The following is a 288,358-nucleotide window of genomic DNA, read 5'->3' on the forward strand; positions in this document are numbered from 1 at the left end:
TATTGGTTAGGATTTTTGGGTGGTAATAATTGGTAGCTCATGGTTATAATTTGGTACTAATTGGTTGCTCATGGGTTATGATTTGGTACTAATTGGTTGCTATTGGTTATGATTTTTGGTACTAGTTGGTAGCTCCTAGTTATGATTTTGTACTAATTGGTAGCTCATGGTTATGATTTGGTACTAATTGGTAGCTCATGGTTATGATTTGGTACTAATGGGTAGCTCATGGTTATGATTTGGTAGCTCTTGGTTATGATTTGGTACTAATGGGTAGCTCATGGTTATGATTTGGTAGCTCTTGGTTATGATTGTTACTAATTTTGGTAGTTTACAGTTGTCTTCTTGCATTGATGACCTGCTAGTTTTTGGTACTAATTGGTAGTAGTATGATGGCTTTGGTAGTGTCTGTTAGGTTCTGGTACTGATTAGAAGTATGATGGCTTTGGTACTGTGTGTTAGTTCTTGGTACTAATTGGTAGTATGATGTCTTTGGTATTGTCTACTAGTTTTTGGTACTAATTGGTGATGGCCTTGCTAATGTCTTCTAGTTTTTGGTAGTAACTGGTAGTATAATGTCCTTGGTACTGTCTGCTACTATTTGGTACTAATTGGTAGTATGATGGCCTTGGTAATGTCTACTACATTTTGGTACTAATTGGTAGCATGATGCCTTTGTACTGTCTGCTAGCTTTTGGATTCTAATTTGGGACTGTTTGTATTGTTGCTGGTTGATAACAGGCTGAGTATGATGTGTTGGAGGCAACATGGAAGGAAGCACAAGGCCATGTCCTATTTGTGAAGCAAATGATTGCTGAGGTGTAGCATGGGAAGAGATTTATGTTATATCCTAGGCCACAGGTTGTTGATTGGGGGAGATAATCCATGTGTTTGGAATGTGTGTTGCATGTGGTGAGCTCTTGGAGTCTGTAGGAGTTGTATGAACCTTTATGCTTGAGTGCCGACATCAGTATCACCCCCTTTGCTTTAGTTCTTTGCTACTAAGCAAGGATCATTGTTCCAAACCTGGTTGTAACATGGTGATCCCAGAGGTGGCAAAGTCTTGGGTCGGTGGGCATCGTGGTGTGAAGAGTAAGTATGTGCATGTTCTGCAAATCATATGCTTACCTCCACTGAATGTGAGGTTGTTTGTAAGTATGTGCTATCTTTCTCTGTTTTTGCAGAGGAAGAGGATGATGCAGCGGCTGGGCTCCGTGGGAAAAATGGGCAGGTAGTCAAGGATGGACCAGATGCCACAAAATTTGTTGCAAGTCATGCATGGGAGGATGGTGAGGATACTGCAGAGATAAGGGATGTTCTTTTGGATTTAAAGCATGGTGGTGTGGAAGGGAAAGGGACTGAAAAGGGATAGCATTGTGATACCATCCAGGACAGTGAAGAAAATAATGACTGTGAGGACAAAGATGCTAAAAGGAATAAAGACAATGTTGGAGGCAAAGTGCCTCACATAGTGGAGCTGGATGGTGCAGAGGAAGAGGCCACTATGGGGGAGGAGGACAAAAAGGTGGTTGAGGGGGAGACGAAGAGGGGGGTGGAAGCCAGGGATGACAAATGTGCAGAGGATGCCAATAAAGGGGATGACAGGGAGGCCGAGAAGGGGGAAGAGGTAGAAAAGGAAAAGGTAGGAAATGCGATGAAGGGGGATGGGCCCGAGGATATCAAGAAGGAAGTGGCAGTGTAGGATGAAAAAGTGGACAGTACTGACGGGAGTGTGGATCTTGAAGCTGAAGATGCTATGCAAAAGATGTCAGGTGATTCCACTGATTTGGTGACCTTGTCAGAGATTTTTAGTTTGCAAAGAAAGAAGCGCAACCGCGCCCGTGACCAGTTTTCTCATGCATGCAAGCTGTATCCCTTCTCATATGCTTTTGTATTTTTCACAATGTGCTTTTCATTCTACCAATACAATCAACTTTTGGCCTTTGTCTTTCATCAATTGTGTTCCAATGTAACTGTCCACTATGGTACAATACAGTTTTCGAATGTTACTGCTCAGTATGGTACAATGCACTTTTCCAATGTTACACTTCTACAGTGCAATACAATACCCTATTTGGTACTATATAGTACAATGCAGTTTTCCAATGTTACACTTCTACTGTGCAATATCGTACCACAATATGATACTGTATAGTACCCAATTTGTTACTGCATAGTACCCATTTGATACTTTGGTACTGTATAGTATCAACTTTGGTACCATACAATATCAAATTTTGTACAGTGAAGTATCAAATTTTGTACTTCTTGTGTCATAGTGGTGCTGTGTTTTTTATATAATGTTTGCATTGTATATTTGCCCATACTCATTTGGACGGTTGGTATAGTAGTAAGATCTTGGTGGCAAGATGAGACAAAACCAAACACAACACCTGGGGTTCATTTGGCTGCTAAACCTCGCCGGTTGATTGTGCTTGAACTTAATGAGGTCTTATTGACAAGATTCACAGAGCTGCCGGAAGGCCTTTGGGTTTTGGTGAATGAGCACCAACCACGGATCGTCTATCCCAATAGCTCGCTGGTTTGTTGTGTAAGGCCAGATACTGACGAGTTCATGCAAAATCTTAAGAAGAAAGCCAAGATAATTGTGTGGTCCTGCTGTAGAAGGCCAAAAATGATAAATATGTTGAACGCTTGCTTCCCACAGCATGTGAGGCGGAAGTATTTTGCAGGTAACAATGCCTTGAGTGTTTTAGATGTTAAGCTACTCAGACTTATAAGCAACTTTATGGCATGGCAGATATACTATCATAAGAATATTGTGAGACTTGGTGGCAGAGTATGGCGGAGGTGTCACACGTGCCCGACGTTGGGGCCAACAAGCCTGTTTTTTTGAAGAACCTATGGACAGTGCGGGCAAGGCACCCCCAATTTGATGCTAGCAACACAATATTGGTGGATGACTGCAAATACAAGTCGCTGAAAAATGACTATGAGAATTGTCTTGCCATTAGATCATATGAACCTCTTGTGGTTGAAAAAGATTACCCTTTTTACCTGATGGACCATATTTTGGCCTGGTTGCAAGGATGGATACACAATCGGTACCCAACCGCATACACTCACAAAAACCCAATTTTTGACACACAAGATGATGTCTCTCCATACGTTGTTGAAAAACAGATGGAGGGGTACTCTTACAGATTAGATCCCTCTGACCTAGGAGATTCCTAAAGTGTTGTACTTGGTGCACTTGTGTATCATGTCACATAAAATGTAATGGATATTCCTGAACTTCGTTACTTGAACCAAATTTGTATCGTGTCATGCACATATATAATGGAGACCCACTTTTTTTGTACAGTGTCTTGGAGCTTGAACTGTACTGTCTTTTTTTCTGTGTTGTCTAGTAGTTTCTATTCTAAAAGCATCTTTTTTAAGATCCCTGACATTGGTGTTAATACAATGGTATCAGTAAGTACCAGTACTGTGTGTATCTAGTGTTACACAGTACCTGATTTGGTACTCACAATACCAACTTTTGGTACTTCCAAAGTACCAAATTGTCTATTTGGTGCTTGAACTATACTGTCTTTTACTAGGTGTTGTCTAGTAGTTTCTAGTTTAAAAGCATTTTTTTAAAGATCCCTGACAATGGTGTTAATACAATGGTATCAGTAAGTACCAATACTGTGTATCTAGGTGTTACACAGTACCGGCTTTTGGTACTTCCAAAGTACCAAATTTTCTATTTGGTGTTATTTTCTCTCTGTTATTGGTACTCTTAAAGTTGTGTTACAATACCCAGTTTGGTAGTCTACGGTACCTAGTTTGGTAGTCTATAGTACCAACATTGTATGCCAAGGTTTCTTCATTATCATTAATAAAGATATTCCTTTCAGTATATCATTTTCTCTCTCATACATTTCAGTTATATACTTGTCATTCTCACATATGGCACAAAGATCCCTTCACTCCCCTATTTTTCACATTGTATTAGAGAGAAGGGAAAGTTTTAAGAGATAGTGAGTAATTGGAGACCCTGTTGTGCATACTTGTATTTGGTAGCCTAGGGCTGCAGCTTGGATCCATGGTCTTGTGATTATGCAAAGTTGGCTAAAATACCAAATTTTGGTACTTCTTTTCATTATTTTGGTACTGGTTAGCACCCTTTTGGTACTGGTTAGTATTATTTTAGTTCTGGTTAGGGGCAAGTCTTAAGAGACAATCAGTAATTGGAGACCCTGTTGTGCATACTTGTATTTTGGAAGTGAAGGATAGAAAGAACAACAGTAAACCATGAGGACAAAAAGATATATTCGGACCAAGAGGAAAAGCATGGACTTGCCCACTTAGGGGTTTTGGCATTGTGTAACTTCAAGTATCATGGATGCACAATCATCACTATCATCGTCATCATATGGCATGCTATTTTATATGTTCTCATATACTTTAGCAAATAACTTGAACTAATTAGGGACTCCAAAAATAGGCTCCATTAGGAAACGTATGGCCCTTACAAGATGTGAGTAGATCATGACTACAGATGTCTGATCCAGTAAGCTATATGTATGAACTTTTCCTTCGACTTGGCCATAGTAGAAACCTTCAACAACCTTCCCGCCTCTAACAATCTTGTTATGCCACATATCCTTTTGTGATCTCACCATCTGGTACAACTCCTTTGGGCATTTGATAAGGTAGAAGTACTCTTTAGTCTCGGTTGCTTTGACTGCAAAGTTATTCCCAATGGACAGCATTTAACATAACATTTAAAGCTTCCTTCATACAATGGTAGGTTAGAAACTTGGCTCATCGGCACAAAATCTGAATATCTGTCATCCTCCTCATCATCCTCTTCATCATACCTTCGTGTATTACATCCTCCGGTAGTGGTTTGATGGAAACATATTTCCATTCTTCTATGTGTAGTCTATTTTTGCATCTTCTCCATAGCCCACTCATACATGGATTACATAAGCATGAAAGGGTTCGAAAGCGCACATCGCATGGGTTGTCCTTTGAATACCCATCAGCACAATGAAATGAGCATGAGAGCACAATGTGCTCACAGTCCCATTGGAGATCGTGTTGCACATCATCCACGCCAATAAGCCAGAACACTCTCTATGTAGTACACCTGTGAGACTGATCTCTTGGTTGAAATGTTGCGTTAGAAAATTTCACCACATCAGCCGCACACTTCATACGCCAGCCATATGGTTTCAATTTCTCATGTGTCAAGGTTCTCTTGATGACTGCCCCTACCCCGTCAAGCTCTCCTTTTCCATGCGTGGATGTTGAGAAGTTATGCATCATGTGCAAGCCTGTCTTCTGATAATACCTGGACACAAAATAGTAAGTTCTACGTGCTTTGACTTGTGAAGCCGCACCATCTGACCACACCCAATGGTGCTCCAAACAATGCCCTCGCTGTTTCAGCCACCTGTCATGAAGGAAGAGACAATGTTTTACAAACAATGTATCATGCTGCTTGTCATCGGATATGTAAAAGTGAAGCATATTTTGAACACCACCTGTTGCATTTCTTACATAAGTGATGTGTACAAGTATTGTCACTTGGGTAGACCACCAATGCATTGATTGAATCTCATTCTGAATTTTGAAAGAATAATTCTCCGCAAAGTCAATAACTGATACAATGACATTGCTAGGAGTTGTTGTGCTTGCCAACGAAATACAAAGTTGTGCTTGATGAAGCCTGTGAGGTGGGCTGAAAACAGGCTAAGAAAAGCAACAGCACTTTTCGTTCGTCGCACAATCAAGTCCTTTCTCTTCTTCTCACTCCCACCTGCATCAAGTTGTCTTATTCCAACATCCATGAAGACCTTCACAGACACCTCCCTGCTATCATCTGCTATCTCACCTGGACAAAATGTCAACTTCCCTACACCACGTTCGGAGCAGTCCCCCATCCAGCATTTCTTGGCATGGTATTCACTATCTCTTGGCCTTGGTCGTATGATGGATTCCCACATACTAGTGATGTGCTGACATACTACCTGGTTTGAAAACACTCTCCTATATCATCACTTCTACAGCACACGGAGCAATTGTAAAGGTGACCTTTCCCATGATGCCCAAAATTGTTTTGCCGCATCTGATTAAAAGCCTCTTCTTGATAGAGTATCTACACATGGGATACACGACAGCAGGTATATTTCTCTTTCAACTTCAGAACAAAGTATGGCTTTAAGAGACACGACCATTGTAGGGTGAGTCCTCTTCAATCTTTGGTATAGCTCTACTTGTGGAACCAATACAATAAGAGTTAGAAAATTCCAACTTCATGCACATGGTAAAATGCCACTAATGTGCAGTAGTACCAAAATTGGTTGTATACAGTACCAAAGAATGTATTGTAGAACAAAAATTGGTTTTAAACATTACCAAAGATAGTAATGAACCAAAATTAGAGGTACACAATACCAAAGCTTGTACTGCAGTACCAAAATAGGTTGTAAATAGTACCAAAGATAGTATTGTAGAACCAACATTGGATGTAAAGAGTACCAAAGATTGTACTGTAGAACCAAAATTGGTTGTAAAGAGTACCAAAGATAGTAATGTACCAAAATTGGATGTACACACTTGCAAAGATTGTACCGGAGAACCAAAATTGGATGTAAAAAGTGCCAAAGATTGTACCGTAGAACTAAAATTGAATGTAAATAGTACCAAATATAGTATTGTAGAACCAAAATTGGATGTAAACAGTACCAATTTTAGTAATGTAGAACCAAAATTGGATGTAAACAGTACCAAATATTGTACTGTAGAACCAAAATTCGTCGTAAAAAGTACCAAAGATAGTACTATAGAACCTAAATTGGTTGTAAGCGGTACCAAAAATTGTACTATCTGTCTACTTTTGACTCATTTTAGAATTTTTTGCAGAAGAGTATTCATATGGAAACTTTGCAAATGCCTTGTTGATAAACAAGAATATACAAGGAATGGTTTTGGTACTGCACAAAGACTTTGGTACTACACAAGTAGGCTTTGGTAAAATAGAGTGAGGCTTTGGTACTATAGATTGAGGCTTTTGTGCCTATACGGACGGAAAAGATACTATACAGAGGCTTTGGTACTATACAGGTAAGCTTTGGAATCATTAGTATGCAGTAGACTACCAAATTTGGTACTGCACAGGGGCTTTGGTCCTTTACAGGATAGCTTTGGAACTACATAGTAGTGCATTGGTACTATATATAAACTTTGTAAGGTATTGTATACCACCACTACCATATAGCAAACTACCAAATTTGGTATTGCACAAGGGCTTTGGTTTTATAAAGGATAGTTATGGAACTACCCAGGAATGCACTGGTTTTGTATACAACCTTTGTAAGGTATTGTATACCACCACTGCCATATAGAAGACCACTAAATTTGGTACTGCCTTGACCAAATCAGCCTTAATAGTCACCAAATAAATTACAATTGCTAAGATTTGCTGGTACCAGAGAGTCATCGAGTAGATGCACATGATGTTTGACAACACTTTTCCTTCCAATTCTCTTCTTACATATGTCCTTCTTGTTTGGTGAAACTCCGATTTCTGATGTCCAAAAGGAATATGCCAAATCTCTTGTTTCATTAGCGATAATGGTTCCTTGTGGAAATCGTCTCTCACAACCACTCAATGGAAACACTTCATCCTCATCTTTATTCTCCAGCCTTGAAGTTGCAGCAGCTATATTCCTTCGATGGAAACCCAGGACACTAGCAATTTTGGATTGGTTTACTGAGGCTACACTTGTAGTATTGTTCAAGATCATCGTTAGAGAGGTTCTCTTAACAAAAAGCTCACTTGTTGAGTGCGGGACCTTAATTTGAGCCAAAGTGTTGCGCACACCCGATGGAACGGTGTCTTTGACATTGTTGAAATTTGATTTTTGCAGCTCAGAAAATGTTTAGTGGTCCAATCGTTGCTGAAATATTTCCTTTTGCTCATTCCTTGACAGCCCGAGTGTTTGCTTGCACCAACATCATGTGACCGCTGCACAAATGTTCTTCCTTGACCTAGCTTTCGGTAATCCATGTGCAAAAGAAGAATGTCGTTCTTTCCTTCTCTGTTTGTGTTTATTTACAGCCTAATAATCACAAAGAACAGCTTTATTAGTGACACATGTCTCAATGGAATTGACAATGGGATGGTTTTGTATCTGTTTATCCATGCGTGATTCCTCCTCATCCAGCTCGTCAAAAGAGAGTAGCTATGAGTCACCCAAGCGGTAAACTCTTGTAGTATTGTCCATTGGCAAGGAGCACACAAAAAGAGAGAGAGAGAGAGAGAGAGAGAGAGAGAGAGAGAGAGAGAGAGAGAGAGAGAGAGAGAGAGAGAGAGAGATGTAGCAGTGGTCACTAAACATCAATTAAAACCAGGGTTTTGTGTGCATCTTTCTGGTGTAGAGAGTGTGAGAGAGAGAGAAAGAGATGCAGTGCGGCTGGTCAACCAGGGCTCATCTTGCTGGTGAGAGAGAGAGAGAGAGAGAGAGAGAGAGAGAGAGAGAGAGAGAGAGAGAGAGAGAGAGAGAGAGAGAGAGAGAGAGAGAGAGAGAGAGAGAGAGAGATTAAGAGAGATAATGAGAGAGCAGCCCAAGTTCGCTGGCTATGGAGCACGGAAGGTGCACAAGAGCAACACAACCGTGTGGAGAGAGAGAGAGAGAGAGAGAGAGAGAGAGAGAGAGAGAGAGAGAGAGAGAGAGAGAGAGAGAGAGAGAGAGAGAGAGAGAGAGAGAGAGAGAAGTGGTGTTGTGAAAGCCAATAACCATAATGTGGGTCCAGCCCTCTCCCCCCACCTCCTCTCTTGGAGTGGCCCCAAATAGTGAAATGTCTAAAAACAAAGAAATATATCCATTTCCAATTAAAAGGTCCAATTTATACACAAATGAACCACCAAGCCCATGTTGTGTCAAGGACAGTCCTTTTTGTACAACCATTACATGCTTTCAGCCAACAAAGGAAAGTAGACAGCTCAAGCAATTCAAGAACAAGAAAAGGCCAAAGCCATGCTACAGATTTTATAGCAAAAAGAACGACAAAATTGATCTCCACTACAACAAAATCACCGATGGAACAATAGAAAGAGCACTTGTGAAGACGTGAGTGCATGCTAATGCTATATGGTAGTCTACATACCTCAAAACTATCTAGCTCCATGATAGAATCGACCAAAATAGAGATAAGAGTAGCTAACTCAGGAATAATGGTCATTTTGGGACAAGCCACTTTCTCAAGCAATATCAAAAAGAACCATTGTCCACATCATGGCAGATACGAATCTCAATCAAGAAATTATCTTAGGAGTTTCATGGATGTGCACTTACACATTAATATCACTAATCAGAACTTATAAATGTGTTTACAAGATCTTTTTACAATAGTGTGGCATGGGGCGAGCATCCATTTAGATATCTCAGTTATCCCTCTCGATTATGCTTCATGGCACTTTGATGAATGGCTATTTCATGTCAGGGTTAGAATTGTACAAGACATTTTGATTCCTTATATTAAAAAGTTTTACTTGATTGGATTCATCCAGAAAGATTTTTTTTTCCTTGCAAGTCTATATAGCTCTACCATGATTGCATGAGATTATATGGCTACTGCTCTTGATTTAGGGATACCAGACTTTCTTTAACAGGTTATGCAATTTTAGGGTAGGAGAGAAACCATGTTGAATCTTATAGTGATAATTGATACACTTTACACTAATTGTATGTTGATGAATGTAGATGCTTCAATAGAGTGCTTTGATGGTTATTGAAATATGCTTGTTTAGGATATATAAGCTATTTTTTGCAACTACTGTGAAAACCACTTTCTCTACTTCTCAAATTTCTATCAAGTCTTCAAAGCTGAAGACCCATTCTAAATGATAGTTCACTAGATATAGTGGGAGGCAACTCTCTTTGTTTAAGATTTTCTACATTGGTCGGGTTCTAGACTCTCAAGGTATATTTTAAACATTTTAGAACCTAAAGGCAGTGTAAGATACATTATGGATTCAAATTCCCTTCGACACTTCTATGTGCATGTATCATGAGATCAGAAGTTCCAATCAGTTACACATATATGGAGGATTCCATCAAAGTTGTGGACTTTTCCAACAAGTAAGTTCCACAACCAAAAAGTTGCTTTGTGACTTTCTTTAGATACAAGTAGAATTTAGTAGCACTTGGATGGTGAATAAATTGCAAGATTGGTGGATTGAGAGGTTCACATAAAATTTTAACTTCTCATGCTTCTTTTAAGTCTAAGATATTTCACAAGAGAGTGATGTATAGAATGCTCCCCATAGTAGCAGAGAAAATGGTGTGAAAAATTTCAGGATAGCTTAGGTGGTCGATGCAAGATAGTTAAAACACATAAACACATATTATTTTGGTATTTCCAAATAGCCACATTATGGTGGAGAGAAGGTCAGATGTGGTGCTCAGAAATTTGGGGGTTGACGCTACCAGGTTGAAAGTTACTTTTGGGCTATTGCATTCTTAGGATGATGTCGTGTAGCTTTGTTTAGAATTACAAGTGAATTGATTCTTGTGGTTTATATGGACCATGCAAATTGTCTCACCAAGTATCTCCACATTAACGTGCACATTGTTAGGTTTTATTGGAGTGGTTGTGGTTGTTTTAGCCTAATAGGGTTTTTGTGTATCTCAATCTTGAAATCCATTGACTTGCACATTGAGTGAAAAGGTATGTACATATGAGTGTGAGGAATAATTTTGGCACACTTTTTGCCCAATTAATAATAACTTTAAGTAATTCTCTTTCCTTTTAATCTAATAATAATAAAAAATCTCCAAATTTCTATCAAAATCAAGTTATGGAATTACAGTTTGGGAATGGTATGGAACATCGATTGCAATCCATGACAACCACCTCATTTTGCAAAAGTAAGTGGCACAAAATGCGGGTGGTGAAAGCGCCAATGAAAATCTGTAATCACTGAAAACATTGTTGTAGAACATGGATAGTGATCAATGACCCCCAACTTACCCAAACAGAGATGTTTTGGTCCATCTAGCTTGTACATACCTTGGGGAACGTGCCTTGCAAATTTGGTGTAAAATGAACATTGGAACCACCAATAAATAAGTAATATTGGGATTTCAATCAGCAAATGGTCATCTCAATGACCTACAGATGGAAAATTTGACCCAAGTCCAAAATAAAAAATGAACCAATAGCTTAGGCAACATGCTTGGAAGCTACCCCAGAAGTTTTGTCCAACAGACCATGGATCAGGATCCATAACTCCCAAATGCAGATTGTCAAAAATTGGTTACAAAGTGATTGTAAGAGTTAATCATGGGGCACGTTGAGAAAACTTTAGCAGTTGGTCACATAATTGTCTTCATTTATCAAGTTCAACATCGATAGAGTGTAGCAATAATTGTGTTTTTGGTCAAAGTGCAAAGGTCAAGAGAAGTTGTGAATCTGTGTTAACTCAAGGCATGCAAAAAACTTCCTAGAAAGTGGACTAAAATTTCCAGGGAGAACTAAAGGGCTGGAATGGATTCCAATTGGGATAGAAATCAATAGAAAACTAGGAATTGGGCACTTCTTCAACTCCAAATCATCAAATAGGGAAAATGACAACAGATTGATCACAATGATTGATCAAAGTTGTAACCAAAACTAAATATGGCAAAGTCGAACCAAATTGGACTATAATATGGAAAATAGGGTAAAATTGAGTAAAACTTGTCAAAACTTCAATATATCTTCACCAATGTGTTAGGATATGCTATAGGAAAAGGCACCCCAAGTTTCACCCCAAAAGCTTATCAAACTTTGGATCGCGATCCATGACCCCCTATGAGATTTCCAAACAAAAGCCATGTCATCAAGTCCCAAATGCCTAAAATAGCCTCACCACTAAGTCACAAGTCATTTGTTTCAAAAACCTTGCCAAAATGCCAAAATGCCAAAATTCTCCATGTCTGAGAAAATTTCCAAAAAAATGGCATAAAATTCCAACCAGTGATCCAAATTCAAAAATAAGTGAACCATAGCATTCCCAATACATGCTTTATAAGATGGTATCATTAGAATTCCAATATGCGTTCCAACATGGATTGCCATCTATGACCCGCTTAGCCATATCAAACTTGTAATCACATGACCTGGTAAAGTTTGGTCAATTTTGGACCAATGTTGATCAAGTTATGCTCATTTTCCATTTTATACTCAAGCTTTTGTTTTTTTCAACTTTCTTGAAAATTTTTTGGCATCCTTAAGAACTAATTGAATTCTTTTTTGATGCCATAATTCCACACTAAAGACAAAGAAGAAGTGAGAGGCACAAAGGTCAAGATGACCATATTTCCTAAGAAACTGTGGACTTTGCATCTACAACAAAGAAGTAATTTAGGGATCTAGATGCTCACAAATGGATACCTTTTTTGGACTGCCGCCGTGGGGCACAAAATTCCAAAGATCCCATGAGCTAATGAGCTCTATCCAGTATAATGGTGAGACTACATTGGCAAATAAAGATGGATCAACTGTGAAGGTAAGGTTCATCATGGATCTTATCAATAAATCCCTCCACCTTCCTCTCGGAAATCACAATTTGTTGCTACAAGCAAAGTCCATTGACATTGACAAAGCATTCATCAATTAGGAGGGACACACGTTCACTTATAAAGCCCTGATGTATTCAAAGACAGAGATGCCATTGTTGCTAATTTCTTAGCACCTCCAAGTACGGAAGTCTCCAATATACACAAAGCCCAACCTACACATTGTGGTTGTCATGACAATAGGGCATTCTGAGCAAAGGGTATCTTGTTGTGATTTTTGTAGCTACATACTAAAAAATGTACTCGAAACAAAACTCAAGAGTAGTGAAAGAAACAAGACATACATGAATATAGGATCATTGCTAACTAGGATAGCTTACCAAGCCCTCAGAATGATTGACCAGCTGCCCTGGGATGTTGACTCTCAAACCCACCTACTACACAAGTCAAAGCATGCAGACCGACCTATAGGAGGCCCCTTATTTACACCAGACACTAGAAAGAGAAGGTGACAAAGCTTTTAAAAGAAGACATCAGAAAGTAAAGAAACAAAAACTTATATTATTAGAACTCAGTGGCAAAATAAAGCCCAAAAAGAGAGACACCCCATCTGAGTTCCATTCCACAAACGAAGAAGATGAAAGGAAGACATCACTATTACCCTAGTGCGAGTCAAGTGCACACCAAAAGAGCACATCCGCGTGATGAAAAACCAAAGGTCAATGGAAGAGGCCTAGAGGCTCAAGGAGGAACAAAGGAAAATTTTAGTAGAAGAAAGAAGTAGAGGGAGCTCATGCGGATGATGAAGAGGAGAATTATCTGAATAATCCCTTCGAGCAAAGTAAAGCTGAAAGGATAGAAAAAATTAAGTTGTACAAAAGGAGAACAACGTCTAACAAGGTGAAGCTTGCTGACACTATGCAACAACATATCCAGAATGTTCTAAAGTGGAAGTCTAAACAAAGAGCATAGGAGGAGTCCAAAAAACAAAAAATGGATGCTGTGGAATATCCTAAAGCCTCTACAAAGAGAAAAGACAAAAATGACAAAGAACCACTAAGGGATGTGGATGGAGAACTCATAGAGATCCATACAGAGACCACCACCCCTCTCTCCCAAGTCTAGCACCCCTCCTCATGCTGGAGAGACAAAAGATGAAACTACAAATCTAGATCCAACTTAAGAGCAGCAACCTCTGGAACAGTAAGGTAATGAAGACAAAGGGAAGAGGGAATCCAAAGAGAAAGAAATCACTCAAGAGAAACTTTCTCTAGAACCACAAGAGACTTAGAAGCCAAAAGAAGAACAAAATCACTTGAAAGCATTTAAGAGAATGGAGCATGCTCCACCCAATTAACGAAAGTAAGGGAAGCTACCAAAAGACAAAGATCTGAAAGCTAGAATAGAGGGACACTCTCTTCGTGCTCAAGAGCTATAATAAAAGATGGTGCAAGGCTCTTTCAAGAGTTTGACCTAACTGCACACTTAGAGTACATCAAATTGCAGTTCCACTATCAAAAAAGCCATCACTAGCATACAAGACTTGGATATGAGAGATTCCAAGGCAAAATCACGGATAAAAGGCAAGTCAAAGGCTCCAACAACAAGTGGAAGAGCTACAAGATAGCCATATCAAGCTCAAACAAGACTTGAGGGAAGAAAAGAAGGAAACATTGAACCTCTACATGATCATGCAAGAACACATTGACGCAAATAGCCAAATACAGGTAGACATGCAAACCCTTGAAGAAAAGTTGGAAACAGAACATCAAAAGAATGTGAAGCTCAGGGAATCTTACGGTGTGTTCAGGAGCTTACTAACACAACTTCTAGAAATGCAAAACATGTATACAACAACTTCAACATCATCATCTTGGCACTACTAGAAAAATCGAAAAGAGTTTCACAAGAGAAGTATGATACAGAAGTCTTGACTACAGAACATAGGGATATCTAGGCCTAGAAAGATTAGGAGATCATGCAGCTCAAAGAACATCTGGAGAAGCATCAGGTAGAGTCAGCTACTCAAAAAGTAGAGTATGATTTGCAGCTACAAAAGAAAAATATGGTAATAAGTGCCACACAATCCCAAGTAGTTGTGTTTGCTACTGCCAAACACATCTACTAAGGGAGGGTTTCATGATTTTGAAGCCACATAAAAGACACCGGATGCCAAAGAGGAAATAAAAAAGGAGATCCTCAAAGTAAAAGAACCTTCTCACTGGGAATACATGGAGTACAAGATGAAGGTATTGGAATCAATGGCTCTCTTAATTGTTAGAGCTAGATATGGCTCACTCTACTCAACTTGGTCTCACCTATATATTTGTATCTTCTCCTCAATATGAATCAGTCTTTGGGAGATACACGGTTTGTATGTTGTCTCATCTCTCTCTTTCTCTCTACACCTCAACATGGTATCAGAGTGATAACGATCACGCGACGATTTAATTCATGGCGACAAAACAGAGTATGTGTATGCGATTCACTTGTAAGATTCAAAATTGCTATAAATCTTACTTTTTACGATTGATTCTTGTTACTTATGGTTGTTTTGTGTTAAGAAGATTATGACTAGTGTTTTGTGTGGCGTTTATTGCTAATCTATATAATGAATCATTGATTATGTTTTCTAGTTTATTTGTCTTTTGATACTGTAAGGTTTCCAGTTTCTGAAACCTGAAAAATTGTACAAAGCTTGTAAAATTAGATTGAAAACCACTGTTGAATGCTTCAATCATGGTTGATATTGGTATTTTTGGAATCATAAGTAGAGCTTTACTATGGTTAGTAATTTTCAGAATCAGAATCCGATAAAAATTGGAGAAGTTACGGGCCCTGAATGGTTTCACTAAGAGTTCCATTAGTTAATAAAAACTGGATGGTTTCAGTAATTATTATTAACAAAGACTTTCTTATCCTAAGGTTCTATTTTCATCATTAGAAATCAGTAAAATCAACCAAAATCGATTCTGGAAGCTGTGGGGGGCAGTATGGAGCTGAGGGGAACCTGCCAGAGACTGAAAAAGTAGCAGTTGGTGCTACCTTGAAGCTGGGGGCCTGTTTGAGGTGTTTAAACCTCCCAGGAACAGCCCGGGGCCCAGAAAAACTATAAAAAGACCCCCTTTCCTTCATAAAAATTTAGACTCGAAGCCTTGACACACTCTCTCTCATCTAGAGAGACCGCTACGCACAAATCACTAGAGATTAAGCTCTAGCTGGTTAAATTAAACGGTAATTAGCCTAATTCTTTTTAATTAGCAAAGCTAGGTTAACCTATTTTCTTAATAAATTAAATATTAATCTTATGTATACTAAAAAATCCTCTCTTAATTAAATATTCTTTGCTGATTGTTGTAATTAAACTTAGGGATATTAAGCTAATTAATTATTATATCATATTAGGGCTAAAATTATCCATATTAATCATAAATGAATGGGAATTATATTAATTAAGTTTAGATTATGTTGAGATAATTATCAAAGCTCATTGGACCGTCATTAAGCTAGGAAAATTATCTTATAATTTTCTGAGTAATTTTCATAATTATTTTAGCAGAAGTACTCTGTTTTTAGGATAAATTAAATAGAGAAATTAGCAAATTGATTCAAAATGCTTTGAGATATTGATCAGAGGTTAATTACATGTTAGGTAATGTGTGATAGTTATGTTAATCTTAGATAATTAATTTACCTAATTATTTTAGCAGAATCACTCTATTTTTAGAACAAATTAAAAGAGGGAAATTAGCAAATTGATTCTAAATTCTTTGAGTTATTTATCAGAGGTTAATTATAGATTAGGGAACCTGTGATAATTTTTTAGCCTCAGATAATTAATTCACCTAATTATTTTAACAGAATTATTTTGTTTTTAGGAAAAATTAAAAGGGGGAAACTAGCAAATTGATTCAAAATGCTTTGAGCTATTTATTAGAGGTTAATTACATGTTAGGAAACCGGTGATAATTATGTTAACCTCAGATAATTAATTTACAGAATTATTATAATAGAATTTCTCTATTTTTAAAAACAAATTAAAAGAGGGAAATTAGCAAATTGATTCTAAATGCTTTGAGTTATTTATCAAAAGTTAATTACATCTTAGGAAATTTGTGATGATTATGTTAACCTCAGATAATTACTTTACCTAATTATCTTAGCAAAACTACACTGTTTTTAGGACAATTTAAAAGAGGAAAATTTATAAATTGATTCTAAATGGTTTGAGTTATTTATCAAAGGTTAAACATCTTAGGACACCTATGATAATTATGTTATCCTTAGATAATTATTTTACCTAATTATCTAGTTAAAATTACTTTATTTTTAGAAAAAAATAAAAAGGGAAAAATAGTAATTAATCCAAAAACCTTTGATATAATTATTAGAGGTAAAACATACCTTGAAGAATCCATGTTAAATACCCCAACCTCAAAAAAATAGTTTAAATATTTATCTTCATTAAAAGTAACCGATTTTGCATATAAAATAGAGAAAAGAAATTACTAAATGAAATTATCTAATTATTAAATAAATACTTGAGGTCCAAAATCACTATTTAAGGGTGGGAAAATTACCTCAGCATAAATGGTTGGTATAACAAATTACTATCAACAAAAGTTTACCTAAATTTGACCATAAGTATAGGAGGGAAAGGTTATAAATCAAATTTATGAAAATTCCTAGAGATAGAACATATCCAATTACAATTTAGAGTGAGTAATCTATTACCTGATAGAAATATATAATTTACTAAGGTTAAAAATGGAATATAGACTAAGGATAAACCTAGTTAAAGGGCTTCTCTAATTAAATGGTAATTATGGGAAATTACCTATAGTATAAAGAAGTTACAAGAAGAATATCTCATCCAATTAACTATCAAGGATACCTACTTACTCCAAAAATCCTTATTTTTGGGTTTTTAAAAAAAAAGAAAAGAGATTATTCAATTCTAATCGATTAAGTCTTTTTATAAGGCTGCCGACATGGCTGCAAAGAGAACCAGGGGAAATTCTCTTACCGAGGAAGAGGATGTTAGCAACAAAAGAAATAAAGCCACTAATGACCATGAGGTTAGGCATAGACATATGCCGACGGAGGAAAGCTCCCGCCCAACAGCACATGGATGAGCAGTCCCATGTGGATTTCTATTTTGTTTACTTAAAATATTTTAAACTTCATTTTTAAAGTTAGAATTGCATACGTAAGGTTAGGAAGGATAAACCGGCTGTAAATGGAAGGGAACTTCCATGAAACCAACGAGCAATGATTGTAAATAGGAAAGAAATGATTGGGTTATGACTGATTGACAAAAAATGTTTGACCATCCTTAAGACAGCTTGTTGTCTCAAGACACCTGTGATTCCTTGGAAATATTTTATTCCAGGTAATGAGGAATGATGGCAATTCCGCCATGGATGAGTCGATTTCCTCAACGCGCGCGGAGTCTTTACCCCGTGCTTGTTTGTGTTTGTGGATATTACTTAAGAATTCAAGTTTGTCCTAGAGGAACCGCCTGGTTGTATGGGCAACCGGTTGGCGTATGGGCGCCCGGACGTTGGGTGATGGATTTTTCCACCCCGGTTTTTATAAATAAGGAATGGGTGCCGTTTTTTCACCTCTCTTTAGGTGGTCTTGAGACAACCCAGTACTGGTCAAATATACTTCAGAATGACAGTACCTTGTCTTAAGTCTAAAGATGTTTGTTTACTGAAAGAATTTCTTCAATATTGTTTTCAAAAGTTCTCTTAATGAAATTCAGTTGTGAAAGTTAAAAGTCCAATTTATGATCTGGAAATCCTAGCTGTCATCCATGCTCTAAAACTCTAGAGAAACTATCTTCTAGGAGGGAAGTGCCAGTTAATCACCGATCATCAGAGTTTAAAATGGATTTTTTCACAAGAAACACTGAACTTCTACAGGTTATTAATGAACGGGACCTAGAAGAGAAAGAGAAAGATAGAATCAAGGATTATTCACTGAGGATGGGCTTCTCTATGATAAGTATCACATTGGTGAGAGCAAAGTCACTCTCCTTGGTCATGTAATTTCAGCAAAAGGAATCGAGGTTGACCTGAGCAAGATTCAGGCTCTCGTATCTTTATCATCACCCACCACCGCCAAGCAACTGGTTTCTTTCCTTCATAAGGTAGGATACTTAAGAAGGTTCATTCACCTACTGTCTCAAGTGGTCCTTCCCCTATAGCAACTCACCCAGAGGGATGTCTTCTCATGGAGTGAAGAGAACGAGTAGCAATTTACTGAGGTGAAGAAAATCCTAGCTAAGCTTCCCACTATTTCACCTCCTAAGTGGGACGAGCCATTTTATGTGAACCCTAGTGTGGAAATGTTGAGATGTCGAGCTCTACATCTTGAGCTGGCATCCACTACGGGTCTTGGCCGCTTACGGCATTTACTCACTGGCGCGTTAGGTGACCGACACAGAGGATCTCAGCCAGTAATTCTACAGCTGGACTACACGTATAGTGACAGCCTAGTACGCTTCTAGCATGTTCACACTTAGTGACCGCATGTACATATGTGCTACTTTTCAGCTTTAGCACTTAGTCATTTTGTACTCTCTTTTCTAAGAAGAAGAAGAAGATTTCCATCTCTGTGCGCTTTGTGCTTGTCTTGTGTATCTCTCTTGCATCCTCTTTCTTTACATGGTATCAGATCTTGGTGCAGGCAAGAGAGGCTAAAAGAGCAAGAGCATCACAATCCCTTCGTTCGCAATCCATGACCAGATACATACTTGTGCTTGAGAGGAGAGATAAAAAAATCATCCTTGTCCACATAGCTTTGGACATGGAGCCTCAAATTCCCAATGAAGGGAGTGACTAAAACTTGCTGCCCCTTGAAAGCACCATCGGCAGGTAGGACATCTCTCATCTCATAGGCTTGGATGCCTAGCTTGGTGGCCAACTATGTGGATATGAAATTGTGAGTAGAACTAGGGTCCAAGAGAGAAAAAGCATCATGTTCTCTTACCTTTCCCCAAGCATGGTATAGAGGAGATCCTTTGTGATGAGCATCTTCTTCTTGAATTTCGACCAAGGTAGCCCTAGGAGGCTCATTACATGTATTCTTGTGGGGGCAATCATGATGGGCATTCCCTTGCTACCTTCACTTGAAACATCGGTTATCTTTTCGATAACGCTCTAGCTCTTCAAGAGAGAGGTTTTGGCTTTATAAACTTCCTTCTCCTTAGCTTTGTTGTTGTTGGCGCTGCCTTTGGAAAATCTTTTGGAAATTGTCCTTCCCCTTAGGCTTGTTACGGTCCTTGTTTTCCGTGGGCTTAAGATTTCTCTTAGCCCCTTGTTTGAAATTGATTCGTGAAGCCACCAGCTAGCATACTCTGTCATATCCTCAGTTAAACCCGCACAAAATTGTTGTTGTTGCTCTCCAAAATCCATCTTTTTGAAGACAGTGTCTTTGAGATGTAAATCCCAAAACTTGTCTACATATTTGTAAATAGATTCGTAGGGAGAGAGCTTCAAGCTTTGCCATGTGGTGAGTACTTTGTCTTTGGCATCCGTAGCCAAAAACTGCTTCATAATGAAAGCTCTTAAAGCTTTCCATGCTTGTGGAGCTTCACCGTTTGCTCATAGGCTAGACCACCATTTCTTGGCAGACTTTTGAAAATGCATAGCTACATGGAGTAGCTTAGAGGACTCCGTGAAGCCCTCATCTCCAAACGCCGCATCAAATTGTTGGATGAAGGCCAAGACTTTTTTCGTAGCACCAAAGGTGCCATTGTAGGTAAGGAAAGAGATGTTCTTTCCTCCCTCTTTCTTTGAACTTTTTGATCTTGGACGACCTCTTCCATGCGGCATAGGATTTCCTATGGCCTCTTATTTTAGGTGGTTCAAGAGCTGCACCATCACTTTCCTCAAAAGAGAAAGAGCATGAGGAGGATGGAGAAGAAGGTTACCTCTTTCTTGCCATTTTCTTCCCTTGTTCCTCCTTGTCTGCACCATCACTTTTTTCAAAAGAGGAAGAGGATGAAGAATATGGAGAAGAGGATGACCTCTTTCTCACCTTTTCCTCCTCTTGTTTTCTCTCGTCCCTCTTTGAATTATGGTGTAGAGAAGTGTGCGATGGTCTTCTCCGTTTAGGGGGTGTTGGAGACCGCTTTTCCTGCCATCTTCATAGAGCCGTCTTGGTCGAGGTGGCAGGAGACTCACTTATTTCTCATTCTTTTGGTGGGGGCTCTCCCGTTGAAACTTGAGTTCTCCTTTGGGAAGGAGATGCTTCATTGAGTAGTAGATTTTTGAACCCTTTGTACAGATCCTCTTCTCCTTCCCTTATCGAAGAGAGTCCTCTTTTTGAAGTCTCACTAGGAGGCTTCCTAGGTGCTCTTTCTTCTTGGTGGGGAGTTTGGAGAATACCATGGGTTCACAATTGTTATAGCATTTCACCTTGAAGGGATGGGTTGCCAGGGCTTGTTGTAGCCTAGAAACAAGATAGTTTACAAGCATAGGTGCATCATTAGTTTCTCTTTCATTAGCAAAATAAAAGCTATCAACATTCATTTCAATCTCTTTTCCTTTGTCAGCCATACTAGAAAATTTTAGGTGTAAACTTTCACTTGTACTTTAGCACTTCAAGACCTAGTTGTTACTCCTCTTTACCTTCAAAGATAAGCACTCAAGCATCTATAACCATGGCTCGAATATTATTAATTTCAAGGAATAGAAGAGAGGGGTTAACAAAGCCAAGAGATCACTAGTTCTTGTCAAGCTTCTAATAGCTCAATAATGGTTAAGCCATATTCAAGCCGTAGGACTCCATTATTAGACCATAGCTCTCAATGATGTCCTCGTTGATTGCATAAAGCAGGCATGCTTCAAAGATGAGAAATCCCTATTCTACTTACTCTTTTGCAATTAATAACGCCAACCATTTGTAGCAAGCTTGAGGACCTCTCTTCTTGAGAAAGAAAAGAAAAACCAATAGCTCTGAGACCAATGTCACATTTTATACACTAGTAACTTGTGTATAGTGGAAAATGACAACATAGTGAGCATTTTATTAAGAACAAGTTCATAATGAGCATGGACAGAGTACTTAATTTGGCATTGACAATACTTGAAAAGAGAGATAAAAAGAATAATTGACAACAGTTGAGGACCAAATTTACATAGAGCTGGTCCCCCTCCATAAAGGTTGTGTATTATAGCTTCTCCCCTCAAAGGAGACTTTTGTACAATTCAACTCTTGTGTTCCTTAACAAAACTCATTTGTGCAATGAAGATGGAAGCTTCATGCACCAAATTATGCTTGAAAATCACAAGCTGAAAGCATGCAATGGTGGTACAAAAAAAATGACCTTTTTTTTATACCTAGTTGGTACTTCTACAAAAGCAAGAGGTTGTTTTGGAGGGAACCATTTTTGGCCTCTAAAATAAAATAGTGTAGGAGGGAAGCTAGTAAAAATGAAAAATCAATTGACCACTCCGTTTGAAGAGACATCGTGGATGGGGCCAATGATGGATTAGAGTTACAGCATGTTTGAACTCGTGTGACGTGGCATGTGTGTCTCGACTGTGCAACGTTGTCACAAAGCTCTCAGGCATCACCTTCAGAATTCCCTGTGCAGCTAGCGTGGTCTCCCACTGTGCACGTGCACCACAATGAGGACGCCCGCGAGGAAGTCTGCTGTGCTACCAAGGGTTCACCCGACAAAGGCAAGAAGCCCACGACAATGGATGCAACCTCCCCTCTCAAAGGCACAAAGTCTCCCCAAAGCATAAACACACCGAACACAAGGGATAGCAAGGGGAGCATTTTTGTGGAGAAATCAAAAAAGTTTGCAGCACCTTTTGCTGAGGACAAGAATTGGTCTTCAACTAAAAGAAGAGGTTGGTGTTTTTAAGATGTCATGTACTGTTACAGGATTTGATTTTGTTTCATGAGAGGTAGCTATGTCAAAGGTTGTAAGGTCATTGCATGCAAGTTTATGTACTGTTTCTTGCTCAAGAGCCTTGCATTATGCATTCCTGAAAGCATATGTGCCTTGAACCGAACACAATTTCAGGAGAAATTTCAACAATTGCATGAGTGTATTGTTTCATCTATGCATTGCATGTAAGTCAATGTTTTGTTTCTTGATTAGGAGCTTTGCATTTCTATCCATTTTTTGCATTGCATGCATTCATGATTCAAGCATACGTGCCTTCATCCAAACACAAACTTAGAAGATTTTTCAACAATTGTGAATGTATTGTTTCATCTATGCATCTATGCAGAAGGGTCTTCTTGTATCCCTATAATCATACCCTGTAGGACAAGAGGGTTTACTAAGAAAATGAGGAAGTTTAGAGTTCAAAATATGGTACTGTACAATGATAACTCTGTACAGCCTCAAATTTGGTCAGTACCAAATTGTGCATTGGCAAGGTCATCTATGTGACCAAAGGGTTGTTTAGGGTGTAGGGTTTAGTTTGAAATTACTGAAATGTTGCCAATAGAAGGTCATTTAGGAAGCATGCTTAGGTATTTGGATTGGTAGATGGAGGGCATGTCTAATATTTGAGCTTTGTGTTTCCACATTGCAAACAAAAACAAAATGGAAGAATACTCTATTTTGACCAAGTTTTGTTATATTGCCGAGAAGCTTCACGAAGAGTATGGTCTCAGCATGGAGGGGGTATTTGCAAAGGATCTTAGGGATGAACTCCTCCCTCACGACGAGTTGATGATGGTGTTCAAGAAAAGCTACCATAAGAATGCAAAGATCTACTTGAATCATGTGCACCAAAGACTCCTTGAAGATTGCAGGTTCCTCTTCCACAAGGTATATCAAGCCCCTCCATCTTGTAAGGAAATCATTGTGGAGGTTTCATGCTGCTATGCTTTTGAGAGAGGCCGTACTGAACATGCGTGCCAGCCACCCGAAAGGGTTGGAGCAAAAGGTCGAAACTTGGCAAAGGGCAAACAGTGCCTCCCACGGTGGTTTAGGGTCATCTATTAAGAAGCCCTGCCTTACGCAAAGTGGTAGTAACCTCTGTACAGAGGTAGACCTCCCACAGCTTCATGTAGAGTCACTTGATTATGTTACAAAATTGGAAAGTATTGTTGAGAGACTGCCTTAGAAAAGTGCAGTTGGATCAGATAGGCTGAAAGAGTTGAAAGAATCTCTACAACAGAACAACGAAACATTGTTGAGAGCCGACGGTTCCAATGTTGTTGGTAGTAATTGGTAGCTCATGGTTATTGTTGGAATTAGGGTTGCAGAGAAACACACACAGCTTGGAGAAGACGAAGGAAGCTCAAGGCACACAATAGAGAGTGTGTTACTTAGTGTGCAATGGAAAGATAGGTAGCCCTAGAGTGATGGGCGTATATACAATGCACGGGGGAAAAAACCTCCTAAAGAGGGAAAAAATGCCGCGGCGGTCCTAGTGTGTTCACACACATCACTACCACATGTATATGGTAACAAATCCCCCCTGGAGTGATGCGGTGAACGAGAGCTGGCACATGAGTAAAGGGAAGTGGCATGCCCTGAGGACAGGATCAGTCCACAAAGGGGAGCAAGCCCAAAGCTTTGCGGAAAGCTTCAGGCTTCTCACGAGACAATGCCTTTGTGAAAAGATCTGCAAGGTTGTCCTGTGTTGGCACATAAGCCAAGCTGATCTCTCCTGCTGAGAGCCTCTCCCTGACATAGTGGTACTGCACCTCAATGTGCTTTGTGCGAGCATGAAAAACTGGGTTCCTCGCAACTGCCAATGCGCTTTGACTGTCAGTGTAGATAGTGTTGGCAGTGTCCTGTCCAACACCCAAGTCAGCCATAAGGCGTCTGAGCCATACACACTCAACGGTAGTTGTGAAGACTGCCCTGTACTCAGCCTCACAACTCGAAGTGGCCACAGTAGGTTGCTTCTTGCTCAACCATGATATACATGACCTGCCAAGCATGAAACAAAAACCACTTGTGGACACTCGCGTGTCAAAACAACCAGCCCAATCTGAGTCCGAAAAAGCATGTAAGTCTGGCGGCAATGATCCCCCCTTGGGATAAAACAAGCCAAGATGTAAAGTGCCACTAAGGTAGCGGAAAATCCTCTTGACATCCTGCCAATGCTTAGACCCTGGGCTATGCATAAATCTGCTGACCTGCGAGACTGCAAACTGAATATCTGGCCTCGTGTTGCATACATAAATGAGGCAGCCAACAGCAGTTTGGTAAAGAGTGACATCAGGAAGATTGCCAGCATCATGTAGACTCAACTTCAAACCTGTTTCCATGGGAGTGGCAATAGGTTTGCAATCCTCAAGTCCAAACTTACATAGCAATGTCTCTATGTAACTTTTCTGACACAAGGCAATACCACCATCACACTGCTTAAACTGTATACCCAAGTAATGATGCAACAGCCCCAAATCTTTCATCTTGAAAGTAGCATTCAAATCAGCCTTAAATTCAGCAATATGTCTCTCATTTGGTCCAGTGATCAACAAATCATCAACATAAAGAACCACAATGAGAAATACATCATCCTCACGCTTTACATACAATGTGCTTTCTGTTGGACTGTTACGAAAGCCTCGTTTAACCAAATGAGTGTCAGCTTTCTCATACCAAGCACGAGGAGATTGCTTCAACCCATACAAAGCCTTCTTACATTTGCACACTTTGTCCTCTTGTCCTTTTATGACAAAACCGCGAGGCTGCGTTACATAAAATTCCTCAAATATGTCACCATTCAAGAAAGCAGTAACAATGTCTGATTGATGTACATCCCAACCAAAATGAGCTGCCAATGCACATAGAAATCGCACAGTAGTCATACGACAAGTGGGAGCAAAAGTCTCTTCATAATCTATGCCTTTTTGTTGTGCATAACCCTTTGCAACAAGTCGAGCCTTATGGCGATCGATCTCACCATCCGGCTTGCGTTTCAACTTGTAAACCCACTTCGTACCAATGGCCTTTTTGCCAGGAGGCAAATCACATAAAGTCCATGTGTCATTCTCTATAAGTGCATCATATTCTGATTTCATGGCAGCAATCCAATTTTCTGAATTATGTGCTTCATCAAAAGACAGAGGCTCCTCAACATCATGTAAACTAGACACAGCCAAAGCATAACAATCTGATGCATAAGATGCATGGCGAGAGCCTGAACGAGTACGACTAGATAAAGGTGCATCCAATTTACTGTCACGCAAAGTGTGCACCAGCCATTTTGGCATACCTCTAGCCTGCTCATTTTCAGCCCTTTCCTCATCAAGTACATCATGTACATCTGCATCAGTAATAGGCTGTTCTAAAACATTTTCAGAAACCCCCATAGGCTGTACATTTGCCTCATTGGAACTTACATTCGTATTTCCACCACTGAAAAGAGGCAACAAAGTGTCATAAATGTCCTGTGAGCTTACATTACTGTCTCTAGTACATGACAGCAAGGGCTGAACAGAGTCTTCCACAAACACTACATCCCGTGAAACCAGAATACGTTTTGTTTGCGGATGATACAACCTGTAACCTTTGCTTTCAGCACTATAACCAACAAAAATACATTTGACAGCCTTATCATCCAATTTTCTGCGCTGCACTTGTGGCACCAAAGCATATGCCAAACAGCCAAAAACACGCATGTGCTCAATAGAAGGTTTTCTATCATGCCATGCTTCATATGGAGTAATAGACTGCAAAGCTTTCGTAGGACACCTGTTAAGTACATAAGTGGCACACATGATGGCCTCAAGCCAAAAAGAATGCGGCAAAGCTTGACTTTTGACCATACATCGTGCCATTTCCGTTAGTGACCTGTTTTTCCTCTCAGCAACACCATTTTGCTGAGGTGTATAAGGCACTGTACATTGGTGTTTTATCCCACGACTAGCCAGAAATGCATTAAATTCAAGAGACATATACTCCCCCCCTCGATTGGAACGGAGGGTGCCCATAGTACATTTTGAGACATTTTCAGCCATAGCCAAAAATTGTTTGAAGCACATAAAAACTTCGGACTTCGCTTTAAGTGGAAATACCCATGCATGCCTGGAGTAATCATCAATGAAAGTCACGAAGTACAGGTAATTGCCCAAGGACGGAGTTTGCATGGGCCCACAAACATCACTATGCACAAGCTGCAACCTGCATGTGGCCCTAACTGAACCATCCTTTGGAAACTTAGAACGCTGCATTTTACCCAGAATACAGCCTTCACAAACATGTTTGACAGGTGCTTCAAGAGGCGGCAAAGAAGCAACCATATCAGATTTCTACAAACGCAGCAAACTGGCAAAATTCAGATGACCAAAACGTGCATGCCAAAGTTTTGCATCTGAAATAGCCCTTGAATCTGCAACAGCATTTGCAAAATTTTGTCCACACTTGTCATACAAAGTGAGCTTATACAGCCCACGGCACAAAAGCCCAGATGCAACAATTTCATCACCAAAACTGAGATCATGAACTGTACATCTGTCATCCACAAATTTGACTACAAGTCCAAGTCTAGCAAGTGCGGATACAGACAAGAGATTCTTCTTGATCCCAGGTACATAAAGTGCATCAAAAAGTGTGAAGGAACTGCCATTAGCAGCAGTGAGCACAATATTTCCAACTCCCTGAACTGGATAAGAGGCGTTGTTGGCACAAGTGACTGAATTCCCATGAGGGACAGACTCGAGAGAGGTAAACAATTCACGATGTGAGGTAATGTGCTTTGTAGCACCACTGTCGAAATACCACACATGTGAATCTGCAGCAACTGACAAGCATGCATCATGGACAGCAGGATTGTAAGTGCACTCTGCGCTAAAAGCCCATTCTACATCAACATCAGCATCACAATCTCCTTTCACAGAAGACTCAACAATGGCTGCATTTGTAGTGGAACCAGCATTTGCAGTGGAACCACCCTCTTTCTTCTTAGCCTCTTTGGCCTTCAACTTAGGACACGACTTGATCAAGTGATCATTGGCTTTACAATAATGGCAACGCATCTTCTTTTTGCCCTTATCACCAGAATTGCCAGACGAAGTGCTGCCAGCAGAAGCATTAGGAACATAATTTTTTCCACTCGCAGCAGAACCATAAGAAGTGGCTGCATTACTGTTACCACCCTTTCTTTGAGAAGCAATAAAAGCCTGTTCAACTGCACGCTGCCTAGTCCTGTTTTTTCTAGAAAGTGACTCTTGCAACAGCAATGTGCATAATGCATCAAACTTGACAACTTCAGGATTTCCTTGGGTCATCAGTCTCCAAGTACTAGCAAAAGTCTGGTAGGAATCTGGTAAGGCATCAAGAACAGTCTGCACAAGGGAACTATCCGAAATGACTTCACCTGCAGAAATGAGTTGCTCATTGATATCCTTGACACTAGCAAGGAAAGTGTCCATATCATCTTCCTCATGCATAATCTTCGACTCTAGCTCTTTACGCAGCAAAGCAATTTTAGCCTCATTGCGGCTTGCATAAAGACCTGCTAGAATATCCCAAGCCTGTTTTGCAGATTTTGCTGAACGGATGTGAGGAATAATGGTGCGCTTCACAGACAATGCAATCAATGCATGAGCCTGCGCATCCTTAACATCCCAACGAGCTTGTTTTGCCGTAGGCAAAACAACTCTAACAGCTGCAATCCTTGCAGCAAGACCTGCAACATCCTCAATTTTGCCTACATCTTCAGAACCAGGACGTACATCAATGCCTTGCACAATGTTCCAGACACCTTTTGACACAAGAACATGTTGCATCATATAAGCCCACATAGGGTAGTTGTCCCCATCCAACCTGTCCTTAGCAGCAAACATCTTGAACACATCTGTGTTGTTGTTGTCAGCCATGGTAAATGCTGCACCTGATGTGAAAACTGCCCGAAAATAGGAGAAATGGAGCGGGAACAACTTGTGCTATATAGCACAAACCGTAGAAGACTATAAGGCACCTGTTATGCAAAAAACGGCACTGCCAAAAAATCTGCACAAAATGACAAAATAGCCTGTGCAGTACTGCCCGTAGTGGAAACGGAGGCCGAAATGAGCCCAAATCAAAATTATGAGCAGAGCAAGCTCTTCGAGCTTTCCCAAAATATTTGTCGACCTGCGAACGCTCGCCAAAGCTCAATGAAATCGGAGAAAGTGAGCAGGCGTGTGCTGGAGCAGCTGGCGACAAAGCCCGGGAGGACGTGACCTGCTCTGATACCAATTGTTGGAATTAGGGTTGTAGAGAAACACACACAGCTTGGAGAAGACGAAGGAAGCTCAAGGCACACAATAGAAAGTGTGTTACTTAGTGTGAAATGGAAAGATAGGTAGCCCTAGAGTGATGGGCGTATATACAATGCACGGGGGAAAAAACCTCCTAAAGAGGGAAAAAATGCCCCGGCGGTCCTAGTGTGTTCACACACATCACTACCACATGTATATGGTAACAGTTATGATTTGGTACTAATTGGTAGCTCTTGGTTATGATTTGGTACTAATTTTGGTAGTTTACGGTTGTCTTCTTGCATTGATGACCTGCTAGTTTTTGGTACTAATTGGTAGTATGATGGCTTTGGTACTGCTCGCTAGATTCTCGTACTGATTAGTAGTATGATGGCTTTGGTATTTTCTACTAGTTTTTGGTACTAATTGGTGATGGCCTTGGTACTGTCACTGGTAGTATAATGGCCTTGGTATGGTTTGGTACTAATTGGTAGTATGATGGCCTTGGTACTCTCTGCTACACTTTGGTACTAATTGGTAGCATGATGCCTTTGGTACTGTCTGCTAGCTTTTGGGTTCTAATTTGGGACGGATTGTATTGCTGCTAGCTGACAATAGGTTGAGAATGATGTGCTGGAGGCAACATGGAAGTAACCACAAGGCCATGTCCTATTTGTGAAGTAGATGATTGCTCATCTTCAGCGCAGGAAGAGATATATGTTATATCCTAGGCCCTAGGTTGTTGATTCGGAGGAGATGATCCATGTGTTTGGAATGTGTGTTGCATGTGGTGATCTCTTGGAGTGACCGGAGTTGTAGGAACCTTTATGCTTGAGTACGGACATCAGTATCACCCCCTTTGCTTTAGTGCTTTGCTACTAAGCAGGGATCATTGTGCCAAATCTGGTTGTAGCATGGTGATCCCCAAGGTGGCAAAGTCTTGAGTCGGTGGGCATTGTGGTGTGAAGAGTAAGTATGTGTGTGTTCTGAAAATCATATGCTTACATGCATTGAATGTGAGGTTGTTTGTAAGTATGTAATTTCTTTCTCTGCTTTTGTAGAGAAAGAGGATGCTGCAATGGCTGGGCCCAATGGGAAAATGGACACGCAGTCAAGGATGGACAAAATGCCAAAAAATCTTCTGCAAATCATGCATGGGATGAGGATGAGGATACTGCACAGATAAGGGATGTTCTGCGGGATTTAAATCATGGTGGTGTGGAAGGGAAAGGGAGTGAGAAGGGACAGCATTGTGATACCATGTAAGACAACAAAGAAAACAGTCACTGTGAGGACAAAGATTCTAAAAGGAATAAAGACAATGTTGGAGGTAAAGTGCCTCACATAGTGGAGCTAGATGGATTAGATGCTGCTGCCAAGGGGCTTGAGGATTGAGTCACTGGGAAGGATGAGAAGAGGCAAAGGTAAGGTGCACGGTAAGAGGCCACTATGGGGGAGGAGGACCAGAAGGGGGTTGAGGGGGTGGCCAAGAGGGGAGTGGAAGCCAGGGATGAAAAATGCGCAAAGGATGCCAAGAAAGGGAATGATGGGGAGGCAAGCAAGGGGGGAGAGGTAGAAAAGGAAAAGGTAGGCAATTTGATAAAGGGGGATGGGCCTCAGGATGCCAAGAAGGAAGTGGTAGTGGAGGATGCAAAAGTGGACAGTACTGACGGGAGTGCGGATCCTGAAGCTGAAGATGCTGCGTAAAAGATGTCAAGTGATTCCACTGATTCGGTGACCCTGTCGGAGCTTTTTAGTCTGCAAAGAAAGAAGCGCAACCGGGCCCATGACTAGTTTTCTCTTGCATGCAAGATGTAGCCATTCTCATATGCTTATGTATTTTTCACAATGTGCATTTCATTCTACCAATACAATCAACTTTTGGCCTTTGTCTTTCATCAATTGTGTTCCAATGTAACTATTCACTATCGTACAATATAGTTTTCCAATGTTACACTGCAGTTCGGTACAATGCAATTTTCCAATGTTACACTTCTACTGTGAAATATTGTACCACAATATGATACTATATAGTACAATGCAGTTTTCCAATGTTACACTTCTACTATGCAATATTGTACCACAATATGATACTGTATAGTACCCAATTTGGTACTTTATACTACCAAATATGGTACTGTATAGTATCAACTTTGGTACAATAGAGTATCAAATTCTGTAAAGTAGAGTATCAAATTTTGTACTTCTTGTTTCATAATGGTGCTTTGTTTTTTATATAATGTTTGCATTGTATATTTGCCACCACTCATTTGGACTGTTCGTATTGTAGTAAGATCTTTGTGACAAGATGAGACACAACCAAACACAACACTTGTGGTTGATCTGGCTGCTAAACCTGGCCGGATGATTGTGCTTGATCTTAATGGGGTCTTATTGACAAGGCAAGCTACACAGAGCTTCCAGAAGGCCTTTGGGTTTTGGCGGATGAGCTCCAACCACGAATCGCTCGTCCATGTGAGGCGCTCACTGGTTTGTTGTGTAAGGCTAGATGCTCACGAGTTCATAAGATCTCTTAAGAAGAAAGCCATAATAATTGTGTGGTCGTGCTGTAGAAGGCAAAAACTGATAGATATATTGAACGCTTGCTTCCGCCAGCATGTGAGGCAAAAGGATTTTGTAGGTAACAATGCCTTGAGTGCTTTAGATGTTAAGCTACTCAGAATTCTAACCGCCTTTATGGCATGGCAGGGATACTATCACACGAAGACTGTGAGACCTAGTGGCAGAGTATGGCGGAGGTGTCGCATGTGCCCAACAAGACTCTTTTTCTGAAGAACCTACAGATAGTATGGACAAGGCACCCCCATTTTGATGCTAGCAACACAATACTGGTGGATGACTGCAGATACAAGTCGCTGAAAAACAACTATGAGAATTGTCTTGCCATTAGATCATATGAACCTCAGGTGGTTGACAAAGATTACCCTTTTTACCTGCTAGACAATATTTTTCCCTAGTTCCAAGGATGGATACACGATCGGTACCCAACAACATACATTCGCAAAACCCAATTTTGGACACAGAAGATGATGTCTCTGCATACGTTGCTGATTACTTCATACACATGGAGGGATACTCTGACAAATTAGATCCCCCTGACCTAGGAGATTCCTAAAGTGTTGTGCTTGGTGAACTTGTGTATCATGTCACATAAAATGTAATGGAGATTCCTGAACTTCGGTACTTGAACCAAATTTGTATTGTGTCGTGCACATATATATATAATGGAAACCCACTATTTTTGTACACTGTCTTGGAGCTTGAACTGTACTGTCTTATTTTTGGTGTTGTCTAGTAGTTTCTAGTCTAAAAGCATCTTTTTTAAGATCCCTTCCATTTGTGTTAATACAATGGTATCAGTAAGTACCAGTACTGTGTGTATCTGGGTGTTATACAGTACCTAATTTGGTACTCACAGTACCAACTTTTGGTACTTCCAAAGTACCAAATTGTATGTTTGGTACTTGAACTGTACTGTCCTTTTTTTGGTGTTGTCTAGTAGTTTCTAGTCTAAAAGCATTTTTTTTAAAGATCCATGACATTGGTGTTAATACAATGGTATCAGTAAGTACCAGTATTGTGTGTATCTGGGTGTTACACAGTACCCGATTTGGTACTCATAGTACCAACTTTTGGTACTTCCAAAGTACCAAATTGTTTGTTTGGTACTTGAACTGTACTGTCTTTTTTTTCGTGTTGTCTAGTAGTTTGTAGTCTAAAAGCATCGTTTTTAAGATCCGTGACATTGGTGTTAATATGATGGTATCAGTAAGTACCAGTGTTGTGTGTATCTGGGTGTTACATAGTACCTGCTTTGATACTCACAGTACCAACTTTTGATACTTCGAAAGTACCAAATTTTTTGTTTGGTACTTGAATTGGATTGTCTTTTTTTTGGTGTTGTCTAGTAGTTTCTAGTCTAAAAGCATTTTTTTAAAGATCCATGACATTGGTGTTAATACAATGGTATTAGTAAGTACCAGTATTGTGTGTATGTGGGTGTTACAGAGTACCTGCTTTGGTACTCACAGTATCAACTTTTGGTACTTTCAAAGTACCAAATTGTTTGTTTGGTACTTTAACTGTATTGTCTTTTTTTTCGTGTTGTCTAGTAGTTTCTAGTCTAAAAGCATCTTTTTTAAGATCTGTGACATTGGTGTTAATATGATGGTATCAGTAAGTACCAGTACTGTGTGTATCTGGGTGTTACATAGTACATGCTTTGATACTCACAGTACCAACTTTTGATACTTCCAAAGTACCAAATTGTTTGTTTGGTACTTGAATTGTATTGTCTTTTTTTTGGTGTTGTCTAGTAGTTTCTAGTCTAAAAGCAACTTTTTAAAGATCCCTGACAGTGGTGTTAATACAATGGTATCTGTAAGTACCAGCACTATGTATTTGGGTGTTACACAGTACTTGCTTTGGTACTGGTACTCACAGTACCAACTTTTGGTACTTCCAAACTACCAAATTTTTTGTTTGGTACTATTTGCTCTCTGATATTGGTACTGTTAAGATTGTGTTACAGTACCCATTTTGGTAGTCTACAGTAACCACTTTGGTAGTATGTAGTACCAACATTATATGCCAAAGTTTCTTCATCATTAATTGAGATATTCCTTTCAGTATATCATTTTCTCTCTCATACATTTCATTTATATACTTGTCATTCTCACATGTGGCACAAAGATCCCTTCACCCCCCTATTTTTCACATGGTATCAGAGTGAAGGGAAAGTTATAAGAGACAGTGAGTAATTGGAGACCCTATTGTGCATACTTGTATTTGGTAGCCTAGAGTTGCAGCTTGGATCCATGGTCTTGTGATTATGGAAAGCTGGATACAACTCCAATGTTTTGTACTTCCTGACATCACTTTGGTACTGTTTAGGACCCTTTTGGTATTGGCTATAGTACCAAAGTTTGGTACTTCCTGGTTAGGGTCAATTTGGTGCATATCCAGGCAGTTATTTAATATCAATCTCAAGTACTAAATAGAGAAAGTGAAGGATGGAAAGAACAACAGTAAACCATGAGGACAACAAGATATATCCAGGCAATTATTTTACATCAATCTCAAGTACTAAACAAAGGAGGTGAAGGATAGAAAGAACAACAGTAAACCATGAGGAAAAAAAGATATTCAAGTACTGAACAGAGGAAGCGAAGGATAGAAAGAACACCAGTAAACCATGAGGACAAAATGAAATATTCTGACCAAGAGGAAAAGCATGGGCTTCCCACTTAGGGGTTTTGGCATTGTGTAGCTTCCAGTATCATGGATGCACCATCATCACTAACATCATCATCATATGGCATGCTATTGTATATTTTCTCATATATTTCAGCAGATAACTTGAACTGACTAGAGACTCCAACAATAGGCTCCATTGGGAAACGTATGGCCCTTACAATATGTGAATAGATCATGACTACAGGTGTCTGATCCAGTAAGCTATATGTATCAAATTTTCCTTCGACTTGCCATAGTAGAAACCTTCAACAACCTTTCCGTCTCTAACAATTTTTTTATGCCACATATCCTTTTGTGATTTCACCATCTGGTATAACTCCTTCGTGCATTTGATAAGGTAGAACTCCTCTTTAGTCTTGGCTGCTTTGACTGCAAAGTTATCCCCAATGGACAAGATTTCACATAACAGTTCAGGGATTCCTTCATACAATGGGAGGTTAGAAACTTGGTTCATCAGCACAAAATTTGAATATCTGTCATCCTCCTCATTATCCTCTTCATCGTACCTTCCTGTATTTACAGACTCCGGCAGTGGTTTGATGGAAACATATCTCCATTCTTCTATGTGTAGTCTATTTTTGCATCTTCTCCATAGCCCACTCATACATGGATCACAGAAGCATGAAAGGGTTCAAACCGCATAGCACACAGGTTGTCCTTTGAATACCCATTAGAACGATGAAATGAGCGGGAGCCCACAATGCGCTCATAGTCCCATTGGAGATTGCATTGCACATCATCCACGCGAATAAGCCAGAAGACTCTCTATGTAGTACACCTCTGAGACTGATCTCTTGGCTGAAATGTTGCGTTCAAAATGTTCACCACATCAACCGGTGCAGAATTCATAGGCCAGTCATTTGGTTTCAATTCCTCATGTGTCAAGATTCTCTTGATGACTCCCCCTGCCCCATCATTCTCTCCTTTTCCATGCTCGGATGCTGAGAAGTTATGCATCATGTGCAAGCGTGTCATCTGACAGTGCTTGGCCACAAAATAGTAAGGTCTACGTGCTTTGAATTGTGAAGCCGCACCATCTGACCACACCCAATGGTGCTGCAAACAATGTCCTTGTTGTTTCAGCCACCTATCATGTAGCAAGAGATAATGTTGTACAAACAATGCATCATGCTGCTTGTCATCGGATATGTGAAAGTGCCTGGTTTGCAAAACACCTCCTATATCATCACTTCTACAGCACACGGAGCAAGTGCAAAGGTGACCTTTCCCATGATGCCGAAACTTGTTTTGCCACATCTGATTAAAAGCCTCTTTGAAATAGAGTATCTTTGCACATGGGATACACAGCAGCAGGTATACTGCTCTTTCAACTTCCGAACAAAGTACGGCTTTAATGTCTCAAAGCATCTAAGAGACACGACCACTGTAGGGTGAGTCCTCTTGAATCTTTGGTATAGCTCTACCTGTGGAACCAATACAATAAGAGCTAGAAAATTCTAACTTCATGCAAATGGTAAAATGCCACTAATGTTCAAATATAGTACCAAAATTGGTTGTATACAATACCAAAGAATGTATTGTGGAACCAAAATTGGATGTAAGCAGTACCGAAGATTGTACTATAGAACCAAAATTGGTTTTAATCATTGCCAAAGATAGTAATGTACCAAAATTGGATGTACACACTACCAAAGCTTGTATTGTAGTACCAAAATAGGTTGTAAATAGTACCAAAGATAGTATTGTAGAACCAAAATTGGATGGAAAGAGTACCAAAGATTGTATTGTAGAGCCAAAATTGGTTGTAAACACTATTAAAGATAGTAATGTACCAAAATTGGATGTACACACTACCAAAGATTGTACTGTAGAACCAAAATTGGTTGTAAACAGTATCAAAGATAGTAATGTACCAAAATTGGATGTACACACTACCAAAGATTGTATTGTAGAACCAAAATTGGATGTAAAAAGTACCAAACATTGTATTGTAGAACCAAAATTGAATGTAAACAGTACCAAAGATAGTATTGTAGAACCAAAATTGGATGTAAACAGTACCAAATATTGTATATAGAACCAAAATTGGTTGTAACTTAGTACAAAAGATAGTACTGTAGAACCCAAATTGGTTGTAAGCAGTACCCATACGTAAGCAATACCAAAGATAGTACTGTAGAACCCAAATTGGTTGTAAGCACTACCTGTCTACTTTTGACTCATTTTAGAATTTTTTGCAGAAGACTACCCATATGGAAACTTTGCAAATGCTTTGGTTATAAACAAGAATGTTTTGTTACTATACAGGGAATAGTTTTGGTAGTGCACAAAGACATTGGTACTACACAAGTAGGCTTTGGTAAAATAGAGTGAGGTTTTGGTACTGCACAGATAGGCTTTGGAATCAGTAGTATGCAGCAGACTACCAAATTTGGTATTGCATAGGGGCTTTGGTATGTTCTTTACAGGATAGCTTTGGAACTATATAGGAGTGCATTGGTACTGTAAATAACCTTTGTAAGGTACTGTATACCACCACTACCATATAGAAGACTACAAAATTTGGTACTGCACAAGGGCTTTGGTTCTATAAAGGATAGCTTTGGAACCACCCAGGAATGCACTGGTTCTGTATACAACCTTTGTAAGGTACTATATACCACCACTGCCATACAGCAGACCACAAAATTTGATACTGTCTTCACCAAATCAGCCTTAAGAATCACCAAATAAACGACAATTTCTAGGATTTGTTGGTACCTGAGAGTCATCGAGTAGATGCATAGGATGTTTGATAACACTTTTCCTTCCAATTCTCTTCTTACATATGTCCTTGTTGTTAGGTGAAACTCTGGTTTCTGATGTCCAAAAGGCATACAACAAATCTCTTGTTTCAGTAGTGATAATGGTTCCTTGTGGTAATTGTCTCTCACAAGCACTCAATGGCAACACTTCATCCTCATCTTTATTCTCCAGCTATACAAAAATGAACCACCAAGCCCATGTTGTGTCAAGGAAATTTCTTTTTGTACCACCATTGCATGCTTTCAACCCACACCTAGTGTCCCAAGCCTCAGCCCCAAGACCTCACACACCTTCAAAAATGGTGAGAGCTAGCAAGGAATGAGGATAGATTGAGAAGGAGAAAAGGTATCTTACGAGAAAGAAGTATTTATCCTCCCATAATCACTCTTAATAGATTAGTATATCTTAGTAATTAGCATGGTATAGGAGATGAGCATGCATTGAGCTTGGCTCTTGGTTGGATTTGCATCACAAAGACAACAGTTGTGGGTGTAGGCCCCCCTTCTCACAAGCTTGGAGTAGATGATGAGCTTTCCATTAAAGCTTGAGAAGGAGATAGTCTTCTTTACTTCACACATGAGTTTGTGTGAGTGTATATGCCATAATACCTTGCTAAATAAGCCCCCTCTCACTCTTGGTCAACCCCTCTTGCTATTTCCTCCTCCTGGCCCCGCATTGGCTCATTCCAAGCTTAGCCAATAAGAAATTAGAGGTCAAATGGAGAGCCTTGTGACAAGTGTCCCTCTTTCCCCTTTAGTGAGAGTTTTAGGTATTTAAATACTCTCATTGGACCTCTTAGTCTTCTAGTCAATAGGAATCAGGCAAGCCATTGGGCTGCTGAATGCTCATTGGACCCCTTGGTAGACTGTACAAGAGTTTTTAGCGAGCTTAATTTCTATTGTTTCTTTTATCAAGCATTTTCAAATTGATTAGACTAAATTTACTCTAGCCTAATTCTCATTGGTCCACCTCTATGGCCATCCAATAGGATTTACTGGCCTAGGAGCTTGACATGTGTCCAATATTCCCTTTATGTAAAGGGGAAGCCTTGAAGTGTGTATGTGTGTGTGTGTTTCTCTCTCATCCCCTACAAAATGGGCTCGCCTCCTCATTCATAGGGATGTGGGAAGACTTTTTTGTCTTTCCCATGACCATCCAATTCCCCTATGCTTTGGCCATTGGATAAAAGGTTTAATTTTTGGAACCTTAGCCTATGGAAGTCTTAATGGAGCTAAACCTTAGGTCTTTTAAGCCCCATTGAAGCCCATTGGTCTTTTGAAGGCTATCCCCCTTTGGATCCTTATTTTCCCTCCTTTGGATCCTTGACAGACAGCGTTCAGCAGCCTTACCAATATTCTAGCTTTTACTCTCCTGGTACGTCCCCATATTAAATGATCAATTTAACATAAGAAAATCCTTTGGCAGTATTGGATATTAGCTTTATGACAGATTCTTTTGAGAGAAGAAATCAATTAAAGAACTGCATGTGTCTAAGCCAGCGCCCAACGAAGGGAATGTTACAAATGACTCCCTCCCACAATATGCTCCATAGCTTTTCAATTGGACTCATCACGTGCATCGTCATCATCATCCTAGTCTGCTCATCATCATCCTTGGTTGTTCCTGCTGTCATCTAATTCTTCTTGGACCTTGTTCTCTTCTTTGCCTTCGCCTTAATGCTCCCACTCTTGACATCTAATTCCCCCTGCGCCGCTTCAACAATCTCGGGACTTTCTTCTCCACCATCGTCGACTAAGCTGTTAATGTTCATGATTTTCATACCTGCATAAATGATCGATCTACCTGTTCCGCCAATTGGATTTACGGCTGCTCCCCTGCCATTTTCTCTCTTTCATCGGTCACTTGTGTTGAAGTAGCGCTCATGCAAGACATTGACCCCTTCTTCTTCTTCCCCTTTGTCCTTTTCACAATCTCCCACCCATCCTTCATTGGCTGATTATAAGTTGGTGTAGCTTTCTTCAAATATGGCTCCACATTGCTCTTCTCGTCTGACACCAAAGTGATAATTTGAGCCTCTGCAGCTTCTTCTGCCTCTAGCTTCTCCACACAACACTCCTCCATTATCTCACAGCACTTAGACTCAGCCAATTGTTGCAGTGCATGATATTGGATTGCTTGAGATTGAATTATCCAAGAGGGCCAAAGTGCCGTGGGGCTCATCATGCTGAGCAGTCATTGGCTTCTGCATTTTCTTCTTCTGCCTCGCTTTTCATCACAACACACTCCTCTTCAACACACTGAGACTCAGCCAAATTGTTGCTCTTCTGGGATTCCAATATTCTCAATGCTGACCTCGTCATCGTCACCATTTCTTGCAACCCCTGTGCATGATGTGTTGTTGGAGGTTGAATCCAAGGGCGCTGCAATGCCCTGGAACTCATATCATGCTGAATGTTAGAGCCACTATTTTCACTATACATTCCCATGTTAATTTGAGTCATTACCACTTTAGCCGGCAAAAGCACCGGTGATGATGACTCTAAATTACAGTTCGACGCATTCCCTGCCTCTTTGACCTCAAGCTCACCATGATCTTCTGGACCTTTAGCTGCATCTGTTCTCTTCTTACCCTTCTTCTTATTAATGCTGCCACTCTTGGCATCATCATCTCTCTAGTTTTGGCTGCTCAAATATTTATGAGTCATGCTCCTGAGAGCGCTTTGGAAGCAGAGGTAAGCCACCAAAACCGCCACAGTAAAGAAGCTGCAAAGAATCCGGACTTCAGAAGCACAGCCATGATTGCGAAATTTTAAAAAGCACAGGGGCGCTGATGAAAGCTAAAAGCAGCGCTGCATGGCATCCGACCTTGGCAGGCCTTTGACTCGTAAAAAGTATGAGGCACGCACCCGCGTACTGGACATTGGCCGCCCCGTCGGCGTAGTGGCAAGGCTTGTGGCCGGATCGCCCCGGGAGGTGGGCTCGAAACCTGGTGCCATGCCGCGAGGGAGGGTCTGGGGCGAGCGGGAGCGGCCGCTTTGTTTTTGGACTTTGCAATATTTGAATCAATCTGGCGTGCGTGCACCACACTCCACGGTGAAAAATTTTCACCGTCTTCTAGTAGATAGATGCACATTCACAAAGATCGTTTCTTGCGTTGATACAACTAGAGTGCTACGTTAGCTACATTCGCATTGAATTGAGATCGAACAAAATATTGAAAACTAAGAGAGAGAGAGAGAGAGAGAGAGAGAGAGAGAGAGAGAGAGATTTTTCATGAAAGCGTGTTAGATTTTTCTACCTGAGAGTGTTCAGGATACCGATCGTCCTGGTTCACAGGTGTACCTCCGCATAAATTGGATACTGAATCGTACTGCTTCAGAGGGGTACCTCGCCAAAAACCACAAGGAGTGTTAGAGTTTTGTCAAGCTCGATGTTGATGATCACACAAGATGTGAATGCATTAATTGTTTGTTGTTCCATTTTTATGTTTAAAAAAAAAGAAAACGTGCAAGTCTCCTTGTATGGGGGAGTTTGCAGAGTCCTCCCCAATTTGTATAATATGAGGGAACTTGCCATTCCCACGGCAACGTACAATTTTCAGTGTGTTCATTGACTGCGTTCTCAGTGTCAAAGATCAAAAAATGATAATGCTTACTCACTGCGCGATTGAATGTCTATCGCCAATGCGCTTCCTTATATCAATGATGTTGAGTATCTCCTGTACTTAACCCGCTGCAAGAGACGACATCCCAAGGAGGATACCCTTCAAAAAAAAATTGTGCTATTGTGAGGACACCACAATTGTAAGATTCCCTTTAATAGGGGTTGTTGCAAAAAATTGTTGTGCTTGGTAATGCCTTGGTCGATATCTATGCCAAATGTGGTGCGGGATGTTGTCTTTTGGAACGCTATGATTGTAGGATATGTCTGACAAGGGCCGTGTTAGGAGCTTTGTGCTGTTTTCTACAAGTGCTTGAGGAGCTTACTCTTCGGAACGGCGTTAACTGATTGTGGGGGCATAAAGAAAGAGCCTCTCTCCAGATGCAGTCCACATACGCATGCATCTTGATGTACGCAAGATGCCGATATGGGCTTGAAAATTCACTTTAATAGGGGCTGTTGCAAAAAATTGCCGTGCTTGGCAATGCCTTGGTCGATATGTATGCCAAATGTGGTGCAGGATGTTGTCTCTTGGAACGCAATGATTGTTGGATATGCCCAACTTCATTGTGACAGTGTAACTCTGGAAGCAGATGCAAATGGAAGACTTTTCTTCAAATACATTCACCTACGCTTGCACCTTGAAGGCCAGTGGCCTTATTCAAGCTGTTGACATGCGTGAGAGAAATAACGAGAAGATACCTGGTTTGGCGCTGTCGAGTAAAGGATGTCATGCTTGGCAACGTACTTGATTGCATTTGGAGAGATGCCCTATCTTCTCATACGTTGAAAATAACCCAAAGCTTCCTAGCCCAGCCGGCTCCTGTTGGGCTGATCTTGCAATCAACGTCCTGCATAGTGCCACATGCCTTCAAAATGCAAGCATAGGTGATTGCATCTGGAGAGATGCCATCTCTTTGCATCAGCTGAAAATAGCCAAGAACTTGCTGGCCCTCTCCTTCTTGGGTGTATCCCGCAATCAGTGCGTTCTAAGGAATGACATTCCGAAAAGGAAGCTCGTCAAGCACTTTTCTGAGCCAACTTGGCATACATGTCAACCAAGCAATAGCCCTTGACTAAAAATATCATTGCGGATTCCTTTGCCCATATCAACAACTTGCATAATGCCACATGTCTTTAAGATGCAAGTGTACATAGTTGATTGCATCTGGAGAGGTGCCATCTCTTTGCGTTTGCTGAAAGCATCCTAGAGCTTGCAAGACCTGTCCTCAAGCAAGTTATATTCTTTTTGAAGTACACCACATTTGGCATACATGTCGACCAGGTGACTCAGGCAATGTCAACCATGAAAGCATAGGTGATTGCATCTGGAGAGATCCCCTCTCTTATCATACGTTGAAAATAGCCCAAAGCTTCCTGGCCCTTGTTGGGCAAATCCTGCACAATGAACGTCTCGCATAGTGCCACATGCCTTCACAATGCAAGCATAGGTGATTGCATCTAGAGAGATGCCATCTCTTTGCATCAGGTGAAAACAGCCCAGAGTTGTCCTTTTTGACACTACAAGAGGTTGTGTGCTCTTGTGACGCTGTTAGCGACGGAAATACACTGGGTTTTTATAACCCCCGGCGTCGCTAAAACCGTCGCTAATAGCGTCGCTACGAGAGCGTCGCTATTTGCGTCGCTATGACCGTCGCTATAAGCGTCGCTATATAGAGACGCTCGTAGCGACGCTCATAGCGACGGCTATAGCGACATTTACACAGAAGTCTATAGCGACGCTTCATAGCAACGCTACAGAGCCATAAATAGCGACGTTTATAGCGACGCCCGAGAGAATTTTTTTTGGTGACAGGGCATTGAATGCCCTACCACCCATCAACCATATTGTACTTGATTCACTTTTTAAAAAAAGTGCAAGGGTAGATAATAGACCCAAAATAGTCACCCACAAGACGCATTGTTTGCAAAATTGACAAGCGTAAAATTGACAATTGTACACATCATAGGCAAAATGAATTGATTGGCAAATGTAATAATGACAATTGTACAACATCATAGGCATAAAGAATTGATTGGCAAAATGAACTGCGGTGACAAATGTAATAATATACATGGTTCAAAAAGACGTATAAAATCCGTCTCATGATACATAAGCTATGAGAAACCCTAAACTAATGCTATCTAGCTACGGCTAAACTGACGTCGTCTAGTCAGACGTCTCATCGCGTCCAAGCGGCGTATCTGTCGGATTCTGCAAAAAAAGACAATAAGACAGCTTTCAGTAAGTATAAACATATAACGACATTTATAAAACAATACAAAAAATAGAAAAGAGTAAACCCTAATACTAACCATGCCGTCGCGAGAACTGAGAATTTCCATCAGGGCGTTTAAGCCCTTCCTACCTGCGTACTCGCGCTCGTACGGTGTGGGATCACGTCCTATCATCGACCATTGTCAAAACATACAAAGAATTCATTATGTTAGAATTAAAAAACTCATAAACCCTAAACTATCGAACATAAAGAGCAATGCAAAAACACTTACAAAATCGGCCTCAAATGATGCCCATCCACCGCTCCCCAAGTGGTGCGAGCTCCCTGCCTCTACTCGCGCTCTAGCTGCATCCTTTTGTTGCTTCCACTTGTCGGGATTCTCGCGCGCTGCTTTCTTCGCATTCTTCCAATCTTCTTTGGCCAGCCAATGTGGCCTGTTCCACCCATGCTTGATTGCTTTTTGCACTTCGGAACGCTTGTGTTTGCAGTATTCGCGCATTCGAATCTTCATCAGGTCTTCATTGAAGCGCTGATCCCGTGTTGGAACAGGAAACTCATCATGAAGCGCTAGTGTACGTAAGTGATTGCATCTGGAGAGATACCATCTCTTTGCATCTGCTGAAAATAGCCTGGAGCTTCCTGGCCCTGTCTTGTTGGGCATATCTCGCAATCAATACACTCCAAGAGAAGTTTTCTTTCCGAGGCAGTCCAGATTTGCCATACATGTCGACCAATCGAGCAAGTTAGTGTCAAGCACGAAAGCGTAGGTGATTGCATCTCAAGAGATGTCCTCTCTTCTCAGATGTTGCAAACAACCCAAAGCTTCCTGCCCTATAAGGCCCTATCGGCCCTTGTTGGGCAAATCCTGCACAATCAGTGTCTTGCATAGTGCCACATGCCTTCAAAATGCAAGCATAGGTGATTGCATCTGGAGAGATGCCATCTCTTTGCATTAGGTGAAAACAGCCCACAGTTGTCCTTATTGAGCATATCCCGCAATCAGTATGTCCGAAGGAACAACATTCCGTACATGAAGCTCGTCAAGCACTTTTCTGATTCATCTTAAGTATCATGGCATACATGTCCACCAAGCAACAACCTTTGACTAAAAATATCATATAGAAAATCATAAACAAAGAGAGTGCCCACCCACTATATCTAATTCTGTCATTCCAAATTGTTTTGGAGCTTCCAAGACTTGACAAAAGTATGAGAAGTAGAAAGAGTGGTTTTCATAATAGTTGCAGAAAATAGTTTATATATCTTAAACAAGTAGTCACAAAGGTTTTTAGCAAAAAGAATGATGAGATATAATTTTTTTAGGGCAGATGATGAGGGGTCGACTAGGAGGGTGCCCGTCTGGTCCATCCACTAACATTCTCCCCTTCCTAGTCTTTCCACGCCCTTGTGCAAGCTTTGTCCGGGTCTTCATCTTTGTCTTTGGTAGTAGTAGCTGGTCTTCAATTTGACTTGTTGGAGTCTTTAGTAGTTAAAAGTTCTTTTCTCTAGTGTCCATATGAGTCGATTTAACTTCTTTACTCTCACTGTTATCTATCCTTGGATAGCCAAATCCTTGAAAGAATTATTCATTAAAGTGCTTTGATAGGCGATATGGTAGGTGGGCCGATCCTTTGTCATGGGGCCGAAGATGGTGGAATCCATATTGAAGAAACCTGTCATGAACACCTCCTCGAATGTTTGTAGATATTGTGAGGGTAGAAACATGACTCGAGCATACAACTCCATGATGATCTTGAGGTTTGGTACCTCTGTTTCCATATTCTAGCATAATCCTTCTGTACCGTCAAGAAACACCTTCCATGGAATAATATTTGTTATCTATGTCTTCAAATGTTGTGATGCATGTGACAAGCATTTTTGCAATTTTGACCATCATTTGACAAGTGACCGGGGCATAATGCATTTGTGTAACCATCACCAGTAACGTGTGGACCATGTACTGTTCTGATGGTGGGAAATTGCATGCCGACCTTGATATTACAATGTAATTTAGTACCGACGGCCTTTTGCTCTACTAGTTGTAGTAGATCTCCTAGGATTGCCTTGTAATAATTGGACAGAATGTAGGGTTGATCTTGAGATGATGTGGTGCATTTTTGTAGTTGGTCTCATTCTATGGCCGCTTGTCAAACCATGTCTTTTCCATAGGGGCTGATTCTCTAAAATTGAAATTACTTGGTCGACCACTATCATAGGTACATCTTTAAAATACCCCTTTTTCTTTTAGCTGAAGAGTGTGCAATAATTTCTTCTTCCACATGATCACCTCTTGTTTCATGTGCGGTAATGGAATCATGTCATGGCCAAAATTCCGTAAGATTCATCTGGTTTGATCATTGAGATATCCATTGATTCCAATACCTTTAGCTCTTACTCCATGTATTCCCAGTGAGAAGGATCTTTTACTTTGGATATCTACTTTTTTATTTCCTCTCTAGCATCCCGTGTCTTTTATGTGGCTTCAAAATCATGGAGCCCTCCCTTAGTAGATGTGCTTGGCAGTAGCGAAGCACTCCTTTAGTAGATGTGCTTGGCACTAGCGAACACAACTACTTGGGCTTGGATGGCAATTATTGCCATATTTTTCTTTGTTGATGCAAATCATACTCTAATTTTTAAGAAGCTGACTCTGCTTGAGCCTTCTCTAGTTGTTCTTTGAGCTGCATGATCTCCTAATCTTTCTCGGCCTGGATATCCCTATGTCTTGTAGTCAAGACTTGTGTATCATACTTCTCTTGTGAAACTCTTCTTTGAATGCTTTAGATTCTTCTAGTACTACAAAGATGATGATGTTGAAGTTGGGGTATGCATGTCTTGCATTGCTATAAGTTGTGTTAGTGTGCTTGTGAATACACTGTAAGATTCCCTGAGCTTCACATTCTTTTGATGTTCTGCTTCCAACCTTTCTTCAAGGGTCTGCATGTCTACCTCCATTCGTCTATTTGCTTCAATGTGTTCTTGCACGATCAAGTAGAGGTTTTTTGTTTCCTTCTTTTATTCCCTCAAGTATTCTTTGAGCTTTATATGGATATCTTGCAGCTCTTCCACTTGTAGTTGGAGCCTTTGACTTGCCTTTTATCCGTGCTTCTGCCTTGGCATCTCTCACAACCAATTCTGGTAGGCTAGTGATGGCTTTTTTGACAGTGTAACTACAACTTGATGTGCTCTAAGTGTGCATTGAGGTCAAACTCTTGAAAGAGTCTTGCACCATATTTTATTATAGCTCTTGAGCGTGAAGAGATTGTCCCTCTCTCAAATGTAATCCTTTGTTGAGAGGTTCTAGCTTTTAGCTCTTTTTCTTTTGGTAGCTTCCTTTTCCCATCGTGCTTTTGCTAATTGGGTGGAGCATGCTCCGTGCTCTCAAATTCTTTCAAGTTCTTTCTAGCTTTAAGCTCTTTGTTTTTTGATAGCTTCCTTTTCCCATCTTGTGTCATAATAATCAATATCTAAATATCCTACATGATTTTCTCATGTTAAACTGATCATTTAATATGGGGAAGTGCTAGGGGAGAAAAATCTAGAATATTGGTTAAGTTAGCAGACCGGCCACAGTAGAGATCCAAAGGAGGAAAAATAGGGATCCAAAGGGAGGGCCATCTGCAAAAGAGCTATATGCAACAATGGGCCTTAAAGACCCTAAGGTTCAGGCCATTAAGACTTCGAAAATGCTAAGGTTCCAAATTTCAAAGGTTGTGTCCAAAGGTCAACTTTAGGGGAAATTGGATGCTTTGTGTGTGTCCCAAAAGTCTTTGTCAAGCCCTTCATAGGAGGGGGCGAGCCCAAGAAGTAGGGGATGAGAGAGAAGCTCACACACACACACACACACACACAAGCTCCTTTTGTACACAAGGGGAAAGAGGGACACATGTCAGCTCCCTAGACGAGATGCCCACAAGGTGTACTCAAATCCTATTGGATAGCCTTGGAGGTGGACCAATGAGAATTAGGCTAGAGTAAATCTAGTTTAAATAATTAAAAAACACTTAATAAAAGAAACAATAAGAATTAAGCTCTCTAGATGACTATTTGACAGTCTCCCAAGGGGACCAATGAGCATTCAGCAGCCCAATGGCTTGCCTGATTCCTATTGGCCAGGAGGCAAAGGGGCCCAATGAGAGTCTAGTTGAATTATGAAATTACCTAAAGCTCTCACAAAAGGGTAAAGGGGGACACACGCAAGAAGGCTATCACTTATTCTGCTTAATTGTCATTGGCTGAGCCTGGGGAGGTCCAATAGGATGCTAGCATGAGTAATTAGCAAGGCGGGTCGACCAAGAGAGAGAGGGGGCTGATTTTTGCAAGGCATTATTGAAACACACAAACTCACACAATCAATGTGTGGAGCAAGTCTAAGAATCTATCTCTCCTTCTCAAGCTTTAATGGAAAGCTTATCTCCTACTCCAAGCTTGTGAGAAGGGAGCCCTACACCAACAACTCTTGGCTTTGTGATGCAAATCCAACCAAGAGCCAAGATTCAATGCATGCTCATCTCCTCTACCATGCTAATTACTAAGCTAAGCTATGCTAATATGAGTGATTATGTGAGGAGATGTACATCTTTCTCGTAAGAATACTCCTTCCTCTCAATCTACTCTAATACCCCGCTAGCTCTCACCATCTTCGAAGATGTGTGAGGTCTTGGGTTTGAGACCGTGAGGGAATTGTTGTTGTGTTTGATAAGTGTTTTGCTTAGTGCATGAATTTTCCATCCTCATTGCACTAGCTTGTCTTGAAGGAACACAAATAATTGTATTGTACAATGTCTCTCTTGATGGGAGAAACCATAATACAAAGCCTTTTGGAGGGTGACCGGCTCCATGTAAATCTGGTCCTCAATTGTTGTCAATAGCTTAATTTCTCTCTCTTTTGAAGTATTGTTCATGCTATCTAACTAGGTGTTATGCTTTTTTTTTCTCTCTCCACCCAAGCACTCTTGTTATTCTCATTAGGAAGCTATTATAATGAAATGCTCACTATGTTCATGCTATTTTCCACTACACACAAGTTACTAGCCCATTAAATGTTACATTGGTATCAGAGCACAAGGTTTATCTTTTCTTGCTCAAGAAGGGAGGTCCTCAAGCTAGCTATAAATGGTTGGTATTACTAATTGCATGTGAGTAAGTAGAATAGGAATTTTTCAGCCTTGCAGTGCGCTTGCCTTCGTGCAGTCAACGGGGCATCACCGTCTAGAAATATGGTCTTAATAGTGGAGTCCTACGAGGCTTGCCTACGCCTTAACCACTATTGAGCTACTAGAAGCTTGACAGGAGCCGGTGCTATTTTGGTGTTGAACGACCCTCTCTTCTTTTCCTTGCAATCAATGGTATTCGAGCCACGGGTACAGTTCTAAAGGGGTAAAGAGGAGTAGCAACTAGGGATTGAAGTGCCAAAGTACACCTAAAAGTTTTTAGAATGGCTGACAATAGTAAAGAGAGTGAAATTAATGTTGATAACTTTGATTTTCCTAATGAGCAAGCTCCTAATGATGCCCTGATGCTTGTTAACTATCTTGTTTCTAGGCTTCAACAAGCCATGGGCAATCCATCTCTCCAAAGTGAAGTGCAGCGGCAGCTTCGTGCTCATGGGATTATCCAAGCTCACCACCATGACGAGAGAACACCTAGGAAGCCTCCTTGTGAGACTTCCAAAAGAGGCCTCTCTCCGATTCGGGAAGAAGAAGAGAATCCATACGAAGGGCTCAACAATTGACTTCTTGATGATGCATATCCTTCCCAAAGGAGAACTCAAGAGACTCCACCGAAGGAACAAGAAAGAAGTAAGTCTCCCGCCACCTCGACGGAGATGGCTCCACAAAGACGACGGGCTAAACGCTCTCCATCACCTCCAAAATGGAGAAGACCATCGCACACATCTCCACACCATGATTCAAAGAGGGATGACAAAAATCAAGAGAAGAAAAAGGCGAGAAAGAGGACACCCTCTTCTCCATCTTCTTCATCCTCTTCCTCTTATGAAAGTGATGGTGAAGACAACGAAGATCAAGACAAGAAAAAGGCGAGAAATAGGTCACCCTCTTCTCCATCTTCCTCAAATTCTTCACCTTCTGAAGAAAGTGATGGTGAAACCTTTGAACCATCAAAAAGAAGAGGCCATAGGAAATCCTATGCCACGTGAAAGAGGTCATCCAAGCTCAAGAAGTTCAAAGAGGGAGGGAAGAGCATCTGTTTCTTACCTATGATGGCACCTTTGGTGCTACGGACAAAGTCTTGGCCTTTATCCAACAGTTTGATGCAGTGTTCGGAGATGAGGGCTTCACGGAGTCCTCTAAGCTATGCCATGTAGCTATGCACTTTTAAAATTCCTCCAGGCAATGGTGGTCTAGCCTACGGGCCAATGGTGAAGCTCCACGAACATGGAAAGCTTTAAGAGCTTCCATTATGAAGCAGTTTTTGGCCACCGATTCCAAAGACAAATTACTCACTGAATGGTGAAGCTTAAAGCTCTCTCCCTATGAATCCATTCACAAATATGTAGACAAGTTTTAGGACCTAAAACTCAAAGCCACTGTCTTCAAAACGTTGGATTTTGGAGAGAAAAAGCAACAATTTTGTGCGCGCTTAACCAAAGAAATGGTGGAGTATGTCAACTCCCAAAGGCCACACACCATATCGGCAGTAATACACCATACTATGGTGGACTCTCGAATCAATTTCCAAACAGGGGCTTAGAAAACAAGGGTTCCAATGAGCCTTTAAGGGGAAGTACAATGTCCAAAAGTCTCCTAATGCCAATTCCAATAAAGCTAAAGAGAAGGGAGTTTACAAAGGCAAAAATAAACTCTCTCCTGAAGATCTTGAGCGTTATCCCAAAGATAACCAAAGATAACCGGTGTTTCAAGTGAGGCAAACAAGGGCATGTGTACCACGCTTGTCCCCAAAAGAACACCTGCCATGATCCTCCTAGAGCTACCTTGGTTGAAATCCAAGAGGAGGAAATTCACCACAAAGGATCTCCTTTATGCCATGCTTGGGAAAAGCTAAGAGAACATGATGCTTTTATTATCTTTGACCCTGGTTCTACTCACAATTTTATATCTATAGAGTTGGCCACCAAGCTAGGCATACAAGCCTATGAGATGGGAGATGTCCTACCCGCATACGGTGCTTTCAAGGGGCAAGAAGCTTCAGTCACTCCCTTAACCAGGAAATTGAGGATCCATGTCCAAAGCTATGTGGACAAAGAGGACTTCTTTATCTCTCCTCTCAAGCATGAGGATGTAATCCTAGGGGCACCATGGTTTGATCGCATGGTTGCCAATGTTAAATTCCCTGAAAAACCTCCTTTAAGTTCACGGAAAAAGATATGTATATAGATGCTAAGGAAATGTGTAACACGATACCCATTGTACATGCACAAGCTTTCAACAAGTTAATAAAGAGCTCTATTTCCGTGTACATGATTTTTGTTAAAGATTCTCAAAATGAACCTAATGCTTTAGCAAAAGAAAATAAAAGCAACCAAAAGGAATTAGAGTTATCCAATTTTCTCAAGGGGTCTCAAGATGTCTTTATTGACGACATCCCTTGTGAGCTACCTCCTAAACTAGGTAATGATGACCATGCAATTGAACTTCTTCCAGGAAGTTCACCGCCTAACAAATCTCCTTATAGAGTTTCTCAAGCTCAAAAAGAGGAGATTATGCGGCAAGTGCATGAGTTAGTTGAGAAGGGCATGGTTAGGCCTAGCTCATCTCCATTTTTCTGACCTGTGCTATTAGTGCAAAAGAAAGACGGCACATCGTATGTGTGTCAACTATCTAGAGCAATGAATAGGATCACTATCAAGAATAGGTTTTCCGTTCCACGGGTAGAAGACCTATTTGATAAGCTACAAGGATCGACCTACTTCAGTAGGATTGACCTAAAAAGTGGCTACCATCAAATAAGGATAGTTGATCAAGACATTGTAAAGACCGTATTTTGCACTATGTTTGGTCTTTACGAATACATTGTCATGCCTTTTGGCTTGACCAATGCACCAGCCACATTCAACCACTTAATGGAGAAGCTGTTCAGGCCTCATCGAACCTTCACTGGAGTGTTCTTTGATGATATTATCATCTACTCTAATTCATTAGATGAACACAAGAAGCACCTCCAGGCAATATTTCATTAGATGACCACAAGCAGCACCTCCAGGAAAATAAACTTTATGTAAATCAAAAGAAAAGTGAATTATCATCTACTCTAATTCATTAGATGAACACAAGCAGCACCTCCAGGCAATATTTCAAGTTTTAAGAGAGAATAAACTTTATGTAAATCAAAAGAAAAGTGAATTTTTCTTGCAAGAGATTCAGTATTTAGGTCACATTATCTCTCAAAATGGATCCATCAAAGTTAGAGGTAATAAAAGGATGGCCTAAACCAAGGAATCTTCATGAACTAAGAAGCTTTATAGGTATGTGTGCATACTATAGACGCATCATAGAAAAGTTCTCACAAATTACGGGACCAATACATGACCTACCAAAGAAAAGTGTTAGGTATACATGGTCTGCTAAGAAGAAAAATGCTTTTGAAAAGCTTAAAGAAAAGCTTATCTCTCAACCTGTGATGCTTGTGGTGCTTTCCTTGGAGCTGTTTTGCTCCAAGAAGGGCACTCCATAGGCTATGAAAGTCGAAGGCTCGACCCTGTTGAGCAAGGAACTCTTCACAGTTCTACATGCCTTAGACTCATGGAAGCACTATTTATTGGGGACTCCTTTCATTCTACGACGGATTAACCTGTGCTTACACTACTGGATCTCTCAAAGCCATTTGAGGTCCAATGTGATGCTTGTGGTGCTTGCCTTGGAGCTGTTTTTCTCCAAGAAGGCCACTCCATAGGCTATGAAAGTCGAAGGCTCGACCCTGTTGAGCAAGGAACTCTTCGCAGTTCTACATGCCTTAGACTCATGGAAGCACTATTTATTGGGTACTCCTTTCACTTTGCGAACGGATCACCAAAGTCTTAAGTATTTCATGACGCAGGCCAAGCTCTCCGACAAACAAATGAGGTGGGAAAATTTCCTTTCGCAATTTCATTTTCATATTGCTCACATTGCTGGCAAGCATAACCAAGTAGCAGATGCACTCTCAAGACGGCCGAGAGTGAATGCGGTTCCCATAGCAACTCACAATGATCTATCTTCAATGATAGATGAGTATGCTATTGATCCCGATTTTCAAGATGTGATTTTAGCCCTTCCATTAGGGAAGAAAGAGGAACCATTCACTTTACAAGATGATTATCTTCTCTACGGAAATAGACTATGTGTTACCAACTCACTCCGTGATAAAGTAATGTATGAATCTCATGCTCCTTCTTATGCGGGGCATAGAGGGATTCAGTCTACCCTAAAGGGAATTGAAACATATTTCTATTGGCTTACCATGAAAGCAAACATACAAGAGTATGTTTCTAAATGTGTGGTATGATAAAAGACCAAATTTGATAGGGGGAAGCAACCTGGATTGCTTTAACTCTTGCCAATCCCTAATTCACCATGGGAGAGCATATCCAGGGATTTTATCTTTGGATTGCCTAAGTCTATCCATGGGAATACGGGAATATGGACGATAGTAGACAGGTTTAGTAAACAAGCTCATTTTATACCTGTCAAAAAGACTATCAAAGCCCATCAAATGGCAACCCTCTTCATTTCACAAATTTTCAAGTACCATGGCTTTCCAATGTCCATAGTGTCGAATAGAGATCCTAGAATGACCAGTAGTTTCTGGAAGGGTCTCTTTCAGGGACAAGGCTAAACTTCTCTTCGGCCTATCATCCACAAACGGATGGCCAAAGTGAAATAGCTAACCTAACAATTCATGATCTACTAAAAGCCTATGTAATGGAAGTAGATCAAAGATCCCAATGGGAGAAGTACTTACCCTTAGTGGAGTATGCTTATAGTAACAATATACATACTTCCACGGGAAAAGCACCTTTCCAAGTAATTGAGGGAAGATAAAAAAGTCCCTTGCTACGTAAGGTACATGGAAAGATCTTCGTTGCAGATGAGTATAGCCAAGACCTACAAGAATCTTTTCAAAAGATTAAGGATGCTATCTCTATCTCACAACAAATGCAAAAGGCTGCTGCTGACAAGCACAGAAGAGCCCAAGCCTTGAAAGAAAATGATCGGGTCTTATTAAAGTTTCTCAAGGCTTGACTAAGGCACACGACGGGCAAGAATCCTATGGGACACCAAAATTACTATGCTAAACTAGCAAAAAAGTACTATAGTCCCTTCCAGATTCTTAGGCCAATCAACGAGATGGCCTATCAACTCAAGTTTCCCAATCATTGGCTCATACACAATGCTTTCCGTGAGAGCCTACTAAAGCCTCACAAAGGAGAGCCACCTCAAGAACCAACTATTGAAGACCCACCAGAGATCGAGGACCAAGAAGAGGTGCTGCAGCCTGCGTCCATTCTTTGACATGAAGACAAGCCTTACTAAGAGGCTGTAAGACTATCCGACGATATCTTATTAAGTTTAAAAATTATCCTTTTGAAGATGCTAGATGGATGCAAGGCATACAATTAAAGGACAACCTAAACCTTGTCAATGCTTACAATGCTTCCCAAGAGTAAGCAAATTCACAAATGTTAAAAATGAACAAATTTTTTTTCTTATAAGACTCTCTTTTTCTTTATTGTGCACAAAAATGAAGTAGTATGCATGCTTAGATCCAGTTTGCGGAGACGTCTCCCGAACACCAAGTAGAGCTTGTCACTCTACTATGGAAGATTGATAGGACTAATTTGCAGACATGCTTGTGGCAGCCTCAGGCTCTCAAGTGCCAAATGGACTAGTCATCCATTGTGGAACGATGTCGTAGGGTAACATAGGGATCCTCTACCCGCTAAGAAAAGGACTCATAGGGATCCTCCACTCGCTAAGAAAAGGACTCATGAATATGCTTTATCTTCTCTACACCATAGTCAAGGATGACTATGATTTCAAGAGAGAGGTAATGTCATAATAATCCGTATCTCATTCTCCTAAATGATTTTCTCATGTTAAACCGATCATTTAACACTAGAATTGTAACAAGACACTTTTATGTCCTCGGCCACTTTTGTGTCCTGTTAAGTGACCATTTTGCTTGAATTATTTGAAGAGTATGAAAATGCATTTCTAGGTGCTATATATCCACAAAGTTGCCTTATAAGCTGAAAAAAACTTAGCATTTTTTTTGGAGTATCAATCTCACCATTAACCTTACTCTTGCACAACATTTTTGAACCTAAACTGTGTGAAAAAACGGGTCCTGTTTTTGGCTTTTTTTCAATTTTTGGCAAGAATACCACTCTAAACTTCATGTTTGTGAGGTTTAGATGGCTAGAGGTTAGGCCTTCATAGTTCTCAACATGTTTTGATGCTTGTAGGGAGAGCTAAATGTTCAAATTGAAAGTTATGACCAATTTACAAGAATTGCATAATCCTGTTTTTTGGCCAAAATTAGCACTTTTATGATTTTTTTGGTGGCTTTCTTGATATCCAAATTCAATTTTGATTGTGTAAGTGTAATGTATAACGTAAAGCTAATCTTCCTTGAGTTTTGGGGGACCTAATATGCTATATAGCATAGTATATGATGATGGTTGAGTTTTTTGATTGCTGAAGAATACGATACATTTTAGAGTAGCAAGTATAACTTTCTCAATATTGCTAGTTTCTTAGGCCAATTGTGTGTCTTTTGTAGGTAGTAACCATATCTAATCATAGAATACAAACTTGGCTAGATATTGAGTAGTTTATATGGGTTTCTAGAGGTCATAATGCTACACCCAGTTTTTTCATGTTTGCTGTATTTAGCACTTTATCATTGCCCCCAAAGTTCCAATTGTAAGAGATCCATTATCCTTTTGACATACTCCATGGCTCCTTTTGAATCCAAAGGACCAAAGGGAACTAATAAAGAATGTATATAGTATCTGTATTGAGCGTGACTATAGAAACTTTGATGATAGGTCTGCAGAATGGCAAAAATGCAACTTTTTTGTACCTATTTTTTTGCCCCAAAAAAAATTAGTGAGGTAAAAGCAACCATATGTTTTGGTCACCAACCCACTGAAGTTAACGGGGAATTTTATCTCATGTCCTACAAAAATCCCCACTCTTATTTATATGCAATCAACCATAAGAAATTGCTGTTTTGGGTAAAATGCACTGGTCCATCAACTTTGGAGGCTTGTACTGACCAACGGACAAGAAAAATTACAAGTTTCTCATTTTTTCCATATGTAGTAGTTATTGAACTATAAGCTCATGAAAGGATTTTTCAAAATGAGTGGATCTACTATGGTTTTGGATTTTTTTCCCAAAACCCTGAAAGGACACTTTTATGCCCTGTTAGGTTACCATTCTAGTGTTAATATGGGGAAGTGCTAGGGGAGAAAAAGCAAGAATATTGGTTAAGTTAGCAGACCTGCCACAATAGGGATCCAAAGGAGGGAAACTAGGGATCCAAAGGGAGGGCCATCTGCAAAAGAGCTATATGCAACACTGGGCTAAAAAGACCCTAAGGTTCAGCCCATTAAGACTTCCAAAATGCGAAGGTTCCAAAATTCAAAGGTTGTGTCAAAAGGTCAACTTTAGGGAAAATTGGATGCCTTGTGTGTGTCCAAAAAGTCTTTGTCAAGCCCTACATAGGAGGGGGTGAGCCCAAGAATTAGGGGATGAGAGAGAAACTCACACACACACACACAAGCTCCTTTTGTACACAAGGGGAAAGAGGGACACATGTCAGCTCCCTAGCCCAGATGCCCACAAGGTGTACTCAAATCCTATTGGATGGCCTTGAAGGTGGACCAATGAGAATTAGGCTAGATTAAATATAGTTTAGTTAATCTAAAAACACTTAATAAAAGAACCAATAAGAATTAAGCTCTCTAGAAGACTATTGGACAGTCTCCCAAGGGGACCAATGAGCATTCAGCAGCCCAATGGCTTGCCTGATTCCTATTGGCCATGAGGCAAAGGGATCCAATTAGAGTCTAGTTGAATTATTAAATTACCTAAAGCTCTCACAAAAGGGGAAAGGGGGACACATGCCAGAAGGCTATCACTTATGCTGCTTAATTGTCATTGGTTGAGCCTGGGGAGGTCCAATAGGATGCTAGCACGAGTAATTAGCAAGGGGTGTCGACCAAGAGAGAAAGGGGGATTATTTTTGCAAGGCATTATTGACACATAGACTCACACAATCAATGTGTGGAGCAAGAAGACTCTATCTCTCCTTCTCAATCTTTAATGGAAAGCTTATCTCCTACTCCAATCTTGTGAGATGGGAGGCCTACACCAACAACTCTTGGTTTTGTGATTGAAATCCAACCACGAGCCAAGCTTCAATGCATGCTGATCTCCTCTACCATGCTAATTACTAAGCTAATCTATGCTAATATGAGTGATTATGTGAAGAGATGTACATCTTTCTTGTAAGAATACTCCTTCTTCCTCTCAATCTACTCTCATACCCCGCTATCTCTCACCATCTTTGAAGGTGGGTGAGGTCTTGGGTCTGAGACCATGAGGGAATTGATGCTGTGTTTGATAAATGTTTTGCTTAGTGCATGAATTTCCCATCTTCATTGCACTAGCTAGTCTTGAAGGAGCACAAAGAATTGTATTGTACAATGTCTCTCTTGATGGGAGAAACCATAATATAAAGCCTTTTGGAGGGGGGGCCGACTCCATGTAAATCCGATCCTCAATTGTTGTCAATAGCTTAATTTCTCTCTCTTTTGAAGTATTGTTCATGCTATTGAAGGCGGTCCGGGGCGGGCAACAAGAAGAGCGGCCTCTAAACACCCTTCGAGGCTCCCGTGCTGCTCAATTGGGGCTGGGGCAAGCACAATCAGAGACAACAACAACCCACAGCCAGAAAGAAAACAAGAAAAGGGGCACCACCTGGTTGTAGATGCGAACTAGGACGCACGTGATATCTCCTAGTACTCAAACGCACAAAGAGAGGGGAATGCAAGATAGCCACACACACCAATTTGAAGGCATTCCGGGGCGGGCAACAAGAAGAGCGGCCTCTAAACACCCTTCGAGGATCCCGTGCTGCTCAATTGGGGCTGGGGCAAGCACAATCAGAGACAACAACAACCCATAGCCAGAAACCAAACAAGAAAAGGGGCACCACCTAGTTGTAGATGCGAACTAGGACGCACGTGATATCTCCTTGTACTCAAACGCACAAAGAGAGGGGAATGCATGATAGCCACACACACCAAACACAAACATTCACCACGCCAGAGAGAGGTAAAGAGCACAAATCAACTTGAGCAACTCAGTCTTACCCTTAAAGACTAGATACACACAAAGCTTGATGAGAAATAGAGAGACAACACAAAACTTGACCTTGTTCCCAATACACAAATTGTCTTAGGGTCACGGGAGCCCTCTCACCGAGCACCCTCTTACAATTCACCTTTTAGGCAAACAATTCAACAAGCCCTCAAACCACCAAGCATGAAATGGCACAACAAACTTCAAGGACAATATACCTTTAACCACCTGATGAGCCAACTTATCAAGTCAATTTGGAGAGAAGAGTCGTAGTTGCAGCATACAATTGCACCCAAAACTATGAATCTTATTTATGGACAAGAGTAGGCTACAAGTGTGATTGCAGAGTATAATATCACTCCACTCCTCTAGATGGCATAACTAACTTCAAGCTTCTCCATGCACCTATGTGTAGTGATGGAATAGAGCACTCACAATGCACACACTCTACACAACTAGGCTTGAAGAGTGGTGTGTTATGTGTTGAGAATGGTGTGGTGTAGTGTGATCATGTGATGATTTACAAGGGAGAGAAGGGCTCTATTTATAGGTTTTAGAAGCCCCGATTTGGATTAGGCCTAATCAAGTTTATTTGAAGGAATAAAAGATTATGCATATTTTTATTTTTTTTAATGAGGGTGGGTCTCTCTTGTCCTTTGAGTCACATGGATGTGGACTCAAGGGAAGAGAATTATTGAGGATGAAAGGAGAGAGGATTGAGTCAATAATTTGGGAGTGCCTACTCTAGTAGAGGGTGCATTTTACAATAAGGTTAGTGGTTAGTAGTTAGTAATTATCACTACAAAATATTTACAAAATCATTCACCAAATGGTAGGATATATGATGAGAAAAGTTAGAGAAGGGATAAGCTTGTAAAGCAAGGTTGAAGCTTGGAGAAGTTGACATTCACCTCTTTACAGCACCGGTAGAAGAAGCGGTCAGCATGGCGAAGTAGCGCGTGTCGATGAAGCTATGTTATCTTCAAAACTTGGAAAATTCATGATAAAAGCCTTCATTTGCAGCGATTATCCTTGGATTTTTGCTGATTTTTTGAAGTTCTTTACAAAGCTGAAGAGAGTATGGTAATATGGACATATATGTAGAGAGAAAGGGGGACACATAGGGTGTAGAAATGGAGGATGAAGGCTATGGAGGTATGAGAGATGTGGCAATGGTGAAGAGGGTGAATTAGGACATGGGAGTTGCAGGTTTGGGAGTGGGAAGGAGAGGGAGGAGTGTGTGTGAAAGAGGAAAATGATAAAGTGGAAGAGGGAGTGTGGCTGCATAGCATGGGCAAACTGGGGGTATCATAGCTCACAGCTCGTAGCTCAAAAAAATATGAAAAAATTTGAGGTGAAATTTTAGCTCACGAGCTACAACTTTTGTTTGTATCACCTTTTCAAATTCGGGGAGCATGTGATCTTTAAAAATTCAGCAAAACCGACTGTTTTTTCCATTGCACAAGGTCCTTGTGAGGTCCTTCTTTGCATGATTCTTTTGAATACCTCCAAGAGTGAGCTCCCCATGGTGCATGCATGCATGCCACATACCCTTGACCTTATTTGGTAGGTCTATAATTGAAGATATTGTTGAGATCATGATATAAGTGAATAGTACAACTAAGAAAATCAAATATTGAGGGGTCTAAAAAAATATGTACATGTTAAATATAAATAATATAGGTGAAAAAAATATAAAGGGGTCAAAATAAATCTCTCTCATTATAAATCTACCATAAAAAGATGAATATTTTTTGTGGTCTAATTTATGAGAGTAATAGAGAATAGATGTAGGAAGGAAAAAATCACAATAGTGAAAAAATATACACATAAGTAGAACTAGTTTTTTTGGATTTTTTTTGGGATGGAGTTACACCAAAAATAAGAGAAGCTTGCATGAAATTATTTTTATATGGAATAAAGAGTATGCAAAATGGTAAGAAAAAATATGGTAATGGTGAGTCAATGTACATAGCATAAATAACACATGCCTAAGTATAAATATTTAAATAAATACCAAAATAATTATGAAAAATCCTTATATTTAGGCCCTATATACAATGAAATATTTACACACAAATAGGTCATAATTTACTTATATTTTTTATATTTTTTATATTTTTTATTTTTTGTCTCAACTAGCCTAGTGACTAGCTAATTGAGGATTTTTAAGAAGATATGGGAAAAGTCCCCTAACTCACACACGCCTATGTACAGTGAAATGGTAGGGATAACCAAAATGTTTGAGTGATTTGATAGGGTGAGGTAGCTTACTATGGAAATTATGGAAAGCCGAAAAATGGGTATCACTATTTTCCACTATGCACAAGTTACTAGCCCATTAGACGTTACATCTTGCATTTGTTGATTGGGTGGAGCATGCTCCGTGCTCTTAAATGCTTTTGTTCTTATTTTTTCTTCTAAGGCTCTTGTGGCTCTAGAGAAAGTTTCTCTTGAGTGATTTCTTTCTCTTTGGATTCCCCTTGTCTTCATTACCTTGTTGTTCTAGGCTACATTTTGTCCATCTTTCTCAATTCGGCATTTGGTATGATTAAATCCAACAAAGAGACCAAGATCAACAAGTCTAGCAACTGAAAGAAGATTGCGGAGAAGATCTGGTACATGTAATACTCCTCGCAAAATTTGAGTAGAAGAAGATAAGGTACTAGGATATAAATCTCCAATACCCTTTACTTGCCAAGTTGTATCATCAGCAAGATAAACAACACGTTGAAGTGGTAGTGGATAGTAGTTATGGAGCCACTTAGACTGATATGTCATATTTCTTGTAGCACTAGAATCGACAATAAAAAATGATCCATCACACACATGAAGTATTTTGTCTAGAGCAACTGAACATAGGACGCAGCTTGTTTCTGGTACAATATTGTTTTGATGTTGAGTAGCATATACTATATTACAATCTGTGTATAGTTGACGCTTGTAACACATATGAGAGGGATGATCAAATTGTCCACAATATTCACAAGAAGAGGACGAATCTCTAGATAAACGTGGTTGTATAGTGACAATATTGTGTTCTTCATCATATTGATGTGCCCAATAGTCATCTTCAGTATGGCCATCTATGTTGCAGTAGGAACATTGCTTATTAGGGAATTTTAGGCGAGAGAAAATATTACCGCAACGGCCACCTCAACGATTTCCTCGTTGAAATGGACGCCTTCGAGCATAAAAAGCACGTTCCATTTGTTGTGACTCATTCTCCTCTTGTGAAATCATAGTTGTATCATGACCAGCATTACGTCATTCTTGATGTTGAGAGTATTCAATTAAAGATATGCAGGCTTGATCGAATCAAGACCATCTTTATTAGAAAGAATGGTAACAATGTTATCATAAGAAGAGTCCTCCATCGTGTCAACAAGAAGTGTAATGAGTTGTTTTTGTGGACTAGGATCAACGGTAGCAGCAAGTTGATTAATAATGGATTTGAAAGACTCAATATGTCTCGTCATGGCGATACCAACTTCATATTGTAACTTGTTAACACTAGGTTGGTAATGGGACACTTTTATGTCCTGTTAGGTGATCATTTTCCTTGAATTATGTCAAGAGTTTCAAAATGGATTTTGAGGTGCTATCTATCTAGAAAGTTGTTTCATGAGCTAAAAAAAAGTCAACATTTTTTTGGAATATCAATTCCATCTTTAACCTTGTCCTTGCACAACATTTCACAACCTAAACTGTGTGAAAAAACGGGCCTTGTTTTTGGCTTTTTTCAACTTTTTGCAACCATACCACTCTAGAATTCATGTTTGTGAGGTCTATAATGCTAGAGAACTATCTTTAGTAGTCCTCAACATGTCCTGATTCTTCTAGGGAGAAAAAAATGTTAAAGTTCTAAGCTATGACCAAATTACAAAAATTGTCAAATCCTGTTTTTTAGCCAATTTTAGCTCTTCTATGATTTTTTTGGTGGCTTTCATGATATCCAAATGCAGTTTTGATTTTCTATGTCGCATATTGTAACATAAAGCTAATATTCCTTGAGTTTTGGGGCACCGAATACCCTATTTTTCATAGTACACAACGATGGTTGATTTTTTCAATTATAGAAGAAAACAAAACATTCTAGTATATCAAGTATAGCTTTTTCAATATTGTTAGTTTCTTGTGACAACTATATGCATTTTGTAGGTAGTAATCATATCTGGTCATAGGATCAAATTTGGCTAGATATTGAATAGTTTCTATGGGATTCTACAACTCATAATGTTGAACCCAGTTTTTTCATGTTTGCTGTATTTAGCACTTCATCTTTGTCTCCAAGATTCCCCTTGGTAAGAGATTTATTATTATTTTGACATGCTCCATGGCTCCTTATGTACCTAAAGGACAATAGGGAACTAAGAAAACATGCATATAATATTTGTATTGAGCGTGGCTATAGAAACTTTGATGATAGGTTTGCAGAATGGTAAAAATTCAACTTTTTTGTACCTAATTCTTTTGGCAAAACAAAAAATAGTGAGTGAGAAGCAATCATATGTTATGATCACCAACCCATTGAAGATAACTAGGGAATTTATCTCAATTCCTACAAAAATCCCTAATATTATTTTTATGCAACAAAACGTAAGAAATGACTGTTTTGATAAAAATGTAATGGTCCATCAACTTTGGAGGCTTGGTGTGACCAAAAGATGACAAATTTTACAAGTTTCTTATTTTTTCCATGCGTAGTAGGCTTTGAACTATAACCTCATGAAAGGATTTTACAAAATGAGTGGATCTACTATGGTTTTGGAGGTTTTTTTCAAAACCTTGAAAGGACACTTTTATGTCCTGTTAGGTTACCAACCTAGTGTTAAGCAAACCTCTCAAATACAGTATTTTTGTAACAGATTTCTTCTGAAAGTTTGCATCATAAGGTACTTCCATACATCGTGGAAAGTAGGCAGTCCATACACATCAAGCAAAAGGGAATCAGTAAGAGCAAAAAGAATATAACGACGAGATGCTTTATCATGTCATTTCCAATCCGTATACTTAACATGCCAATCTTCAAATACAGGTCCTTTAGTGATAAGCACGTTGTCATGATCCGTATCAATAGGTTGAGGCGAATATACATGATTTGCAAGGACAATATCAAAGAGTTCATCGCCTTCAAGAATTAACAACATCTTTGCTTTCCAACCTAGAAATCCTTGGCCTTGGAAAGGAGGAACTGAACTCTGTCCAGGAGGAAAACCGTTGACCGTGAGAATAGTCATAGCCATATCTGGTTGTGAGAAGACCTATAAGATAAGATCGCACAATCTGCACACGATATATGGTGAAGGTTGCAATTGAGGACGAGAGAAATATCTTGCCATGTTCTGTCAATGAAAAACGCAAGAAGGATGCTCAATAAACGTAAAATTATGTGAGCTACATCACCCAAAAAATGAGAGAAAAGGAGATGTTAATATAAAAAGAGTCCTCAAAATAGATTAACGTGAGGCGTGACGTGCGACTCAAGATTGACGGTCGCAATATGAATAGCAGAAAGCTAAACCTACTCAAAAAGGTTGACGCCAAAATTAGAAAAATGATCGCGAACGCTTCATGAAGACGCACGAGGACAAAACATGCGGCAAGCTTGATTGTAGTAAAAACAACATAACTTTCTGTTGCAAACTCCGATTGATGCAAACCTAGAAATCAAATCGAAGATCTTGAGGAGACGAACAAGTTTTGGATATCACTTACTTTGTTTCTCCAAATTTTAAGCAGAAGACCCCCAAAAATTGAGACGAAGTTCAGGGTGTCATGTAAGGTCCCCATACACGCCGACACCAAAAACGGGATGGGACCATTTACAGGTCTCTAGGCCTACTAAAGTCAGAGTCCTTAAATAGGAAAAATTATAGGGAATTCACCTTTACCATTGACAATGAATTTGGTTTATAGCCCTAGAAAGAGACCTAGTCTTGTCTCGCAATGGAAACGGGACCACACAAAAAAATTATTTTGGCCCTATAACTTCATCATTCAGATTATAGTTTCCTTAACCAACACTTTTTCCCCCTAACATATGTGAGGGCACAGCTGTTGGTGGATTCCTCGTCCAAGTGAAGAAGTTTCTAAACCTTTTAGTGCGCGGGAATGGATAGTTACCTGACTAATCAGGTCCACCCATCCATGATTGACAACCTTAGTCAATCCCCACTTAGCACCCCGCACTCACACATGATTTATGTGTTGTTTAATTATTACCACATTCGTTTCACAATTAAAACAATGATTCTTTTAACTTTCACAACTAAATTTCATTAAGAGAACCTTTGAAAACAGTATTGAATACATTCTTTCAGCAAACAAACATCTTTAGACTTAAGACAAGGTACTGTCATTCTAAAGTATATCTGGCCAGTATTGGCTTGTCTCAAGCCCACCTAAACAGGGGTGAAAAAACGGCACCCATTCCTTCTTTATAAAAATCAGGGTGGAAAAAGCCATCACCCAATGTCCGGGCACCCATACGCCAACCGGTTGCCCATACAACCGGCGGTTCCTCTAGGATAAACTTGAAATCTTAAATAATATCCGCAAACATAAACAAGCACAGGGTAAAGACTCCGCACGCACTGAGGAAACTGACTAATCCATGGCAGAATCGCCATCATTACTCATTACCTGGAGTAAAATATTTCCAAGAATCAAAGGTGTCCTGAGACAAGCTGTCTTAAGGATGGTCAAACATTTCTTTCCTAGGTCAATCAATCAACCCAATCATTTCTTTCCTATTTACAATCATTGCTCGTTGGTTATGTAGAAGTTACCTTCCGTTTACAACCGGTTTATCCTTCCTAACCTTACGTATGCAATGCTAACTTTAAAAATGAAGTTTAAAAGATTTTAAGTGAACAAAATAGAAATCCACCTGGGAATACTCGTCCATGTGCTATGGACGGGAGCTTTCCTCCGTCAGCCTATGGCTATGCCCAGCCTCATGGTCATTAGTGGCTTTATTTCTTTTGTTGCTAACATCCTCTTCCTCGGTAAGAGGATTTCCCCTGGTTCTCTTTGGAGCCATGTCGGCAGCCTTATAAAAAGACTTAATCGATTAGAAGTTTAATTGAATAATCTCTTTTCTCTTCTTTTTTACCCAAAAATAAGTATTTTTGGAGTAAGTAGGTATCCTTGATAGTTAATTGGATGAGATATTCCTCCTATAACTTCTTTATACTATAAGTAATTTCCCATAATTACCATTTAATTAGGGAAGCCCTTTAACTAGGTTTATCCTTAGTCTATATTCCATTTTTAACCTTAGTAAATTATAAATTTCTATTGGCTAATGGATTACTCACTCTAAATTGTAATTGGATATGTTCTATCTTTAGGAATGTTCATATATTTGATTTATAACCTTTCCCTCCAATACTTATGGTCTAATTTAAACAAAATTTTGATGATAGTAATTTGTTATACCAACCATTTATGTTGAGGTAAGTTTCCCACCCTTAAATAGTGATTTTGGACCTCAGGTATTTCTTTGGTAACTAGATAAATTTATTTACTAATTTCATTTCTTTATTTTATATGCAAAATCGGTTACTTTTAATGAAGATAAATATTTAAACTATTTATCTGAGGTTGGGGTATTTATCATCACAGATTCTTCAAGGTGTGTTCTACCTCTGATAATTATATCAAAGGTTTTTGGATTAATTTCCTATTTTTCCCCTTTTATTTTTCCATAAAAATAATGTAATTTTAATTAGATCATTAGATAAGCTAATTATTTGAGGATAAAATAATTATCATGGGTTTTGTAAGGTGTGGTTAACCTCTGATAAATAACTCAAAGCATATAGAATCAATTTACTAATTTTTCCCTTTTAAATTGTCCTAAAAACAATTTAATTCTTCTAAGATAATTAGGTAAAGTAATTATTTGAGGTTAACATAATCATCAAAGATTTCCTAGGATGTAATCAAACTCTAATAAATAACTCAAATCATTTAGAATCAATTTGCTAATTTCCCCCTTTTAATTTGTCCTAAAAAAGAGAAATTCTACTAAAATAATTAGGTAAATTAATTATCTGAGGTTGATATAATTTTCACGGGTTCCCTAACATGTAAGTAACCTCTGATAAATAGCTCAAAGCATCTTGAATCAATTTGCTAACTTCCCCCTTTTAAGTCGTCCTAAAAACAGAGTAATTATGTTAAAATAATTAGGTTAGCTAATTATCTGAGGTTAACATAATTATCACGGGTTCCTAACATGTAAATAGTCTCTTATAAATAGCTCAAAGTATTTAGAATCAATTTTCTAATTTTCCCCTTTTAATTTTTTCCTAAAAACAACGTAATTATGCTAAACTAATTATGAAAATTACTCAAAAAAACTATAAGATTATCTTTCTAGCTTAATGACAGTCCAATGGAACTCTGATAACTATCTCAACATAATCTAAACTTAATTAATATAACTCCCATTAATTTATGGTTAATATGGACAATTTGAGCCCTAATATGATATAATAATTAATTAGCTTAGTATCCTTAAGTTTAATTACAACAATCACTAGAGAATATTTAATTAAAAGAGGATTTTTGAGCATACATATGATTAATCTTTAATTTATTAAGAAAATAGGTTAACCTAGCTTTGCTAATTAAGAAGGATTAGGCTAATTATCATTTAGTTTAACCAACTAGAGCTTAATCTCTAGTGATTTTTGTATAGCGGTCTCTCTAGATGAGAGAGAGTGTTTCAATACTTCGAGTCTAAATTTTTATGAAGGAAAGGGGATCTTTTTATAGTTTTTATGGGCCCCGGGCTGTTCTTGGCAGGTTTTGACACCTCAAGCAGGCCCCCAGCTTCAAGGTAGCGCCAACTGCTGCTATTTCAGTCTCTAGTAGGGGCCCCCCAGCTCCACACTGTCCCACAGCTTCCAAAACCGATTTTGGTTGATTTTACCGATTTCTAATGATGAAAATTGGAATATCAGTTAGTTCCAGAACCTTAGGATAAGAAAGTCTTTGTTAATAATAATTAATGAGACCATCCAATTTTTATTAACTAATTGAGCTCCTACTGAAACCTTTCAGTACCCGTAACTTCTCCAGTTTTTATCGGATTCTGATTCTGAAAATTACTAACCATAGTAAATATCTGCTTATGATTCCAAAAATACCAATATCAGCCATGATTGAAGCATTCAACAGTGGTTTTCAATTTAATTTTACAAGCTTTGTACAATTTTTAAGGTTTCAAAAACTGGAAACCTTACAATCACCCAACTTAAGGAATTGAGATGTTCTCATCTCAACCGAAATTGGGAAAATCTTTGCGAAGTGATACTTCATCCTCCCAGGTGGCGTCTTCAGTGGGGTAGTCCTTCCATTTTACTAAATGTTCTCTAATAACTCTGTTTCGTAGACTCCTTTCCCTAGTGTCGAGAATACAATATGGTTGGAGTTCAAGAATTCCCTGCTTCCACATCACAATTTGTTCGTCATCTAGAGTGTGATTGGGATTTGGGATGTAGGGTTTTAGAAGACTGATATGGAATACATTATGGACCTTGAGGTGCTCAGGTAGTTTTAGTTTGTTATCTTGATCATTGATTACTTTAATCATTTCATAAGGTCCACAATATCTGGGGCCTAGTTTTTTGTATTTTTCCAAGGATAAAGTGCTTCTCTTTGGCCGTACCCTAAGGAATACTTTATCCCCTTGTTTGAAAAACCGATCAGATCGTTTTTTATCAGCATATTGTTTTTGGCGGTCCTTGGCTGCCTGGATTTCTTGTCTTATGGCTTTGGTTTCGGCATCCATCTCCTCCAACATTTGCTTTGAAGCTTCTACTCTTGTAGTAGGGTCAGAAAAGTTTACGGGTGATATACATTCATGCCCATAAAGAGCATTAAATGGAGACATCTCAACGCTTTTATGAAAGGATGAGTTATAGGCGAATTCCAGCAGAGGAAGAAATTGGATCCATTTCTGGGGTTCTCTACTACAGTAGGCTCTAAGGATGTCTTCAATAACTTGATTCACTCTTTCTGTCTGAGGGTGATAGGATGTACTGAAACATAGTTGGGTACCTAAGGATTCAAATAAAGATTTCCAAAATTTGGAAGTGAATTTTGCATCTTTGTCACTGACTATTCTCTTAGGGAGTTCGTGTAATCTGAAGATCTCTTTGATAAAGAGACGGCTTATCTCTGATGCAGTGTAAGTTGTTTTTACAGGTATCAAATGGGATACTTTAGTCATCATATCCACTACCACCATAATGGAGTCGTAACCCCCTTGAACAGTGGGAAGGCCTGTTACAAAGTCCATGCTAATGAGTTCCCACTTCATTTGAGGAATGTCCAAAGGTTGAAGTTTCCCTGGCATCATTACTCATTCAGCCTTAATCCACTGACAGGAAAGACATTGTCTAATGTAGTGAAGTATATCTCCTTTCATTCTTGCTAGAAGTAGCTCTTCCTTATGGCATTAAGGGTCTTTGCATACCCAGGATGCCAGATGAACCACAACTGTTGTGTTTGGTTGTGTCTCATCTTGTCACAAAGATCTTACTACAATACGAACAGTCCAAATGAGTGGTGGTAAATATACAATGCAAACATTATATAAAAAACAAAGCACCATTATGAAACAAGAAGTACAAAATTTGATACTCTACTTTACAGAATTTGATATTGTATTGTACCAAAGTTGATACTATACAATACCATATTTGGTAGTATAAAGTACCAAATTGGGTACTATATAGTATCATATTGTGGTACAATATTGCATAGTAGAAGTGTAACATTGGAAAATTGCATTGTACTATACAGTATCATATTGTGGTACAATATTGCACGGCAGAAGTGTAACATTGGAAAATTGCATTGTACCAAGCTGCAGTGTAACATTGGAAAACTGCATTGTACCATAATGAGCAGTAACATGGAAAACTGTATTGTACGATAGTGAACAGTTACATTGGAACACAATTGATGAAAGACAAAGGCCAAAAGTTGATTGTATTGGTAGAATGAAATGCACATTGTGAAAAATACATAAGCATATGAGAAGGGCTACATCTTGCATGCACGAGAAAACTAGTCATGGGCCCAGTTGCGCTTCTTTCTTTGCAGACTAAAAAGCTCCGACAAGGTCACCGAATCAATGGAATCACTTGACATCTTTTGCATAGCATATTCGGCTTCAGGATCCGCACTCCCGTTAGTACTGTCCACTTTTGCATCCTCCACTGCCACTTCCTTCTTGGCATTGTGAGGCCCACCCCCCTTCATCAAATTGCCTACCTTTTCCTTTTCTAACTCTTCCCCCTTCCTCGCGTCCCCATCATTCCCTTTCTTGGCATCCTTTTCACATTTGTCATCCCTGGCTTCCACTCCCCTCTTGGCCTCCCCCTCAACCCCCTTCTGGTCCTCCTCCCCCATAGTGGCCTCTTACCGTGCACCTTCCCTTTGCCTGTTCTCATCCTTACCAGTGACTCAATCCTCAAGCCCCTTGGCAGCAACATCTAATCCATCTAGCTCCACTATGTGAGGCACTTTACCTCCAACATTGTCTTTATTCCTTTTAGAATCTTTGTCCTCACAGTCACTGTTTTCTTCGTTTTCTTTCATGGTATCACAATGTTGTCCCTTCTCAATCCATTTCCCTTCCACACTACCATGATCTAAATCCCGGAGAACATCCCTTATCTGTGCAGTATCCTCATCCTCATCCCATGCATGAGTTTGCAGAAGATTTTTTGGCATCTGGTCCATCCTTGACTACCTGTCCATTTCCCCATTGGGCCCAGCCATTGCAGCATCCTCTTTCTCTGCAAAAACAGAGAAAGAAATTACATACTTACAAACAACCTCACATTCAGTGCATGTAAGCATATGATTTTCAGAACACACACATACTTACTCTTCACACCACGATGCCCACCGACTCAAGACTTTGCCACCTTGGGGATCACCATGCTACAATCAGGTTTGGCACAATGATCCCTGCTTAGTAGCAAAGCACTAAAGCAAAGGGGGTGATACTGATGTCCGTACTCAAGCATAAAGGTTCCTACAACTCCGGCATCTCCAAGTGATCACCACATGCAACACACATTCCAAACACATGGATCATCTCCTCCGAATCAACAACCTAGGGCCTAGGATATAACATAAATCTCTTCCCGCGCAAAACATCAGCAATCATCTGCTTCACAAATAGGACATGGCCTTGTGCTTCCTTCCATGTTGCCTCCAGCACATCATTCTCAACCTATTGTCAGCCAGCAGCAATACAAACAATCCCAAATTAGAACCCAAAAGCTAGTAGACAGTACCAAAGGCATCATGCTACCAATTAGTAACAAAGTGTAGTAGAGAGTACCAAGGCCATCATACTACCAATTAGTACCAAACAGTACCAAGGCCATTATACTACCAGTTACTACCAAAAACTAGTAGATAGTACCAAGGCCATCACCAATTAGTACCAAAAACTAGTAGAAAATACCAAAGCCGTCATACTACCAATTAGTACCAAGAAGTAGCACACAGTACCAAAGCCATCATACTACTAATCAGTACAAGAATCTAGTGAGCAGTACCAAAGCCATCATACTACCAATTAGTACCAAAAAGTAGCAGGTCATCAATGCAAGAAGATAACCGTAAACTACCAAAATTAGTACCAAATCATAACCAAGAGCTACCAATTAGTACCAAATCATAACCATGAGATACCAATTAGTACCAAATCATAACAATGAGCTATGTATTAGTACCAAATCATAACCATGAGCTACCAATTAGTACCAACAACATTGGAACTCTTGGCTCTCAACAATGTTTCGTTGTTCTGCTATAGAGATGCTTTCAACTCTTTCAGCCTGTCTGATCCAGCTGCACTTTTCTAAGGCAGTCTCTCAACAATACTTTCCAATTTTGTAACATAATCAAGCGACTCTACGTGAAGTTGTGGGAGGTCTACCTCTGTACAGAGGTTACTACCACTTTGCGTAAGGCGGGGCTTCTTAATAGATGACCCTAAACCACCGTGGGAGGCACCGTTTGCCCTTTGCCAAGTTTCGACCTTTTGCTCCAACCCTTTCGGGCGGCTGGCACACATGTTCACTACGGCCTCTCTCAAAAGCATAGCAGCATGCAAACTCCACAATGATTTTCCCACAAGATGGAGGGGCTTGATATACCTTGTGGAAGAGGAACCTACAATCTTCAAGGAGTCTTTGGTGCACATGATTCAAGTAGATCTTTGCATTCTTATGGTAGCTTGTCTTGAACACCATCATCCACTCGTCGTGAGGGAGGTGTTCATCCCTAAGATCGTTTGCAAGCACCCCCTCCATGCTGAGACCATACTCTTCGTGAAGCTTCTCGGCAATATAGCAAAACTTGGTCAAAATAGAGTATTCTTCCATTTTGTTTTTGCTTGCAATGTGGAAACACAAAGCTCAAATATTAGACATGCCCTCCCTCTACCAATCCAAATACCTAAGCATGCTTCCTAAATGACCTTCTATTGGCAACATTTCAGTAATGTCAAACTAAACCCTACACTACCCTAAACAACCCTTTGGTCACATAGATGACCTTGCCAATGCACAATTTGGTACTGACCAAATTTGAGGTTGTACCGAGTTATCATTGTACAGTACCATATTTTGAACTCTAAACTTCCTCATTTTCTTAGTAAACCCTCTCGTCCTACAGGGTATGATTATAGGGATACAAGAAGACCCTTCTGCATAGATGCATAGATGAAACAATACATTCACAATTGTTGAAAAATCTCCTAAGATTGTGTTTGGATGAAGGCACGTATGCTTGAATCATGAATGCATGCAATGCAAAAAAAGGATAGAAATGCAAAGCTCCTGAGCAAGAAACAAAACATTGAATTACATGCAATGCATAGATGAAACAATACACTCGTGCAATTGTTGAAATTTCTCCTGAAATTGTGTTCGGTTCAAGGCACATATGCTTTCATGAATGCATAATGCAAGGCTCTTGAGCAAGAAACAGTACATAAACTTGCATGCAATGACCTTACAACCTTTGACATAGCTACCTCTCATGAAACAAAATCAAATCCTGTAACAGTACATGACAGCGTAAAAACACCAACCTCTTGTTTTAGTTGAAGACCAATTCTTGTGCTCAGCAAAAGGTGCTGCAAACTTTTTTGATTTCTCCACAAAAATGCTCCCCTTGCTAGCCCTTGTGTTCGGTGTGTTGATGCTTCGGGGAGACTTTGTGCCTTTGAGAGGGGATGCTGCATCCATTGTCGTGGGCTTCTTGCCTTTGTCGGGTGAACCCTTGGCAGCACAGCAGACTTCCTCGCGGGCGTCCTCATTGTGGCGCGAGTGCACAGTAGGAGACCAGGCTAGCTCCACAGGGAATTTTGAAGGTGATGCCAGAGAGCTTTGTGACAACGTTGCACAGTAGAGACACACATGCCACGTCACACGAGTTCAAACGTGCTGTAACTCTAATCCATCATTGGCCCCATCCACGACGTCTCTTCGAACGGAGTGGTCAATTGATTTTTCATTTTTACTAGCTTACCTCCTACACCATTTAATTTTAGAGGCCAAAAATGGTTCCCTCCAAAACAACCTCTTGCTTTTGTAGAAGTACCAACTAGGTACAAAAAAAAGGTCATTCTTTTGGTACCACCATTGCATGCTTTCAGCCTGTGATTTTCAAGCATAATTTGGTGCATGAAGCTTCCATCTTCATTGCACCAATGATTTTTGTTAAGGAACACAAGAGTTGAATTGTACAAAAGTCTCCTTTGAGGGGAGAAGCTATAATACACAGCCTTTATGGAGGGGGACCCACTCTATGTTAATTTGGTCCTCAACTGTTGTTAATTATTCTATTTATCTCTCTTTTCAAGTACTATCAATGCAAAATTAGCTAGGTGTAAGTTGCTATGTTCATTTCTCAATTAAGTACTCTCTCCATGCTCATTAGGAACTTGTTCTTAATAAAATGCTCACTATGTTGTTAATTTCCACTATACACAAGTTACTAGTGTATTAAATGTGACATTGGTATCAGAGCTATTGGTTTCTCTTTTCTTGCTCAAGAAGAGAGGTCCTAAACCTTGCTACAAATGGTTGGCGTTATTAATTGCAAAAGGGTAAGTAGAATAGGGATTTCTCATCTTTGAAGCATGCCTGCTTTATGCAATCAACGAGGACACCATTGAGATCTATGGTCTAATAATGGAGTCCTACGGGGCTTGAATATGGCTTAACCATTATTGAGCTATTAGAAGCTTGACAAGAACTAGTGCTCTCTTGGCTTTGTTAACCCCTCTCTTCTATTCCTTGAAACTAATAATATTCGAGCCATGGTTATAGATGCTTGAGTGCTTATCTTTAAAGGTAAAGAGGAGTAACAACTAGGTCTTGAAGTGCTAAAGTACAAGTAAAAGTTTACACCTACAATTTGCTAGTATGGCTGACAAAGGAAAAGAGATTGAAATGAATGTTGATAGCTTTTATTTTGCTAATGAAAGAAAAACTAATGATGCACCTATGCTTGTAGACTATCTTGTTTCTAGGCTACAACAAGCCCTGGCAACCCATCCCTCCAAGGTGAAGTGCTACAACAATTGTGAACCCATGGTATTCTCCAAACTCCCCACCAAGAAGAAAGAGTACCTAGGAAGCCTCCTAGTGAGACTTCAAAAAGAGGACTCTCTTCAATAAGGGAAGGAGAAGAGGATCTGTACGAAGGGTTCAAAAATCTACTACTCAATGAAGCATCTCCTTCCCAAAGGAGAACTCAAGTTTCAACAGGAGAGCCCCCACCAAAAGAATGAGAAATAAGTGAGTCTCCTGCCACCTCGACCGAGACAGCTCTATGAAGATGGCACGAAAAGCGCTCTCCAACACCCCCTAAACGGAGAAGACCATCGCACACTTCTCTACACCATAATTCAAAGAGGGACGAGAGAAAACAAGAGGAGGAAAAGGTGAGAAAGAGGTCACCCTCTTCTCCATATTCTTCATCCTCTTCCTCTTTTGAAGAAAGTGATGGTGTAGACAAGGAGGAACAAGGGAAGAAAAAGGCAAGAAAGAGGTAACCTTCTTCTCCATCCTCCTCATACTCTTTCTCTTTTGAAGAAAGTGATGGTGCAGCTCTTGAACCACCTAAAAGAAGACGCCATAGGAAATCCTATGCCGCATGGAAGAGGTTGTCCAAGATCCAAAAGTTCAAAGAAAGAGGGAGGAAAGAACATCTCTTTCCTTACCTACAATGGTTCCTTTGGTGCTACGAAAAAAGTCTTGGCCTTCATCCAACAATTCGATGCGGCATTTGGAGATGAGGGATTCACGGAGTCCTCTAAGCTACTCCATGTAGCTATGCATTTTCAAAAGTCTGCCAAGAAATGGTGTTCTAGCCTATGAGCAAACGGTGAAGGTCCACAAACATGGAAAGCTTTAAGAGCTTCCATTATGAAGCAGTTTTTGGCTACGGATGCCAAAGACAAAGTACTCACCACATGGCGAAGCTTGAAGCTCTCTCCCTACGAATCTATTCACAAATATGTAGACAAGTTTTGGGATTTACATTTCAAAGCCACTATCTTCAGAAAGATGGATTTTGGAGAGCAACAACAACAATTTTGTGCGGGTTTAACTGAGGATATGATGGAGTATGTTAACTCCGAAATGCAACGCACCATATTTGGGGTCATACACCATACCATGGTGGCTTCATGAATCAATTTCCAACAAGGGGCTAAGAGAAATCTTAAGCCCACGGAAAACAAGGACTGTAACAACCCTAAGGGGAAGGACAATTTCCAAAATATTTTCGAAAGGCAGCGCCAGCAACAACAAAGCTAAGGAGAAGGGAGTTTATAAAGCCAAAACCTCTCTCTTGAAGAGCTAGAGCGTTATCAAAAAGATAACCGTTGTTTCAAGTGAAGGTAGCAAGGGAATGCCCATCGTGATTGCCCCCACAAGAATACATGTAATGAGCCTCCTAGAGCTACCTTGGTCGAAATTCAAGAAGAGGATGCTCATCACAAAGGATCTCCTCTATGCCATGCTTGGGGAAAGTTAAGAGAACATGATGCTTATTTTCTCTTGGACCCTAGTTCTACTCACAATTTCATATCCACATAGTTCGCCACCAAGCTAGACATCCAAGCCTATGAGATGAGAGATGTCCTACCTTTTGATGGTGCTTTCAAGGGGCAGCAAGTTTTAGTCACTCCCTTCATTGGGAATTTGAGGCTCCATGTCCAAAGCTATGTGGACAAGGATGATTTTTTTATCTCTCCTCTCAAGCACAAGTATGTAATCCTAGGAGCACCATGGCCGGCTTGATCGCATGGCTGCCAATGTTGAATTCGCTGAAAGGCAAATCTACTTTAGGGAAAAATATATGTACATAGATGCTAAGGAGTTGGGTAATACCATACCTCTTGTATATAAGCAAGCTTTCAATAAGTAAATAAAGAGCTCTATTCCGTGTACATGATTATTTTTAAAGATCCTCAAAATGAATCTAATGCTTTAGCAAAAGAAAATATAAATAATCAAAAGGAATTAGAGTTATCCAATTTTCGAAAGGGGTTTCAAGATGTTTTTATTGAAGATATCCCTTGTGAACTACCTCCAAAACGAGGCAATGAAAACCATGCAATTGAACTTCTTCCAGGAAGTCGCCACCTAATAAACCTCCTTATAGAGTTTCCCAAGCTCAACAAGAGGAGATTATGAGACAAGTGCACTAGCAAGTTGAGAAGGGCATGGTTAGGCCTAGCTCATCTCCAATTTGTTCACCAGTATTATTATTGCAAAAGCAAGATGGCACATATCGTATGTGTGTCGACTATAGAGCACTAAATAGGATGACTATCAAAAATAGGTTTCCCATTCCACGGGTAGAAGACCTATTTGATAAGCTACAAGGGTCGACCTACATCAGTAGGATTGACCTAAAAAGTGGCTACCATCAAATAAGGATGGTTCATCAAGACATTGTAAAGACCGCATTTCGCACTACGTTTGGTCTTCACGAGTACATTGTCATGCCTTTTGGCTTGACAAATGCTCGAATCACGTTTAACTTGTTGGAGCTATATATGGATCACTCTACTAAACTTGGTCTCACCTATATATTTGTATCTTGTCCTCAATATGAATCAGCCTTTGGGAGCGTATATGGTGTGTCTCTTGTCTCGTCTTTCTCTCTACATCTCAACATGGTATCAGAGCGGTAACGATCACGTGCCGATTCAATTCATGGTGACAACAGTATGTGTATGCGATTCGCATGTAAGATTCAAAATTGTTACAAATTTTACTTTTGAGCGTTGATTCTTGTTAACTGTGGTTGTTTTGTGTTAAGAATAATATGATTAGTGTTTTATGTGGCATTTATTTCTAATCAATCTAATCGTTGATTACGTTTTCTTGTTAATGACACCCTAAACTTCATCTCAATTTTTCTTGCCGTTCTGCTCAAAATTTGGAGAAACGAGAAAAGCGCAATGACTCTTTTCATCCAAAACTTGTTCGTCTCCTCGAGCTCTTCAATTTGAGTTCTAGGTTTGCGTCAATCGGAGTTCGCAGCAGAAAGTTATGCTGTTTTTGCTGCAATTGAGCTTGACGCAGCTTTCTTCGTCCTACTTCTTCGTGAAGCGTCCGCGATCGTTTTTCTTATTTTGGTGTTAACTTTTTCGAGAAGATTTAGCTTTTTGCTATTCGTATTGTGGCCGTCAATCTTGCGTCTCACGCCACTCTATTTTGAGGACTCGTTTATTATTAACGTCTCCTTTACCCTGCCTTTTTTGGGTGACGTCTCTCACATCTTTGGACGTTCCTTGAGCATCCTTCTTACATTTATCATTGACAGAATGCAGTACTCATATCTCTCTCATTCTCAATTGCGGCCTTCACCATATATGATGTGCAGATTCTACGATCTTATCTTATACGTCCTCTCGTAACAAGATATGGCTATGAATATTCTCGTCAATGGCTTTCCTTCTGGCCAGCGTTCTGTTCCTCATTTCCAAGGTCAAGGATTTCCAGGCTGGAAAGCAAAGAAGTTGTTAATGCTTGAAGGCGATGAACTCTCCGATGTTGTTCTTGGAAATCGTGTTTGTCCTTCTCAGCCTGTTGATACGGATAATGATAACGTGCTTATCGCTGAAGGACCTATATTTGAAGATTGGAATGTTGCCTATACGGATTGGCAACGACGTGATAAAGCAGCTCGTCGATATATTCTTTCTGCTCTTACCGATTCTCTTTTGCTTGATATGTATGAACTGCCTACTTCCCACGACGTATGGAAGTACCTTATTGCAAACTTTCAGAAGAAATCTATTACAGAAATACTTTATTTGAGAGGGTTTCTTAACAAGTTACAATATGAAGTTGGTACTGCCATGACGGGACATATTGAATCTTTCAAATCTATTATTAATCAACTTGCTGTTGCCGGTGATCCTGTTCCACAAAAGCAACTGATTACACTTCTCCTTGATACGGTGAAGGACTCTTCTTATGATAACATTGTTACTATTCTCTCTAATAAAGATGGTCTTGATTTCGACCAAGCTTGCATGTCTTTAATTGAATACTCTCAAGGTCAAGAACGTCGGAATGCTGGTCATGATATAGTTATGATTTCACAAGAGGAGACTAAGTCACAACAGATGGAACGTGTTTTTTATGCTCGAAAGCGTCCATTTCAACGAGGAAACCGCAGAGATGGCCGTCGCGGTAATATTTTCTCTCGTCTCAAATTTCCTAATAAGCAATTTTCTTATTGCAACAGAAATGACCATATTGAAGATGATTGTTGGGCACGTCAGTATGATGAAGAACACAATATTACCACAAAACAACCACATTTATCTAGAGACACTTCTTCTTCTTCTTGTGAATATTGTGGACTATTTGATCATCCCACTCATATGTGTTATAAGCACCGATTCGACACAGATCGGAATAGAGCATATGCTACTGAACATCAAAACAATATTGTACCAGAAACAAGCTGCGTCCTATGTTTAGTTGCTCCAGACAGAATACTTCATGTACGTGATGGATCACTTTTTATAGTCGATTCTGGTGCTACAGAAAATATGACATATCAGTCTAAGTGGCTCCATAACTATCATCCACTGCCAGTTCAACGTGTTGTTTATCTTGCTGATGATACTACTTGTCAAGTAAAGGGTATTGGAGACTTATATCTTGGTACCTTATCTTCTTCCACTCGAATTTTGCGAGGAGTATTACATGTACCAGATCTTCAACATAATCTTCTTTCAGTTGCTAGACTTGTTGATCTTGGTCTGTTTGTTGGATTTGATCATACCAAATGCCGAATTGAGAAAGATGGACAGACTATAGTCACTGCTCCTCGAAACGGTAATTTGTTTGAACTCTCTCTCAACGATGCTATAGAAAATATTGTCACTGCTCCAGGTGATCATGATTGCAAAGTATTGCATCACCATTTTGTTCATGCTGATTTCTCAAAACTCCTTGATCTTCAACGTCGTGATCTTGTTCATGGCATGGATCTTAAAGCCCATCCCCATATGGGAATTTGTGAATTTTGTGCTCTTGGGAAACTCAATCGTAAATCCTTTCCTCTTTCAAATACAACTCATTCTCATGACATATTGGATCTTGTCATACTGATATATGTGGACCTCTACCTTCTTCGAGATCACAATATCGCTACTTCATTACTTCATTGATAATTTCTCAAGGTATACGACTGTATTTCTACTTAGACAAAAATCTGAAGCCTTATCTATTTTCAAACAATTCCACAAGGCTGCGGAACTTCAACTGTTCGTTGCCTTAAGAAGCTTCGTAGTGACAATGGAGGCGAATATGTTTCTTGAGAGTTTGTGAGTTACTGTGCTGACAGTGGAATTCATCATGAACACACTATTCCATATTCGCCTCAACAGAATGGTGTTGCTGAACGAAAGAATCGCACTATTCTCAATGTTGTAAGATGTATGCTGATTCATTCTGGCTTATCTCGTGTTTGCGGGGCTGAAGCTACTTTGACAGCAGCATTTATTCAGAATCATCTTCCTACTACTGCACCCTCTGGTAAGATACCCATCATAGCATGGATAAGTGACATTCCTTCTGTATCTCATTTTCGAACCTTTGGATGTATTGCTTATATTCATGTTCCCAAAGAAACACAAACAAAGCTTGATGCTCCTGGTCTTAAAGTTATTTTTATTGGATATTATGACACTTCCAAAGGCTACAAATTCTATGACCCTTCCTCCAAGAAAGTAATTGTGAATCGTGATTCTACTTTTAACGAACAGCTTATGGGAGGCTCATGGTCCATGGATGATTCTGATGATACTAAATCATTGCTTCAGGCTTTTCCATTTCTTTCAGAAGATGAAACTCTTCCTATAGAGCAACTTTCCTCTTCACAACCATCCATTCCAAATGTTGCCAATGATGATATTGATATTTTTGTTGATCTGCCTATTGATTTTGAACATGGCTCATGTCATGTTTATGATGACGATATTGCTGATAATGTTTTTTCTACTTCTGAAGATCCCGTTACTTATGATGAAGCTATCTCTTCACCACAAAAGGATCAATGGCAAGAGGGTATGGAAGCAGAGTACGATTCTCTTATCTCTAAAGGTACATGGATACTAACTGAATTACCTCCTGGTCGTACAGCTATTAAATATAAGTGGGTGTATAAGACAAAAGTAAAAGCAGATGGATCTTTTGACAAGTTCAAGGCGCGTTTAGTTGCAAAAGGTTACTCCCAAGTAGCTGGTGTTGATTATCAAGAGACTTTTTCACCAGTTGTTCGCATTACAAGTGTTCGAGTTTTATTGGCATTTGCTGTTCAATTTGATTTAGAAGCTCATCAAATGGATGTGCGAACTGCTTTTCTTAATGGTGACTTGGAAGAGGAAATTTATATGGAACAACCAGAAGGGTTTGTTATTCCAGGTAAACAAGACCTTGTTGCTCAACTCCATAAGGCACTATATGGTCTCAAACAAGCTTCGCGAGCCTAGTATACAAAATTTGATCTTTTTCTCACCTGTAAAGGATTCATCTCTTGCTCATCAGACCCCAACTTATACATAAAATGCCAAGGTAGCAATTTTGTGATTCTTGCTCTTTATGTGGATGATACCATCCTTGTTTCCAATGATTTGGGATTTCTTCAGCAAGTGAAAAAGTTATTGTCTTTTGCATTCGATATGGTGGATCTTGGAGAGATTCACTCTTGTCTTAGCATTCAAATCCAACAGAACCGTACAAAAGGTATTTTATACCTTTGACAGTCAAAGTTTATTGCAAATACTATTCAAAAATTTGGTATGGAATCTGCACATTCACCAAACACACCTTGTCTTGCGAGCTCTACAAAGAATACTTCTGACAATGGCGGTCAACTTGTAACAAATCAACCTTATGCTAACTTGATTGGATTTCTTCAGTTTGTTGGCATGAACACTCGTCCTGATATTTTGTTTGCTGCTAATTATCTTGGACAACATCTTGCATGTCCTTCTCTTAAGCATTGGTCTGCTGCAAAGCGTGTATTGAAATACTTGAAAGGCACTACAGATTTTGGTTTAGTCTATCGACGACAAGTCACATCGGATTCTATGCAATCTCTTTCTCTTTTGGGTTACACAGATGCAGACTGGGAAAGCTCACATTTATCTATGCGATCTACTAGTGTAAATTTCTTCTTTATAAATGGTTGTCTTGTTTCTTGGACCAGCAAGAAACAATATTGTGTTGCAGTTTCTACGACTGAGTCAGAATATGTTGTGGCATCACTTGCAGCTCGTGAGTTGATTTGGCTTCGACAAATGCTGGTTGATATTGGTCACTCTCCTCTTTCTAGCACACCCTTGTGGTGTGACAACCAAAGTGCTATTAGTCTTGCAAAAGACTATGTTCAACAGAATAAGTCAAAGCACATTGCTATCCATTATCATTATGTCAGGCATGAAGTACGCAAAGGAACCATTATGGTTGAACACTGTCCAAGTGACCAGATGATTGCAGACATTGTGACCAAAGGCCTCAATGAGTCACATTTCATCCTCTTGTGCTCGGAGCTTGGAGTTGCTTCGGCCTCACTCTTTCTAGATTAGCTTCTTTGCTATTGTAATAGCTTTGTACATATGACATTGTAATCTTTTAGGTACCATGCACTATGCACACTCCACATTTGCACCTTGTGATATCTAAGTCACTTGAATATTTGTACATAGATGCACAATTCACTTTCACATCATCACCGCTGGTTCATATTTCACATTGTATAGGGGCTTGGGTTTTTCCCTTGAACTCCCCAAGGGTTTGTTCATCCAAAGCTAGAGACCTTTGTTTGAGTGGGGGTGTTGGAGCTGTATATGGATCACTCTACTGAACTTGGTCTCACCTATATATTTGTATCTTGTCCTCAATATGAATCAATCTTTGGGAGCGTACATGGTGTGTCTCTTGTCTCGTCTCACTCTCTCTTTCTCTCTACATCTCAACATAACTTCTTGATGGAGAAGCTATTCACGCCTCACCAAACCTTTACTAGAGTGTTCTTTGATGATATAATCATCTACTCTAATTCAGTAGACAAACACAAGCAACACCTCCAGGTAATATTTCAAGTTTTACGAGAGAATAAACTTGATATTAATCGAAAGAAAAATGAGTTTTTCCTACAAGAGATTTAATATTTAGGTCACATTATCTCTCAAGATGGAATCCAAATGGATCCATCAAAGCTAGAGGTAATAAAATGATGGCCTAATCCAAGGAATCTACATGAACTAAGAAGCTTTATAGGTATGTGTGCATACTATAGATGCTTCATAGAAAATTTCTCACAAATCACGGGACCATTACATGACCTAACAAAGAAAAAAATTAGGTATATATGGTCTACCAAGGAGAACAATGCTTTCAAAAATATTATCTCTCAAACTGTTCTCACACTATCGCATCTCTTGAAGCCATTTGAGGTCTAATGCGATGCATGTGGTGATTGCCTTGGAGCTGTTTTCCTCCAAGAAGAGCATTCCATAGCCTATGAAAGTCAAAGTATGGACCTTGTTGAGAAATCTCTAGGCATATATGAGAAGTAACCCTTAGCAGTTCTACATGCTCTAGATTCCTGGAAGCACTATTTGTTGGGGACTCCTTTCATTCTACGGATGGATCACCAAAGCCTTAAGTACTTCATGATGTAGATCGAGCTCTCCAGCAAACAAATGAGGAGGGAAATTTCCTTTCACAATTTCATTTTCATATTTCTCATATTGCTGGCAAGCATAATTAAGAAGCCGATGCACTTCCAAGACGACCGAGAGTGAATGCGGTTTCCATAGCAACTCACAATGATCTATCTTGTATGATAGATGAGTATGCTATTGATACCGATTTCAGAGATGTGATTTCAGCCCTTGCACTAGGGAAGAAGGAAGAACCATTTACCCCACAAGATGGTTATCTTCTCTATGGAAATAGAATATGTGTTACTAACTCACTACGTGAGAAATTAATGTATGAATTGCATGCCCTTCCTTATGTGGGGCATAGAGGGATTCAGTCTACCCTAAAAGAGATAGAAACATATTTCTATTGGCATGCCATGAAAGCAAACATATAAGAGTATGTTTCAAAATGTGTGGTATGCCAAAAGATAAAGTTTGATAAGGAAGCAACCTTGATTGCTTCAACCTTTGCCAATCCCTAATTTACCATGGGAGAGCATATCCATGGATTTTATCTTTGGATTTCCCAAGTCTATCCATGGGAATATAGGAATGCGGATGATAGTAGACAGGTTTAGCAAACAAGCACATTTCATACCTATGAAAATGACTATCAAAGCTCATCAAATGGCAACCCTCTTTATATCACAAATCTTCAAGTACCACGGCTTACCAATGTCCATAGTGTTTGATAGAGATCCTAGAATGACAAGTAATTTCTGGAAGGGTCTCTTTGAGAATTTAGGTACAAGGCTCAACTTCTCTTCAGCCTATCATCCCCAAAGGGATGGCCAAAGTGAAATAGCTAACCTAGACATTCTTGATCTACTTAAAGCTTATGTCAAAGAAGTAGATCAAAAGTCCCAATGGAAGAAGTACTTACCCTTGGTGGAGTATGCTTACAATAACATTGTACATAATTCCACAGGAAAAGCACCTTTTGAGGTGATAGAGGGAAGATAAAAAAGTCCCTTTCTACTCAAGGTACCTGGGAAGATCTTCATTGTAGATGAATATAGCCGAGAACTGCAAGAATGTTTCCAAAAGATAAAGATGCTAAGTTAGCAAAAAGGTACTATGGTCCCTTCCAGATTCTTAGACCAATCAATGAGATGGCTCATCGACTCAAGTTTCCCAGCCATTGGCTCATACAAAATGCTTTCCATGTGAGCCTACTAAATCCTTACAAAGGAGAGCCACCTCAAGAACCAATTATTGAAGACCCACGAGAGGTCGAGGACCAAGAAGAGGTGTTGCAGCCCGAGTCCATTTTGTGATATGAAGAAAAGGTATTACACGGTGTGATAATACTATCCGACCATATCTTATCAAGTTTAAAAATTTTCATTTTGAAGATGCTAGATGGATGCAAGGCATACAATTAAAGGATAACGTAAACCTTGTCAATGCTTACAGTGATTCCCTAGAGTAAGAAAATGTAAATATGTATCAATGAACAAAGTTTTTGTCTTATAAGACTTTCTTTTTACTTATTGTGCACAAATTTTAATAAGTATGCATACTTAGGATCATGTTTGTGGAGATGATGTCTCCCGAACACCAAGTAGAACTTGCCACTCTACTATGGAAGATAGATACGGACTAATGTACAGACATGCTTGTGGAAACTAAGGCTCTCAAGCACCAACTGGACTAGTCATCCATTCTAGGATGATGTCATAGGGTAAAATAGGGGTCCTCTACCCGCTAGCAAACAGACTAATGACTAGGCTTTATCTTCTCTACCTAATAGTTGAGGACGACTATCATTTCAAGATATAGGTAATGTCATAAAAACTAATATTTAATACTCCCAAATGATTTTCTCATGTTATCTCTGTCAAGGATCCAAAGGAGGGAAAATCGGGATCCAAAGGGGGATAGCTTGCAAAAGAGCAATGTGCTTCAATGGGGCTTAAAAGACCCAAGGTTAAGCTCCAGTAAGACTTTCATAGGCTAAGCTTCCAAAAATTAAACCTTTTATCAAATGGCCAAAGCATAAGGGAATTGGATGGTCATGGAGAAGACTAAAAAGTCTTCCCACATCCCTATGAAGGAGGGGGAAATCCCATTTTGCAGGGGATGAGAGAGAAACACACACACACACACTCTCCAAGGCTTCCCTTTACACAAAGGGAACAATGAACACATGTCAAGCTCCCAGGCCAGTTGCCCCCAACCTCCCCTAAAATCCTATTGGATGGCCATAGAGGTGGATCAATGAGAATTAGGCTAGAGTAAATTAGTCTAATCAATTTAAAAATTCTTGATAAAAGAACCAATAGAAATTAAGCTCCTTAGAAGACTATTGGATAGTCTACCAAGGGGTCCAATGAGCATTCATCAACCCCATGGCTTGCCTGATTCCTATTGGCCATAAGACTAAGAGCTCCAATGAGAGTTTAATTGAACTATTTAAATACCTAAAAATGTCACTAAAGGGGAAAGAGGGACATGTCTCCATTTGACCTCTAGTTTCCTATTGGCTAACCTTGGCATGAGCCAATGAGGAGCCAGGAGGAGGAAATAGCAAGAGGGGTCGACCAAGAGTGAGAGATGGCTGATTTTGCAAGGTATTATGGCACACACACTCACACAAACTCATGTGCGAAGTAACAAAGACTATCTCCTTCTCAAGCTTTAATGGAATGCTCATCATATACTCCAAGATTGTGAGAATAGTGACTCTAACATTCAACATGATGAGTTCAAGGGCATTGCAGCACCCTTGGATTCAACCTCCAACAATACATCATGCACAGGGGCTGCAAGAAATGATGATGAGGATAAGGTCGGAATTGAGAATATTGGAGTTCCCAAAGAGAAACAATTAGTTGATTCTCAATGTGTTGAAGAGGAGTGTGTTGTGATGAAAAGCGAGGCAGAAGAAGAAGTTACAGAAGCTTAGATTAGTTTGGTATCAGACAAGAGCAGTGTGGAACCAATTAAGGAAGCTACAGATAGTACTCATTAGCAACCAATGACTGCTCAACATGATGAACCCCATGACTCTTTGGACCTCTTCCATAATTCAATCTCAAGGAACCAAATATCATGCATTGTAGTGGATATCGAAGACGAGGTAGGATTTGAGATTGGGATCATTGAAGAGTAAAAATTGGATGAGTCTAAGTGCTGTGAGATAATGGAGGAGTGTTGTGTGGAGAAGCTAGAGGCAGAAGAAGCTGCAGAGGCTCAGAGTATCACTTTGGTGTCAGACAAGAAGAGAAATATGGAGCCATATTTGAGGGAAGTTATACTGACTTATGATTAGCTGATGAAGGATGGGTGGGAGACTGTGAAAAGGACAAAGGGGAAGAAGAAGAAGAGGTCAATTTCCATGAGCGGTAGTTCAACACAAGTGACCAATAAAATAGAGAAAATGGCAGGGGGAGAAACTGTAAATCCAATTGGTGGAGCACGTAGATCAGTTTTTTATGCATGTATGAATATCATGAACATTAACGGCTTAGTCTTCGATGGTGGAGAATAATATCCCAAGATCGTTGAAGTGGCACAAGAGGAATTAGATGTCAAGAGTGGGAGCATTAAAAAAAAAGAAAAGAAGAGAACAAGGTCCAAGACGAATTAGATGATAGCAGAAACATCCAGGGATGATGATGAGCAGACTAGGATGATGATGAAGATGTAGGGGAAGAGTACAATTGAAAAGCTAAGGAGCATATTGAGGGAGAGAGTCATCTGCAACATTCCCTTTGTTGGGTGCTAGCTTAGATGCATGCAGTTCTTTCATTGATGTCTTCTCTCAAAGAAGCTCATTATATAGCCAACTCTCACTAACTGATTTTAATCTTATAAGATTGACCACAATACCACTCACTGCTTGGCTCTCTCCAATTCCACATTTAGCCGATGTTTTTGCCCTACAATAACTAGGGCTCCTCAATCTATTTTCCAATGCCTCTCGCTATTGGGGTTCAATCGGACTAAACTAGAGCACACCGCACCACCAAGAGTTTAGGAAATACGGACCTCAAATTTGACGTATCCCACATAGCAAACACTAAGGTAGAGGATAAGAGTAGAGGATTACTCTAGCTTGCAATATAGTGTTGCTTTACTTCTAAGCTTAAGTAAGAGGCATGCATGCCATGCAATCGTAGATCTGAAACATTTTATATTTTGTATTTCCAGCAATAGGGTCCCCCAGTCTTAGAAAAAAGAAATCCTTAGGGTCCCTCAATCTCAGAAAAAGAAAAATCCTTTCATGACAGTGCATACATAAGTGACGGGTGAGTTTGTGAAATGAAACGATCCATGAAGAGGCAAAGTGAACACACTTTTCATGTCCTTATTAAGAGGTACTTGAGTGCACATTGATACATTTGTGTTTTTCTAATGCTTTATTTTTCCTTCAACGTTTTCTTCTCTTTGGGTGGATGGATGAATAGGTGGCCCGGTTTTAACCGGTTGAAAGTTGCTTTTGGAGGCTTAAAATTTAGGGGGTATGAAACTGGTGTTATGGGCAAGAATTGTTTGAATTAAATAATCGTGTGGAGGATACAAAATCTTGAAAATCATGTGGAGGATTCAAAAACACATGTAGAGCCCACGTCAGAATGAATGTTCAGTCGAATGTTTTCATGACTGTGATTCTTTGTATCTCTGTGCCTTTCTCCTTCTGTGCCTTTCTCACTCTACAGCCCCCTGTACACGCTGCTTATCCTTTGCTATGGAAAGAAACATAAGAAAGAGCCCAAGGAATGCAGCCTGACAGGTCTCCCCCACAAAGACCCGACATTCTCCCATGAAGGTATGTCACCTCTCTCTGTCTCTCTCTCTGTGTTGTGTACAACGGACCTCTATGTGTAGCAGAGTACTGAGGTGTGGATACATTGAGTAATGAATATGGATTTATTCCTTTCAAAGACAGAAGTTACAGCCTCCTCCCAAAATCAGCCGCTTTATTCACCCCAAAGATGTGGAGGTTCCATTAAAGGCATTCTGCACGATAAAGGAGGATTTTCACAGGGAATATGGGTTAAGTCTTGAGGGGAAAGATGTTAGGAAGTTGACAGATGCAGATGTGCCCATATCTGACTGGATGAAAGTTTTCACATGTCTTCCAGTGAAGGAGAAAAAAGTGCCAATAAAAACAGCAAGGCCGGATCACTACCAGGCACTCTACCAACTCTCCAAGTAGGTGTACCAATCCAAACCACCAAACTATCTGCTGGGAGTCAAGTTTGCACGCGGATATGTTTATTTCGTATGCACAGGTCCGGTAAAGTGGGCTGAGTTTGCATCTGAGGTGGTGAATAATGTGACCAATGAAGGTCACTAGATAGGAAAAGAGAACAATGGAAGTTAGAGACTTCCCAAGTATCCACAGGAACCCAAAGTGGTTCTGCCATCTTCTTAGTAAATACCCCATTCGGAAGTACACCAGTCGGAAGTGGGCTTTTTGCGACTACTCAGTCTGCGTTTAGTGTTGAGGTATCCACTTCCTTGCAAGAACTTCTTGTTGAGGTTAGAAAATCTCATGACAATGTATCAGCCGAGTGTTAAAAGGCTAAGGATTCAGGGGTCAAATCTGTTGCTGATGTGCACCATTGCGAGGGTGCCCTTGACACCATCCGAATGCACTTCCCTGACAATGCCAATGTACCAACAAGCTTGCTTGACAGCCTCCAAGAAAAATTTGACCAAGCAAAAGCCACCCTAGAGCAGGCATAGGTATGCTTTTAACTCCATCTGATTGTAGTATAATACCTGCAAAGTACCATACGGTATGATTTTTCATACCGATAGGATTATATCATATTCGGTAAGGGTAGATGACAATACCGGTAGGATGTTATCATACTGGTAGGATTATACCCTACTAGTATGATTACATCCTACCAGTATGATTATATCCTATCGGTATGATAACATCCTACCGGTATGGTTACATCCGATCGGTATGGTTAGATCCAACCGGTATGATAAAATCCAATCGGTTTGCTGTTATGCTTCTGGTATAATGTTATCCTACCGATATGATGTTACCGGATGTTATCCTACCGGTATGATGTTACTGGATGTTATCCTACCGGTATGATGTTATACTATCCCGTATAATAACATTATACCAGTATGATAACATCATTATACCGATTTTCAAGCATTCATACCGATTTTATACCTTTTTGACATTGTCTGATAACAGAGGTCTCTTGCCTACAGGAAGAATTATCCAAATGCTTGGAGTGTGAGGAAACCTTTGGTCTCTATGTCACGTTTGTGACAGACATGATTAGTCAACCAATGCTACCTGAAATCATAGTCTTGCCTGCACGAGTTTCAGCTCCTGGACATAGTGTTGTTCTCATTGATGTGTGCAATGCTTGTGGTGTAAAAATTCATGATCACAATCGCTCAAGCCGTGTTGTTCTATTGCCTTGTTCACATGCATACCATGCATTCTGCTATGCTCACTTGGCTGAGAAAGGAAAGTGCATGCTTAAGGATTGCCCCGGAGTTATGTCTGTAGAAGACCAATCCCTTCTAAAGAAGAAGCCAGTTGAACCATGCCCAAAAACAGGTGAGAAAATTGTTTCAATGGGTAATCAGGTGGTTGATTTTTGTCTTCTCTGATGTTTTTTCAGGTGGTTGATTTTTGTCTCCTTTGATGTTTTTTCAGATTCAAGTTGCTTCAGAACTATTGTTGGTAAAGACACAGGGAACGATCCAGTGACGCCTGCATACAAGACACCTGTTTCGGAAACAACAGAAGAAGAACAAAACTTTGAGGTAAAGGAGAAGAGTACGACTGGTGCTGAAGGGAAAACCCAGAATGAGGAAGAGGATGTGTTGCTAGACACTGGCATGCGGGTGACAAGATCAAAGACCCCGAGAAAACGAGGCCAACGTGGCAAGAGTAAGTTTTTTCATTGATTATGGCTCTAATAAGTGATCTTTTGCTGCACAGCTTTCTAAAGCTGATGGTCGTGTAGATGTCATGCTGGAGGGAAGTCCCGAGGAGACCCTTGCTCAGCATATAAGAAAGGCAAAAAGAAAAAAAATCGAGAAGACTTGAGATGAGAAGCCTGAAATGGAGCAAAAAAGCAAGGAAGAGGAAGAGACCCAGGGGCAGCCATAAGAGGAGATGGACATAGAAGACACTAAGGAGATGTACAATACCGGCACAAGTTCTGACCCTAAACCTAGAGCCTGCAAAAGATTATAGTTTGCCCCCCCTATGTTTCTTTTTATGTAACCACTTCTGAAATTAATATAACTTTCTTTCCCATTCGACGTCTCTTTCATCTTGTGCCTAATTCTTGAACATTGTGTATTTTTATTGTATGATTTCAATCTATGGATATGTCCTAATTACATATTTAAATTTGGGTCTTGTGTAATTTTGCATCTGCAGATATGTTTTCAGTTGAAGAATGGCACCTTGCAGATAGATTCAGGGCTGACAGGCAGAATGGTAGGGCTAACATTCGTGCAATATGGAATTACGTGTTGTCTCCTACAGTGCTCGTATTTCCTCTATGGTTTAGACTAATTAAAAGAATCCCACTGATATGGCCAAGGCCACCACCTCCGTTGAGCGTCCAGTGTAGGGTTCTCATTTTGGACCTTAATGGATTACTGCTCAAGAAATTTGATGGAAAATATGGTGAAGAATTGCCCTACTGGCCAGAAATGCGGTATGTTGTTGAAGGGGATACACAATTTGGGTAAGGCCAATGTAGAAGTGTTTCTGAGTTTTTGTTTCAGATGGTTCGAAGTGTGGCTATGGAGCTGCTGCGAGTTTGAGAATCTCAAACGCACGCTAGCGACAGTGTTCCCTGACCACCACAAAAGATTCAATAGAGTGGTAAGTCATGCGCACTGCACAAGGGCCCCTTTTAAATTGGGCGCGACAGATAATCCAGTGTTCCGCAAGAATCTTGAAATTTTTCTTGACCTACCACCTGACAAAATTATCTTTGATGATTCTGGATATAAGCTAATGTTTAATCCATTGGGGTCATTTCTTGTTTTTCCCAAGCTAGAAAAGCAGTCTAAAGAAGTGCGCGCCTTTTTTCTGTCAACCACTGTCATAAACTGGCTGGCACACTGGCTGTACTCTAAGGACAGAATTGAGTATACAAAGAGGACTGTAACTTGTGCAGACGGAAACCTATGTGTGTTGTTTTTATTGGAAATGGCAGATTGACTTTTTCAAGAAGAAAGGAATAGATTTTTTTAATAAAAAGAAAGCTTATGATAAAGTCTGTGAAGTGGGCGACTTTTGTCGATGTATTTTTTTGTCGATTGATGTAAATGGAGAATTACTCAGCCTTCTTGTCAATCAATGTAACAAAATTCATGTATAATACATTTACAAGAAAGCTGCATGGAAATACGTTGTATTCTATATTTCAAGTATCTTGCAAATAAAAGGAGAGAGAGAGAGAGAGAGAGAGAGAGAGAGATTCTGATACCGGTATGATACTGGGCAGTGACTGGTATGATACTGAGAAGTGTGTGTGTGTGTGTGTGTGTGTGTGTGTGTGTGAGAGAGAGAGAGAGAGAGAGAGAGAGAGAGAGAGAGAGAGAGAGTCGGATACTGATAAGTGACTTGAATGATACTGGTATGATTCTTTGAAGTGACTGGTATGATACCAGTATGATACTGAGAAGTGACCGGTATGATATTGAGAAGTGACACACACACACACACACACACACACACACAAAGTCTTATACTAAGAAGTGATTGGTATGATACCGGTATGATACTGTGAAGTGACTAATATGATACTGGTATGATACTGACAAGTGACCTGTATGATATTGAGAAGTGACAGAGAGAGAGAGAGAGAGAGAGAGAGAGAGAGAGGGAGAGGGACTGGTATGATACCGGTATGATACTGAGGAGTGACCGGTATGATACTGAGAAGTGACACACACACACACACACACAGATAGAGAGAGAGAGAGAGAGAGAGAGAGAGAGAGAGGGACTGGTATGATACCGGTATGATACTCAGGAGTTACTGGTATGATACCGATATGATACTCAGAAGTGACAAAGACAAAGACAGAGATGTGGCAACAAGAAAACACTTCAATGGTTGTAGCCATGGCCCTATCTAGGTGGGGTGTTGTGTAAGTTGTCTATGTTTCATAGAGAGAGAGAGAGAGAGAGGGACTTGTATGATACTGGTAGCATACTGAGGAGTGAGTGGTATGATACCGGTATGATACTGAGAAGTGACTGGTATGATACTGAGAAATGACACAGAGAGAGAGAGAGGGACTTGTATAATACCGGTATCATACTGAGAAGTGGCTGGTATGATACCGGTATGATACTCATAAGTGACTGGTATGATACTGAGAAGTGAGAGAGAGAGAGAGAGGGAATGTATGATATTGGTATGATACTGGGAAATGACTGGTATGATACCGGTATCATACCGGTATGCTAGTGGGAATTGACTGGTATTATACCGGTATGATACTGAGAAGTGACTGGTATGATACCGAAATGATACTAAGAAGTGACAAAGAGAGAGAGAGAGAGAGAGAGAGAGAGAGAGAGAGAGAGAGAGAGAGAGAGAGAGAGAGAGAGAGAGAGAGAAAGAGAGAGAGAGAGAGAGGGAGAGGGAGAGGGAGACAGTTCAGTTTACAGTTAAAGGTAGATATACACAAAATTATGCATTATGCATTTCTTAAGATGGTTATAGCTCAAAAGGCATACTCTTGTAGATAGACTCACTGACATCAAGTGATATTGTATATAGTTTGAGTTGCTAAGATGGGGTATCATGGGGATTTTGATTGCCCGAACAAGATGTGAATATATGAACACCTCTGGCTTTTTGTCCAAAAGCTCGTAGGTTTGCTCATTTATCATACGATAGTAAAACCCTTTGATAGCATAGGATCCTCGCCCAATGATATTGCCCCAGTCATCTTCAGCGTCTGAATGAAACTCCTAAATAGCTGCAGTGCATTTCACTATATAGAAATCCACTTTTTCTTCATTGTCATTTGGTGCGGGAACAACAAAATTATCACCAACAATAAGAGCTTGTCCTTCATACACTGCATCCTCATTTATTTCTTCGTCATCGTCTTCCCCTTCTTCCGTAGGCTCCAAAATAAGGTATGTCCAGAAAGGAACGTGTCACTTGCTCACACATCTCATCCACTTTTCCTATTTACATGTACTACAAAAACAAGATAGTGAACGTGTTCTCAAAGCAGTTGTATCATGCTCTGAACATGCAGAAACAGGTGCATTGAGCGGGTATTTTTTACAGCCTTCACATCCCAATTTTTTCCCCTTTCGACATCTCCCAATTCAATCACCCAAAAAACCCTGCTTACATAGTGGGCCTGGGATGCATAGGTGGCTGTAGCACCATCTGACAAGGTCCGTCTCAATAATGCCACAACATCTGTAGCACAATCTATCTTTGGGCAGTTTGGCTGTAATTGGTATTGAGTTAAAGACCTTTTTATCACTGCTCCCACACCGTCGTGTTCTCCCTTACCATGGCCGGATCCAAAAACGTTCCAAGACATTTTCCATCTCGTAAAAACATTGTATCTGCAATTTATTCAATGGATAGAAGAAGATTAACATACTCTTGGCACGATAAAATTACCAAAAAAAACACATATTATAATATTACTGATGTTAGACAAGCATTTTATTACAACTTTAATGCCAATATTATATATTAAAACCACCTTCAGATAATGTTTGTTAGAACATGGTATACCTGGCAAGGAAATAGAATGGTCTTCTTGCTTTGAATTGTGAAGTTGCTCCATCAGACCATACCCAATGACGCCTTATGTTTAGACCAAATTGCTTTCACGATTCCGCATGTTTCAGAAAAGAGTGTTGAACAAAATGTGTGCCATGTTACTTGTCATATGAAATGAAGAAGTGAATTGTCTTGTGGATGTCACCTGCATAATATAAAAATAAAAAATTATTGAAGGTTTAATAAAAAATAAAAAATATTGATCTAGGGTGATGTCGTAACCTGCAATTCGAAAATATGTTATGTGCACAAAAATAGTTACTTGATTTGAATACCAGTGCATGGACTGAATCTCATTTTGTTCTTTAAAACTATAGTTTTCAGCAAAGTCAACAACTGACATAACAACATCTTTTGGAAAGCTTTGTATACATTTATTATATTGTTATGCTTGCCATCTATACACAAAATTATGCATTATGTATTTCTTAAGATGGTGTTTGAACATGACTGAGAGATCCTGGCATGATATTTCCTTGTGCGACAAGACTTTCCTTTTCGTCTTCAAACCATCACGCGCAGTTCCTACTTCTAGGTCCTCAAAAATCTTCACCACAATCTTTTTAGCAATAAATGCAGCCTCTGCAGCACAAAAGTCTAACTTATCCGGGCCACACCTTTTACATTGACCACTCAAGAAGGCAAGGGCATGGAAGGTGGACGTATCTGATTTTTGGACACAGTATAGAGTCCAATAAGGCTGTTACACTCTTGATAGGGTTTTCCGGTGCCTTGCATCCACCATTGTCTTTGCATATGTTGCATTGACATTGGCAAGCTTTTCCATGCATACTGAATACAGAACTTCGCATGTCATTTATGGCATCCTTTAGGAAGGACATTTGAACATGTGAAATGCAGCAGCAAGTATATCGGTCTCTCAATTTCCGCACAAAATATGGCTTCATGTACTCAAACGCCCGCTGCCTTATTACAATTCCAGGGTATTGTTCTTTGAAGTTGAGAAAGAGCTCCACCTACAATGAAAGACATATATGGTTAAAGAACATTGAAGAAAACTGCAGGTTTTTATTAACTTTTGAGAAAAACTGCTACATTACTATAAACCAGTATTTTTATTTCAAACCACTATGTTTTTTCACTTAATTGGTTAGACAAACCAGTATAAATGAACACATGTCCTTAGTACGTACCAGTGGTATATAAGTGTCAACCAGTTCAAATGTTCTTACTTTTGATGTAAACCAGTCTTTTCATTTAAAACCGGTATGTTATTTACCTAACCAGTACATGTGAGCACTTAACCACGATGCATACCAGTGAGAAATAAGTGTTAAAAAAAATGAACACATGCCCTTGGTACGTACCAGTGGTATATAAGTGTCAACCAGTTCAAATGTTCTTACTGCTGATGTAAGCCGGTCTTTTCATTTAAAACCGGTACGTTATTTACCTAACCAATATATGTGAGCACTTAACCATGATGTACACTAGTGAAAAATAAGGGTTAAAAAAATGAACACATGTCCTTGGTACGTACCAGTGGTATATAAGTGTCAACCAGTTCAAATGTTCTGACTGCTGATGTAAACCAGTCTTTTCATTTAAAACCGGTATGTTATTGATGTAACCAGTACATGTGAGCACTTAACCATGATCTATACCAGTGAAAAATAAGGGTTAAAAAAATGAACACATGTCCTTGGTACGTACTAGTGGTATATAAGTGTCAACAAGTTCAAATGTTCTGACTGCTGATGTAAACCAATCTTTTCATTTAAAACCGGTATGTTATTTACCTAACCATTACATGTGAGCACTTAACCATGATGTATACCAGTGAGAAATAAGTGTTAAAAAAAATGAACACATGTCCTTGGTACATACCAGTGGTATATAAGTGTCAACGAGTTCAAATGTTCTTACTGCTGATGTAAACGAGTCTTTTCATTTAAAACCGCTACGTTATTTTACCTAACCAGTACATGTGAGCTCTTAACCACGATGTATACCAGTGAGAAATAAGTGTTAAAAAAAATAAACACATGTCCTTGGTACGTACCAGTGGCATATAAGTGTCAACGAGCTCAAATGTTCTGACTGCTGATGTAAACCAGTCTTTTCATTTAAAACGGGTATGTTATTTACCTAACTAGTACATGTGAGCACTTAATCAAGATGTATACCAGTGAGAAATAAGTGTTAATTTTTTTTTACTGGAAATGTAAACCAGTATTTTCCTTTCAAACAGATATGTTTTTTACCTATCTAACATGACAAATAGTACATGTGAACACTTGACGAGTACATGTGAACACTTAACCACGATGTATACCAGTGAGAAATAAGTGTTAAAATATTTTTACTAGTTATGTAAACCATTTTTTTACCTAACCAGTTTTTACATATCATACGCACGTGAAAGTATGCGTCTACAAATGTATGTTTTAGCAAACATACGCGTATGATAAAAACTATGTTTCCATTTATATTCTCCTTCACATCCACTATTTATCTACTCTTAGTCTAGGACCAAATACATATTACCCTTATTTCCATTTATAACTTCCTTCATATCCGATTTCATATATGCTCTTATCAACCCAATTATAGTGAATATAGGTCATGAATGCAAATATTAGAAAACAAAAATGGATATAGTGAAGCAAGTTATTACCTGAGATTGTTCAAGAAGATGCACAGGATGTTTGACATATGAATTTCTTCCAATACGCTTTCTGCACACATCCTTCATATTGGGTGAAACACGAGTGTTAGACATCCAAAATAGAGAAGATCAACTCTTTCTCATCAGGTGTTATGAAACCACGATCCATGGGCTCTCGAGCACACAAAGAGATTGGAAAATTGCCATCACTTGCTGCCCTCAACCGATTCTTTGCAGCTATGAAGTTCCTCTTGTGCAAATTTAGCAACTTAGATGCAACTGAAACATTCACTTTTGAGGTAGATGTACACTCAACATTCATAAGCATTGTGGTGATGAACCTTTTAAGAAAGAGCTCCTGTCCGCTCTTGGGTAATTTGATTGCATCTATTGTGTTGCGTGTGCCTTCAACAAAGGTTTTTTGTGCCCTGTGCATTTCAAGGTCTCCAAGAGAAGGATGATTGACAAACTTGCACAAAATATCTGAGGGTGATGCAACATCGAGGGCCTTTGTATGCCGACTGAAGAGCATAACAAGGTCATTGCAAAGTCTTTGACGCTTTGCATCATCAGCACCATTTTGATCATTATCTTCCTCACGTGCTACCTGCTCAAGCTTGTTCTTAGCCCGTTGCTCCCTCTTTCTCCTAGCATGATATTCCTTGACCGCATCAACAGCATACCTAGCACAAAGTTCACAGTGAGGCTGAGAGCAGTCACATACAATGTGAGATTCTTGCTCCATGCTAGAGAGGGAGAGATTGAGCGAGGTGATAGGCCTACAGAGAGCAAGAGCAGTATATGACAACAATAGATGTGTGATAGGCCTGTGATCCTACACAGAGAGTTAGAGAAAGACAGGAAAACGATAGAGCGGGAAGACAAAGAGCTGGTTGACGTGCATCGTTAAGAGCTACAGAGCCGTCTTCTATATTTGAAAAAGAGACATGGAAATAGAAATGGTGTAAAGAGCTCGCTGACATGCATAGTTAAGAGGTACAGAGTCGTCTTCTATATTTAACAAAAAGCTGTGGAAATTCTATATTTAATTAAAAAGCTGTTCAAAAGAATATATCAAATTGAACTAATAGAGATGGTTTTATGTACCGGTTATAAAACCTCTGTCCGGGACAAGGTTTTTGGTCCACCTATTCATGCATCCACCCCTTTATAGTGTACTTGCACTTTGTAGGTAGTAAAGTCTTTTTTCTGAAGCCATTAGAAATACCTTAGACTTCTAGGAGAATCACATGTGCTACAAAATCAAGGTAATTCCAATGGAACTATAAGCAAGTGGTACACGTGTTAGAGTTTTGCGTGATCCTCTATCATTTCGATTGATATCTTCACTCTTTAGGCAAGCTACTAGTGAGCGGTCCGAGGCGGGCAGCAAGAAGAGCAACCTCTAGACACCCTTCAAGGCTCTCGTGCTGCTCAATGGGGCTAGGGCACAACACAACACAAACCAAAACAACAAACCCCCAGCCAAATCCCAACTACACAAGGGGCACCACCTAGTTTAAGAGCGAACTAGGACGCAAAAGAGGAGAATCGTTAGAGCAACCCACAAACAAGCAAGGAATTTACACTAACCCTAACACCAATGGAACACTCTCACACACTAAAACACGAGAGAGAGAGAGAGAGAGAGAGAGAGAGAGAGAGAGAGAGATGGTGCTCGGGCTGCTTTGAAGTGTATCGTTAATGATCAAGCAAACATAAACATATATATGTAAGAAAGAGAGAGAAGGGGGAAGGGGGTGCTTGTTGCACTAATGCCTTCTTACAAATCTGTCATGACCAATCAAAGTGAGATTAGTATTTGTTCAACATAGCCTGAGTAAATTACACCACAACATATCACAAGAACAAAGCCACCCCAATCACTGTCTTAAGGCCAGGGGAGTCCTCTCCACCCTGTCGCCCTCTTACAGCATGTGGGATTTATGGCTAAATTGATAACAATACCAGGAGACAAGCTATCAAGAACTTAAATAAAACACCAAGACACTTACACATCATTATTGTCCATGAATTCACGTTGGAAGGGAGACAAGGTATCCATGCTTAGTCCAAATTCACCCTCCTTGATTCAGCAAATGTTGGGCTTACACTAGTAGGAGAAATGATAGATTTCCTACTCTCAATTTAATGATCCCTCTCTCTTACAATGGCATAGAGTTCCCTTGCTAATCACCCCTAATACAACACATACATATGCCTAATGCCAATGAGATTCCACTCAAGAGCTCCTTCTCAAGAGGTTGAGCTTGGCTTCTCAAGCTATAGCATAGTGCTCTTTCTTCTCCCCCCTTTTGTGCTAGCTACACCCTCCTTTTATAGCAATTTTGAAGGCTAGGGATACTCCTCTAACCATGATTGGGCTAGATTTTCAGCAATTTATCTAATTTCTTTTGCTTGGAATTATCAAGAAGTTGGTGGGGAAAGAGAGAGGAGAGAAATGGAGGTGATAGGACTTTTCATAGTGGGTTAGTGTTAGTAGAGTTAGTATTAATTTACAAATGGAATTGGATATTTACAATGGGAGTATCCATGTAGGATACAAATAAGGAAGAAAAAATCTTAAGAGGTAAAAAAAGGTGGATTTCTTACAAGGTTGATGCTCCAAGTGTCTTGAGTAGGGCCAATTTTGACGCTTGTTGACGGTCCACTAGCTTTGACGGTACATTTTTTCTCCACTCTTGACCTTCCTTGAGAGACAAGGTAATTGAAGCTGAGTAATCAACCACCATGATGCTGTCTTTTAAGAGAAGAGGTTGAATTTTGTGGTTTTTTTGATAGATATGGGTAATTTGGAGGAGGAAAAATGAGACTAGGTGGTCAATTTTGGAATGGAATTGTGTGTGGGAGGTATGAGTTCACCATGGTTTCTCTTATTCTTCAAGGTTGAGGAGAAGGTGAGTAGGGTGCAGAGAGGAGTGGTGAGAGAGGTGGGGATGATGAGTGGAGAAGTGTGTGTGAAAGAGGAAAATGATAAAGTGGAAGAGAGAGTGTGGCTGCATAGCATGGGAAAACTGGGGTCCACTAATAAAATCATAGCTCACAGCTTATAGCTCAGAAAAATATGAAAAAATTTGAGGCAAAAGTTCATCCCACGAGCTACAACTTTTGTTTGTATCACCTTTTCAAATTCGGAGAGCAAGTGAACTTTAAAAATTCAGCAAAACCGACTTTTTTTTTCCACTGCACAAATATATGTGCATGTCAAATATAAATAATGTATGTACATGTCAAATATAAATAATATAGGTGGAAAAAATATAAAGGGGTCAAAATAAATCTCTCTCATCATAAGTCTACCATAAAAAAATGAATATTTTTTATGGTCTAATTTATGAGAGTAATAGAGAATAGATGTAGGAAGGAAAAAAATCACAATAGCGAAAAAATATACACATAAATAGAACTAGTTTTTTTGGTTTTTTGTTGGGATGGAGTTACACCAAAAATAAGAGAAGCTTGCATGAGATTAGTTTTATATGGAATAAAGAGTATGCAAAATGGTAAGAAAAAAATATGGTAATGGTGAGTCAATGTACATAGCATAAATAACACACCCTACATAGAAATATTTAAATAAATACCAAAATAATTATGAAAAATCTTTTTATTTAGGCCCTATATACAATGCAATATTTACACACAAATGGGCCATAATATACTTATATTTTTTATTTTTTTATTTTTTTGGCTCAACTAGCCCAATGACTAGCTAATTGAGGGTTTTTTAAGAAGATATGGGAAAAGTCCCGTGACTCACGCAGGCCTATGTACAGTGAAATGGTAGGGATAGCCACAGTGTTTGGGTGATTTTGGTAGGGTGAGGTAACTCACTGTGGCAATTACAAAGAGCCGAAAAACGGCTATCATTAGCCCTCCCCCTGGATGATGGTATATTCATGTACCATCATAGAGTATCTTTTCCAAAGAGAGTGCTTCAGAGTCCTTGACGAGATCTTTATTGTTTGGCCCCTCAGAATTTTGGCTAGAGTTACACTCATGCTTCATGTAACAATACTTACATGAGACAGTGGCCTTTTGACAGATCTTTGGTAGATCCTTTGGTAGAAGGCGACTCAAATAGGGCTTCAAGCGATACCCGTTTACTTTCCTAGAGTGCTCTTTACCATTCAAGTCCATAAGCTGATAGTAACTTGAATTAAAAGCCTTCTTGACTATGTATGGCCCTTGCCATCTAGTTTCAAACTTGGCATCAAAACGATTATCGAGTCGATTGTCATACCTTAGCACCAGATCTCCTTCATTGATGCCTTTGTCCTTTAGTTTCTTGTCAAGCTTCTCCTTCGCCTGCGTAGCTTTCCTCTTGTAGCACTCGTACGCTGCTTCTCTTTTCCACTCAAGCTAAGCTAAGGTAAGAAGTCGATCCATCCATGCTTCTTGATCATCTTGTGCTGCTTTGCCATGAAGTCGCATTGTTGGAATGTTGAGCTCAATTGGTTGTAAAGCCTCTTGACCATAGACTAAGTGAAATGGTGTAAACTCCGTGGCTTCCCTATATGTGGTTCGATACGCCCACAAGGCACCATCCAAGAAGTCACCCCACAACTTTGTCTTGTTTCTCACCATCTTTCTAATGATGCCTGCAATGACACCATTAGCTTTTTCTACCAAACCATTTGATTGGGGATAGTAGGGTGTACTATAACGATGTAGAATGTGAAGTTCTTCACAGACTTCTGTGAGCAAGCCCTTTCTAAACCTTGGACCATTATCAGAAACAATCTCCAAAGGTGTGCCAAATCTACAACAAATGTGAGTGTAGACAAACCTGCTCACTGTTTTCCCATTTACCCTTGCCACACTTTGAGCCTCTACCCACCTAGTCATGTAGTCCACAGCCACTAGAATGTAGAGTCTACCATTTTTTGTCCTAGGCAAAGGACCCATAGCATCAATGCCCCACTTTTCAAAGGGTCCATTCGCAAGCACTATTTGCCTCGGGCCATGCACCAACCTTCTATTTCCATTTATCTGACAATTGTGACAGCTTTTACACCAATGTTGAACATCCACATGCAAACTTGGCCAAACATACCCCGCAAGCAAAATCTCCTTCACAGTTAATTCTTGGGCAAAATGACCACCACATGCTTCTTCATGCAAAACTTTTAGAATGGCTGAAATTTCCTCAATAGTTGGTACTATTCTGCACACTTGATCCTTCCCTCTTTGATAGAGGGAGCCTTCTAGGAAGAGATAGAAACTTGCCTTCTTCATGAGTCTCCTCTTCTGAGCCTTCATGAAGTCTTGTGGAAACTCACCCTCCAAAATGTAGCCAATAATGGGAGCCAATGACTCCAATCCCTGGTATCTCGGTTGCTTGACAGCTACTGCCACCATGATGACCTGCACTTCTCTCTCAACACATGTAACTGCTTGTTGTGCAAGTAAATCGGCATCTTCATTTTGTTTCCTCGGAATATGATATAGTTGCACTTCTTCAAACTGATTAAACATCCTACGAATGGCATGAACTTTTGTCCTTAAGCTTTCATTCTTGCATGCCCAAATGCCTAAAATCTGTTTAACAATGACAAGTGCATCTCCCTTTACCATGAGACGTTTTATCCCTTGGCCAATGCACATCTTCAAACCATAAAGTAGTGTGTCGTATTCTGCTACATTGTTGCTAGTTGAACCTGGTAGATTGACCTTCTCTTTCATGACCACCTCTCCACTTGGGTTGAGCAACACTAGCCCTCCCCCTGCTTTCCCTGTGGCTCGTCGAAAAGCTCCATCAAAGAACAAGGTAAAAGCATTGGGAATACTTTTTGGTGGTGGCAATGGTAGGGTCTTTACTTGAGGCACCTTAATTTCCTTCTCATGTACCCTATAAATGAGAATCCTTGCCAATTGTGCACACACACTATCTTCTACCTTGAAAGAGTATTGGAACTCTTGCAACTCCATAATCCACTTTGAGATCCTAGTACTAAGATTCATTTGAGATGACATCCAAGGGAACAAATTTTCTGTAGTGAGAATTACAAAAGGTTTTGGTAGCAGGTAGGATCTAAAATTTCTCATCGCAAACATGAGAGAAAGCATCATAAGTTCTGCTTCTGTGTAGTCTCTCTCCAAAGCATTCATGACCCTACTAGCAAAGTAGATGGGTCGCATCCTTGTACTGTGGGGATCTTGTTGTAGCAACACAGCACCAATTGTTTCCCTTCCAACACTAGAGCTAACAAAGAATGTGTACTCCTAACAAGGAGGCATGAGTGTTGGTAGCTCTGACAAAATGACTTTAATGTTACAAAAATACTCTTCAAGCTCATCAAACCATGCAAATTCTACTTGTTGTGTCAACTTTTGCAAAGGATGAAGCAACTCCGAGGCTAAGTGAATGAAGCGTGACATATACTTCACCTTCTGAATGAAAGAGATGACCTCCTTAAGACTCTTTGGTGATGGGAGCTCAATAAGAGCCTTTGCCTTTGAAGGATCCAGCTCAATGCCTTTATAGGAAACCTTGTGACCGAGCAAGATCACTTCATCCTCACCTATGTGGCACTTGTCGGGGTTGAGTTGACCTCCCATGTCGTAGAGCTTCTTTAAACCTTCTTCTACCCTTTGTAGATGCAATGATTTTGAGCTATAAATACAGAAATCATCAATGAACACCCTAATTGACTTTCCAAAGAATGCTTGAAACACCATGTTCATGAAACGTTGGAATGTTGCAGGAGCATTTGTCAGACCAAATGGCATGACTCTAAAAGCATAACAACCCCAAGGAGTGATAAAGGTTGTTTTCAATTGATCTTCCAATGCGATACCTATTTGAAAGTAGCCTGAGTAGCCATCACATAGTGTACTTCTCATGACCAGCTACCTCATTTAGTATCTCATCCTGAAATGGGAGGGGAAAGTGATCTCTTTTTGTTGCCTCATTGAGTGGACGGTAATCCACACACACCCTCCACTTTCCGTTTTTCTTAGGAGTGACAACAACAGGAGAGACCCACTCTGAATTCTCCACTGGATAAATGAAACCTGCTGCTAGAAGCTTTCTTACCTCCTTGAGTAAAGCCTGCTCCTTGATGACTCCTAGACTTCATAGCTTCTGAGCCTTAGGTGTGGCCTCTGGCTTCAACTAAATTTTGTGTTGAACAGCATCTACTCCACGCACATCGGTGTAGTCTTTAGCAAAAAGCCTAGGAAATTTCCTTAGCACACATTTGAACTCCTCTCTTTTATCCTTTGTAAGTGTTGTAGATAGCATACCTTCTAGCATTCTTTCATCTTCCACTTTTTGGTTCTCTTGGGAACCTACCTCCTCCAAACCTTGACAAGAGGTCTCTTGGTTGGTTGGCTTAAACCTTACCCCCATGACTTCGATGGAAGACTCCTCTTCAGTAATTCTGCCGCTACTTTCTTCTTCTGAAGTGTTATCGGTCCAACCTTCTTCCGTCTCACTTTGAGATGATTCTTCATGGAGCTCCTCTTGGCGTTGCTCCTTCATGTCAAAGACAACCTCCTTATGATTGTCGTTCCTGCAAATTAGCTTTCCACTCTCCCAATCCTGCAAAGCTCGCATTTTTATTAGCCATGGTCTCCCTAGGATAAATGGGTAACCATTTCCTTTGGTAGACATGACATAGAGATCCACTGCCTTCTTAATGCCAAAGGCCTCCACAAAAACATTTTTACAAATGCCTACGCACCTAGCCTTGCTATTGTTTGCCATCTTGACCTTAATTTCAGGTGTCTCATGGATGTGCATGCCTAGTTTTTGCATGAGTCCCTCTGTCATGATGCAAATTTGTGCACCCCCATCCACTAGACCTTTCCTAACCAATCTCCCTTTTCTGTAACAATCTAGCACAGGTGTAATGTCCTCATTCATTTCAGCTTGTGCAATTTTTACAACATGCACACTCTCTTTTACCTTTCTCCTAGTGCTAACTGCCCTTGTTAAATCCCTCCTAACTTGTGGACATAATGCAAGAAATTGAGGCCATGAGATATCAGGACCCTTACCTCTCATGTCTTCCAACAGGTTGTATGGAGCCATTCCATGTCCAAGAGGAAAGTCTTGGAGGTTGATACGACGTTGAGTCCTCTTGGCTTCCTTGGTCTCCTTTGCCTTCTTTTCTCGTCCATGGTCACTTTGTGATGTAACTCCTTCTTTCTCCTTACATTTCCCTCGGCCACGCTTAATGCCATTTGCTTCCATGTCAACCTCTCTTGAATTTGTCACCTCTACCACATGCACGTTTGGGTCTGGCAAAGGTGGAACTCCTTCTACTCCTTGTGGAGGTGGTCTTGCTCCATTTGTCCTTTGTATAAGCCGTGGTTGCTGACTAGTTCCTTCACATGCATTCATCACTGGGTAATTCAAGTTAGGTCTCCCTGGCTCCCCACGGGGCCAAGGACAATTATACATCCCATGTCCAGACTCACCGCAATTCCAACATTGCAAGACTCTCCTAGGTCATGGATCTCGCTCTTCAGACTTCTTTGCTTGTCCCTTTGGACCTACAGCTTGTGCAAGGTGAATTGACAGGCTGCTTAAAGATTTGTTTAACTTCTCAATTACTTCCGCCGTTACCTCAGGAAGCTCCCTCGATGTTGATGCTTGTGACTTACCTTTGGGTCTAAGACCTTCTATTGGAACCTCTCCCCTTAAGCACTTGAGTTTCCTATATTTCTCAACAGCCCTAGTTTCAGCTGCATCAAAGGTAGCAGGTGCACCCGCCTCAACTTTTACCTTAAGGTCAGGAAAGAGTCCGGCTATGAACCTCTCCTTCTTTAGAAATTCTGCACCATCACCAGGGTTAGCAACATTTCGTATCCATAGAGCCCAAAGACGTAGAAACTCTTGCTTGTACAAGTAGTAGTCATCTAAGTCTTTTTGCTTATGAGAAACAATGTCTTGCCATAATTTTTGAGTGTTTTGGGGATCAAAGAAGTATTTCTTGAAACGATTCAAAACCTCTGTGTAATTCCTCTTAACTTCCTCAGGCAAAGAGTCAAGCCAAGTGCTAGCATCTTTCCTTAGGACCACCTCAAACATTTCTACACGTTCTTGATCTGTTATTATCCTCTTGATATGGCAAGACATCTTGAAATTCGCTAAAAATAATTCTGCATCCTCTCCAGGCTCTCCAAAGAAAAGAGGATACCCAGACATTTGGCGTTGGCTTTCCATTGAATTGATTTCAAAGTGACACCCGTTTTTGTTTTTCTTTCTTAAAAAGATTTACACAATAATGTTTTCTAGCTTGCAATCTATTCTACAACAAAATAAAGATATTCACATCAAACGACCTATGATAATCAATAAGAGGTAGGATGACAGGGTTTGGTGATGCGAGAATTTCTCCTACTCTTTGGGCACCAAACATGAACACCATACGTTGTTGAAAATGGACTTTCCTACTAATTGCAATGTTTATTCTAATGTGTGGAGTGAAATGGAAGGGGAAAACCTCTATTCTTGGGCCATTATCCATGGTCTAAGCATGACCTAATTCTTAAAACAAAACAAAAATATAGACGTCCAAACTAAGGTCGTACCTAATGAGAGGTAAAATAAAAGGATTTACTGAAGCGTTTATCTCGGCCAACCTAAGAGGACCTAAAATTCTACGAATGACATGTTGAAATTGCAACTTAGTACTAACAATTATGTGTACCTTTTGCCTTGCAATGGGAATGAAGGGATCATACAAATTTTCGTGATTCATGCAAACTACTTGACTATGCTAAAGGTTGATTCTACCCAAAAATACACAAGCCGATCCTCCGTGGGGGCACCAATTTGAGGCGGTCCGGGGCGGGCAGCAAGAAGAGCAACCTCTAGACACCCTTCAAGGCTCCCGTGCTGCTCAATGGGACTGGGGCACAACACAACACAAACCAAAACAACAAACCCCCAGCCAAATCCCAACTACACAAGGGGCACCACCTAGTTTAAGAGCGAACTAGGACGCAAAAGAGGAGAATCGTTAGAGCAACCCACAAATAAGCAAGGAATTTAAACTAACCCTAACACCAATGGAACACTCTCACACACTAAAACACGAGAGAGAGAGAGAGAGAGAGAGAGAGAGAGAGAGAGAGAGAGAGAGAGAGAGAGAGAGAGATGGTGCTCGGGCTGCTTTGAAGTGTATCGTTAATGATCAAGCAAACATAAATATATATATGTAAGAAAGAGAGAGAAGGGGGAAGGGGGTGCTTGTTGCACTAATGCCTTCTTACAAATCTGTCATGACCAATCAAAGTGAGATTAGTATTTGTTCAACATAGCCTGAGTACATTACACCACAACACATCAGAAGAAAAAAGCCACCCCAATCACTGTCTTAAGGCCAGGGGAGTCCTCTCCACCCTGTCGCCCTCTTATAGCATGTGGGATTTATGGCTAAATTGATAACAATACCCGGAGACAAGCTATCAAGAACTTAAATAAAACACCAAGACACTTACACATCATTATTGTCCATGACTTCACGTTGGAAGGGAGACAAGGTATCCATGCTTAGTCCAAATTCACCCTCCTTGATTCAGCAAATGTCGGGCTTACACTAGTAGGAGAAATGATAGATTTCCTACTCTCAATTTAATGATCCCTCTCTCTTACAATGGCATAGAGTTCCCTTGCTAATCACCCCTAATACAACACATACATATACCTAATGCCAATGAGATTCCACTCAAGAGCTCCTTCTCAAGAGGTTGAGCTTGGCTTCTCAAGCTATAGCATAGTGCTCTTTCTTCTCCCCCCTTTTGTGCTAGCTACACTCTCGTTTTATAGCAATTTTGAAGGCTGGGGTTACTCCTCTAACCATGGTTGGGTTAGATTTTCAGCAATTTATCTAATTTCTTTTGCTTGGAATTATCAGGAAGTTGGTGGGGAAAGAGAGAGGAGAGAAATGGAGGTGATAGGACTTTTCATAGTGGGTTAGTGTTAGTAGAGTTAGTATTAATTTACAAATGGAATTGGATATTTACAATGGGAGTATCCATGTAGGATACAAATAAGGAAGAAAAACTCTTAAGAGGTAAGAAAAGGTTGATTTCTTACAAGGTTGATGCTCCAAGTGTCTTGAGTAGGGCCAATTTTGACGCTTGTTGACGGTCCACTAGCTTTGACGGTACATTTTTTCTCCACTCTTGACCTTCCTTGAGAGACAAGGTAATTGAAGCTGAGTAATCAATCACCATGATGCTGTCTTTTAAGAAAAGAGGTTGAATTTTGTGGTTTTTTTGATAGATATGGGTAATTTGGAGGAGGAAAAATGAGACTAGGTGGTCAATTTTGGAATGGAATTGTGTGTGGGAGGTATAAGTTCACCATGGTTTCTCTTATTCTTCAAGGTTGAGGAGAAGGTTAGTAGGGTGCAGAGAGGAGTGGTGAGAGAGGTGGGGATGATGAGTGGAGAAGTGTGTTTGAAAGAGGAAAATGATAAAGTGGAAGAGAGAGTGTGGCTGCATAGCATGGGAAAACTAGGGTCCACTAATAAAATCATAGCTCACAGCTCGTAGCTGAAAAAAATATGAAAAAAGTTGAGACAAAAGTTCAGCCCACGAGCTACAAATTTTGTTTGTATCACCCTTTCAAATTCGGAGAGCAAGTGAACTTTAAAAATTCAGCAAAACCGACTGTTTTTCTCCACTACACAAAGTCCTTGTGGGGTCCTTCTTTGGATGATTCTTTTGAATACCTCCAAGAGTGGGCCCTCCATAGTGCATGTATGCATGCCACCTACCCTTGACCTTATTTGGTAGGTCTATAATTGAAGATATTGTTGAGATCATGATATAAGTGAATAGTACAACTAAGAAAATCAAATATTGAGGGGTCTAAAAATATATGTACATGTCAAATATAAATAATATAGGTGGAAAAAATATAAAGGGGTCAAAATAAATCTCTATCATCATAAGTCTACCATAAAAAAATGAATATTTTTGATGGTCTAATTTATGAGAGTAATAGAGAATAGATGTAGGAAGGAAAAAAATCACAATAGTGAAAAAATATACACATAAATAGAACTAGTTTTTTTGGTTTTTTGTTGGGATGGAGTTACACCAAAAATAAGAGAAGCTTGCATGAGATTATTTTTATATGGAATAAAGAGTATGCAAAATGGTAAGAAAAAAATATGGTAATGGTGAGTCAATGTACATAGCATAAATAACACACCCTACGTAGAAATATTTAAATAAATACCAAAATAATTATGAAAAATCTTTTTATTTAGGCCCTATATACAATGCAATATTTACACACAAATGGGTCATAATATACTTATATTTTTATTTTTTTATTTTTTTTGCTCAACTAGCCCAATGACTAGCTAATTGAGGGTTTTTTAAGAAGATATGGGAAAAGTCCCGTGACTCACGCACGCCTATGTACAGTGAAATGGTAGGGATAGCCACAATGTTTGGGTGATTTTGGTAGGGTGAGGTAACTCACTGTGGCAATTACAAAGAGCCGAAAAACGGCTATCACTAGTCTTAAGGTAAAATAGGGAGAAGAGGAGAAGTTAATAAAATTAACAAAAACTAACAATGTGCTTGACAAGCAACATGGGAGTTGAACATAAGGATTAATTTTTTTTGATGGAGTTTTTAAAAATGCGTACATAAGGGAAGTTTTATCTAAAATAGTGAAAAATTTAACACATAATAGATACTCTTATTATGTAAGGAGGGTTTTAGGTCTCTATCTCAATAGCCATTCAGAACCACATGTGCCATGTGTTTTTTAATTGGCAAGCTAAGTGAATGCATGATAAATCTCCTCCCCTTAAAAAACTGGCCCCACCCTTGTCACATCATTTGCTCCAGGTGAGAGCAATGGGAAACACCATTAACTTTGTGTGCAATAACATTTTCTCTCTAAAACACTCATGATAAAAAAATTGAATTCAAAGGGTATTGAGCTGCACTCCCTCTCTTTCTTCCCTCCCCAACATAATCCTTTTCTCCTATCTTTGAGTACTCTTCACTTATTTTCTCCCTATCCAACTTCACCTGCTTGTAGCAGTCACCATTATACATTCTCTCTCTATTTTGTTTGATTAGCTAACACGAATGTCATTCAATCCCCTACCACTGCAAGACATTACTAATAAGCCAAAACGATATCGATTAAATGTTGACTTGGAGTAGGAGTATGCTACTGTGAGATTTGGCACATCTAATACCAATGTTGCAGATCAGCTACGGAACATTGAGTACAAGGTAGTCAACATATGGATTGATGACCATATTTGCCATGGCGGTCCAATGACCAATGAATCACCTAATTTATTGCTACCTCAATAAAGTCTCATTTGGAACTAAGGGCAACGGTGGAAAAGCTACCAAGTCAAAGGGTGGTAAGGGTACGGGTGTCGAAGTTGCAGTCAACTCTGAGAAAGGTTTACCCACTATACACAAAGTTTGTAAAGCAATAAGACAATGGTTGCAAGGTATCTTTAATTGTGACCAAAGTGTACCCCCTATCCGATACATAGGAGACTCAAATTGGGATCCTATTCTACCGATTCCATTGATTAATGTGCATGTGTGCACCCTTCATGCTCGTCTAAAAATTCTTGAAAAGTTACTAACTCTCTATATTAATTATGCTTGGAATATGGAGCCTACAAAGAGAAGGGAAGAGTGTATAAGAGAACTTGAGGCTACATGGTGGTGTAGTTGAGCTATCAAAAAGACAAGAAGGCATCTTTAAGTACAGAGGATCACCCTAATAAAATATGTATGGGTGGAAGTACAACAAGGCATTTACTTTCACACTATTCTGATTCCCAAAGTCCCAATGCATTTCAGTTGTGGAAAAAGGTGTGCGACATTACCACCTACATAGGTAACAAAGCAACCCTAGGAACAAAGCGTGCTCATATCTGGCAGTTTGTTGCTGTTTTTTTTTTTGGATGCTAGAAAAGGCAAAGCTAACCTATGATGAGATATCCACCTTAAAGATTGTAATCAATAGTTTCACATCACAAATGGTGGATGTCTGGGGGGAAACACACCTAACACATTACATGGTGGGTTGAAAACTTGGTCTCTACAATCAAAATGCGTTTGTGTTTGAACTAAAGTTTTTATTCCCAGCACATTCTTTTTATGCATAGTGCATTTTTTCTTGACACCTGTGATTCATTGGGCATCTAGAGTAGCCAAGGAGTGGATCACTTGCACTATCAAGAAAAAGCTATGTATTTCAAGAATACACTACATGGAGGTGGAAGGTAAACGAGAAATGCCCTACCCAGGATGTTCAATTGGTTCTACAAAGTTTTCGCCGGGAGAGAGAGGAAGAAGACTAGAGAGCAAAGAAGTTTGAAATGCAGCTTAGAAAAAAGTGGTTAGCGTAAGGCGATCATAATAATATCATGCTTCGAGGCCCCAAAATATCAATTTCAATGATGATTGGAGACAAGGCGGCAAAATGGAAAGCGTTGGAAAATCGATTTCTAACACTGACCATTGCTATTGTAAACATGCATTGTAATGCCAAGTGATTTTTTGATGTCCCTATTAGTGGTCTTGCGGGTCTAGTTTTGTCTATTTTGGAGTTCTTTTAAATTTTTGTTAGTTTTATTGAGTTTTTAATTTTATTTAAAAATTAAAGTACTATATCAGTCAAAAATCACAACTTCAAGTTCATTTCTTGTTTTCACATTTTAGAAGATTCTCTCGAGACCAAACAAGCATGCACTCATATCTTTCACCGCATGAACGATTCACAAGAGCAAACAAGTACGCACATCAATGTCACCACCACCGCTCACACCATTGAAAATCCACAACAAGCACCTCATGCTAAATCTACAGCTTCAAATTCACATCCTCAATCACATGTGGATAACGCGACATGAAAACCCGCTCCAAAAGCCCAACAACCTCCCCAACCCACTCTACCCTCTTCATTTGTCTCCCAAAAACTCCAACGTGTATCTTCATCCTTATCAACACTAGATACCGACTTGGTAAATCAACATCTTCATCCTCTTGCTTCTCCACAAAAATTTAATTGTCTCCATGGATTTGTACACCTTATTCATCTACTTTTGAAACCTTGGTATTTGCAACTTGATTGCACTCTACTACCTTTTCATACAACTCTTCACAAGAACAGGCTTTAAATCTTCAATCCACCCCGAAAACCCAACACCCGCTTTTGCAAAGTGGTTCACTTTGACAGGGACTTATCCTCATTCACAAGCTCGTCCACCCTCAGCATAGGCACATCACAAACCACAATCATCCAAGAAGCATAACCAACCGCATGCTTAACCTCCACAAGCTCTCCACTTCAAACAACTGACAGCGCCTTCGATTGAACCGTAGGACACCCCACTACTATTGCAACATGCACATAATCTGTAGGCTTTCACTTCACCTTTCTTCTGTTCACCCTTGTTAGATACACCATATCAACATAGCTATCTTCATCGTACTCAACCTTGTCTTTGATCTTCAGATGCAATCACTCTAGCAACTTTGACAACTTCAAATACTAACTGCCTACTATCCCCATAGAATTCTCCAACTATCTCCAACAAGCTTCAAATTGATTCAAAAAAATAGAAAAGTATTGACTTACATATTAGCGTACTGCTTTTAGCTTTGCAACAACCTCCACCAGAGAAACCACTTTTCAAAACCGCTTTAAAAACCCACTTTGCAGCTCTGGCCATGATCCTTGATCTGCACACTTTAATCCCGAATAAAATCTTTGCTTGTCCATGCATCAACAGCGGCACCGTCTGCAAATTCTCCACATTTGTCAACATATGCATCGATAGCATCCATAACTCAAAATCCACCAGCCAATCTTCAGGGTCTTCAACACATCTAATATGGAGCAAAAACTTAATTTCATCATCTCTTCCGGCTTCAAGCTCAACCCCCAACCATTTTATGACCACGCGTCAACCGTTCGTTGGCTTTCAAACATCACTTCAAATTTCTAGTAGGAGCATCAATTAGCTCCTCCGCGGGGGAACTAGAAGATGGAGAGGGGAAAATGGGAACACACCAAAAACACACACAATTGTCTCACTTTAGCCCACGGTATACACATCGTCCCAATCCACCAGAGTACTTTTCAAAACTTGACACTATCCACCACAAGAAAACAACCTCTTGCACACAACCATATGCACACATGCATTATAACGCACCAAAAAAACCCAATCATCTCGAGCTTCTCAATTCATAGTCTTCCACACACACACAGACTCTCTCTCTATCTCTGATTGCACAACAAGGGGGGCGGGGCGGGGGGGGGGGGCACCTTTTGACACACGCCCGAAAACGTACACACAAAAGCAGAGAAGAGGAGGGGGAAGTGGGAATCTACACAAAAGAGAGTGATGATGGCTTCCTCCACAAACAAATCAACCATGTATAGCTCTAGGCTTTCTCGGCACAATTTCAATGACCTCGAATACCTAAACTACATCCCTCACACCCGCATGGAAAAATGGAAAAAGGCCCTTACATATTTGCAAAAAGCTCCTCTTATAGGAGTGGCAAAAGCAGGGATTTTATTCACGTCTTCAAATGAAGTGCAAAGTGGTAAAAACTCATTTTACTAACACTCCATGAGAGTGTTAATAACATCAAATTCACAAGCACCTACTAGAACCGGCCTTTCCTGTTAGCCCATCGATCTTTTAAGTTAGCCCGACGGGCTCAGCTATATCCTCCTCTTGCCCCCCATTTTTGGAGGTGGCTATATAAACAATGTCTCATACTTGCCTCCATCTGTTTTGGCACACTTGCTGGCTTATCTGAGGTATTGGTTTTTATTCAGGTAGCTTTGATTTCTATGTTTTTAACAAAATGATTCGTTACAACTGACCTTCCCTTGGGTGTCTATCCGCCTGGAAACAGGTTTAGGTAGGGAGCATCCTTGCGGAGGGTATAAGTGGTGCTAGTTCTTGAGGATCATTTCTATGGTTGGAATGCATTAGGAAGAGGATGGGGTGTAGGAGGGCCTCTTTATTTTCCATGAGCTTATGGAGGTGATTAACATTTTGACGAATAGGTATATGCCATGTGTGCAAGAATGGTGGGTGTGTAAGAGTGGTCAAAGAATGCACTTTTTCCCCCAAAAAGAGGTGGACAATTTTAAGATTTTTGGCCTTCCATAACTCACACATATGATATCTTATTTGAGCGGAGATCATAGATCTGTAATCTACGCATCGAGCTCTTTCCATAGATATGCTACATGAAATGGTTTTACCCGCTAGATTTTAAATTCCATTTTGGGGGGAAACTTTGAATTCAAATAAACTAGCCGTTTTTCCGGTTTGAATTCAGAAATTGTCATGTGATTACTTTCTTAATACAAAAGGTTTGACTTCCATAAACTGCCAAATAAAGAGGCCCTCCTAGACCCCATTCTCTTCCTAATGGGAGTGCTCCTTATCACTACACCTACGTATTGTTTGCTACATATAGTTACCTCCCTTGGGTGTCTATCCGCCTGGAAAAAGGTTTGGGTAAGGAGCATCCTTGTGGAGGGTATAGGTGGTGCAAGTGCTTGGAGCTCATTTCTATGGCTGGAATGGAGTGCTCCCTATCAGTAAACCTACATTTTGTTTGTTACGTATCGTTACCTCCCTTGGGTGTCTATCCGCCTGGAAACAGGTTTGGGTAGGGAGCATCCTTGCTGAGGGTATAGGTGGTGCAAGTGCTTGGGTCTCATTTATATGGTTTTAATAGAGTGCTCCTTATCACTACACATACATATTGTTTGCTACGTATAGTTACCTCCCTTGGGTGTCTATCCGCCTTGAAACAGGTTTGGGTAGGGAGCATCCTTGCAGAGGGATGCTTCGGTGACGCCAAAAACTAAGTTGATAAATTGATCTTGAAATTTGTTGATCAAACTACATGCACTATAGTCAGTGATGGATGGTCAAATGTCCAACGCAGACCGCTGATTAATGAAATGATATTCAGTCCTCGAGGGGAGTGCTTTATTAAATCGGTTGATAGCTTGGGTGAGATAAAGTCAGGGAGCTATATAGATGATATAATCACATGAAAAATTCATCAAGTTGGTGTCCAAAATGTAGTACAGGTGATAATGGACAATGCCAAAAATTATAGAGCAGCGGGTTGTCTCTTGGAGGAGCGCTTTCCTAGCTTGTACACGTTTGGTTGCAATGCACATAGCTTGAATCTTGCGTTGCAAGATTAGTATAAGAGAGAGGACCCTGATTGGTTCAAAATCATTATAGATAATGAAAGGAAGGTGGTGAAGTTTATCTTGAAGAGACAATGGGTGCTCAACATGTACCGGCAACGTATGTCTACAATATTGAAGCTTCCATGTGAAACTAGATTTTACACTAACTTCTACACTGTGTAGAGTCTTTTGAAAAAAAAAAAAATGTTGTTTTGGAGACATTTGTTTGTGTAAGCTTCTATAAGAGGGAGGAAAAACAGCAAGTACGAGTAAAAACAAAGATTCGATGTGTGAAAGTGCTTATTGACAATAGACACTTTTGGTTTGATGTTGGAGACGCATACTTGGTGATGAGGCATGTAATTATATCTTTGCGTCAGTTTGATCTTAAGAAACCCAATATAGGGAAGGTGTACATTGGCTAGTATAATGTTCAAGAGAGCTTTAACTCTCCTTCAGAGCCAAATGTTTTTTTGATCAAGCCCTAGAGAGCACCTTTTAATAAGGATAAAAGAGATATCTTAAATAAGTATGTACATGCTCGATGGGTTAGTGCACATTTCCCACTACATAGTGTTGCTTTTCTGCTTGATCCAGAGTACCGGAACATGGATTGTGATCATTTAGATGAGGAGGTGATTGAAGACTTCTATGATGTGGTAATTTCTATAGTTGTCCAAATGATCAAGCCCAAGTAGTCACTGACCTGACAAAGTACAGGGTAAAGGATGGCCTTTTCAATTTGGAGTTTGTGCAAAATCTTGCATCAGAACAACCGGCACGGAAAAGGTGTCTTATGAATGGTTCTTTGACACCAACATTGCGTGGATTGGCCATTAGGGTTCTTGCACAATGTGCTATCAATTCAAGTTATGAGAGAAACTGGAGTACGTACAACTATGTACACCCGACTATTTGTAATCAGCTTCTCAATGACCGGGCCGAGAAATTGGTTTACCTATATTGCAATCACAGGCTACTTAGGAATATTCAATCAAAAATGTATGAAGAAGATAGACCACGATGGACTGTGGATATACTTAGGAATATTCAATCAAAAATGTATGAAGAAGATAGACCATGGTGGACTGTGGATATGAATGATGATGACCAGGAGCAAGGGGAAGATGTGACAGTCAATGAACATGAGTTGTGTGAGCTTGGTGGATGTTCTTTGCTTGAATTGAATGTGAACCTTGAGGTCGATGATTTTCCTCGTACTCGACAACAAAGGGCATTGCAAAGAAACATGTAAACACAGATAGCATTGTAGGTTAACACTTCGTTGAGGTGTAGAACAATTGAATGTAATGGAAACCCTTTTTTGTGGCTTGTGGCCTATGGACCAAGTGACATATCACAACTTTTATTTTATTTCCATTTAAGACAATAGTCTTAGCATTGTCATTTATGAAATTAAAAAGTATCATAAATTTTTATTGCAATTCCAATGGAAAACTTTACACACTTTGAATTTATAACATTACTTTATGCACCAACGAATACTATCAACCCTTCATGGATCAATTTACCAACATTCAAAAAGTCATAGTAAGTTTTACAAGGCTCCAATGTTCATTACAAGGGAGATATATACAAGGGTCATAAGAGTCACTGCACCCTACTCCAGGCTAAGATGTTTACAATTTACAAGGATAAACTATCCAACATAGAATCTCTCTCCCTTGCAGTTGCTTCCAATAAGCGTTAATAATGTTTCTCTATTTTGAATATGGAATACATAAGCTCGTCAATCAAAGCCTTGAAAATGTGGCACTCTTTTATATTTACCCTGTTTTGCATGAGACATGGAAAATGATACATGTGGCCACAAGCTATTTTATGGTGTCCACTCCATCTATGGAAAAAGTGTCCAAAAACCGGGCAAGGGCCAACTACATCCTCAGTGTGACCTGGAGGTGGCCGCAATGTGTTAAGATGCTCGATCATTGTCATGATCGATTGTTAATGAACCCGTTGTCAAGAAGTGCATAGTGCGACTAGGAAAGCATCGAGCCTCTGACTGTGAGGATTCGTAGAAAAAATCAAGCAAGGGGTAGACGATTTGGAGCCAAAAATACACTAAAAAAGAACAAAACTCCAGCCATGAAAGCTCCACTTTGAAAAAGAACCAATACTAACTCAAAAATCTTGTGTGTGTGAAGATTAGGTGTAGCCTCGCTCCTAATTGCACAGATGCAGTGCTCATTCGACCTATCAAAAACCCTAAAATGGCGCTTTGATTCTTTGTCATGACCATTATATGGAAGCTTCATTACTTCATTGGAGAAGCCCAAGTAGTTACTTGAGGAGGGGAAACCCTAATTGGAGGCCTCACAGCCTCAACCATGTAGTGGAAGCAGCACGAAACTGTACTAGCACCCTATAAAGGAATGGCTGTATCTCCTTGCTCATATGAACAAATGAGCTCACTCTTGGCTCTAAAACTTCCCACACAACTTGAGCAACGATAGAACCATTGTTGATGTGGAATTATGAGCTATTTTTAGGCTATTTTTAACCCAAAAATACCCCTTTTTGTTCGTAAAAAGTCCAAACGAGCTGAGAAAAATCCCTAAATTTTTGGAGAAATCCCATTGGGCTCAAATTTCATGTTCAACTTCATTTTCACACTTGGTAAGCACTTTGGACACCTCTTTTACGTTAGCACACGAAACCTGCTATTTTTGGCCAACACCTCCCGCATTGAACTTTCTAGGTAAAACGAGCGTGCCACTTCGATACACTTGAAATTTGTACATTACTAAAGAAAATTAGAAATTAATTAATGTGGTAAAACATGCGACGGTGCCACGTCCCCAGCCTCACCTTCCCGACAAAGTATGTATATGCCTGCAACTATGGCAACCGTTTTCCCATATATGACACTATGTACATCATAGCATTTGGCCCCACATAACAAAAGCATTGAGAGTGAGGTAGATATTTGAATCTCACCTTATGGACGTGCCATGGTACGACATCCACCCCCTCTAAACTTGCACATCCTTCGGCATGTGCCACACATATCTTTTGCAGGTTCAGTCTTCATTTAAGTTAACATACATATCAATTTCGTCATCACTTGCAACAAAATCTAACGCATCATCCTCTCGTTCTTCATCCATATCCATAAAATTTTCATTAGAGCATTCATTCTGACTTTCCTATGAATCCAAGGGATCTGTATCACCTCTCCTTTTGAATAACTTGTTCTTTTCCATGCAATGGGAATCTTCATTTTTGTCCCATCTAATTCATTCAAGGTATAAGCTGCATTCCCATGTACATGTTGAACCACATAAGGACCAAACCATGTCTTTGAAAGCTTTATTATTGTTGAATGCTAGTTCTCAAGACTGTTGTCATACACCAACACCCAATCACCTTCCTCAATAGCTCTAGGTCTGCGCCTATGCCTCTTATCAAATCTGTCTTTATTCTTTAACCTTGCATCTTTCAATCATGCTACTGCAATCTTAATATCTTGGGGCCTTTTTTCAATTGTTGTATGTGCAAAGCAAGAAGGTCTTCCCTACTCATTCCTGCTTCCCAAGGCAATATATTCCATGTGGGAATTACATCCTTAACTGGCATAATAGGTTTCTGACCATACATCAACTCAAAAGACATATAACCACTAATTGAGCTATGAGTTGGTTGGTTAAATCTTACCGTGCAAGCACTATGTAGCTCATTTGCCATAAGCTCAATGGCATTGTAACCAGATCTACTATCCACTTATAGTGCACCGCTAATGGGTAAGTAGGGTGCAATCCAACACGATGACGTACATTTGAATACATTTGACAGGTTTCACAAGACTCCACCAAGTGAGATACATATTTATACATACCTTTCCACCATAACCTCTCTTTCATTTTAGTAAAGGTGGCCCATACGCCTCTATGTCCAGCATAAAGACTCTCGTGAATTTTTTTCATAAGTTCATTTTGAGCATCCTGATCATTCATAACTCTCAATGGCATTCCATTTCTTTGTTTCATCCGCTTCCATAAGTACCCATCTTTCAAAAATTATCCATAGGCCTTTCTCCGTATTCTTTTGAACTCTTGATTAGTCCACCCTTCTTGCCTAGTCAAAGTTCTTAGATAGCGTCCAATGAGCAACCGGCCACCTTGATATAGGCCCTGTGTATATGACTCAAGTGCATTTGATAGGCAAACATGATCGCCCTTGGCATGAGAGATACTATAGAACTCTGTGCCTACATCATCTCCCTCGACGACCATGTCTTCTTTTATTTTCATACCTTGCTCTTGAAAGAATATCCATAATTGGATTATCTTTCCTTGCAATATTCTTAGATTCTAGATTCAAGGACTTTATGTAGGCAATCCATCTCAACATAGCAATGTCGGGAGTTGAGCAGCGTGTGATCATTGCAAGAAGGGGTAGACAATCAGTCTCCACTATTACATTTTCTCCTATCAAATACTCTTTGTCACATTTCAAAGTTGTGACTACTCTCCATAACTCTCTTTTTACCTATGGATAGTTACGTTGACGAGCACTAAGGACATTTTCTCCAAAACTCACCACATATCTCTTGACATCATCATCATCTTGCCCAATCGCCCATCCGATTCCTGTGGGGTTAGTATCCACTGTCACAATTACATATCTTCCACATTCATGGTTTTCTTTTCTCAAAATTGGAGACATAAGCAACAACTTTCTTAACTGAGTCAACTTCAGTCAACAGAAGATGCTAAAGACCGAAGACATACAAATGCACATCGAGGATGAATGCAAAGAAACAGTAAAGATTAGAATTACACATTTTTCACGTTTTCCCAAAATGGTCACGTATTGTAAATTCCCAAATTATTTCAAGCCATTGTAATATTTTAATGTGTTACGGGCTCAATGGGAGTTCCAAGCTATAAAGAATAGGTCACTTATTATGACTAGGTTGCAGATTCAGTAAGTGGTGAGCCCTAAAGGCCTTGGGCGGCCAGACATTGCATATTTGTAACCTAGGTATATAAGGCAGTGTGTAAAAGAAATTAGGGTTCTCAAGTCATTTTTTGAGAGCACTCTTTGGTGAGAGCTCTTGAGGTGTGTGGCTATAGAGTCCTTGAGCTTCTCCTTGCTCATGAGATTTCATTAACAATAATCAATGATTCATTCTCTCTCACTATGCCTCTCTCTTACTTCTTATGATTGCCTATGATGCTTACATTAACTAGATCTTAACTAACTAGTGGCTAATCTTGTGTGATTGCCCTCTTTTGCTTGTGTGTGCATGTAGGTTTGATTGGAGTGTGGTGTTCGATAGATCTATGTATGTGTGATTGCGATTAGTGTGTTGCATGATAGGACTAGTGTTATGTGTGCCTTACAATCGTAATGTGTGTGATTGGGTTGATTAGAGGTGAAGAGAAGTGCATATGGAGATTTACCTTCATTGCGGCTTAGCTCCTCCATAGGCCAAGAAGCTCACCTCGTAGAGTTAAACATTTGTATTGCCACGATTAGCTCACTAACCGTGTGAGTGTTTCCATGCCCTAGTCGGGTAGCTCATCCCTCCGTATTGACAATTTTGTTGGTCATTGGAGCTTATGCAACGATGGGACCCCCAACATTTGGCACCGTTTATGGGGACGATGGCCTACGCTAGTGTAATTGTGGCATAACCGAATGCGTTCCCTCACTAATTTCACTTGTGTGTTTATGTTTTTGTGGATTTTGAATGTGTGAGCATGAAGTATTGTGTTCATAATTCCCTAATGTGTGACCGTATCTTCCCCATTGTGTGTTTACACATTGTAATTTGACACTAACCCTTTGCTAATTTGACTAATTTTTTGCTAACTTGCTAATGTGTAATGAAGGGTTGGAGCATTCCAACATTCAATTGATCTTCAAGCAAAGGTAATCAAGGTGGTATTCTCAACCTCCCTAAGATCTAAGGATGTGTAGAATTTTGTAGAAATCCTACCATGATGCAATGTAAAGCTATCTTGGATTGAAAATTTTGCGATTATTCATTTTCACGCCGTTGGAGAGAGGGAATGGGGGACGCACCCAACACACTAATACGGCTCCCTCCTATAACCCACGGCACACACAGCACCCCAATCCACTTGGCGAGCACCTTCGACTCGCACTTCTCACCAAACTGCGTGTGCACACGCGCTCACATAGACGCACACAAACTCACACGCCGATCACACAACCCGCACCCACATAATGACGACAATCGCCGTCTCTCGTAAACCACAAACACACACACACACACTCTCTCTCTCTCTGCAGATACTATGTCGGACGGCACACTACCGCACACACTCTCAACAGAGCAGAGAAGAAAGGGGGAAAGGGAAAAGCACGACGCAATTGCTCATATGGGAAGACTCCTTCTTCATTCGCATAAAAATGTTTATACAAGACCATCGTCCCTCATCAACGTTCATCAAAACAGAAAGGGACGAGCCCCGCTCAAGTCCGATACCAAGATTTCATGGCTTCTTGCTCCTCGCAACCTCCTCTTCTCCTTCAAACGAACGAGCACCGAAAAAACCTAAAAAAAACTTCCCTCCACTTCTCCTCCTTTTTCTTTTTTTCCTATGCCTCTTTCTTTTCTAAAAGGGGCAACAAGGGCGCCGTCGTTGCTCCCTTTCTTCCTTTGGCTAAAAGATTTGATCTTTTTTTTAAACTCTTTAAGATCAAGCCTTCAAATTTTCCAAAGAGGATTTCACATCAGCAACAGCTGTGAACTCACTTGAGCTTCTTCTATTTCCTTGCCCTCTTTAACTTTAACTTTGCAGCCCCACTCCCCTTATTTTTTAACCTTTATAACCAATAACCAAGGGTCTTTTTAAATCCTCATTCCCCACATTGCCGGTGGTTTGTACATTGATTCTCGAGCTGCAAAAAGATACCGCAGGTCACGGACTCAGAGTCCGAACTTGCAAACCTACACCACACTTTAACCTTGCCGAGGCCACAAATAGGGGCGGCAAAGACAAAGAAAATCACCTGTGCTACCTTGCCGACAATCATCATCAATTTCCCACCTAGCCCAAATCGATCACCACAACTCCGATTGTCGAGTCATTTGGACCTGCTCAGAAAGCCCATCGAGCAGCACACCCTGGCATACAAAAACCACCACTTTGGGCATATAAGGCCATCACCCTGTTTGGCGTCTGACAGCACACCCTTGGCCAAAAACACCACCATATGCATACATTTCCCGATCCACCTAACCAGAGTGGCACATGACAACTGCATTATCACCTGGGCCTGCATCTGCTCGACCACATAGCCCCGCTTGTGCCCATTTCTACCATCGACAACATTTGGTTGTACCATCATTGCCCACCCCCTCCTTGGGCATTTATGCTCAACCAAAAGCATACTCATTGCACACCAAAGTGGCATAACCGCACCAACACTGAGAAAACCACCAAACTAACCACAAAAAGAATACCACAACCTATATGTACACTATATACATAGCTCTTGCTGCTGCTGGCCTTCCTTTAGACGGGTTGCCGTACCCTCTGCTTTTCCTACTATCATTGACCAGGGTCAAACACGTGGTACTGGTCTTGTCCATCCACAAGTAGCAATTCCATGTAGTGTTGCACCTTAACACAAACAAAATAGTGCACCCAAAGTGCACACAACATAGCCTCACTACTCCACGCAGCCACTGGCATCCAAGCACTTAAAAGAGCACTATCGTGCTCACCACTTTGCCCAACGGCCACACCAACAGACACACCAGCATTGATGGACAAACCAACATCAACGGACAAACCAACATCAACGGACAAACCTGACCGTCCCACCCAACCATGTAAAGTGGAGGACTCCTCCACAGACTCCTGCAGCTGGCAGCATGCCCACTGCACTGTTGTACTCACAAGCATGGTCTTCACGACCCAATGCGTTGGCAAGCATATCCACCATTGGCACTAGCATATTGCAAACAGGCACCTTCAAACAAGCAAAATTCACCATTGGCCTTACATCAACAAGCTGCATACTTTGCATCATTGGCACCATCCTCGGCGGGCCCGAACAACACCCTGCTGCCTCGACAAGCGCACAATCTATCGGCTTTAACAAGCCAAGCTCCATTTTCCTCTTCACTTTGTCTCTCTTGACCCTGGTAACCTGGACTGCCTCACCGTAGCACTTAGGTTCTTCATCATCAACCTTTTCTCCAACCACCGGATGCAGACACGCAAGAAACGTTTCCAACTTGAAGCAGTCGCCGTTAACCACATGGGTAACCGCCACCAACTGCCTCCAGCAAGCTTCAAACTCAGCCACAAAAACCTCAAAATTGGCACTTATATCTTGCCCGTAGGCCTTTAATCTGCACTTCCACTTCATTCACCGACACGACCTTGCAAAATTGCAGCAGAAACCGCTCTTTAAAACTTGTCCTAATCTGTTTGTCTGCTGCCTACAAACCATTAAACCAAGCCTTAGCTTTTCCTCGCAGCACCAAGGGCACCGTACGCACCTTGTCATCATCACTTGTCATCTGCAATGATAGCAGGAACATCTCAAAATCCGCCAGCGAGTCGTCCGCATCCTCGCTTCCACTGAAGATGGGGCCACTGCTTTGCCACATCCTTGCTTCCAATCACATCACCGAGGAGCTATTAGTACGCTCCTCCGTGGGGGCACCAGAAGATGGAGATGAGGAATGGGCGACACACCAAACGCGCTAACACGACTGCCTCCTATAGCCCAGGGCACACACATCACCCCAATCCACTTGGCAAGCACCTTCGAATCGCACTTCTAACCAAACCGCGCGCACACACACGCTCACATAGACGCACGCAAACTCACACGGCCATCACACAACCCGCACCCACATAATGACGACAATCGCTATCTCTCGTAAACCACAAACACTCTCGCTCTCTCTCTCTCTCTCTCTTTGTAGATGCTATGTCGGAGGGCACACTACCGCACACACTCTCAACAGAGCAGAGAAGAAAGGGGGGAAGGGAAAAGCACGATGCAATTGCTCATATGGGGGGACTTCTTCATTCGCATAAAAATGTTTATACAAGACCATCGTCGCTCATCAACGTTCATCAAAACAGAAAGGGACGAGCCCCGCTCAAGTCCGACACCAAGCTTTCATGGCTTCTTGCTCCTCGCGAGCTCCTCTTCGCCTTCAAACGAGCGAGCACCGAAAAAACATAAAAAAAACTTCCCTCCACTCCTCCTCCTTTTTCTTTTTTTCCTATGCCTCTTTCTTTTCTAAAAGCCCTCGTTGCCCCCTTTCTTCCTTTGGCTAAAAGATTTGATCTTTTTTTAAACTCTTTAAGATCAAACCTTCAAATTTTCCAAAGAGGATTTCACATCAGCGACAGCTGTGAACTCACTTGAGCTTCTTCTATTTCCTTGCCCTCTTTAACTTTAACTTTGGAGCCCCACTCCCCTTATTTTTTAACCTTTATAACCAATAACCAAAGGGTCTTTTTAAATCCTCATTCCCCACATTGCCGGTGCTTTGTGCATTGATTCTCAAGCTACAAAAAGATACCGCAGGTCACGGACCCGGAGTCCGAACTGGCCAACCTACACCACACTTTAACCTTGTGGAGGCCGCAAACAGGGGCGGCAAAGACGAAGAAAATCACCTGTGCTTCCTTGCCGACAATCATCGTCAATTTCCCAACTAACGCAAATCGATCACCACAACTCCGATTGTCGAGCTGTTTGGACCTTCTCGGAAAGCCCATCGAGCAGCACACCCTGGCATAGAAAACCACCAATTTGGGCATATAAGGCCATCACCCTGTTTGGCGTCTGACAGCACACCCTTGGCCAAAAAAACCATCATATGCATACATTTCCCGATCCACCTAACCAGAGTGGCACATGACAACTGCATTATCACCTGGGCCTGCATCTGCTCGACCACATAGCCCCGCTTGTGCCCATTTCTACCATCGACAACATTTGGTTGTACCATCATTGCCCACCCCCTCCTTGGGCATTTATGCTCAACCAAAAGCATACTCATTGCACACCAAAGTGGCATAACCGCACCAACACTGAGAAAACCACCAAACTAACCACAAAAAGAATACCACAACCTATATGTACACTATATACATAGCTCTTGCTGTTGTTGGCCTTCCTTTAGGCGGGTTGCCGTACCCTCTGCTTTTCCTACTATCATTGACCAAGGTCAAACACGTGGTACTGGTCTTGTCCATCCACAAGTAGCAATTCCATGTAGTGTTGCACCCCAACACAAACACAATAGTGCACCCAAAGTGCACACAACATAGCCTCACTACTCCACGCAGCTACTGGCATCCAAGCACTTAAAAGAGCACTATCGTGCTCACCACTTTGCCCAACGGCCACACCAACAGACACACCAGCATTGATGGACAAACCAACATCAACAGACAAACCTGACCGTCCCACCCAACCATGTAAAGTGGAGGACTCCTCCACAGACTCCTGCAACTGGCGGCATGCCCACTGCACTGTTGTACTCACAAGCATGGTCTTCACGACCCAATGCGTTGGCAAGCATATCCACCATTGGCACTAGAATATTGCAAACAGGCACCTCCAAACAAGCAAAATTCACCATTGGCCTTACGTCAACAAGCTGCATACTTTGCATCATTGGCACCATCCTCGGCGGGCCCGAACAACACCCTGCTGCCTCGACAAGCGCACAATCCATCGGCTTTAACAAGCCAAGCTCCATTTTCCTCTTCACTTTGTCGCTCTTGACCCTAGTAACCTGGACTGCCTCACCGTAGCACTTAGGCTCTTCATCATCAACCTTTTCTCCAACCACCGGATGTAGACACGAAAGAAACTTTTCCAACTTGAAACAGTCGCCGTTAACCACATGGGTAACCGCCACCAACTGCCTCCAGCAAGCTTCAAACTCAGCCACAAAAACCTCAAAATTGGCACTTATATCTTGCCCGTAGGCCTTTAATCTGCACTTCCACTTCATTCACCGACACGACCTTGCAAAATTGCAGTAGAAACCGCTCTTTAAAACTTGTCCTAATTTGTTTGTCTGTTGCCTACAAACCATTAAACCAAGCCTTAGCTTTTCCTCGCAGCACCAAGGGCACCGTACGCACCTTGTCATCATCACCTGTCATCTGCAATGATAGCAGGAACATCTCAAAATCCGCCAGCCAGTCGTCCGCATCCTCGCTTCCACTGAAGATCGGGCCACTGCTTTGCCACATCCTTGCTTCCAATCACATCACCGAGGAGCTATTAGTACGCTCCTCCGTGGGGGCACCAGAAGATGGAGATGAGGAATGGGCGACACACCAAACGGGCTAACATGACTGCCTCCTATAGCCCAGGGCACACACATCACCCCAATCCACTTGGCGAGCACCTTCGACTCGCACTTCTCACCAAACCGCGCGCACACACACGCTCACATAGACGCACACAAACTCACATGGCCATCACACAACCCGCACCCACATAATGACGACAATCGCTATCTCTCGTAAACCACAAACACTCTCTCTCTCTCTCTCTCTCTCTCTCTCTCTCTCTCTCTTTGCAGATGCTATGTCGGAGGGCACACTACCGCACACACTCTCAACAGAGCAGAGAAGAAAGGGGGGAAGGGAAAAGCACGATGCAATTGCTCATATGGGGGGACTTCTTCTTCATTCGCATAAAAATGTTTATACAAGACCATCGTCGCTCATCAACGTTCATCAAAACAGAAAGGGACGAGCCCCGCTCAAGTCCGACACCAAGCTTTCATGGCTTCTTGCTCCTCGCGAGCTCCTCTTCGCCTTCAAACGAGCGAGCATCGAAAAAACATAAAAAAAACTTCCCTCCACTCCTCCTTTTTCTTTTTTTCCTATGCCTCTTTCTTTTCTAAAAGGGGCAACGAGGGCGCCCTCGTTGCTCCCTTTCTTCCTTTGGCTAAAAGATTTGATCTTTTCTTAAACTCTTTAAGATCAAACCTTTAAATTTTCCAAAGAGGATTTCACATCAGCGACAGCTGTGAACTCACTTGAGCTTCTTCTATTTCCTTTATTTCCTTGCCCTCTTTAACTTTAACTTTGGAGCCCCACTCCCCTTATTTTTTAACCTTTATAACCAATAACCAAGGGTTCTTTTTCAATCCTCATTCCCCACATTGCCGGTGCTTTGTGCACTGATTCTCGAGCTGCAAAAAGATACCACAGGTCACGAACCCGGAGTCTGAACTTGCCAACCTACACCACATTTTAACCTTGCTGAGGCCGCAAACAGGGGCGGCAAAGTCGAAGAAAATCACCTGTGCTACCTTGCTGACAATCATCGTCAATTTCCCACCTAGCGCAAATCGATCACCACAACTCTGATTGTCGAGCTGTTTGGACCTTCTAGGAAAGCCCATCGAGCACCACACCCTGGCATAGAAAACCACCACTTTGGGCATATAAGGCCATCACCCTGTTTGGCGTCTAACAGCACACCTTTGGCCAGAAAAACCATCATATGCATACATTTCCCGATCCACTTAACCACAGTGGCACATCACAGCTGCATTATCACCTAAGCTTGCATCTGCTCGACCACATAGCCCCGCTTGATCGTTGACAACATTTGGTTGTACCACCGTCCTAATGCCGAAAATTTTAAGAATTGGTGGCGCATGAATTTGATAAGTTTTAATTGCTAATTGTTGAATGTGGATTTCTAATTGGGTACCTAATTGAGTTAATACATGCTTGGATGGTGTGTGTGCACTAAAATCAAGTGTGTGTGCATTCTAATTGAGTGTGTGTATGCTAATTTTAGGTGTGTGTGCACTATTTTGCGTATGTTTGAGCACTTAGAAATCAATGTGTACGTTATGAATTTTGAACTGTGATGATTGATGTGTGTTGTGCTTATGTTCAATTGATGATTTGTGAAGTCATGTTGCGAATCAGACAAGTTTAACCCTTTTGTTTGCGCACCTAAAGATTGGTAAAAACTGCCAATTTTTTAGTGTGTGTGTGTGCCTAAAAAAGTTTTAATTTGCATGGTTAATTCAATGTTTTGATTGCATAAATGATGTGTGTAATGATGAAATGTTGCGTTTTTGTGTTCAAAACAGGGATTTACACAATCTGATTGCGTCAATTTTTTACATGTTTTTGTCGGTAATTTTGCCAGTTTATTTGCCTAGTCTTGATTTTATTGATAAAATTGTTGGCAATTGAATTGATGTGATTTGTGAAATTTTATTTGACTGCACCATTTCCCAATGTGTGGAGAATCTGTAGAATTTTTTTGGGTATTTTTTGGATAAGTTTTGTAAATTTTTACTAATTTTTGCATTATTTTTTGAATAATTTCATAAAAAATTGATTTTGCGATCTCTGTGAGCTTTGTTATGTGTGCGTATTTACGGCATCATTTTGTTCGCATTGTTGTCCTCCGTGGTCAAGTTTTGAGCGTTTTGCTATTTCCGGGGGCGAGGTTGATATTTATGTCGTAAACCGTGTTTTCGGTAAAATCTACTATTTTCGGTGTGCTTTTATGTATCAAAAGTGGTCGGTTGTGAATGACAATGATTTTCTAAGATTTTTGGAATTTTCGAGGAGTTTTTTGGACTTTTCTAACAAATTTTGGGATTTTCTTGCAAATTTTAGCGTTTTCGGCTAATTTCGGACTAAAATTGGTTTTTTCGAGCATTAAATGTTTTTAAAAAAATTAAAAAAGTTTCTTCAACGAGCACCGTCCAGTTGATCTCGAGCGTGCCTTGCGACGCATGAAATTCTCTGCCAGGTAGATCTTTACGGTCTCTTGGGATAGTTTCTGTCACCATAAGAAAAAATAAAAAATAAAAATCTTCTTTTTCTTTTTCCGCTCTGTGTGAACCCTCTCGCCCACAGTGCCATCCACTCTCTCTCTCTCTCTCTCTCTTATTCTCTCTTGATGGGTTACAATGTATTTTAACCGACCGAATTCATAAAATCCCGGTTAGATTTTGAGCTAGCCTTGAAGAAAACCGGAAAATTTTCACAAGTTTAGTGTAATTACCGGCAAAAGCTTCAAATTTTGACAAAAAACCGGGAGAATTTTGAGTTTGCCCTTACTTTGGCCCGTGAATAACATTAAACACACACACACACACACACACACACACACACTCTCATTCTCCCCATCTCTCTCTAACTCACTCTCCCCGTCTCTCTCTAACTTTCTCTCTCTCCTCCCTCTAATTTTCTCACTCTCTCTCTCTATTCTCTCTCTCACCCTGCCCCATGCGTGAACCCCTCCCCTTATCTCTCTCTCTCTCTCTCTCTCTCTCTCTCTCTCTCTCACTTTCTACCTCTTGCTCCGGACTAAGCGATGTCAAGAGGTATGACCGCCAAGCAATCTCTCTCTCTCTCCTCTCACTTTCTCTCTCCTCGTTTATGTTACAAGCCAAGCCCAAGCCTGCAGCCGCCTCGTCACCAGCGCCTCGTCACCGACCGGAATTCGCGCCTCCCTGTGTTTGTCGCTTTGCCCGTCTCGCACGGCACGCCATTGGCACTTCACTGCTCCGCACCCGCTTGCGCGCCAGGCTCTGCCTTCCCGCCATCCACGTTCACCTGCCCGTAAGGCGACAAGTAAGTAGGGGCTGCATAACATAACATGACATAAAATCAAATTAAAAAATTAAACATTAAAAAATTAAATAAAAGATCCAAAAATAATAAGAATAATAAAATTCAATAAAAATCCAATAAATCAGAAATTCAAATTGAAAATTCAAAAAATCCAAAAATTAAACAAAAACTCATAAAAAAGAATTTTAAAAAAAGGAAAAAAAGAGAATAAAAAATCACCAAAAATTTTATAAAAAAGAAAAAGAAAAAGAAAAAGAAAAAAATCAATTAAAGGGATAAAAATTTACCAAAAATATTTTAAAAAACATTAAAAACTCACAAATAAATAAAAAATTCACAGAAAAAGAGAAAAACATAAAAAAATTCACAAAGAAAATCATAAAAAAGTAAAAGTTCCACAAAAAGATTAACAATTCATAAATGGATTGGAAAAAATCCCAATAACACAGAAAATTCTATTAAAAAATCACAAAAAACCACAAAACAAGTAAAAATATAAAAAAATCAATTAAAATTTCTAAAATTCACAAAAAAAATAGAAAATTTAGAAGAAATTCCCTAAAAATCAAAACATTGCCAAAAAATAATTAAAATACCAAAAAAATAGAAAATTCAAAATTTCATAGATAATTAGGAAAAATCAAAAGGAACTCATCGGAAGTGCAGAAAAAAGACAAAAAAGCCAGAACGAGCCAGAAATAGTTAGAGAAGGCCAGAACGAGGCCAAAATGCAGAAAACACACGGATCCCCGAAAGAAGTCACACACTGAGTAAACCGCACAAAAGCAAACAAGTCAAAAAGGCAAAGCCGAAAAGAGTATTGCACATTGAGCAACCATCACACATCGAGGAGACTGTGCAAAAGAGAATCAGATCAACTGGAAGAAGCGAGAAATCGACCAAGTTGAAGCAGTTGAACGATAGTCAAATTTCAGAAATTTTGCATGCTAGAAATTGGCTTGTGCGAGTAATTGCGCTGCAAATTGACTTCCAATTGGACGAACAGACACAGATCATGGTGGATTGCAGATTAATCTGTTAAAGGCCCAGTTTTTCATTGTTTCAAAAGGTTGCAATTACTTTTGACACAATCGAGCTAGAGTTAATCAACTCTTGTGAGATTGAAGAGCGGTCAACTGCAAAAGCGCTTTGACTAAAGCAATTTTATCAAGCCGAGTAGGAGAAATCTGCTAATCAATACCAGAATCTGCCAATTGACAGTTTTTGTGGATTGAGCCAACATGGACTCAAATCGAGCCGAGAATTCAAGTACAGCAGAGCAAGCTAGTAGTAGCGGCAACACATGCGCAACTGCACAAGACCAGATTCTACAGATTTATGGCTAGAATGGATTGAAAGTCTTGTACACAGATTCAGAAGGCCATACATATCTAATGAGCAGTAAAAGCAACACAGAAGCCAATATCTTATTGATCAGAGTAACTCAGATGTTCACAAACTTCAGTGGAGCCAGGTATTGCAAGCTCAAAGATGAGGTACAGATAGAAGTGCAAAAAGTCAACCCAAGTGTTTATCCAAAAATTTGCACTAGCCAGCAAAACATCCATTTGGTGGATATGCAATCACGATCATTGTACATGGATTACAGTGGTCAAATCTATAATCGAGAATCACAATTGCAAGATCCAATAGATCAACCAATTGAAGCAAATCTAATTGGGAAACCAAACCAAACACGGTACAAAGGTCAAGGCGAAGCATTCTACAGCTTGATGCTTAGTGTTTCAAAAAGAAGATGCCAACAACTTAGTAAACATAGAAATAGAAGCTCCTCAGGTAGAGCTTGACATGATAGAGCTAGTTGAAATACCACTAGTCACAGCGTATTGCTCAGATTGTGGACAAAAAGGTGGACATTTTTATGAAGATTGTCCAAGAAATCCTAACAACAGAGACATATCAACTGCCAAGCAAGGTACTGAGCAAATTGGAAGTGTGAATCTCTATGTAAGGTCATCTAACTTGTCACTTTTAATGCAATCAAATGATTGTGCATTACCATTAGAAGCACCAGTGAAAGCATTGCAAGTTCAAAATGAGCATAAAGATGCACAGGCACCTAAAAAGCTTAAAATTGATCCTTTGAACAACAAATTCTTGCATGAATTTAGTTAAGGTGTGGAGATATCACCAAAGGTTGAAAAGACTATTAAATTTGCAAATGATTTTGCATCCAGTGCCACAAGTGTGCAATCATTCACGAGTCTAAGGGACACATCAAATAGAATGATGTTAGCTTTGTATGGTACACATAATTCATATGCACACTATGTAGACCAAGCAGGAAAACTGTACAAAAAGGATCAACCAGTGTTTGAACGGCCCACATACCTGCTCATAGAAGTACGTCCAGTGATAGATCAGAAAGGATGGTTCATTTCATAGGAAAGAATCTATTATAGCCAAACCTCTCTAGAGTTGAAGGATATTACCCAAGTGAACCCAAAAATTTATTCAGAGCCAAACTCTCCTCCATTGGAAACCAAGCTTCGATGTTGTCACCAAATGAACATATACTTTGACCAAAACAATCGTAGATATAGATGAGAGTCTAGCATCTATGATGCCTTGGGTCCTGAAACCACAGAAGCTCATATCATAGGAGACCCATGGGATAGACAATATCAGGGCAAAGATAATGATATATACATCTTGACTTGAGGAATAATTTGTCATGTTTCATGGAGATACATAGGAAACTATGCAGAAGGATTACGGATTCCAAATGTCAACAGTGCTACCCAAAGTATACCTCCACAATCCCAAAAGGTGAGACTAAATCAGAACCAACCAATTTTGAACTCTTACAATGAAGCAAGCTATAGTGATCACCCTAGGAAGAGGGGAGCTATAATCCATCAAGCTCATCTCATGTACCAGGAAATGTTACGCCAGTTAGAAGCCCTAGAGCTTCTAACCAATAGACCTATTCAAAGAAGAAACCTTTGAAAGATCATATGGTTGTTGGAAGTTCCCAATTGACCCATATTCCATCAGAATCTATAGATAAAAGCCTATATGAAGATCATCAGGGACAAAAGTTTCAGCTGATCTCCACAAGTCAAAGCCAAAAGCCAACAAATCCCATAGTGTTCAAACAGTTACATGTGATCAAGCTCACATATGCATATTAAGATGCACATGGTAACAAATATCAGCAAGATTAAAACCTTGTACAAACCCCTATGGATGGTCGGACTGAAGTCAAAGACTATCTGAAAATGATGCAAAGCCTCAAGCTACCACAACAGGTGATAGAAAATTCAAAGTCAACGGGAGCTAAAGTTAAGAAAGCTACACCAAGGTCACCATCGAAATCTCCTTCGAAGAGACAGATTCTGCCAAAAAGTACAATGGATCTTCTAAGATCAAGGTTTACTTAGATGCAGGAGGACAATGCTCAACAATCGCAAAAAGGTGCAATATTACTGCCAATGGAGTCGATATCAATTGAAGCAGGTGATCAAAGCAAATAAAATGCAAATAAAGTTCAACCAAAGGACGCTACAACAACAAAAGCAGTCAATTGAGACACAAATCCTAAGAGGATCAAGTGCAACATCCATGTCTTTGCACTTGGAAAAGATGTGCCCAACCACAACTTGAAGATGCTCATGAATTTGTGAGCATATCTAGAGACAAATGAGCAGAATGCTGGGGAATAATCTCCACCACCATTTAAGTAAGTTCATAGATCATTATAGATCAATTTCATGTGATCACGGCAAAGGATATGCCAGACGATATTATAATGGGAATGCCAACGACCCAGGAGATGCTAGAGATACAAAGTTCAAACATGACAGAGTCATCGAGACAACAAAGAATGAAGACCAAGACTGGTCACCCGCGGACGACAGCACAAAGTCCTCAAGCACAATTAAAATGTAGACTGATATTAAAGCAGATCTTATTGAAGATGATTCATCTCTATCAATTAGAACTTCAAAAGAGCTTAAATAAAATCAGGCAATAGCAAGTGCAGATCAAACAGAGCAAAGAGAAACCATGGAAGCTATTGAGCAGAGAATGCCATCAAAGCTAGAAGGTAAGAAGAACAAAGTTGCAGACAACCGAGAAGCAATATGAATTCCAAAGCTCAATCACTCATTGCCAGCAGAATCAACTATTGTAAGTCACATTACAACAAAAAGTCTCAAGCTACCCTCCATAGAGACACAATTGAATCAAGATGAGACCATGGAAAAAGCAAGACATAAATCTTCAATAGAACCAACAATGAGAATAGATATAATTCTTAGCAGTACAAAAGGAGCAAGTGTCAGATGCAATGCTCTACTAGATAAAGAAGCAAAGTGCAATATGGTTGCAGAACACATTCAAAGAATTCTAGAGATTACTCAAGGCAAGCCAGATAATAGAGACATCATGGGTAAGGCTACAAGTCAAAAAGACATGGTTGCTACCCTTAGCATCCAAAATCATGAAGAGCAGGTAGAGTTTCAATTAAAGTCTTCAAAAGAAATGCTTGCACATGTCATCCTTGGACATAAGTGGTTAGACCAACACAAGGCCTACAAAGAAGATAAAATGCTAATACTCTCTTCTTCAAGAGGTAACCAACAGCATGTACAGGTACCATTAATGCTAGATTCAGAGTTGCAAAAGTCACAAGAATCAAAGAAAAATCTTGCAGACAAAGGTGAGGCCAAACTGGACCCTCCATCAATTAGCAAAGAAGACGTGACATTGTATGTCTCTACATCAAAGAACCCTCATGGATCAGCTTCTTCAATCAAGTCAAAATTTCAAAACTTCAAGTCAATTGCTGACCCACTGAACTGACACCTCTAAGGAGACACCCAAAAAAGCAAAGATATTTCAGTCAAAGTACTCAATAAAGCAAAGGAAAGTCAAGCAAGTGTTTGTTTAGAGCAGTTTATTCAAAGTCAATGATCCGGTTTGGATTAAAGAAAAGAATTTAACATAGAAAGACAAACACATGGAATGGATAGCATCACAATGGAGCTTAAAAGAACAAGAGTACTATAGAGGTAACAGACAGATATGGATGCCAAAACCGCAGGTTAGAGCATATGAAGTGAAGTCAAGACCCTCCCAAGAAGGAAGGCCCAGAAGCTATCAACCTCAACAATATTCTAGGATATCTAAAAAGCAGGTATACAACAAAACAAGATTGAAAGTGCTAACGTCTACCACAACTCTCAAGACGATACAGAACAAAGATGGATCTCAAAGAATTATCCTCTTGGACAAGGATTTAACAAAGGATATACAAAGATTTGGCTACCAGTCATCAATCGCAAGCCAACTGCAGCTACACTAGGCCTACATGAAGATCTCAAGAGCTCAACAAGACCTAGAGCAAAGCAAATTCAACAAAGGAGATACAAGGGTCATCAAGAGATTTGGATTCCTAAGTCTTCCAATACTCCTAGTCAAAAGTCAGATGTCAACAGGCAACAAAGGTCTACAACAACATCAAAGACTCCTATCAATAGGTCTATTTGGAAAATCAAACAAATAATGGAGTCTTCACCATCAAGGAAAGACGACCCAACCAAGGAGAATGCAGAGTCAAAGATGATAAAACAGGTATGGCAAAAGAAACCTTCAATGCCAACTTGATTCTTCACTAATCCTCTTTTTGAGGATTCAAGCTTACTTTTACCTGAAGAAATGTTTGTAGTAATCACAAGAATGTAAAAATTTGACAAGTTGCCAGGGTGCAAAAAACACTCATTGGCATAGTCAGAGTCGGGCTACTGAGCCATAAAATGAGCAAAGCATTAGTCTCAAAGCTTCAAGTCATATTAAACTTTGTGCTAAGAGTTGTAGTTATTAGGCTTACGCTCAAGATGGAAGAGTTGAGCATATCTATGTCGTGTTCCTCATGCTGGATGAGATGAGCATAAGAGTCGAAGTCTATTAACTTATAATTGGTGGAGTGTCGTAGAGTCCAACACTCATGCACAATGCACAGTAAGATGAGAGCACATATCCTCATCATCGAAAATCATTCTTAAAGGGGTTCCATCTTGCAAATCCATGTCATATGCTTTTATAGCTACACCATCTTTCTAAAGAACCCCTCAAAATCTTTCTTGCACAACATATTGTTTTCCATGCATTTTTGTGTATGCATAAATAGGATGTCCCATCATTGGACATATGCATTAGATACTCTTTTTTGCTTCCACTTATGCACCTTGAGTGGACTACAATAGGCAAACCAATGTTCCATCATGCTACCATTTCATATTTGCTTCCTTTTGAATTCGATATCTATCAACAAATAATCCCTGGAGTACTTTATTAATATTTCCCATGCTAATAAGCACTTGAATAATGCGCATATCCCAAAGGCACTTTTTTCACACTGGGTTTTTTCCTTTGGTCATCCAGGTATTAGACCCTAATTTAGGACCTCATCATTCTACTTCCCTTGTATATATTTTTCATAAATAAACATCAACCTCATCATTATCATCATTATGCTATTACAACAGACAAATGCAACATCATCTCTCACATCATATATATTTAGACCAATGAAGATGCTGCAACCAATTGGCCCTCATCAACAAATTCAATGACCACTGAGGACGATTAGCCCATCAAAAACCAATCAAAAACCTTCCACAGCCTCCACGGATACCTTTCAACAGTACCCGAGGACGGGCACGAAAATAGGAAGGGGGGAATGTTAACTGAGTCAACATCAGTTAACAGAAGATGCTAAAGACCAAAGACGTACAAATGCACACCGAGGTTGAATGCAACAAAGCAGTAAAGATTGGAGTTACACATTTTCCACATTTTCCCAAAATGGTCACGTATTGTAAATTCTCGAATTATTTCAAGCCATTGTAATATTTTAATGTGTTACGGGCTCAATGGGAGCTCCAAGTTGTAAAGAATAGGTTATTTACTGTGCCTAGGTTGTAGATTCAGTAAGTGGTAAGCCCTAAAGGCCTTGGGAGGCCAGACATTGCATATTTTTAACCTAGTTATATAAGGCAGTGTGTAAAAGAAATCAGGGTTCTCAAGTCATTTGTTGAGAACACTCCTTGGTGAGAGCTCTTAAGGTGTGTGGCTATGGAGTCCTTGAGCTTCTCCTTGCTCATGAGACTTGATTAACACTAATCAATGATTCATTCTCTCTCACTATGCCTCTCTCTTACTTCTTATGATTGCCTATGATGCTTATATTAACTAGATCTTAACTAATTAGTGGTTAATCCCTCTCTAATCTTGTGTGATTGCCCTCTTTTGCTTGTGTGTGCATGTAGGTTTGATTGGAGTGTGGTGCTCGATAGATCTATGTGTGTGTGCTTGCGATTAGTGTGTTGCATTATAGGATTAGTGTTGTGTGTGTCTTGCAATCGTAGTGTGTGTGATTGGGTGAAGAGAAGTGAATATGGAGATTGCCCTTCATTGCGGCTTAGCTCCTCCATAGGCCGAGAAGCTCACCTCGTAGAGTTAACCATTTGTGTTGCCACGATTAGCTCACTAATCGTGTGAGTGTTTCCATGTCCTAGTCGGGTATCTCATCCCTCCTTGTTCACAATTTTGTTGGTCATTGGAACTTATGCAACGAAGGGACCCCCAAAAACTTCTTTAATTTTCTCATGGCATGGGTATGCATTTCTTCCCATTGAACATTTTGGCTCTTTCTCAAAAGTTGATACAAAGGCTCTGCTACGTGTGCATAATACGGAATCCAGATAACATAAAACACGCATGAACCCAAGAACCTTCGAACCTCAGTGACATTTATACATTTCTCTTTCATTCTTAGAATTACATCAATCTTTGTAGGACAAGGACTCTACCATATGGTCCGCACATATGTCCCACAATAAGGACTTTATTCACACCAAACATTGACTTTTGGCGAGACAAGGTAAGGTTCACCTCTTGCAATCTTGACAAGATCTCGTCACAATCATTGATATGGTTTGCCACATACTTGTGGCAACCCCTCGAGTCTCGAGTCACATTTATATTGCTTACATCACATCCTTTGATTGGCACATCATCCAGGAAAGGCATTGTAGTTTGCGGTATGAAGTCACGTAGGAATTTGTTCATACCATTCATCATACGTGCAACTGAATTAGTTTCCCCTTGAGGTAAGGTGTACATCCTTACTAAACCCAAGGGTGTCCTCATGGTAGTCAGGGCCGTGCTTTCCATTGCTAGTTGGAACTGATCACAAATCTCCCATAGAATATATTGCCCATCCTACAAATGCCTCTGCAAACTCATTGACAACTGGCCCTGTACCCATATTTCTGATTGTCATCTGATTTACAGATTGCATATCCTGAATAAATTGTAAAGAACCATTTTTCTTCGGAACTGTGAACCACCTGTTTGAATATGGAGCACAAGAAAACTCCAAAATACCCATCTTGATCTTTTCATTAAGCAACTCAATGAGTTTTGGCAAATGATCGTTTGGAACAAGAATAGGACTCTGGTTCCAAGGTACATGAGGGATAGTGAAGATCACCATAGGAGCAACAATGAATGAGTCAACACACCTATCTCATAAGGCTCTAATGCAAAATCTTTTTTGTGTCTTAATTGCAAGCATGTCTTTAAAGCATATCTTTTCAGTTTTTGTCAAACTATCCTCGCAACCAACCTTTAACTCCTTCAAAGAATCCTATGTGAACTTGTGTCCAATCTTGCTTGGGTCACAAAGGCTAGGTTTCAAAGCAGCTTGTTCCATCTTATTTGTGAAATCTTTTGGTAGAGGTAATGCCACTGGCTTCACTTTCTTTGCCACAGACTTATACTTAGTCTCCACTCGTACATCAACACCTTGAGCATTTTTGAAATCCTCAATGACCTTGTACATATCTTTTGAGCATACTTTCACCACCTCACTTCCCATACGCAAATTGCAATACACTAAAGACCCCAAATCTTGCATAGTATTCACAAATGAACACTCATCAAACACACCTGCAATTCATTCATCATCTTCTAGAAAACCATTCATCTTAAAACCTTTTTGTACACTATTTACATGTTGTCGTTCACCCCGCTTTAAGTCCTCACACTTTGTAATTGCAACAGATCTATATTGATAATCCTACAAAACCTGTAGAAAATGTTTCCTTTGCATATACATCATGCGAGAACCTTTCTCTTCTTGTACCACTGCAATCCCGCTCTACAATGGTACATGGACAAAAACCCTCATATTCGTGTAGTCCTTGAATTCTTTGTTTGTATTTGGCAAGGGTTTCCCTTTAAGACTTTCACGGTTCCTTTCATGGTTCACACAAATAGTAAGGATATGTACTGCACGCTTCCCATCCCTGCTCCTAATCCTTGCATAAGATGACCCATCATCCAACACCTTGGTTTCCATGCGAGTAGCAGTGATGTATGGCGGCCCAAGTATAAGAGGGTATGTAGACATCTTCTGTACAAAGAAATTTTGGTCATCTTTCACATCCCCTATACTGAACTTTACATTTGGACAAGCTCCATACAGCTCCCCTGGTGAGTTGTTTGTTGCACGAATCATCCATTCATGATTTATATCAATTGGCCATTTTCCTTTTCGATAAAGACTCTTTGCATGAGGTTAATTTTCGGCCCATGATCTATCAGCGCAATGTATGTCTCTTCTAAGTCTCCCACTTTGACCAGGGTCTCAGTAGTTGCTCTTGTCCAGTGACTCCCCAGGGAGGTCACCTAATAAAAATGTAACCTATCATGTGAGTTCAACAGAAGGGTATTTAAAGTTCTTGACACTTCCCAAAATATATATACAGAAGGGCATTATTTTTTCAAATCTGAAAAAAAATTACAGATTTTAAAAGAAAAGGGTACATTATATTCCAAAAAAAATTCACAGATAAGGGGTTTTACAAACATGTCTTGAATGCACGTGATATGGTAGTTTTACACATAGTGAACCCGTTGAGAGTGACTCTTCAAGTAGTATCTATTGTGAGTGGTCTCCACTTCATCTTCATTCCACAAGAAGCGAACATGTTTTAATCCTCCCCTAGACTTGTAGCATCCAACAACAGTTTCTTCACCTTGATCGCCATAGACCGGTACACCGTGTGCACTTAAAGTCTCTTCTTCACCCTGTACATGGATAAATTCACTAAGAGACTGCCGCTTCCTCTTTATGATATCAATTATTTCTTTGTGGAATTCCCGCTTTGCTATACCAAGGACCTCACGCAAGGTAAATTCCACCTTACTGTTTAGAATCCTCTCTTCCAAGACCTTTTTGAGAATTTTTTTGTAGGCCAAACCCTTTGCTTTTGATTTTGTTGCATACTTCTTCTCTTCTTTAGAGGCTTCTTGCATAGGCACTTTGGGGACAAGCATTTGTTGCGGGGAAGGTGATCTAGGAGGCACTGTGTCATTTCTACCTCCACTCCTCATGGCCCGCTTTGAAGGCCCTTCAAAGCGGGCCATGAGAATGGGGATGAAGGCCCTTCATCCCCATTCTCATGCCTACGTTTATCTTCAACAATGGCCTCATTTTCTTGACATTTGGCAATGTATGCATGCACTGACAAAGAGTCCACAGGGTCATTCCAACTTGTTTCAAACCGAATGCAGTCTCTAGCTTCATGTAAAACCTCTGTAGTCATTTTACCCTTCATAGCAGACACTATAGCGCATGTCCATAGCTCTCCAATACCATTAGATCCCTCTTCCCCAACTTTTACTAATCCTCTTTTCTTAATAGGATCCACCTTCAACCCATAGGCGGCTACCTCAACCATTGAAATTACATGGCTAGTAGCCATGTCCTCAACTAGCTTCTTCATCTTGCCTTTCCCAAAGTTCGTCCCGAAGAGCTTACCTGTTTCACTTAAGTGAATTTTTCCATCTTTAAAGAAAAAAAGATCCTTTGTCTAAGTGTCTTTAAAACTTTCACAATCCCTCCTTCCATGGTACATACTATCACACCATATGCATCTATTCACAAAGCCTTCTCTGTTTTGAGGTCTTTGCCCTATATATTGGCATGATGGTGCCCCTTTTCTTCTAGTCTTGTAAGCTTCAACTTGAGCTCTTCCATTCCCTTGACAATATCATCTAGAATGGACTTGTCACTCTTTGGAACCACAATAACAGGCTTTATAGGACTCTCGGGAACACTTGGGACTTGAGTAGGGTTGACTATCATCTTGTCTCTTCATCGTTTTGTCACTTAGTTAGAAGAAAAATGACGTCTTCAACCTTATTCCAATTAGTCTTCAAGCCTTGTTGCGCATCCTTATCCTCAAGTAGTAGCTCTAACTTCTCTTGAATCTCTTTACCTGCAGCCTGCAAAAAGAGCTCTGTCTTCTCCAAGTTTAGGGTAGCCTTTTGAGTCCTTGAAAGTTGATCATAACGGCGTTAGAATTCCCTTAGCAATTCGGTAGGCAAGAGCCCCTCTTCTGGCCGAACTAAAGTCCTCTTTGTTACCCTTTCGGAGTCCTCCATGAAATACTCTTCCTTCAAGGCTAACTTGAATGCTTCCCAAGTTGACCCATGCTCATTTCTAGTTCCCCTTACATTCTCTCTGACCTCGGGAACCACAACAAGTTCAAAACTTTGTACCATCTCTGCTTCGAGCACTCGATGAGGCTCCATCTCCTTTACATATCCACAAAGATACTTTGTTACATCTTTAACTTTAAATTGGTCCATTTTCTTCACCACATATTGAAGCGCTTTGGTTGAGGAGAGCTCCCTCCTTTCTGCAGCTTGTTGCTGCTGCATAAACACTGCAAAATCTTGAAACATTTGCATTGTGATCGGATCAAACCGAGCCCCCTATAGCTCTTGGTGCTCCATATCTTTAAAAATTTCTTTTGAGAACTTAAATGAAGCTTTTAAACCCTCACCCTAGCCTACTTCGCGTCGGGTTCACCAAAAATGTGTCAAGAAGTAGGCAGTGCAATTAGGAAAGTGTTGGGCCTGTGATGGTTAGGATTCGTAGCAAAATCAAGCAAGACGTAGACGATTTGGAGCCAAAAACACACTAAAAAAGAACAAATCTCTATCCATGAAAGATCCACTTTGAAAAAGAACCAATACTAACTCAAAAGTCTTGTGTGTGTGAAGATTAGGTGTAGCCTCTCTCCCAATTGCATAGATACAATGCTCATTCGACCTGTTAAAAACCCTAAAATGACACTTCGATTCCTCGTCGTGTGACCATTTCATGGAAGCTTCAGTCCTTCATTGGAGAAGCCCAAGTAGTTATTTGAGGAGGGGAAACCCTAATTGGAGGTCTCACAGCCTCAATCATGTAGTGGAAGCAACACATGACTACACTAGCACCCTATAAAGGAATGGTTGTATCTTCTTGCTCATATGCCCAAATGACCTCATTCTTGGCTCTAGAACTTCCCACACAACTTGAGCGACGATGGCACCATCATTGATGTGGCATTTTGTGCTCTTTTGACCTATTTTTAACCATTTTTAGACCCAAAAATACCCTTTTTGTCCGTAGGAAGCCCAAACAAGCTAGGAAAAATCCCATTAGGATGAAATTTCATGTTCAACCTCATTTTCCCACTCAATAAGCACTTTGGACACGTCTTTTATGCCAGTGAACAAAACCTGTTATTTTTGGCCAACACCGCCCTCATTGAACTTTCTAGGCAAAACGAGCGTGCCACTTCGATACACTTGACATTTGTACACTCCTAAAGGAAATTAGACATTGTCTAATGTGGTAAAACATGAAACGGTGCTTCCTCCCCGGCCTCACCTGCCCAAAAAAGTATGTATACCCTTGCAACTATGGCAACCGTTTTCCCATATATCACACTATCTACATCATAGCATTTGGTCCCACATAACAAAATCATTGAGAGTAAGGTAGATATTTTAATTTCACATTATGAGCGTCCCATGGCACAAAACCGTTCCTCCATTTCACGGAGCTCACGCTGTCAGGAGTTTTTTGGAGCAAGGGATTGCGTGGGGCCCACATGTGTACAGGTAGGACAGGGTGTACATAGTGCATCGATTTTCATCGTTACCAGTACCAGTGTGTTTTTTCTATAATAAGGAGGAGTTGGTAGCGCATAAAACTTCTCGAGGAATCTATTCGTGGGCCGACGACATGAGGTAAGCATGTGCGTTAGATTGCATCTAGTGGCATTAGGAGGGCGAATGGGGTCAATACTTGTACGTGGAGAAGTATGGAAACAACGTGGATGTTTTCTTGTGGTAATTATGCAGAAAGTTCATCATGAGGACCATATTTTGGGGCCACTTCATGTGGTTGCGGGATGAATTATTGAGAAAAGTCGAGTGCCAGGTGTGCGTATGGATGCAGCAGGGTGACAACTATGCGTTGCGAGGTCAGTTTTTGGGCTGTTCGGGGTCTGTTTGAGGTCAACTAAAAGGCCAAGGGTGCCCAAGTAATAAAGCTAAGTGTGGGAACTGAAAAAAATGAGAGAAGAAAAGAACAAACGTGGAGAAGAGAGGAGGAACAACCGCAGGTGTGTTTTTGGGGTTTTTGGAGCCTGCTTTGGCCGTAAACTGCTCATCCAAGGTCGGATTTGAGCACTTTGACATTGTAGACTCTGGTTTTGGGCCGTTCCGAACGCGATGGCGCTGTCCATTTTACCAAATTCCTCACTGTTTTTTTGCTGTTTTGGCTGTGTAAGTTTCTCCTATGAGCGAAGCTTCTGCTCCAGTTTGTGATTGTATCCGCCATATTTTACCTATATTGTGTGAGCTATTTTCCCCATTGGTGTTGGCCCAAGCACTATTGTATCTAAACATCAGAAATTATCCTCTTTTGAGCTGAGTTTTTTGGTTGTGTGTGTGTGTGTGTCTCTGTGTGGAGTGGGTAAATGGGTAGTCTCTTTCCTCTCACTCCATAGGTGTGTTCCCTCTCTCGGCCAGGTGGATTGTGTAAGCCAAGTGGTGCCCCATAGTGTGTGTGTGTGTGTATCTTCCCAACAGTGTGTGTCGGATTGTTATAGAGGCGTTCTATGTGTTTCCATCCCGCTCACATTCTTTTGGCGCCCCCACGGAGGATCTTCTTCGAGTACCTTCTGCTTCGAGCTTCAAGCTTCGAGATTCGAGCTTACAGGTTGCAGGTTGCAGATTACAGGTTATAGGTTACAGGTTACAAGGACAGATACAGGTACAGGTGATTCACACAGGGACAGGTAGCTGGAGTACAGTGATATACTAGCAATGATGTCACTTGTAGTTGTTGTGGGTATGCATCACTTGGCGCCTGTTTGAGCGCATTGTCTGTTGGATTGTACGTTACTTGTGGAAACTTCCATTGTACACATTTGTGGAGCCATACTTGGTTTTATTTGGCAGTCCCAACCATTTCTGAGACTTGGTCTGGAAGATAGTCATTTCTGAGACTTGACTATACACGATATGCATTAGCCTTCGTGTGAGGGTCGATAGAGTGAGGTTTTATTGAGCTGGGGGATTCTCAAATGTGGAGATCCTTTCGGTGATACAGGTAGCTGGAGCACCCTTTTCGTGACCTCGCCATAGGCTATATACTAGTGAGTCCTATTTGATGCTCGGTTTCTATTCTTGACAGTTTATGCATACATATACAGTCTATATTTTTGGTTCTTACTGCTCTACTTCTGGGGAAACTTTGCCAAAATTTTTCCAAATTGTGATGGCTGGTTTTTTGGTCTTTTGAGCCATTTATGATGTTATGCTGCTGAAATTTTGGCAAAATCAGAGGATAAGACAGGTGTGCTTTCTTGGGAGCTTCATGGTTGGCTTTAATGGATGATCAAAATGGACCTCAGTTCACTCCTTTTCATTTAACACAAAGAATCCAGATAAATGTTCATGTGTCCAAGAAGATTTTTTTCCAACAGCGCATAGTCTTTATCTTCGGGCCAAGAAGATTAAGAGAGATATTGGAATGTCCTTTACCTGTTGTAATTCCAATGATCAACTACGAAAACTCATTTGATGTGCATGTGTTTGTCCTTATCTGAAGTTGAGCTCCATTGAAGTTTCTTGGAGTTGAGTCAGTGAAAAGTTTTGGGTTCTTGCACGTGTGTTCGAAGGGGTTCTCAAAGCATCGTAATTTGGGTAGCCATGGCTTTCTCTTATCCGGAGTTTCATGGAAGAAGTGATGAAGATGTGGAAGACTTTTTGGAAAAGATGGAGGTTGCCTGCATTAGCAACCAGATTCATGACCCAAAGCAGATGTTACGTCTTCTCCAAATCTGTTTGAAGAGTGATGCACGAGTCTAGTCCAAAGCATTTGAAGAGGAGTTGCGTGCAGCAGATCCACCTATAATATTGAGTTGGGACAATCTAAGGCATGGATTGGAAGTGGAGTTTGTGAAGATAGAAGATCCTGACAAAGTGTGGCAAGAAGTACAGGCTTTAGTGCAAAAGGAAGGTGAGCCAGTAGATGCGTACATACGTAAGTTCTCACTGGCATGGGAGAGGATGTGCAAGGCCTTAGCACCACAAGTACCTCCACCTGACATGATGAAGAAGGACAGGTTCTTGGCTGGTCTTTGGGAGAATATACGTTGGAGAGTGGAGCTAAAGAAGCCTAGGAAGGAACAAAGAGTGGAAGCTGAGGAAAAGGAGTCAGCTAGGAGTAGAGTCTTTGCCCATGAGGTTTGATTTTCAGCCTATGGACTCTTTACAAGGTCTCATGCCAGGGGTTCATCATGAACCAATGGTTTCTGCTACTCGTCAGGTTATGCCAGTAGTGGCACTACAACAGTGAAAGATGATGGGCTAAGGCAAGACATGAGGCAAGTGGTAGATTTAATGAATAATCTCAGCCTAAACATGCTAGGGCAAGTGGGAAATAATCAAGGTCGAGGTAGGTTTGCAAATCAGCCAGGAGGTGAAGAAAGACCAAGGAATGGTGCTAGACAAAGCAATGGTAGGTTCTGGAGGCAGACGCCCACATGTTATAATTGCGGAGAGTTGGGCCACATCAGCCCACAATGTGATAAGCCACCAAGGATGGGGGGAGACATGTATCCATTGCCAAGATAGGTGCTAACTAGGTCAAATGGTTATGGCATCGAAATCAAGGGAGAAGAAGGAACCAGTGGATTAACCCAAGAGGAAAATGGAAAGACAAAAGTGTTAAGTGTAGTCACCTTGGAGAAGGCATCAAAGCTAGAGGATACATTAGTGATTCCTATTGGGAAGAGGACCACAGAGGAAAAGGAAGAAAGATGTGCCCCGGGTCCTAGTAAGAAGAAGGGAAAGAGTCATGAAGGTGAAGATGTCAAGGCCAAGAGAAAAAGGAGGGCTTGTCCCAAGTTTCATGTTTCAGATTTTCCACTAGGGGATGGGCAATTAAGCTATGACATGAAGGAGGATTTGACAAGCAGGAAGGCAGATGTTAGTTTTGGGCAGCTTATAGAGATGGTGCCTAAGCTAAAGCGACAGTGGAAGAGGATGGTTAACCCAATGGAGAAAGAGCCAGAGAGGGGTTTAGTGAAGGTGTTGGCAATGGATGAGCTACCAGACATTTGTCCAATCGTAGATTTCTGGCATAAAAGAAAAAATCTGGGACAAGGTTATGTGGATGGCGGAGCCCAAATATGTGTGATAACACACTCATGCGTTGAGAAGAAGGGTCTTACAGTTATTGGGGTATCAAGGTTTCGGATTAGATTGGCCAACCATCAGAAAGTAAAATGTTTGGGTGTTGTAAAGAGCTTAGAGGTGGAGGCGTATGATGCAGGGGCAGTGGTTGATTTTCATGTGATGCTGATCCGAGCCTATCACAAATTTTTGTTTACTATATTTTGTTGCTTTTCCTTGCTTCTAGAGATTTACAGTAAAAGAAAGACAGAGAACAACCTCTTGGAAAAATTCAAAAAATGATTTGATGGGAATTTTTCCTTGACTAGTTCACCAGAGGTGAAAGGGAGAACCTAGTGGTAAAGGGAAGGAAAAATATGTAAATGTGAAAAGAAAAGATATGATGTGGTTGTGGAGCCATGCACCCATGATTCAAGGGTCATGAGTGGCTCATAGCATCATGGCTTTGGAGCCATATGATGATTCAAACAGATGGCACCCAGGTGGAAGACTTGGTAAAGGAAGGAAACAGACACATGATTTTGCTGGATTTTTAAAAAATACTTCCACTCCAATCCAAGAAAGTTTGTCTCCATCAAAGTTGTAGCTGATGAGATGGAAATTCTGACCATATTTTCTTTATAATTTTTGCATCTATGGTCTAGGAGATATGACCAAAATGGCGGATGCCAATTTTTTCAATTGTGGTGGAGACCACCCCCTCTACCTTTACACACACACCCTTCTTTTTCCACATTGAGTCCTTCTCTACAAATAAGCCATTAGTCTTCTCACCCTCCCCTCCTTCCTCCTCTCTCTCAAGATCAAAAAACCATCACAAATTCCTCTTCTAATCACCTCTCAATTCATGCTTAATCTTGTTCTAATTCATAAGTTCTCATTCAACCCCTTTCTATTATTACTAGATATGCATTGATTTTATGTAGATTCTTTACATTTGAAAGTAAGGAAGCTCTTGGACTCAAGCTATGGAGGAAGGAGTGAAGACAGCACAAGTGATGATGGAGCCAATTAGTTGCAAATTGGTCAACAAATCACTTGGAAGGATCTTCTTCATTGGTGGAATGTCCCTAATCAAGCTTCATTTGTACAAATTTCACTTGGATCTTAACCTCACTCCTAATCAGTCTCTTTCCTATATAAAGAGGCCCCCCCCTTTGTAATTTCAAGTCTCCCTCAGCCCCATTGAGTATTTGTATTACTCATAATGAGCCCATAAAGCTCATTCATTCACTCTATTATTGCACATTCTAGAGTGCAAATTATTTTATGCTAGTAACCTCCCCTCCTCTTACTTATGTTAATTAAGAGAGATCTTCTATGTGTGTGTGAGAGTGCTTGATGAGATTTTGGCTAATTCTTCAGTTGTTGTTTAGTAATCTACATGCTATTTTTGTTGGGAGTGCTTGACTTTATCCATTCCTTGTACACACACTAAGGTTAATGCTTCATTCATAGTGATAGCTCTCTGTCTCTCTCTCTCTCTCTCTCTCTCTCTCTCTCTCTCTCTCTCTCTTTGTGTAGCGGTCCTAGTCCACGCTTCCAAGACTAGGTGGTGCCCTCATCTCATTTCCCTTGTGGCGCAATGGAGTTTGTATTGGTGTAGAGTCCGCCATTCCAAATTTCCTTCGTCAGTGCCAGCAGGGTTGGGAGCATATCCTATTATACTGGGCAGACAATGGTTACGTGCAGTGGGAGCTGCTCAAGATTGGTGACATGGTACAATTAGCCTCTATGGAAAGACAGGTACCAAGAAGCTTTATAATATGGACACAAGGAAACGATTGGAGGAGCTTTATGAAGATGCGGATGAGTCTAGTAATGAAGACTATTCTACAGTGACAGATGAGGACAGTGATAGTACCACCAGCAGTGATGAGGATGTTGATGTTGCATTTCTTTTGATGGACAAAGGAGTCCAGGAGTCTTGTTTAGTTGCATTTGCAAATGAGGTTGAAGATGAAAACAAAGGACCTTATGAAGTGATTGAACGGCTGATGCAGACCAAGGTTGAGTTGTCAAAGAAGCAGAAATTGATGACACAAATGATCAGCGGAGACCTCTCAGCCATGGAAAAGGAGATATATTTGCACATGCTTGCTAGTTTTCCTGATTTTTTCATTACTTCATATGAAGAGATCAGAGGTTTCAAGGGTGAAGAGATGCATATAGAGATGAAAGAAGGTGCTAAGCCAGTGCGGCAAAGGCTAAGAAGGATGGTTCAAGAGCAAATGGAAGCCTTGCGATAAGAGGTGGACAAGTTATTGAAGGCGGGGTTTATAGTTCCAGTGGAGACCACAGAATGGGTGAGTCCAGTAGTAGTCAGTCCAAAGAAGGATGGGAAGTGGAGGATTTGTGTAGATTTTAAACCCTTAAACGCAGCCACTAAGAAGAACCCATATCCTCTTCCATTCATTGATCAGATCTTGGATTCAGTGGCAAGTTATGAGAGGTATAGTGTGTGTGATGGTTTTTCAGGCTATTTTCAATTGAAGATTGCTCTTAAAGACCGCACAAAGACAACTTTTATTACGCCATGGGGCTGCTATTGCTACACAGTATTGCCATTTGGGTTGACAAATGGACCATCTTTCTAAGAAGAGAGAGCAAATTGGGTATTGAAACCATTCATTGGTAGTTGTGTTAAAGCTTTCATGGATGACTTCTGTGTCTACAGCAGTAGGGCTGAACACCATGAGAAGCTACATATGGTATTGGCTCGATATGATAAATGTGGAGGACAACTAAATCCAAAGAAATGTCATTTAGCATAGCCGAGGGTGAAGTTATTGGGCCACATGGTGTCAGAAAATGGCATTGAGGCTGATCCAGACAAGGTTAAGTCTATTCTTCTTCTTCCATCACCTACGAGTACGAAGCAATTGGCCACCTTTATACACAAAGTGAAGTACATGGCACAGTTTATTCCATTGTCTTCGCAGCTCCTTTATCCATTACAGCAAGTGGCAAAGCATGATCCATTGCAATGGGACAACAAGTGTGAAGAAGTGTTTCAAGAGGTGAAAGAGGTGTTAGGGGGGTTGTCAGCCATGTAGGCTCCTGATTGGGAGAAAGTGTTTTATGTAAATCCATCAGTAGGGGATGATGCCATTGGAGCCATGCTATTGCAAAAGGGGAAGGGCAGCCATTATATGAGGCCAGTGTATTGTGCAAGCCGAGTGACGTTGGTAGCTGCGAGAAAGTTCTCGAAAGTAGAGCTAGTGATGGCTAGTGTAATATTTGCTTGTCGACGATTTCATCATTACTTGCTACCACGACCTTTTGTTTTCTTGACGAGTTATGCCTTTTTGCCACAGTTAATTAATGGTACTAACATGTCAAATGTGGTGAAGAAATGGGTAATCGAACTGCAAGAGTTTGAGTTCTCTTTTCTGATGGAAGATAGTACAAGGGCTATCCTAGCTGATTTGATGACCGACAAAGAGAATCCCCTTATTGTTAAGGAAGAGGTGGTGAGAAAGGAGAGTTGAATAAGTGCCACAGATCAGCAATTCACATGTGTTATTCTTTGATGGTTCATATAGAAAGAGCCATGATGCAGCTTCAGGGGGTATAGCACTTTATGATCTAGAGGGGAAGCTAGTATGCAAGAGAGGGTTCAAATTGGATGCTCATAGTAATAATGAGGCTGAATATGCTACTCTGGAAGCTGGATTACACATTTGTTTGAAGCATGGGGTTCGAAGGTTGAGCATAAGAGGTTCTTCTCTAAAAATAAGCCATTAGTCTTCTCACCCTCCCCTCCTTCCTCCTCTCTCTCAAGCTCAAAAAACCATCACAAATTTCTCTGTAATCACCTCTCAATTCATGCTTAATCTTGTTGTAATTCATCAGTTGTCATTCAACCCCTTTCTATTATTACTAGCTCTTGGACTCAAGCTATGGAGGAAGGAGTGAAGACAACACAAGTGATGATGGAGCCAATTAGTTGCAAATGGGTCAACAAATCACTTGGAAGGAGCTTCTTCATTGGTGGAATGTCCCTAATCAAGCTTCATTTGTACAAATTGCACTTGGATCTTAACCTCACTCCTAGTCACTCTCTTTCCTATATAAAGAGCCCCCCCCCCTTTGTAATTTCAAGTCTCCCTCAGCCCCATTGAGTATTTGTATCACTCATCATGAGCCCATAAAGCTCATTCATTCACTCTATTCTTGCACATTCTGGAGTGCAAATTATTTTATGCTAGTAACCTCCCCTCCTCTTACTTATGTTAATTAAGAGAGATCTTTTATGTGTGTGTGAGAGTGCTTGATGTGATTTTGGATAATTCTTGAGTTGTTGTTTAGTAATCTACATGCTATTTGTGTTGGGAGTGCTTGAAACTATCCATTCCTTGTACACACACTAAGGTTAATGCTTCATTCATAGTGATAGCTCTCTCTGTCTCTCTCTCTCTCTCTCTCTCTCTCTCTCTCTCTCTCTCTCTCTCTCTCTCTCTCTCTCTCTCTCTTTGTGTAGCGGTCCTAGTCCACGCTTCTAAGACTAGGTGGTGCCCTCATCTCATTTCCCTTGTGGCGCAATGGAGTTTGTATTGGTGTAGAGGCCGCCATTCCAAATTTCCTTCATCATAAATTGGTGCCCCCATGGAGGAGTTCTCAAGCAGTGCTCTGCCAATCCTATGAAGGAAGGTCCATCAAATTCTCCAAGACTTCCACTATGGTCTTCCCAAGAAGCTCGAGAAAAGAAGCGTCTTTATCGACAAACGGCACGTATGCGGGTAAAGAGAGTTAACTATATACACCCTTCTTTGCTTCAAGGAAAATCTTGTAGTCATCAAGTCCCTAGGTCAAAGCATTGTGTTGAGTGATTCGTGGCTAGTGTGAAGACACTCCCGTTGAAGCCTCAACTTCAGGTGGTGAAAGCACTCTCAAACTCGGGTATTAACAAGTTTTTGGAGGGGGAGCTACACATCAATGGTGTGCGGTATTGGCAAGAGGCTACATATGGTGATGCACTCCAACTACTACTAGCAAGAAGGCTCAAGGTGGTTGAGAGGGTAGCCATTGAACCTTATGAACTCTACAAAGCTGAAGATGGTCACACCAAAGCTAGGCTAATCACTGGTGAGCAAATTCTTCGCATCTCTTAAATGGTGGGGTCCAAGAGAGCTGAACTTCAATGAAGTGCTTCATGGAAGTTTGTATTTAATGCACCAATTAATAATCCCATTTTCTACAACTTTAAATCAGTTCAGAATATCAGGGTGAATGGGCGCATTGATAGAAAGTTTTTTTCCCAACAAAGATTGGTCTTCTATTTTGGAGCTGAGAGGTTGAGAGAGATATTGTTGTCCCCTGACCCTATAATATTTCCTATTTTGGAGTATAATGTATCTTTTGATGTTCACATCTTCATCTTGCTTTAAGCATACTCCATGAATCATAGGGATTTATATGGACCTTTCCAACCTCTTGCTAGACAAACTGTGCATATAATAGCTAGCACAAAGCTTAGGTTCCAAAACATTATAAGGAACTTACTAGGCCCTCGTCGTCTAGCTGAGATTAATGCATCTATCAATCCATTTATTCTACTCTTAATAAGATATGATTTGGGCCTAGACGTTTTCATCTTTGTGCTGTATTGAGAGGAAGGCAACCCATTTTATGATGGCTTTCCCTATTTTTTTTGGGCGTAGTGGGGAAAATGCTGGGGATTTTTTGGATAACTTGGAGATGGCTTTCCTTGTCTCTGGGAGGGATGACGAAGCATTGAAATTGAGAGCTTTTCCTTTGGTGCTCAAAGAAGAAGCTAGGGTATGGTTTCAGGCTCTAGATCCAACCCAAAGAGCTGATTGGGAGGGATTGAAGGCGGCTTTCCTATGAAGATTTCAACGAGCCAATTCGGCAAAAGAACTATGGCAACGACTTCTGTCCCTTCATCAAGTTGACCCTCATGGTTATGCAACCTATGAGGAAGGTTTTCTGAAACTTTGGGGGCAATGGTCAGACTCACTAAACCTTGGTGAGCGAGCTCCCAATTGCCTCCAAAAGGATCAATTTATGTCAGGTTTGTACCCCTTGCTAAGGGAGAAGGTAAAGAGAAAATTTCCAAATACTTTTGAAGATGCCTTAAGAATTGCTAGGGAAAAGAATTGAAAGATTCACTATCAAGACCAAGCTAGCCAGCTAGCTTTTGGAGGAAATATCACAACTATGGAAGCTTCTCAGGTACCTCCAAATGTGCCTAATGCACCAGACCTCAAAAGAGGTCAACAAGAAGATATGCTCCAACAAATAAACAATCTCACAAACCAGCTACAGGGTTTGAGAGTAAATCTTGTGCAGGGTGCAAGAAGGCCTATTGAGGGGAATGGTGGGAATCGGCCACCAATGCGACGTCAAGCAAGGGAAATGTTGTGTTAGAATTGTGGGGAAAATGGCCACGGCATGTATAATTGCCCTCATCCCAGAAGATATGACTACCCTGTCAGAGGTCCTTGACAACAAGTAAGTCCTCCCTGTGCTAGAGCTCAAGCACAAGATCAACAGCAACCTCAAATTTTTCAGCCACCTCATGCTCAAGCTCAAGCCCCTGCTACTCAACCAAATGTGAGCATCATAAGGATGGAGGAGGTCGTCAAGGGCAGAAGCAACCAGGAAGAAATAGCTAAAGGGAAGATGAAGATAGATGAAGTGGCTACAATGCCTATCAAGCGTGTGCGTGTCCAAGATGAAGTAAGTAAAGAAACAAGCAAGGATGCAAGCAATGAAGCAAGTACATCTTGGGCAACTAAAGATGAATCCAAGAAGAGAAAGACCCGTACTAGGTCTCAAATTGACATCTCTGATTTCCCTATGGGATCTCGGACACAACCTTATGACTTGAGAGCTGATGTGAGTTCTCAAGGACCAAAGATTACTTGGCCACAACTACTTCATATCTCCCCAAAGCTCTGACGACAATGGTAAAAAATGGTGAGCACGAGGGCAAAGAGAAGTAAGCTAGTAAGTGTAATCAAAGCATATGGTCTCAAGGATATAGTGCCTTTGGTGGAGGATCAAATCAAGGGACAATGGATTCCAAAAACTTACATTGACAGTGGAGCAGAGGTTTGTGTCATGACAGAAAAGCTAATGCATCAATTGGGTTTAGAGGTAATGGAATCATCAAACTTTAGGGCAAAAATGGCCAATAATGTCTCTGTTACTTGTGTGGGTGTAGTGAAAGCTCTGAGAGTTTCTGTTTTTGAAATCACTACAGAGGTTGATGCTTATGTGATGCCAGTAAATGGAGAAGGATACCCCCTTATTTTAGGATGACCTTGGCTCATGGGTATAGGAGCTAGGCAAGATTGGGCAACAGGAGACTTGGAGTTGAGGTCTCGTGTGGGTGGCCATAGTCGGAGGGTGGTTTATAACTTGAAGAATGGGCGACAAGAGAACCTTGAACTAGAGACGTCAGCTGATGAGTGGAGCTCAAGTTGATGCTCCTCATCCATGTACGAGGAAGAGAGTTCAAGTGAAGAGATTGATAGCACTCTCAAAGTCAAGGGCGTCACCATAAAGGAAACTACCTCATCAGAAGACAACCCAAGGATCCAAATGGAGAATGTGTGGGATGCCAGCCTAGAAAAGATGTTATCCAAGGATATAAAGGAAGAAGAAAAGGAGGGTTATGTAAATGTTCTCAAGAAGCATGCATCATTGTTTATTTCTGATTACACTCACATTACAGGTGTCACTGCAGTGAAGCATCATATCCATCTAAAAGAAGGGAGCAAGCCAGTAGTACAGAAACTAAGAAGATTAGGAGTTGTGCAACAAAATGCACTGTTGTCCGAGGTGAAGAGACTCTTAGAAGCAGGATTCATATACCCAGTAGAAGATTCAGAATGGGTCTCCCCAGTAGTGGTGAGGCCAAAGAAGAATGGTAAATGGTGAGTGTGCGTGGATTACAAGCCACTAAATGCTGCAACAAAGAGGGACCACTTCCCTCTCCCATTTCAAGATGAGATTCTAAATGAAGTAGAAGGCCATGAGCGATACACAGTGTGTGATGGCTACTCCGGCTACTTTCAAATACGCATTGCGGACGAGGACCAGAAAAAGACTACTTTCATCACACCATGGGGTTGTTTTGCATTTCGAGTCATGCCTTTTGGTCTCACCAACGCTCCAGCCACCTTTCAACGATTCATGAACTTGGTCTTCCAATCTTACTTTGGTAAGTCCACAAGGGTTTTCATAGATGACTTTTGTATTTATAGCTCCAAAAGTATGCATCTCAGCAAGATTGATGAAGGATTTACCCGTTTAGCTAAGCTGGGTGGACATCTAAACAAGGACAAATGTCACATTGGGGAAAGCAAGGTTACACTATTGGGGCATGTAGTGTCCATCGAGGTAGATCCTGAAAAGATAGAAACATTGCTAAATCTACCTTCCCCAACTTCCATCAAACAAGTAATCTCTTTCTTGCAAAAGCTAAGATATTTGAGAAGATTCATACACTTACTCTCCCAAGTGATATCTCCTCTACAATAGCTGACTCGTCAAGAGATGCTTATTTGGAGTGAAGAAAGTGATGGGCATTTTAGAGAGATAAAAAAAATGTTAGGGTCACTCCCTGTAATCCTCCAACCTTGTTGGGAAGAAACATTCTTTGTAAACCCTAGTGTGGGAGAAGAGGCCATTGGTGCTGCCCTCCTACAAAAAGATCCAAAAACATCCTTTATGAGGCGTGTGTATTTTGCTAGCCGCCTCATGGAAAACACTAACAAGGCCTACACCCTGATGGAACAGCTAGTGTTAGCTCTCATGTTTGCGGTAACCAAATTTCGGCCATACTTGCTGCCGAAGAGGTTTGTAATTATCACTGTGGAGGATATGTTTCTCTATGCACTACAACATATGGAAATCTCTGACAAAATAGCAAAGTGGGTGGTGCGACTTCAAGAGTTTGATTATACAATACAGGTTGAAAGAACAACTCGAGCATGCTTAGCCGACATTTTAACAAACAAGTGCTATGAAAAAGTATTCCATTTGAAGAGAAAGGAACTACCACCACCTCTAGTTGTAGAGGCTCTGGTCAATGCTTATAGCCTCTACTTTGATGGAGCATACAAGAGAACCAAGGATAAGGCATCTGCAGGCATCGTGGTCTTATCTCCATTGGGAGAGAGGATCCATGGTGAAGGGATTACTCTAGAAGATGTCCACTCCAACAATGAAGCAGAATGTCAAGCTCTAATTGATGGCCTTTGTTGGTGCCTGGATAACTCAATTGAGAGATTAAATGCTTTTGGTGACTCCATTCTTTTGGTAAGGCAAATGCAAGGTACATGGGCTTGAAAAAATGCCACTCTCTCTACTAAAATGAGAGAAGCCAAAGCTCTTATGAGGAGATTTAGGGAGGCACAAGTACATCATGTGCCAAGAGACCAGAACAAGGATGCAAACCACCTAGCATCATCAAAGTTAAATGAGTCAATAGTGGGAGAAGTGGCCATCAAACTTCCACTTCAGCAAGGCAAGGACGACTTAAAAGATATTATGCACATTCTGGAGCAAGGAGAGGCTCCTAAACACTTGAATGCAGGGGAAAGGCGATGGTTAGCTAGGAAGGCTACCAGGTATCGCATAGTAAATGATAACTTGTATTGTCTTGGTAAGGATGGTGTGCTTAGGAGAGTGCCTTTGAAGAGTGAAATTGAAGAGATTTTGAAAGCTTGTCATGATGATATGTGCGGAGGACATTTTGCACACGACATCACTAGTAGAAAGGTTCTACAAGCTGGGTTTACTTGGCCAAGTCTTCATCGTGATGTCAAATACTGGTGTCAAACATGTGATGAATGTCAGAAAGCAGGACCACGATGGCTCATAGCTGAACCTCAGAACCCAATAAAGGTATATGGGCCCTTTGAGAAGTGGGGAATTGATGCCATAGGGCCTCTACCACGCACTCAGTCAGGTAAAGAGTACATCATTATGGGAGGAGACTACATGACTAGATGGGCTGAGGCTATGCCGACCAATAGAATTACTGCTAAGGATGTGAGTGAGTTCATCTTTGACCACATCTGTTGCCGGTTTGGCACCCCTCTTGAGATACTATTTGATAGAGAATCGGGGTTTAGAGAAGACTTGGTAGGAGAACTCATGCAGAAGCTAAATATTCAGCATCAACACTCTACTCCTTACTACCCTCAGTGCAATGGCTTGGTGGAAAAGGTAAATGGAATCAACTGCAAAATTCTCACCAAACAGGTACATGCCAGGCGCCAAGATTGGGACAAACACCTGAATGGAGCTCTATGGGCCTATAGAACCTCCTTCAAAACTACATTAGGGTACACACCCTTTCATTTGGTTTATGGAAAGGAGGCGCTTTTGCCCATTGAAGTGAAGTTAACAAGTCTTCGAATATTGAGTAGCCAGGTAGGCTCTCAAAAGGAGAAATTACATCAAAGGATCATGGATCTAAAGAGGCTGCAATTGGATCGTGAAGAAGCCATCAACCACTATTGTCAAGAAGCACAGAAGCACAGAGAAAAGTTCAACAAAAAGCTAGCATCTAAAGACATCAAAAAGGGATCTCTCGTGCTTCGATATGACAATCGCTTCGACACTCGTAAGGATGGAAAGTTTCTTTTTCGATGGGAAGGCCCGTTCTTGGTCACCAAAAAAGTTCAAAAATGGATCTTACAGACTATAAGACATTGATGGTAAAGTGCACAAGACTAGGACAAATGGATGGCGTCTAAAGCCTGATCACATCAAGATAAGGTCAGCCCATGATCAAAGAAAGTAGGCTAGAGGCAGGGGGGCTATGATCCGAGCCTATCACAAATTTTTGTTTACTATATTTTGTTGGTTTTCCTTGCTTCTAGAGGTTTACAATAAAAGAAAAAGTGAGAACAACCTCTTGGAAAAATTCAAAAAATGATTTGATGGGAATTTTTCCTTGACTAGTTCACCGGAGGTGAAAGCGAGAACCTAGTGGTAAAGGGAAGGGAAAATATGTAAATGTGAAAAGAAAAGATATGATGTGGTTGTGGAGCCATGCACCCATGATTCAAGGGTCATGAGTGGCTCATAGCATCATGGCTTTGGAGCCATATGATGATTCAAACAGATGGGACCCAGGTGGAAGACTTGGTAAAGAAAGGAAACAGACACATGATTTTGCTGGATTTTAAAAAAATACTTCCACTCCGATCCAAGAAAAGTTGTCTTCATCAAAGTTGTAGCTGATGAGATGGAGATTCTGACCATATTTTCTTTATAATTTTTGCATCTACGGTCTAGGAGATATGGCCAAAATGGCGGACGCCATTTTTTCCAATTGTGGTGGAGACCACCCCCTCTACCTTTACACACACACCCTTCCTTTTCCACATTGAGTCCTTCTCTAAAAATAATCCATTAGTCTTCTCACCCTCCCCTCCTTCCTCCTCTCTCTCAAGCTCAAAAAACCATCACAAATTCCTCTTCTAATCACCTCTCAATTCATGCTTAATCTTGTTGTAATTCATAAGTTCTCATTCAACCCCTTTCTATTATTACTAGATATGCATTGATTTTATGTAGATTCTTTACATTTTAAAGTAAGGAATCTCTTGGACTCAAGCTACGGAGGAAGGAGTGAAGACAACACAAGTGATGATGGAGCCAATTAGTTGCAAATTGATCAACAAATCACTTGGAAGGAGCTTCTTCATTGGTGGAATGTCGATAATCAAGCTTCATTTGTACAAATTGCACTTGGATCTTAAACTCACTCCTAATCACTCTCTTTGCTATATAAAGAGGCCCCCCCCTTTGTAATTTCAAGTCTCCCTCAGCCCCATTGAGTCTTTGTATTACTGATCATGAGCCCATAAAGCTCATTCATTCACTCTATTCTTTCACATTCTAGAGTGCAAATTATTTTATGCTAGTAACCTCCCTCCTCTTACTTATGTTAATTAAGAGAGATCTTTTATGTGTGTGTGAGAGTGCTTGATGTGATTTTGGATAATTCTTGAGTTGTAGTTTAGTAATCTACATGCTACTTGTCTTGAGAGTGCTTGAAGTTATCCATTCCTTGTACACACACTAAGGTTAATGCTTCATTCATAGTGATAGCTCTCGCTCTCTCTCTCTCTCTCTTTGTGTAGCGGTCCTAGTCCACGCTTCCAAGACTAGGTGGTTCCCTCATCTCATTTCCCTTGTGGTGCAATGGAGTTTGTATTGGTGTAGAGGCCGCCATTCCAAATTTCCTTCGTCAATGCTAGCACCGTTGGGAGCATATCCTATTATACTGGGCAGACCATGGTTACGTGCAGTGGGAGCTGTTCAAGATTGGCGACATGGTACAATTAGCCTCTATGGAAAGACAGGTACCAAGAAGCTTTATAATATGGACACAAGGAAACGATTGGAGGAGCTTTATGAAGATGCGGATGAGTCTAGTGATGAAGACTATTCTACAGTGACAGATGAGGACAATGATAGTACCACCAGTAGTGATGAGGATGTTGATGTTGCATTTCTTTTGATGGACAAAGGAGTCCAGGAGTCTGGTTTAGTTGCATTTGCAAATGAGGTTGAAGATGAAAATGAAGGACCTTATGAAGTGATTGAAGGCTGATGCAGACCAAGGTTGAGTTGTCAAAGAAGCAGGAATTGATGACACAAATGATCAGTGGAGACCTCTCAGCCATGGAAAAGGAGATATATTTGCACATGCTGGCTAGTTTTCCTGATTTGTTCATTACTTCATATGAAGAGATCAGAGGTGTCAAGGGCGAAGAGATGCATATAGAGCTGAAAGAAGGTGCTAAGCCAGTGCGGCAAAGGCTAAGAAGGATGGTTGAAGAGAAAATGGAAGCCTTGCGATAAGAGGTGGACAAGTTATTGAAGGCGGGGTTTATAGTTCCAGTGGAGACCACAGAATGGGTGAGTCCAGTTGTAGTCAGTCCAAAGAAAGATGGGAAGTGGAGGATTTGTGTAGATTTTAAACCCTTAAACGCAGCCACTAAGAAGAACCCATGTCCTCTTCCATTCATTGATCAGATCTTGGATTCAGTGGCAAGTTATGAGAGGTACAGTGTGTGTGATGGTTTTTCAGGCTATTTTCAATTGAAGATTTCTCTTAAAGACCGCACAAAGACAACTTTTATTACGCCATGGGGCTGCTATTGCTACACAGTATTGCCATTTGGGTTGACAAATGGACCATCTTTCTATCAAGAGAGATAAATATGGGTATTGAAACCATTCATTGGTAGTTGTGTTAAAGCTTTCATGGATGACTTCTGTGTCTACAGCAATAGGGCTGAACACCATGAGAAGCTACAGATGGTATTCGCTCGATATGATGAATGTGGAGGACAACTAAATCCAAAGAAATGTCATTTAGCACAGCCGAGGGTGAAGTTATTGGGCCACATGGTGTCAGAAAATGGCATTGAGGCTGATCCAGACAAGGTTCAGTCTATTATTCTTCTTCCATAACCTACGAGTACGAAGCAATTGGCCACCTTTATACACAAAGTGAAGTACATGGCACAGTTTATTCCATTGTCTTCACAGCTCCTATATCCATTACAGCAAGTGGCAAAGCATGATCCATTGCAATGGGACGACAAGTGTGAAGAAGTGTTTCAAGAGGTGAAAGAGGTGTTAGGGGGGTTGTCAACCATGCAGGCTCCTGATTGGGAGAAAGTATTTTATGTAAATCCATCAGTAGGGGATGATGCCATTGGAGCCATGCTATTGCAAAAAGGGAAGGACAGCCATTGTATGAGGCTAGTGTATTGTGCAAGCCAAGTGAAGTTGGTAGCGGAGAGAAAGTTCTCGAAAGTAGAGCTAGTGATGGCCAGTGTAATATTTGCTTGTCAACGATTTCGTCATTACTTGCTACCACGACCTTTTGTTTTCTTGAGGAGTTATGCCTTTTTGCCACAGCTAAGTAATGGTACTAACATGTCAAATGTGGTGAAGAAATGGGTGATAGATGTGCAAGAGTTTGAGTTCTCTTTCCTATTGGAAGACAGTACAAGAGCTACTCTAGCTGATTTGTTGACCTACAAGGAAAATCCCCTTATTGTTAAGGAAGAGGTGGTGAGAAAGGTAGTTGAAGAAGTGCCACAAATCAGCAATGCACATGTGTTATTCTTTGATGGTTCATATAGAAAGAGCCATGATGCAGCTTCAGGGGGTATAGCACTTTATGATCCAGAGGGGAAGCTAGTATGCAAGAGAGGGTTCAAATTGGATGCTCATAGTAACAATGAGGCTGAATATGCTACTTTGCAAGCCGGATTACACATTTTTTTGAAGCATGGGGTTCAAAGGTTGAGCATAAAAGGTGATGCCTTGTTAGTGGTGAAGCAAGTGCTGGGTGTGTGGAAGAGCAAGAACAGCTTAGTGAAGGAAATGTGTTTTAGAATTAAAGGCCTGTTAAAAAATTTTGAAGCATGGAGCATCAGACACATTGAGCGTTCTCTAAATGGAGAAGCACATGAGGCAGCTCAAAGCATGATTGGGGAGCTATTTGTGTTGAGGACCACTTTACCTCTTTATCATGGCCGGGAAAGTTTGGCTCAATAAGAGGAGTTTTTGCTAACAGGAATCATTCCAAAGGAGATTGAGAAGTCTAAGAAGTATGGCTTTGTGCGTAGAGCATACAGGTACAAATTGATTGGTGATGTCTTATACATGAAAGGGGCTGATATCGTGTTGAGACGTGTACCTTGGTGAGAGGAGATTTATAGAGTGTTGGAAGAGAATCATGAAGGCGCATGTGGTGGCCATTTTGCTCTAAAGATCACCTTGCATAAGATTCTCCAAGAGGGGTATGTATGGCCTAGTTTGCACAAGGATGTATGTATACCCGTTACCTATCACAAGCAGGGGCAAAAGCTATATTTTGACTGCAGTGGACTATATCTCTAGATGGGCAGAGGCTATAGAAGTAAAAAAGATCACTGCAAAGTATGTGGCAAAATTTGTGTATGATGAAATATGTTGCAAGTTTGGGGTGCCACTGGAGCTACTTTCAGATAAGGGGCCAGGATTTAGAGCTAAACTGCTAGACTTTTTATGCGCAAAGATGAAGATTAGGCACCAGCATACCACTCCTTATTATCCGCAGTGTAATTGCTTAAATGAAAGGTTCAATGGTGAGTTGGTACAAATTCTTTCAAAAGTGATGGAGTACCAAGGAAAGAATTGGGATTTGGAATTGCCTAGTGCATTATGGGCTTACCGTACTTCAGTGAAGACAGGTACAGGGTTTACTCCATTTCATTTGGTGTATGGAAAGGAAGCACTATTGCCCGTGGAAGTAGAGTTGCCTGCAGTAAAGATGCTAGAGAAGCTACTTGGGCCCTCTAGTGATGCATTCAAAGAGAGGCTCTTACAGTTACAAGAGGTTCAACTGGATAGGATGAGTGCATTGGAACATTATGGGCAGATGCAAGATAGGGCTTTGGCAAAGATAAATGAAAAGTTCAAAAGTAAGGGTATAGCATGACTTGGTTTTGCGCTACAACAGTAAGCTGGAAAACACCTTCCAACAGAGGTTTCAAATTAAGTGGGAAGGCCCTTTCAAGGTAGTGGAGTGTTTCCCGAATGGTACATATCAGTTGGCTAATCTGGATGGGTTTCTACATAAGTCAAGGGTAAATGGATTGCTTCATAAATTGTATCATACCAGGTTGATGATGGTCGAGCAAGATGAGCTATTTGTGGATCAAGGAGTGTTGGTGAAGGATGAGGAGACTTGTGACGCTACGAGTCTCATATCGCTTTTTGCTGCTGCTGAGCATGAATGCTCTAGTAGGCTAGGGGATGGGAAAATTTTATCAGGATTTTTTTGGAGCAAGGGATTGCGCATATGTACATACACATGCATGGTGCATCAAAAAAAGGATTGCCCATTTTCGAGAGCCAGGTGGTTACGTGGGGCCCACATGTGTATAGGTAGGACAGGGTTTACATAGTGCATCGATTTTCATCGTTACCAGTACCAGTGTGTTTTTTCTATAATAAGGAGGAGTTGGTAGCGCATAAAACTTCTCGAGGAATCTATTCGTGGGCTGACGACATGAGGTAAGCATGTGCGTTAGATTGCATCTAGTGGCATCAGGAGGGCGAATGGGGTCAATACTTGTACGTGGAGAAGTATGGACACAACGTGGATGTTTTCTTGTGGTAATTATGCAGAAAGGTCATCATGAGGACCATATTTTTGGGCCACTTCATGTGGTTGCGGGATGCATTATTGAGAAAAGTCGAGTGCCAGGTGTGCGTATGGATGCAGCAGGGTGACAACTATGCACTGCGAGGTTAGTTTTTGGCCTGTTCGGGGTCCGTTTGAGGTCAACTAAAATGCCAAGGGTGCCCAAGTAATAAATCTAAGTGTGGGAACTGAAAAAAATGAGAGAAGACCAAAAAAAACGTGGAGAAGAGAGGAGGAACAGTCGCAGGTGTGTTTTTGGGGTTTTTGGAGCCTGCTTTGGCCGTAAACTGCTCATCCGAGGTCGGATTTGAGCACTTTGACATTGTAGATTGAGGTTTTGGGCCGTTTCAAATGTGATGGAGGTGTCCATTTTGCCAAATTCCTCACTATTTTTCTTTTGTTTTGACTGTGTAAGTTTCTTCTGTGAGCAAAGCTTCTACTCCAGTTCGTGATTGTATCTGGCTTATTTTACCCATATTGTGTGAGCTATTTGCCCCATTGGTGTTGGCCCAAGCTCATTTGTATCTAAAAATCAGAAGTTCTCCTCTTTTGAGCTGAGTTTTTTGGTTGTGTGTGTGTGTGTGTGTGTGTGTGTATCTGTGTGGAGTGGGTAAATGGGTAGTCTCTTTCCTCTCACTCCATAGGTGTGTTCCCTGTCTCGGCCAGGTGGATTGTGTAAGCTGAGTGGTGCCCCATAGTGTGTGTGTGTATCTTCCCAAGAGTGTGTGTCAGGTCGTTATAGAGGCGTTCTGTGTGTTTCTATCCCACTCACATTCTTTTGGCGCCCCCACGGAGGATCTTCTTCGAGCTTCGAGCTTTGAGATTGGGGATTACTGGTTGCAGGTTGCAGATTACAGGTTACAGGTTACAGGTTACAGGTTACAAGGACAGGTAAAGGTACACGTGGTTGGAGTACAGTGATATACTAGTAGTGGTGTCACTTGCAGTTGTTGTGGGTATGCATCACTATACGCCTGTTTGAGCGCATTGTTTGTTGGTATTGTACGTTACTTGTGGAAACTGCCATTGTACGCATTTGTGGAGCCATATTTGGTTTTATTTGGTAGTCCCAGCCATTTTTGAGACTTGGTCTGAAAGATAGTCATTTCCGAGACTTGACTATACGCGATTTGCAAATTAGCCTTCGTGTGAGGGTCGATAGCGTGAGGTTTTATTGAGCTGGGGGATTCTCAAATGTGGAGATCCTTTCGGTGATACAGGTAGCTGGAGCACCCTTTTCATGACCTCGCCATAGGCTATGTACTCGTGAGCCCTATTTGATGCTCGGGTTCTATTGTTGACAGTTTATGCATACATATACAGTCTATATTTTGGGTTCCTACTGCTCTACTTCTGGAGAAACTCTGTCAAAATTTTTCCAAGATATGATGGCTGGTTTTTTGGTCTTTTGAGCCATTTATGCTGTTATGCTGTTGAAATTTTGGCAAAATCAGAGGATAAGACAGGTGTGCTTTCTTGGGAGATGCATGGTTGACTTTAATGGATGATCAAAATGGCCCTCAATTCACTCCTTTCATTTAACTCAGAGAATCTAGATAAATGTTCATGTGTCCAGGAAGATTTTTTTCCAACAGCGCATAGTCTTTATGTTCGGGCCAAGAAGATTAACACTAGGTTGGTAATGGGACACTATTATGTCCTAGGACGCTTTTATGTCCTGTTAAGTGACCATTTTCCTTGAATTATGTCAAGAGTTTCAAAATGGATTTTGAGGTGCTATCGGTCTAGAAAGTTGTCTCATGAGCTAAAAAAAACTCGACATTTGTTTGGAATATCAATTCCATCTTTAACCTTGTCCTTGCACAATATTTCACAACCTAAACTGTGTGAAAAAACGGGTCCTGTTTTTGGCTTTTTTCAACTTTTTGCAACTATACCACTCTAGAATCCATGTTTGTGAGGTCTATAATGCTAGAGAACTATCTTTAGTAGTCCTCAACATGTCCTGATGCTTCTAGGGAGAAATAAATGTTAAAGTTGTAAGTTATGACCAAATTACAAAAATTGTCAAATCCTGTTTTTTAGCCAACTTTAGCTCTTCTATGATTTTTATGGTGGCTTTCATGATATCCAAATAAAGTTTTGATTTTCTATGTCGCAGAATGTAACATAAAGCTAATATTCCTTGAGTTTTGGGGCACCTAATACCATATTTTGCATAGTAGACAACGATGGTTGATTTTTTCAATTATAGAAGAAAACGAAACATTCTAGTATATCAAGTATATCTTTTCCAATATTGTTAGTTTCTTGTGACAACTACATGCATTTTGTAGGTAGTAACCATATCTAGTCATAAGGATCAAATTTGGCTAGATATTGAATAGTTTCTATGGGATTCTACAACTCATAATGTTGAACCCAGTTTTTTCATGTTTGCTGTATTTAGCACTTCATCTTTGTCCCCAAGATTCCCCTTGGTAAGAGATGTATTATTCTTTTGACATGCTCCATGGATCCTTATGAACCTAAAGGACAATAGGGAACTAAGAAAACATGCATATATTATTTGTATTGAGCGTGGCTATAGAAACTTTGATGATAGGTTTGCAGAATGGTAAAAATTCAACTTTTTTGTACCTATTTCTTTTGGCAAAACAAAAAATAGTGAGTGAGAAGCAATCATATGTTCTGATCACCAACCCATTGAAGTTAACTAGGGAATTTATCTCAAGTCCTACAAAAATCCCTAATCTTATTTTTATGCAACAAAACATAATAAATGACTGTTTTGATGAAAATGTACTGGTCCATCAACTTTGGAGGCTTGGTGTGACCAAAAAATGAGAAATTTTACAAGTTTCTTATTTTTTCCTTGTGTAGTAGGCCTTGAACTATAACCTCATGAAAGGATTTTACAAAATGAGTGGATCTACTATGGTTTTGGAGGTTTTTTTCAAAACCTTGAAAGGACACTTTTATGTCCTGTTAGGTTACCAACCTAGTGTTAAGAGAGATCCTGGAATGTCCTTTGCTTGTTGTAATTCCAATAATCAACTATGAAAACTCATTTGATGTGCATGTGTTTGTCCTTATCTAAAGTCAAGCTCCATTGAAGTTTATAGAGGTTGAGTCAGTGAAAAGTTTTGGGTTCTTGCACGTGTGTTCGAAGGGGTTCTCAAAGCATAGTAACTTGGGTAGCCATGGCTTTCTCTTATCCGGAGTTTCATGGAATAAGTGATAAAGATGTGGAAGACTTTTTAGAAAAGATAGAGGTTGCCTGCATTAGCAACCAAATTCATGACCTAGCGCAGATGTTACTCCTTCTTCAAATTTGTTTGAAGAGTGATGCACGAGTTTGGTCCAAAGCATTTGAAGAGGAGTTGCGTGTGGCTGATCCACCTGTAAGATTGAGTTGGGACAATCTAAGGCATGGATTCGAAGTGGAGTTTGTGAACACAAAAGATCCTGACAAATTGTGGCAAGAAGTACAGGCTTTAGTGCAAAATGAAGGTGAGCCAGTAGATGCGTACATATGAAAGTTTTCATTGGCATGGGAGAGAATGTGCAAGGCTTTAGCACCACAAGTACCCCTGCATGACATGATGAAGAAGGATAGGTTTTTGGATGGTCTTTGGGAGAATATATGTTGGAGAGTGGAGCTAAAGAAGCCTAGGACATATGAAGATGCACTAGAGGTGGCCAGGAACAAAGAGTGAAAGTTAAGGAAAATGAGCCAGTTAGGGGTGGAGTCTTTGCCCATGAGGTCTGAATTTCAGCCTATTGACTCTTTACAAGGTCGCATGCTAGGGGTTCATCATGAACCAGTGGTTGCTATTACTCCTCAAGTTATGCCAACAGTGGTCACTACAGTAGTGTAAGATGATGGGCTAAGGCAAGACATGAGGCAAGTGGTAGATTTAATGAAGAATCTCAGCCTAAACATGCTAGGTCAGGTGGGAAATAATCGAGGTCAAGGGAGGTTTGCAAATCAGCCAGGAGGTGAAGAAAGACCTAGGAATGGTGTTGGACAAAGTAATGATAGGTTCTGGAGGCAGACACCCACATGTTATAATTGTGGAGAGTTGGGCCACATCAGCCCGCAATGTGAAAAGCCACCAAGGATGGGGGGAGACATGTATCCATTGCCAATACAGGTGCTAACTAGGTCAAATGATTATGGCATCAAAATTAAGGGAGATGAAGGAACCACTGGATTAACCCAGGAGGAAAAGGGAAAGACAAAAGTGTTAAGTGTGGTTACCTTAGAGAAGGCATCAAAGCTAGAGGATACATTAGTGATGCCTATTGGGAAGAGGACCACAGAGGACAAGGAAGGAAGAAGTTGCCCAGGTCATAGTAAGAAGAAGGGAAAGAGTCATGAAGGTGAGGATATCAAGGCCAAGAGGAAAAGGAGAGCTCGTCGAAAGTTTCATGTTTCAGATTTTCCACTAGGATCTAACAAGCAGGAAGGCAGATGTTACTTTTGGGCATCTTATAGAGATGGTGCCTAAACTAAAGCGACATTGGAAGAGGATGGTTAACCCAATGGAGAAAGAGCTAGAGAGAGGTTCAGTGAAGGTGTTGTCAATGGATGAGCTACTAGATATTTGCCCAATAGTAGATGTGTGGCATAAAAGGAAAAATTTAGGACAAGGCTATGTTGATGGCGGGGCCCAAATATGTGTGATAACACACTCATGCGTTGAGAAGATGGGTCTTACAATGACTCGGGTGTCAGGGTTTCGGATCAGATTGGTAAACCATCAAAAAGTAAAATGCTTGGGTGTTGTAAAGAGCTTAGAAGTGTAGGCACATGATGCAAAGGAAGTGGTTGATTTTCATGTGATGCCAGCAGGGTTGGGAGCATATCCTATTATACTAGGCAGACCATGGTTACGTGCAGTGGGAGGTGTTCAAGATTGGCGACATGGTACGATTAGCCTCTATGGAAAGACAGGTGCCAAGAAGCTATACAATATGGACACAAGGAAACGATTAGAGGATCTTTATGAAGATGAGGATGGGTCTAGTGATGAAGAATCTTCCACGGTGACAGATGAGGACAGTGATAGCACTACGAGCAGTGATGAGGATGCTGATGTTGCATTTCTTTTGATGGATAAAGAAATCTAGGAGTCTGGTTTAATCGCATTTGTAAATGAAGTTGAGGATGAAAGTGAAGGGCCTTATGAAGTGATTGAAGGGCTGATGCAAACCAAATTTGAGTTGTCAAAGAAGCAGGAATTGATGAAACAAATGATCAGCGGAGACCTCTCAGCTATGGAGAAGGAGATATATTTGCACATGCTGGCTAGTTTTCCTGATTTGTTCATTACTTCATATGAAAAGATCAGAGGGTTCAAGGGTGAAGAGATGCATATAGAGCTGAAAGAAGGTGCTAAACCAGTGCGGCAAAGGCTAAGAAGGATGGGTCAAGAGAAAATGGAATCCTTGCGAGAAGAGGTGGACAAGTTATTGAAGGCAGGGTTCATAGTCCTTGTGGAGACCACAAAATGGGTGAGTCCAGTTGTAGTCAGTCCAAAGAAGGATGGGAAGTGGAGAATTTGTGTAGATTTTAAACCCTTAAATGCAGCCACTAAGAAGAACCCATATCCTCTTCCATTCATTGATCAGATCTTGGATTCAGTGGCAGGTTATGAGAGGTACAGTGTGTGTGATGGTTTTTCAGGCTATTTTCAATTGAAGATTGCTCTTAACACTAGAATGGTAACAGGACACTTTTATGTCCTTGGACACTTTTGTGTCCTGTTAAGTGACCATTTTGCTTGAATTATTTGAAGAGTATGAAAATGAATTTCTAGGTGATATATATCCTCAAAGTTGCCTTATGAGCTGAAAAAAACTTAGCATTTTTTTTTTGAGTATCGATCTCACCATTAACCTTACTCTTGCACAACATTTTTGAACCTAAACTGTGTGAAAAAACGGGTCCTGTTTTTGGCTTTTTTTTCAATTTTTTCCAACTATACCACTCTAAACTTCATGTTTGTGAGGTTTAGATGGCTAGAGGTCAGGCCTTCATAGTTCTCAACATGTTTTTATGCTTGTAGGGAGAGCTAAGTGTTAAAATTGAAAGTTATGACCAATTTACAAGAATTGCATAATCCAGTTTTTTGGCCAAAATTAGCATTTTTATGATTTTTTTGGTGGCTTTCTTGATATCCAAATTCAATTTTGATTGTGTAAGTGTAATGTATAACATAAAGCTAATCTTCCTTAAGTTTTGGGGGACCTAATATGCTATATAGCATAGTATATGATGATGGTTGAGTGTTTTGATTGCTGAAGAATACGATACATTTTAGAGTAGCAAGTATAACTTTCTCAATATTGCTAGTTTCTTAGGCCAATTGTGTGTATTTTGTAGGTAGTGACCATATCGAATGGCTAGATATTGAGTAGTTTCTATAGGTTTCTAGAGGTCATAATGCTAAACCCAGTTTTTTCATGTTTGTTGTATTTAACACTTTATCATTGCCCCCAAGGTTCCAATTGTAAGAGATCCATTATCCTTTTGACATGCTCCATGGCTCCTTTTGAATCCAGAGGCCCAAAGGGAACTAAGAAAACATGTATATAGTATCTGTATTGAGCGTGACTATAGAAACTTTGATGATAGGTCCGTAGAATGGAAAAAATGCAACTTTTTTGTACCTATTTTTTTTTGCCCAAAAAAAATTAGTGAGGTAAAAGCAATCATAGGTTTTGGTCACCAACCCATTGAAGTTAACGGGGCATTTTATCTCATGTCCTACAAAAATCTCCACTCTTATTTATATGCAATCAACCGTAAGAAATTGTTGTTTTGGGCAAAATGCACTGGTCCATCAACTTTGGAGGCTTGTAGTGACCAAGCGATGAGAAAAATTACAAGTTTCTTATTGTTTCCATATGTAGTAGTTATTGAACTATAATCTCATGAAAGGATTTTTCAAAATAAGTGGATCTACTATGGTTTTGGAAATTTTTCCCAAAACCCAAAAAGGACACTTTTATGTCCTGTTAGGTTACCATTCTAGTGTTAAAGACCGCACAAAGACAACTTCTATTACGCCATGGGGATCCTATTGCTATACAGTATTGCCGGTTGCATTGTCAAATGGACCTTCCTTCTATCAAGAGAGAGCAAATTGTGTGTTGGAACCATTCATTGGTAGTTGTGTTAAAGCTTTTATGGATGACTTCTGTGTCTATAGCAGTAGGGCTGAACACCACAAGAAGTTGCAGATGGTATTGGCTCGATATGATGAATGTGGAGGACAACTAAATCCAAAGAAATTTCATCTAGCACAGCCAAGGGTGAAGTTATTGGGCCATATGGTGTCAGAAAATGGCATTGAGGCTGATCCAGACAAGGTTAAGTCTATTATTCTTCTTCCATCACCTACGAGTACAAAGAAATTGGCAAACTTTATACACAAAGTGAAGTACATGGCACGGTTAATTCCATTGTCTTCGCAGCTCCTTTATCCATTACAACAAGTGGCAAAGCATGATCCATTGCAATGGGATGACAAGTGTGAAGAAGTGTTTCAAGAGGTGTTAGGGGGGTTGTCAGCCATGCAGGCTCCTGATTGGGAGCAAGTGTTTTATGTAAATCCATCAGTAGGGAATGATGCCACCAGAGCCTATTGCAAAAGGGGAAGAGAAACCATTATATAAGGCCAGTGTATTGTGCAAGCCGTGTGGAGCTGGTAGTAGAGAGAAAATTCTCGGAAGTAGAGCTAGTGATGGCCAGTGTAATATTTACTTGTCGACAATTTCATCATTACTTGCTACCACGACCTTTTGTTTTCTTGATGAGTTATGCCTTTTTGACACTGTTAATTAATGGCACTAACATGTCAAATGTGGTCAAGAAATGGGAAATAGAGCTGCAAGAGTTTGAGTTCTCTTTCGTAGTGGAAGACAGTACAAGGGCTACCCTAGCTGATTTGTTGACCTACAAGGAGAATCCCCTTATTGTTAAGGAAGAGGTGGTGAGAAAGGTAGTTGAAGAAGTGCCACATATCAGCAATGCACATGTGTTGTTCTTTGATGGTTCATATAGAAAGAGCCATGATGCAGCTTCAGGGGGTATAGCACTTTATGATCCAGAGGGGAAGCTAGTATGCAAGAGAGGGTTCAAGTTGGATGCGCATAGTAACAATGAGGATGAATATGCTACTATGGAAGGTGGATTACACATTTTTTTGAAGCATGGGGTTAGAAGGTTGAGGATAAAAGGTGATGCCTTGTTAGTGGTGAAGCAAGTGCTGGGTGTGTGGAAGAGCAAGAACGGCTCATTGAAGGAAATGTGTTTCAGAATTAAAGGCCCATTAAAAGAGTTTGAAGCATGGAGCATCAGACACATTGAAGTTGCTCTAAATGAGGAGGCACATGAAGCGGCTCAAGGCATGATTGGGGAGCTATTTGTGTTGAGGACCAACTTACCTCTTTACCATGGTCGGGAAAGTTTGGCTCAAGAAGAGGAGTTTTTGCTAACAAGAATCATTCCAAAGGAGATTCAGAAGTCTAAGAGGTATGGTTTTGTGTGTAGAGCATACAGGTACAAATTGATTGGTGATGTCTTATACATGAAAGGGGCTGATCTCGTGTTGAGACGTGTACCGTGGCGGGAGGAGCTTTAGAGAGTGTTGGAAGAGAATCATGAAGGCGCATGTGGTGGACATTTTTCTCTAAAGATCACCTTTCATAAGATCTTGCAAGAGGGGTATGTATGGCCTAGTTTGCATAAGGATGTTCACCATTGGTGTAGGTCTTGCAATAGGTGTCAAGCATTTGGGAAGAGAGTGTTGAAGCCAGAGCTACGAAAAACCATTATGGTGTTTGATGTGTTTGAAAAGTGGGGGATTGATGCAATAGGCCCGTTACCTATCACAAGCAGGGGCAAAAGCTATATTTTGACTGCGGTGGACTATCTCTCTAGATGCGTAGAGGCTATAGCAGTAAAACAGATCACTGCAAAGGATGTGGCAAAATTTGTGTATGATGAAATATGTTGCAAGTTTGGGGTGCCATTGGAGCTACTTTCAGATAAGGGGCCAGGATTTAGAGCTAAACTGCTAGACTTTTTATGTGCAAAGATGAAGATTAGGCATCAGCATACCACTCCTTATTACGCGTAGTGTAATGGCTTAAATGAAAGATTCAATGGTGAGTTGGTACAAATTCTTTCGAAAGTAATAGAGCACCAAGGAAAGAAGTGGGGTTTGGAATTGCCTAGTGCATTATGGGCTTACCGTACTTCGGTGAAGACAGGTACAGGGTTTACTCCATTTCATTTGGTGTATGGAAAGGAAGCACTATAATTGCCTGTGGAAGTAGAGTTGCCTGCAGTCAAGATGCTAGAGAAGTTTCTTGGGCCGCCTAATGATGCATTCAAAGAGAGGCTCTTGCAGTTACAAGAGGTTCAGTTGGATAGGACAAGCGCATTGGAGTATTATGGGTAGATGCAGGATAAGGCTTTGGCAAACATAAATGAAAAGGTCAAAAGTAAGGGTATCAAGAAGCATGACTTGGTTTTGGGCTACAACAGTAAGCTGGACAACACCTTCCAAAAGAAGTTTCAAATTAAGTGGGAAGGCCCTTTCAAGGTAGTGGAGTGTTTTTGGAATGGAACATATCAGTTGGCTAACCTGGATTGGGTTCTACATAAGTCAAGGGTAAATGGATTGTGTCTTAAATTGTATCATGCTAGATTGATGATGGTGGACCTGTATGAGCTGTCTGTGGAGCAAGTGATGTCTGTGAGGGATGAGGAGACCTGTCATGAGGCGAGCCTCATATCTCTTTTTGCTGCTGCTGATCATGAATGATCTAGCAGGCTAGGGGATGGGCAAATTATGTCACGAGTTTTTTGGAGTAAGAGATTGTGCATATGTACATATACATGCATGGTGCATAAAATAAAGGATTGCCCATTTCCCAGAGCGAGGTGGTTACGTGGGGCCCACATGTGTACAGGTAGGACAGGGTGTACATAGTGCATCGATTTTCACTATTACCAGTACCAGTGTGTTTTTTCTACAATAATGAGGAGTTGGTAGCGTGTAAAACTTCTCGAGGAAGCTATCCGCGGGCGGACGACATGAGGTAAGCAGGTGCGTCAGATAGCGTCACGAGGCCGAATGGGGTCAATACTTGCACGTGGAGAAGTATGGACACAACGTGGATGTTTTCTTGTGGTAATTATGTAGAAAGGTCATCATGAGGACCATATTTTGGGGCCACTTTACGTGGTGGCGGGATGCATTATTGAGAAAAGCTGAGTGCTAGGTGTGCGGATGATGCAAAAAGGTGACAACTATGCACTGCGAGGTCAGTTTTTGTCCTGTTTGAGGTCAACTAAAAGGCCAAGGGTGCCCAACTAATAAAGCCAAGTGTGGGAATTGAAAAAATAGAGAGAAGACCAGAAAAAACATGGAGAGAAGATAAGGAACAGCCGAAGGTGTGCTTTTGGGGTTTTTGGAGCCTGTTTCTGCCGTAAACTGCTCTCATCCGAGGTTGGATTTGAGCACTTTGACATTGTAGACTGGGGTTTTGGGCCGTTCTGGACACGATGGTGCTGTCCATTTTGCCAAATTCCTCCCTCTTTTTCTGTTGTGTTGACTGTGTAAGTTTCTCCTACGAGAGAAACTTCTGCTCCAGTTTGTGATTGTATCTAGCTTATTTTACCCATATTGTGTGAGCTATTTGCCCCATTGGTGTTGGCCCAATCTCATTTGTATCTAAACATCAGAATTTCTCCTCTTTTGAGCTGAGTTTTTTGGTTGTGTGTGTGTGTGTGTCTCTGTGTGGAGTGGGTAAATGGGTAGTCTCTTTCCTCTCACTCCATAGGTGTGTTCCCTGTCTCGGCCCGGTGGATTGTGTAAGCCAAGTGGTGCCCCATAGTGTGTGTGTGTGTATCTTCCCAAGAGTGTGTGTCGGGTTGTTATAGAGGCGTTCTGTGTATTTCCATCCCGCTCACAATGTGACCAACAGAGATCTGATCTTGGTTTTTAACTCCTTCATTTCCACAGCATCCGTGTTTGCTACAATCAACACATATTTTATGATTTTTAAAGACAACATAACTTTAAATTTTATAACAAATATATGCATCATTCATTGAAATTGACGACAACACTAGCTTAAATAGTAGACAATCATTCAATGAGAGTGACGACACCTCCAACCCAGTAGTAGGGTTGATGTTGAGACCAACACTAAACTAACCCAGCAAGACAGGGCATCATTCAATGCAACTAACAACACCTCCAACCCAATAGTAGGGTTGATGCTGATAGCAACAACGAGCTAAGCCTAAAAAGCAGAGCATAATTTGATGAGACTAACGACACCTCCAGCCCAATGGTAGAGCTCATGCCAAAAGAAACACAAAACTAGCCTAGAAGTAAGGGCATCATTTAATGCAGCTAACAACACCTCTAACCCAATGATAGGGTTGCTGCTGATAGAAAAACCAAATTTAGCCTAAAAGGTAGGGCATCATTCGATGAATCTAACAAAACCTCCAGCCCAATGGTAGAGCTGATGCCAAAAGAAACACCAAACTAGAAAAAAAGCAAGGGCATCATTCGATGAATCTCCAGTCGAGTAGTAGGATTGATGCCGCAAGAAACACTGAACTAGCACACAAAAAATAGTCTGTTAGCTTGTACAATGACACTCCCATTCCAATAGTAGAACTGATGCCAAAAACAAGGTTAATAGAACTACCTATAAATTTAACATAACCTACTCTGTTCAACAACGACACTTCCGATAAAAAATAGTGTTGATGCCAAAGTGGACACAATCGACATATTAAAAACAGTGTTGCTGGTCCAACGTTTCACAACGACACTTCTCATCCAATATTAGGACCGATGCCGACATGAAAAGCAAGATCAAGCTACTTTTAAAACTACAACAACCACTTATTGAAAAAAAATTATATCAGTTTAAAAACATAATAGTAGAAGAGCTTAGGAAATGCAGCTAGATTTTATATCGTAGTTTTCTTTGTTCCTTGTAAGGATGCTTTGGTTGGATACTTGTGCAAATCAAAACTCAGAGGATAGAATTGTAAAGAGACTGGGGACCCTAAGGACCTATACATAGGTACCCTGACAGCCCATCGGGCAATGAAACGGGATTGCAACGGCCACAACCCTTGAGGTATCTGAAGTATCCCGGCGGGAAACAAAGCTATCTTGGTGGGCAAATCTCACCGAGCCTCTCGGTCTTCTTCAAGTCACTATGCCAGTTTTCGTGAATCTGAAGACTTGTGAATTGAGAATTTTGTTAATTAATAGTGTGATCACGAAAAAAACATGTGATCACGTGAATTTCAAATCCCTAGACAAAAGACCAAAGAGAGAAAAAATTTGAGCTCTCTAGCTTGTGGAGTTCAACTTGAGCCCTCTATAGAATTTTACATGCACTCCATACACTTGGCATTTCATCTTTTGGTATATCTCACATTGCATGATGACCCAAAAATCTCCACTTTCTCTATCTCTTTTTGCCTTAGCACCGTGGGATGGCCCCCCTTGGCTGGCATTGAATTTTCTCTCCCTCTCTTCATTTGAACAGTGTGGGACAGTCCCCCTCCCTAGCACTAGCACTAGTGGGAGGAGAGGCCTCCACCTTTTATTTCAAAAAATAGGGATGCAGGATCGGACGGTTACCAACCTGCCACTTGATCACTGCTCACTCTCTGTTGTAATGGCTGAATCCAAAATCAACAGCGGGCCATTGCCTTGTGCCACCTTATCCATCCAAAAGAGTCATCAATATTGCCTCACACAATGCCAGAGGCCACCAATGTCACTGGGGAGCTCCACGAGCTCACCTCTCTCCTTCGTGACAACATGGGGGCCTTGTGGCCTACCACTTATATGCCATGCCACGAAGTGCTGCACCCACATGTGGGATAAGGTTGTTCTGCCATGTGGAATCTTCGGGTGAGCACCCATCCACCATGGTATTTCCAAGTTCACTAAAAACTTCAGATAATACATGTTTCTTTTGCCCCGAATTGACCGCACTATTTGATGCCAAGGGGTCCAATCACCAAGATGCCAAAACCTATTGAAAACCCCCATTGTCAACTTCAACTCTTAAAGGTCTTGTTGCATCCCAACTATTCCAATCCCGCAAACCATCAATCTAAAAAATAAAAAAAACATACGGCATTACACTACCATTGCCTTGAACAAACTTCAATCTCCAATATCTACATGGCCCAGGCTCCGATGGTCATGCTGTCAATTTCTCTGGCCTTCACATGCCCCATACTCTACATACAGAACTTGGCAAGACTCCAATAACCTCAAATAGCACACAAATCGAGACAACCCAGCTGGCACAAAACAAGTCCCCCCTGAAAACTTTGACTATTCGTATCTTTCACATCCAAGCTCCAATTAATGATGTGCAAAGACTGATGGGCTCCATAATTCAAACTCTACACATCTATTACTTCACACCTCTTTTGACTACCTGTCCTCATTTACCTTGTTCGTCTTATATCCACAAACACTTCTACCTTCAAAGCACCATATCTTGCACATCATGGCTCCGTTTGACGAGCCGTCTAGATCTTTTCACTCAATATCTCAATCACTACTTTTCCACGCCAAAAACCTACACCTTGGTCCTCCTTTATTTGCCATCTAAATTGGCCCTTTTTGGAGCCCTCTTGGTTTATAAAACCACATAAAGCATACACATTAGCTGCTACCTTTTTACCCAGGATCTTTGTATCTTCTATAGCCCTTTACCATGCACCTGCTAGCATACACATACCTGCCCATGCCATCTTCTATGGTCGACTTACTTTGGCTGCACCATCATTGCCCACCCCCTTGTTATGCAATTATGTTCAACCACAAAAGATCTTTTTTCATCTACCAACTTCAAACACTCAAAAAACCATTAGCAAACCAAAAACCACTACCATATATACAAGGCCCTACTCATGCCTGATGCTGCCAAAACTCAAGTGGGTTGCCCCACCCCTTGCTACACAGGAAAGCTTGTTCATGGGTCAAAACACTAACATTGGTTTTGGTCCTTCCATTTGTAACTTCTTTCCATTGTGATGTATCCCAGCACATACTCCACCGTGCATATAGATTGTCCATGCCCTACCTTCAACACTCCATACATCCCTTGGCAAACAAGCATCCAGTGAAAAATAGCCCACTTCCAACCAGGCATCATCATGCACACTGTCACTCAAAATAGACATACCTGACTTATCTGAGCTCATGGTTGACCCTCCCTCCCATGCAAGTAAAGTGGGGCTCTCCTCAAAATAGCAATGCATTGGACATAAGCACTCTTCCACAACAGCCTCTATTGGGTCACCCATAACAGACTGCTTGTCCACTAGAACATGCACTTCTTTTGGAGAGGCTAACACTCGCATCACTTGTATCATGGCCAAAGTTCTATCAACAAGCACCTGCATCCCTTCATCCATAGAAACCTCGACATCATTGAGCCCCCAATCAGACCCATTTTCAAAGCATACCTGGTCTATAGAATCTATTTCCATAGCATCAGCATGGCAATTCATAGGCAATTCCATCTCCTCATCCCTTTGATTGTCATCTAACACATCATAAGCATAAGAAAAATTCTCAACCCCCTGGGATTATACTTCATTATTCTCCCCTTGCCATCTTGATATACCCAATTTGCTATCCATAAATGTGGCTTTTCTCTTCATTGCAAAGCTACAAATTAGCTTTACTGTAACAACAATTTCCAATGCTACCTTCATCAGCATGGCCATCAACATGGTGCCTCATAGCACCTTCATCTACATATCTTCCTCCCCAAGCTCTTTGGCACTTTGACCTGATCTTCTTGAACACATTACGAAGAGAATGGGGTCTAGGAGGGCCTCTTTATTTTCCGGTTTAAGGGAGACAAACCTCTAGTATTAAGAAAGCAATCAAAGAATAGTTTTTGAATTCAAATAGGCAAAATAGATAGTTTATTTGAATTCAAATTCGACCCCCCAAAATGAAATTCAAAATCTAGCGGGAAAAACCATACAGTGTAACATATCTATGGAAATAGCTCAACATGTAGATTATGGTGTTGGGAAACAATCAAACCGGAACACCTCTATAGCGATGTCACCCAAGAGCATTGAAATAACACTACAACAACACCAGAAGATTTGGAAAATCTCTTTGAAACACCACAAGGTCCAACAAGAGTAGTCCCCTTGGGAATTTACTGGCCGTCGCCCACCCAAGAGACTATGTCACATAGGAGCAAAACCCTGTCAAATCACGGATTTACCGCACACACCAACCAATGCATATGAAGACAAGGGCCTCCCTTTTAATAATTGAACATCACAAACCCACAACTTCAACATCAATTCGACAATTCATAGCTACATGCGCTCCGAATCTGCTTGCACACAATTTGCCACTAGGCTGCCATAGCCATAACCCTGCAGAGAACTAGTCGTAACCTGAAGAGCACAACTCCAATTGGGGCACTTTAAAGATTGAGAGATAGCTTGAAAAATGACTGGCGGGAAAGCTAAAGGTGAACAAATTGGAATCTACAGGGAGCTGTCTAGGTACGATTATGCGTAGAGTAGGCAAGGTCGGGACAAAAACTGCAACAGAAACCATCAAGGAGGCACAACGAGCTCAAACCTGCAATTTTATGTAGTTTGGCTGAACATTTTTTAGTTTGTACATGACTTTAAGTTATATACAAGTCTCACTTCAAAACAATCACTCACCGGTACTTACAGTAGCCGACAATTGTCACTAGACTAGCGACTTGCAGTGCATGTACATGTGCTTGCTAAAGCAAGCTAAAACACCCACAAAAAGAAATCCCACACACCCTTTTGACATCAGGAATCATGTACATATGTACAAATTTACAAAAAATGGGGTGTCAGAAATGCGCTCAACATAGTTTGACAAACCCCCAATCTGCTAGAGCATTCATGCTCAGCACACAGTAGCATAACAATTTTTCCCACCTGGATCAAAAGTCCGTACAACATAAGCACAAAATGCATGAAGAAACATCATCCATGTCAATTCCTCCACTCCCAATACCAAGGCATAAACCATATGTAGAATCCAAATTCTCTTTAGGCATAGAGTACTTTCAACAGATACAATAGAGAGAGACCCTTTCATCATTATAGCATGCAATTAAGCCTTTAACATCTCATCCAAGAAGTCTTCAACTTTAACATCAGCCATTTTCATATCCTCATGCATATCCATCTCATTCTCCCCACTCTTCATGAAGCTTCTATCCAATTCAACCGTATCATGCTTGATAGGTAAGCCATCTTCCATACATACCTTGGGCTCCTTAACAAGAGGATCAAACAAGAAGGTAGCATCAACCATATTCACATGAGGCATAACAAGAGAATATCCATCATTTTCCATACCTTCTAATACCTCAATATTCTCTTCATCAATTAAGGCAGGATCACCCACACCATCATGCACGCCATGAAGCTTCTCATTGATAGGGTCCTCATCAAAAACACAGGTAGTATACTTAGTTGCTTCATCACCATTTTGCATACAATCACCGAAATCATATACTCGAGAGCCCTCATCATACACATCACCCTCCTTGTCTTTTTTATCTTCCTTGACCTCCATCTTGTGATCTTTGACTACTTCATCTACACAAAGAGAACTCCCAAGATTTACATTTGTATCACAAACATATTCCTCTTCATTAGAACATACATTAGAAGCAACAGCCATGTGACTTGGATATTCAAAATTCTCATTTCCTTTCATTTGAGACTCATTCATGACCATGATAGCCTTCTTTCCTACATCCATCTTACTAGAATCATCATCTTTGACAGGAAGGTTGACATCAAAGCGCTTAAACAACAAAGATGGCATACATTGACCATTCTTCTTGATCTCATTGTGCATATGGAATTCTTCTTTCACATGCTCAAGAGTTTGAGAAACATGAAAGTCTTCATGGCATACCTTGTCCACACTTATATTTAAAACATAAGATACATATGGCTTCACATCTTTTTTCAATCCAAGCTGCCTCACTTTATCTAGATTCCATTCCTTATGCTTTGCAACCTTTACTGCATCATCAAATGTAAGTGGCCTTTTAAGCTCAACCTTTAACTTGAAATCAGCCCTCAAACTTTTCATAAACATACATTTTTAAAGCATAAGAGGAGGAGAATCACTTCCCAAGGAAACACACCATCTTCTCCACAAAGCATTGAACTCCTTGACAAAGGCATCTACACTTTGACCATCACATTGCGCAAGTCCTTCTATGGAGTGCCATACATCCATTGGGTCCTCTACCTTCTTGAACTTCTCAAGAAAAGCCTTCTTTAATGCATCATAGGTCATCAACAATGGAGGTTGAGATGATTTCCACCAAAACGCATACTCATCATACCATATCCTTGCATCCTCTTTCAAGCAAAAGAAAATAATCTTGAGCATAATCATTGAATCTTCCTTATTTTCCAGCAAACAAGAAAACTCCATCTTTTCAATGAATGCATCAGCATCCTCACCAACATGGCCAAAGAACCTTGGAAACTCTGTCACCATAGCCATCAAAGTTGTCAATTGAAGGTCACCTGAAGAAGATCCTCAGTGGCGAGCACCAAAACAATGTTGGGAAACAAGCAAACTGGAACACCTCTATTGCAATGTCACCCAAGAGCGTTGAAAGAACACTACAACAACACCAAAAGCTTTGGAAAATCCCTTTGAAACACCACAAGTCCAACAAGAGTAGTCTCCTTGGGAATTTACTGGGCGTCGCCCACCCAAGAGACTATGTCACATTGGAGCAAAACCCTGTCAAAGCACGAATTTACAACACACACCGACCAATGCATATGCATACAAGGGCCTCCCCTTTCATAATTGAACATCACAAACCCACCACTTCAACATCAATTCAACAATTCATAGCTACATGCCCTTGGAATCTGTTTGCACACAATTTCCCACTAGGCTGCCATAACCCTGGAGATAACTAGTCGTAACCTGAAGAGCACAACTCCAAGTTGGGCACTTTAACACTAGGTTGGTAATGGGACACTTTTATGTCCTGGGACACTTTTATGTCTTGTTAAGTGACCATTTTCCTTGAATTATGTCAAGAGTTTCAAAATGGATTTTGAGGTGCTATCTATCTAGAAAGTTGTCTCATGAGCTGAAAAAAACTTGACATTTTTTTGGAATATCAACTCCATCTTTAACCTTGTCCTTGCACAACATTTCACAACCTAAACTGTGTGAAAAAACGGGTCCTGTTTTTGGCTTTTTTCAACTTTTTGCAACTATACCACTCTACAATTCATTTTTGTGAGGTCTATAATGCTAGAGAACTATCTTTAGTAGTCCTCAACATGTCTTGATGCTTCTAGGGATAAATAAATATTAAAATTGTAAGTTATGACCAAATTACAAAAATTATGAAATCCTGTTTTTTAGCCAATTTTAGCCCTTCTATGATTTTTTTGGTGGATTTCATGATATATTGTAACATAAAGCTAATATTCCTTGAGTTTTGGGGCACCTAATACCCTATTTTGCATAGTATACAACGATGGTTGATTTTTTCAATTATAGAAGAAAACGAAACATTCTAGTATATCAAGTATAGCTTTTTCAATATTGTTAGTTTCTTGTGACAACTACATGCATTTTGTAGGTAGTAACCATATCTAGTCATAAGGATCAAATTTCGCTAGATATTGAATAGTTTCTATGGGATTCTACAACTCATAATGTTGAACCCAATTTTTTCATGTTTTCTGTATTTAGCACTTCATCTTTGTCCCCAAGATTCACCTTGGTAAGAGATGTATTATTCTTTTGACATGCTCCATGGCTCCTTATGAACATAAAGGACAATAGGGAACTAAGAAAACATGCATATTTATTTGTATTGAGCGTGGCTATAGAAACTTTGATGATAGGTTTGCAGAATGGTAAATTTTCAACTTTTTTGTACCTATTTATTTTGGCAAAACAAAAAATAGTGAGTGAGAAGCAATCATATGTTCTGATCACCAAACCATTGAAGTTAACTAGGGAATTTATCTCAAGTCCTACAAAAATCCCTAATCTTATTTTTATGCAACAAAATGTAAGAAATTACTGTTTTGATGAAAATGCACTGGTCCATCAACTTTGGAGGCTTGGTGTGACCAAAAGATGAGAAATTTTACAAGTTTCTTATTTTTTCCATGTGTAGTAGGCCTTGAACTATAACCTCATGAAAGGATTTTACAAAATGAGTGGATCTACTATCGTTTTGGAGTTTTTTTCCAAAACCTTGAAAGGACACTTTTATGTCCTGTTAGGTTACCAACCTAGTGTTAAAGCTTGAGATAAATCTTGAAAAATGACTGGTGAGAAAGCTAAAGATGACCAAAATTTGAATCTACACAACACTACATGCAAAATTGATGCGAAAAGGGAGCTGTTCAGGTACGACTACGTGTAGAGTAGGCAAGGCGAGGGAAAAAACTGCAACAGAAACCATAAAGGAGGCCCAACAAGCTCAAACCTGCAATTTCCTAGAGTTTGGATGAAGGTTTTTTAGTTTGTACATGAGTTTCAGTTATATACAAGTCTCACTTCAAAAAACTCACTCACGGGCACTTACAGTAGCCCGACAACTGTCACTAGAGTAGAGACTTGCAGTGCATGTACATGTGCTTGCTAAAGCAAGCTAAAAAAACCACAAAAATAAATCCCACACACCCTTTTGCCATTGGGTGTCATGTCCGTATGTACAAATGTACAAAAAACGGGGTGTCAGAAATGCGCCCAACAACGGATCCATAATGTCCTCTCAAATTGGAGATAGTATGTAGAAGTTATGGAAGGCCGGAAATCATAAAGTTGTTCCTCCCTTTTTTGGGGTAAAAAGCGCATCCTTTTACTACTCTTACACATCTCTTAAACACCCACCACTATTCGTCAAAATTCTAATCACCTCCATAATCTCATGGAAAATAAAGAGGCCCTCCTAGACCCCATCCTCTTCCTAATGATTGGCTATCACCATATCATCAAACACATAACAAGGTACCCTTACCCTTACCAACACAGGTTTGTCAGAATTTGTTTCCTTGCCATAGAATCTAGACTCATTTGCTCTACTCTCTTCACTTGTCTCCCAAAAACTCGAGCTTGTTTCTTCATCATTATCAACACCACATGCCAACTTGGTATCAACATCTTCATCCTCTTGATTCTCCAAAAACACTTGATCATCTCCATGGCTTTTTAAACCTTCTTCATCTACTTTTGAGCCCTTGGTATCTGCAACTTGATTGCACCTTGCTCCCTTTTCATACAAAGTCTCCATAAGAATAGGCTTTACCTCTTCAATCAGCTCTAGAAACCCAACATTTGCTATTGATTTTTCACACTAGTTCACTTAGACAAGGGGCTTATTCTTGTTGAAAAGCTCATCGATCCTCAGCATAGGCACATCACAAACTAAAAACCTCCAAGGAGCATAACCAACCACATGCCTTATCTCCACATGCCATAGGACACCCCACTACCGCTGCAACAAGTACATAATCTGCATGCCTCAACAAGCCCAACTCTAGCTTTTTCTTCACCTTTCTACTCCTTACCCTGGCTAGATACACCATATCATCATAGTTGTCTGCACAATACTCAAGCCTTCCCTATGATCTTTGGATGAAAGCACTATAACAACTTTAAAAACTTAAAATACTGATTTCCTTTTACTCCAATATCAATCTCCAATTGCCTCCAACGGGCTTCAAATTGATTAAAAATTTTGAAAATTCTTGACTTACATCTTGACGTACTGCTTAGAGATTTGCACCAGTCTTTGTCCAAGTAACCACCTTTTGAAATTTCTTTAGAAACTAACTTTGGAGCTCCTCCCACGATCCTTCATTTGCACACTTCAATCCATCAAACCAAAGCTTTGCTCATTTGCACTTCAGTAGCGGCACCATCTACAACTTCTCTGCAGCCATCAACATATGCATCGATAGAATCCATAACTCAAAATGTGCTAGTCAGTATTCAAGATCTTCAACACCTGTAGATATGGAGCCAAAATGTGACTCTACATCTCTACGAGCTTGAAGCTTGACCACCAACCATTTCATGACCACCCACCCACCAGTCGCTTGTCAGCTTTCAAAAATAGTTTCTAACTTCCAATAGCTGCATCAACCAACTCCTCTGTGGGGGCACCAGAAGATGGAGAGGGGGAAAGGGTAACACACATGAAACACACATTGCGTCTTAGTATAGCCAACGATATACACAACAACCCAATCTACTAGAGTTCACATTCAAAACTTGACACTATCCACAATCAAACCATCTCTTTGTAAGGTCTCTGACCCCGACCAAAAAGAGCACCCTTGTACCATGAAATGAACATAATAAAAAAAGTTACTATTTTTAGTAGTTTTCCAAATTCTGTCAGTGCCATGATGTTTAGAATGTTTTAACACTAGGTTGGTAATGGGACACTTTTATGTCCTGGGACACTTTTATGTCTTGTTAAGTGACCATTTTACTTAAATTATGTCAAGAGTTTCAAAATGGATTTTGAGGTTCTATCTGTCTAGAAAGTTGTCTCATGAGCTGAAAAAACTCGACATTATTTTGGAATATCAATTCCATCTTTAACCTTCTCCTTGCACAACATTTCACAACCTAAACTGTGTGAAAAAACGGGTCCTGTTTTTGGTTTTTTTTAACTTTTTGCAACTATACCACTCTAGAATTCATGTTTGTGAGGTCTATAATGCTAGAGAACTATCTTTACTAGTCCTCAACATGTCCTGATGCTTCTAGGGAGAAATAAATGTTAAAGTTATAGGTTATGACCAAATTACAAAAATTATCAAATCCTGTTTTTTAGCCAATTTTAGCTCTTCTATGATTTTTTTGGTGGCTTTCATGATATCCAAATGTAGTTTTGATTTTCTACGTCGCATATTGTAACATAAAGCTAATATTCCTTGAGTTTTGGGGCACCTAATACCCTATTTTTCATAGTAGACAACGATGGTTGATTTTTTCAATTATAGAAGAAAACGAAACATTCTAGTATATCAAGTATAGCTTTTTCAATATTGTTCGTTTCTTGTGACAACTACATGCATTTTGTAGGTAGTAACCATATCTAGTCATAAGGATCAAATTTCGCTAGATATTGAATAGTTTCTATGGGATTCTACAACTCATAATGTTGAACCCAGTTTTTTCATGTTTGCTGTATTTAGCACTTCATCTTTGTCCCCAAGATTCCCCTTGGTAAGAGATATATTATTCTTTTGACATGCTCCATGGCTCCTTATGAACCTAAATGACAATAGGGAACTAAGAAAACATGCATATATTATTTGTATTGAGCATGGCTATAGAAACTTTGATGATAGGTTTGCAGAATGGTAAAAATTCAACTTTTTTGTACCTATTTCTTTTGGCAAAACAAAAAATAGTGAGTGAGAAGCAATCATATTTTCTGATCACCAACCTATTGAAGTTAACTAGGGAATTTATCTCAAGTCCTACAAAAATCCCTAATCTTATTTTTATGCAACAAAACGTAAGAAATGACTGTTTTGATGAAAATGTACTGGTCCAGCAACTTTGGAGGCTTGGTGTGACCAAAAGATGAGAAATTTTACAAGTTTCTTATTTTTTCCATGTGTAGTAGGCCTTGAACTATAACCTCATGAAAGGATTTTACAAAATGAGTGGATCTACTATGGTTTTGAAGGTTTTTTCAAAACCTTGAAAGGACACTTTTATGTCCTGTTAGGTTACCAACCTAGTGTTAAAGCTTCAAAATGTGAATTAAAATAATTTTTCTTAAAAAAATCCAAAAATAGTAAGTTTTTGGTCACCCGACCCGTCCAGTTTTGACTGTCTCGAAAAACTGCACCCGTACCCCGAATTTGAAAAAAATGCATTTTCGGACCCGAGGGCTGCTAAATATGGCAGGTACTTAGACAAGTACACCTTAGTTAGGGCTTGGTATAGAAATTTTCGGCATCAAATTTCGACTTGTATGACTCGTTTTAGCCTAAAACCAAATTTTCCAAAAATTGCCCGGGGAGACATTGGGGCTCGAGGCTGTGTGGGAGCAGTTTCCAGGCCACTCTGAGCCAGCTTTAGCAGCTAGGGGGCGCCCTCTTGCCTTGTGGGAGTTGTAGGGAAGTTTCCAAGCTAGAGAGTGGGTGTGAGAGCCAGTTAAACTGACCAACTGGACACTTTGTGGGTAGGCAACTAGACTTGCCAATGCATTAACTAAATGCTCACTCAGATGCTTATAGAAACCTAGGTTGATTTTCAGCCTTGAGGAGCCTATTTAAAGGTGTGCTCACACACACACACTCATGCTCACACACACACCCAATACACACACAGACACACCTACACACACCTTGGGGAGGTGTTGCCGACACACACACAGTTTTTGAAGGAGAAGCAAGGAGGGAGGAGGAGCTGCCGAGATTCTCATCTTGAGGATTCATTGGATCAGAAAAATCAAGAGGATTCTCAGCCTCTAATTACGGTAATCATGGTTTAATTCCTGCTCTTCTAAATTCTCATGACTATTCTCCAAATTCCTCGTCTACTATGCTTAATCTTAGCTATAATTCCCAATAGCTTCTCTCTAAGTTTACATAGCTATACTCCATTACATAATCCTCATTCAATTAGCTAATTTATGCAGCCATTCACCATTCTTAATCAATGATTAATACATGATTAGGAGAGATTCCTCTCCCTAAGCAGCATAGTTAATAAATTGTCAGCCGCCGTCGATGTAGATTTGATGAAATTCACCCTTTTACCATTCAATAGTAATGAAATTAGTTAGATTCAAAATTTCTCTCACATTAAGATGTGATTAAGGCAAAATCTAATCCATCATTAGGCCAATAAGAAGAGAATTTTCTATCACATTTGCATGCGGTAATTCTGCATCTTTCTAATTGCACTAGGAAAGTGATTGAGTTTGCTTAATTCATCTCTCTTGTAATTTAATTAGTAAAATTCTGAAATTCTTAATCATCTAAGCCCAGTGATTAGCTTTAGAGCCGGTCCCATATGACAGTAAAGTATTACTCGTAAAATTGCTAGGTCTTGAAGGTAAAATCTAACCCTCTTGCATAAGGAGGAGTCTTTAATGATTCTAACCTACCATTTGGTTTGTTATGATGCTCTCGGACCTTATCTCTTTTCTTCAAGTTTATCATTTAAAGTAGTGAGTGTAAAATGGCCCCGGTTAAGAGAACTCGCTTCGGTGGTGCCGACGACCGCGAGGCGGGAACGAGCAATGTGAATGGAAAGGGAAAAGCTCGCATGGACGAACAAGTACCGGCCATCTCACTGGCCATTGACGAAGAAATGGAAGAGGTAGATCTCAATTTCATTCAAGTTGTTTAAGTTAACATTGAACACGTTTAATTAGGAAAGAACATATCCCCAAACATGTTGAAGAAATCCGACGGGAACCTCGACATTCAATTCATTTGTACATTAAAGTCCAAAGTAGGAAAGAAATGATTGATGGGTATGCTGTTTGCAATAGGAAAGAATGTCTGCTAGGGATAATTTAGCTCGACGTGTTCATTCTATTTCCAATGTTGAATTAGTCCTGATCCCCCTACTGATCGCGACGATTTCGCAGTAGCTAGAGTTACGACATGCGTTCTATGCGGTGGGAACCCACGTCTTGCTTTCTATGCGGTGGACATACCTAGTTGTATGGGAAGCTAGGCGACCAACGGGAGGAGTAAACTCTCGCTGGAGGAGGGATGTTGTACCTCTAGAACATTGGAATTTTAATGAATAAGTTTGAGTAGAATTTTTACTAGATCACTGTCTTGGTGCCGCTTTGCAATACTGATTGAAGGGTTGTCTTAACGAACATTGTGATTCGGAATCTAATAAAGGAATATTTATGTTGAACAACCATTGTGGTAGTAATTAGGACTCACAAGGAAGTGTGGGTGTGGGGTTGGAAAGTGGGGGCTTGGCTCAAGTTGCCAATGCCTTTGAGAAGGGTGGTCCCGATTGGTCGGGAACTCTCTGTCCCCATAGTGTTAAAATCGACACTAGTGATACTCATTGCCCCTAGAGCGGCGAAGTCTCAAGTGTATGTGCCTCTGAAACATGGGGAAAAAGGCACTCAGGGTTTCTCTCCTCTTGGAAGGTGGGTCTTAGAATGGCTAGATAGTTTAAGTACGCTTCCCCTACAAGGTGGAGCTAGATCTCATTGCTAGTAGGCTCAAACTCGACTCTCTTTGTGATGAGAGATCGTCCCGCTAGTTGAACCCTGAACCACTTTGTTTGCTTCCGTTATAGATCTAGTGGCCATAAGGTTCACCATCAGATCCGCCGTTTGATACGGCAGGGTGGGGACCTCACACTTGGTATCAGAGCCTAGGTTAGGTGAGAAATAAAGTCGTAGTGTTTGAAGATTTCAAAAGGAATTGAAAGTATGTAGGTAGCTGATCCGAATTCCTTGCATTGGTGTTGTAGGAAGACCCCGTGCTAGAATATCGAAAGTTCCAAGTGTTTGAGCTTATTGATGAGCAAGCTCGACGATCCCCAGTTTACCAATTCAGGCTAGATGTCATTGAGATACTGATGAAGGCTCATACGCCACACTCCAATCACATCGATAGAGGATGGGGACTTGATTGGACACTTGCAGGAGGGGTTTAGTACATCAACGCTCGGAATCTAGGATGCCTAGCTACCGATTTGAAGAAGATACGTTGGGGAGAAGAGTTGAGGGTGGTGGAGTTATTCTACTTGCTGCCTACCCGATTGGACCCGACTGTCTCAAGCGACACCAATCAAACCATCAACGACTGGCTCTTGGAAAAGGTCACCGATGTGATCCCAGCGAACAAAGTCAGAACTTTTGGAGTACCAAAAGAAGAATCCCGGCTTGGTATCTTAGTTTATTATCCACTCAAGGATGAGTACATGAACTACTTCACAAACAAAATAGTGCATCATGTGAACACAATCTCCTAGGTGTATCTTATACGCAAACCAAAAAGACATGTAATAAATTGATCATCAGTTATTCTAAACCTTGAGGGGTTTCGATTGTAATAAAATTTCATCAATAAAAGTGCTTTTTGTCTCTGAATCTTTGTCTCTTGACAAAGTGGGATCTTGAAATTTATTTAAAGTCTTGTGTCTATTTTGAAACCTAAGTAATGGTATCAAGAATCTCGTGTAACCCCTATAGGCACCGCCTGTTGCTCTATACTCGACACCGCAAGAGAAGAAGCTCCTCCTTAAGCAAGCCCAGCCTCCACTCTTTAAGGGCGAGGGGGCAAATGTGGAGAGAGATGCGGAAGTGTGGATGGAAGCCATGGACGATTACTTTGAAGTTGCGAAAACCCAACCTGTGAATCATACTATGCTTGCGATGTTCCGCTTGTTTGGCGATGCCAAGATATGGTGGAAGCAACATTGCAGGGACCTGGATATTAAGGGATCTCCCCAATCCTGGGAAGACATCAAAGCTGCGATAATGGGGCGTTATTTACCACCTGCCTATAGAACCTTGAAGATGAATGAATTCTTTTCACTTCGGCAGATGACTTCATCTATTGAAGAATATTATGCAAAGTTTGTCACTCTTTGGAGATATGCTCCTATGATGACCTTGGAACATTAGGTGGCGAGGTTGTGCCAAGGGCTAATCGACCCTTTGAATACTAGGTTGGAAGCTCTTAGGCCAGTGACACTACAGGATGCCTTGTTGAGGGCCAAACCTTTAGCTCTTGAAGTACAAAAGGTTAATCAGAACAGGAGGAATCATTGGGCAAAAAGGGCAAGGTCAACTTCTTGGAATAACAGACCAGCCAACCAAGCATATGACCAGTGTCCTATTGTGGTTACCACCACAACCATGGAGTTCCAAGATGTTCGATGCTATGGTTGCGGCGAATATGGACATTACAGATTCAAGTGCCCTAGGAACATGAGTCAGGCAACCAACGCTAATGCCATACCCTTGAATACCCATGTGCGTGGCCAAGCTAATGGAAGAGGAGGACGTGGAAGGATGAACAGAGGGCGAGGGCATGGAGCTACTGCCAGAGTAAATGCGACAGTGGTACAACCAACTGTGGGTGATGAAGCAGTAGAGAGAGCAACCCTACATGCTGCAATTGACAACCCCAATGGTTGCGAGCAATACGCAGTCATTCATACGCCAGGATCTCTCAGAGGTGAACAAGTTAACTTCCTTATAGATTGTGGTAGTACTCTTTCATTTATTTCACCCAGATGCATGAGGAAGCTAAAGCCAGATAAGTATCTAGCAAGCAAGCTAGTGGTAGAGTTAGCAAATGGCAAGGAAGTAGTATCTCAACATTCTGCAGGAAAAATCGACTTTGATGTAGAGGGACACCCTACTTCTGCCCAATTTCGAACCCTAACCTTAGGATTATTTGATGGGATACTAGGGATGGATTGGCTAAAGCAAAATAGGGCCCATATCCATTGTGCACAAGGGAGCTTTACCTTTACAGATAACTTGGGTAATGAAGACTTAATCCAGGGGGAAAATGGGAGACCTAGGGCTACTCTAGTAAGGCCAACAGACTCTTGAAGGTACAACAAATTTATGCGGTAAAGCTCAACAAGGTGGACCAATCAGATACCTCACTTCGACAAAACTGGTTGAGGGAGTATGAGTATGTATTCCCTGAAGACCTTACGAATCTTCGGCCACATAGAGAGGTTGATCATGAGATTGAGACTATCCCTGGATGTGAACCTATCTCAAAAAGACCTTATAAAATGTCACTTCCAGAGGCCATCGAGCTCAAGGAACAACTTAGGCAACTCATTGAGCAAGGATTCATTCGACCCAGTACTTCTCCTTGGGGTGCACCAATTCTTTTTCAGAAGAAGAAGGATGGAACCTCAAGACTATGCATAGATTACCGTGCACTGAACCAGGTAACTGTCAAGAACAAGTATCCAATTCCAAGAATTGACGAACTCTTGGACAGATTCCACGGCGCCAAAATGTTTACAAAGATTGATCTAAGGTCAGGATATTACGAAATTAGGATCAAGGAATTAGATATTCCAAAGACAGATTTCAACACTAGGTATGGACACTACGAATTCACAGTAATGTCTTTTGGTCTAACAAATGCTCCTGCAAGCTTCAATAGACTTATGCAGGATATTTTTAGACCTTACCTGGATGATTTTGTCTTGCTTTTCTTTGATGACATTCTGATCTATTCTAAGAACGAGGAAGATCACGAAGAACATGTTCGCAAGGTACTTGATCTTCTTCGAGGTTTCCTTGGAATAACGGGATGGTACAGGATTTTTGTCAAGGATTATGCACGTATCACTGCACCTTTGACGAAACTCCTGAAGAAAGGAATGAGGATCGAATGGAAGATCGAGCACGAGTCTAGCTTTGCTAAGCTAAAAAAATTCTTGGTCTCAGCTCCTATTTTAAAACTTCCAGACTTTAGTAAGGAATTTGAAGTAGCGACCGATGCTAGCAAATTGGCTTTAGGCGGAGTTCTTACTCAAGAAGGAAGACCGGTGGCGTATACTTCACAAAAGTTGAGGGATCATGAGAAGAATTATCCTACTCATGATTTGGAACTTTTAGCGGTTATACATGCACTAAAGTTATGGAGACATTATCTTCTTGGGCACAAGTTTCAGCTAGTGACAGACCACAAGAGCTTAAAATGGATTTTTACTCAACCTATTCTCAACATGCGACAACAGCGATGGATAGAGCTATTACAGGAATATGACCTTGACATAAAGTATAGAACAGGGAAGGAAAATGCAGTTGCAGATGGACTTAGCTGAAAATCATTTCTCGAAGCTATCTCTATTTCAAATAACCCTATCTGGGATAGAATCAAAGAAGCATCCTTGGTAGATCCAGAGTACCAGCAAATAGTATCATTAGTCTAGCAGAATAAGATGCCTGAAGCTAACGATTACTCTCTTATGGGAGGATGTATTTACTATAGACATAGACTCTGTGTACCCAGAGACCCAGCTCTAAAGAAGGCTATTATGTATGAAGCACAGGATAGCCCTACATCTCGACATCCAGGCTATGCTAAAACTCTTCATGCTATCAGGAGGAGTTATTTTTGGCTGGAATGAAAGGAGACATACTTCGCTATGTGAGGAAATGTCTTTCTTGTCAGTGGATAAAAGCTAAAAGAATCAAGATACCAGGGCAGCTTCAACCTCTTGACATACCCCAGATGAAATGGGAATGCATCAGTATAGATTTTGTTATAGGATTACCTTCTACAGGAGGTTATGATTCTGTTTTCGTGGTTGTTGATATGCTCACAAAAGTGGCTCATCTGATACCTGTAAAGAGAACCTTTACTGCTTCAGATATTAGCCTGGTATTCATCAAGGAGATTTTTAGGCTACATGGTCTACCCAAGGGTATCATCAGTGATAGAGATGCCAAGTTTACATCAAAATTTTGGACTTCTCTTTTCCAATCTATTGGGTCACAATTAGCCTTCAATACAATGTATCATCCGCAGACAGATGGGCAAACTGAAAGGGTTAATCAAGTCATCGAGGACATTCTCAGAGCCTATTGTTCGCAAGAAACAAAGAAGTGGTTACAATATCTACCTTTGGGGGAGTATGCTTATAATTCTTTCGAACATAGAAGCATTGGAATGTCACCCTTCAAAGCTCTTTACGGACAGGACTATTTAGCACCACCGAACTTATTTAGATCCAACCATCAGGGTAGAAGCCTCTAGAAAGATGTTAGAAGATATGGAAGCTCAGACTAGAGCTATTCGCCAAGACATTCAGGCCGCTCAAGATAGACAAAAGCACTATGCAGATAAGAACCGTTCGTAAAGAACTTTCAAAGAAGGGGATAAGGTTTTTCTGCGAGTCCGACCAAAGAAAAGCAACTTCTCAATAGGCAGATATAAGAAGCTAAGCCGAAGGTATTGTGGACCATTCAAGATCGTTAAGGTTGTGAGTGACCAGGCCTACAAGCTAAAGTTACCTGCAAACTTGAAGGTTCATGATGTGTTCCACGTCAGCTTACTCAAACCCTATATTCCTAATCCTGATCAATTCTTGGAATCAGATCGGATAGTCATGCCAGCACAAGGAGTTCTCGAGCTCCAACCTCACTATGTACTTGAAACGAGGGAAAGGAGGTTACGCAACACAACTATCACGGAGCATCTCGTAAAGTGGAAGGATTACCCTGAAGAAGATGCAACTTGGGAGGACGAACCAAAACTCATAAAAGATTACCCAAACACATTCTTGAGATGAGGACATCTCAAATTCTCCACATTGGGGAGGTTGTAAGGTCTTTAACCCCGACCAAAAAGAGCACCCTTGTACCATGAAATAAACATAATGAAAAAAGTTACTATTTTTAGTAGTTTTCCAAATTCTGTGCCATGATGTTTAGAATGTTTTAAAGCTTCGAAATGTGAATTAAAATATTCTTTGTAAAAAAATTCCAAAAATAGTAAGTTTTTGGTCACCCAACCCGTCTAGTTTTGACCGTCTCGAAAAAATGCCCCCATACCCCGAATTTGAAAAAAATGCATTTTCGGACCCCGGGGGCTGCTAAATATGGCAGGTACTCGGACCAGTACGCCTTAGTTAGGGCTTGGTATACCAATTTTCGGCATCAAATTCTGACTCGTATGACCCATTTTAGCCTAAAACCAAATTTTCCAAAAATTGCCCGGGGAGACACCGGGGCTCGAGGCTGTGTGGGAGCAGGTTACAGGCCACTCTGCGCCAGCTTTAGCAAGTTGGGGGCGCCCTCTTGCCTTGTGGGAGTTGTAGGGAAGTTTCCAAGCTAGAGAGTGGGTGTGAGAGCCAGTTAAACTGACCAACTGGACACTTTGTGGGTAGGCAACTAGACTTGCCAATGCATTAACTAAATGCTCACTCAGATGCTTATAGCAACCCAGGTCGATTTTCAGCCTTGAGGAGCCTATTTAAAGGTGTGCTCACACACACACACACACACACATGTTCACACACACACCCAATACACACACACACAAACACCTACACACACCTTGGGGAGGTGCTACCGACACACACACAGTTTTTGAAGGAGAAGCAAGGAGGGAGGTGCTGCCAAAATTCTCATCTTGAGGATTCATTGGATAAGAAAAATCAAGAGGATTCTCAGCCCCTAATTACGATAATCATGTTTAATTCCTGCTCTTCTTAATTCTCATCACTATTCTCCAAATTCCTCGTCTACTATGCTTAATCTTAGTTATAATTCCCAATAGCTTCTCTCTAAGTTTACATAGCTATACTCCATTACATAATCCTCATTCAATTAGCTAATTTATGAAGCCATTCATCATTCTTAATCAATGATTAATACATGATTAGGAGAGATTTCTCTCTCTAAGCAGCATAGTTAATAAATTGTCAGCCACCGTCGATAATAATGTAGATTTGATGAAATTCAGCCTTTTACCATTCAATAGTAATGAAATTAATTAGATTCAAAATTTCTCTCACATTAAGATGTGATTAAGGAAAAATCTAATCCATCATTAGGCCAATAAGTAGAGAATTTATTATCACATTTGCATGCGGTAATTCTGCATCTTTCTAATTGCACTAGGAAAGTGATTGAGTTTGCTTAATTCATCTCTCTTGTAATTTAATTAGTAAAATTCTGAAATTCTTAATCATCTAAGCCAAGTAATTAACTTTAGAGACGGTTCCCATAGGATAGTCAAATATTACCTGTAAAATTGCTAGGTCTCAAAGGAAAAATCTAACCCTCTTGCATAAGGAGGAATCTTTAATGATTCTAACCTTCCATTTGGTTTGTTATGATGGTCTCGGACCTTTTCTCTTTTCTTCAAGTTTATCATTTAAAGTAGTGAGTGTAAAATGGTCCCGGTTAAGAGAACTCGCTTCGGCGGTGCCCACGACCGCGAGGCGGGAACGAGCAATGTGAATGGAAAGGGAAAAGCTCCCATGAACGAACAAGTACCGGCCATCTCACGGGCCATTGACGAAGAAATGGAAGAGGTAGGTCTCAATTTCATTCAAGTTGTTTAAGTTAACATTGCACACGTTTAATTAGGAAAGAACATATCCCCAAACATGTTGGAGAAATCGGACGGAAACCTCGGCATTCAATTCATTTGTACATTAAAGTCTAAAGTAGGAAAGAAATGATTGATGGGTATGTTGTTTGCAATAGGAAAGAATGTATGCTAGGGAAAATTTATCTCAACATGTTTATTCTATTTCCAATGTTGAATCAGTCCTGATCCCCCTACTGATCACAGGGGGCGGCTCGCGAGGATTTCGCAGTAGCTAGACTTACTAGCTTAGGGACTTTACCTACGACTTGCTTTCTATGCGGTGGGAGCCCACGTCTTGCTTTCTATGTGGTGGGAATGTCCATGTCATGCTTTCTATGCGGTGGACATACCTAGTTGTATGGGCAACTAGGCGACAACGGGAGGAGTAAACTCTTGCTGGAGGGGGGATGGTATACCTCGAGAACATTGGAATTTTAATGAATAAGTTTGAGTATAATTTTTACTAGAACACTGTCTTGGTGCAGCTTTGCAATACTGATTGAAAGGTTGTCTTAACGAACATTGTGATTGGAAATCTAATCAAGGAATGTTTATGTTGAACAACCATTGTGGTAGTAATTAGGACTCACAAGGAAGTGTGAGTGTGGGGGTGGAAAGTGGGGGCTTGTCTTAGGTTGCCAATGCCTATGAGAAGGGTGGTCCCGATTGGTCGGGAACTCTCTGTCCCCATAGTGTTTAAATCGACACTAGTGATACTCTTTGCCCCTAGAGCGGCGAAGTCTCAAGTGTACGTGCCTCTGAAACATGGGGAAAAAGGCACTCGGGGTTTCTCTCCTCTTAGAAGGTGGGTCTTAGGATCGCTACATAGTTTAAGTATGCTTCCCCTGAGAGGTGGATCTAGATCTCATTGCTAGTAGGCCGAACTCGACTCACTTTGTGATGAGAGATTTTCCGCTAGTTGAACCCTGAACCACTTTGTTTGCTTCCGTTATAGATCTAGTGTCCACCAGGTTCACCATCAGATCTGCCGTTTGATACGGCGGGGTGGGGACCTCACACTCTTGCACACGACCATACACACACATATGTTGCAACACACCAAAAAACCCCAATTATCTCACTCTGCTCAATTTGCAGTCTAGATCTTCCAAAAGAACGCAACGTCTCTCTCTCTCTCTCTCTCTTTTGCACAACACACCTTGAGTGGGGGTGGGGGGTAGGGGTTGGGGATTGGGGGGGTGGGGGGACACACCTATCGACACACGCTAAAAAATGCATGAAAAAAAGAAGAGAAGATGAGGTAGAGGGGGAATTGACAGAAAAGCAAGAGATGATGGCTTCCTCCATAAAGAAATCAACCTTGTACAACTCTAGGCTTCGTCCACACAACTTTGACGGTCTCCAATACTTGAACCGGCTTTCGCACACCCATGGGGAAAAATGGCAAAAAGCCCTTACAAAATTTTTAAAAAAGTTCCTCCTATAGGAGTCAAAACAGACCAAAAAAAGAACAATTTTGAGCTCTCTAGCTCATGCAGTTTGACTTGAGACCTTTACAGGATTTTACATGCACTACCTATACTTGGCAGTTCATTTTTTGGTATATCTCGCATGGCAAGGTAATATCCTCTCTCTCTCTCTCTCTCTCTCTCTCTCTCTCTCTCTCTCTCTCTCTCTCTCTCTCTCTCTCTCTCTCTCTCTCACTTTGCCATAGCACCGGAGGAACTACCCCGTTGGCCAGCATTGAACTAGTGCTAGCACATGGCGGGGAGAGGCTTCCACCTTTTCCTCAAAAAAGAGGAGCTTGGGACCAACTGATTACCAACTTGCCATGTCATCAATGCACACCCCATGTTGTCAACGGCTATATCAACACCAATAGTAGGCCACCACCCTGTGTCATCTTATCCAACCAAAAGTGCTGCCAATACTGCCTACACAGCACCAGAGGCCACTACCATTGTTGGGGAGCTCCATGAGCTCATCGCTCTCCTTTGTGACAACATGGGGGCCTCATAACCTACCACTTATACCCACGTCATGAAGTGTTTCACTCCCATGTGGGATAATCTTGTGCTACCATGTGGCACCTTCGGGTGAGCGTCCCTCCAAGGCAATGCTAGGTTTACTAAAAACTTCAAGTAGTACTTGTTTTTCCCCCCCAATTTGACCGCATTGCAGTTTGATGCCAGGGGGTCCAATGATCAAGCCGCCAAAACCACTTTCAAACACTCATTGTCAACTTCAACTCTTAAGGGTCTTATTTTATTGCATCTCACCTTCAACTCATTGTCAAGGTCTTGAAAACACTCATTGTCAACTTCAACTCTTAAAGGTCTTGTCACAACTCAACTTTGCCAAGCCTGCAACCATCAATCCAGATACTAAACCTTTTTAATATATGTACATTTTTTCAAATTTGGAAAAATAATGCCCTTATGTATATATGTTTCTGTAAGTTTCAAGAAATTTAAATACCCTTCTGTTGAACTCACGTGATAGGTTACATTTTTATTAGGTGACCTCCCTGGGCCATGGTCGAGGCTCCGATGGCCATGCTGTCACCTTTTGTGGCCTTCACATGCCCCATAATCCTCATAAAAAACCTGGCAAGGCTCCAATAACCTTAGATGACGCACAAATTGAGATGACCCAACTGGCTCAGAATTGACCCCCCTAAACACTTTGACTGCCCGTATATTTTACATCCAAGCTCCAATTGATGACCTGAAAAGATAGATGGGCTCCATTATTCAAGCTCAACACATATGTCACTTTACAGTTTCTTTGAGCACCCGTTCTCATTTTCCTTGTACGTCTCGGATTTGCCAATGGTTCTAGCTTGAAAGCATCGTATCTTGCACACCGTGGCTCTGTTTGGCAAGCCGTTTGGATCTGTTGACTTAGCATCTCAAGACTACTTTTTCATGCCAGAAACTTGCACCTTGGTCCTTATTCATTTGCCATCCAAATTGGCTCTTTCTAGAGTCCTCTTGCTCCAATCACCATAGATGATACACCAATCTAGGCGACCCAACTGGCTCAGAATTGACCCCCCTAAACACTTTAAGTGCTCCAATTGATGACCTGAAAAGATAGATGGGCTCCATTATTTAAGCTCAACACATCTGTCAATTTACAGTGTCTTTGAGCACCCGTCCTCATTTGCCTTTTACGTCTCGGATTTGCAAACGATTCTAGTTGAAAAGCATAGTATCTTGCACACCGTGGCTCTATTTGGCAAGCCGTTTGGACATATTGACTTAGCATCTCAAGCACTACTTTTTCATGCCAAAAACTTGCACCTTGGTCCTTATTCATTTGCCATACAAATTGACTCTTTCTGGAGTCCTCTTGGTTTATAAAACCGCATAAAGTATACACATTGTTAGTGTGCACACAACAACAAATAGGAGTGCCTCTATAGCCTTGTAGGAGTCACACCCTCGAAAGGAAGAACTATTGCACTGTCAAAAACACATGTGTCATAAACACCGATAGAGATTTATGAAAAACCCTTCAAGCATGAAACACACTCAAAGTTAGGAGAAACGGAGGACATCATAATTAATCTTGTCTCGTGGAGATGTTTGTAGAGTATCCATAGGCAAAAAACAGATGAAAGATGAAAGAGTTATGGCCATTCGAAACCAGGGGTGTACTCTTTCTTGCTAAAAATGAGCTCTCTGGAAGTTGCGCAGGTGTTGCAGCTATTCAAATGGGGGTCTTTCTTATCTTTTATTCCCAAAAATTTCCTCTTTCTTCTCAGCGGACGAGGATCTCTTTTAATTGGTTCATTTTTTTCCTTTTTCAGGTAGAAAATGAGGTGTTGGTGACCTTTTGACCAAGGGAATGCGGTGGGAACAAGTGTCCAGTGGACCTAAATGGGAGGCCAGACGCCTATCCATATAAATGGGAACACAAAAGGACCCCCCTTCTCCATCAAGAGTCCACAAGCCCTCTATGGACAAGCTTCTCTCAAGTGTACACCCCCTTTTCCCTATATACGCTTCATTCTCCCCTTTTCCTTTCCCATATGGGATAATTACCATGCCACATGGATACTCCTCCCCAATTCTACCAACTCCCTCGTGCCCAATTAATTTCCGGCTTTCCTCTCAAGTACCTGAACATCTCGGACAACATTCCCAAAAGCATAACTTGCTGCTCCGATCACCAAATGACACACCTGTAAAGTACGACTTGGAGTCCATCACCTCGACTACTTTTGGAGATTTCAAATCTCAGAATTTGTAATTCAAATCATCAAGTTGGACCAATTTCCCTTGTCGCATGCAGATGCAATCACTTTCTAAGTTGAGACCGCCCACTTTGGATGCACAAAACTCATGATGTACAAGTCCGATTCAAAAGTTGTAAAGAACGACTAAAAATACTTATTAAATACTATGTCTTGGGGACTTGATCAAGCCAAAACCTCAGCACCCAATCTTAGAAAAATCAAACATTTGTACATGAATTTTTAGATGCTCACTTCCAAGACTTGAAGCACTATGTGCACATATGTGTTGGGTTTCAGGTTATGGTGGGTGATGGTGTGCGAAACACATGGCAAGCATGCTGCAAAGAAAACAAGAGAGAGAGAGAGAGAGAGAGAGCAAAAGAAAGATTCGACAAAAGAAACAATGTTTGTTAATTAGTTAACAAACCCTTTACAATATATAGAGTTAGAATATGCCCCATGCACACTAAGGTTCTACTACATGCCCTAAGAGGTCATTCCCACATGTTTGACACTTGACACACTGGACCACAATTAGGCTTGCATACCCAACATCCCCCCCCTTAAGTCCAAACCACTAAGTGTGGACTTGATACAGACCATGCAGAGTCCAATCACCTGAAACTACGAGTAGAATTGCCCCTCTTGACAATAACATAGGTGTGTGTGTGCATTTTCATTAAAACAACTATCAGTTTGAGACAAACCAGAACTCATAACCAAGCATAAAAGGGTGGTCTTACCACTAATGTGTGGCAATTTCTATAACCCGCACATTTTATTGACAAGTGACTGATATAAAATGAAACATAAAACAAAATGAAAACTACAGGACATCACTATCTACGAAAAGTGTTGGTGCTTCACCATCTTCATCAATTTCAACCATGTTGAGTTGTCGCTTAGTCTTCTTAAAACATTTATCCAAAGGATGAATGGTCTTTCCACAGTGGATGCAAGGATTTTTGCTGAAACAATCCTTGGTTTGATGACTGTTACGTCCACATATCACACAAGGTCTAGTGCTGGTAGTAGGACCTGGTTGAAGTTGCAGTCCTAGTTGAATTTGCAGTCGAAGTGCAACCACGAGCTACATACGCATTCAGTACAAAATAACTAATACATGGTACTCGTTTTTCTTCTTTTTGAAATGAATTAAAAATACCATCCAATGAAGGCAACAGATCCTTGTCCTTTAAAATAGTGACAATTTGACAAATTCTGCAGGTAGGCTATTCAAGAAAACGGCCATAAGATCTTCATCTGGGACAGGAGCTTCAATGTAAATTAGATGAGTACGGATGATTTTCAGTCTGTTAGCTAAAGCTGCAATATTTTCATCATCACGCATTGGAAGAGAATACAACTCCATTTTGGAGTTTTTGGCTTTGGGACCAAACACTTTCTCTTGTTCCATCCAAGTAGCGTTTGCAGATTGCATGTCTTCCACATAATGAATAAAATCATCTTCAAGAAATGTCAGAATAATATCTAATTCTTGCTCCTCCTTGCGTTGTTTCTCAAAAGATAACGCTTTGGTAACTGCATCGGATGTGCCTGCTTCATCGGCTGATAGTGGCTTGACGATGCTCCACAAATTCTTGCACATCAAATATCCCTTCACTTTTATTTTCTAGGTTTGAAATCCGGATCCATTAAATTTGTATATTTTTGATGCCATGTTGAAGTCTTTAAGAAGCCTGATAGAAAGATTGTGTTATTGGTTATTGCACTAGCTTAACTTTCAGAGAGGTTGTCTTTGTCTTCATCTGTCTTTGCATGCACGTATTAAGATGTTGTAGAAACTTTCTAAATAACTGCTATTGACTATTCCTGAGTTTGAAAAGACGCCTTCAAATTAACGAGCCAATATAGTACTGAGCCGAGCACAGATGGTGTCTTACACCTTGTTGAGGGTGTGAATACCCACTTCCTTAGGACTTAAGACCAAATTGGGGTGACCCTTTTAAATATAATATGAACATAAGATTGAACGAATTCTCTGTTTGCAGACAGTCAACAACAACAATGTGGAGGATGACTCGCATTTGCAATAAGCTAAGGAGGTGGCAATTGCAGGAGTTACAGTGGCAAATAATGGTTCTCAAGCTAGAGTGACCTGTGTGATGCCCGTTTTGCTCATTTTGATGCAGGTTGACAACTGACTTCCTCCTTTGTATGCAACAATTTCCTCTTGCTGGCTTGAGCCTAGACCGGGCACGCTCTCATACTAGGGTTGGGGTGCTGATTATGGGGGGTGATGGCGTGCAGAACCCATGGCAAGCAAGCTGGAGAGAGAGAGAGAGAGAGAGAGAGAGAGAGAGAGAGAGAGAGAGAGAGAGAGAGAGAGAGAGAGAGAGAGAGAGAGAGAGAGAGAGAGAGAGAGAGAGAAAGAGTCGAGAAAAGAGACATGTATTATTTAGTTAACAAACCCTTTACAATATATAGAGTTAAAATATGCCCCATGCACACTGAGGTTCTACTGCATGCCCTAAGAGGCCATTCCCACAGGTTTGACACTTGACACATTGGACCACAATTGGGGTTGCATACCCAAGCAATACATACATGAGGCTAGATAACAAGTATTTTAGCATGATTTAATGACTTTATGCTCATACAAAAAATTCCAGACATAGCTTGTCCCCCTAGCTTGCTTAATCATTCAGGACAAGTAGAGGTTTCTAGAGTGAAGAATTGTTGCGGTGCAATCCCAGAAACCTCGTTCACATTTTTAGATGTTTTCACACTGTCTTCCTCTATTGATAGCATCTCATCTTTCATAATTGTCATCAAACACGCTAGATATTTTTTCAACCTGTCACCATTAACACGGTATTTATGTTGTGCGCCACCTAAATCTGCCAAATGATATGTGCCATTTTCAAACTTGTTCACAACAGTAAAAGGACCTTCCTATTGATTTGAAACTTTTTTGAAAGGTATTATCCAACTTACTATTTTATCGCAACGCAAGGTCACCCTTTTCAATTCCCTTATCTTTCACACATTCATCGTATTTTATCTGAGATTTCTTTGACACTTCTTCATAGTAGCTTAAAGCTAAAACTCTGTCCGATTACAAACATTATAGATCCAATAGCATTTTCTGCCAAGTATTTCTTTGCTCTTCATCTCTCAATGACAACAATTTGAGTGCAGGAATATCCACTTCAATTGGTAATAAAGCTTCCTTGCCATAAACCAAGTGGTATGGAGACAATCCTATGCTGGTTTTGATAGGAGTTCTGTAGGCCCATAATGCATAAGGAAACTATGAATCCCAAGTTTTCCCATGTGATTGTGTCATCTTTGTCAAGGTTTTCACCAACTCTCTGTTGAACCTCTCATTGAGAACATTGCATTGTGGATAATAAGGAGAATTGTACTTGTGTTGTATATTGAGCATCTTGCATAGGAAATCAAACAACTCTCCTTTAAAACCTGGTCCTCTATAAGAAAGTAGCTCTACTGGCACACCAAATTTGAAACATATATGCTCATATACAAACTTTCCCATTTCCTTACTACTGGTAATATGTTTGATAGCTTTAGCTTCTACCCATCGTGACAAACATTCCACCGTTGTCAAAATGTAAGAATTCCTTTTGCTAGTCATGGGTAAGGGTCCAATTGCATCAAGACCCCAATTTTTAAACATATCAAAAGCTAAAATTTTCTTTTGTAATTCGGGCTTCAAAATTCTCTTTCCCATTTTTTGACAAGGCAAACAAGACATGCACCAATGGTTGACATGCTTAAGGGTCCAATAGCATCAAGACCCCATTTTCAAACACATCAAAAGCTAAAATTTTCTTTTGTAATTCGGGCTTCAAAATTCTCTTTCCCATTTTTTGACAAGGCAAACAAGACTTGAACCAATAGTTAATGTAACATTTAATGGCCTAAAAACTTGTGTGTAGCGGAAATTAGCATGAACATAGTGGGCATTTCATTAGAATAGATTCCTAATGAGAATTACAAGAGTGCTTGGGTGGAGAGAGCAACAAAAAGCATAACACCTAGTTAGATAGCGTGAACAATAATTTCAAAAGAGAGAGAAATTAAGCTATTGACAATAGTTGAGGACCGGATTTGCATCACAAAGCCAAGAGTTGTTGGTGTAGGCCTCCATTCTCACAAGCTTGGAGTAGGTGATAAGCTTTCCATTAAAGCTTGATAAGGAGAGAGAGTCTTCTTTACTTCACACATGGGATTGTGTGAGTGTGTGTGTGATAATTCCTTGCAAAAATCAGCCCCCTCTCTCTCTTGGGAGACCCCTCTTGCTATTTTCTCTTGCTATCCTCTCATTGGACCTCCCTAGGGCTAGCCGATGACAATTAAGCAGCATAAGTGATTGCCTTTTGACATGTGTCCCCCTTTCCCCTTTTGTGAGAGCTTTAGGTAATTCAATAATTCATTAAACTCTCATTGGACCCCTTTGCCTCCTGGACAATAGGAATCAGGCAAGCCATTGGGCTGCTGAATGCTCATGAGACCCCTTGGGAGACTGTCCAATAGTCCTCTAGAGGACTTAATTTTTATTGGTTCTTTTATTAAGTGTTTTTAAATTAATTAAACTAGATTTACTATAGCCTAATTCTCATTGGTCCACCTCCAAGGCCATCCAATAGGAATTGGGTACACCTTGTGGGCATCTAGGCTAGGGAGCTGACATGTGTCCCCCATTCCCTTTGTGTAAAGGGAGCTTGTGTGTGTGTATGACTTTCTCTCTCATCCCTTACAAGCTAGGATCGCCCCCTCCTATGTAGGGATTTGAAAATACTTTTGGGACACACACAAAGCATCCAATTCCCCCCATGGTTGACCTTTGGACACAACCTTTGAATATTGGAATCTTAGCATTTTGGAAGTCTTAATGGGCTGAACCATAGGTTCTTTTTAGCCCATTTTTGCACATGGCTCTTTTGAAGATGGCCCCCCCTTTGGATCCCTATTTTCCCTCCTTTGGATCCCTACTGTGGCCGGTCTTGCTAGCTTAACCAATATTCTAGCTTTTTCTCCCCTGGCACTTCCCCATATTAAATGATCAGTTTAACATGAGAAAATCATTTAGGAGAATTAGATATTGATTATTATGACATTACCTCTCTCTTGAAATCATAATCCTCCTCACTATGGTGTAGAGAAGATAAAGCATATTCATGAGTCCTTTTCTTAGCGGGTAGAGGATCCCTATGTTACCCTATGACATCATTCCACAATGGATGACTAGTCCATTTGGCGCTTGAGAGCTTGAGGCTTCCGCAAGCATGTCTGCACATTAGTCCTATCAATCTTCCATAGTAGAGTGACAAGCTCTACTTGGTGTTTGGGAGACGTCGTCTCCGCAAACTTGATCTAAGCATGCATACTACTTCATTTTTGTGCACAATAAAGAAAAAGAGAGTCTTATAAGACAAAAAGTTTGTTCATTTTTTACATTTTGTACATTTTCTTACTCTTGGGAAGCATTGTAAGCATTGACAAGGTTTAGGTTATCCATTAATTGTATGCCTTGCATCCATCTAGAATCTTCAAAAGGATAATTTTTTAAAGTTAATAAGATATCGTCGGATAGTCTTACCACCTCTTAGTACCTTGTCTTCATGTCGGAGAATGGACTCGGGCTGCAACACCTCCTCTTGGTCCTCGATCTCTGGTGGGTCTTCAGTAGTTGGTTCTTGAGGTGGCTCTCCTTTGTAAGGCTTTAATAGTCTCACATGAAATGCATTGTGTATGAGCCGAAAATTGGGCAGCTTATGTTGATAGGCCATCTCATTGATTGGCCTAAGAATCTGGAAGGGACCATAGTACCTTTCTACTAGTTTAGCATAGTACTTTTGGTGTCCCGTAGGATTCTTGCCCGTCATGTGCTTTTTGAGCCTTGGGGAATTTTAATAAGACCCAATCATTTTCTTTAAAGGCTTGGGCTCTTCTTTGCTTGTGAGCAGCAGCCTTTTGCCTTTGGTGTGAGATAGAGATAGCATCCTTAATCTTTTGAAAAGATTCTTGTAGGTCTCGGCTATACTCATTTGTAGCGAAGATCTTCCCATGTACCTTAAGTAGAAAGGGACTTTTTGATCTTCCCTCAATTACCTCGAAAGGTGCTTTTCCCGTGGAAGTATGTACAGTGTTATTGTAAGATTACTCCACTAAGGGTAAGTACTTCTCCCATTGGGATCTTTGCTCTACTTCCGTTACATAGGCTTTTAGTAGATGGAGAATTGTTAGGTTAGCTATTTCACTTTGGCCATCCGTTGTGGATGATAGGCCAAAGAGAAGTTTAGCCTTGTCCCTAAATTCTCAAAGAGACCCTTCCAAAAATTACTGGTCATTCTAGGATCTCTATCCGACACTATGGACATTGGCAAGCAATGGTACTTGAAAATTTGTGAAATGAAGAGGGTTGCCATTTGATGGGCTTTGATAGTCTTTTTGATAGGTATAAAATGAGCTTGTTTACTGAACCTGTCTACTATTGTACATATTCCCGTATTCCCATGGATAGACTTAGGCAATCGAAAGATAAAATCCATGGATATGATCTCCCATGGTGAATTAGGGATTGGCAAGGGTTGAAGCAATCCAAGTTGCTTCCCTCTATCAAATTTTGTCTTTTGGCATACCACACATTTAGAAACATACTCTTGTATGTTCACTTTCATGGTAGGCCAATAGAAATATGTTTCAATTCCCTTTAAGGTAGACTGAATCCCTCTATGCTCCGCATAAGGTGGAGCATGAGATTCATACATTACTTTCTCACGTAGTGAGTTAGTAGCACATAGTCTATTGCCGTAGAGAAGATAACCATCTTGTACAGTAAATGGTTCTTCTTTCTCCCCTAATGCAAGGGATGAAATCTTATCTCTAAAATCGGGATCAATAGCATACTCATCTATCATTGAAGATAGATCATTGTGAGTTGCTACGGAAACCGCATTCACTCTCGGCCATCTTGAGAGTGCATCAGCTACTTGATTATGCTTGCCAACAATGTGAGAAATATGAAAATGAAATTGCGAAAGGAAATTTTCCCACCTCATTTGTTTGTCGGAGAGCTTGGTCTGTGTCATGAAGTACTTAAGACTTTGATGATCCGTTCGCAGAATGAAAGGAGTCCCCAATAAATAGTGCTTCCATGAGTCTAAGGCATGTAGAACTGCAAGGATTTCCTTTTCGTATATGCCTAGAGATTGCTCAACAGGGTCGAGCCTTTGACTTTCATAGCCTATGGCGTGCCCTTCTTGAATCAAAACAGCTCCAAGGAAATCACAACAAGCATCACATTTGGACCTCAAATGGTTTTGAGAGATTCGGTAGTGTAAGCACAGGTTGAGAGATAAGCTTTTCTTTAAGCTTTTCGAAAGCATTGTTCTCCTTTGCAGACCATGTATACCTAACGCTTTTCTTTGTTAGGTCATGTAATGGTCCCGCAATTTGTGAGAATTTTTCTATGAAGTGTCTATAGTATGCACACATACCTATAAAGCTTCTTAGTTCATGAAGATTCTTTGGTTTAGGCCATCCTTTTATTACCTCTAACTTTGATGGATCCATTTGGATACCATCTTGAGAGATAATGTGACCTAAATACTGAATCTCTTGCAAGAAAAATTCACTTTTCTTTCGATTAACATAAAGTTTATTCTCTCTTAAAACTTGAAATATTACCTGGAGGTGTTGCTTGTGTTCGTCTAATGAATTAGAGTAGATGATAATATCATCAAAGAACACTCTAGTGAAGGTTCGATGAGGCCTGAACAACTTCTCCATCAAGCAGTTGAATGTGGCTGGTGCATTGGTCAAGCCAAAAGGCATGATATTGTATTCGTAAAGACCAAATGTAGTGCAAAATTCGGTCTTTACAATATCTTGATCAACTATCCTTATTTGATGATAGCCACTTTTTAGGTCAATCCTACTGAATTAGGTCGATCCTTGTAGCTTATCAAATAGGTCTTCTACCCGTGGAATGCGAAACCTATTCTTGATAGTGATCCTATTTAGTGCTCTATAGTCGATACACATACGATATGTGCCGTCTTTCTTTTGCACTTATAGCACAGGTGAGCAAAATGGAGATGAGCTAGGCCTAACCATGCCCTTTTCAACTAACTCATGCACTTGCCGCATAATCTCCTCTTGTTGAGCTTGAGAAACTCTATAAGGAGGTTTGTTAGGCGGTGAACGTCCTGGAAGAAGTTCAATTGCATGGTCATCATTACCTCATTTAGGAGGTAGCTTACGAGGGATGTCGTCAATAAAAACATCTTGAAACCCCTTGAGAAAATTGGATAACTTTGATTGCTTTTGGTTTCTTTTATTTTCTTTTGCTAAAGCATTAGGCTCATTTTGAGAATCTTTAACAAAAATCATGTACACGGAAATAGATCTCTTTATTGACTTGTTGAAAGTTGGTGTATGTACAATGGGGATAGTGTTACCCATTTCCTTAGCATCTATATACATGTCTTTTTCCCTGAACTTAAAGGAGATTCTCCTTTCAGGGAATTTAACATTGGCAGCCATGCGATCAAACCATGGTGCCCCTAGGATTACATCCTTATGCTTGAGAGGAGAGATAAAGAAGTGCTCTTTGTCCACATAGCTTTGTACATGAAGCCTCAATTTCCCAATTAATGGAGTGACTGAAGACTTGCCCCTTGAAAGCACTGTCTGCTGGTACGACATCTCCGATCTCATAGGCTTGTATGCCTAGCTTGGTGGCCAACTCTATAGATATAAAATTGTGAGTAGAACCAAGGTCAAAGAGAATAAAAGCATCATGTTCTCTTACCTTTCCCCAAGCATGGCATAGAGGATATCCTTTGTGGTGAATTTGGTGAGTCTCCTCCTCTTGGATTTCAACCAAGGTAGCTCTAGGAGGATCTTGGTGGTTGTTCTTTTGGGGACAAGCGCGGTACGCATGCCCTTGTTCACCACACTTGAAACACCGATTATCCTTGCAATAACGCTCAAGCTCTTAAGGAGAGAGTTTGTTTTTACCTTTGTAAACTCCCTTCTCTTTAGCTTTGTTAGAGTTGCCCTCAGGAGACTTTTGGACATTGTCCTTCCCCTTAGGATCATTGGAACCCTTGTTTTCCGTGGGCTTATTATTTCTTTTAGCCCCCGTTTGGAAATTGATTCGAGAGGCCACCATAGTATGGTGTATTACCGCCCATATGGTACGTGGCCTTTGGGAGTTGACATACTCCGCCATTTCTTCGGTTAAGCCTGCACAAAATTGTTTCTTTTTCTCTCCAAAATCCAACTTTTTGAAGACAGTGGATTTGAGTTGTAGGTCCCAAAACTTGTCTACATATTTGTGGATGGATTCATAGGGAGAGAGCTTTAAGATTTTCCATTCGGTGAGTACTTTGTCTTTGGCATCGATGGCCAAAAACTGCTTCATAATGGAAGCTCTTAAAGCTTTCCATGCTCGCGGAGCTTCACCATTGGCTCGTAGGCTAGACCACCATTGCCTGGTGGACTTTTGAAAGTGCATAGATACATGGCGTAGCTTAGAGGACTCCGTGAAGCCCTCATCTCCAAACACCGCATCAAACTGTTGAATAAAGGCCAAGACTTTGTCAGTAGCACCAAAGGTGCCATCATAGGTAACGAAAGAGATGCTCTTCCCTCCCTCTTTGAACTTCTTCAGCTTGGACGACCTCTTCCACGCGGCATAGGATTTCCTATGGCCTCTTCTTTTTGATGGTTCAAAGGTTGCACCATCACTTTCTTCAGAAGGTGAAGAATTTGAGAAAGGTGGAGAAGAGGGTGACCTCTTTCTCCCCTTTTTCTTGTCTTGATCTTCATCGTCTTCACCATTACTTTCATAAGAGGAAGAGGATGAAGAATATGGAGAAGAGGGTGTCCTCTTTCTCGCCTTTTTCTTCTCTTGATTTTTATCATCCCTCTTTGAATTATGGTAAGGAGAAGGGTGCGATGGTCTTCTCCGCTTTGGTGGTGATGGAGAGCGTTTAGCCCGCCGTCTTCGTGGAGCCATCTCCGTCGAGGTGGCGGGAGACTCACTTCTTTCTCGTTCCTTTGGTGGAGGCTCTTGAGTTCTCTTTTGGGAAGGAGATGCATCATCAAGAAGTAAATTCTTGAGCCCTTCATATGGATTCTCTTCGTCTTCCTAAATCAGAGAGAGACGTCTTTTGGAAGTCTCACAAGACTTCCTAGGTGTTCTCTCGTCATGGTGGTGAGCTTGAAGAATCTTATGATCACGGAGCTGCCGTTGCACTTCACTTTGGAGAGATGGATTGCCCATGGCTTGTTGAAGCCTAGAAACAAGATAGTTAACAAGCATCGGAGCATCATTAGTAGCTTGCTCATTAGCAAAATCAAAGCTATCAACATTAATTTCACTCTCTTTACTATTGTCAGCCATTCTAGCAACTTTTACGTGTAAACTTTTTAGGTGTACTTTGGCACTTCAAGCCCTAGTTGCTACTCCTCTTTACCCCTTTAGAAAAAGCACTCAAGCTACTATACCCGTGGCTCGAATACCATTAATTGCAAGGAAAAGAAGAGAGGGTCATTCAACACCAAAATAGCACCGTCTCCTGTCAACCTTCTAATAGCTCAATAGTGGTTAAGCCATAGGCAAGCCCCGAAGGACTCCACTATTAAGACCATATCTCTTGACGGTGATGCCCCGTTAACTGCACAAAGGCAAGCGCACTGCAACGCTGGAAAATCCCTATTCTACTTACTCAAAGGCAATTAATAATACCAACCATTTAAAGCTAGCTTGAGGACCTCCCTTCTTGAGCAAGAAAAGAGAAACCTTGTGCTCTGACACCAATGTAACATTTAATGGCCTAAAAACTTGTGTGTAGCGGAAATTAGCATGACCATAGTGGGCATTTCATTAGAATAGATTCCTAATGAGAATTACAAGAGTGCTTGGGTGGAGAGAGCAACAAAAATCATAACACCTAGTTAGATAGCATGAACAATACTTTCAAAAGAGAGAGAAATAAAGCGATTGACAACAATTGAGGACCGGATTTGCATCACAAAGCCAAGAGTTGTTGGTGTAGGCCTCCCTTCTCACAAGCTTGGAGTAGGTGATAAGCTTTCCATTAAAGCTTGAGAAGGAGATAGAGTCTTATTTACTTCACACATGAGATTGTGTGAGTGTGTGCGTGATAATGCCTTGCAAAAATCACACCCCCTCTCTCTCTTGGGTGACCCCTCTTGCTATTTGCTCTTGCTATCCTCTCATTGGCCCTCCCTAGGGCTAGCCAATGACAATTAAGCAACATAAGTGATAGCCTTCTGACATGTGTCCCCCTTTCCCCTTTTGTGGAGCTTTAGGGAATTCAATAATTCAACTAAACTCTCATTGGACCCCTTTGCCTCCTGGCCAATAGGAATCAGGCAAGCCATTGGGCTGTTGAATGCTCATTGGACCCCTTGGGAGACTTTCCAATAGTCTTCTAGAGGACTTAAGTCTCATTGGTTATTTTATTAAGTGTTTTTAAATTAATTAAACTAGATTTACTCTAGACTTATTCTCATTGGTCCACCTCCAAGGCCATCCAATAGGAATTGGGTACACCTAGTGGGCATCTAGGCTAGGGAGCTGACATGTGTCCCCCATTCCCTTTGTGTAAAGGGAGCTTGTGTATGTGTGTGAATTTCTCTCTCATCCCCTACACGCTAGGCTCGCCCCCTCCTAGGTAGGGATTTGAAAATAGTTTTGGGACACACACAAAGCATCCAATTTCCCCCATGGTTGACCTTTGGACACAACCTTTGAATTTTGGAACCTTAGCATTTTGGAAGTCTTAATGGGCTGAACCGTAGGGTCTTTTTAGCCCATTGTTGCACATGGCTCTTTTGCAGATGGCCCCCCCTTTGGATCCCTATTTTCCCTCCTTTGGATCCCTACTATGGCCGGTCTTGCTAGCTTAACCAATATTCTAGCTTTTTCTCCCCTGGAACTTCCCCATATTAAATGATCAGTTTAACATGAGAAAATAATTTAGGAGAATTAGATATTGATTATTATGACAATTGACATCTCATTGAATTCTTGGCCACACATAGCCTTCTTGAAAAAAATTATGTAACATGACCTTCATGGCAAAATGGCCTCCACAACATCCCTCATGATTTTATTCCAAAATCTTGTAAATTTCTCTTTCCAGAGCACAAGACGCAAAACCAAATCATTTCCTTTCATGTAAATCACATCATCAAGCATTTTTTACTTTCTAGCTATTATTATAAAAGCAGATTTTTTGGAGGTAGACCTTCAGGTTAAACGCCCGTCTCAATAGAAAATCCACCTTCTTTGATAAGACCTCCCCTCCATGATATAAAGGGGCATTTTCCTTCAACACAAACACACAAGTGATCATTTCCAGGGCAGCATCATGAGCTTCTTTATTTTGAGTCCTCTCAACATGATGCAAACTCCATGCTTCAAACTTTTTGAGCAACGATTTCACCTTGAAGCATAAACTCTTCAGTTTAGGATTCTTATTCTTCCATACTCCTAATACTTGCTTCACGACCAACAAGGCATCTCTTTTATTTGTAAGTATCTAATTCCCACCTTCAAGAGCCATGCACTCTGCTTCATTGTTACTTTTTGCATCAAGTTTCGGCCCTTGTTTCCTTAAAAGTTTTCCTTGTGCATCATAAATGACAATGCCTCCCAAAGCAGCATCATGACTTCTTCAATAAGAGACACCAAAATATAACAATGAAGCATCATATATGGAAAGAGAGTGGAATTTTTTCTTTCGCACCACCTCTTACTTAACAAAAACAGGAGTGTCTCTATAAGTGAGTAAATCTAACAAGGTAGCCTGAGTACTCTCTTTTACCAAAAAGGTGAAATAAAACACATGCAGTTCAATAACACATTTCTTTTATATATATATATATTCAAATTATTGAACAATTGAGGAAGCAATGAATAACTGGTGAGAAAAGTGAACAACTTTTGCAACAAGTTATGTTTGAATCATCTCCAAGCATAAACCATACTAGTCATCACCAATTCAATTTCAGAGTAATCTCTTTCATGGAGGAGTCTTCTCTCTACTAGCATAATGAACATGATTCATATATTGAGTTTCCTTTCCCCTTTGCAACAACATGGCCCCAATGACATGGGTTAACATAGAATTCCTTTTCCCAATAAGGAGCTTGCATAATGGGTAGTGTACTCAAAGCTTTCTTTACTCTGTCAAAAACATAGTCACAGTCACGAGTCCAATCCAAAGTATCATTCTTAATTGCATGCTGCAATGGATACAATAGCTGATGCCAAAGGTATAAATCAAGACAGATAAATTTTAACCTTTTGTATTAAATTGGCCAATTGTCTTGTATTTTTTGGAGATGAAAGCAATAACGTGGAGTTTGTTTTCTCTCGATTTGCTTCAATCCCATTTTTTTAAATCACATGTCCAAGAAGCCTCACCCTTGACTGCACGAAATGACACTTCTTAGGGTTCAACTGGCCCTCGCATTCATATACCTTGCAAAAGTCATTTCAAGCTTTTGAACGTGCTCTTTCCTTGAATTCTATACACAAAAATCATCTATAAATCCTTTGACAAACTTCCCAAGAAATGGGGTAAGGACCCAATCACGACCGCCTCAAGTGTTGTCCACAATTTGCACATACATAGGCGGTTGTCCATAAGGACCCACATCCCCTTTACATTTTTTTCCTGCAGAATAAACATATTTCACAAGAATTGGAGCATAGGATCACTTGCACGAGTCACACTCTCAGAAGCAATAACTATTGCACTATCAAAAACACCTCTAGAGAGTTATGAAAAACCCTTCAAGCATGAATCACACTCAAAATTAGGAGAAACCAAGAAAAATCACAACAAAACTCATCTTATGAAGATGTTCGCAGAGTATCCATAGGCAAAAAACAGAGGAAAGATGAAAGAGTTATGGCCACTCAAAACCGGGGGTGTACTCTTCTTGCTAAAAAATGAGATCTCTGGAAGTTTTGCAAGTGTTGCATCTATTAAAATGGGGGTCTTTCTTATCCTTTATTCCTAAAAAGTTCATCTCTCTTCTCAGCCAATAAGGCTCTCTTTGCAGGCCTCTTTTAATTGGTTTTTTTTTGGCTTTTTTTGTGTAGAAAATGAGGTGTTAGTGACCTTTTGACCACGGGAATGGGCTAGGAGCAAGTGTCTGGTGGATCAAAATGTGTGGCTAGGTGCCTCTCTAGCTGAATGGGAACAAAAAAGGGCTCCCCTTCTCCATCAAGAGTCCACGATCCCTCCATGGCCAAGCTTCTCTCAAGTGTACACCCCCTTTTCCCTATATACCCCTCATTCTCCCCTTTTCCCTTCTCATGTGGGATAATTCCGAGGCCACAGGGATATTACTCCTCAGTTCTCCTAGCTCCCTCATGCCCAATTAATGTTGAGCTTTTCTCTCAAATACAAGAACTTCTTGGACAACCTTCCCAAAAGCATAACTTGTTACTCCGATCGTCAAATGACACACTGTAAAGTACGTCTTGGATCCCATCACCCTCACCACTTCTGGAGATTTCAAATCTCAGAATTTCTAATTCAAATCATCAAGTTGGCCTAGTTGCCCTTGTTGCATGCAGCTCCAATCACTTTCTAAGTTGAAACCGCCCACTTTGGATGCACATAACTCATGATGTACAAGTCCGATCCACGAGCTGTAAAGCATGACTGAAAGTAATTATTGAAAACTATGTCTTGGGGACTCGAACAACCCAAAATATCAGCACCCAAGCATGGAAAAATCAAACCTTTGTACATGAATTTTTACATGGTTTCTTCCAAGACTCGAAGCATTATGTACACATATGTACACGAGGCTAGTTAGCAAGCATTTTAGCATGATTTAATGATTTTATTGTTGGACGGATATGCCGCGACGGACATCAGCACAGTGAGAACTCATCTAACAAGACTTGTCAGCCTAGAACGAAGCTCGATCCGCAGGCACGTGGAAGCAAGCATAGGGTGTCAACCTACACTCGACCGACTCCTACCTAATTCCTACAGAGGTCTCTACCCAATGTCTAAGTCATAGACTTCAGGAGTGCATAAGAGGAAACTTCCTACAACACTTTCTAGAGTCGACCACCCATCAAACAATCTCAAAACACCATAGAACTTGCATACGAGGAAACTTCCTACAAAACTTTCTAGAGTCGACCACCCATCAGACAATCTCGAAACACCACAGAACTTGAAGGAGAACCTACTAACACCAATAGGTCGCTCTCCCTAAGGTCTATGAACCAAAATCCCATCCCAAAACACCCGTGCAAAATCACGTAGGATGTCTCGCCGAAATTTGCAGGTCTTCGTTTTTGAAATCTAAAGTGCCTAATGTGTAGCTCTACAATGTGAACGCGTGGATATGCTGCAATGTAGAATTGGACAACGTATGCTCACCGAATCACTAGATGAAGCTTGTAGATGGAGCTCGTAGAACCGGATTGTACGCGCACAATGTAGGTATCAGCGCGTAGTTCTCGTCGGGGGCAACACTGCAATTCTTTGCACACGATTTTGATCACCACCGGTGCACACGTAGCGTCAAGATGAAGCTCACACTCTCTCTCGTACACAGTATGCTCACTCATAGACTTCAAAACTTTTTTAAAATGACAAAAGGTTTTTCATTAAGGTCAAAAAGTGGTATAAATACCTTACAATTCTCAAACCCTAAAGTTCCAAATTAACCATCTACTCAATCTAAATGTCAAAACTGGGATACAATCTGGAAACTTCTGTAAGCCCCAATATTTACAAGGTGAAATGTCGAGTTTTCTCAATAAATGAATAATTACAAGAAAAATTATAATCTGTCGAGCCGTCATTTTCCGTAAGGTGTGTCCAGCTTCTTGCTCATGTCATCCCCGACATGGCTCTTGAGCTGCTTCTTCATCTTATGGTTTTGCGCATCTTGAGCAGCGACTCGTATCTTGCATGTAAATCCAGTAGTGTTGGGCCGAATATATCAGTGTTGATGGTGAAGAAGCAAAGCTTCTTTAAAGGCTTGGAGGTGATAGGATGGCAGAAACATGATCCTTTGATACAATGCATGTATCACCTCCTTTGAAGGCTGACTAGATAGATCATATGCACAATACAGAAGAGTCCATTGATCACTACATCACCAAAGCGACAAGCCAAAGGGACAAACTCAACAAGAAGCTCAAGGGGAAAGGATTGAAGGAAGGTATGTTGGTTCTTCGCTATGATAACCGACTTGATACTCGACTTGAAAAAAAGTTTTTGCAAAGATGGGAGGGACCTTTCATGATAAAAACAAAGTTTGGGAATGGTAGTTACAGATTAGCAGATTTATCAGGAAAACACCACAAAACCAGAGTCAATGGATGGAGATTAAAGCCCTACTTTCAACGTATCAATCCGTTGATAGGCACTCATCTGCCTACATCGTCTAAGCTCCAAATTGGCATGGCTCCCTTCCGCTTGGCAAATGCTCCACCTATTTTTAAAGCTTTGATGTGCAAAGAAGAACCAGCCTTGGAATCAGAACATACCCAAGGCAACCCTCCCATCTCTGATTTATGGGATTGAGGTGATGAAAAGCAGGTCTAATGGAGTAAAAGAGTGCATGACACTCCTCCTATTGAAAAAAAAAAAGTAGAAAAGGAAAAATGGCAGAAAAAAGAGAAAAAAAAGAAAGAAAAAGAAGCAACACCGTCCTCCTAAAGATATGAATATCTCTAGGCTTGGGGGAAGGCTAATATGAGTGGCATAAAATGGTAACCATCTTTTTGCAACATTTTTCAGCCTACTCAACGTCCTCTTCCTCATATGTGTATATATTTTTCTACTCTATTTTCCTTTTTGCTTTGTAAATAAAAGTAAGCATACAATAACCAACTATCTACCTCCAAACTTTCTTACCTCTTGTGAATTAGTAGTAGAAAAATAATATATCCATCTTCCATCCCATATAGATAAATTACCATGGAAATCAGCTCTCCACTTATCTTTACCAAAGATTATGGTCCATCTCTACAAGTCTTCTATGCCCCCTACATAGGTGGCCCAATATCTCTTAAGAATATACATATAGTTTTTCTCCTTTAAAAAAGACTCCAATTGTATATTATTTTCACAAGAAAATAATATTGGGCCCTCCTCTATTTGTTTAAGCATCATAGCCTTTTGAAAAAGCATGATTCCCCTTGGATGCATACAAGCAAAGGGCCCATACAAGAGGACTTGGAAGCAAAAGGTTCCCTAGCCTAGTGTGGACCTTCCAAACCGAATTCCTTGGTGCATGGACATGAAGAATAGTCTAAATTCATATCAAACATGTTGAGAAGGTCAAAATTGCCTTTTGAAGCATGTCATTCCGAGCTACAGGTAAAACGTTATGGTCAAAATAGTGTAAATTTGTCAGATTCGAAGCAAAAGGAAACTGTAAATCAAGTAAATCAAGAGGGTGAGATCTTATTTTTCCCCTACTCATCTTCTAGAAGAGCAATGAGTGTTCAAGGTCACTTGCATGTGATGGGACCAATCTAAAGATGCTTTCTAAATGCCAAGACAGACAAGTTGAGATACCCCGCAGGAGCCACCCGTAGGGCCTCATGGTGGGGCCCACCTACATTATGCACCCCTATGGATCCTTCACGGTCTAAAATGATATTTTTGGTGAATAAATAGTCCCTTTTATGTCCAATATTCAATGAGTGGTCAAACGACACTTAATTAGGGCTAATCACCTACCCTAATGAAGTGTAGCATAATCCCACTCCTACACAACTATAAATAGCCCCCCTTGGAGAGACTCAAGGACACACACCTATATTTTCAACTTCATGTTGTTTCTTGATCAATAGTAGAGAAAACCCCAACTCTCCCTCTTTCACATCCTCCCTCCTAACCCTCCTCTTTGGAGGAAGTGCAACTCTATCCTCCACTCTTTCTATTCTACAATCTCTTCCTCCATCAACCCAATAAATCATTTGTAGCCCCTCAATAACTTGTAAATACATCATGATCTCTCTCATGGTTATGTTAATGATCATTAAATCATCTTCAAAACTTTAAAGTGTTGCAATTCGTGATGGTTAGCCAGCGTCTGTCCTCCCCTTAAAAGGTGTGCGAGGAATCAAGTAAGTGTTCTATTCTCAATTTACCATTGGTTTGTTTCTCCACACTTATTCAATTGGTCTAAAGAAAATTCTCACTCCAACTCTCTTTTGCTTCATTACATATGCATGTGGCTACCTCTCATGGTGATTTTATTTGTCACGGCATTGCATAGATGGAGATGAGCTCTCTATGCAAAGATTGTTAGTTCGATGTAGGTGATTCTCTTGTGTGTTTTTTGAGAGGCAGGTCTTGTGTGCATGATTTTTTGATGAGTCCTTGAGAGAAGAGGAGTTTGGATGTATCATGGGTATTCTTATGGGGAGAGGGGTGAATGCTATTCCACAAATTGCATATTTACATTTGATGCACGGCATTGGGTTACATAATCGTTGATGGTGTGAAGTGTCCAAAGTGTACATAGAGTAAGGGTGCTGAAAGTGTGTTGCTTGAGTGGGTGAGTACAAATGTTATTTTGATTGGTTTCCTTCTCCACTTCCAAAAGAAGGTGGTGCCCCAAGTAGTGTGTGTACCTCTTTACGAACATTTTGTGAGGGTAGGCCCATTTGTGGGTTTAGAGGCCCCATTTCAAAAAGCTCGCCCTCATAAAGTGGTGCCCCCATGGAGGAGCATATTTCCAGGTTACCTTCAAATTTTTTAGTGATGAACAATGGAGTTCCCATCTATCCATTTCATTTTGCACAACACGTTAGAGTAAATGTTCACATATATAGAAAAGTCTTTTTCTAGCAACGCATTGTTTTTATGTTTGGTGCAGAAAAACTTAGAGAAATACTCGCATCACCCAATGCAATTATACTTCCAATCATGAATTATGAAACTTCTTTTGATGTTCACATTTTCATTTTGTTTTAAAGGCAAGAACAAGGAGTAGTGAAGGGGTGCTCAAGGGCCATATGAAGGAACGAGGTCTTCAAACCAACAACGAGGAGTAGCACATGAATCACGAGCAAAGCAATGAACCTTTTAGGCCTATTTCTCGGCAATCCATTCATATAATCATTGCATCTATGTTTAGGTTTCAATCTATCATAAGGAGGATATTTGGATCCACTCGCCTCAATGAAATCAATGCTTCAATTAATCCATTTATTCTACCTATGATAAAGTACGAATTAACAATGGATGTGTACATCTTCATTTTAATGTAATCAGATATATAGTGTCAACAATCTTGTGCGGCCCGTAAGAGAGAAGTTTCTTTTAAAAAAAGAAATTTCAAAAAGTCTAAAAAAAATGTCAAGTTCTTTTCCCACGTTCTATGCAAGAAGTGGGGAAGATGCGCAAGAGTTTCTTGACAACTTGGAGATGGCACATCTCATATCCGGGAGAGATGAAGAGGAAGTAAAGCTACGAGCCTTCCCGTTGGTTCTAAAAGCAGAAGCTAAAGCATGGTATAAGACCTTGCAACCCCAAATCAAGTCCAACTGGGAGAGACTGCGAGCAATCTTCCTCTCCAAGTTCGGGCAAGGTGATACTGCTGAAGGACTATGGAAATGTCTTATTGGACATAAGCAGGTATCACTTGAAGACTATCCCTCTTATGAAGCAACCTTTGTCAATCTATGGGGTAGGTGGGAGGCTACATTAGAAAATCATGGTGGTGCACCTAACTTTCTAAAAAAAGAGAGATTCATGGTTGGCTTGTATCCACTTTTAAAGGCTAAAGTAGAGCTAAAATTCCCATCCACCTTCGAAGAAGCACGTGAGGTAGCCATCATCAAGTTTAGAAAACTACACTTCCAAGCACATAGAGCAAGGGGTTTGAATGAAGTGAGTGAGAGGGAGTCTTCACAAACCATGGAAGCACCAATTAGGGCCCCTCTTGCACAATCTTCACAAATAGGAGATAACTCTCAACAAGAGGTTATACAAAGGCTAACTCAACAGCTTGAGAACCTCACTCTCAATCTAGTACAGGGCCTACCTCAACAACGACAACCAAGAGAAGGGAATCGCAATCAACGAAGACAAGCTCAAGAGTTGCAATGTTGAAATTGCAATGAAATGGGCCATGGCATGTACAATTGTCCACATCCAAGGCGACTTCCGGGAGACATATATCCCCCCAGACCGCCTCCTCTCACTGTGCAGCAAGAACTAGCTCAAGGCCCACAAATCCTTCGTCGACCACCACCACCAACAAATATACCTCCCGTCCCACATGAGGAGGAAGAAAGAGGAGTCAACATCATCAAGCTAGAAGAGGTAATAGATGAGCATACTCTAAACTTTGATGTTATGCCGGCAGAAAAATGCACAAGAGCACATGATACAGATGAAGACATGAGAAGTGAAGGAACAAATTCAGCCAGAAGGGACAAGAAGAAGAAGTCAAAGATGGAAGAAGCTGAAAGTAACAGGAAGAAAAGATCAAGGCGAAGGGAAATTGGTATCAACGACTTCCCATTGGGAAAGGAGCTAGAGCCCTACAACATCATGGAGGATTTACAAACCCAAAAGCCAAACATTTCATGGCCTCAACTTCTACACCTATCAGCCAAAGTAAGAAGGCAATGGCCAAAGCTGTTAAGTACAAGAATTCCAAAAAAGAAAGCAAATCTTTCCATTAAGGTTGTGGCCCCAAAGCTACAGAAAGATGTGGAACCCATTGTGGATGCTTACATAAGGGGTAAAAATGTGTCTAATGTATATGTTGATGGTGGAGCTCAAATGTCTGTGATCACAGAAAAATCAATGAACAGGTTAGGGCTTGAAATTACAAAGTCCTCTAATTGTCAAGCTAGGCTATCCAACAACTCAAGTGTGAAGTGTTTGGGGATCATTGAAAATGTAAAAGTCTGTGTATGTAACATAGATGCACGAGTGGGTATGTATGTCATGCCAGCTAAGGGGGAGGGCTATCCCATCATCCTAGGGAGGCCTTGGCTCATTGCTATGAATGCAGATCAAAAATGGGAAAGTGGTCGTTTTATTCTTAAGAAGAGTCAACCGGTGGTGTATGATTGGCGAGAAGGAAATCAAATAGATATCAACTATGAAACCACGACAGATGAAGAGAGAGAGGAGGAGAGTCCTTACTCAAGTGACGAGGATGCATCAACCAGTGAAGATGAGTCTTCTTTGGAGGTAATGGGAATTTCATTCAATGCCAACACCCAAGATGTTTCTGTAGAAGAAAAGCCAACAGACAATCACACACGAGGGGATGAAAGATGCCACCACCTTGAAGAAGGATTTGAGAAGATGCTTGCAAAAGATCTTACTTGTGAGGAGAAGAGGTCCTACATCAATATGTTAAGGAGGTATCCCAATTTGTTTATCACTGACTACTCACAAATAAGAGGTGTAGATGTAATAGAGCATCGAATTGAATTGAAACCAGGGACCAAACCCGTGGCTCAAAAGTTAAGGCGACTAGGATCTGTGCAACAAAAGGATCTCCTACAAGAAGTGAATCGACTCTTGAAGGCTGGCTTCATCTATCCAGTATCCAACTCCGAATGGGTATCACCTATTGTAGTCACTCCCAAGAAGAATGGTAAGTGGAGGGTCTTCATGGATTACAAACCCCTCAACGCTGCGACAAAGAGGGACCATTTCCCTCTCCCTTTCCAAGATGAAATTTTGAATGAAGTAGCAGGTCACGAATGCTACACTGTGTGTGATGGGTATTCAGGATATTTTCAAATTAGAATAGCAGAAGAGGACCAACCAAAAACCACATTCATCACACCTTGGGGATGTTTTGCATTCAGAGTAATGCCTTTTGGGCTCACCAATGCTCCTAGCACCTTCATGAGATTCACAATATTTGTATTTCATCCATTCTTTGGAAAATCTATAAGAGTCTTTATGGATGATTTCTGTATTTATAGTTGTAGATCATTTCACTGCCAAAAGGTTGAAGAGGGGCTAAAGAGGCTCCATCAATTTGGGGGACAACTCAACCTAGAGAAGTGTCATATCGGTGAATCTCAGGTGGTTTTGATAGGCCATGTGGTTTCTTCACAAGGAATTCAAGTGGATCCCCCTAAAGTAGAGGCCCTTTTGTCATTATCTCCACCAACAACAACAACTAAGGAGCTAATGACCTTCAATCACAAAGTGAGGTACATGTCTCGCTTCATCCATCTCCTAGCAGAAGCCATCGCTCCTTTGCATAGGTTGGCAAACCAATCTACATTTGAATGGGGGAGGGAACATGCAAAATGTTTTGAGGAAGTGAAGGGAATTCTTAGCTCTCTCCCAATCCTAATGCCACCAGATCCAAAGGAGACCTACTATGTCACTCCAAGTGTAGGTTTCGAAGCAATTGGTGTTGTTTTGATGCAAAAGGATCCTAAAACATCATACATGAGGCCGATCTATTTTGCAAGCAAGGTGATGACTCCGGCCGAGAAGGGATACACTGAAATGGAGAAAGTGGTCTTTGCAATCTTGTTTGCGGTAAGGAAGTTTCGATCGTATCTTCTCCTTGTGCCATTTGTTTTTCTCACCTTAGAGCACAATCTACCATATGTAGTACAACACATGAGCCTCTCATCTAGAATAGCAAAGTGGGTGCTTGAACTCCAAGAATTTGAATACACTTTCCTTGTAGAAGATAGCACAAGAGCAGGACTTGCAGACATTCTCACCTACAAAGTGAGAGAAAGGGAAGGATCACGACTACAAAGAGAGGAAGGCTCAAAACAGTTCAAAGTGAAGGAGATTGATAATGCCCATACTTTATGCTTTGACGGAGCTTATCAATGCCAACAAGACAAAGCAGCAGGGGGGATCATCATTTTGAACCCACAAAAGGAGGTAATGGTTAGAAAAGGTATCACTCTACCCAATGTTCACTCTAACAATGAGGCTGAGTATGCTACTCTAACCCTTGGGTTAGAAGAATGCAAAGAATTAGGCATACAAAGACTTATTATTAAAGGTGATTCTTTGCTAGTGGTCAGGCAAATCCAAGGGACTTGGAGGTGCAAGAATCGTACATTGTTTGAGTGGCTTAGTAGTGTAAGAGCTTTGATGAAGGGTTTTAAAGCAACACAGGTACAACACATTGTGAGAACTCATAACAAGGAAGCAGACTTACTCGCAAATGAAAAGCTTCAAATGGCGGTAGGAGGCGTGAAACTATATGAACCCAAATATCAAGGTCAAGAGGAGCTAAAAGACATTCTCTTCTTTCTACAAGCAGGTGAGTGTCCCAAACACTTAGACAAGGTGCAAAGACATAGACTAGTTAAGAAGGCCACACCTTACCAGTTGATCGGGGATGATTTATATCACAAAGGGAAAGATTTGGTCTTGAGGAGAGTACCAGGTGTGCAAGAGATAGAGAAAATTCTTCTTTCATGTCATGATGATGGCTGTGGTGGTCACTTTTCTCAAGATATTACAAGCAGGGTTTATTTGGTCAAGCTTACATCGTGATATCCAATATTGGTGTAAGGCATGTAAGCCATGCGAAATTGCTGGGGATAGACGACTAACATATGAGCCTCGAGTTCCAATAATATCTTATGGCCCTTTTGAAAAGTGGGGTGTGGATGCAATAGGTCCCCTACCTCGTACTTCTACAGGGAAGGTTTTCATCATCATGGGTGTTGACTACATGACACGATGGGCGGAAGCAACAAGCACAACCCGAATCACAACTGAAGAGGTATCAAAGTTTATTTTTGATCATATTTGTAGTAGGTTTGGAACACCCCTAGAAATCTTATCAGATCGAGGCCCGAGTTTTAGGGCTGACCTTCTAAATGATCTCTTGAGGAGGTTAAAAGTGAAACACCTGCATTCCACACCCTACTATCCTCAATGCAATGGATTGGTGGAAAAAGTGAATGGAATGATATGTAAGATCATTTCTAAGCAGGTTGTGGACCGTCCTAATGATTGGGATCACCATTTGACAGCTGCTCTTTGGGCGTATAGGACATCTTTCAAGGCATCTACCCAATTCACCCCTTTTCATCTAGTTTATGGACAGGAGGCACTTCTCCCCATTGAGGTAGAGCTCTCAAGCTTGCACGTTCTTGCAAGAGTGACAAAAAAACCAAAAGAGGTTCTACATGAAAGGATCTTAGATCTCCAATGACTTGAGCTAGATAAAGAAGAGTCCATTGATCACTACATCACCAAAGCGACAAGCCAAAGGGACAAACTCAACAAGAAGCTCAAGGGGAAAGGATTGAAGGAAGGTATGTTGGTTCTTCGCTATGATAACCGACTTGATACTCGACTTGAATTTTTTTTTTTGCAAAGATGGGAGGGACCTTTCATGATCAAAACAAAGTTTGCGAATGGTAGTTACAGATTAGCAGATTTATCAGGAAAACTCCACAAGACCAGAGTCAATGGATGGAGATTAAATCCCTACTTTCAACGTATCAATCCATTGATAGGCAGTCATCTGCCTACATCGTCTAAGCTCCAAATTGGAATGGCTCCCTTCGGCTTGGCAAATGCTCCACCTATTTTTAAAGCTTTGATGTGCAAAGAAGAACCAGCCTTGGAATCAGAACATACCAAAGGCAACCCTCCCATCTCTGATTTATGGGATTGAGGTGATGAAAAGCAGGTCTAATGGAGTAAAAGAGTGCATGACACTCCTCCTATTGAAAAAAAAAAAAGTAGAAAAGGAAAAATGACAGAAAAAAGAGAAAAAAAAGAAAGAAAAAGAAGCAACACCGTCCTCCTAAAGATATGAATATCTCTAGGCTTGGGGGAGGGATAATATGAGTGGCATAAAATGGTAACCATCTTTTTGCAACATTTTTCAGCCTACTCAACGTCCTCTTCCTCATATGTGTATATATTTTTCTACTCTATTAAGTTATCTAGAGTAAATTCCCCCTCTTCGTTTAACCTTTGTGGCGACACATACATTGTACTCTTCCCAAAAATGTCACCTTGGTCATATATTTATATTACCACCCTTTTCCTTTTTGCTTTGTAAATAAAAGTAAGCATACAATAACCAACTATCTACCCCCAAACTTTCTGACCTCTTGTGAATTAGTAGTAGAAAAATAATATATCCATCTTCCATCCCATATAGATAAATTACCATGGAAATCAGCTCTCCACTTGTCTTTACCAAAGATTATGGTCCATCTCTACAAGTCTTCTAGGCCCCCTACATAGGTGGCCCAATATCTCTTAAGAATATACATATAGTTTTTCTCCTTTAAAAAAGACTCCAATTGTATATTATTTTCACAAGAAAATAATATTGGGCCCTCCTCTATTTGTTTAAGCATCATAGCCTTTTGAAAAAGCATGATTCCCCTTGGATGCATACAAGCAAAGGGCCCATACAAGAAGACTTGGAAGCAAAAGGTTCCCTAGCCTAGTGTGGACCTTCCAAACCGAATTCCTTGGTGCATGGACGTGAAGAATAGTCCAAATTCATATCAAACATGTTGAGAAGGTCAAATTTTCCTTTTGAAGCATGTCATTCCGAGCTACAGGTAAAAAGTTATGGTCAAAATAGTGTAAATTTGTCACATTCGAAGCAAAAGGAGATTGTAAATCAAGTAAATCAAGAGGGTGAGATCTTATTTTTCCCCTACTCATCTTCTAGAAGAGCAATGAGTGTTCAAGGTCACTTGCATGTGATGTGACCAATCTAAAGATGCTTTCTAAATGCCAAGATAGACAAGTTGAGATACCCCGCAAGAGCCACCCGTAGGGCCTCATGGTGGGACCCACCTACATTATGCACCCCTATGGGGCCTGCACGGTCTAAAATGATATTTTTGGTGAATAAATAGTCCCTTTTATGTCCAATATTCGATGAGTGGTCAAACGACACTTAATTAGGGCTAATCACCTACCCTAATGAAGTGTAGCATAATCCCACTCCTACACAACTATAAATAGCCCCCCTTGGAGAGACTCAAGGACACGCACCTATATTTTCAACTTCATGTTGTTTCTTGATCAATAGTAGAGAAAACCCCAACTCTCCCTCTTTCACATCCTCCCTCCTAACCCTCCTCTTTGGAGGAAGTGCAACTCTATCCTCCACTCTTTCTATTCTACAATCTCTTCCTCCATCAACCCAATAAATCATTTGTAGCCCCTCAATAACTTGTAAATACATCATGATCTCTCTCATGGTTATGTTAATGATCATTAAATCATCTTCAAAACTTTAAAGTGTTGCAATTCGTGATGGTTAGCCAGCGTCTGTCCTCCCCTTAAAAGGTGTGCGAGGAATCAAGTAAGTGTTCTATTCTCAATTTACCATTGGTTTGTTTCTCCACACTTATTCAATTGGTCTAAAGAAAATTCTCACTCCAACTCTCTTTTGCTTCATTACATATGCATGTGGCTACCTTTCATGGTGATTTTATTTGTCACAGCATTGCATAGATGGAGATGAGCTCTCTATGCAAAGTGTGTTAGTTCGATGTAGGTGATTCTCTTGTGTGTTTTTTGAGAGGTAGGTATTGTGTGCATGATTTTTTGATGAGTCCTTGAGAGAATAGGATTTTGGATGTATCTTGGGTATTCTTATGGGGAGAAGGTGAATGCTATTCCACAAATTGCATATTTACATTTGATGCACGGCATTGGGTTGCATAATCGTTGATGGTGTCAAGTGTCCAAAGTGTACATAGAGTAAGGGTTATCAAAGTGTGTTGCTTGAGTGGGTGAGTGCAAATGTTATTTTGATTGGTGTCCTTCTCCACTCCCAAAAGAAGGTGGTGCCCCAAGTAGTGTGTGTACCTCTTTACGAACATTTTGTGAGGGTAGGCCCATTGGTTTGGGTTTAGAGGCCCCATTTCAAAAAGCTCGCCCTCATAAAGTGGTGCCCCCACGAAGGAGCATATTTCCAAGTTACCTTCAAATTTTTTAGTGATGAACAATGGAGTTCCCATCTATCCATTTCATTTTGCACAACAGGTTAGAGTAAATGTTCACATAGATAGAAAAGTCTTTTTCCAGCAACGCATTGTTTTTATGTTTGGTGCAGAAAAACTTAGAGAAATACTCGCATCACCCAATAAGACCATATTAGGTATTTTGGTAAAAATCTCACATTATGGGAATCTCCAAATCGACTGAATTCATGTAATTTGGGAATTTTCCACTTAAAGTGGGAAAAATTGAGGTGTGTGGCTAGTAAATAAAGTGAAAATGTCATAGGATTGTGGTGTTGATAAACACCAAAAGTCAAGAGGATGTACAACACATGGATTTGAATAATAACTATAAATTACATAAAACAAAGGAAGATACAAAAAAGATTTTAGTTACAAATTGACTGGTATAGTCACAATAGAAGCTCCACATAATTCTATTGCACATTTGATACCATATCTGAACTTTGATCCAAGTATGGCTGATGTGCACGAGTGAGGCCTTCTTTGGCTTTTAGAGCATGTATTTTTGGAATCTTTATTCTAGAAAATGGTCCTTCTTTGTTGGGTCTCCAGGACCAAACAATTACATCTATAGTTTCCCACACTTGTGGGTCCTTATAGTTGACAGCCCAATAACCCTTCCAACAATTACTGTAAGCTTGAGTATCTGTCATCCCACTTTTTCTCGCGCAAGGTGCCCAATATTGAATCAAGAGTTTTCTGTAGTTTGGTGATGTAGGCTCATTATCAATGTCAGATAAAGCCATTGCAAGCCACACTGGATAGATTTCTGTGTCACTCGGAACAAGCATAAGAAAGTCACCTTGGTGCACATCAGACATAGGGTCAAACTCTTCCCTTGGCCTATCTCGTTGAGGCCCACAAAAATGATCGTTCAACTCTTCAAGGCCTAGGAATCTTTCTGCTCCTTGTTGCAAATTCATTGTAGTGCTTTGTAGGTGAGAATATTCTTGAGTTTTGGGCCAAAACATTTCATACAAGACTCCCTCTGATATGATTGCTTTTCCAATCTCTTCAATTACCTTACTCCAATAATCTATCACGGGTCTATAATATCGCGGAATACTTGAACCATTCCCTAAATTTTTCCAAAATTTTATATAGTTCTTTAGCCCCAAAATGACTTCTTCGTGGGCCTTGACATACTCTGTCATTTGTACTAGACGTGGATCTCCATGTGGTAACATTGGCTTGCCTTCTGTGTCTGTTTTCCAAAGGCGAATACTTCCACTCCAACTTGATACACCTACATGTGCCTTATATTGCATCATTGGTGTCTCATCTTGCATGAAGAACCTGAACTGAAGCGGTTTGGAATGTCCAACAAGTATGTCTTGTCCATCACAAAGATAGCCATCACAATATTGCTTGAAATCGGGGATCTTTGTGAGAAAAAATGGAGCTGGAGATGAAGATGAGCTGTTTCCTAATGTATCCATCAAATGTGGCAAAGTATAGGTTTGTGTAACTCTCAACTTCTCTGAAAACCTACTAAACATGGCGCTATGTCCTCATGTGTATGCCCAACCATTAAAAATCCCAGCTGGATGGTTTTGAAAACACCCCTTGCAACAAGCATTGACAAATAGGCAAATAAGTATCGATTTTTGTTTTCCCCTGCACAATTATCCAATTGTAGCAACAAGTTCTCTGGCAATCTGCGAAATGTTGACCCCAATTCCTCTTCTGCAATTTCTGACGACTGCACAATGGGCTCTTTTCCATCACTCAAGTTATGGTAGTCCAAAGCATCCCTTGAGTTCAAAGCATGTAGTAGTGAAATATTGCTCCTTGGAAGTCCATTTGTTACTATATCACCAAGAGGATGCTTATCTATCCTCTCGAGGTTATGTAAACAATTAGCAATTGAGCCAATTGTAAGATTTGGATCAGCTGGCCACAAACCATTCAAGACAAAGTGTCCGTAATGACCTTCTCCATGTCCATGAGTGATCATGCCAATCAATGCCACCTGCAGATTATATCCTGAATCCACACCCTTGGGAACAATGCGTAATCTAAGGAATGGCAAGTTTTATTTTGATCCATCTTATCATATGGATCTATGCATACTTATGTTTTTGTTGGTTGAGTTTCTGAATAGTGCGCCATGCCTAATATAGGCTTCTGCAACTCTTTTGTTGTGCCATGTGAACTTCTCTCTCCCTCAAGAGAAGAGCTCTCTTTTCAAGAGAAGGTTTAGCTTCTAACCTTGCCTTGATTGAGCTACAAATATTGCACTTAGAGAACTCACTCGTCTTTGTTAAAGTGACATGTGGGTACTCTTTGTTCCAAATTCTACCAAAAGAAGATTGGGATAGCTTCTTCTCATAGCCACTACTTGGTCAAGTGTCGTGTTGATTTCACATAAAATATCCACTTGTTTGTATGTTGATGGAATCACCAATGAGTCTCTCTTGAGCCATCTAGCAGTGTTCTACTTCTATGTGGCATCTTCTCAGAGTTGTTTTCCACAAACTCATTTAGTAGTGCTCTTGCTAAACTAGTATGTTGAAAGTCCCCTTCTCATGTACATGTGTTCCATGTACATATTGGCGCACACCATTTTCAAAGTTCTCCTTGTATCGATAAAATGATGTCTTTGGTATTCCATGTAGCTCATACCATGCTCTACAACAAACAATAGAGCCATTTAGCCTGAATTGGTATCGTGACTTCTCATCTTTCTGATAACATATAGAAAGAACATCATAAACATAATTAGTGCGTGATTTTTGAGACTCTCCCCAAAATTGTTGTCGTAACCTTGTCACCATATCACGATCTGGCAAATTGGCAGCATTTTTGTGCACAACAATCAATGCATGATACCCTTTGAATTGATTTGTTTGAAAGGTAAAAAGTCGAAGCTGGTGCTGCTTTTGATTTTTGAGTCCTGTTCATGAAAGTGTATCGTCTCTTCCTTGACAACTGGACAACATTACTCCCATCAAGTTTTTTTCCAACATTGCCATCGTTGGATACATCCTCATATGTAGCATGCATGCCATCAACAGGAACAAAGCGTTGTAATGGGCTCCCATTCAACATTGTTGTCTGCTTGATGGGCCACTTTAGCAAAGTGATGCTACCCACTTCAACCACATCATCAATGCTTGCATTTTCTCTTTCAATACCCACACCCACACAATCAGACCAAGTTCCTGAAAGTTGACATAATCATGTGGAAATACATATAAGATGGTCCCTTCATTCATGGTTTGCATCATTGTGTCATCTTTTAAAAGGACCCTCTGATTTCTCCAGACTCTCGAATCATTGCTTCAAATTCTGGGCTTGTCATAGGTATTGCATCTGTAACTAGAGGATCAGAATGATCATGTTCTTCATCACCATTGTAGCTTTCGTGTGGATCAATTAAGTTCCCATTTAATACAAAAGATTGCAAAAGAAGCTTTGACCATCGAACAGCACTCCATAATGAGCCTTGGAGAGATGAAGTATCCATTGTAGGAAAAGGTAGGACCACATCCTTCAAGCATTCCTCCACTAGTATGGAGACATTTCCCAGCCCTATCTTTGTACCACCACAAGTGGAATCTGGATCTGTTTACACACACAACCAATACCAACGATTTCATTGTCAAGTATCATTGTACTTTCTCCCCAGATTCGAAGTCCATCCTGTAAGTAAAAGATTACATTGTTAAATCCATAGTTATAGAAAATACTCTTCAAACAAAAAATCATGCTACAACATGAAAAGGTTTGCATAGGTTGGACAAGTGGTGAACCTTGAGAAAATCCTCCTTGCTATATTAATGGAAGCAAGGTTGGACAAGTGGTGGACCTTGAAACCAAAGCCTCTTTGCTATATGAGAGCATAGGTTGGACAAGTGGTGGACCTAGTTGTAATACCCACTGCCACCTATCAACTACTATAGGACTATGCTTTCCAATGTCCAAGTATCCCTTGAGTCTTTCAAGTTGAACACGTGGTGGACCTTGAAAACAAAAATCCCCTTTCTATATCAGAGCATAGCTTGGACAAGTGGTGGACCTAGTTATAATGCCCAATATCCAAGGTGAAATACCTTAGGACCTTTGCTACCTTGCTTGCCAATGTTTACGTAGCCCCTCATTTCTTTAATGGAAGTAGGTTGGACAAGTGGTGGACCTTGAAACCAAAGCCTCTTTGCTATATTAGAGCATAGGTTGGACCTAGTTTTAATACCCACTGCCACCTATCAACTACTATAGGACTATGCTTTCCAATGTCCAAGTATCCCTTGAGTCTTTCAAGGTTGAACACGTGGTGGACCTTGAAACAAAATCCCCTTTCTATATTAGAAAGGTTGAACCATGGTGGACCTTGAAACGAAAATCCCCTTTCTTATAGAGCATAGCTTGGACAAGTGGTGGACCTAGTTATAATGCCCAATATCCAAGGTGAAACACCTTAGGACCTTGCTACCTTGCTTGCCAATGTTTACGTAGCCCCTCATTTCTTTAATGGAAGCAAGGTTGGACAAGTGGTGGACCTTGAAACCAAAGCCTCTTTGCTATATGAGAGCATAGGTTGGACCTAGTTTTAATCCCACTGCCACCTATCAACTATATATGACTATGCTTTCAATGTCCAAGTATCCCTTGAGTCTTTCAAGGTTGAACACGTGGTGGACCTTGAAACGAAAATCCCCTTTCTATATTAGAAAGGTTGAACACATGGTGGACCTTTGAAACGAAATCCCCTTTCTTTATCAGAGCATAGCTTGGACAAGTGGTGGACCTAGTTATAATGCCCAATATCCAAGGTGAAACACCTTAGGACCTTGCTACCTTGCTTGCCAATGTTTACGTAGCCCCTCATTTCTTTAATGGAAGCAAGGTTGGACAAGTGGTGGACCTTGAAAGCAAAGCCTCTTTGCTATATGAGAGCATAGGTTGGACCTAGTTGTAATACCCACTGCCACCTATCAACTACTATAGGACTATGCTTTCCAATGTCCAAGTATCCCTTGAGTCTTGCAAGGTTGAACACGTGGTGGACCTTGAAACCAAAATCCCCTTTCTATATCAGAGCATAGCTTGGACAAGTGGTGGACCTAGTTATAATGCCCCTCCTTTCTTTAATGGAAGAAAGGTTGGAAAAGTGGTGAATCTTGAAACCCAAAACCCTTTGGCTATATATAGAGGATATCTTGGACAAGTGGTGGGCTTAGTTGTAGTATCCAATGTCCAAGGTCCAAGGTGAACTATGTAAAGACCTTACTTCCAAAAACAAAGTCGTACAAGTGGTTCTCCTTGAACCAAAACCTCCTTAGTGTATTAGAACATAGCTTGGAGAAGTGGTGGACTTAGTTGTAATGGTGATTGTCCAAAGCAAACTATTATAGGACCTTGCTTCCCAAATCAAGTTTGGACAAGTGGTGGATCTTGAAACCAAAACCCCCTTACTCTATTAGAGCATAGCTTAGATAAGTGGTGGACCTAGCTGCCATGGAAAATGTTCAATCTGAACTGCTGCAGGACCTTGCTATTAAATGTCTAAGTAGAGCTAGCTTCTTTAATGGAATCAAGGTTGGGGAAAGTGGTGCATCTTGAAACCAAAAGCCCTTTATTGTATTAGAGCATAGCTTGGACAAGTGAGGGACCTAGTTTTAATGTGTGATGTCCAAAGAAAAGTATTACAAGACCTTGCTTTCCAATATTTGAATTGGTCAAGTGGTTAAAACTAAGTATAAAACTTTGACCATTTTCTTCTCGAATTGCCAAAAAGCTAGTTTTAGACACCCCTAAATGAAAATGGTTTAGGGTGGCCTTAAACAATGTTTTTTCAAAGACTTGAACAAAAGGGTTGCCGAAGAGTAATGAAAATTTATTGTGGCTTGAAGTGCCTGAGTATGTGAAAACAAGCCTAGGTTTTCCACGAGGCAAAAGGTGACATAATAAGAACATTGGAAACTTAGGATTGACCATGTGGCCTAAACTTTGGCAAGTGAAGTGGTGGCCAAGTTTTGTGGCACAGTGTGCACTTGGTCCTATATGTGTTGACCACTTGGCTAAATCTAGGACCATAAGGCCAAACCTTTGGCACCTTAAATATAGTATGGGACATAATCTAGAACTGCTATAGTAAATTAGTAGTATAGCTAATATGTTAATATTTGTATTATATTTAAGTATATGCTAATATAATTTATGTTCAAAATTTCACTAATGAAGAATGTTCCCATTTAGCACTCCAGATGCGGGGTCTTAGGGCAATGCCACAATGGGGTGACAAGGCAGCGCTTCCACGTGAGGTTTGGGGGTAGCGCTCTTGATGGGGATGTGGAATATAGCGCTCTCGATGGCGGGGCTTGGGAGGTTGATTTTGGGATATTGTTTCTGGGCGGGCGTCAAAGCAGGGGCCAACCGGGCAGTGTGGTTAATGGGGCGGGCTTACGTGGCATTCTAATAAACCCTATCAAGATTAGGCACACAGAGAAACGCAGAGGGCGAGCAGCAAACACACAAGAAAGCGCACACGGATCGCACACAGTTGGAGTATACGCGCGCGTAGAGGAGCAAGCTCGGCATCGTACACAACACACAGGTGGAGTGCACAGGATTGAAAGTTCGCGCACAAGATAAAGAAACAGCAGCGTACACAACGCTTTCCAGAAGGGCAGGATCGGGCATAGCTTCTCTCAGGAGACATTGCACACCTCACGAATAGAGAAAAACAGGTATTTCTCTCTCTCTCACTCTCTGTCTTTCTCCATATAGAGAAGATGGTTCTCTGTAACTCTTCTTGCACACACACTCTCTCGTCAAAAGACAGAGATACATAGTTTTAAAGTATCCCCGCACACATACACATATTCCCACACATCGTCTTCCTCTCTTCCACATACATAACCACAGTGAAATCTGTTATCTTGCTGTCTCTCTCTTGAAAATACATGCACATATTCCCACACATCGTCTTCCTCACTTCCACATACATAACCACAATGAAATCTGTTATCTTGTTGTCTCTCTCTTGAAAATACGTGCACATATTCCCATACATCGTCTTCCTCTCTTCCACATACATAAACACAGTGAAATCTGTTATCTTTCTCTCTCCTCTCTCTAAAAAACAGGTATTTATCTCTCTCTCTCTCTCTCTCTATCTATCTATCTCTGTATCTTGCTATCTCTCTCTTGAAAATACATGCTCATGTATGTGTGCGTCTGTGTTATCTATGTGTATGTATGTATATTTGTGTTATTTCATTGTAATACTCATACATAATGCAGATACACAATTACACTTAATTACGATATGCACACATAGTATATATACATACATAAATATCACAAATAACTAACACATTGTAATACTAGTAAAATTGAATGGAAGACTTACTTGCGTGATCTGTTAAAGTCGATTCTTGTAGCGAGTTCTGGATGTATGCTGAGCTGATTTTCCTCTAATCCATTTGTAGATATGATTGTAACTTTGTTTCTCAAAAATAGTAGTGTTGTTTAGTGATACACCTAATGGACATAAATGGTTTAAACTAGGACATGTAGACCAAAAATACGTGTATTTCTTTGGATGAATATATACACTTTTTGGTGACCCTTACCACAAGTGGTGGACCTTGAGACCAGTGGACTATAAGGACCTCCAAACAATACCTTGTACACTCAATCCTTCTTGGTATCTAGGTTGGACAAGTGGTGGACCTTGTTCAAATTCTCTAACCACTCTCTCTAACATGGTGACATAATTTAGGTGTGATAAATTCATATCTATGCAAACTAATATCAGTTTAGGCTTGTTAATTTGAATTTGTTTGAATTTATGTACAATATAATGATTTGAGGTTTGCATATTTGAATTTAGGTGGTATAATGATATCTTTTTGTGGTAAACTTGAATTTAAAATCAATTTCGCGTGGAATATTTTAAATTTAAGTAGTAAAATTTAAATTTTATAAAAAAGTTTGAATTTTTAAAATTTGGGCGGGATATTTTAAAATTTAGGAGGGATATTTAAGATTTGGGAGGGATATTTTAAATTTAGGCGGGAAGGTTTTGAATTTATAGCGAGATCTCCCTTACATAAGAGAGTATAGGTTGGACAAGTGGTGGACCTTAAAGCTAGAGCATCCATGCTACTGGACATGATAGGTAGGGAATCTAGTTGAATATTGTATGTATAATATATATGTAATAGATCTAGCTTGGACAAGTGGTGGACCTTGGAACAAAACCCCATGTAAAACATATCATGCACATTCCAAGTGGTCAGAAAAAAATATCATTTAAGATATAGCCTTATAGGTTGGACAAGTGGTGGACCTTAACACCCAGATATTCTTCATATAATGACATAGAGTGGAAAACTGGTGAATCTTGAGACCAAACCATGCTACTAGCGATAGCTTGGACAAGTGGTGGACCTTGAAAGTAAACCCCCCATCTACGAAATATCGTGGGTTTAAGGTATTTCGATGGAGCCTAGCATCTTGGAGACATCGTGCATCTTGCTTCTCTTCATGTTTCAATGGAGCCTATCTTGGACAAATGGTGGAGCATCCTTCTCTCCATGTTTCAATGGACCCTAGCTTGGACAAGTGGTGGACCTTTGCTTCTCTCTATTATTCAATAGAGTTAGCTTGGACAAGTGGTGGACCTTGGAACCAAACCCCCATGTAAAACCTATCATGGTCACTCCAAGTGGTGAGAAAGAATAACCTTTAAGATATAGCCTTATAGGTTGGACAAGTGGTGGACCTTAACACCAAATATTCTTAATATAATGACATAGAGTGAAAAAGTGGTGAATCTTGAGACAAAACCACTCATGCTACTAGCACTAATAGCTTGGACAAGTGGTGGGACCTTGAACGTAAACCCCCCATGTTTCAATAGAGTTAGCTTCGACAAATGGTGGAGCATCCTTCTCTCCATGTTTCAATGGAGTAGCTTGGACAAGTGGTGGACCTTTGCTTCTCTCTATGTTTCAATAGAGTTAGCTTGGACAAGTGGTGGACCTTGGAACCAAACCCCCATGTAAAACCTATCATGGTCACTCCAAGTGGTAAGAAAGAATAACCTTTAAGATGTAGCCTTATAGGTTGGACAAGTGGTGGACCTTAAACCCACATATTCTTAATATAATGACATAGAGTGAAAAAGTGGTGAATCTTGAGACCAAACCACTCAGGCTACTAGCAATAATAGCTTGGACAAGTGGTGGACCTTGAATGTAAAACCCCTCATCTACGACATATCGTGGTGTTTAATTCTTGGATGCCTCAGCTCTAGCATCTTGGGACATGGTGCACCTTGCTTCTCCTCATGTTTCAATGGAGCCTACCTTGGACAAATGGTGGAGCATCCTTCTCTCCATGTTTCAATGGACCCTAGCTTGGACAAGTGGTGGACCTTTGTTTCTCTCTATGTTTCAATAGAGGTAGCTTGGACAAGTGGTGGACCTTGGAACCAAACCCCCATGTAAAACCTAGCATGGTCACTCCAAGTAGTAAGAGAGAATAACCTTTAAGATGTAGCCTTATAGGTTGGACAAGTGGTGGACCTTAACACCCACATATTCTTAATAAAAGTGGTGAATCTTGAGACAAAAAATGGACCCTAGCTTGGACAAGTGGTGGACCTTGAATGTAAACCCCTCATCTACGAAATATCGTGGGTTTAATGTATTTCGATGGATCCTAGCATCTTGGAGACATGGTGCAGCTTGCTTCTCGTCATGTTTCAATGGAGCCTATCTTGGAAAAATGGTGGAGCATCCTTCTCTCCATGTTTCAATGGACCCTAGCTTGGAAAAGCGGTGGACCTTTGTTTCTCTCTATGTTTCAATAGAGTTAGCTTGGACATGTGGTGGACCTTGGAACCAAACCCCCATGTAAAACCTATCATGGTCACTCCAAGTGGTAAGAAAGAATAACCTTTAAGATGTAGCCTTATAGGTTGGACAAGTGGTGGACCTTAACACGCGCATATTCTTAATATAATGACATAGAGTGGAAAAGTGGTGAATCTTGAGACCAAACCACTCAGGCTACTAGCAATAATAGCTTGGACAAGTGGTGGACCTTGAATGTAAACCCCTCATCTACGACATATCGTGGGTTTAATGTTTTTCGATGGAGCCTAGCATCTTGGAGACATGGTGCACCTTGCTTCTCCTCATGTTTCAATGGAGCCTACCTTGGACAAATGGTGGAGCATCCTTCTCTCCATGTTTCAATGGACCCTAGCTTAGACAAGGGTGGACCTTTGCTTCTCTCTATGTTTCAATAGAGTTAGCTTGGACAAGTGGTGGACCTTGGAACCAAACCCCCATGTAAAACCTATCATGGTCACTCCAAGTAGTAAGAAAGAATAACCTTTAAGATGTAGCCTTATAGGTTGGACAAGTGGTGGACCTTAACACCCACATATTCTTAATAAAAGTGGTGAATCTTGAGACCAAACCACTCAGGCTACTAGCAATAATAGCTTGGACAAGTGGTGGACCTTGAATGTAAACCCCTCATCTACGAAATATCGTGGGTTTAATGTATTTCGATGGAGCCTAGCATCTTGGAGACATGGTGCAGCTTGCTTCTCGTCATGTTTCAATGGAGCCTATCTTGGACAAATGGTGGAGCATCCTTCTCTCCATGTTTCAATGGACCCTAGCTTGGACAAGTGGTGGACCTTTGTTTCTCTCTATGTTTCAATAGAGTTAGCTTGGACAAGTGGTGGACCTTGGAACCAAACCCCCATGTAAAACCTATCATGGTCACTCCAAGTGGTAATAAAGAATAACCTTTAAGATGTAGCCTTATAGGTTGGACAAGTGGTGGACCTTAACACGCGCATATTCTTAATATAATGACATAGAGTGGAAAAGTGGTGAATCTTGAGACCAAACCACTCAGGCTACTACAATAATAGCTTGGACAAGTGTGGACCTTGAATTAAACCCCTCATCTACGACATATCGTGGGTTTAATGTTTTTCGATGGGCCTAGCATCTTGGAGACATGGTGCACCTTGCTTCTCTCATGTTTCAATGGAGCCTACCTTGGACAAATGGTGGAGCATCCTTCTCTCCATGTTTCAATGGACCCTAGCTTGGACAAGTGGTGGACCTTTGCTTCTCTCTATGTTTCAATAGAGTTAGCTTGGACAAGTGGTGGACCTTGGAACCAAACCCCCATGTAAAACCTATCATGGTCACTCCAAGTAGTAAGAAAGAATAACCTTTAAGATGTAGCCTTATAGGTTGGACAAGTGGTGGACCTTAACACCCACATATTCTTAATAAAAGTGGTGAATCTTGAGACCAAACCACTCAGGCTACTAGCAATAATAGCTTGGACAAGTGGTGGACCTTGAATGTAAACCCCTCATCTACGAAATATCGTGGGTTTAATGTATTTCGATGGAGCCTAGCATCTTGGAGACATGGTGCAGCTTGCTTCTCGTCATGTTTCAATGGAGCCTATCTTGGACAAATGGTGGAGCATCCTTCTCTCCATGTTTCAATGGACCCTAGCTTGGACAAGTGGTGGACCTTTGTTCTCTCTATGTTTCAATAGAGTTAGCTTGGACAAGTGGTGGACCTTGGAACCAAACCCCCATGTAAAACCTATCATGGTCACTCCAAGTGGTAAGAAAGAATAACCTTTAAGATGTAGCCTTATAGGTTGGACAAGTGGTGGACCTTAACACGCGTATTCTTAATATAATGACATAGAGTGGAAAAGTGGTGAATCTTGAGACCAAACCACTCAGGCTACTAGCAATAATAGCTTGGACAAGTGGTGGACCTTGAATGTAAACCCCTCATCTACGAAATATCGTGGGTTTAATGTTTTTCGATGGAGCCTAGCATCTTGGAGACATGGGCTGGTGCAGCTTGCTTCTCTCATGTTTCAATGGAGCCTATCTTGGACAAATGGTGGAGCATCCTTCTCTCCATGTTTCAATGGACCCTAGCTTGGACAAGTGGTGGACCTTTGCTTCTCTCTATGTTTCAATAGAGTTAGCTTGGACAAGTGGTGGACCTTGGAACCAAACCCCCATGTAAAACCTATCATGGTCACTCCAAGTGGTAAGAAAGAATAACCTTTAAGATGTAGCCTTATAGGTTGGACAAGTGGTGGACCTTAACACCCACATATTCTTAATAAAAGTGGTGAATCTTGAGACCAAACCACTCAGGCTACTAGCAATAATAGCTTGGACAAGTGGTGGACCTTGAATGTAAACCCCTCATCTACGAAATATCGTGGGTTTAATGTATTTCGATGGAGCCTAGCATCTTGGAGACATGGTGCACCTTGCTTCTCGTCATGTTTCAATGGAGCCTATCTTGGACAAATGGTGGAGCATCCTTCTCTCCATGTTTCAATGGACCCTAGCTTGGACAAGTGGTGGACCTTTGTTTCTCTCTATGTTTCAATAGAGTTAGCTTGGACAAGTGGTGGACCTTGGAACCAAACCCCCATGTAAAACCTATCATGGTCACTCCAAGTGGTAAGAAAGAATAACCTTTAAGATGTAGCCTTATAGGTTGGACAAGTGGTGGACCTTAACACCATATTCTTAATATAATCATAGAGTGAAAAGTGGTGAATCTTGAGACCAAACCACTCAGGCTACTAGCAATAATAGCTTGGACAAGTGGTGGACCTTGAATGTAAACCCCCATCTACGACATATCGTGGGTTTAATGTTTTTCGATGGAGCCTAGCATCTTGGAGACATGGTGCACTTGCTTCTCCTCATGTTTCAATGGAGCCTACCTTGGACAAATGGTGGAGCATCCTTCTCTCCATGTTTCAATGGACCCTAGCTTAGACAAGGGGTGGACCTTTGCTTCTCTCTATGTTTCAATAGAGTTAGCTTGGACAAGTGGTGGACCTTGGAACCAAACCCCCATGTAAAACCTATCATGGTCACTCCAAGTAGTAAGAAAGAATAACCTTTAAGATGTAGCCTTATAGGTTGGACAAGTGGTGGACCTTAACACCCACATATTCTTAATAAAGTGGTGAATCTTGAGACCAAACCACTCAGGCTACTAGCAATAATAGCTTGGACAAGTGGTGGACCTTGAATGTAAACCCCTCATCTACGAAATATCGTGGGTTTAATGTATTTCGATGGAGCCTAGCATCTTGGAGACATGGTGCAGCTTGCTTCTCGTCATGTTTCAATGGAGCCTATCTTGGACAAATGGTGGAGCATCCTTCTCTCCATGTTTCAATGGACCCTAGCTTGGACAAGTGGTGGACCTTTGCTTCTCTCTATGTTTCAATAGAGTTAGCTTGGACAAGTGGTGGACCTTGGAACCAAACCCCCATGTAAAACCTATCATGGTCACTCCAAGTGGTAAGAAAGAATAACCTTTAAGATGTAGCCTTATAGGTTGGACAAGTGGTGGACCTTAACACGCGCATATTCTTAATATAATGACATAGAGTGGAAAAAGTGGTGAATCTTGAGACCAAACCACTCAGGCTACTAGCAATAATAGCTTGGACAAGTGGTGGACCTTGAATGTAAACCCCTCATCTACGACATATCGTGGGTTTAATGTTTTTCGATGGAGCCTAGCATCTTGGAGACATGGTGCACCTTGCTTCTCCTCATGTTTCAATGGAGCCTATCTTGGACAAATGGTGGAGCATCCTTCTCTCCATGTTTCAATGGACCCTAGCTTGGACAAGGTGGTGGACCTTTTTTCTCTCTATGTTTCAATAGAGTTAGCTTGGACAAGTGGTGGACCTTGGAACCAAACCCCCATGTAAAACCTATCATGGTCACTCCAAGTGGTAAGAAAGAATAACCTTTAAGATGTAGCCTTATAGGTTGGACAAGTGGTGGACCTTAACACCAGCATATTCTTAATATAATGACATAGAGTGGAAAAGTGGTGAATCTTGAGACCAAACCACTCAGGCTACTAGCAATAATAGCTTGGACAAGTGGTGGACCTTGAATGTAAACCCCTCATCTACGAAATATCGTGGGTTTAATGTTTTCGATGGAGCCTAGCATCTTGGAGACATGGTGCACTTGCTTCTCCTCATGTTTCAATGGAGCCTATCTTGGACAAATGGTGGAGCATCCTTCTCTCCATGTTTCAATGGACCCTAGCTTAGACAAGTGGTGGACCTTTGCTTCTCTCTATGTTTCAATAGAGTTAGCTTGGACAAGTGGTGGACCTTGGAACCAAACCCCATGTAAAACCTATCATGGTCACTCCAAGTGGTAAGAAAGAATAACCTTTAAGATGTAGCCTTATAGGTTGGACAAGTGGTGGACCTTAACACCCAATATTCTTATATTAAAAAGTGGTGAATCTTGAGACCAAACCACTCAGGCTACTAGCAATAATAGCTTGGACAAGTGGTGGACCTTGAATGTAAACCCCTCATCTACGAAATATCGTGGGTTTAATGTATTTCGATGGAGCCTAGCATCTTGGAGACATGGTGCAGCTTGCTTCTCGTCATGTTTCAATGGAGCCTATCTTGGACAAATGGTGGAGCATCCTTCTCTCCATGTTTCAATGGACCCTAGCTTGGACAAGTGGTGGACCTTTGTTTCTCTCTATGTTTCAATAGAGTTAGCTTGGACAAGTGGTGGACCTTGGAACCAAACCCCCATGTAAAACCTATCATGGTCACTCCAAGTGGTAATAAAGAATAACCTTTAAGATGTAGCCTTATAGGTTGGACAAGTGGTGGACCTTAACACGCGCATATTCTTAATATAATGACATAGAGTGGAAAAGTGGTGAATCTTGAGACCAAACCACTCAGGCTACTAGCAATAATAGCTTGGACAAGTGGTGGACCTTGAATGTAAACCCCTCATCTACGACATATCGTGGTTTAATGTTTTTCGATGGAGCCTAGCATCTTGGAGACATGGTGCAGCTTGCTTCTCCTCATGTTTCAATGGAGCCTATCTTGGACAAATGGTGGAGCATCCTTCTCTCCATGTTTCAATGGACCCTAGCTTAGACAAGGGGTGGACCTTTGCTTCTCTCTATGTTTCAATAGAGTTAGCTTGGACAAGTGGTGGACCTTGGAACCAAACCCCCATGTAAAACCTATCATGGTCACTCCAAGTAGTAAGAAAAGAATAACCTTTAAGATGTAGCCTTATAGGTTGGACAAGTGGTGGACCTTAACACCCACATATTCTTAATAAAAGTGGTGAATCTTGAGACCAAACCACTCAGGCTACTAGCAATAATAGCTTGGACAAGTGGTGGACCTTGAATGTAAACCCTCATCTACGAAATATCGTGGGTTTAATGTATTTCGATGGAGCCTAGCATCTTGGAGACATGGTGCAGCTTGCTTCTCTCATGTTTCAATGGAGCCTATCTTGGACAAATGGTGGAGCATCCTTCTCTCCATGTTTCAATGGACCCTAGCTTGGACAAGTGGTGGACCTTTGTTTCTCTCTATGTTTCAATAGAGTTAGCTTGGACAAGTGGTGGACCTTGGAACCAAACCCCCATGTAAAACCTATCATGGTCACTCCAAGTGGTAATAAAGAATAACCTTTAAGATGTAGCCTTATAGGTTGGACAAGTGGTGGACCTTAACACGCATATTCTTAATATAATGACATAGAGTGGAAAAGTGGTGAATCTTGAGACCAAACCACTCAGGCTACTAGCAATAATAGCTTGGACAAGTGTGGACCTTGAATGTAAACCCCTCATCTACGACATATCGTGGGTTTAATGTTTTTCGATGGAGCCTAGCATCTTGGAGACATGGTGCACCTTGCTTCTCCTCATGTTTCAATGGAGCCTACCTTGGACAAATGGTGGAGCATCCTTCTCTCCATGTTTCAATGGACCCTAGCTTAGACAAGGGTGGACCTTTGCTTCTCTCTATGTTTCAATAGAGTTAGCTTGGACAAGTGGTGGACCTTGGAACCAAACCCCCATGTAAAACCTATCATGGTCACTCCAAGTAGTAAGAAAGAATAACCTTTAAGATGTAGCCTTATAGGTTGGACAAGTGGTGGACCTTAACACCCACATATTCTTAATAAAAGTGGTGAATCTTGAGACCAAACCACTCAGGCTACTAGCAATAATAGCTTGGACAAGTGGTGGACCTTGAATGTAACCCCTCATCTACGAAATATCGTGGGTTTAATGTATTTCGATGGAGCCTAGCATCTTGGAGACATGGTGCAGCTTGCTTCTCGTCATGTTTCAATGGAGCCTATCTTGGACAAATGGTGGAGCATCCTTCTCTCCATGTTTCAATGGACCCTAGCTTGGACAAGTGGTGGACCTTTGTTTCTCTCTATGTTTCAATAGAGTTAGCTTGGACAAGTGGTGGACCTTGGAACCAAACCCCATGTAAAACCTATCATGGTCACTCCAAGTGGTAATAAAGAATAACCTTTAAGATGTAGCCTTATAGGTTGGACAAGTGGTGGACCTTAACACGCGCATATTCTTAATATAATGACATAGAGTGGAAAAGTGGTGAATCTTGAGACCAAACCACTCAGGCTACTAGCAATAATAGCTTGGACAAGTGGTGGACCTTGAATGTAAACCCTCATCTACGACATATCGTGGGTTTAATGTTTTTCGATGGAGCCTAGCATCTTGGAGACATGGTGCACTTGCTTCTCCTCATGTTTCAATGGAGCCTACCTTGGACAAATGGTGGAGCATCCTTCTCTCCATGTTTCAATGGACCCTAGCTTAGACAAGGGGTGGACCTTTGCTTCTCTCTATGTTTCAATAGAGTTAGCTTGGACAAGTGGTGGACCTTGGAACCAAACCCCCATGTAAAACCTATCATGGTCACTCCAAGTAGTAAGAAAGAATAACCTTTAAGATGTAGCCTTATAGGTTGGACAAGTGGTGGACCTTAACACCCACATATTCTTAATAAAAGTGGTGAATCTTGAGACCAAACCACTCAGGCTACTAGCAATAATAGCTTGGACAAGTGGTGGACCTTGAATGTAAACCCCTCATCTACGAAATATCGTGGGTTTAATGTATTTCGATGGAGCCTAGCATCTTGGAGACATGGTGCAGCTTGCTTCTCGTCATGTTTCAATGGAGCCTATCTTGGACAAATGGTGGAGCATCCTTCTCTCCATGTTTCAATGGACCCTAGCTTGGACAAGTGGTGGACTCTCTTGTTTCAATAGAGTTAGCTTGGACAAGTGGTGGACCTTGGAACCAAACCCCCATGTAAAACCTATCATGGTCACTCCAAGTGGTAATAAAGAATAACCTTTAAGATGTAGCCTTATAGGTTGGACAAGTGGTGGACCTTAACACCGCACATATTCTTAATATAATGACATAGAGTGGAAAAGTGGTGAATCTTGAGACCAAACCACTCAGGCTACTAGCAATAATAGCTTGGACAAGTGTTGGACCTTGAATGTAACCCCTCATCTACGACATATCGTGGGTTTAATGTTTTTCGATGGAGCCTAGCATCTTGGAGACATGGTGCACTTGCTTCTCCTCATGTTTCAATGGAGCCTATCTTGGACAAATGGTGGAGCATCCTTCTCTCCATGTTTCAATGGACCCTAGCTTGGACAAGTGGTGGACCTTTGCTTCTCTCTATGTTTCAATAGAGTTAGCTTGGACAAGTGGTGGACCTTGGAACCAAACCCCCATGTAAAACCTATCATGGTCACTCCAAGTGGTAAGAAAGAATAACCTTTAAGATGTAGCCTTATAGGTTGGACAAGTGGTGGACCTTAACACCCACATATTCTTAATAAAAAGTGTGTGAATCTTGAGACCAACCACTCAGGCTACTAGCAATAATAGCTTGGACAAGTGGTGGACCTTGAATGTAAACCCCTCATCTACGAAATATCGTGGGTTAATGTATTTCGATGGAGCCTAGCATCTTGGAGACATGGTGCACCTTGATTCTCCTCATGTTTCAATGGAGCCTATCTTGGACAAATGGTGGAGCATCCTTCTCTCCATGTTTCAATGGACCCTAGCTTGGACAAGTGGTGGACCTTTGCTTCTCTCTATGTTTCAATAGAGTTAGCTTGGACAAGTGGTGGACCTTGGAACCAAACCCCATGTAAAACCTATCATGGTCACTCAAGTGGTAATAAGAATAACCTTTAAGATGTAGCCTTATAGGTTGGACAAGTGGTGGGACCTTAACACCCACATATTCTTAATATAATAACATAGAGTTGGAAAAGTGGTGAATCTTGAGACCAAACCACTCATGCTACTAGAATAATAGCTTGGACAAGTGTTGGACCTTGAATGTAAACCCCCCATGTACAAAATAACGTGGGTTTAAGGTTTTCGATGGAGCTAGCATCTTGGAGACATGGTGCAGCTTGCTTTCTTCATGTTTCAATGGAGTCTATCTTGGACAAATGGTGGAGCATCCTTCTCTCCATGTTTCAATGGACCCTAGCTTAGACAAGTGGTGGACCTTTTTTCTCTCTATGTTTCAATAGAGTTAGCTTGGACAAGTGGTGGACCTGGAACCAAACCCCCATGTAAACCTATCATGGTCACTCCAAGTGGTAGAAAGAATAACCTTTAAGATATAGCCTTATAGGTTGGACAAGTGGTGGACCTTAACCCACATATTCTTAATATAATGACACAGAGTGGAAAAAGTGGTGAATCTTGAGACAAAACCACTCATGCTGTAGCGATAATAGGTTGGACAAAATTTTTTGATCTGATGCAAACTCCCCATGTACAAATAAACGTGGGTTTAAGGGTATTTTGGATGGAGCTAGCATCTTGGAGACATGGTGCAGGTTGCTTCTCTTCATGTTTCAATGGAGTCTATCTTGGACAAATGGTGGAGCTTGGAAAAGTGGCTGACCTTGACGTTAAACCCCACATGTAAACAATATCGTGGGTTTAATGTATTTCAATGGATCCTAGAATCTAGAAGACATGGTGCAACTTGCTTCTTTTCATGTTTCAATGAAGCCTATCTTCCACCAATGGGGGATCATCCTTCTCTAAATGTCTCAGTGGAGCCTAGCTTGGACAAGTGGTGGACCTTTGCTTCTCTCGATGTTTCCATAGAGTTAGCTTGGACAAGTGGTGGACTTTGAAACCAAACCCCTATGTAAAACATATCATGGTCATTCCAAGTGGTGAGAAATAATACCCTTTAAGATCTAGCCTTATAGGTTGGACAAGTGGTCGACCTTAATACCTAGATCTTCATAATATAACGACATAGAGTGGAAAAGTGGTGAATCTTGAGACCAAACCACTCATGCTACTAAGAATAATAGGTTGGACAAGTGGTGGACCTTGAATGTAAACCCCCCATGTACGAAATATCATGGGTTTAAGGTATTTCAATGGAGCCTAGCATCTTGGAGACATGGTGCAGATTGCTTCTCTTCATGTTTCAATGGAGAGCCTATCTTGGACAAATAGTGGAGAATCCTTCTCTCCATGTTTCAATGGAGCCTAGCTTGGACAAGTGGTGGACCTTTGCTTCTCTCTATGTTTCAATAGAGTTAGCTTGGACAAGTGGTGGGCCTTGGAACCAAACTCCCATGTAAAACCTATCTTGGTAACTCCAAGTGGTGAGAAAGAATAAAGTTTAAGATATAGCCTTATAGGTTGGACAAGTGGTGGACCTTAGCACCCAGATATTCTTAATAGAATGACATAGAGTGGAAAAATGGTGAATCTTGAGACCAAACCACTCATGCTACTAGAGATAATAGGTTGGACAAGTGGTGGACCTTGAATGTAAACCCCCCATGTACAAAATATCATGGGTTTGAGGTATTTCAATGGAGCCTAGCATCTTGGAGACATGGTGTAGCTTGCTTCTCTTCATGTTTCAATGGAGCGTATCTTGGACAAATGGTGGAGCATCCTTCTCTCCATGTTTCAATGGACCCTAGCTTGGACAAGTGGTGGACCTTTGATTCTCTCTATGTTTCAATAGAGTTAGCTTGGACAAGTGGTGGACCTTGAAACAAACCCCCATGTAAAACCTATGCTGGTCACTCCAAGTGGTGAGAAAGAATAACCCTTAAGATATAGCCTTATAGGTTGGACAAGTGGTGGACCTTAACACCCAAATATTCTTAATATAATGACATAGAGTGAAAAAGTGGTGAATCTTGAGACCAAACCACTCATGCTACTAGCGTTAATAGGTTGGACAAGTGGTGGACCTTGAATGTAAACCCCCCATGTTTCAATAGAGTTAGCTTCGACAAATGGTAGAGGATCCTTCTCTCCATGTTTCAATGGAGCCTAGCTTGGACAAGTGGTGGACCTTTGTTTTCTCTCTATGTTTCAATAGAGTTAGCTTGGACAAGTGGTGGACCTTGGAGCCAAACCCCCATGTAAAACATATCATGGACATTTCAAGTGGTGAGAAAGAATACCCTTTAAGATATACCCTTATAGGTTGGACAAGTGGTCGACCTTAACACCCAGATCTTCTTAACGTAATGACATAGAGTGGAAAAGTGGTGAATCTTGAGACCAAACCACTCATGCTACTAGAGATAATAGGTTGGACAAGTGGTGGACCTTGAATGTAAACTCCCCATGTACAAAATATCGTGGGTTTAAGGTATTTCAATGGATCTTAGCATCTTGGAGACATGGTGCAGCTTGCTTCTCTTCATGTTTCAATGGAGCCTATCTTGGACAAATGGTGGAGCATCCTTCTCTCCATGTTTCAATGGACCCTAGCTTAGACAAGTGGTGGACCTTTGCTTCTCTCTATGTTTCAATAGAGTTAGCTTGGACAAGTGGTGGAACTTGGAACCAAACCCCATGTAAAACCTATCATGGTCATTCCAAGTGGTGAGAAAGAATACCCTTTAAGATATAGCCTTATAGGTTGGACAAGTGGTGGACCTTAACACCCAGATCTTCTTAATATAATGACATAGAGTGGAAAAGTGGTGAATCTTGACATCAAACCACTCATGCTACTAGTGATAATAGGTTGGACAAGTGGTGGACCTTGAATGTAAACCCCCCATGTACGAAATATCATGGGTTTAAGATATTTCAATGGAGCCTAGCATTTTGGAGACATGGTGCAGCTTGCTTCTCTTCATGTTTCAATCAAACCTGGCTTGGACAAATGGTGGAGCATCCTTCTCTCCATGTTTCAATGGAGCCTAGCTTGGACAAGTGGTGGACCTTTGATTCTCTCTATGTTTCAATAGAGTTAGCTTGGACAAGTGGTGGACCTTGGAACCATACCCCTATGTAAAACCCATCATGTGCATTCCAAGTGGTGGTAAATAATACCATTTAAGATATAGCCTTATAGGTTGGACAAGTGGTGGACCTTAACACCCAGATCTTCTTAATATAATGACATAGAGTGGAAAAGTGGTGAATCTTGAGACCAAACCACTCATGCTACTAGGGATAATAGGTTGGACAAGTGGTGGACCTTGAATTTAAACCCCACATATACAAAATATCATGGGTTTAAGGTATTTCAATGGAGCCTAGCATCTCAAAGACATGGTGCATCTTGCTTCTCTTCATGTTTCAATGGAGCCTATTTTGGACAAATGGTGGAGCATCCTTCTCTCCATGTTTCAATGGACCCTAGATTGGACAAGTGGTGGACCTTTTTTCTCTCTATGTTTCAATATAGTTAGCCTATATTAGACAATTAGTAGACCTCGAATCTCTCCATGTTGTCTAGAGCTGAGCTTGGACAAGTGGTGGACCTTACTTCTCCCTTCCCTTAGTTTACTAGCTTAAATGATCACTATGTATACTTGCTTAGATCTAGCTTGAACAAGTGGTGGAACTTGTATTCACACAAACTTAATCCATTACAAAAAAGTATATGTTAAAATAACATTTGGTTTTTTTTGTTTCAGGAAAGATGGCTCCAAAAAAACAGGTTGCAAGGGTTGCTGTCTCAGTTGACTATACTTGCAATGATCTTAGGAAATGGTATTTGGACATACATGGTATAGAGGGTGCACAATTTCATAAGGTGCATCTATTTATTGCCAAAAAGGAGAATGACAGCTTGTTTGAAGATGTTGGACAAGTTGTGGAAGCATCTGTCTCTGTAGTTGATAGTCATCCAGAGGTGGAATGCATTGACATTCTAGTTCCAATGAATCTAGAATTTCAACTATCTCCAGGAGCATATGCATTGGAGCGCATGTCTAGAAACAAAGAAGAGACAATGTTTTCTCGAGGATGGAAGTTTGCAGAATCAAATCCAAATATCACAGCAGATCAACTTCAAAGCTCCATCATTGCCACACTACAACGAAAAAAGGTGAAAGCTTCACGACCACCATCCACAAAGAAGCAAGCAAAAGTGCAGAAAGTAGAAGCTAAGCGAACTAGTTCCATTTTGGATGTAGACAAGGCATCTTTGGCATCCTCATCAACAGAGGGTTCAATGTCAAAGATGAGAATTGTGGATCCAGATGTTTTAGAAGCTGAGGCCATGAAAGGACAAGAAAAAGATACAGGTGGAATGAATAAGTACATAAATTATTTTCCTTTCCAATATAGGGAATTTGATATCCCTATTCAAAATTGTTGGCTTGCTCCTGATCACTATAATGCACGTATTATGGATAAAAAACACGCTGAAAGTGTGTTATTTGGATTTTCACGGAGTACGACCAAGCCTGCAGCATGTGCATATTTGATGCCTGTTCGAAATGCAAAATCAAAGAAGGGGACTCCTTTGGCAGTAGAAGAGGTAGAGGAGCAAAAAATTAAAGATTATCATTATTGGATTCTTGATGGGCAGCATTCAATCTATGCTGCAAAAGTTTTGCTTCACAATGAACAAAACAACAAAGAGATCTTTGAAAGACTGATTAGCGTGTATAAATTTAGAAAGGCTCGCATTGTTGTGAATGCTCCTCCATTTGTTGCAACTGCTATATCTGCCATTGCAAATGAGGAGGCTCAGGCATTGTATGTCAAGCAACCTTACAGCCAAATATTGAGACATTTACGGAGTCAATGGATCTTCTCAGGACGACCACCAAAGGCAGCAAGTGGAATTGCAGAGGGACATGCATCTCGTGCCGGATGGGATGTAAGTTATTTTCTTTGTCTTTTTGATAGTGTTTAATTAACAAATCTTGCTCAATAGTTTAATTATTTCTCTATTTCTTTTTAGGCTTTTCTTCGATTGGCAAGAATGAGTGCAGCAGCAAGTTGGATTGCTAAACAGGCACACATGGTCACGTACTCTGATTTAGTTTATGATTGCTGGATAGAAATCATTGAAAATCTAGAAGAGGAGAATAAGAAACCCCCAACAACTGTATTTAGATACCTTTGTGGCCTTGAGGAATCAGAGGTAAAGACTATTCAAGAAGAGATTAGAGATGAGAAGATTTTACTGTCAAAGAGTGCAAAGGATGGTGATGCAACTGACATGTATGATCGAATCAAGCAGTTGAAGCAAGACAAATTGATTCAAGATGCACTTCTTGAAGGCTTCAACAATTTGAATGAGTCTTCACCATGTAAAGACTGGGAGGAGGTGGTCAAAATGTATAACATCAATGATGTTGTTTATAAAACAATTTTAATGCTATGCGAGGAATGGATCAGATCTAGTTTGACGCGTGGAACAAAGAAAATGGCTTTTCCAGATGGAGCAATAAAATACATGCAATGGGCAATTCACCTTCAAAAGGAGAAAACTGAGCCTAGAGATTTGCCATGGTCAATCTATGTGGTGAGCCTACAAATGGAAGGCAATCTCTACTTGATGCGCCACTTCAATAATAAAGTGCCTATTGGCTTATGTGTTTTAGATATGACAAAAAACGTTGGAGGCAATTTGAAGTGGAGTGAGGAGACATTTAACAATGCTTTGGATGGGATCTTGGCTATTGCTGGAGGGTCAACAGATCCTGGATTTGTCTTTCTTGCATTTGTGGATTTCACTAACTTCACAAAATTGCAATGTGCCTTTCACGCCATGGGAGATAATCTGAGCTACCATTGTTGTGGTGCATTGCATCACTTTCCATCAGCTCCTTGCAAAGGAGCAATTCAATTTCCTAACAGTTATTGCCTTCTTGGGACAAGGCAATGCATTTGAAGACCTGAGAAGAAGATCAGAGGAACATCCCATGCCAATTGATTGTTCTCTTCTTCAAGTAGCAGATAACGATATGTCAGATTTGCAATATTTGGAGGCCAAAAAAGAGCTTTGGTCAAGCACTACATTCGTACATATTGTTTTGAAGACCGCAAGCTTGTTGATGTTTTTGGTGATGGCTCCTTGGTTGCACAAGAAGGAATACAACAGAAAAAAGAAGTTATCTGCTTAATTGATAGTGTGGAGGAGGCAAAAAGCATGGAGACCATGCTGCTAGACTTTGTTAAGTCTCATGAAGATATAGAAAAATGGGCTGGACTTCAACAATCCACTTCGCAATCAGGCGACATTGTGCCTGTTACAGAGGAGTGCTCTCACAAAGAGAGAAGAACAACAACAACAACATCCTCTGTCAATGGAGGACTTTTTGGAAATGGAGACACGTATGTTTTGAGTTTCTTGTGCATGTTAGTGTTTCTTGTTACTGATTTGATACTCTTAATGTTAGATTTTGCTTTATATAGTATTGATTGAGTTTGTATTTTTTATCTCAAGCATTCAAGGTTTGAATGTAAATAGTAAATTACTTGAGTTTTTGAATGGTGGATCTGTAGACTAAAACTATAACATTTAATACTCACAAAGACTTAATTACTTAAGAGCTTGAACTCAATAAGTTTGGACCTTTTATCAATACCCCCTTGATATGATACATTAGATCGTAGCATGGTTAAATGGTGATGCTTCATAAATTGAACCTAGCTTAGACAGGTGCTGGAGCCTAAATTTAAACTAACCTTGCTAGAAGGGAGCTTATGTTTGGACTTTGAGAACTAGCATAAGTAATCAATTAGAGCATAGATTAGACATGTGGTGGTGGCCGGCCTTAGAGACCAAAATCTTAATGAGCTTGGAAAGGTATTTAAGTACTGCAATTTACTTAGTTTTAGTACTCATTAAATGCATAGCTTGACAAAAGGTGGACCTTACATGGATCCTAATTTCAAGAGGTGTGGTAGACCTTCAAAACAAGCTCATATAGCTTGGACATGTGGTAGACCTTGCATGAAGACTAGTTTAGACAAGTGTGGTACACCTTGTAACCAACACCCATTTGTTATATTAGCTTGGACAAGTGGTGGACCTTGCTTTTATGTTTCAATGGAGCATATTTTGGACAGGTGGTAGACCTTGTTTCTCTCCATGCTTCAATGGAGAGAAACTTTAGCTTGGACAAGTGGTGGACCTTGTTTTTATGTTTTAAAAGGAGCATATTTCGGACAAGTGGTAGACATTGTTTCTCTCCATGGTTCAATGGAACCCACCTTAGACAAGTGAAGTACCTTGAAACCAAACCCCCATAATACAACCTACTAAATAGGTTGGAAAATTGGTGGGATATGAAACCATCCATGATAGAGCATAGTATAGGTGAAAACGTAGTGGTCCTTATATCAATTACCCATGCATAGCTTGGACAAGTGGTGGACCTTGATTCTCTCTATGTTTCAATGGATCCTATCTTGGACTAGAGATATATCTTACTTAGTTCCATGCTTCAATGGATTGTAGCTTGGATAGGAGTGGACTTCAAAAACAAAACTCCACAGCATAGCATATATTAACAATTCATGGGTTTTATAGAGATTGTCTTGCCTATTTTGGAGAGTTGGTACACCTTTATTCTCCATTCTTCAATGGATCTGAGGTTGGACAAGCGGAGCTGGAGAAGTGGTCAACCTTAAAATGAAACCTCCCATGCTACAACCCATCATAGATCGTATATGTAGTGGACCTTGAAACTCTTTTATGTCCCTAGCTTAGAGAAGCATTGCACTCTTGATTATCTCCATACATGAAGGCAAGGTTGGACAAGTGGTGGACCTTCAAACCAGAATCTCTATGCAATAATAGGCAAGTGGTGGAGCTTGTTTTCTCCATGTTCCAATGGAGCCTAGCTTAGACAAACAATGGAGCTTGCTTCTCTCCTGTTTCAATGGATCCTAGCTTAGAAAAGTGGTGGAGCTTTGCTTCTCTCATGTTCCAATGGACCATAGCTTAGACAAGTGGTAGACCTTGAAAAACACCCCTCGTATACAACATATTATGGGTTTTCATGTTTCAATGGCTCCTAGCTTGGACAAATGGTAGAGCTTGCTTCTCTTTATGTTTCAATGGATCCAATCTTAGCCAAGTGGTGGACCTTGAAACAAGAATCCCCCCCCCCCATGTACAACGTATTATGGGTTTTGATTTTGAAAGCCTGGGAGAAAAATAATAGCTTTGATAAGTGGTGGACCTTGCTTCTCTCCATGCTTCAATGGAGCCGTAGGTTGGACACATGTTGGAGAGAAGATGGTTGCCCATGAAATAAGACCATGCATGCTATAATCAATCATATGTTGTACACATGGTGGACCTTGCAATTGTTTTATATGCCTAACTTGGACAAGTGGAGGACCCTTGATTACCTCCAGATATCAACAACAAGCCAAGTTTGGACAAGTGTAGTACCACCAAACCAGAATCTATATGCTACAATAGAGTATAGGTAGGACACGCGATGAACCTTGATATCAAACCATCCATGCTACTAGAGATGATAGGTTTCACATGTGGTGGAACCTTGTATCAATGTTCTATGTGTAGTTTTTGACTAGTGATAGACCTTGAAACTAATCCCTCTAGGCTACAAGAAAAAAGAGATGGATGAGGAGGCTAGACTACTTTTGTTGCATCAATGCATCCCATGTTACCACATATACTATAGGGTTCTTGGATAAGTGTTGGATCTTGTGTCAATGCTCCATGTCTAGCTTGGACAAGTGGTGGACCTTGGTTCTCTCTATGCTTCAAATGGGCAATAGATTGGAGACACAGTGGCCTTTTTTTTCCAATGATTTTATTTTTTGGAAACCTTGGAGGCACCATGTAAGAGGCACTCTAAGTCTTCCATACAATGGACCTATTGGACTATAAAATAATGATATCTTTCTTTGATATTGTCATTATTTTATGCATAATATTTTCTTCTTTTTGCAGACACAAAGGAGTTAAGTGATATAAAAACTAGATGTATTTCACACTATGATTGGCATGAAGATCCTTTTGGGACACCAACTTTTCCTATTCCCAAAGATGTAATTTTCCATATTAACGGTGTGGATTTTGAAGTGCGACTTTCATGTATTGAAGGAGCTGGTTATGGGCTATTTGTGCATACTACCCTGGAAAGTGGTTTGACTATTCTAAACTATGGAGGGCATAAGTATAGATTTCAAGACTGGAAAAAGATATGCAAAATATTTCCAAGAGCTTATAAATATTCTCTTCTAGAGGATCCAAACATAGAAGAAGAGGAAGATCAATCATACATTATTGGTTGTGTAGAAGAAGGAAACGTGTCGGGCTATATAAATAGTTCTCACAGTACAAATGTCTGTCCCAACGTACGCTATACATTTGATCCAAATTTGCCACCTTGGCATAAATGCACCTCTTCACACATCAAGTCAGAAGAATATGGCCATGTATGCATTGAGACTATTTGTCAAGTTGAAGCAGGAGAAGAGTTGTTTGCTGACTATAACTTTACTTGACATTGTAAAGTATTGTACATGGATGGAAATCTCAAGTACATGCATCATTTTCATTTTTCATGGATGAAATCTCAAGTGAATATAACATTTGATTATTGTTTAGTTTATGCTCAACGAGAATCTAGAGTGCTCTTATGCTTTGTGTGTTGTCTAACATATTTGACTACCTTGGCCATAGAATCTTGATTCTACTCTAGATTTGTGATAAATCTTACCAAAATTTAATCAATGTCTAGGTTGGACAAGTGGTGGGGCTTCAAACATTACTGTCTTAAACAAGTGGAGTTATCTTACTTGAATAAGTGGTGGCCTTTGAATCCAAATCTAAGCCAAATCTCTAATTATTTTCTTGTAGTCTAGGTTGGACATTTGGTGGACCTTGTATCCATGTTTCCTCAACAAGGGTGGCTTTTAGTTTTCACTTTAAGTACTCATCTTTAATAAAGTGTAGGATGGAAAATGTTGAGTTAGTAGATTGTATTTTAGACAAGTGGTGTTTGGTGTACGAATGCTGAAAATGGTTGCAAGGATTCTAACAACGACTTTACCTTAAATAAATTTCTTACTAGGAGTTCTACATATAAATATGGTGAATAAAATTCTAGTGGTTTTGAGATACCATTTGTGTGTGTGTTTTCTTAGATTCACAAACTGGGATGGATAATGCTCCTATGGTTCAGTCAACAACTATAGAATCCATAGATTCTATGGTTTCTAAAGTGCCCAAGATGGATGATATTTCTATACTAGAGTCTAGTGTTGTGCAACTTGAGCAAGCTTCCAATAATGAGAACCAAGAAATCGATGCTTCAAAAATGCAACATACATCAAAAGAGACTGAAAAGTCCACTCACGAGCTATTGCCAATTGGTACTACGTCATGTAGCGTAGATGTTGAGAAATCCATGCTTACAATTATATTGGATTTAAATGGTCTATTGTTGAAACGTTCCCCTCAACCATCCTCACACCACAACTCAGTGCAAATGGATTCAAAAAGATATATTATACTCAGGCCAGGTTGCATCCAATTCTTGAAGACTATTTTACAAAGGTTTAATGTTGCAATTTGGTCGACAGCTACTAGGAATAATGTGTATCAAATCCTTGCAGCACTAAACAACTTAGCTGAGGATACATTGCCTTTCTTTGCAATTTGGTCGCAAGATGTTTGCTACACCGCTCAAACTCAAAAATTGTTTAGACCCGACAATCCAAACGTTGAGGCAATGTTCAAGCCTCTAGCCAAAATTGCCATGGGGTTTGAATGTGATCCACAAAGAACAGTGCTTATTGATGACTCTCCTTACAAGGGATGTATTTCACCAGCAAACAATTGCATTTTTCCACCACAACTTGATGCTGAGAAGATGGTTGACAATATGCTCTTGGAGGAGCTACTGCCATACTTGATTCAGCTTGATGAGAGAAGGGATGTGCGTGATTTAATTGCTTCTAATCGTTATGGACAACCTATAGTGACAAATGATAGTGAATACAAACAAATCATGGAGTATTGGAAGCAGAAAAATGATGTTTGGTCAGCTAAGGTGTTCTTTACAAGAAGAATACCACCTGCAAAAGGTGACAGAGATGAAACTATCATTGAAGATGCAAGTGACACAAGTCACCGCAATGAAATGAGAAGAGCCCAAATACAAGAGATCTTGGCAAAGGAGCGTACACCCATTGAAAGCATGAAGGCGTCACAATTGACCACTTTAGCTAGGCAATTGGGTTGTAACAAAAAAGGAGTTTTGAAGGCAACCACAGAAAGGCTTATATAAATAAGGTGAAAGCTGAGAACAATCTTCTAAGGCTTGAACACTCATGTGCATGGTATCTAACAAATCTTTCTTTTTATTCCTTCCTGCAGGATCTTACAGGAAATACTACTAGATGGAGCTCAATCCATAGAGATTTTGATATTTTTGCTCAAAATAATGAAGCAGTCACCTACATTTTTTGTTTATCAATTTCTTGAGAGACTTTCTTTTAGTTTGTAATCATCAAATGAAATGAAAAGTATCCTTCTTATTAAGATTGTTGATCTTTTTCTTGTTCGAACCTTTCAATTGTGATTTATAGTTTTGTTAGCATGAGATTGTGCTTTTTTAGTTTGAAAAAAACTGTCAAAGATCCAAGTCTTTTTGGCTTTACTTAAGTTATTGATTGCCTATGTAATAGTCCTTAAAACAATATCGGATGGCTTTCTTGCTCCCATGTCTCACATTGGTCTTTAAGTAAGACAAGTGGTGACCTTGAAAGTATGGTCTCATATCTCGATCAAGTGAAGAGACATGAAGCTTAAATATCACTACTATGTATCTAGTGTTAAACTCCATCGAGACAAAGACTAGATAGCCAAATTGCAGTCGAGTTTAAGTGAAAAATCCATTTGAGCTAAGGTAAAACTTATAGTGCCTCATTTTTCTAGGATTCTACCCCATCAAGGAAGTTAGAATCTAGCACAAACCAATTAAAACTCTTTTGGAGCTTAGATAGGACAATTCGTGGAACTTATGAAACTTATTATTGAGTTAGAGTCTAGTTTAGATAAGCAAAAGATCTTCAAACCAGCACTTGACTTTCTTACTATTCAATATTCAATGTCCCTTGAGGCTAACAAATTACATAACCACTTGTAACCTAACTAATGAGTAATTATATAGATCTAAGCAAGTATATATAATGAGTCTTCAAACTAATAATCCAAGGGAAGAGAGTAGCAAGGTCCACTACTTGTCCAAGCTCAGCTCTAGACAACATAGAAAGATGCTAGTTCTACTAATTGTCTAATTATAGGCATGGAGAAATGATAGAAGGTTGACCACTTGTCCAACCTATCATCTCTAGTAAGATGGGAGGTTTGGCCTTAAGATTCACCATGTAACCAACCTATACATCATTGTATTATGAAGAGTAAAAAAGCAAAGCTCCACCACTTGTCCAAGCTAGTTCTAAAATCCACATGGAGATAAGCAAGCTCCACCATTTGTCGAATCTCTCTTCCATTAAAACATGAAAAAACTCATCTATGTTGTACAGGGGGACTTTTTTCCAAGGTCCACCACTTGTCCAAGCTAGGATCCCTAGTAGCACGAGTGGTTTGGTCTCAAGATACACCACTTGTACACTCTATGTCATTATATTAAGAAGAACTATGTATTAAGGTCCACCACTTGTCCAACCTATAAGGTTATATCTTAAATGGTATCCTTTCTCACCACTTGAAATGCCCATGATATGTTTTACACGGGGTTTCATTCCAAGGTCCACCACTTGTCCAAGCTAACTCTATTCAAACATAGAGAGAAGCAAAGGTCCACCACTTGTCCAAGCTAACTCTATTCAAACATAGAGAGAAGCAAAGGTTCACCACTTGTCAAAGCTAGGCTCCGTTGAAGTATGGAGAGAAGTAACCTCCATCATTTTTCCAAGATAGGTGCCATTCAAACATGGAAAGAATCAAGATCTACCATGTCTCCGAGATTCTAGGCTCCATTGAAACACCCTAAAACCATGATATTTTGTACATGGGGTGTTACATTCAAGGTCTACCACTTCTCTAACGTATTATACCTAGTAGCATGAGTGATTTGGTCTTAAGATTCACCACTTATCCACTCTATGTCATTATATTAAGAATAACTGGGTGTTAAGGTCCACCACTTGTCCAACCTATAAGGGTATATCTTAAATGGTATCCTTCACCACTTGTCAAGGTCCATCACCACTTTTCCAACCTATAAGGTTATATCTTGAATGATATTTTTCCTCATCACTTGTAATGTCCATGCTATGTTTTACAAAGGGGTTTTGTTCCAAGACCCACCACTTGTCCAAGCTAACTCCATTAAAACATAGAGAGAAGCAAAGGTCCACCACTTGTCCAAGATAGGCTCCATTGAAACATGGAGAGAAGGATGATCCACCATTTCTCCAAGATAGGTTCCATTGAAACATTGAGAGAAGCAATCTCCACCATGTCTCCAAGCTAGGCTCCATTGAAATACCCTAAACCCATAATTTTGTACATGAGGGGTTTACATTCAAGGTCCACCACTTGTCCAACCTATTATCCCTAGTAGCAAGAGTGGTTTGGTCTCAAGATTCACCACTTGTACACTCTATGTCATTATATTAAGAAGAAATATGTGTTAAAGTCCACCACTTGTCCAGCCTATAAGGTTATATTTTAAATAGTATCCTTTCTCACCACTTGAAATGCCCATGATATGTTTTACATGGGGGTTTCATTCCAAGGTCCACCACTTGTCCAAGCTAACTCTATTAAAACATATAGAGAAAGAAAGGTCCACCACTTGTCCAAGCTAGGCTCATTGAAACATGGAGAGAAGGAACCTCCACTGTTTCTCCTAGATAGGCTCCATTGAAACATGGAGAGAAATAAGCTCCACCATGTCTCCAAGTTGCTAGGCTCCATTGAAATACCCAATACCCATAATATTTTGTACATGGGGGGTTTACATTCAAGGTTCACCACTTGTCCAACCTATTATCCCTAGTAGGTTTGGTCTCATGATTCACCACTTGTCCACTCTATGTCATTATATTAAGAGGAATTAGGTGTTAAGGTCCACCACTTGTCCAACCTATAATGTTATAGCTTGAATGGTATTTTTTCTCACCACTTGTAATGCCCATGACATGATTTACATGGGGGTTTTGTTCCAAGGTACACCACTTGTCCAAGATAAATCTATTGAAACATAGAGAGAAACAAAGGTCCACCACTTTTCCAAGCTAGGCTGCATTGAAACATGGACCTTAATACCAAATTATTTCTAGTAGCATGAGTGATATTTTGTACATGGGGCGTTTACATTCAAGGTCCACCACTTGTCCAACCTATTTCCCTAGTAGGTTTGGTCCCAATTTCACCACTTATCCACTCTATGTCATTATATTAAGAATAATTGGGTGTTAAGGTCCACCACTTGTCCAACCTATAAGGTTATATATTGAATGGTATTTTTTCTCACCACTTGTAATGCCCATGATATGTTTTACATGGGGTTTTTGTTCCAAGGTCCACCACTTTTCCAAGATAACTCTATTCAAACATAGAGAGAAACAAAGGTCCACCACTTGTCCAAGCTAGGCTCCATTGAAACATGGAGAGAATGATGCTGCACCATTTATCCAAGATAGGCTGCATTGAAACATGGAGAGAAGCAAGCTTTACCATGTTTCCAAGCTAGGCTCCATTGAAACACTCTAGGGGGTTTTATTTCAAGGCCCACCACTTGTTTAACCTATTATCCCTAGTAGCATGAGTGGTTTGGTTTCAAGATTCACTTGTACTCTATGTCGTTAAGGTCCACCACTTGTCCAACCTATAAGGTTATATCTTAAATGGTATCCTTTCTCGCCACTTGAAATGCCCATGATATGTTTTACATGGGAGTTTCATTCCAAGATCCACCACTTGTCCAAGCTAACCATATTCAAACATAGAGAGAAACAAAGGTCCACGACTTGTCCAAGCTAGGCTCCATTGAAACATGGAGAGAAGGAACCTCCACCATTTCTCCTAGATAGGCTCCATTAAAACATGGAGAGAAGTAAGTTCCACCATGTCTCCAAGATGCTAGGCTCCATTGAAATACGCAAAACCCATGATATTTTGTACATGGGTGATTTACATTCAAGGTCAACCATTTCTCCAACCTATTATCCCTAGTAGGTTTGGTCTCACAATTCACCACTTTTCCACTATATGTCATTATAATAAGAGGAATTGGGTGCTAAGGTCCACCACTTGTCCAGCCTATAAGGTTATACCTTGAATGGTATTTTTTCTCACCACTTGTAATGCCCATGACATGCTTTACATGGGGGTTTTGTTCCAAGGTTCACCACTTGTCCAAGCAAATTCTATTGAAACATAGAGAGAAACAAAGGTCCACCACTTTTCCAAGCTAGGCTCCATTGAAACATGGACCTTAATACCAAATTATTCCTAGTAGCATGAGTAATATTTTGTACATGGGGGGTTTGCATTCAAGGTCCACCACTTGTCCAACGTACTTTTCCTAGTAGGTTTGGTCGCAAGATTCACCACTTGTCCACTCTATGTCATTATATTAATAATAATTGGGTGTTAAGGTCCACCACTTTTCCAACCTATAAGGTTATATATTGAATGGTATTTTTTCTCACCACTTGTAATGTCCATGATATGTTTTACATGGGGATTTTGTTCCAAGGTCCACCACTTGTCCAAGCTAAATCTGTTCAAACATAGAGAGAAACAAACGTGCACCACTTGTCCAAGGTAGGCTCCATTGAAACATGGAGAGAATGATGCTCCACCATTTATCCAAGATAGACTCCATTGAAACATGGAGAGAAGTAAGCTCCACCATGTTTCCAAGATGCTAGAGTCCATTGAAATACCCAAAACCCCTGATACTTTGTACATGGGGGGTTTACATTCAAGGTCCACCACTTGTCCAACCTATTATCCCTAGTAGCATGAGTGGCTTGGTCTCAGGATTCACCACTTGTCCACTCTATATCATTATATTAAAAAAATTGGGTTTCCATATCTAAATGGATCTTTGCTTGGATAAGTGGTAGACCTTGAGACCTAAATACCCATTCTACACTAGAGCATTGGTTAAGCCTTATACACTTCAAGCATACCTTTAACAACAAGTAGTAGTTATTAGTTGACTTAAGTCTAGTTGAACTCCATGGTATTGAGACTAAGAGAGAGTGTAGCATAAAAAAGAGTCAGGATTTTAATTTGACTTTCTTTCTATTAATGAGTAGATCATAGATGGATTTTGGTATCTAATAAAACCTTAGGGTAGACAATGTAAAACTCATGTCTATTGTTGTGTTTGCATTAAGTGTTCTTGTTCTTTAATTTCAGAACCATTACAGAAAAATGGATTGGCTATATGCTGGCATAAATTGAAGAAAACTATTGAATTACCCATCCAACCTCCTCCAAGACCTTGTCCAAGGAATGAATCACCTCCTTATCACCTACCACTTGCTTTCAAGGACATCAAAAGAGTACTTATCTTGGATCTAGAGGGGTTACTTCTCAAGACAGTTGAAATGAAACATGGAGATTCTATGCCATCTTGGGCTCAACACATGCGACTTGTGGAGGACAAAGATGAAGTTTATCATGTGGTGCGACCAGACGCACAAAGTTTTTTGGATTTTTGTGCTGAATACTTTGAGCTATGGATATGGAGTTGCTATAACTTAACAAGGGTGCAACGCATCACACAAAAATGTTTTCCTGAGCAGTATACCAAGTTCAAGGTGTTTATGAGTAACAAAAATTGCCAAAATCCAAATATCATGTTAGGATTTACAAGGGTTTATCACAAAAATCTGAGTGATATTTGGAAGATATTTGAGGATTTGGATGCAAACAATACCTTAATTTTTGATGACACTCCATATAGGGTGATGTGGAACATGCCAGGGACATATCTTATATTTCCAAAGATGTGGAGGCAAACTTCCGAGCAACTTCAAAACTTCTTGCAGAGAACCATAATTCCATGGTTGTAGGATGGTTGTATGCAAGAGATAAGAGAGTCTATACATACAACACAATTAAATCAGTATAGTGATTCTGAGACAAATTATGTCCTTGGTGTGTACTTGTCAACACGAAAGCATTGAATAAATATGGCTATAAGATGCTTTTTTTATTCTAGTGTGTATCTTTCAACATTTGTATAATTTGATATAGTCTTTTTTTTTTAAAAAAAAAGGTGTGTCAATTTTATGAACACTTGAATGGAGTGCACCCTACTCTAAGGGGACTTCAATGTACTATTGGAGTGCATCCTATTGTAAGGGGACTCTGATGTATTGCTAGAGTGCACCCAAATTTTTGGGACTCATTTTTTATTTGATTGGGGCCTATGTTGGGTCATATAGTAAAAGAAATTCATTTTTTGTCAATTCATATCGAGGTTGCATTTATTTGGAACTATGAAAGAATTGATGTTTGATGTCAAAATAAAACTTGTAAGTGTGGATCAGAGAATTCATGGACTTTAAATATGTGAGAGGGATCTTTTTCTTGGGCACAAATGTTTGCTTCAAGAATTTTGTCATTACATACTTTATGTGAAAGAGTTTTAGAACCTAAAAGACTTTGAAAACAAAACTATGGAATCTAAGTGCATGTATTCTTGAATGGCTTGAAAGTTGATGTATACATGCATGTCGCCTTGATGAAGATTTAGATCTGACAAGATGGAAAGATATAATTCTTTGGACGTTACCTTTGTCAAATTTGGTAATAACATATTTTAACTTTCTTTTAATATGGGTGGAAAATATATTATTATGTGCATTTGGAACCTAATTGCTTGACCTTCAAACAAGATTCCTATGTTATTTTTTCATATACTTTTTTGTAATGAATTAAGATTGTGGATGCAAGGTCCACCACTTGTTCAAGCTAGATCTAAGAAAGTATATATACTGAGTCTTCAAACTAGTAAACCAAGGGAAGAGAGAAGCAGGGTCCATCACTTGTCCAAGCTCATCTCTAGACAACATAGAGAGATGTTATGTCTACTAATTGTCCAATATAGTCATGGAGAAATGATAGAAGGTTGATCCACTTGTCCAACCTATCATCTCTAGTAAAATGGGAGGTTTGGCCTTAAGATTCACCATGTAACCAACATATACTTCATTGTATTATGAAGAGTAGAAAAGAAAAGCTCCACCACTTGTCTAAGGTAGTTCCAAAATCAACATGGAGAGAAGAAAGCTTCACCATTTGTCCAAGATAGGTTCCATTAAAACATGGAAAACCTCATTATGTTTGTACATGGAAGCTTTTTTCCAAGGTCCACCACTTGTCCAAGCTAGGATCCATTAAAATACATGGTCCTCCATGGATTGTATTCCTCAATGGATCCTTGCTTTCACAATTTGTGAAATAGAGTCACTTTTACATTATCTTGGACAAGTGGTGGACCTAGAAACCTGCTCTCATGTTGAGATAAGTTGTAGGTAGGACAGTAGAACATATACAACGATTATTGGATGCAATATACTCCTTCCTAATAAACCCAATTGATTGTAAACCATGGTTTTTTAGGTTTTCATTGTGTATTGTATGTGCATAAAGTGGATGAGACCTTAAGAAAACTCAAATTTTGACAAAATCTTATATTTTGTACATGATATTTTTGAAAGTTGTCCAACCTGGGACATTGGGATTTTCCACTTTACCTAATATGGTCTTCAATCCAATTTAATTCCATCATAATTATTGAAACTTCTTTTGATGTTCCAGTTTCATTTTGTTTTAAAAGGCAAGAACAAGGAGTGGTGAAGGGGTGCTCAAGGGCCATATGAAGGAACGAGGTCTTCAAACCAACAACGAGGAGTAGTCACATGAATCACGAGCAAAGCATTGAACCTTTTAGGCCTATTTCTCGGCAATCAATTCATTAATCATTGCAACTAAGTTAGGTTTCAATCTATCATAAGGAGGATTTTTGGATCCACTCGCCTCAATGAACTCAATGCTTAAATATTAATCCATTTATTCTACCTATGATAAAGTACGAATTAACAATGGATGTGTACATCTTCATTTTAATGTAATCAGATTTATAGTGTCAACAATTTGTGCGGCCCGTAAGAGAAAAGTTTCTTTTAAAAAAGATATTTCAAAAAAGTCTAAACAAAATGTAAAGTTCTTTTCCCACGTTCTATGCAAGAAGTGGGGAAGATGCGCAAGAGTTTCTTGACAACTTGGAGATGGCACATCTCATATCCGGGAGAGATGAAGAGGAAGTAAAGCTACGAGCCTTCCCGTTGGTTCTAAAAGCAGAAGCTAAAGCATGGTATATGGACCTTGCAACCCCAAATCAAGTCCAACTGGGAGAGACTGCGAGCAAGCTTCCTCTCCAAGTTCAAGCAAGGTGATACTTTGAAGGACTATGGAAATGTTTTATTGGACATAAGCAGGTATCACTTGAAGACTATCCCTTTATGAAGCAACCTTTGTCAATCTATGGGGTATGTGGGAGGCTACATTAGAAAATCATGGTGGTGCACCTAACTTTCTAAAAAAAGAGAGATTCATGGTTGGCTTGTATCCACTTTTAAAGGCTAAAGTAGAGCTAAAATTCCCATCCACCTTCGAAGAAGCACGTGAGGTAGCCATCATCAAGTTTAGAAAACTACACTTCCAAGCACATAGAGCAAGGGGTTTGAATGAAGTGAGAGAGAGGGAGTCTTCACAAACCATGGAAGCACCAATTAGGGCCCCTCTTGCACAAACTTCACAAATAATAGATAACTCTCAACAAGAGGTTTTACAAAGGCTAACTCAACAGCTTGAGAACCTCACTCTGAATCTAGTACCGGGCCTACCTCAACAACGACAACCAAGAGAAGGGAATCGCAATCAACGAAGACAAGCTCAAGAGTTGCGATGTTGGAATTGCAATGAAATGGGCCATGGCATGTATAATTGTCCACATCCAAGGCGACTTTCGGGAGACATATATCCCCCCAGACCACCTCCTCTCACTGTGCAGCAAGAACTAGCTCAAGGCCCACAAATCCTTCGTCGACCACCACCACCAGCAAATATACCTCCCGTCCCACATGAGGAGGAAGAAAGAGGAGTCAACATCATCAAGCTAGAAGAGGTAATAGATGAGCATACTCTAAACTTTGATGTTATGCACGCAGAAAAATGCACAAGAGCACATGATACGGATGAAGACATGAGAAGTGAAGGAACAAATTCAGCCAGAAGGGACAAGAAGAAGAAGTCAAAGATGGAAGAAGCTGAAAGTAGCAGGAAGAAAAGATCAAGGCGAAGGGAAATTGGTATCAACGACTTCCCATTGGGAAAGGAGCTAGAGCCCTACAACATCCTGGAGGATTTACAAACCCAAAAGCCAAACATTTCGTGGCCTCATCTTCTACACCTATCATCCAAAGTAAGAAGGCAATGGCCAAAGTTGGTAAGTACAAGAATTCCAAAAAATAAAGCAAATCTTTCCATTAAGGTTGTGGCCCCAAAGCTGCAGAAAGATGTGGAACCCATTGTGGATGCTTACATAAGGGGTAAAAATGTGTCTAATGTATATGTTGATGGTGGAGCTCAAATGTGTGTGATCACGGAAAAATCAATGAACAGGTTAGGGCTTGAAATTACAAAGTCCTCTAATTGTCAATCTAGGCTAGCCAACAACTCAAGTGTGAAGTGTTTGGGGATCATTGAAAATGTAAAAGTCTCTGTATGTAACATAGATGCACGAGTGGGTATGTATGTCATGCCAGCTAAGGGGGAGGGCTATCCCATCATCCTAGGGAGGCCTTGGCTCATTGTTGTGAATGCAGATCAAAAATGGGAAAGTGGTCGTTTTATTCTTAAGAAGCGTCAACCGGTGGTGTATGATTGGCGAGAAGGAAAGAAAATAGATATCAACTATGAAACCACGGCAGATGAAGAGAGAGAGGAGGAGAGTCCTTACTCAAGTGACGAGGAAGCATCAACCAGTGCATCAACCAGTGAAGATGAGTCTTCTTTGGAGGTTATGCGAATTGTATTCAACGCCAACACCCAAGATGTTTCTGTAGAAGAAAAGCCAACAGACAATCACACACGAGGGGATGAAATATGCCACCACCTTGCAGAAGGATTTGAGAAGATGCTTGCAAAAGATCTTACTTGTGAGGAGAAGAGGTCCTATATCAATATGTTAAGGAGGTATCCCAATTTGTTTATCACTGACTACTCACAAATAAGAGGTGTAGATGTAATAGAGCATCGAATTGAATTGAAACCATGGACAAAACCCGTGGCTCAAAAGTTAAGGCGACTAGGATCTGTGCAACAAAAGGATCTCCTACAACAAGCGAATCGACTCTTGAAGGATGGCTTCATCTATCCAGTATCCAACTCCGAATGGGTATCACCTATTGTAGTCACTCCCAAGAAGAATGGTAAGTGGAGGGTCTGCGTGGATTACAAACCCCTCAAGGCTGCGACAAAGAGGGACCATTTTCCTCTCCCTTTCCAAGATGAAATTTTTAGTGAAGTAACAGGTCACGAATGCTACACTCTGTGTGATGGGTATTCAGGATATTTTCAAATTAGAATAGCAGAAGAGGACCAACCAAAAACCACCTTCATCACACCTTGGAGATGTTTTGCATTCAGAGTAATGCCTTTTGGGCTCACCAATGCTCCTAGCACCTTCATGAGATTCACAATATTTGTATTTCATCCATTCTTTGTAAAATCTATAAGAGTCTTTATGGATGATTTCTGTATTTATAGTTGTAGATCACTTCACTTCCAAAAGGTTGAAGAGGGGCTAAAGAGGCTCCATGAATTTGGGGGACAACTCAACCTAGAGAAGTGTCATATCGGTGAATCTCAGGTGGTTTTGCTAGGTCATGTGGTTTCTTCACAAGGAATTCAAGTGGATCCCCCTAAAGTAGAGGTCCTTTTGTCATTATCTCCACCAACAACAACAACTAAGGAGCTAATGACCTTCAATCACAAATTGAGGTACATGTCTCGCTTCATCCATCTCCTAGCAGAAGCCATCGCCCCTTTGCATAGGTCGGCAAACCAATCTACATTTGAATGGGGGAGGGAACATGAAAAATGTTTTGAGGAAGTGAAGGGCATTCTTAGCTCTCTCCCAATCCTAATGCCACCAGATCCAAAGGAGACCTACTATGTCACTCCAAGTGTAGGTTTCGAAGCAATTGGTGTTGTTTTGATGCAAAAAGATCCTAAAACATCATACATGAGGCCGATCTAGTTTGCAAGCAAGGTGATGACTCCGGCCGAGAAGGGATACACTGAAATGGAGAAAGTGGTCTTTGCAATCTTGTTTGCGGTAAGGAAGTTTCGATCGTATCTTCTCCTTGTGCCATTTGTTTTTCTCACCTTAGAGCACAATCTACCATATGTAGTACAACACATGAGCCTCTCATCTAGAATAGCAAAGTGGGTGCTTGAACTCCAAGAATTTGAATACACTTTCCTTGTAGAAGATAGCACAAGAGCAGGACTTGCAGACATTCTCACCTACAAAGTGAGAGAAAGGGAAGGATCACGACTACAAAGAGAGGAAGGCTCAAAACAGTTCAAAGTGAAGGAGATTGATAATGCCCATACTTTATGCTTTGACGGAGCTTATCAATGCCAACAAGACAAAGCAGCAGGGGGGATCATCATTTTGAAACCACAAAAGGAGGTAATGGTTAGAAAAGGTATCACTCTACCCAATGTTCACTCTAACAATGAGGCTGAGTATGCTACTATAACCCTTGGGTTAGAAGAATGCAAGGAATTAGGCATACAAAGACTTATTATAAAAGGTGATTCTTTGCTAGTGGTCAGGCAAATCCAAGGGACTTGGAGGTGCAAGAATCGTACATTGTTTGAGTGGCTTAGTAGTGTAAGAGCTTGGATGAAGGGTTTTAAAGCAACACAGGTACAACACATTGTGAGAACTCATAACAAGGAAGCAGACTTACTCGCAAATGAAAAGCTTCAAATGGCGGTAGGAGGTGTGAAACTATATGAACCCAAATATCAAGGTCAAGAGGAGCTAAAAGACATTCTCTTCTTTCTACAAGCAAGTGAGTGTCCCAAACACTTAGACAAGGTGCAAAGACATAGACTAGTTAAAAAGGCCACACCTTACCAGTTGATCGGGGATGATTTATATCACAAAGGGAAAGATTTGGTCTTGAGGAGAGTACCAGGTGTGCAAGAGATAGAGAAAATTCTTCTTTCATGTCATGATGATGTCTGTGGTGGTCACTTTTCTCAAGATATTACAAGCAGGGTTTATTTGGCCGAGCTTACATCGTGATGTCCAATATTGGTGTAAGGCATGTAAGCCATGCGAAATTGCTGGGGATAGACGACTAACATATGAGCCTCGAGTTCCAATAATATCTTATGGCCCTTTTGAAAAGTGGGGTGTGGATGCAATAGGTCCCCTACCTCGTACTTCTACAGGGAAGGTTTTCATCATCATGGGTGTTGACTACATGAAACGATGGGCGGAAGCAACAAGCACAACCCGAATCACAACTGAAGAGGTATCAAAGTTTATTTTTGATCATATTTGTAGTAGGTTTGGAACACCCCTAGAAATCTTATCAAATCGAGTCCCGAGTTTTAGGGCTGACCTTCTGAATGATCTCTTGAGGAGGTTAAAAGTGAAACACCTGCATTCCATACCCTACTATCCTCAATGCAATGGATAGGTGGAAAAAGTGAATGGAATGATATGTAAGATCATTTCTAAGCAGGTTGTGGACCGGCCTAATGATTGGGATCACCATTTGATGGCTTCTCTTTGGGCGTATAGGACATCTTTCAAGGGATCTACCCAATTCACCCCTTTTCATCTAGTTTATGGACAGGAGGCACTTCTCCCCATTGAGGTAGAGCTCTCAAGCTTGCGTGTTCTTGCAAGAGTGGCAAAAAAAACAAACGAGGTTCTACATGAAAGGATCTTAGATCTCCAACGACTTGAGCTAGATAGAGAAGAGTCCATTGATCACTACATCACCAAAGCGACAAGCCAAAGGGACAAACTCAACAAGAAGCTCAAGGGGAAAGGATTGAAGGAAGGTATGTTGGTTCTTCGCTATGATCACCGACTTGATACTCGACTTGAAAAAAAGTTTTTGCAAAGATGGGAGGGACCTTTCATGATAAAAACAAAGTTTGGGAATGGTAGTTACAGATTAGCAGATTTATCAGGAAAACTCCACAAGACCAGAGTCAATGGATGGAGATTAAAGCCCTACTTTCAACGTATCAATCCGTTGATAGGCAGTCATCTCCCTACATCGTCTAAGCTCCAAATTGGCATGGCTCCCTTCGGCTTGGCAAAGGCTCCACCTATTTTTAAAGCTTTGGTGTGCAAAGAAGAACCAGCCTTGGAATCAGAACATACCCAAGGCAACCCTCCCATCTCTGATTTATGGGATTGAGGTGATGAAAAGCAGGTCTAATGCAGTAAAAGAGTGCATGACACTCCTCCTATTGAAAAAAAAAAAGTAGAAAAGAAAAAATTACAGAAAAAAGGGAAAAAAAGAAAGAAAAAGAAGCAACACCGTCCTCCTAAAGATATGAATATCTCTAGGCTTGGGGGAGGGCTAATATGAGTGGCATAAAATGGTAACCATCTTTTTGCAACATTTTTCAGCCTACTCAACGTCCTCTTCCTCATATGTGTATATATTTTTCTACTCTATTAAGTCATCTAGAGTAAATTCCCCCTCTTCGTTTAGCCTTTGTGGCGACACATACATTGTACTCTTCCCAAAAATGTCACCTTGGTCATATATTTATATTACCACCATTTTCCTTTTTGCTTTGTAAATAAAAGTAAGCATACAATAACCAACTATCTACCCCCAAACTTTCTTACCTCTTGAGAATTAGTAGTAGAAAAATAATATATCCATCTTCCATCCCATATAGATAAATTACCATGGAAATCAGCTCTCCACTTGTCTTTACCAAAGATTATGGTCCATCTCTACAAGTCTTCTATGCCCCCTACATAGGTGGCCCAATATCTCTTAAGAATATACATATAGTTTTTATCCTTTAAAAAAGACTCCAATTGTATATTATTTTCACAAGCAAATAATATTGGGCCCTCCTCTATTTGTTTAAGCATCATAGCCTTTTAAAAAAGCATGATTCCCCTTGGATGCATACAAGCAAAGGGCCCATACAAGAAGACTTGGAAGCAAAAGGTTCCCTAGCCTAGTGTGGACCTTCCAAACCGAATTCCTTGGTGCATGGACGTGAGGAATAGTCCAAATTCATATCAAACATGTTGAGAAGGTCAAATTTGCTTTTTGAAGCATGTCATTCCGAGCTACAGGTAAAAAGTTATGGTCAAAATAGTGTAAATTTGTCAGATTCGCAGCAAAAGGAAACTGTAAATCAAGTAAATCAAGAGGGTGAGATCTTATTTTTCCCCTACTCATCTTCTAGAAGAGCAATGAGTGTTCAAGGTCACTTGCATGTGATGGGACCAATCTAAAGATGCTTTCTAAATGCCAAGACAGACAAGTTGAGATACCCCGCAGGAGCCACCCGTAGGGCCTCATGGTGGGGCCCACCTACATTATGCACCCCTATGGAGCCTTCACGGTCTGAAATGATATTTTTGGTGAATAAATAGTCCCTTTTATGTCCAATATTCAATGAGTGGTCAAAGGACACTTAATTAGGGTTAATCACTTCCCTAATTAAGTGTAGCATAATCCCACTCCTACACAACTATAAATAGCCCCCCTTGGAGAGACTCAAGGACACACACCTATATTTTCAACTTCATGTTGTTTCTTGATCAATAGTAGAGAAAACCCCAACTCTCCCTCTTTCACATCCTCCCTCCTAACCCTCCTCTTTGGAGGAAGTGCAACTCTATCCTCCACTCTTTCTATTCTACAATCTCTTACTCCATCAACCCAATAAATCATTTGTATCCACCTCAATAACTTGTAAATACATCATGATCTCTCTCATGGTTATGTTAATGATCATTAAATCATCTTCAAAACTTTCAAGTGTTGCAATTCGTGATGGTTAGCCAGCGTCTGTCCTCCCCTTAAAAGGTGTGCGAGGAATCAAGTAAGTGTTCTATTCTCAATTTACCATTGGTTTATTTCTCACATTATTCAATGGTCTAAAGAAAATTCCTCACTAACTCTCTTTTGCTTCATTACATATGCATGGGCTACTCTCATGGTGATTTTATTTGTCACAGATTGCATAGATGAGATGAGCTCTTATGCAAAGTGTGTTAGTTCGATGTAGGTGATTCTCTTGTGTGTTTTTTGAGAGGCAGGTTTGGTGTGCATGATTTTTTGATGAGTCCTTGAGAGAAGAGGAGTTTGGATGTATCATGGGTTTCGTATGGGGAGAAGGTGAATGCTATTCCACAAAATTGCATATTTACATTTGATGCACGGCATTGGGTTGCATAATCGTTGATGGTGTCAAGTGTCCAAAGTGTACATAGAGTAAGGGTTCTCAAAGTGTGTTGCTTGAGTGGGTGAGTGCAAATGTTATTTTTATTGGTTTCCTTCTCCACTCCCAAAAGAAGGTGGTGCCCCAAGTAGTGTGTGTACCTCTTTACGAACATTTTGTGAGGGTAGGCCCATTGGTTTGGGTTTAGAGGCCCAATTTCAAAAAGCTCGCCCTCATAAAGTGGTGCCCCCACGGAGGAGCATATTTCCAAGTTACCTTCAAATTTTTTAGTGATGAACAATGGAGTTCCCATCTATCCATTTCATTTTGCACAACACGTTAGAGTAAATGTTCACATAGATAGCAAAGTCTTTTTCCAGCAACGCATTGTTTTTATGTTTGGTGCAGAAAAACGTAGAGAAATACTCGCATCACCCAATCCAATTATACTTCCAATCATCAATTATGAAACTTCTTTTGATGTTCACATTTTCATTTTGTTTTAAAGGCAAGAACAAGGAGTGGTGAAGGGGTGCTCAAGGGCCATATGAAGGAACGAGGTCTTCAAACCAACAACGAGGAGTAGCACATGAATCACGAGCAAAGCAATGAACCTTTTAGGCCTATTTCTCGGCAATCCATTCATATATTCATTGCATCTAAGTTTAGGTTTCAATCTATCATAAGGAGGATATTTGGATCCACTCGCCTCAATGAAATCAATGCTTCAATTAATCCATTTATTCTACCTATGATAAAGTACGAATTAACAATGGATGTGTACATCTTCATTTTAATGTAATCAGATATGTAGTGTCAACAATCTTGTGCGGCCCGTGAGAGAGAAGTTTCTTTTAAAAAAAGAAATTTCAAAAAGTCTAAACAAAATGTCAAGTTTTTCCCCACGTTTATGCAAGAAGTGGGGAGATGCGCAAGAGTTTCTTGACAAATTGGAGATGGCACATCTCATATGGGAGAGATGAAGAGGAAGTAAAGCTACGAGCCTTCCCGTTGGTTCTAAAAAGCAGAAGCTAAAGCATGGTATAAGACCTTGCAACCCCAAATCAAGTCAACTAGGAGAGACTACGAGCAATCTTCATCTCCAAGTTCGGGCAAGGTGATACTGTTGAACGACTATGGAAATGTCTTATTGGACATAAGCAGGTATCACTTGAAGACTATCCCTCTTATGAAGCAACCTTTGTCAATCTATGGGGTAGGTGGGAGGCTACATTAGAAAATCATGGTGGTGCACCTAACTTTCTAAAAAAGAGAGATTCATGGTTGGCTTGTATCCACTTTTAAAGGCTAAAGTAGAGCTAAATTTCCATCCACTTCAAAGAAGCACGTGAGGTAGCCATCATCAAGTTTAGAAAACTACCATTCCAAGCACACAGAGCAAGGGGTTTGAATGAAGTGAGTGAGAGGGAGTCTTCACAAACCATGGAAGCACCAATTAGGGCCCTCTTGCAAAATTAAATAGGAGATAACTCTCAACAAGAGGTTTTACAAAGGGCTAACTCAACAGCTTGAGAACCTCACTCTGAATCTTAGTACAGGGCCAACCTCAACAACGACAACCAAGAGAAGGGAAATCGCAACGACCAACGAAGACAAGCTCAAGAGTTGCGATGTTGGAATTGCAGTGAAATGGGCCATGGCATGTACAAGTGTCCACATCAAGGCGACTTCTGGGAGACATATATCCCCCAGCCCGCCTCCTCTCACTGTGCAGCAAGAACTAGCTCAAGGCCCACAAATCCTTCGTCGACCACCACCACCAGCAAATATACATCCGTCCCACATGAGGAGGAAGAAAGAGGAGTCACATCATCAAGCTAGAAGAGGTAATAGATGAGCATACTCTAAACTTTGATGTTATGCGGCGAAAAGAAAAATGCCAAGAGCACATGATACGGATGAGACAATGAGAAGTGAAGGAACAAATTCAGCCAGAAGGGACAAGAAGAAGAAAGTCAAAGATCAAAGATGAAGAAGATGAAAGTAGCAGGAAGAAAAGATCAAGGTGAAGGGAAATTGGTATCAAAGACTTCCATTGGGAAGGAGCTAGAGCCCTACAACATCCTGGAGGATTTACAAACCAAAGCCAAACATTTCATGGCCTCAACTTCTACACCTATCAGCCAAAGTAAGAAGGCAATGGCCAAAGTTGGTAAGTACAAGAATTCCAAAAAAGAAAGCAAATCTTTCCATTAAGGTTGTGGCCCCAAAGCTACAGAAAGATGTGGAACCCAGTGTGGATGCTTACATAAGGGGTAAAAATGTGTCTAATGTATATGTTGATGGTGGAGCTCAAATGTGTGTGATCACGGAAAAATCAATGAACAGGTTAGGGCTTGAAATTACAAAGTCCTCTAATTGTCAATCTAGGCTAGCCAACAACTCAAGTGTGAAGTGTTTGGGGATCATTGAAAATGTAAAAGTATCTGGATGTAACATAGATGCACCAGTGGGTATGCATGTCATGCCAGCTAAGGGGGAGGGCTATTCCATCATCCTAGGGAGGCCTTGGCTCATTGCTGTGAATGCAGATCAAAAATGCGAAAGTGGTCGTTTTATTCTTAAGAAGGGTCAACCGGTGGTGTATGATTGGCGAGAAGGAAAGCAACTAGATATCAACTATGAAACCACGGCAGATGAAGAGAGAGAGGAGGAGAGTCCTTACTCAAGTGACAAGGAAGCATCAACCAGTGCATAAACCAGTGAAGATGAGTCTTCTTTGGAGGTAATGGGAATTGTATTCAACGCCAACACCCAAGATGTTTCTGTAGAAGAAAAGCCAACAGACAATCACACACGAGGGGATGAAAGATGCCACCACCTTGAAGAAGGATTTGAGAAGATGCTTGCAAAAGATCTTACTTGTGAGGAGAAGAGGTCCTACATCAATATGTTAGGAGGTATCCCAATTTGTTTATCACTGACTACTCAAATAAGAGGTGTAGATGTAATAGAGCATCGAATTGAATTGAAACCAGGGACCAAACCCGTGGCTCAAAAGTTAAGGCGACTAGGATCTGTGCAACAAAAGGCTCTCCTACAAGAAGTGAATCGACTCTTGAAGGCTGGCTTCATCTATCCAGTATCCAACTCCGAATGGGTATCTATTGTAGTCACTCCCAAGAAGAATGGTAAGTGGAGGGTCTGCGTGGATTACAAACCCCTCAACGCTGCGACAAAGAGGGACCATTTCCCTCTCCCTTTCCAAGATGAAATTTTGAATGAAGTAGCAGGTCACGAATGCTACACTGTGTGTGATGGGTATTCAGGATATTTTCAAATCACAATAGTAGAAGAGGACCAACCAAAAACCACCTTCATCACACCTTGGAGATGTTTTGCATTCAGAGTAATGCCTTTTGGGCTCACCAATGCTCCTAGCACCTTCATGAGATTCACAATATTTGTATTTCATCCATTCTTTGGAAAATATATAAGAGTTTTTATGGATTATTTCTGTATTTATAGTTGTAGATAACTTCACTGCCAAAAGGTTGAAGAGGGGCTAAAGAGGCTCCATGAATTTGGGGGACAACTCAACCTAGAGAAGTGTCATATCGGTGAATCTCAGGTGGTTTTGCTAGGCCATGTGGTTTCTTCACAAGGAATTCAAGTGGATCCCCCTAAAGTAGAGGTCCTTTTGTTTATTATCCACCAACAAACAACTAAGGAGCTAATGACCTTCAATCACAAAGTGAGGTTACATGTCTCGCTTCATCCATCTCCTAGCAGAAGCCATCGCCCCTTTGCATAGGTGGCAAAGCAATCTACATTTAAATGGGGGGAGGAAACATGCAAAAATGTTTTGAGGAAGTGAAGGGCATTCTTAGCTCTCTCCCAATCCTAATGCCACCAGATCCAAAGGAGACCTACTATGTCACTCCAAGTATAGGTTTCGAAGCAATTGGTGTTGTTTTGATGCAAAAGATCTAAAACATCATACACGAGTCCGATCTATTTTGCAAGCAAGGTGATGACTCGGCCGAGAGAAGGGATACACTGAAATGGAGAAAGTGGTCTTTGCAATCTTGTTTGCGGTAAGGAAGTTTCGATCGTATCTTTCCTTGTGCCATTTGTTTTTCTCACCTTAGAGAACAATCTACCATATGTAGTACAACACATGAGCCTCTCTTCTAGAATAGCAAATGTGGGTGCTTGAACTCCAGAATTTGAATACACTTTCCTTGTAGAAGATAGCACAAGAGCAGGACTTGCAGACATTCTCACCTACAAAGTGAGAGAAAGGGAAGGATCACGACTACAAAGAGAGGAAGGCTCAAAACAATTCAAAGTAAAGGAGATTGATAATGCCCATTCTTTATGCTTTGACGGAGCTTATCAATGCCAACAAGACAAAGCAGCAGGGGGGATCATCATTTTGAACCCACAAAAGGAGATAATGGTTAGAAAAGGTATCACTCTACCCAATGTTCACTCTAACAATGAGGCTGAGTATGCTACTATAACCCTTGGGTTAGAAGAATTCAAAGACTTAGGCATACAAAGACTTATTATAAAAGGTGAGTCTTTGCTAGTGATCAGGCAAATCCAAGGGACTGGGAGGTGCAAGAATCGTACATTGTTTGAGTGGCTTAGTAGTGTAAGAGCTTTGATGAAGGGTTTTAAAGCAACGCGGGTACAACACATTGTGAGAACTCATAACAAGGAAGCAGACTTACTCGCAAATGAAAAGCTTCAAATGGCGGTAGGAGGTGTGAAACTATATGAACCCAAGTATCAAGGTCAAGAGGAGCTAAAAGACATTATCTTCTTTCTACAAGCAGGTGAGTGTCCCAAACACTTAGACAAGGTGCAAAGACATAGACTAGTTAAGAAGGCCACACCTTACCAGTTGATCGGGGATGATTTATATCTCAAAGGGAAAGATTCGGTCTTGAGGAGAGTACCAGGTGTGCAAGAGATAGAGAAAATTCTTCTTTCATGTCATGATGATGTCTGTGGTGGTCACTTTTCTCAAGATATTACAAGCAGGGTTTATTTGGCCGAGCTTACATCGTGATGTCCAATATTGGTGTAAGGCATGTAAGCCATGCGAAATTGCTGGGGATAGACGACTAACATATGAGCCTCGAGTTCCAATAATATCTTATGGCCCTTTTGAAAAGTGGGGTGTGGATGCAATAGGTCCCCTACCTCGTACTTCTACAGGGAAGGTTTTCATCATCATGGGTGTTGACTACATGACACGATGGGGGAAGAAGAACAAGCACCCGAATCACAACTGAAGAGTCTCAAAGTTTATTTTTGATCATTTTGTAGTAGGTTTGCAAACCCCTAGAAATCTTATCAAATCGAGTCCCGAGTTTTAGGGCTGACCTTCTGAATGATCTCTTGAGGAGGTTAAAGTGAAACACCTGCATTCCATACCTACTATCCTCAATGCAATGGATAGGTGGAAAAAGTGAATGGAATGATATGTAAGATCATTTCTAAGCAGGTTGTGGACCGGCCTAATGATTGGGATCACCATTTGATGGCTTCTCTTTGGGCGTATAGGACATCTTTCAAGGCATCTACCCAATTCACCCTTTTCATCTAGTTTATGGACAGGAGGCACTTCTCCCCATTGAGGTAGAGCTCTCAAGCTTGCGTGTTCTTGCAAGAGTGGCAAAAAAACCAAGAGGTTCTACATGAAAGGATCTTAGATCTCCAACGACTTGAGCTAGATAGAGAAGAGTCCATTGATCACTACATCACCAAAGCGACAAGCCAAAGGGACAAACTCAACAAGAAGCTCAAGGGGAAAGGATTGAAGGAAGGTATGTTGGTTCTTTGCCATGATCACCGACTTGATACTCGACTTGAAAAAACGTTTTTGCAAAGATGGGAGGGACCTTTCATGATAAAAACAAAGTTTGGGAATGGTAGTTACAGATTAGCAGATTTATCAGGAAAACTCCACAAGACCAGAGTCAATGGATGGATATTAAAGCCCTACTTTCAACGTATCAATCCGTTGATAGACAGTCATCTGCCTACATCGTCTAAGCTCCAAATTGGCATGGCTCCCTTCGGCTTGGCAAATGGTGCACCTATTTTCAAAGCTTTGATGTGCAAAGAAGAACCAGCCTTGCAATCAGAACATACCCAAGGCAACCCTCCCATCTCCGATTTATGGGATTGAGGTGATGAAAAGCAGGTCTAATGGAGTAAAAGAGTGCATGACACTCCTCCTATTGAAAAACAAAAAGTAGAAAAGGAAAAATTACAGAAAAAAGAGAAAAAAAAGAAAGAAAATGAAGCAACACCGTCCTCCTAAAGATATGAATATCTCTAGGCTTGGGGGAGGGCTAATATGAGTGGCATAAAGTGGTAACCATCTTTTTGCAACATTTTTCAGCCTACTCAACGTCCTCTTCCTCATATGTGTATATATTTTTCTACTATATTAAGTTATCTAGAGTAAATTCCCCCTCTTCGTTTAACCTTTGTGACGACACATACATTGTACTCCTCCCAAAAATGTCACCTTGGTCATATATTTATATTACCACCCTTTTCCTTTTTGCTTTGTAAATAAAAGTAAGCATACAATAACCAACTATCTACCCCCAAACTTTCTTACCTCTTGTGAATTAGTAGTAGAAAGATAATATATCCATCTTCCATCCCATATAGATAAATTACCATGGAAATCAGCTCTCCACTTGTCATTACCAAAGATTATGATCCATCTCTACAAGTCTTCTATGCCCCCTACATAGGTGGCACAATATCTCTTAAGAATATACATATAGTTTTTATCCTTTAGAAAAGACTCCAATTGTATATTATTTTCACAAGAAAATAATATTGGGCCCTCCTCTATTTGTTTAAGCATCATAGCCTTTTGAAAAAGCATGATTCCCCTTGGATGCATACAAGCAAAGGGCCCATACAAGAAGACTTGGAAGCAAAAGGTTCCCTAGCCTAGTGTGGACCTTCCAAGCCAAATTCCTTGGTGCATGCACGTGAAGAATAGTCCAAATTCATATCAAACATGTTGAGAAGGTCAAATTTTCCTTTTGAAGCATGCCATTCCGAGCTACAGGTAAAAAGTTATGGTCAAAATAGTGTAAATTTGTCAGATTCACAGCAAAAGGAAACTGTAAATCAAGTAAATCAAGAGGGTGAGATCTTATTTTTCCCCTACTCATCTTCTAGAAGAGCAATGAGTGTTCAAGGTCACTTGCATTGGATGGGACCAATCTAAAGATGCTTTCTAAATGCCAAGACAGACAAGTTGAGATACCCCGCAGGAGCCACCCGTAGGGCCTCATGGTGGGGCCTACCTACATTATGCACCCCTATGGAGCCTTCACGGTCTAAAATGATATTTTTGGTGAATAAATAGTCCCTTTTATGTCCAATATTCAATGAGTGGTCAAACGACACTTAATTAGGGCTAATCACCTACCCTAATGAAGTGTAGCATAATCCCACTCCTACACAACTATAAATAGCCCCCCTTGGAGAGACTCAACGACACACACCTATATTTTCAACTTCATGTTGTTTCTTGATCAATAGTAGAGAAAACCCTAACTCTCCCTCTTTCACATCCTCCTCCTAACCCTCCTCTTTGGAGGAAGTGCAACTCTATCCTCACTCTTTCTATTCTACAATCTCTTCCTCCATCAACCCAATAAATCATTTGTAGCCCCTCAATAACTTGTAAATACATCATGATCTCTCTCATGGTTATGTTAATGATCATTAAATCATCTTCAAAACTTTCAAGTGTTGCAATTCGTGATGGTTAGCCAGCGTCTGTCCTCCCCTTAAAAGGTGTGCGAGGAATCAAGTAAGTGTTCTATTCTCAATTTACCATTGGTTTGTTTCTCCACACTTATTCAATTGGTCTAAAGAAAATTCTCACTCCAACTCTCTTTTGCTTCATTACATATGCATGTGTCTACTTCTCATGGTGATTTTATTTGTCACAGCATTGCATAGATGGAGATGAGCTCTCTATGCAAAGTGTGTTAGTTCGATGTAGGTGATTCTCTTGTGTGTTTTTTGAGAGGCAGGCCTTGTGTGCATGATTTTTTGATGAGTCCTTGAGAGAAGAGGAGTTTGGATGTATCATGGGTATTCTTATGGGGAGAAGGTGAATGCTATTCCACAAATTGCATATTTACATTTTATGCACGGCATTGGGTTGCATAATCGTTGATGGTGTCAAGTGTCCAAAGTGTACATAGAGTAAGGGTTCTCAAAGTGTGTTGCTTGAGTGGGTGAGTGAAAATGTTATTTTGATTGGTTTTCTTCTCCACTCCCAAAAGAAGGTGGTGCCCCAAGTAGTGTGTGTACCTCTTTACGAACATTTTGTGAGGGTAGGCCCATTGGTTTGGGTTTAGAGGCCCCATTTCAAAAAGCTCGCCCTCAGTAGAGGACAGAAGCTCAGGTTATCTCTGATGATTTTGGGTGCCTCTACGAAATGGACTAGGTATTGTGGATACTTCATCAGCCATGCTTTTCTCCACATGGGCTGGGAGTCGACTATCAACTTTGCCCCTTCAGGCTGGAAGATATCACCTGTGTAGAGTGGTAGTGTCGGCTCTTTTATGATCCTCTTGTTGATGGTGGTGGCTTCGTACTTTAGCAAAGGATATGGGAGAGAGGGCTGCATCCATTCACGTCGGAGGTTGATGGCGTCAATCTTCTTAATTGTCATGGATTTAAAAACCCTCTACTCCCATTCCAAGGCTTCCTTGGCCGTTTCTCTTATTTCTACCTCTATGGCCTTGCGCAACTTCTCTTCCTCTTCTTGTGTGAGATCTTGTGGCTCTTGAGAGGGTCCTACTAGGATTTCCTCTTGCATGGGTGTGTCCATAGGATCTGCCACAATATCTAGGTCTATGCCTTTCATGGCTACTGGCCCTATGCCTGCCTGCTCATTTTCCTGCTGGCCTCTTAGCTCATCTATCTGCTTTTGGAGTGTCTGTTTCTCTGCTTCAGCTTCTTCTCCCATGTTCAAGAGGAGGTCGTTCAACTCGGCGTTTATCTTGTCCGCCTCCTTGAGCTTTCTCTTGATATTTTCTAGCTCATCTTGCATTGCTTTCTGCTCTTCTTCTATGCGTGTTTGCATAATCACTGAACCTTCTGCCATCATCAACCTTTTCTTCTTCTCTAAGGTCAACTCTTTCTGGATCTCTTTCATCTGTTCTTCATAGATCTGGATCTCTGTAGTGGTGTGAGTCGAGCTAGTAGCTCTGACTCTGGCAAGAGATTCCCTTAGCCCCGCTGGATGGTTTGATCTTTAACTTTAAGCTGGTCCTTGAGCTCAAGGACCTCATCTTGGCTAGCCTCCTGGTCTATTTCTGCCTTCTCTTTGGCATTTCGCATGGCCTCAACTTCCTTGGACTCCTTAGCAAGTTGTAGGGTTAGGTTATCCCTTTCCCTCTCTACATCTATCAATGACTTGTTAAGTTGTCTATACTCCTTTTGGATCCTTGTAGTCTTTGAGCTGTTGCCTGATTTTCTCTTTCCATTTCCTGGCATCTTTGCAATGCCTTTGCCAGACTAGCTTGCAGCTCTGTCTCTCTCTCTCTCTGCCTTTGGCTTTGTTTTTGTAAAGTGTCGACTTCAAGCTTTATCTGCACTTCAATGGCTTTGAGAGTTTCCATTTCACTTTCTGAGGCCATTGATTGTGCCCTTAGTTCGGCTAGCTTTGTCATCACCACATCCCAATCATTGGTGGGTGGGTACAGGTCCATTGTATCAAAGGCCATTTTTTAAAGCTCCACTAACCTCAGGCTCTGCATTTTCTCTTTGGGCCCCGTGCTTGCCAAGTTGAATGCGACTGTGGAAGCCTCTTCTTTTGTATATCCAGTAGCCAATAGGTCTAGAAATGTGTTATATCTTGCTTCATTTGGCTATGGCTGCTCACTTTTAGGCTTTGACTCTTCCTTTGGTTCCTGCTCTTGGATTTGTTCTTGCTCCTCTTTCTCTTCTTGTGGAGGGCTACGAGGAGGTGGTGAGGGTGGTGGGTTGGACTCAGGGCTGGGTGGTGGAGTTGTCGGCTTTTTCTTGAAATATATGTCCGCCTTTGTCTTCCTTTCTCTCTCTTGGCCTTCCTGCTCTTATAGCACTTTCTGTTGGACTTGCTCCACTTCCTCATTTGTATATGGTACATGTGGGATATTTTCTGTTGTGGCATCCAAAATCTCAAAATTCTTAATGTAGTCGTCGAATCTGTCTCTGTGCACCCTTCGGGATAATCCCAACATTTCTTCTAGAGACGGCTTCCATAGCTCGTCTAGATCTCCTTTGAGGGCTCTTTGTGCCCTGAAGATTTCCATCAGTCGCTCTAGCCATGCCGCCTTTTGTGATTTTGTCTCTTTTACTAGCACTTGGACAGATTCCTTCTTTCCCTTCTTTAGCTCTGGCTGCTCTTCTTGCACGGTTTCTAACTGGCGTTTCAAACGGGTTGCCACCCTTGGTGCTTTTGGCTGTTTGTCTTCCTTATCTTCCTTGAGCCTCAGCCAGTCATTCTGTGATGGAGGGTCGGGCCATCTTCCCTTGGCGTGCAATGCTCCATAAATCACCTTCATGATTAGCTCACCCGGCACGATGTATGTGGGGTTCTTGTTGCCCATCTTCACTAGATTATCATGTACATAAGCTGCATAATTGATTACCTTCAGCTTGCTTTTCTGCATTGCCCAGGTGAATGTTGTGGCAATTGCTGCAAGCGGCATTCTGTACTTTTCTGTCCAATTTGTACACATATGGAAATATTGATTATACAACTGACTCATGATTGCCACTTTAGTGTTGGCAATGTCTTCAAAGGTGTAGTTGGCTTTCTTTTCTATGTACACCTTTACTTCGTCTCTTCTTTTGGTTACACTATCCCCCTTGTTGGAGAGGTCTAGTGCAGCTGCCACTAATCTTTCGGTGATTAGAATTTCCGTGCCTGGCTTGCCCTGCAGATCCGTTACTCTGTCCACTCCATCTTCCTTGATGGTCGTTACAAATTCCCATACTCTTTTTATGTCAATACCTTCCGGCACTGCTTCAAAATAATTGTGGAGATCTATTTTCTCCAAATACTCTGCTATCTTGCTTCTGACGAACTCATTGAGTTCCCGCGGTAGCATTGGTAGCTCTATCACATTTCCTTCGGTGTCTTTGAACACGCCTTGGTAAATCTTTAGATCATTTGACTCTAGCAGATCTTCTTGGATCCATGTGCTGGTTGGCTTTAGCATTCCTTATGGTATGACGAAGGGCTCTACCTCTTCTAGGTAATCCTTTATGGTCATCCTCTTCTTCTTTGCCGGTGACTTTGCGGTTGCCATAGATCCTATTGCACTCAGTAGTCCAAAGTTACCGTTTTTTCCATATCAACTGAGAAACTTAGTTTTAACTATCCAAATGACTTGAAAATTGAAAATAAAACTTAAAAGGAACTTGGGCAACTGTGCATGTGCTCACAGTGCATTTCTGGCAAAAATTTATCATCTAGACATCCTACGCGTAGGATGTCTTTTTCATCAAAATTTGGTGATACTTGACATGCTAGTGGTCCTTGGCCTGTACAACATGGCTATGTGATTGGATTTGGTTTTGGGCATCAAGAAATTGATTTTTTGGCCGATTCAGGATTTAGGTCACAAATCGGGTAGAAAGTCCACAACAGGTAGCAAGTGATGTCCAAATGGGTTGAAAATTGATATATGAGCTCATTGCACCATGGTATTGGCTCCCATGATGTCATTTTTTGCACAGAAGGTCAAAAACATCCTAGAGACATCCTACGCGTAGGATGTCTATTTCATCAAAATGGCTTGGGATTTGTTTTGTGGGTAGTCCATGGCATGTGGAACATGGCCATGCTCTTGGATTTTGATTTGGACAAGAATTGATGTTGGTAAGACCTTGGGTAGTGTTTTTGGGCTCAAAAAGTGTGTCTTGAAGGTGTTGGGGATCAAATTTGATTAGAATGGCTTCAAACTTGATATATGTGCTCTTGAAGGTGATAAGAAAAGATCTGGAATGTAAAAATACCCTTTGTAGGCCAAAAATGTCAAATAGACATCCTACGCGTAGGATGTCTACTTCATCACTTTTTGCAAGTGACCACACAGGTTGGTTGGCTATGTGCTCATGAATGTATTGTGCAAGTTTCATGTGATTTGGACCAGTTTTGGTAGGTCTATGGCCCATTATTGCCTCTATGCCCTAACTTTGTGTTTCTTCATGCATATGAGGTCAATTTTGGTCCAAATGTGATGAAACTTGGTGGCTAGCATGTAAAGGCTATTCAAAAAATGTGTGTGATAAAAAATGTTGGGTTTTGTGCCCTAAAACGGCCTTTGAGACATCCTACGCATAGGATGTCTCCTGATGTTTTTTTATGAAAACTGTCACAAGTGACTGTCCTTAGTCCCCCTCAGTCCCTTTTAAGCCTAATTTCAACAAAAAAAGTGAAATGGATAGAAAATAACTCCTATGTGGATTTCAGAGCCTCCGAGCCGTTTTCTGACTTTTGGAGTGCTTTTCGGCGACAAAATTTCTTGATGTTGGTCTCCATAGCTTCCCGATCTCTTGGGGATCCTTGCCGTATGGTTTTTGTCGACTTTGGCTTCATCGGAGCTCCATTTGGCAATTTGTCGCTCTAGAAGCACCCGTGGTTGCGTTTACATGACTTGGATGACTTGTGGTGGTCTACCACCATAGGACTTGGTTGTTGATGGTCTAGGAAAGCCGCTCGTGAAGTTTGGTGGCAAACGGACATGCGGTTTGGCCACGAGAGCTATTTGACGCTTTGTGTGTTTGATGCCATTTATGAAGTTTAGTGCCGCTTCGGGTCACCTTTTGATCATGTGGGTTACATAGACTTGTCGAGCACAACGAGATGCTCCTACCCATGAATTTTGGTAGCATTTGGGCGCTTCTCCGTCGATTTCCCATTTGGTGGCCTCCTGCGGGATTCAGGAATTAGGGGTTTCCTTGATGGTTTTCTACTACCTTTGGACATCCAAGACTGGTCTCCTATGCTAGGGTAAGCTGTTGATGATGTCTCGTTGCTTTTGGGTTAGCCGTTAGGTGGCCACTTCTACTTGTAGGTCTCTACTGCACTGTTTGTGTGTGAACCCTACGCTAGTTTTCGCGACAAAATGACAAACATGCGCGAAAAGCTCAAGGTGGTTAGCCTACCTCTCATGTTTGAAGCCCCTCGGGTAGTCGTACACATCGTAGAAGCTGCTGGAAGTTCCGCTCGCTCTAGGTGGCAGAAGCTCTCTCTAAAAGGTCAATAGTGAAAATGAGGTGAAAATTTCTTATAATGGAGGTCCACGAACCACTTTTCATGAAATTTGACATGTGCTCCCAACTTCTTGCGAGATGCGGTTTAGGCTCAAGAATTTCTTGATTTGCCCTGTTTACCAGAGATTTGGCATTTCGGTCAAAATCTGGCCAAAACACATTTTTTGCTCCAGTCTCATAATTGCACCCCCGCTATACCATAGGTTTTCCTATAGTCAGTGATCAACCCCATATTTTTTTATTTTCATTACGATCGTTTTTCACATGCTTTTTGTATTTTTGAAGTTTTTCTGCCGAAAATTAGCAAAATTAAAAGAAAAATAGCAACTCAAACCCAAAAAATACCCAAAAATCATAATAAATCAAAAACATCACCGCAAAACATTATATACACTCACATGCAATTTTATGGCCGGATTTCTCCGTTTTACCAATATTTTGCTCAAAAAATGGCTATTTCTACTTATATACACACACCTAGGGGCTTGATTTGGCATTTGGCCCCATATACCTGTAGATTCATGTTGTATATGGGCATATGTACTTGGGTTAGTCTAAAAAATTTCACAATCAAACAACAACCCTTAAAAATAGTCAAAAAACATGCCCTTTTTTGCTCTTTCTGCTATTGGGTCCGCATTTGAGAATGCCTCCCAGGCGACAAGGTATGGCCTCAGAGTATGTGCCGTGCATAGGTTGAAAAAATTATGCTAATGCTTGGCCGTGTACTGTAGCCCTATTACTCAGTCAATGCATGGAAAAATTAATGTTGTGCAAGAGAAGGGTATAAGCAAGATGCTTATTGGCATTCGCCGTCAAGGTTTCCTGTTTTCTTTGCAAGCAAAAGCTGTAACTCTATTTCTCTTTGTTTGATTGTCTTTCTTGCAAAAGTCGCTTGCTTTGCCGCTACTGTTGTTATGGCCATAGTTATCTCTTTGGAGAGAATTGGCTTGGCGAAATTGGCCGTTGACCTTATCTCAATTTCTTTCCATTGGTATCTTGTGTTTGCCAGTGTCAGGAGTTTTTTGGAGTAAGAGATTGTGCATATGTACATATACATGCATGGTGCATACAATAAAGGATTGCCCATTTTCCAAAGCCAGGTGGTTACCTGGGCCCCACATGTGTACAGGTAGGACAGGGTGTACATAGTGCATCGATTTTCACTATTATCAGTACCAGTATGTTTTTTCTACAATAATGAGGAGTTGGTAGCACGTAAAACTTCTCGAGGAAGCTATCCGCGGGCCAATGACATGAGTTAAGGAGGTGCGTCAGATGGCGTCGGTAGGCCGAATGGGGTCAATACTTGCACGTGGAGAAGTATGGACACAACGTGGATGTTTTCTTGTGGTAATTATGCAGAAAGTTCATCATGAGCAACATCTTTTGGGTCCACTTCACGTGGTGGCGGAATGCATTATTGAAAAAAGCTGAGTGCCAGGTGTGCGGATGATGCAAAAAGGTGACAACTATGCACTGCGAGGTCAGTTTTTGGCCTGTTCGGGATCCGTTTGAGGTCATCTAAAAGGCCAAGGGTGCCCAACCAATAAAGCTAAGTGTGGGAACTGAAAAAAAAAAGAGAAGATCAGAAAAAACGTGGAGAGAAGAGGAGGACTAACTGCAGGTGTGTTTTTGGAGCCTGTTTTTGCCGTAAACGCCTCATCCGAGGTCGGATTTGAGCACTTTGACATTATAGACTGGGGTTTTGGGCCATTCCGGACGCGATGGTGCTGTCCATTTTGCCAAATTCCTCCCTATTTTTCTATTGTTTTGGCCATGTAAGTTTCTCCTATGAGCGAAGCTTCTGCTCCAGTTTGTGATTGTATTTGGCTTATTTTACCCATATTGTGTGAGCTATTTTCCCCATTGGTGTTGGGCCAAGATCTTTTGTATCTAAACATCAGAAGTTCTCCTCTTTTGAGCTGAGTTTTTTGGTTGTGTGTGTGTGTGTGTCTCTATGTGGAGTGGGTAAATGGGTAGTCTCTTTCCTCTCACTCCATAGGTGTGTTCCCTGTCTCGGCCAGGTGGATTGTGTAAGCCGAGTGGTGCCCCATAGTGTGTTTGTGTATCTTTGCAAGAGTGTGTGTCGGGTCGTTTTAGAGGCGTTCTGTGTGTTTCCATCCCACTCACATTTTTTTGGTGCCCCCACTGAGGATCTTCTTTGAGTACCTTCTGCTTCGAGTTTTGAGCTTTGAGATTGGGGATTACAGGTTGCAGGTTGGAGATTAGAGGTTACAGGTTATAGGTTACAGGGATAGGTACAGGTACAAGTGGCTGGAGTACAGTGATATACTAGCACTGGTGTCACTTGCAGTTGTTGTGGGTATGCATCACGTGGCGCCTGTTTGAGCACATTGTTTGTTGGTATTGTACGTTACTTGTGGAAACTGCCATTGTACGCATTTGTGGAGCCATATTTGGTATTGTTTGGCAGTCCCAGCCATTTCTGAGACTTGGTTTGGAAGATAGTCATTTCTGAGACTTGACTATACGCGATTTGCATTAGCCTTCATGTGAGGGTCGATAGCATGAGGTTTTATTGAGTTGGGGGATTCTCAAATGTGGAGATCCTTTCGGTGATACAGGTAGCTGGAGCACCCTTTTCGTGACCTCGCCATAGTCTATGTACTAGTGAGTCCTATTTGATGCTCGGGTTCTATTGTTGACAGTTTATGCATACATATACAGTCTATATTTTGGGTTCCTACTGCTCTACTTCTGGGGAAACTCTATCAAAATTTTTCCAAGATATGATGGCTAGTTTTTTGGTCTTTTGAGCCATTTATGCTGTTATGCTACTGAAATTTTGGCAAAATCAGAGGATAAGACAGGTGTGCTTTCTTGGGAGATGCATGGTTCACTTTAATGGATGATCAAAATGGCCCTAAATTCACTCCTTTTCATTTAACTCAGAGAATCTAGATAAATGTTCATGTGTCTAGGAAGATTTTTTTCCAACAACGCATAGTCTTTATGTTCGGGCCAAGAAGATGATCCTAGAATGTCCTTTGCCTGTTCTAATTCCAATGATCAACTATGAAAACTCATTTGATGTGCATGTGTTTGTCCTTATCTAAAGTCAAGCTCCATTGAAGTTTCTAGAGGTTGAGTCAGTAAAAAGTTTTGGGTTCTTGCACGTGTGTTCGAAGGGGTTCTCAAAGCATAGTAACTTGGGTAGCCATGGCTTTCTCTTATCCGGAGTTTCATGGAAGAAGTGATGAAGATGTGGAAGACTTTTTAGAAAAGATGGAGGTTGCCTGCATTAGCAACCAAATTCATGACCCGGCGCAGATGTTACGCCTTCTCCAAATTTGTTTGAAGAGTGATGCACGAGTTTGGTCCAAAGCATTTGAAGAGGAGTTGTGTGTGGCTGATCCACCTGTAAGATTGAGTTGGGACAATCTAAGGCATGGATTAGAAGTGGAGTTTGTGAAGACAGAAGATCATGAAAAAGTGTGGCAAGAAGTACAGGCTTTAGTGCAAAAGGAAGGTGATCCAGTAGATGCGTACATACGAAAGTTTTCATTGGCAAGGGAGCGAATATGCAAGGCCTTAGCACCACAAGTACCCCCGCCTAACATGATGAAGAAGGACAGGTTCTTGGCTGGTCTTTGGGAGAATATACGTTGGAGAGTGGAGCTAAAGAAGCCTAAGACATATGAAGATGCACTAGAGGTGGCTAGGAAAAAAGAGTGGAAGTTAAGGAAAATGAGCCAGTTAGGGGTGGAGTCTTTGCCCATGAGGTCTGAATTTCAGCCTATTGACTCTTTGCAAGGTCGCATGCCAGGGGTTCATCATGAACCAGTGGTTGCTGTTACTCCTCAAGTTATGCCAATAGTGGTCACTACAGCAGTGCAAGATGATGGGCTAAGGCAAGACATGAGGCAAGTGGTATATTTAATGAAGAATCTCAGCCTAAACATGCTAGGCCAGGTGGGAAATAATCGAGGTCGAGGGAGGTTTGCAAATCAGCCAGTAGGTGAAGAAAGACCTAGGAATGGTGTTGGACAAAGTAATGGTAGGTTCTAGAGGTAGACGCCCACATGTTATAATTGTGGAGAGTTGGGCCACATCAGCCCGCAATGTGATAAGCCACCAAGGATGGGGGGAGACATGTATCCATTGCGAAGACAAGTGCTAACTAGGTCAAATGATTATGGCATCGAAATTAAGGGAGATGAACAAACCAGTGGATTAACCCAGGAGGAAAAGGGAAAGACAAAAGTGTTAAGTGTGGTTACCTTAGAGAAGGCATCAAATCTAGAGGACACATTAGCGATGCATATTGGGAAGAGGATGACAAAGGACAAGGAAGGAATAAGTGCCCCAGGTCCTAGTAAGAAGAAGGGAAAGAGTCATGAAGGTGAGGATGTCAAGGCCAAGAGGAAAAGGAGAGCTCGTCGAAAGTTTCATGTTTCAGATTTTCCACTAGGGGATGGGCAATTAAGCTATGACTTGAAGGAGGATTTGACAAGTAGGAAGGCAGATGTTACTTTTGGGCAGCTTATAGAGATGGTGCCTAAACTAAAGCGACAGTGGAAGAGGATGGTTAACCCAATGGAGAAAGAGCCAGAGAGAGGTTCAGTGAAGGTGTTGACATTTTCCCAATAGTAGATGTGTGGCATAAAAGGAAAAATTTAGGACAAGGCTATGTTGATGGCGGGGCCAAAATATGTGTGATAACACACTCATGCGTTGAGAAGATGGGTCTTACAGTGACTAGGGTGTCAGGGTTTCGGATTAGATTGGCAATCCATAAAAAAGTAAAATGCTTGGGTGTTGCAAAGAGCTTAGAAGTGGAGGCATATGATGCAAAGGCAGTGGTTGATTTTCATGTTATGCCAGCAGGGTTGGGAGCATATCCTATTATACTGGGCAGACCATGGTTACGTTCAGTGGGAGCTGTTCAAGATTGGCGACATGGTACGATTAGCCTCTATGGAAAGACAGGTGCCAAGAAGCTATACAATATGGACACAAGGAAAAGATTAGAGGAGATTTATGAAGATGAGGATGGGTCTACTGATGAAGACTCTTCCACGGTGACAGATGAGGACAGTGATAGCACTACCAGCAGTGATGAGGATACTGATGTTGCATTTCTTTTGATGGATAAAGAAATCCAAGAGTCTGGTTTAATCGCATTTGCAAATGAAGTTGAGGATGAAAGTGAAGGGCCTTATGAAGTGATTGAAGGGCTGATGCAAACCAAAGTTGAGTTGTCAAAGAAGCAGGAATTGATGACACAAATGATCAGCGGAGACCTCTCAGCTATGGAGAAGGAGATATATTTGCACATGATGGCTAGTTTTCCTGATTTTTTCATTACTTCATATGAAGAGATCATAGGGTTCAAGGGTGAAGAGATGCATATAGAGCTGAAAGAAGGTGCTAAACCAGTGTGGCAAAGGCTAAGAAGGATGGGTCAAGAGCAAATGGAAGCCTTGCGAGCAGAGGTGGCCAAGTTATTGAAGGCAGGGTTCATAGTCCGTGTGGAGACCACAGAATGGGTGAGTCCAGTTGTAGTCAGTCCAAAGAAGGATGGGAAGTGGAGAATTTGTGTAGATTTCAAAACCTTAAATGCATCCACTAAGAAGAAACCATATCCTCTTCCATTCATCAATCAGATCTTGGATTCAGTGGCAGGTTATGAGAGGTACAGTGTGTGTGATCGTTTTTCAGGCTATTTTCAATTGAAGATTGCTCTTAACACTAGGTTGGTAATAGGACACTTTCATGTCCTGTTAAGTGACCATTTTCCTTGAATTATGTCAAGAGTTTCAAAATGGATTTTGAGGTGCTATCTGTCTAGAAAGTTGTCTCATGAGCTGAAAAAAACTCGACATTTTTTTGGAATATCAATTCCATCTTTAACCTTGTCCTTGCACAACATTTCACAACCTAAACTGTGTGAAAACACGGGTCCTGTTTTTGGCTTTTTTCAACTTTTTGCAACTATACCACTCTAGAATTCATCTTTAGTAGTCCTCAACATGTCCTGATACTTCTAGGGAGAAATAAATGTTAGAGTTGTAAGTTATGACCAAATTAAAAAAATTGTCAAATCCTGTTTTTTAGCCAATTTTAGCTCTTCTATGATTTTTTTGGTGGCTTTCATGATATCCAAATGCAGTTTTGATTTTCTATGTCGCATATTGTAACATAAAGCTAATATTCCTTGAGTTTTGGGACACCTAATACCCTATTTTTCATAGTAGACAATGATGGTTGATTTTTTCAATTATAAAAGAAAACAAAACAATCTAGTATAGCTTTTTCAATATTGTTAGTTTCTTGTGACAACTACATGAATTTTATAGGTAGTAGCCATATCTAGTCATAAGGATCAAATTTGGCTAGATATTGAATAGTTTCTATGGGATTCTACAACTCATAATGTTGAACCCAGTTTTTTCATGTTTGCTGTATTCAGTACTTCATCTTTGTTCTCAAGATTCCCCTTGGTAAGAGATGTATTATTCTTTTGACATGCTCCATGGATCCTTATGAACCTAAAGGACAATAGGGAACTAAGAAAACATGCATATAATATTTGTATTGAGTGTGGCTATAGAAACTTTCATGATAGGTTTGCAGAATTGTAAAAATTCAACTTTTTTTTACCTATTTCTTTTGGCAAAACAAAAAATAGTGAGTGAGAAGCAATCATATGTTCTGATCACCAACCCATTGAAGTTAACTAGGGAATTTAT

This window comes from Adiantum capillus-veneris, chromosome 13 (assembly GCF_014529385.1).
Source record: "Adiantum capillus-veneris isolate H3 chromosome 13, ASM1452938v2, whole genome shotgun sequence".
Classification (NCBI taxonomy): domain Eukaryota; kingdom Viridiplantae; phylum Streptophyta; class Polypodiopsida; order Polypodiales; family Pteridaceae; genus Adiantum; species Adiantum capillus-veneris.